The sequence below is a fragment of the Lagenorhynchus albirostris genome, chromosome 9, assembly GCF_949774975.1.
Source record: "Lagenorhynchus albirostris chromosome 9, mLagAlb1.1, whole genome shotgun sequence".
In the NCBI taxonomy this organism is placed as follows: domain Eukaryota; kingdom Metazoa; phylum Chordata; class Mammalia; order Artiodactyla; family Delphinidae; genus Lagenorhynchus; species Lagenorhynchus albirostris.
In genome coordinates this window covers 12787199-13064965 of record NC_083103.1, presented here as the reverse complement: position 1 = coordinate 13064965, position 277767 = coordinate 12787199, and the positions used below count along the sequence as shown (strand labels likewise).

Sequence of the window (277767 nt, the reverse complement as noted above, 5' to 3'; positions counted from 1 at the left end):
TTGGTTTTAGCTTCTTGTTTGTTTTACAGCTCCTTGAGATGGATGTTTGAGTCATTGATATTTAGCTTTTTTAACTATCATTATGAATATGCTTCTATGAATATCTGCATACAAGTTTTTACATCAACATATTCATTTCTGTTGAGTATATATCTCTTGGGTGTATATATCTCCTGGGTCATATGGTAACTCTATGTTTAATTTTTTGAGGAATTGCCTGTTTGCCAAAGCAACTGCTCCATTTCACTTTCCCACCAGCAATGTAGGAGGGCTTCAGTTCCTCCACATCCTCACCAACACTTAACTGACAAAAATTGTACATATTTAAGGTGTACCACATGATGTTTTAATACATGTATGTACTGTGAAGTGATTACACCATCAAGCTAATTAACATCCATCACCTTACATAGTTTTTTGTGTGTGTGCATGCGTGCATGCGTGCTGAGAACACTTATCTACTCAGAAAATTTCAAGTATACAGTACAGTATATTAACTATAGTCACCATGCTGTACATTAGATCTCAAGAATAACTGAAACTTTGTACCCTTTGACAAACATCTCCCCATTCCCCTCCCCCCACCCCAGCCCCTGGCAACCACTATTCTACTCTCTGCCTTTGTGAGTTTGACTTTTTTAGATTGCACATGAAATTGAGATCATTCAGTATTTGTTTTTCTGTGTCTGACGTCCTCCATGTTCATCCATGTTGTTGCAAATGGCAGGATTTCCTTTTTTTTAAGGCTGAGTAATATTCCATTATACACACACACATACCACATTTTCTTTATCCATTCATTCATCAGCAGACACTTAAGTTGTTTCCATATCTTGGCAATTGTGAATAATGCTGCAGTGAACACAGGAGGACAGAACTCTTTGAGAAACTGATTTCATTTCCTTTTGATATACACCCAGAAATGGAATTACTGGATCATATGGTAGTTCTATTTTAAATTTTTTGAGGAAACTCCATACTATTTTCCATAATGCCTCTACCAATTTACATTCCCGTCAACAGTATTCAAGAGTTCCCTCTTCTCCACATCTTGGCCAGCACTTGTTATCACTTTTCTTTTTGATAATAGTCATTCTAACAGGTGTGAGGTGATATCTCATTGTAGTTTTGCATTTCCCTGATGATTAGTGATGTTGAGCACCTTTTCATATACCTGTTGGCCATCTGTATATAGTCTTTGGAAAAATGTATATTCAAATCCTTTGCCCATTTTTAATCAGATTGTTTTCTTGCTATTGAGCTGTCCGAGTTCCTTATATATTGTTAATATTAACCCCTGATCAGATATATAGTTTGCAGTATTTTCTCCCATTCCATAGGCTGTCTTACAACACTTGTAATTGTCTTTTTGATTATAGCCATCCTAGTGGATGTGAAATAGTATTTCATTGTGGTTTTGATTTGCAATTCCCTGATGACTCATGATGTTGAGCATCTTTTCATGTGCCACTGACTATTTGTATATCTTCTTTGGAGAAATGTCTGTTGAAATCCTTTGTCCATTTTTTTTTTTTTTTGGCTGCACTGTGCAGCTTGCCAGATCTAGTTCCCCAACCAGAGATTGAACCCTGGGCCACGGGAGTGAAAGTGCCAAGTCCCAACCACTGGACCGCGAGGGAATTCCCTTTGTCCATTTTTAAATTAGGTCTATTTTTTAAATGTATACTAATTACAATTATTTTAAAGCCTGTGTCTAATAGCACCAATACCTGGATCTCCTGTGAGTGTCTTTCAACTATTGTTTTTTCTCTTAGTTATTGGTTATTTGATATTCTGGATAATTTTAGATTTGATGCCAAATATTGCATATAAAAACTTGTAGAGATATAATTTGAAGTTTTGAGTGCTGTTATTTTCCTCCAGAAAGAATTTCTTTCCTCTGGCAGGCAGGTCAGGTGGAATCAGACCATCTTAATCTGATCAGCGATTGAAATGATTTGAATCTGGACTTCAGTCTTTGTGAGGGATGGTCTGTTTCCAGTTTGCTCTTATTTTTAGGGTTTCGTGGATCCTAGCTAAAAGCTGGGTTTTTTCCAAGACCTCTCCTCCTTGACAGGTCTGAACTCCAGTTTTTGCCCCTCTTGAGACGGACAGAACCTCTCTTCAGCTTCTCAGCCACCACTTTCTTATCTGCATACGACTCAAGAGGAAAAGCAGCATCGAAATGTCAGGCGTACCTCTCTGCTTCTCTTCTCTCTAGGAGGCTGGACTTCAAGTCCTTGATGCCTTGATAGCTCTTCGTTGACTTCAGACTTTCCTTTGAAAACATGTATTTTTTCTGTCTTTTCTAGTTTTTCTTGACAGAAGGTTGGCCTGACACCAGCTAACCCACCATCACTGGAATTGGAAGTCTCAAACGTATCTCTTTTTCATATTTTGTCCAGGTTTGGTTAGTCCTTCTCAGTGCAAGAGTTGGTCATAACCATTTAGCCCACCCTTGCTAGAACGCTCATGCGTTTTACCTTAAACTGTTTACATGTGTTTATTACTAACGCTTTGACATAGGGCCAGTCCTTTTCTTGGAGTAAGTGTTCACTGATTAGGGTTCACCTGGTCTTACATAAACCATATCCATAATGCCTTTTTTATAGGGTCTAGTTTCCATTCCCCAAAAGTGGAGACATAATTTAAAATTAGTTGTGGAGCAATCTGATTGCAGATTCTTTTTAAATTTTTATTACTGTTTCCCACCCTAATTGTTTATAAGTATCTCACCCATGCTTAATTCAACAACTATTATTTTTAGCAAATCATTTTTTTTAGCAAATCATTTTAATCTAGTTTTTCCAAAGTGTTCATATGGATTTCATAGAAATAACAATAGTCTTTCTTTTTGCACATATTTCATCAGTTTAATTAAATTACGTTTGATGAAATGTTTTAAGTGTTTAAAGTTTAGATGTTTAATAAATCACATCATGTAAATTAAATTACATGATTACAATACAAACTACAACTGGCATACATAGGTTTAAGAACAAACACAACTAACCCTTCGTAAGCATAGAACTCAGCTAGTGGGAGCAGATTATCATATAGCAGCAGGGTTTGGTGAACCATGGGCATCAGAATGTTTTAGAGAGGGAATGGAAAGTACCAGTTAGTATGCTGATTGAGTTAAGTGGATGTTGTGTAAGAGGCCTTGTAGAACTAAGGCTGGGATAGCAACAGCATACGGGAGAAGTGGAGGAAGAGCCTTGAGGATGTAAAGTTCTTAAAACAGTGCTTGATATATAATAAACACTTAATAAGGTTATGCTACTGATGTCATGATTATTTTCATCATCATTGTCTGAGATGTCTGGAAAAAACAGGAAGGAGCTCAGGTCTGACATCAGCCCTCCTAACCCAGCCACTGTTCCAAGCTGAAGCTCTTCTGAAAAGAGCAGTTATATGATAAACAGATTATGGTACATTCACACAATGGAATACTCAGCAATAAAATGGGATGAACTATAGATACAGACAGCAAGTTGGATGAAACTCAGGGGCATTACACTGAGTGAAATGAAAGAAGCCAGTCTCAAAAGGCTGCATACCGTATAATTCATTTATATGACAGTCTGTCAAAGGCAAAACAACTGTATAGTGATGGAGAACAGATCAGTGGTTGCCAGGGGATAGGAGTCGGGGGGAGGATGGGACTACAATGGGAGAGCACAAGGGATTTTGGGGGAAGTGACACAACTGTCCTGCACCCTAATTTTGGTGGTGGTTATGCAAATCTATACGTGTGTTAAAATTCATAGAACTGTATACCAAAAACAACAAATTTACTGTATGTTAATTAAAAAGTATGAAATTAAAACTAAAACCTTAAGAAACAGTACTGTGGAGAGCATCCTACTGTCCAGGCATCTAAGCTGGCCTGGCCCCAAGTGCAGTCTGGCTGGCTCTTGTGTCTGAGCGGAGTATGTGCACCCAGGCCTGGTCCTCTTCCTGAGCCGTTGTCACTCACTGGCTTTTTTCTTCCTTGTGTTAGATTGGAGCTGGAGGGAGCATCACTGGGCTGAAGTTTAACCCTCTCAATACCAACCAGTTTTTCACCTCCTCAATGGAGGGAACAACTAGGCTGCAAGACTTTAAAGGCAACACTCTCCGAGTTTTTGCCAGCTCAGGCACCTGCAAGTGAGTAGTTTAACTCAGAGGGGAAAGGGCTTCTAGGCTCTCGGTGTAGTTCTGGCGAGAGCATCCAGGTCCCATTTCTTTCACCCAAACCTGGCACGGGGAAGAAAGGAAAGGTGTTAGCTCCTTTCCACGTTTCCCTCTCTTTCTCAGACTTTTTCTTTAGCTGCTCTTACTCTGGGCCAGGTGGGTTACTGCTTCAGGGAGCGGTTCTGGAGCTTCAGCTCTTCTGTCAGTCATTCCTGTATTAGACTAGACCTTGATTCTCACTGGACAAGTCAACATGGCATTTGCCTAGAAAGCCACTTAAAGCCTGGACCAGGAATGAAGAACTTAAGATTCCATTCCTTGCATTCACTGGGATGTAATGACCTGACCAGTTCCTTGATGGAAGCTTAAATGGATATAATCATGTCCATAAAGCACTTTGGACTCCCCAAGAGCAAGTGGCTGGAGAAATTACAAAATGCTTGTCACTTTGATTTCTAGTCAGAGACATGACTCTGCTTCCTAAGTATTTGGGGGTGTGGGGGTCTAACTAGCACTGGGCTGCCCCACAGGGGTAAGAAATACAGGAGCAATAGGACAGGTGATAGAATAGACTTACTCTTCCACAAGAAGCCCTCCCCCTGAAAGATGTTTACAAGGGATGCAAAAGGCAGTGTAGCAAGGATTTGAGGGAAAAAAATGTGAATCTGAGCTCTCCTGGCCGGGTATCAGGATCCCTGAAGCACCCTCCAACCCCATCTCTTCACATCATGTAGTCTGAGGGACAAAAGAGCAAGATACAGCTTCTGAGTTGTGTGTGCCTTTCCCCCTGAATGCTCAGAAGGGGGCAGAAGTTCCTTTCTAGCCAGCTGTGAGGAACAGAGCTGGGCAGTCCCTGTTTGGTGTGTCACATCTCCTTTGGCCCGACCAAGGGTGGAGGGTGAAGGGAGAAAGCAATACCTGAGTCTTCCTCAGGACCCAGGGCTGAAGAGGGCAAGCCCGCCTGGGGACCTGCGTTATGGCTCTGGGTTTGGCTGCTTCAGGGACTCTGAGTAGCTGAGGATCCTGGGCCCAGCAGTAACTGGACAAGTTTCTGAGCCCCACCACCCCCATAACCTCTGTGGGGATGGTAGACAAGTCTGAGTGCTCCTCACTGGGAGTCCACGACAAGTTATTCATTCATTCAACAAATATTTATTGACTGTCTAATATACGTGAGCTGCAACAGTGAATAAATGGAACTTGCCTCTGTCCCCAAGAATCTTACAGCACAGTCTCTCCCTCCAGCTTCTGGTTTTGCAGCCTGGATGTGTCTGTCAGAAGCCGAGTGGTGGTCACAGGAGATAACGTGGGGAACGTGATCCTGCTGAACATGGACGGCAGGGAGGTGCGTTCTCTGGAGCCTAGGTCCTCCCCTTCCCTCCCTGACCCCCAGCCTCGGTTCTGCACCCCCCACCTGAACCGAGCTCTCTCTGCAGCTTTGGAATCTGAGAATGCACAAAAAGAAAGTGACCCACGTGGCCTTGAACCCGTGCTGTGATTGGTTCCTGGCCACAGCCTCCGTAGATCAAACAGTGAAAATCTGGGACCTGCGCCAGGTTAGAGGGAAATCCAGCTTTCTCTACTCGCTGCTGCACAGGCATCCCGTCAACGCAGGTGTGATATACCAGACCTCGTCCTTCCTGCAGACCCTGCTGACCCGACCGCTTCAGGGGTTTTCCCTCAAAGTGTAGAAGCCACTAGGCCAAACCTTTATACCCCTGATAGCATCGGCCAAGCTGAAGTCCTGAAGCCTTTCTGACTCTAGCTGCTCGTATCAGCTGCTGAGCCTCTAGGATGTTTTTGTTCGCAGCCCAGATTCACCTCCCTTCCACCTGTCTCTAGAAAGGAGAGGGAGGGAGGGTGCCCGTGCAAGAGGCCTGTGAGGGCCAGGACAACAGGGGGCCCGTGGTTCCCTGAGCTCAGGGGCTTTTCACTTTGCCAGCTCATTTCAGTCCCGACGGTGCCCAGCTCCTGACCACTGACCAGAAGAGTGAGATCCGTGTTTACTCTGCCTCCCAGTGGGACTGCCCCCCAAGCCTGATCCCACACCCTCATCGCCACTTTCAGCACCTGACACCCATCAAGGTAAGTAATGGAGGGAAGGGAGCTGTGATCGTGGGATGGATCAGGTCTACCAGGGTGGGGAGAAGGGGGCAGATACAGAAGCCTTCAATGCTAGACCTCTTCCTGTGCTGACACAAAGCAATCTCTTATTCTCTGGCTCTCTCTGCACCTTTTGTCCAGCTCTGTGATCCCATTTTGCTGAGTTTTCTTCATGTCTCTTTGATAAGCTTATTTCCCTGAGTTTTTTCCACGCAGCCCAGATCTCACTGTGGGCACTTTCTGAGATCCTAACCCTCGGTTCTGCCCTTAGTCTCAGTTACCTGTGTGTGCAGCTGATCTGCAAGCTAATCTTAGGCCTCATTAACGGCTTCTCTGGCCTCAGTCCCTAAGGCTTACAGTCTTCAAGTCCTGTGATTCTTTCCTGCTCATGCCCCAAGCAGTCTGAACTCTGCCAGTCCTTCTGCTTTACTAGTATATATTCTTTCCTAGAACCACAGCCCCTCTTCAGACCTCCAGATCTCATGCCTGTACTTCTCTAGTCAGTATAGCATAGTTCAGGCAGGCGGACACCCCCGGGGTTAGAATCCTTGAGCAAATGACTCAAATTTTGGATCCCAGGTTCCTGGTCTATAAAAAGCGAATAATGGTATCTGCCTGACAAGGTGGTTGTGAGGATAAATCCTTATACTTAAAGCACGTGGCAACATGCTTAGCGCCTAGTAAGTACTCAGTAAACTGTGATGACCTGGTATTAGAGTGGCCCCCACGTACCTCAAATCAAATCCAAGCTCTCAGTAACATCAGGGTCCTTTAGCAGTTGGTGTTCCCCGTTGATCCTTCCTTCCTTATCTCCCACTTTGTGTCCAGCCAGCCCAACCAGCAGCATCCCAGGTGTGACTTGTTTGTGACTTATTTCCAAGCCACTGCCGGTAGCACTTCTTCCTTCCTGCTAACCATGTCTTTTCTCCTTCAGAACTTCCTTGAAAAGCTTTCTTGGGAAAATCCCATCAAGTTCTGTCATTCCAATAGCTGCCAGATTTGTTTTGAGCAGGGTGATCTGAGGAACACAGGTGTCCTCCCCTTTTTCAGTCACTAGCCATTTTCTACTCAACTCATTGACATTGATGGAGGAGGGAGAGTAGTGGGATTACTTCAGAACTTATTAGGTCCTATTTGGTTTTGCTTACCGGAGGCTTTGCGCTTTGTTTGTAGGCTTACCTCTTTGGTTCATGTCTGGGTCGGGCTGATGTTAAAACATTTATCAGTTGGTATGATCTCAGGAAATGCAAAGGAGAGAGAAGGCCTGAAGGTGTCCTAAGGGTCAGGGAGGCCAGCTGGGGATTTTAAATTTGCAACGGTAGATGTGCACGCACTTGAAAACCATTCCTGTTGTTTCATGTAGGTCTTATCTCCATTATTAAATTGTTGGCAGTTGTATTAACAAGTGTTGTTAGTGGCAAAGATACTTTTGATGTCCCTCTTGACAGTGTTCTGCGTTTACTCTTGTGACCTGCCTCTCCATCTCCTAGGCAACCTGGCATCCTCGGTACAACCTCATTGTCGTGGGCCGATACCCAGATCCTAATTTCAAAAGTTGTACCTCCCATGAATTAAGGACGATCGATGTGTTTGACGGAAGCTCAGGAAAGATGATGTATCAGCTGTATGACCCAGAATCTTCTGGTATCATGTCGGTGAGGCTTGGGCCCTCAAATAATAATGGGAGGAAGCAGGGATTCACCTTACCTTATTGGATCAAAAATGACCAGAAATTAATCCTTATGTGCCCTTCTCCCAGTACCCTCATTCCCTCCTCATGCTTATCCCCTTGTCTCTGCAGCTCAATGAGTTCAATCCCATGGGGGACACACTGGCCTCTGTGATGGGTGAGTGAATCTCAGGCTGGTAAAGCCCACCCTACTCCCCAAGGTTCAGGGCAGGTTAACCTCAGCTTAGTGCTGCTCCATTCACCCCAGGGTCGTAGTCAGTAAAGATGATGACCAGGGGACAGCGGGCTCTTTGGCCTAGGCCCTCCATCCCTCTTGTTTTGTCTTGGTCACAGCAATGCCTGGCTGCTGCCCAGTTTCCTGGTATCTCCTTACCAAGTCCTAGGTTCCCCACGCCAGCCCCAAGTTTTCAGAGGCTGATAATGGACGGTGCGAGTCAGACTGGTCTCACTCCTCCTAGGTTATCACATTCTCATTTGGAGCCAGGAGGAAGCTGGGAAGCGTAAATGAGAGACATTAATGAAGGTGGGGGCCAAGCAAGGGCTTGGAGCCCCATGGGAACAAGTTCTGCGAGAAGAGGCGGCTTTGTGTTAAAGGGCCAGAGGTATCCGAGTCCTTAGGGTTGGAGCAGGGGCACTGGGACTGCGACACTGGGACTGGGACACTGGCATGTACTGTTCTGGACGTAGCTCCAGAAACTCCAGAGTTGGCGACCCAGCTGCCCCAAGGGTCCTTGCTATATCTAGCCTGGAGCCAAGCTTCTCTTTTCTCCTCTCTGACATGCAGTGGCAGAGGATCAGGTAGTGGTTTTCGATTTGTGTTCACTATTCACATGGCCAATAAAACCATACCCGACTGAGCTTCTGAGTGGGTCTTCCAGCACTGACCTGGTCAAAGGGCTTCTCAGGTCCCCAAAATGAAGAAAAGGCACAGAAAACAGCACTAAGAGTCCAAAACCTTCATTCTCTGGAAGCTGTCTCAGCCCTATTCTGGGCCACAGTCAGGAGCTATTCAGCTCACAACCTGCCAGCTGGAGATCCCTGGCAGATCCCAGGAGATCCCAGCCTAGATGAGAGGGATAGTAGTTTCGTGATTCTGTACAACTCACCCCCCCACACCTCCCCCGACTCCCTCCCAAGTACCCACATCCTTCCGACCTGCTCAAGGTGCAGGGGTGACAAAGATGCTGGAAGCATTATGTCTGACTCCAGTTAATGGTGGCTTCAGCTGGACAAAGGAAAACTTCGCTGGCTGGCTCTTGGGTGATCTGGTTCCTTGGTGGCCAGTGTTTGTACCCCCAGTGTTTTGCAGTTTTTCCCACTAAAATAAGCACTGAGAGGCAAGACTGTGTCCTCTGGGCCATTTGCCAAACACTCTGGGTTGGAAGAGAGAGTGAGCAGGGCTTGATGGAGAGGCAAAGTAGATCAAGTGGCAACTCCTTCAGCCTTTTTATCCTAGGTCCTGAGTGAAACTTGAATACTCGTCTACATTTCAGGTCCTTAGAAGGGAGCATGCAGGAGGCAAATCCTGTTTGGAGAAAGCCAGCGTCCAGCATAGTACTTGGTTAACGTCAGGCACATGAATGCTGAGTGACAGGTGCCACAGGCCAAGCTGAGCCCAACTTGTTCATCTAGGCTGGGGTGACCAGAGGGAGGCCCAACCCAGGGTCTCCTGTCCATGGGCTGGGGAGCAGCAACAGTCAGGAGCAAGGCCCAGCCCACCTCCCCGAGGAGGCAGAGGGAAGGGGGCTGAGTGGTTGTCAGGCATGGTCCTCCCCGTCTGGAACGTGGCGGTAGCCAGGAGGCTGGGCCTGCATCCGGAAGAGGACGGTGAGGAGCAGCACTATGAGAAGGAAGAGGATGGAGCCACATACAGCCAAGGCCACGATCACCTCTGGGCACGGGGCAGGGAGGGCGAGAGAAAGGTCATGTCAGTGTTCATTCAGCAAATATCTGAGTGCCTACCACATGCCAGGTGCTGTTCTTACAATGGGGATATCACAGAGGGCCAAGACAAAGTCTCCCTTGTAGATTTTACATTCTAGGAGAGGAGATGCCATGACAGGCAAATGATAGACATGATGGATTAGTGGCAAATGCCATAAAGGAAAACAAAGCAGGGTAAGGGGGAAATGATGGAGAGGTAGGTCAGTCAGGGAAGGTGTCACTGAGAAAGTGACCATTTGAACAGAGACCTGGAGTCACTGAGACATACAAAAGATCTGAGAGAAGAGTGTCCTGAGGCCAGGGGTCAGGGGGTGGGGTGGGTGGACGGGAAGCAAATGCAAAAGGGAATTTGCTTGGCATGTTCTAGGACCAGCAAGAAAGTCAGTATCACTAGAGCAGAATACACAAGCACAGGAGATGAGGGCAGAGGACCAGACCAAGTAGGGCCTGGAGGCCATGGTAAAGAACTTGGGTTTTTTGTTTTTGTTTTGTTTTTTAATTTATTTTTCTTATTTATTTTTGGCTGTGTTGGGTCTTTGTTGCTGCATGTGGGCTTTCTCTAGCTGCAGCGAGCAGGGGCTACTCTTCGTTGTGGTGCGCGGGCTTCTCATTGCAGTGGCTTCTCTTGTTGCGGAGCACGGGCTCTAGGCGCACGGGCTCAGTAGTTGTGGCTCACGGCTTAGTAGCTGGGGCTTGCGGGCTTTAGAGCGCAGGCTAAGTAGCTGTGGTGCACGGGCTTAGTTGCTCCGCGGCATGTGGGATCTTCCCAGACCAGGGCTCGAACCTGTGTCCCTCGCATTGGCAGGTGGACTCTTAACCACTGTGCCACCAGGGAAGCCCAAGAACTTGGGTTTTATTCCAAATGTAATGGGAAGCCACTGGAAGATTCTGAGAAGAGTAGCGATGTGAACTGATTTATGTTTAAAAAAAATTAACTCTGTTGTGCTGAAACACTGGTAGAGCCAAGAACAGAATCAGAAAGAACGTTAGGAAGCTTTTCAGTACTTCAGGCAAGAGACGATGGCAGACAGGGCTAGGGAGCAAGAGCGTGTACTTCAAAGATTGGGCTGGTAGGATCTGCTAGTGGTCTGGAGGTGGGGTCTGAGGAAGAGGGTATTCAGAATAGCGCTTTGGGTTATGCTATACACCTAGGTGGCTAATGCGCCATTTACTAAGGTGGGGAAGCCTGGAGGAAGAGCAGATTTGGGGGGAGAGCATTTGGATGGATTGATTGATTTTTGAGCATTTGGATTTAGACTTCAACTGTGACATGCCTTAGTTGACATCCATGTAGAGACCTCAAGTCAGCAGCTGGATATGTGAACCTGCAGCTCAGAGAAGAGGTCATGAATCTGTGAGTCATAAAAAGACAGAACTTAGCATGGAGATGGTAATATAAGGCTGGGTAAGCTCACCTTGGGAGCAGGCATGGATGGGGAAAGAGCGAGGCTGAGCCCTAGGCCATCCACTGGTTAGTGGGGAGGAGAAGCTAGTAAAGGAAGCTGCCTATGAGTTAGGAGAAGAACCAGAGAAGCCAAGGAAGTGTTTAAGGAAGGAGTGATCGATTCTGTAATGCTGCTGAGAGGTGAGAGAAGCTAAGAATTGGTCACTGGCTTTGGTAAGAGGAGGTCATTGGTCCTTGACAAGAGTGGTTTCCATGGAGTGGCAGGTGACATAAGACTGTCCAGTGTGAGTCTGAGAGAATGGGCACTGAGGTAGTGACACCAGAGTCTAGGCAACCCTTTGAAGGATTACACCCGAAAAGGGGAGAGAGAAAAGGAGTGGCAGCTGGAGAAGGACGTGGGCCAAAGAGGTTTTTTTAGGCTTTGAGATGACACTGATCCAGGAGAGCAGTAACACTGAGCACCGGGGTCCGTGTGGAGGTGAGAAGAGATGGACCCAGAGTGTAAGTGGAAAGGCTGGCTCCAAGTGGTGGCTTGTACCAGCGAGTAAGCGGGAACACCTGGTGGTGGGAGGACAAGACAGTTTTCTCCCGGTTGCTTTTATTTTCTCTTAGTATAAGAAGAGGGGCATTGCCTGAGGGTGAGGAGTACGTCTCAGGGTGGGAAATTAACTGTCTAGGGATAGGATGGGCCTCGCCCCAAACCATGCAGCGTCTGAGCTGGCTAAAGGACTGCCATCCCTGCAACAGGACGGCTGGAAGTGCATCAGCTCTCTCGAGACCTGTGGATATGAATTGTAAGCTGTTCTGGGACACGGCCAGCATGGAGGCAGGCAGCAGCTCACCTGTGTCTGCAGGACTGCTTGCCAGCCGGCACTCCTGCTGCCAATCCTTGGGCACAACAGGCTCTGTGAGGCGAAGGAAGTCCTGCAGCGGGCAGCGGTGAGGGCAGCCAGGCAGGATCAGTGGCCAGGGGGCCTTGTTACTCTCATTCCGAAAGTACATTTCCACTGAGAAATTCCTGAGGGTTGATAGGAGACAAGATGGGAGCTGCCCACAGTCCCCACGTGAGCACCTCTCCTCAGGGCAGACCCATAGCTCCACTCACCCAGTATCTTCCTGGTACAGTTCAAATATGTGGCAGGACGCATAGGGGGCTTGTTCACCATTGTAGACATCCAACGCCATCTGCAGAGCAACCAGGGTGGTGTCGTGCTGTAAGAGAGAAGGGCTCCCCATCAGCACTGCCCCCCACACCCCCAGGCGCTGAAGAGAGGAGAGATCCAGCTCCTACGTGACGTCAGCACACTGGGGACCGTGGAAGCTTACCGCAGAGTAGACCAGCAGCTTAGGGAGCTGGGAGGTGGTTGCCATCAGGGTCAGGTTCTTCCGTATCTGAGCCAGCAGGACTCCTGAAGGAGAGAGTCCCCAGTGTCAGTGGCTACAGCCATCACCGTCTTCTGACTAGACCTATCTGAGGTCCTCTCCCCCTCTGCCAGTCCTGGGTCTGATCACCAGCACAGAGAATGCTTTAGATTCAGGGGAACCACGCAAACTCTACAGCAGCCCCTGCTCTCTAATAACTTCCAAATTTACAGAAGGAAGCAAGACAAAACAAGATATCTATGTTTCTCACAGGTGCGGAAACCTGCCCATTTATTTATAAAGGAGCTACGAGGCCCTGCCCATGTTTGAAGAATTACTCCAGTTGGGAATAAATATAAACTTAAGATTGCTTCAGAGCACACAGGATGGGGGCTCCAGGCCAGGGGAACTCTGTCATGTGTAGGCTCTGAAAACTTTCTAGATGTTGGAAAGGTCTGGCAGCTTGCACTCCCTTGGGTGCTCAGATGAAGAAACTGAGGTGTATTACTCTCAGCGTCCTTTCAGAGTGGCCCCCGGTGGTCCTCTGGAGGTAGGAAGTCATTTGAGGGAAGGGAGGGTCTTCTGACATGGGTGAAACTTAAGGATATGAATGGCAGAAAAGCACAAAAACCTAACTGTGGTCACTCACACAGTGACAAACATGCTAAGTATCTGCAGAACTGGGGAGACTGGATGGCTGACGGGATAACTAGGGGGATCTGGTTCTGAAAGAGCAGAGAACACCTCAGGCAGAGAAGTAAGCATGTAAGAAGCCCCCAGTAGCAGATGTCTAATGCTGTAGGGTTCTGACAGGAGTGACATGCTGCTTTTGTCACTCACCCCCCTGCAGCCGGGCCTTCTCTGCCTGCTCGTAGATCCCGAAGAGGAAGCGGAAGCTGAAGTCCTTTAGCCGGCTCAGACGCTGCATGGTTTGGGGCGAGGCCCAGGGCGGCAGGACCAGCCCGTGTGTCTGCTGTGTACGGCAGCGGGCAGGTTAGCTCCCCAGCCTAGGCCAGAGCCTCTCCGGAGAGCAGCTCTCTTCCCACGTGGGACAGTACCTGTGTGTGTGTGTGTGAGAGAGGGGAGGGAGAGGAGAGGCAGAGGGACTGGAACCAGGAGACATAGGCTGCAGGGAACAGGAAAGCAGGCTTGGGAGCGAGAAGTGTGACTCAGCAGAATGGAGTCAGATACCACGAGAGCTCTGGGTGGACAGAAGCAGGAACTGCTGACGACTGATAAACTATTTCCCACTCTGAGGTTCTTTTTCACCCGTGAGGGAAGTTCCCTTGTTTCACAAGAGGTGGCTTGCCTGGACCTCCCCAGTAAGCATGGTGTCCAGGCACTGTGTTCTACTTGGCCTGGTCACCTAGGCCTGTCGAGGTATGAGAGAAGAGTGGTCACACCGGGGACCCTGAGCCAGCTCACCTCACAGAAAAGTGTGTCGTAGACATTCCAGATGGTCTCCAGTGTCAGGTCCGTAAGCCCTGTCTCGTTGGCCACCATATCCAGAAATTGCTATGAAAAATGGATCAGGGGATCAGTCCTGCCCTGGGGGAAAGGACAGTGTGGTGACCTCCACCTCAGCCCCACTCACTGCATTCTGAATACTCTCATTCTGATACTCCGGTGTCCGCCGGGTCTCGTTCTGTAGCTGTTCAAAACGGGGACATGGGCCCAATGGGAACTTCAGCAGCTGCAGACCAAAGCGGGGAAGCAGAGGCAGAGAAGGAGTCGGGGATCAGCAGGCCAACGGCCAGAATTGTCCCTGTCACCACCTCTAGGGAAGAGCTGGCTGGTCTTACCCTGTCCTCGGCAATGGGCACAGTGTGGACGGGGATAGGCTGCCAAGAGATGTTTGGGTTAAAGCGCTGCATCCCGTCGGGAGGGAAGAGTCCAGCCAGGTTGGCCTCAGCACTCATGAGAGTCCGGTCAAAGTCTGTACTTCGCACATAAACCTGCAGAGATGACAACATAAGTCTCATCTGTGGGAGCGGGGTGGGAGAGCTCTGGCCCCTCACTGGGGCTCCAGGGGTGGTTCTGTTCTTGATGGTCACCTAGCAAATTATAAATCAACCATGCATCTGGCCCTCTCCCCTTCTCTGGCCTTCCTCATCCCTCTTCCCAGCCAAGGGCCACTCAGCTGGGGGCGTAGCTGTCCCCCATCTGTGAAGAACTCCTGTGGGAATGGCTCTAGTTCAAAGCCCCTCCCAGTCCAAAGTGCTTAGTCAACAAGGCTCTCAGGTCTGTCTGCTTGCCTGGTTTATTACGACACCTGTTTCCCTGTCTAGGCCTGGGTCCTTAAGGGCAGAAACTGCCTTCAATCACACCTCCCTTTATAACTGTCTTAGAGACCAGGAGAGGAAATAAAATAAGGAACAGAGATATTTGCTTGTGAAAAGGGAGGAATAAGCTGTGAGAAAGGGCAAGATCAGGATACGGCTGGCCCTCAAGGAAACAATAACAACATCTAGGCACAAAGATCAGCTCTGTATGGCGCACCATTATGTGCAATGCTAGCATAGTGCCTGCCCCATAACAGGTGCTCAGTAAGTGTCTTGGATGGAAAGCCTGAGTTACTTCACAGAGTCAGAAACTACTTTGCTAGATCCTTAAGTCAGCTTGGATGCTTGATCACTTTTGCCTCTCTCCAAGCCAAGCAGGGGCAACTCAGCCTCTAGGGTTTTGTTTTAGACAGCCCTTGCATGTCTTGTCCTGTAGTTGTGCTGTAACTAAAAGTGCATGGAGGGAGGCATGCCCAGCCTCACCCGTAGTCTCCCTGAGGGCAGAGGGTGAGAACAGCACTTCCCATTTCCCTTGCCTCTAGAACTCCCAGCCTTACCTCTTGCCGGTGGTAAGAGGTGTTGAGGAAGTCATGGTAGCGCTGTCGCAGAGCCTGGCCCAGCTCCCAGTGCTGTAGCATCCCCTCCTGTGGGCAAACCCAAGGGTTAAGAGGCCCACAGGGAAGGGATGGCTCACAATTACCACAGGGCCTAGCCACTATTGCTTTCTAAGTTCCTGGTTGAAAGTAGGAGTGGATTAATCTGATACCAGGAGTCATTTATTAAGTGGCCGACTGTGCATGGCATTATGTATGCCCATTTTAATCTAGGCACAGATGAAAGTAAGATTAAGAAATGTGGTCAAAATGAGCACCCACATGGGAAAAGGCAGTTTGGTGAGGCCCCAAGCTCTGCAGCCTGCTCTAGAGGTCACTCATTCTACAGCTCATCCTGAGAGAGAGCTGGCTTCTGACCCACCTTGGTTAGCTGACCAAATCCCTGGGGCCATTCGTCTTCCTGATAGGGGTCCTTGGGGTATGTCTTCACTGGCGAACGGTCTCCATGTCGGTACAGCTGAGGGAAGAAAATGGTTAGCCTACAGGTCAGAAGGGTCCCCTCGATGTGGACACAGAGCCAAACTCTGCCCCATGTTGAGAAGGAGCCGTCACTCACTCTGGGAAGCCTTAACTCTACCAACTGCAAAAGACCCCAACTCAGAAGTCAGTAACTTCCTCCAGGTTCCAGAGGTTCTAACTTGGCTAAGCAATGTCACTGGAGACCTTGGGAAAATCAAAAGTACAGGTGGGAAAGGAAAAGAAATAAAAGCAATGCAGATGGTGGGGGAAACTGGAAAAAAAATCACCAAAGGTTTTCTTCGCGAGCCTCCTACCATTCAGCTACATCCCTGTCCCAAGGCAGACTCACCCGACCTATCCTCTAATACTGAACTCCGTACACCCTGCCCTCCCAAATACCCCAGAGCTTCACAAAAACTGCGAACCCTGGCCTCCAACCCCGCAGGCCGGTCGTCTCTTCTTAAACCAGCTCCTCCTCCAATGGACCCCAGACCCCAGCAAAGCCCCGCCCATCCCTCCACCCGCAGGCCGGTGCCCTCCTAGCACTGGCGAGCCCTTGGCGACCCCATCTCATTACCAAGGTAACGAAACGCAGACGCCGGGCCTGGGTAGGTGGCATCACCATCAGGTTAACACCAAGGAAGAGCTGGAGAAGAGCCATCCGGCTCCAGCCGAACTGTCTGCCCGCCATCACCGCTGTAGTCTGTGCAGCAAAGAGGCTGGAACCCGCTGGGTGGCACTTGCAGCAGCCGCCCGGACGCACCCTTAGGGACACACGCCGGAAGTGCTCTCGCCGCCATCTTGCTAAAGGTGGGGACAGGGATGGAGGGAGGAGGAATCATGTAGGGAATTCCTGTAGGAGGTTCGCGATCCCGCCGTGGCGGAGAAGCGTGGGAATGTAGCGCGACCTCGCCCTGCAGAAAGGGCTTGAAGACCTCGTCTTGGTAAAGAGAACACTGAGCGTGGGTTTTGCCTCTGCCCGCGGAGACCCAGTACCAAGGTGGCTCTTGTATTAGGCCGGACCGTGGCCGGCACAGCAAGCGACCCCTTCGGGCCGGGGTGCTGCCGGGCCTGACCTAGAGCGAGAGCGGGTGCAGAATTGGGGCGAGGGGTGGTATAGGGCGCCTTTCTCCACACCCCTTCCTTCGGGTGGAATTTGAGCCTTGGCACTGGCTCTCTTCGCCGGAAGAAGTCTTGTTTTGGGTGTAGGGCACAGCGTGTAAACAGCCCTTTGGACTCCTGTGTCCCTGAGGTTGGTCCCAGTGTAGCCAATGCTCATTTCCTGAGCAAAGCTTCAGGACTCCTCTCACTCCCCCTTCCAGTCCTTTCCCTGTCCTCCCACCCGTCCACTTCCAAGTTTTAGTTAATTAGAATCAAGATGTCATGCCTCTTCTCAAAGGAGTTGGGTTGCACAGGATGTTCAGACTTTGCAAAACCAAAGCAGTGAATCCGTAGGGGCGAAATTTCAGACCAGTGGGGAGATATATAGGGGTAAGGGAAAGGAGCATATACGGTGGGAGTAGGTGGGGTTTCCACAGAATCAGAGAGGCCCTCTTGGCACTGACCATTAGGATACAGGTGCAGCCAGTTGGCTTCAGGGCTTTGTGACTCAGCTTGGGGGGACTCACAGCTCCAGGAGGTCAGATCGTAGGCCCTTGGGATGCTTTGATTTAGATCTGCCCCCTGGTAGCAAACCACCTCAGATCACTGGAGAAATAAAACGTCATCAGAATATATGGAAGAAAGCAGGGTCAGTATCTTGCCCCATGACTCCAGATTGAATTATTTATATATACCTCAGGATCTAAACATTACTTCCAGAATTGTTATGGAGAAGCGAATAGAAATTGAGAGCTGAAGACTAGGTAGTCAAAAAGTTAGCCTTATTTAGTCACAAGCCCCCCCCCCTTTTTTTCTGAATTTTATTTACTTTTTATACAGCAGGTTCTTATTAGTTATCTATTTCATCTATATTAGTGTGTATGTCAATCCCAGTCTCCCAATTCATCACATCATCACCACCCCCACCCCTGCCACTTTCCCCCCTGGTGTCCATACGTTTGTTCTCTACATCTGTATCTCTATTTCTGCCCTGCAAATCAGTTCATCTGTACCATTTTTCTAGGTTCCACATATACGCGTTAATATACGATATTTGTTTTTCTCTTTCTGGCTTACTTCACTCTGTATGACAGTCTCTAGATCCATCCACGTCTCTACAAATGACCCAATTTCGTTCCTTTTTATGGCTGAGTAATATTCCATTGTATATATGTACCACATCTTTATCCATTCATCTGTTGATGGGCATTTAGGTTGCTTCCGTGACCTGGCTATTGTAAGTATAGTGCTGCAATGAACATTGGGGTGCATGTGTCTTTCTGAATTATGGTTTTCTCTGGGTATATTCCCAGGAGTGGGATTGCTAGCTCATATGGTAATTTTATTTTTAGTTTTTTAAGGAACCTCCATACTGTCCTCTGTAGTGGCTGTATCAATTTACATTCCCACCAACAGTGCAGGAGGTTCCCTTTTCTCCACTCCCTCTCCAGCATTTGTTGTTTGTAGATTTTCTTTTTTTTCTTTTTTTTGCAGTACGCGGGCCTCTCACTGTTGTGGCCTCTCCCGTTGCGGAGCATAGGCTCCGGACGCACAGGCTCAGGGGCCATGGCTCACGGGCCCAGCCGCTCCGCGGCATGTGGGATCCTCCCGGACCGGGGCACGAACCCGCGTCCCCTGCATTGGCAAACGGACTCTCAACCACTGCGCCACCAGGGGAGCCCTGTTTGTAGATTTTCTGATGATGCCCATTCTAACTGGTATGAGGTGATACCTCATTGTAGTTTTGATTTGCATTTCTCTAATAATTAGTGATGTTGAGCAGCTTTTCATGTGCTTCTTGGCCATCTGTATGCCTTCTTTGGAGAAATGTCTGTTTAGGTCTTCTGCCCATTTTTTGATTGGGTTGTTTGTTTTTCTAATATTGAGCTTTATAAACTGTTCATATATTTTGGAGATTAATCCTTTGTCCGTTGATTCGTTTGCAAATATTTCCCGTTCTGAGGGTTGTCTTTTTGTCTTGATTGTAGTTTCCGTTGCTTTGCAAAAGCTTTTAAGTTTCATTGGGTCCCATTTGTTTATTTTTGTTTTTATTTCCATTTCTCTAGGAGGTGGATCAAAAAAGATCTTGCTGTGATTTATGTCAAAGAGTGTTCTTCCTATGTTTTCCTCTAAGAATTTTATAGTGTCTGGTCTTACATTTAGGTCTCTAATCCATTTTGAGTTTATTTTTGTGTATGGTATTAGGGAGTGTTCTAATTTCATTCTTTTACATGTAGCTGTCCAGCTTTCCCAGCACCACCTATTGAAGAGACTGTCTTTTCTCCATTGTATATCCTTGCCTCCTTTGTCATAGATAAGTTGACTATAGGTGTGTGGGTTTATCTCTGGGCTTTCTATCCTTTTCCATTGATCTGTATTTCTGTTTTTGTGCCAGAATCATATTGTCTTGATTACTGTAGCTTTATAGTATAGTCTGAAGTCAGGGAGTCTGATTCCTCCAGCTCCGTTTTTTCCCCTCAAGACTGCTTTGGCTATTTGGGGTCTTTTGTGTCTCCATACAAATTTTAAGATTTTTTGTTCTAGTTCTGTAAAAAATGCCATTGGTAAATTGATAGGGATTGCATTGAATCTGTAGATTGCTTTGAGTAGTATAGTCATTTGTACAATATTGTTTCTTCCAATCCAAGGACATGGTATATCTCTCCATCTCTTGCTGTCATCTTTGATTTCTTTCATCAGTGTCTTATAGTTTTCTGAGTACAGGTCTTTTACCTCCTTAGGTAGGTTTATTCCTAGGTATTTTATTCTTTTTGTTGCAGTGGTGAATGGGATTGTTTCCTTAATTTCTCTTTCTGATCTTTCGTTGTTAGTGTATAGGAATGCAAGAGATTTCTGTGCATTAATTTTGTATCTTGCAACTTTACCAAATTCATTGATTAGCTCTAGTTTTCTGGTGGCATCTTTAGGATTCTCTATGTATAGTATCATGTCATCTGCCAACAGTGACAGTTTTACTTCTTCTTTTCCAATTTGTATCCCTTTTATTTCTTTTTCTTCTCTGATTCCCATGGCTAGGACTTCCAAAACTATGTTGAATAATAGTGGTGAGAGTGGACATCCTTGTCTTGTTCCTGATCTTAGAGGAAATGCTTTCAGTTTTTCACCATTGAGAATGATGTTTGCTGTGGGTTTGTTGTATATGGCCTTTATTATGTTGAGGTAGCCTCCCTCTATTCCCACTTTCTGGAGAGTTTTTATCATAAATGGGTGTTGAATTTTGTCAAAAGCTTTTTCTGCATGAGATGATCATATGGTTTTTATTCTTTAATTTGTTAATATGTTTTTCCTTATTGTCTGCTTGGAAGATCTGTCCATCGGTGTAAGTGAGGTGTCAAAATCCCCCACTATTATGGTGTTACTGTCGATTTCCTCTTTTATAGCTGTTAGCAGTTGCCTTACGTACTGAGGTGCTCCTATGTTGGGTGTGTATATATTTATAATTGTTATATCTTCTTCTTGGATTGATCCCTTGATCATTATGTAGTGTCTTTCCTTGTCTCTTGTAACATTCTTTATTTTAAAGTCTATTTTATCTGATAAGAGTATTGCTACTCCAGCTTTCTTTTGATTTCCATTTGCATGGAATATCTTTTTCCATCCTCTCACTTTCAGTCTATATGTGTCCTTAGGTCTGAAGTGGGTCACTTGTAGACAGTATATATATGGGTCTTGTTTTTGTATGCATTCAGCAAGCCTCTGTCTTTTGGTTAGAGCATTTAATCCATTCACATTTAAGGTAATTATTGATATGTATGTTCCTATTACCATTTTCTTAATTGTTTTGGGTTTGTTTTTGTAGGTCCTTTTCTTTTCTTGTGTTTCCCACTTACAGAAGTTCCTTTAGCATTTGTTGTAGAGCTGTTTTGGTGGTACTGAATCTCTTAGCTTTTGTTTGTCTGTAAAGCTTTTGATTTCTCCTTTGAATCTGATTGAGATCCTTGCAGGGTAGGGTAATCTTGGTTGTAGGTTCTTCCCTTTCATCACTTTAAATATTTCGTGCCATTCCCTTCTGGCTTGTAGAGTTTCTGCTGAGAAATCAGGTGTTAACCTTATGGGAGTTCCCTTGTATGTTATTTTGTTGTTTTTCCTTTGTTGCTTTCAATAATTTTTCTTTGTCTTTTAATTTTTGTCAGTTTGATTACTGTGTGTCTCGGCATGTTCCTCCTTGGGTTTATCGTGCCTGGGACTCTCTGTGCTTCCTGGACTTGGGTGGCTATTTCCTTTCCCATGTTAGGGAAGTTTTCGACTATAATCTCTTCAAATATTTTCTCAAGTCCTTTCTCTCTTCTTCTTCTGGGACCCCTATAATGCGAATGTTGTTGCATTTAATGTTGTCCCAGAGGTCTCCTAGGCTGTCTTTATTTCTTTTAATTCTTTTTTCTTTATTCTGTTCCGTGGCAGTGAATTCCACCATTCTGTCTTCCAGGTCACTTATCTGTTCTCTGCCTCAGTTATTTTGCTATTGATTCCTTCTAGTATATTTTTCATTTCAGTTATTGTACTGTTCATCTCTGTTTGTTTGTTCTTTAATTCTTCTAGGTCTATGTTAGACATTTCTTGCATCTTCGCGATCTTTGCCTCCATTCTTTTTCCGAGGTCCTGGATCATCTTCACTATCATTATTCTGAATTCTTTTCCTGGAAGGTTGCCTTTCTCCACTTCATTTAGTTGTTTTTCTGGGGTTTTATCTTGTTCCTTCACCTGGTACAAAGTCCTCTGCCTTTTCATTTTGTCTGTCTTTCTGTGAATGTGCTTTTCCTTCCACGAGCTGCAGAATTGTACTTCTTCTTTGTTACAGGCCCCTTTATGAATCATGAAAATTTAGTCCCCTCTCCTCCAGAAAAATGTCCACACACACAAATGGAATTTTGCATACAATCCCAAGAGGTTCATGAAGACCATTATGAGGCTTCATAAATCAGCATCTCTGAATCCTTGATCTAACCTAGTCCCCTTAATTCACAGATAAGAAAACAAACCCAGAGAGAGGAAGTGACTTGTCCAAGGTCACGCAGTTTAGGAGAATGGATTAAAACTCAAGTTTTCTGATTTCCAGTCAAATAGCCCTTAAAATGGTTTATTTCTCACAGGCTACTCAAGCTGCATTGCTTAACTGTATTCAGTGGCCCTCAGATACTTTCAATGAAGAGATTTCTAGCAAAGGAAACCTTTTCACATTGGTGGGGTTGGATGGGACATGGCTAATTGGCAAAATTCTACATATTAGTGGGACTTTTTGAGTCTTTTGTTTTAATATGCCCCTTACTCTCCTTGCAAACTAGCCAGAGCATTGTGATTTCAGAATGTAAATCCCGAGCTTATTAAATTTTGGCAAGTAGAACAAAAATCCCTTAAATTCATCTTTTGCTTTTCTTCCCACTTGTTCAAGTATTTCTATATTAGTTGTGCCTGCAAGCATCCGATGTAGGAAGGATTGATGGAGAAGATATTATTTCACTTTTTTTTTTTTGCGGTACGCGGGCCTCTCACTGTTGTGGCCTCTCCCGTTGCGGAGCACAGGTTCCGGACACGCAGGCTCAGCGGCCATGGCTCACGGGCCCAGCTGCTCCGCGGCATGTGGGATCTTCCTGGACCGGGGCACGAACCCGTGTCCGCTGCATCGGCAGGCGGACTGTCAACAACTGCACCACCAGGGAAGCCCCTATTTCACTTTTTATGGTGAGAAATAAACCCAGGAAGGGTAAGGATTACACCACAAGTACATGGTAGAGCCAAGAGGTGAGCCCTGGTTTCTTGACCCCCAGCTTCTACATGTTTTCTGCCAGATGATTCTGTGGTCCCCACACCTTGGTTTCTAACTACAGATGCAAAAAGAATAGATGTGTAGATGGATAGTTAGACAGATGGATACATGGGCGTACCTCAGACCAAATAAATCAGAATCTCTGAAAATGAGGCCAGGTTTGGGAACTACTGCTGCACCCTGTGTTGGCAGAAGCAAACCTAAATCCAGGTGAGTGGAATGTTTTTCCTATCTGGGGGGGCAGTTTTGTGTAATACAGAGAGGTGGGCATTTTTTGTTTGAGTTTTGAGTCAGCTATACATGTATTCAAATTTGATATTTGACCCCTTGCTAGTATTCTCTTCTAGGATTATATATGAGGAGAAATAAAATAATACATGTAAAGATAAATGTATGTAGTAGGGCCTAATAAATGTTACTTTTCTTCTTTCTGCTGTCTATATCATCTCTGAACTCATAGACCTGGGAAGCAGGAATTCTTGGGTTCTTCTGTCTCCTGTGATTGGGAGGCTGGGGAGGAGTCACTTGAGCAGCATGCAAGATGACCCCCACACTTTGTAGCCTTCCAGAATGGTGATGGAGGCAGCAAGAAGCCGTTGCCCCAGTCCATCCCTGCAAACTGTACCTTGTGGCCTGCCTCATGGGAGTGCCATCCAGTTGTGCATATAACTGTGGGCTGGTGAATGCTCCTGTCTTTGCTTCAAGATTCCCTTTGCTGCAAGGAGGAGCCTCTGGAGGTTCTGGGGGTCAGAAGTGTGACCTGGAAGACCCTAAAAGGAGTTCCCAGGCATGTTGCCTCTTCTAGGAGCCAAGAAAACATAGGAAAGGCCCAATGGGGCTGGGAGGCTTTGCACCTAACACCTCCAGTGGGCTGGTGGGACTGCACAGTGGCGGCTGGGGGTGGGGGGTGTCTGGCAGAATGAGACATGTGATTCCCACTGCAGATCACCTGACTACTTGCCCTGGTTTGGGGAAGAAGTCCCAGTCATTAATCTCTAGAACCTTTGTGGAGATACCACCAACAGGTTTTGGTCTTCACCCCTTTTGCTCTCCCTTCCCATCTTCATGCGGGGGAGGCTCCTGAACCCCCGTAACCTGAAGGGGTAACTCTGGCAGTAATGCTTCCTCCTCCCTTACTTGAGATTAGGCTGAGGCTGAATCCCTTGTGTGGGGGAGATGGCACCCTAACCTGCTTGTTCAGCAACTGGCTCTAGCCTGGGTCAGAGGGCTCCCAATGCGGCTTGTGTGTACTGCTGGGTCCTGTCCTGTGGGGAGACCAGGGTGTCGGGAGAGGGAGCTGAGGATCAGGAGTGAATGGGTCTTCTCGCAACTCCCAGAAGATAGATATCAGCCCCCAGACCAATGTTCCATCCCAAGTTCCTTGAACCAAGTGTTTCAGTGACATCGCTGACTCTGCCTCTGTGCTGGAGCTTCTGGGGATGCGGAAAGGTGGAGGAGGACGCTGGAACGATGATGTGGGTGCTAAGACAGGACAGTTCTAGTTTCCCAGGGGATACGGTCCCTGGTTTTTACTTTCCCAGGACAGCTGGGGCCTTGTAAAAATCAGGGAGGGAACATAAGCAAGAGACATGGAGAGCCTTGTGCTCATGACTCAGAGATGCCCGGACCAGGGTGGGGGCCTTGTGAGGGGATGACCTTGTGATGAGAGGGAACAAGAGCAAAAGCTGGAGGCAGAACTTTGAGATGGGGGTGTCAGAGGGGCTTTTCTGAAATGTGAAAATGAATACATGGACGGATTTTGCAACACCATCCAGCCTGCTGTCGTCTCAAGTTTTGCTCCCTAACCTCTGCCTGTTCCTCCTGCCCCACCCTGTGCTTCCTCCCATCTTTCACCGAGCTCCTTTCTATTTCTGTTTTCCCTGTCCTTCTCCCGTCCTGTTCCCCCACACCCCATGTCCACTCTTTCCCTACTCGCTCTCTTCTCCTCTTCCCTGGTGTCCTGTTCATCTCTGTCTCAGTACCTCTGGCCGCTTGCCCTGGCCCCCTGTCCTTCTGTGCTTTCATGTGGAGCCCATGGGAACTGAAGTTCACAGCAAAACAGGAAGAGCCTGTGAGCAGGAAACTGGGAGTGGGGTAGGGGGTGAACAACCAGCAGTAACCTCAGCTCCTTGCCTCCCACATCTGGACTGAAGCATCCCCAGGGCCCCTTGCCTCTCCCACTGCAGCCCACCAGCCCCAGCTTCGTCCATCTCGCTTCACTGGTCCAGCAGAGCTGAGAGGCAACAAGATGTATCCTGGACTCTGACACAGGAGAAAGAAATAGGACAGGGACGTGAGTGAGGACATCTGGATTCTGATCCCAGCTTGGCCACTGACTGTGTGTGGTCTTGGAAAAGACTCTCCCATGAGCTCAGTGTTATTGTACCCTCCCTCCCTCCTGGGGCTGCTCTAAGGACCAGAAGAGATAGTGAGGGGGTTGTAGATGGAAATAAGCACACGAAGGTTAACAGTGTACAGATTCAAGGTGATGGGAAGACCCATAGCTGAAAGGATTGGGAGTTTAATTACTGCTTCCATTTCTAGTACTCTTACTGTGTGCTCTGATACACTGTTTAATTCTCACAACCTTATGTGGCAAAAACCATTATTATTATACCAGTTTTAAAGATAGAGAAACAGAGGTTCAGAGACATTAAGTAACTTGCTTAATCAAGATCACACAGCAAATAAGAGGCAGAGGCAAGGCCTGGATTTGAACCCAAAATTTGAGCTCAGAGCCCAAGCACTAAAGCAATGATGAAATTGACTAGAGCCAACAAGTATGGGATAGAAGAGGATGATACTATTTTTCTTGTTTACTTATTCATTCAACAAACAGAACCACAGTACCTACTCTGTTTCTACTTTATGGCAGGCCCTGTTTCAGGGGAGGTAAAATCAGTAAAACGAGGTGTCTACCTTCAGGGATGGACCTCATGTTCTGGCGAGAAGGCACGGCTACAGTCTCAGTAGATGCTGGACAGAGCCTGCCCTCACTTCTGACGGAACCCTTCCCCAGATGAGGGTACCTGCATACCCTCTCAGATCCATCCTGGACTGGCACCCACATCTACCGTCTTCCGTCCCAGACCATCCATTGCTGTAGCGACTTCTTTCCACCACCCACACACCTCCCCCTCCGGCCTCCTCCCTTCTCTGGCCTCCGCAGGGCATCCACGTTCAGAGACTCCCTGGAAGGCCCAGCACCTGCCTGTCTCCACCCCTGTAGTTCTATCAGCTTGGTAGAGGCCTGGGGCTAGTGGGGAGAGCTTCTTGGCCCCTTTCCAGAGGTACAGGAGGAGGAGGGAGGCCGGGAAAGCAAGCTTGGGCTCGGTGTCGCAATTCCGGGCCGGGCCGGGACCTTTGCTCCGCGAGGTGTCTGTGGAAGGGAGGAAACGACTCTGGAGGCTGCCGGGAGTGGGGTGGGGGCGCCTGGGAGCTGCCTGTAAGAGCAGCTCAGAGCCGCCAGGGTGAGGAGAGGAAGGGGAGAGCCGGGCAGATCTGCAGGAAAATGCGGCCTTCGGGCTTGGGGGTAGGGGCCGGGGGTGGCGCCGGGCCGAGGGGGGTGGCAGGCCGGCAGGGGGCGGAGTCAGCACGGTGGGGAAGCGGCCCGTGGGCGGGGGCGAGGAGGCCAGGGCTTCGGTCGGTCGGCTCCCGGCTCCCGGACCCTCTCTTGCTCCGCTCCGGCTCCCCGGCCGCTGAGGCCTGTGGACCAGGGACTGCACCATCCTCCTCTCCCAGCAAGGGGGCTCCAGAGACTGCCCCAGCCAGAGCCTGGCGGCCTGGGCACTCGGTGGGTCTGCTCTTCAGCGCTGGCCTGGGGCTCTGCCTGTGTGTCTGGGGCGCGGGTGGGGGCGGGGGCGGCGGGGTGTCCTGTGCGTTTAGAAAGGGGTCTCTGGGGAGAAGTGAAAAGGATGATGGTGACGGAAGCTCGGACAGCGACAGCATTCTGTTTATGTCCCATGATAACTTCTGAGGGGGTCAGGGGCAGGAGGTCCTGGATGTGAATTGGGGTGACTTCTGGAGGCAAGAGTTTTGTCTTGGGACCCTGGAAGGTGGCAGGAGTGAGGTTTTCTAACCAGCAGTGTGTTTCACTGGGTGGAGGGAGCCTCGATCACATGTCCTGGTTCTGCCCAACTTTGGCGGTCCCCAGTGCTAGAGTGCGGGGGAAGGGGCTCTGACAGAAGCAGGGCAGTTGTGCCGAAACATTCCCTGATGGCCTGGAGGGTGTCCTGGGGAGAGAAGGTGGCATGGTAGCCAGGATATCAGACTTCGATGTCAGAGAGACCAGAGTCGGAGTCTTGGCTCTACCACTGCCTAACTGTGTGCCCATAGGCTATTTTCTTAATGTCTTTGAACCCCAGTTTCCTCATCTGTAAATTGGGCTTGAGAATAGCCCTGACCTCGTAGGGATATTGTGAGGAAGGCATGGAAAGCCTTAGCACAGCTGACACATATATGGCAAGTAAATGTTAGCTGATATGTGAGTACAGACCAAAAGCAGGATCAGGAGGGGAGGGAACCCAGTTTGGGAAGAGTGTAACCTGGACCATTCCTGCAGGACAGTCCCTTGGTAATGTCCAGGGCTCCAGGAAGAGATGTCTTTGTGGCTGGAGGCCCCTGTGCCTGATGTTTCTCCTGGTAAGCTTCTTCACTCCAGCCCTCTCCCCTGAGCCCAGGCCCCAACTCCTCTCCTCCCGCGGGAATCAGCCTCCTTCACTGCCTACCTTCTGCCCTTCCGTGGAGAGCAGTCCAGAGCTACTCTTGGTGTTGCTTGCCCCCTTCTGCCCACACTGTCTGTGCCCTGGTCCTGGTGCCTGGCCCTTGCAGATACTCGTCCGTCCTTCTCAATCCGGGCCTGCTGCTGGGGAGGCTTGGCATGTCCAATGCTTATCCAGCTTGGCCTCCAAGAGTTCTGTCTGACCTCTGAGATGGATGCACTTCAGCCCCGAAAGGGGACAAAGGTTAACATCCTTATTTAAGGTATTGAGGTGCGGGGGACTACAAGTGATTAGCCCTAGAGCCCACACAAATCGCAGGGTCCCAAAGCCGGAGCCGACGTTTTACTGCCCTCTATGGGTGGAGATAAGTTTGCAGTTTCCCAGGAGAATGCTGGGGCCCTGAGACGCCCTTGTGCCTCTCTTTCGGGGTTCAGACTGTGCAGTGGAGCTGTGGGAGCCAGATGCACGAGATGCAAGCAGCCAGCCTCTGGGAAGCAGCAGCTGTACCCTCAGGGAGGAATCTAGCACACCCCAATCTGCTGGGAGCACTTCACGGGTGGGGCTGGAGGCAACAGAGCCCACAGCCCTGCTCCCCGGGGTGGAGGCCCCTCCAGAGTCCACAGGTGAGGAGCTGCTGGATTTGGAGGAGGTAAGGGCTCCCTGGATCCGGGAGGGGTAACTTCAGGGCTCTTTACCTTATAAGATCATGGTTAAGTCCAAAGGCTTTGGAGTCAACTAGACCTAAGTGATCTGAGTGTAACTTTAGTTTCTTAGGCCTTTCTGAGCCTCAGTTTCCTTATTTGTAAAATGGAAATAACAAGAGTACCTATCTCTTATGGTTGTAAGGATCAGTGCATATAAAGGGCTCAGACAGTACCTAGGACATAAATATCACTTTGCATACGAGAGCTACTTTCTTAGAATAGAGAGACTGGATAGACTTTGTACAGTGAAGTAAATGAAGGTCACTGAGTGCTCAGGGCAGTGGCCAGCTGGGCACCTAGCCTTTTCCCTGAAGAAGAACACTAAGGCTCTTTCCTGTACCCAGAGCTTCGTCCACAAAAGCGGAAAAAGGGGCCAGCCCCCAAAATGCTGGGGAATGAGCTGTGCAGTGTGTGTGGGGACAAGGCTTCCGGCTTCCACTACAACGTGCTGAGCTGCGAGGGCTGCAAGGGATTCTTCCGCCGCAGTGTCATCAAAGGGGCGCGCTACGTCTGCCACAGTGGGGGCCACTGCCCCATGGACACCTACATGCGTCGCAAGTGCCAGGAGTGCCGCCTTCGCAAATGCCGCCAGGCCGGCATGCGGGAGGAGTGTGAGTGTCTGGGGACTGAAGCTGGGGGAGGGGTGTGGTTAGGCCGATGGGGAGGAGGGCATGTTTGGGTGCCAGGGTCTGGGGGCAGAAAGGCAGCTGAGCCTATGGGCCTTGCTACACGGTCCCTAAGTGTGGATTAAAATCTCTTCCTTGTCTTTACCTAACACTCTCTGCTTTTCTGGAGGCTCAAACTACGCCTCTGCCCCATCCCCACTTCCTGCCTCCCCCTCTTCTCCCCTCCTCACATCTGGCTCTGTTCTCAGGTGTTCTGTCAGAAGAACAGATCCGTCTGAAGAAACTGAAGCGGCAAGAGGAGGAACAGGCTCAGGCCACATCCGTGCCCCCGAGGGCTTCCTCTCCGCCCCAAGTCCTGCCCCAGCTCAGCCCGGAGCAGCTGGGCATGATTGAGAAGCTGGTGGCTGCCCAGCAGCAGTGTAACAGACGTTCCTTCTCAGACCGGCTTCGAGTCACGGTACCTGAGGGGCCTGGGGAGAGGTCGCTGTGCCCAGAGCACCAGCTGGCTTCTTGATGCCTGACTCAGAGTGGTTTGTTTCTTTCCTCCTTGCCTTTCGGGGTAGCCTTGGCCCATGGCACCAGATCCCCAGAGTCGGGAGGCCCGTCAGCAACGCTTTGCCCACTTCACGGAGCTGGCCATTGTCTCTGTGCAGGAGATTGTTGATTTTGCCAAACAGCTGCCGGGCTTCCTGCAGCTCAGCCGGGAGGACCAGATCGCCCTCCTGAAGACCTCTGCAATTGAGGTGGCTGGCAAGGCCGAGGGTGAAGGGAGGACCAGAAAGGGATGTCTGTGGGAGGGGGCCCCCGCCAGACAGCTGGGAAGCCACATGCACTGGGAAGTAGGGATGAGGGGCTCGGCCTTCCCTTGAGGGGGCCCTGGGCCGAGACCAGCCCAATATTTGTGTGCAGGTGATGCTTCTGGAGACATCTCGGAGGTACAACCCTGGAAGTGAGAGTATTACCTTCCTCAAGGATTTCAGTTATAACCGGGAAGACTTTGCCAAAGCAGGTGAGAACTGAGATCACAAAGGGACTGGGTTGGATGAACAGATGCATTTTGTCATGGGGTCCATAGTGACTACAGAGCTACAGGCCCAGGGTTTGAGTGGCTACAAAGGATCCACTTGTTTTTCCAAGACAGAAAGTTGGAATGCTGATAGGTCTCCCTTAACTGCCCCAGATAGATTCCTGTCCTCTGTTGCATTAGGCCAGTGGTTCTCAAACTGTGTTTCCAGGAACCTGAGGGGGGGGGGTTTCCATGGAAGTGTCACCTTAGAGGAAAAACGTCCTTCACCCTAACTTTAGCCAAACCAGAAACTCCATTTAAATCTGCGTTATATATTGTGCTTCTGAATAATATTTTGCTTGAAGAAAAGACTTTACAGCTAGGAAAATAAACTTGAAAACCTCACCAAGCCTTTTAGTAGTCAAAATTGAAGAATCTTTCTCAGATGTGCTCTTTAAGGATCATGCGGACTGGTTTCCTCCTCTTCAGCTGTGCTTTCCGAGTAGCCATGGAATTGGCATTAAAACGTGGCAGAGGCGCCCAGATGAGGCAGTTTTAGGATAAGAGTGAACACTTCTATCCCCATCTTGGAGTATCTTGGAGTACTTTCTCCAAGAATTAGTTCACAATGCTGTTCTCTAGCTGACATTTGCTTGCAGGCTAAGCAGTTTTGGTTTCCTCATATTCAATGGTTGCTTTGTGCTGTGGGAGGAGGGCTGGGAAAGGATGGAAGGCGGAAGGTGTTTCGGAGGGACAGGACGGAGGCTGAACAAGAGACTTGGTGCTTTAACACCTGAGTGAGTGGGTCTGTAGAATGTGTCTGATGCTGACTCCATCCTCGGGTTTGGAGAATGCTGGTTTCCAGTGCAGAGCTCACAGAGGTTTCCGGTGACTCAGGCCAGCTCTTGTCCCATCACAGGCCACCCAGTGAGCTTTCTAGGTAGGCCTCCCTTCACTATAGGGTACGGCAGGGCTGTGTTGACACCTCTTGCCTTCTGTAGTGCCCCGTGTGCTGCCTGAATGTATAGGCACCTGATAGGAGTGATGTAATGACTTTTTCCAGCTTTAAAAGCCCAGTCCTGCCCCCTTTCTCTACCCAATCACCTTTTCCCCAGATGGTTATTACCCCAGTCCTTTTTAACCACGGCCTTCTCCTTCATAACATCCTCCTTTCTGAACTCTTCCCTGTTCTCATGTCTGCGTGTTCCTTCAGCACTTGCGGACTTGTGCTGTCTGAATCTGTGTCTATTTATAGATTCATTTATATAAGCAGTTTTTATGTCATCATGTTTGTTTTTCATTTCTCACTTTTTCAGTGTGGGGAGAAGAGACAGGGCTGCTCTTTGGTCAGTTCTCCCTCCTCCTTTACTTCCACTACCATATGCTGCTCGCGTGGGTGACTAACGATGTGAACCGATCACACTGGGGGCGTCCACTCAGCGAGCAGTAGCCGACCCTCGCAGGGGGCGTAACTCTAGAACTTGCTCGTCCTCTCTGTATGAAGGGGCTGTTCAGCACAATTCAAGGCTGGACACCTCACCAAGAAATGCTTTCTAAATGGGGCTTGTCCATTAAATGGATCAACACACACTTGATAAACATCGGGGTGAAAGCACAGGAAGTGACTAATCAAGAAGCCTGGAATGGAAAAGTTAGCAGATGGTTGCTAAAAGACATCTGAGAAAACTAGGGGATGGCATGGGCTGGGGAGACTTTGACAGTGTGTTTGGGAGAAGTGTTCTTTAGATGTCACCACTTCAGGTCATGGTTTGTTGAACTCCGGTGTCCTCAGTAAGAAGGCTGGTTCTATTTTTAAAATTTATTATTTATTTAACAAACACTTACATGGAGTTACCATATGTGCCACTCGTTATTCTAAGGACCCATTATGAGGTAGGTGCTATTATTATCTCCATTCTAGAGATGGGAAAACCAAGGCCCAGAGAGCTTCAATAACTTACTCAAGGTCACACAGCCTAGTAAATGGTAGGGCTAGGACTCAAACCCAGGGAGTCTGACACCAGAGTCCACACCCTCAACCACATTGCTTTGTTTCTCCTGTGATGTGAAACAAGAAATGTATTGCTAGTATTCAAATAAGTAAGGCCAATTGCCAGTGAAGCAGTCTTTTTATAAACAAACATAAGGGTTGCTTCTATTTCTAGTAATGTGGGGCCCTCAAGCATTCTAAGAAGAATTCTAACAGAATTATTGTCATTTAATTCAGCACATTCTGTATGCTGGGTGCAGTGCAAAGTGGTCTGTATGCTTTATCATTTAACCATCACAACAGTTTTATAAGCTCAGATATGATTCCCGCCTCACAGATGAGGCTTAGAGAGGTTAAGAAACTTACCCAAGGTTATACAGCAGAGCCCTGAAGGCTTCTTACTGAGTTCCTGGTAGTCTCCTCAGTTGAGCAGTGCTGCCCATGCCACACAACCCAGCCTCTCTTCTTCCTCCCCAGGGCTGCAGGTGGAGTTCATCAACCCCATCTTTGAGTTCTCCAGAGCCATGAATGAGCTGCAACTAAATGATGCTGAGTTTGCCTTGCTCATTGCCATCAGCATCTTCTCTGCAGGTGTGGAGGAGGGGCAAGAGGGAAAACGAGCAAGAGACTCACACCAAAGAGGGCTGCAGGCCCCATAGGGCAAGAATCGTGGGGGTGGAGGCCCTTGTTGTGTTACTTTGGGATGGGAGAGGTTGGGTAGGGCATGTCCCTATTTTTTGGTTGTGATTTGGGGTATGGAAATAAGACCCTGGCCAGACCTGCTACTCAACTCTGTTGGTGACCTATAGACCGGCCCAACGTGCAGGACCAGCTCCAGGTAGAGAGGCTGCAACACACATATGTGGAGGCCCTGCATGCCTACGTCTCCATCCACCACCCCCATGTGAGTCTCCCCACTGTGCCCTCTTTCTCCTCTCCACAGGCTCATCCCCTGACACAACTACTTTCCCTTCAAGAATCCCTCCCTGACTACATCGTGCACAGACAATTCTCTACCTCTCCCACAAACCCCCCACCCTTGCTCCCCTTCCCTGGGGAGAGACAAAGGCTGTACTTGTCCTTCTTTCCCAGGACCGACTCATGTTCCCACGGATGCTAATGAAACTGGTGAACCTCCGGACACTGAGCAGTGTCCATTCAGAGCAAGTATTTGCGCTGCGCCTGCAGGATAAAAAGCTTCCCCCGCTGCTCTCTGAGATCTGGGATGTGCACGAGTGACCGATCTTCCGCTGTATCATCTGTTTTCTGAGCTGGATGGCTGAGGCTGGTGGCTGCCTCCTAGAGGTGGAACCGACTGAGAAGGACAAACATTCCTGAGGGCTGGGCAAAGGAGATCCTCAAGTGGCATTAAAGGAGAGTCAAAGGGTTGGGAGTTTTGTGGCTGCTGGGTAGTAGGGATCCTGGTAAAACGGTGCTCCATGTGAAGACTGTACTAACCGGGCCCAATGGATGAACCTGGGGGCCACTTTGCACAAGGTTCTCCAGGGCCCTGCCCATCCTGCCTCTACCACTTCCTGTTTTCTCCATAGGGCCCCAAGATAAATTCTCCACTGTCACCCTGCGGCTTGGCCATAAATGCCTCCGGGCTGCCTCACCGATAGGCCTGGCACTGTTTGTACAGGAAGGCCAAAACGAATTCAGAATGAGAGAAACCAATTTCTGGAATGGGGGTGGGGCCCGACCACACAGGAGGGAAGCTTGTGTCCTTGCGGGTCCGTTTCCAGACTCAGAGGAGGGAGACAAGTCACAAGTGACAGCCTTGGCAGTGAGTGGGGACCTCCTTTCACCAGCCCCATTGCGATGTAAGGGTCAATGAAGTGCTGAGGCTGGGACGCGCCCTTGCCCCCCTTCAGTGATCCCGGTGGGATCGTGTTGCCTTTCTGTGAGGGAGAGGGTGTTGGATTTTCGGAACTAACGCCTCAGTCGTGCACCTGTGTTCGTGCGCGCGGGTATAATGCCTTGGTTTCTCCATTGATATTTAAGAAGGTACAACAATCCTTCCTCTTGGCCCGCAGGCCCTGTGGGACAGCGAGAAAAGTTCCCTGAGGCCAGGGGTAGGCTGCTGTGTCCGGGGTTTAGCCTCGCGGAAGGGCTGGACTCCCTCTCCCAGCGCGCCCCGCGGCACCGCTCACGCCCCTGCCTTGGAGCGCACGGGGTGGAGGAGATGCCGCGGCCGCGCCTTCCGGCCTCAAGTTCCCCCGCCGCCCCTGAATTGGTAGGCTCCACCGCCGCGGCCGCAGGCTTTCCTGCCCACGCGGCTGGGCACTTCCAAAGCGCGAGCGGGGGAGGTAGATGAGGTGAGGGGAACGGTGAGAAAATCCTAGGGCAGCTTATCTTGAGACGTCGATTCCAGATTCATCCGCAGTTCATCGAAATGGGCTCTGTTTCCGTGTCGAATTAAAATGTTTGCGCGCAACCCAAACAAAAAGTATTCCTTTGGGTCCTCCCCTTGTCACGTAGAGGCGCTGGGCTGGCCCAGCGCTCCCCATCGCGTTCCCACTCCCACAAGCATAGGTGTGTGCGTAGCCATCTCTCTCCCGAGGTCCGGCTCCACCCTGCAGCGCTCGGCTTGGTGCAGCCCTGTCCCCCCGGGGGTGGATGGTCCGGCCCCTGGCCCCTCAGCCTCCCCCTCCTTCACGGAGTCGGAGTGGTACACGGCTCACGGTGCAGACGCGGAACTGGCGTGCGCTCGGAGCGGCGCCCGCGCCGAGGAGCGACTGACGCTCGGCTGCCGGGGGACGTCTGGCCGAACCCGGCCGGTCCCCCGAGGCTCGGGAGGTAGGAGGGTCCGGGCCGCTGGGGGCCCCGGAAGGGTGTTTGGGACGAGGCTCCCCGGGAGAAACGGACTCTGGGAGGAAACAGGGGCTCTAGGGCGAAGGGGCCTCTAAGGAGGCCCTAAAGGAGTGTGAGGGGGCGTAGGTCTCGAGAGGGACAGCAGGGGTCCGTAAGGAAGAGGGTGGGGCTAGAGGTGGGGGCGTCCGGGCCGCCGAGGGGGTTCGGGCTCCGAGCCTAGGCGCAGCTCGCGGCTGCAGGGCGAGATTCCTGCGGGGCTGGCGGGCGGTCTTGGTTCCGGGGCGGGGGCGGGGGAGAACTGTCCAGCAGGTGAGGGGGCGGCCAGAGCTGTCCAGCTCGGGGCCCGAGCCGTGCTAGCCACATGGCTCGTGTGTGTGCGTGTGTATGTGCGTGAGTGTATTTGTGTGCGCGCACCCGCGCGCCTTATTTTTGGTTAGGGTTTGAAAAGCACGTTTGGTTCTTTAAAAAAAAAATTTTTTTTTTGATTTGGTGTTTCAAAATTGTCTTGTTGGAGAGTGGAGACACCGTTCAGTTTTTCCTGCAACTGCTTCCCTCCCCATCCTCGTGCACCTCTAAATTAGTCCTCCTGTTCCTGCCCTCCCCTCTTCCCCAACCCTGCCTATTGCCTGCCTCTTTACTCTCATTCTTCCCCACGCTGGACCCGTCTGTGCTGATGCGCTTGCAAGGTCACTGCCTGGGGAGGCGGTGGAGGGGAGAGAGCCTCCTGTTGTGCTCACGTCAGCAAAGATGTCATATCGCTCTCTGGTTCCTGTGGTTTTACTATGACATCCTGCCCAAAATGAGGGGCGAATCCAAAGGGTTGGTTAATGTGGCCATTTGTAAGCTGAAAAGACATAGATAATTTAAAGGTCTGTGGATGGAGTGGATGGTAGTTGTGTAGAACTTAAGCAGATAGGTATGCATTTTGAGCTTGATGCCTTTGGAATATAGGGGCTAGGAACGAGGAGCTATACGTTAGTAAGTGTAGCTGAGGCAAGAGGCAGAGTGGGTGGATGTGAAGACAGAGTGAGTTATAGGTAATGCGAGAGAATTTAGAGTCTTCGTGAGGAGGGGAGAGGGGAGAGAATGGGAAGAAAAGCCTTGGTTATCTCTGCAATCTGAAAAACCAAAGGCAGTGGCTGTTGATGAGATATAAGTTGAGACTAAAAATCCATCCTATCACTAGTGGCTAGAATAGTCACAAGATCTCTGGGTCCTTGTGGCTTTGGAGGGAGGTGAGCACTGTAGTGCATGATAATGATTTCAGTTTTATCAGGTGATTCTCAGTGGAGAGGGGGCTGGGATCCCACCAAGGATAGAGGCCTGATGCCTAATATATTAGAAGATGCTTCAGGTGTGATCTTTGAGATTTTTATTTGGAAAGGGCTCCTGGTTTTCAACATAAACATAGATTTTAAGGCTTAGCCTTGAGCTCTGGTCCTGTAAATTCTGTTTTATTTTAAGATACTTTGGCTCTCACTAGGCATTTTCCATATAATTCTTTAGAGAATGAATTATGCTTTTACCCATCTCCCATTTCATTTCTGTGTTTCCCTCCCCTTCTCATTCTGCTTGGGAGGAGCTGAACTCTGCTCTCTAACAGTTCATACTGCAATGCCTCACGTTCTGCAATATGCTTATGAGTCCTTAGCAGTGGAGAGTCCCAAAGGGCTTTTGGGGTGGTAGTGTTGCCTAGAAATGAGTATTTTGCAAGCCTGGGAACTTCATTTTAGTTGTGTAGAAAGGAGATATCTCTATCAAAATCCAGAATTAAGACAAAGTGCAAACTAAAGGCACATGGGGGAGAAGATAACCTAACAATTAGTAAGTGCTATCAGTGGAAGAGGTGTCTCTGGATTCAAGGAGAATGAACTATTATGGGCATTGGCCAGCTCTGGAGTAGCAGCTGATAGCACTGTGCGGTCCCCAAGCAGGGGAGGGGCGGTGACTCTGCTATAAATAGTGCTGGAGCCAGAGTTGCTATGGAGACAAAACTGAATCCTATTACCTGCAGGTCCTCTATTGGGAGCAAGAGAAAGGAGGGAGAAGTATTTTGAGGATTTGAGAGGTGTTGTAAATAGTTTGTTTTTTTTTTAATAAGTAGGAGAGAAAAAAGATGGAGCTTCTCATCTACATCAAATAGAGCCTTAAGCATACAGGGAGTGTGTACATTGTATGTATGGGAGTGCACACGGCAACAAAGAAGAGAGTGAGGGTGTGTGTAGTATAATGGGATTCTTTCTGTGTGTACAGTGAACAGGGTCTTAGTGTGGAGCACAGAGGGGGAATACTGGAAGCACTGAAAGTAACCTTGTCATGGAGTGAAACATTTTATTTAGAGGAGTATATGGAGACCCAACAGGAAATAAATTACAGTTAAGACACGTAAGCTTTTTCTAATTTTTGGACTATGGCTTAGAAATTCCTCTGAGCACCTCTCCCTGTCCTTGCAGGAATACTGTTATTTCTGCATCTAATTCTTCATCTCTGTAAGATAAAGAAGGACAAGGCCTCATCTGTGTATACTGTATTACTAATTCGAATCCTGGGACCAGAATATAAGTGGAAGACTGTGATTCAGCACCAAGGGCAGAGCTAGTAGCAGTAGCCACTGGGCCCCTTTCTTGCTTGAAGAGGGGAGAAAAATGGTTTAGATGAAGCAATTGGGGCATAGATATTCTTCATTTGAGAACGCATGGGGTAGAGTAGCCAGCTGTTGTTACTGTCTGAGTGCAATTAACTGTATAGACTATGTGGTAATTTCACATCAAGCTGAATGCAGAATGTTGGAACAGAATAATTAGGTTTCCACCTAGAGCTAGGAGTGCAGATTAGTTCTGATTAGAGAGTCTGGTTTGATTCTGATCCACCCTGGAGCAGTCCTGAAAGTGACTTAATTTTTGTTATCATAATAACTGAGTCCAGATTAGACTGACTAGGCCTGTTTTTCAGAAACAGAAACAGCCCCAGGGGTGAGGCTGGAAATGAGCTGGTTTGTAGGGACGGAGAGGTGAGCCATTATTTATCCTACTTCTTGACATTTGACTCTGTGAGCTCATAAGCCTGGACAGAGCTCTAGGCTAGGAAAAGTGTCATGTTCTCCTATCTTTAGTACTAAAATGGAAGATCTTCTGACCTATGTCCCTGGCTGGGATGAAGCTGAGAGGGATGAGTCCCTTAGGCACAGCAATGGATCTTATCAGTACTTTTTTCCTATTAGACTTGGATTTTCAGATAATATCAGGATTCCTCCTGGGAACATTGATTCCATGCTTGGTGCCTTGAAGTTTCTCTGAGATGAACTGATGAATCGGAACCATGGTGCAAAAGAAGAAGTCCTGTCCTCGGTTACTTGACTACCTAGTGATCGTAGGGGCCAGGTAACCAAGAAGTGACTGATTTTTGTCTTGTCATCTGGGATAGCCACAAAATCTGTGATGATTTCCCTTCCCCATTTCCACGTTGCTTTGCATATCTCATTCTTCCCCACCCCCCACCACCACCACCCCCCCCCCCCCCCCGCTGCACCATGTAGCACATGGGATCTTAGTTCCCTGACCAGGGATTGAACCCTTGCCCCCTGCATTGGAAGCACAGAGTCTTAACCTGTGGGAAGGTTAAGGGAAGCCCTGCATATCTCATTCTTCTTCTGTTATTTCACCCTGATGGGAACCTTGCTGCCAGTAAGGGAAACAAAACAGGTAGATTGAGAGTGTTGGCCTGGAGGAGCAGAGACAGAGCAAAACTCTGCTCTTAACTAGCGTTTTTGTGATTTTGAGCAAATATACTCTATACGCTTCAGTTTCCTTATTTCGTACAAAGGAAAAGTACATTGTGCTCCTTCTCTCTCTACATATGCTGTTTTGGGAATTCATTAGCTAATACACCTTGAAAGATGCTAGTCATCTCAAAGTGTTAGTGATAATTTTATTGTCGCCATTTTCCTTTTAGTTCAGGGTGGGCATCTTCATGGCAGCACAGACCTCATTTAGCCTACAGCTAAATGTGGCATGTTTTCCAAGGTCCGGCAGCTAGGTTTCTTTATCCAAAAGAGCATTTATTTCTTGACTGTGGTTAAAATTTGAAAGAGCGTTCTGTCCCTTCAGGCTGCTGAATTTGTCTTTCTGTTCTCCAGGCACCCGAGCAGTGATAGCGTGGCCCAGACTCCAGAACTGCTACGGCGATACCCATTAGAGGATCACGCCGAGTTTCCCCTGCCCCCGGATGTCGTGTTCTTCTGCCAGCCAGAGGGCTGCCTGAGTGTGCGACAACGGCGCATGAGCCTGCGCGAGGACACCTCTTTTGTCTTCACTCTCACCGACAAGGACACCGGAGTCACGCGTTATGGCATCTGTGTTAACTTCTACCGCTCCTTCCAAAAGCGCGTGCCTAAGGAAAAGGGGGAGGCCGGGGCAGGGTCCCGTGGGAAGGAAGGACCCCACGCCACCTGCATCTCAGAAGAGGTTGGCTCCGAGAGCTCGGAGAGTGGCCCGTCCCTGCAGCCTCCCAGTGCCGACTCTACCCCGGATGTGAACCAGTCTCCTCGGGGCAAACACCGGGCCAAGGCGGAGAGCCGTTCCCGCAACAGCACTCTGACGTCCCTGTGTGTGCTCAGCCATTACCCCTTCTTCTCCACCTTCCGGGAGTGTCTGTACACCCTCAAACGTCTGGTGGACTGCTGTAGTGAGCGACTGCTGGGCAAGAAACTGGGCATCCCTCGAGGCATACAAAGGTACGGTCCTCTGCTGATGCTCAGAAGAGAGGGGCGGCATCTAGAGTTGAGGTGTAATTGGCTTGTGAGGGGCGTAGGAATTTTCCTCTAAAGCCTGAGGTCCTTCAGACCTCCTTAAGCACTTTGTGTTAGTCCGTGCTAAGCAAAAGACTACTGTAGAGTTAGACTTCCTTCCATGATCGTGTTTGCAGTGATGCTGAGGAATTTGGTGTTTCATGATGGGCAGGACAATAAGTCTTGCTGTGTATACATTTTTGCCCTTGTCATTATTCGTATGTATACCCTGTGATCCTAGCTGAGACCAAAGGGTGGGCTCCTCCAGTTTCTGTCATTAGACCCTCTATGGCTGGGCTGCAGTGGGGTGTCAGCTCCTAGTGCTTATGCGTCTGTTTCCTGCTGTCTGCTGCTCAGGGACACCATGTGGCGCATCTTTACTGGATCGTTGTTAGTGGAGGAGAAGTCAAGTGCCCTTCTGCACGACCTTCGAGAGATTGAGGCCTGGATCTATCGATTGCTGCGCTCCCCAGTACCCGTCTCAGGGCAGAAGCGAGTGGACATTGAGGTCCTGCCCCAGGAGCTCCAGCAAGCTCTGACCTTTGCGCTTCCAGACCCCTCTCGATTCACCCTAGTGGATTTCCCACTGCACCTTCCCTTGGAACTTCTGGGTGTGGATGCCTGTCTTCAGGTGCTAACCTGCATCCTGTTAGAGCACAAGGTGAGAGGGCCAGCTTTCTAGACTGTTCTAGGGAAAGGGCTTTGAAATGTGGCAGAGGCTAGACCCATGAGTTCTCTGAGGATAGGGACTACATCTTTTGCATCATTTTGTCTCCAGGAGATAACACGATACCAGGTATACAACAGGTACTCAGTTGGTGTGGGTTGAATTAAGGTACTAGTATCGTGTGGGATATATTCAGAGGGCTTGACACTCATTTGAATTCTTCTTAACTATACCAACCTAATTCTCTGAAAATTTCAGTCGTTCTGTTCCAATGAGTGACCCTGGAATTTGGGGGTACAAGAACTAGGATGACAAGGAGTGATTCAAGGGAGAATTATTGCAGTGCTTGCGTTGGGAGGCGGCAGGCAGGATGGGGTGTGAGGCAGTGATAAGTGTGGAAACTAAGCTCCCAGAGCTGTAGACTTGGTGAAACAGAAACTAAATTGTAGTGTGGGAAGCAGTTTTCTCACAGACCTTCTCCTGTCGGGTAACCCTTGTGGTGTGGCTCGTTGCAGGTGGTGCTGCAGTCCCGAGACTACAACGCACTCTCCATGTCTGTGATGGCATTTGTGGCAATGATTTATCCCTTGGAGTATATGTTTCCTGTTATTCCACTGCTGCCCACCTGCATGGCGTCCGCAGAACAGGTGAGTCTCAAGGTGTCTTCTGGCTTTGTCACCTCTGTTCTAACTCTGTCCAGCTCTGAGGGCGAAGGCTCAATGCCCAGAGAAGTTGTAAATCAGTACTCGTCCTGAATTCCTTGTTATAACTTATTTGTCTACAAAATCTGAACTGATCTGGTGGCAAAACCTATGCTATTTATGTTTTTTATTTATCACAGTTAATATAATGATTATAGGCTGCTGGCTACACCACTGCAGGTGCTACATAATATGTAGAATGTGCACTATTACTTTTCTAAAATCTGAAAAATTCTGAACTTTGAAACACATCTACCTTCAAGGATTTGGAAGAGGGATTGTGGACCTGCGTTTTCCTTATCTAGAAAAATCGTGACTCAATATGTGATCGCAGTTGGTTTTGGTTTTGTTTCTTGTCTTTTCCACAGCTGCTGTTGGCTCCGACGCCGTACATCATCGGGGTCCCTGCCAGCTTCTTCCTCTACAAACTGGACTTCAAAATGCCTGATGACGTATGGCTAGTGGATCTGGACAGCAGTAGGGTGAGGCTGTTGGCTGAGGCGTTGTAGGGTCTAGAAGAGGATGGTGTTCTCTTTTTCTAGATTACTCCCAGGAAGTTCCTAAGTTTGTGGGCGATTGCTGTTATGAGACTCATTGAAACAACTTTTTAAAAAATACTGCTTTTACTTTATTGGCTTAATAAGCCTTGGTTAGGACTCAAAGAATTATAAGATTTAGTTTTGCTGGAGTTAAATGCTTCCCCACATCTTCCAAGAGCAGTAGGGCAGTTGTGGTTGCAGGATCATTACTGTGGTGTAGGTCATCTAATGGCTTTCTGGGAGTGTAGTTTCTAGTAAGAAACGGCAGACTTTAAAAAAGTATATTAACATTCTGCAGTGTGAGTACATTCAAACTTTGGTAGGTAGCCCTTATATGTGTTCATTGTAAGACTTTAGAAAATGCAAATAAGTATAAAGAAGTCAGTAAAAACTATGATCCTATTATCTAGAGATAGTCACCAATAACATTTAGGTGTAATATTTCCTTTCAGGTGTGTATAGGTGTCATATACACATGTATGTGTGTATTTTATATGTGTGTATATAATATATGTGTTTGCATATATATAATAATACCGTATATATAACCTCCTATTCTTGTTACTTACCTTTATGTAAGAGAAACTTTGGAGCAGCTAATTCTAAGGTCATGCCTTTTATCTTTCTTCTGGTGCAGGTAATTGCCCCCACCAATGCAGAAGTGCTACCTATCCTTCCAGAACCAGAATCACTAGAGTTGAAAAAACATTTGAAACAGGTAGGTGAAGAAGGAAGAAAAGAAAAGAAAAGCAAGCAGCTATAGGACTGCTGTAGGCAGACAGCTCTTATTGTAAGAGCCAGTTTCCTTTCAGACTTCAAGTGGAGTAGATTTTCTTAGCCTTGGGTGGGCTTAGAAGGAGATGTATCCCATTTCTGGGTTGCAGGGTGAATCTCAGAAAGGGCTTTTTACATTCCTTTTAATTCCCTGTGTGCCCCCTCCCACCCTCTCATCCTTGTAATGCTGTATAAAACAGCCCTTCACTTTCTGCTGCTTGTCCCATCTGCCATTCTTAATGGCCTTGGAGCATTCTCTCAGTGTTACAGGAGGGAGTCAGTAGTTTGGATAATCTGGCTCCTTTTATGGTTTCCTCTTGAATTGATCTCTGGTCCCTATAGAACCATTTCTTCAAAAATTCCTTTCTCTGAGTAAAAACCCTTAAATACCTTTTTCATTGATTGATTTTCTTCTTCTTCTGCATGCTGAACACAGTACCTGAAGGTAAAGTGTGATGAGGCCCTGGTCCTCTGCGCTGCTGTATGTGTTATGTAGGACCACCAGTAGATAGCTCTGTATTTCTTTTTAGGAATCTGTCATTTGAAGGGTCTTCAGGAATCTCTGTCTGTGTTGTCTCAGTTCTTAGAAATACCTCTAGGTGGGGATTTCCCTGGTGGTGTGGCAGTTAAGAATCCGCCTGCCTGTGCAGGGGATGCGGGTTCGAGCCCTGGTCCAGGAAGATCCCACATGCCACGGAGCAGCTAAGCCCGTGTGCCACAACTACTGAGCCTGAGCTGTAGAGCCCACGAGCCACGACTGCTGAGCCCACGTGCCACAGCTACTGAAGCCTGTGCGCCTAGAGCCTGTGCTCAGCAACAAGAGAAGCCACCGCGATGAGAAGCCCGCTCACCACAACTAGAGAAAGTCCGCACGCAGCAATGAAGACCCAACGCAGCCATAAATAAATAAATAATTTTTTTAAAAAAAGAAGAAAGAAATACCTCTAGGTGAAATCTGTTTGGATATAAATGGGTGATTTTTGTATTATCCTCTCTTTTTCACTTGCTTCATCACTACTGATGTAATATGATATCTTGTTACTGCAGAGTCCGGTGAGGATTGCAAGTTCAGAAAGTTCTCTAGCTGTCTTCCTTTGCTGTGTTTTTCATTCTTGGTGATTGCTTTAGTATGACTAATGAGATGGAGAGGTTGATATATGATATTGGAGTTTAAATGTTTGTAGGAGCTAAGATTTTTGGGCTCACAGATCCTGTATCCTGACCCCTGTTACTCAAAGTGTGGTCCACGAACCAGCAGCATTAGCCTCACCTGGGCTTGTTAAAAGGGCAGAATCACCTCAAGTATATTGAATCAGAATCTGCATTGTAACAACATCCCCAGGTGATCCCTATGCTCATTAACATTTAAGAAACACTGCTGGGCTAGACCAGTGGTTTTCAAACTGCCCCATGGAGCCGCTGAGGGTTGATTTAGGTTGGGACCCCCGAGCATATGAGGCTCTGGGTTCCTTATGTCCTTCAGAGGAGCTTTACTTTTACATGTTTCGATTGTTTATATTTCTACGTAGATTTCAATTGAAAAACAAGATTTTGTAGCTAAAACAAATTTGAAAACTGTTGCCTCGGACTTCAGGTTTAGATCGTTGCCTTGAGTCAGATCGGCTTAAGCTGAAGATTTCATAATTCAGATTGTTTTCTAAAGGTTAAAATATTTGGATTTTTGTTTCAAAGGTGAAGGTTCTTTTCTAGGAATTGAGATTGGCTGGCTGCCCCAGAAATCTGCCTTCTCTGAGGGACTTCTTATTGTTCCGCAGGCCCTCGCCAGCATGAGTCTCAACACCCAGCCCATCCTCAATCTGGAGAAATTCCACGAAGGCCAGGAGATCCCTCTTCTCTTGGGAAGGCCTTCTAATGACCTGCAGTCTACACCTTCCACTGAATTCAACCCACTCATCTATGGCAACGATGTGGATTCTGTGGATGTCGCAACCAGGTACAGCCGAGCCATCCCCACAGTCACAAGCTCTTAAGTGGGTCTCTGCTCACTCAGTGACCTTGGGGCAGATTACCTCCCTGAGCCAGAGGTTCTTTATGTATACAATGTATATAATATTTGGTTACATTTGCCACCTTAGTAAAAGCAAACAGAAGAAATAATCATACTCGCAGGCCTCTTAGACCTCGTGTGAAGAAGGGGATTGATGATTCTTTAAGATACCTCTCCCCTTGCTGTTGGAAGCCTGTGAAATGATGACTGTGGGAGGTGGTCTGAGGCCTCCTTGCTCTGCAGGGCGAGGGACTCAGGTCATCTCACCATCCCCTTCTTCCCCAGAGTGGCCATGGTCCGTTTCTTCAACTCCCCCAACGTGCTGCAGGGCTTTCAGATGCACACACGTACCCTGCGTCTCTTCCCCCGGCCCGTGGTAGCTTTCCAAGCTGGCTCCTTTCTAGCCTCACGTCCCCGGCAGACTCCTTTTGCTGAGAAACTGGCCAGGACTCAGGCTGTGGAGTACTTTGGAGAATGGATCCTCAACCCCACCAACTATGCCTTTCAGCGGATTCACAACAGTGAGTCCACCTACCTCTGCTTTGCCCCTCCTTCTGCGTTTGTCCTCCTGATGGCTCTTCCCTTTGCTTTTTCCCTTTCTAATCTTCCACCTGCCCCTGCCATTCTGATTTTGACTTAGACTTTTTCCCACCTTTCTTTTAGGTTTTGCTTGATTTTTTCCCTTATTGCTGACTCTCTCCTTTTTTCCTCCGTGGGTAGACACATTCGATCCAGCCCTGATAGGCGACAAGCCGAAGTGGTACATCCACCAGCTGCAGCCTGTCCACTATCGAGTGTATGACAGCAGTTCCCACCTGGCCGAGGCGCTGAGCGTGCCGCCGGAGCACGACTCTGACTCTGACCCTACTGATGACAGGTGAGCAGCCCCTTATGGCAGCAAGACAGTTCTTGAAGTCTAAGAGGCTCTTGCTAGCCGTTATTTAGCGCAATTGCAGAATTTCATAGGATTTAGACATCAGTCCTTGAAGCCTTGGGTTATATTTTGGTTGATTGTTTTGCGTTAGTTTCCTTATTTTATCTTGCCCCCTGGCCTTGAGTTAAGAGTGCTCCTCTGTTTATTTTTCTAATGCTGATTCTCCTCCCTGCCCCTTCTTTCTGTTTTATTTTTTCGCTCTTCACTCTGCAGCGGCAGTGATAGTATGGATTATGATGACTCAAGCTCTTCTTACTCTTCCCTTGGTGACTTTGTCAGTGAGATGATGAAATGTGACATCAATGGTGATACTCCTAGTAAGTGTACTTGGAGAAATTGGCCAGCTTGGGACAGGGTTTGGGGTTCTGTGATGGTATGGTCTGTACCTGCCATCCTTGTTGTTGTTTTTTTTTAATTAAAAAAAAAATTTTTAATTAATTTTTAATTGGAGTATACTATTTTTTATTTTATTTTATCTTTTTGGCTGCATTGGGTCTTCGTTGCCACGTTGGCTGGGCTTTCTCTAGATACGGCGAGTGGGGGCTGCTCTTCGTTGCGGTGCGCAGGCTTCTCATCGCAGTGGCTTCTCTTGTCGCGGAGCACGGGCTCTAGGCGCACAGGCTTTAGTAGTTGCAGCACGTGAGCTCAGTAGTTGTGGCTCGAGGGCTTAGTAGTTGTGGCTCGCGGGCTCTAGAGCTCAGGCTCAGTAGTTGTGGGTGCACGGGCTTAGTTGCTCCGTGGCATGTGGAATCTTCCCGGACCAGGGATCGAACCCATGTCCCCTGCATTGGCAGGCGGATTCTTAATGACTGCACCACCAGGGAAGTCCTTGGAGTATAGTTGGTTTACTATGTTGTATTAGTTTCTACTGTACAGCAAAGTGAATCAGCCATACACATAATCCTTGGGTTTTGGCAGACGTGGATCCTCTGACACACGCGGCACTGGGGGATGCCAGTGAGGTAGCTATTGATGAGCTGCAGAGCCAGAAGGAAGCAGAGGAACCTGGCCCAGACAGCGAGAACTCTCAGGAAAACCCCCCTCTGCGTTCCAGCTCCAGCACCACCGCCAGCAGTAGCCCCAGCACCGTTATCCATGGAGCCAGTTCTGTACGTGAGGACTTGGAGGAGTGGATAAGTGAGGACTGTTACTTGGGACGTGGGCCTCAGCTCTGTTAGGAAAGCTAGGACAAAGCTATTCAATTAATTTACTACTTTCTCCACATTTCCCCCTTCTTCCTCTCCGTAGATCCTATAGTTTAGAGCCTGTGAGATACAGTTTGACCCCAGAAGGACATCCAGCTTTGTTCAGGGGTTAGCCGAGATCCCCTTTGCATAATTTGTGGAGATAGAGAACAGGGGTATAACAAAGATCTTTTCTCACATACCCCTTAGGCTAGCGACCTGACAGGCCTGGCTTGAACTGAGAACATAGGAAGGCATCACAGGGCACCAGGTGACTCCTTTCTATTTAATATGTCCCCTAGGAACCTGCCGACTCAACGGAGATGGATGATAAGGCAGCAGTAGGCGTCTCCAAGTCCCTCCCCAGCGTGCCTCCCAGCATTGGCAAAGCGAACGTGGACAGGCGTCAGACAGAAACTGGAGAGGGGTCAGTGCGCCGGCGAACCTATGATAATCCATACTTCGAGCCCCAGTATGGCTTTCCCCCTGAGGAAGATGATGCTGAGCAGGGGGAACGTTACACTCCCCGATTCAGCCAACATGTCAGTGGCAGTCGGTGAGAGCCTGGGGTTGCCTTCTAGATGGGTGACTGAAGGACCTCACTACAGTGGACCCTGGGTGAGGGTTAACCAGAAAGTCTGAGCAGTCTGAAGGCTCTCATAGTCCCGCGTCCCCAGAGGGTCGTGCTTTGATCTAGGCATTTAGAAACTGTGGGGAGGGAGAGGTGACCGCAGTGTAGCATCAGGCCCACACGCCCAAGATGAGGTACCCCTGCCTGGGGCTTATAGGCGCCACTGTGCATTCAAGGGCTCAAAAGCTGCTGCGGCCCAACAGCTTGAAACTGGCAAGTGACTCAGATGCAGAGTCAGACTCTCGAGCGAGCTCGCCCACCTCCACCGTCTCCAACAACAGCACTGAGGGCTTCGGGGGCATCATGTCTTTTGCCAGTAAGTGCCTTCAGCTCTCTCACGCTTCTGTCCCATCTTCGCTCCAGCAGGGCCTGACCATGGCAGGTATGGCTTAGAGCTTCAGATATAGGGCTGGGTTGGCATTATCGAGCTCCGGATAAGGTCGTTTGGGTGATACCGAATAAGGTATTTTCAGGGGAGGTCCACGAAGAACAGGGACAGATTAGTCGTTATCTTTATACCTGGAGGTTTTAGTCTGTTTCAGGTAAGACAGCTAGCTGTTAACTGAAAAATACTCATTATATTAAAAATCATACACTTGTACATATATTTTGTGGAAATACTCTGGTCAAATTTTACTTGGGTATATATCTAATATCTTCTTTGCCTGGGAAAGGACTTTTTCATCAATGCGCCTTGAAATCTATGTGACATTGACTTGTGCGTAGAGAAAATTACCAGAAATGAGGGGTGGTGTCAGTTAAAGATTAAAGACAGACTAGGGACCGGAGAAAGCCGACATGGGGGATAATTGTGATGGTGAGTTTAGAAGCCCAGAAGGGACAGCGCCAACATCAGCCTGGAAGCGCGTTAACTGCCGGCGTTCCTGCTGGGTCAGCAGTAGAGGAGAGACTTGGATGTTATCGTGGGAAGCCGTCAGAGAAAGTTGTTACTGGGTTATGAGCAGTCCTGGCAGTGGCCCCCTTTGTTTGCTCCAAGTTAGGCGTGATCCTTTCTCAGCGAGGTCAGAGGTTCTGGGGTTGCATTGGAAAAGGAGGAGGGTGAAGAGGATGATACGGTCATTGGCGCATAATGCTCTGATTCTTTATCCCTCTGACTCAGTGCTCTCACTCGCTCCCCTTGACAGGCAGTCTGTATCGGAACCACAGTACGAGCTTCAGTCTTTCAAATCTCACACTGCCTACCAAAGGAGCGCGAGAGAAAACCACACCCTTCCCCAGTCTGAAAGGTAACTCCAACCCTCCTTTTGCCCAGCCAAGATCCTCTGGGAAATATTTCAGGCCTGTGGGTGCTTGTCAGGAGCCCCATGTATGAAGAATCCTTTGATCCGGCCATTGCCTCTCATATCGCTTCCCATGGCTTTCACTGCACATCATGAGTTCTTGCTGGTTTTCAGATGGAAAACTGTCTTTTGTAGCTAAAGAGAAGGCCCTGTTATATCATATAGGATAATGGCAACTGGGGGATTACTGCTGCTTCTGGGGGGAACCTTTGTCAGAGGCACGTAATTAACATAGGGCTCATCAGCTGCCACCAGTCATCTGCCAGGTTCCTACCGCGTGAACTTAGGACAAACTCCGTCCTAAAGAGCTGGCCCCCCAGGGAATGGTTGTGAAGAGCCTGGCAGTGTTTATAGAGTCAAGAAGCCTCTTACTTTGGCTTCATGTCAACTTAGGCCCTATGAATGGGCCTGATAGCATTGGTTGGCTTCTAGGGGCAATTAAGACCTATTTGATTTTTGTTTTGTGATCTCTGACAGTTTGAAGGGTTCTTCCTTTTTATAAATTTATTTATTTTGGTTATTTATTTTTGGCTGCGTTGGGTCTTCGTTGCTGTGCGTGGCTTTTTCTAGTTGTGGAGAGCGGGGGCTACTCTTTGTTGCGGTGGGTGGGCTTCTCACTGCGGTGGCTTCTCTTATTGCAGAGCACGGACTCTAGGCACGTGGGCTTCAGTAGTTGTGGCTCACGGGCTCTAGAGCGCAGGCTCAGTAGTTGTGGCTCACGGACTTAGTTGCTCCGTGGCATGTAGGATCTTCCCAGACCAGGGCTCGAACCCCTGTCCCCTGCATTGGCAGGCAGATTCTTAACCACTGCGCCACCAGGGAAGCCCTGAAGGGTTCTTCTGAATTTACACTGACTTCTGTTTATTTATTCTGGATTTTGTGCTGAAATATTTAATCACAGAAGGAAGCACAATGAGAAGCAGCTTCATGTATTTTTTAACTGACCTCTCGTCCCAGTGTTAAAAGTGTCAGGAATCTAAAGAATGTTCTTTGGTGGGGATGGGAACGTAGGCTAGATGGGCAAAAGGACATCATAGCTAGAGGTGTAGGGAGCTAACCAGCCCTGTAGAGTGAGTCTCCACAGGCTCAGTAGGTGAGGGATGGAAAGGTGTTAGCGTCACTGGCTTTCATTTGATATAGTTAAAGGGGAGAGCGATTGAAACGCTTTCATTGCATGCTGTTGCTTCACTTCATTTGCTGCACTCATCACTCCCATCCAGCTCCCACCCTCACCCCCACCCCCCTTCCCATGACAGCATCTACAAGTTGGGTCTCTTCCCTCTGCATACCTGCAGCCCCCCGGACCCCTGTGCTAGATGTTTCATGAAAACCCATGGTCCCCCTTCACGCATGTGCCTGTTGAGTACCTAAAGGCTCCTTGTGTTATTACCCTGCCTCTGGCTTTGAGAGGCCATAGCCTTAAGGATGGTCTTTCCTCGAGCCTCAGTCGTCTCGTGGCCACTTGGCTTCCAGCTCTGAGGTGCCTAAGAACTAAGGTTATGTGCACTAAGCTTTGGGAGGATGCTCAGATTATCTGACTTACAGCTCCGCTGAGGGGTGCAGGGGTTGTGGTATCATGGTGCACCTACTAATTGTGTATTTTGTGTCCCAGTATTTGGGCTAAATACTCTAATGGAGATTGTTACTGAAGCCGGCCCCGGGAGTGGTGAAGGTGGGTCTTGCCCGTGAGCTATGCATGATCTTTTTTCCTAGCATCTCCTGTGCCTGCCTGAGGGCCATCCTCCTCATGGAGCAAGCGGCATCACTCGAGTGACCTGCCTTGCCCCGTGCCCTGGGATGCCCACGCCTGCCCATGGGGTGCGCTGCTGGTGCATGTGGAGTGGCCTGAGTCTCCATGCCCACTTCCTCCACATTGCCATGGCTGCTTTCTACCTATGTGTGATGCCCCAGTGCTGCCCTCAGCCAGCCCTGCCAGGGAGTGGGTGTGGAACACGGCTACCCAGGGCTGTGCTGACACCAGCTACCTGACTACAGTAGTGATATCTCTCATTCTACCTTCCTGGCTGTAGGAAACAGGAGGGCCTTAGTGGACCAGAAGTCATCGGTCATTAAACACAGCCCAACAGTGAAAAGAGAGCCTCCGTCACCTCAGGGTCGATCCAGCAATTCTAGGTAATAAATGGCAGAGCTGTTGTAAAAGTTCTCAGATGGAGGTAGTGATCCTTGTACCAAACACTAGGGAGGGAAGCTCTCAGTGGGTAAATGAAATCCCTTCCCCTCCTGACGCAATCCCCATGCGGCAGGAATAGCTCATGGTGTTGAGCAGAGTGTACCAGCAGTGGTGGGCACTCGGGCAAACCAGGCCGTCTGGAGAGGTAGGGTTTGCAGTGGACTTGGATGTTTGGAGACGTGGCTTTGTGTTTTGCCCTTGGAGGCAAACATCTAACCTGGTGAAAGGGGGAGATGCTCTGCAAAGGAGCCAGTGACCACAGAAGTGGTATGTGGACCCTCCAGTGAGAACCAGCAGTTCCTGAAGGAGGTGGTGCACAGCGTGCTGGACGGCCAGGGAGTTGGCTGGCTCAACACGAAGAAGGTGCGACGGCTGCTGGAGAGCGAGCAGCTTAGAGTCTTTGTCCTGAGCAAGCTGAGCCGCACGGTGCAGTCAGAGGACGAGGCCCAGCAGGACATCATCCCAGATGTGGTCAGTGCTGGGGGTTGGGAGTTGGAATCAACTGGGAAGAGGGACATGGGCGCCAGAGGCAGTTGTCCCAACTCTTGCCCCTGGGTTATTGTTGCAGGAGATCGGTCGGAAGGTGTACAAGGGCATGTTAGACCTGCTCAAGTGCACGGTCCTCAGTCTGGAGCAGTCCTACGCCCACGCAGGTCTGGGTGGCATGGCCAGCATCTTTGCGCTTCTGGAGATCGCCCAGACCCACTACTATAGTAAAGGTAGGGATCAGACCAGCAAGGCAGCATGCTGTCCACGGCTCTCCCACTCTTCTCTGAAAGAATGAACTCGGCCCCTTGATGAGTTTCCCAGTGTCAAGCTGCTTCCTGTTAGGCTTTGGGATTTTATTTTCTAGTGCGTGTATGTATGTAGTGGGTGTTTTTCTGTCACGGAAAAGAACGATGTCAGCTTTTCTTTCCTTGCACTTCTTCCCTTCCACATCCTCCTCTATCCTTGCTTCTCCCACCTCATTCCCACACCTTGACTCTCACTCACTGTCTCTTTTGACCTCTTCCTATATTTGATCTTTTCCTCAGAACCAGACAAGCGGAAGAGAAGTCCAACAGAGAGTGTAAATACACCAATTGGCAAGGATCCTGGCCTGGCTTGGCGGGGGGACCCAAAGGCCATGGCACAGCTGAGAGTCCCCCAGCTGGGACCTCGGGCACCAAGTGCCTCAGGAAAGAGTCCCAAGGAACTGGACACCAGAAGTCTAAAGGAGGAGAACTTTGTAGCATCTATCGGTGTGTATTGTGTTGGGTGTGGCAGAGGAGTTCTGGCTTCTTAATGTCCCTCCCTCCTTTCAATTCATCCAGAATCCCGCCTTTCTCTTCCCCATGCTTTGCTCTGTAGACAGGAAAATAGGTTTGTGTCCTTTTCTAACGGCATTTCTTTATACTTCTCTATCCCTTATGCTTCATTTACAGCCACCCTCACCTACATCTTAGAGGAAGAATGGAAGTTTTGCTTAGAGGGCCGAGCGAGGCTTAGTGCAGGAGTCTAAGCTGTCCTCCCCGTCCCTCTCTTTTATTTACATCTGGATTTCTTCACATAATGGAGAGGCCACATGAGCTCCTGGAAGCCATAAGGAAGTTTATAGATGCATCTTTGGGCTATAAAATTGTGACTGTCTGGGTCTCTAAAGCCAGTTTTCCCCCATCCAACCATTATGCTGCCCTCAAATTTGCTCCTTTGGGGCATGTCCGGCAACCCCATTTCCCTGGGTTCTGGACTTGGAGGTACAGAGTTCTGAGTCAGCTTTTCTTTAAACATGTCCTTACTGGACTTGATTAGACCTTGCTTACGTTTGGTGTTTCTCCATTCCCACTAAGGCAGAGCCTTGGTGAGCTCTCTGGGTGTCACCTCTGTTTGACTCACTGCCTGCCTGACCTTGAGTCATCTAGATTGTGTCTTGCTTTTTCGGGTTCTAGGTCCCTGGGCAATGTGCTTCTAGCCGGTGCCTCTTTGCCACATCCATTAGCAGTTGCCTTTTGCTCCCATAAATGGTAATGAGGAACCAGTTTCCTTCTTAGGAGAGCTGTGCTTCTCTAACCAGCAAAATATTGTCCTAGAGGCAGTCAACCATGCTTTTCTCCTACCTGTTGTGATGTTCTAGAAAATGTACTGACCTGCCAGTCTGGAGGTCTGGAGTTTTAGTCCTGTATCTGCCCCCAACTAGGAAAGTGACTTTGGGCAAATCATTTCCCCTCTCAGGGTCTCTATCACCTCATCTGGAACACAAGGAGATTGCACTAAGTAGACTCTAAAGTTCTTCCAGAACTTTCCAGAATTGCTATGATCGGTACTCTCTCTTCTTAACCCCTGCTAAGATGCTCTTCTTGACCATTTAGTGTTCTCTGTCACCTCTACCAGAAGCCTTTTTCCCGATGACTGGCTAAGATGGGTCTCTTGGTAGGGCAGGCACTGATGCTGAGGGTAAGTTGGGGAGTTTTGGTAGCAACAAGAAGGGATGCTAACTGCCTACCTTGAGTGGCCTCTCTCCAATCCAGTGAATCAAACAGGTTTGTGCTCATGCTTCTGAAACCCTTTGGCTGCTTGAGGTAATCATCTGTCTTATCTGGAATCTTTAAAATTTGCTGTTGCCTAGCTCACTTGGCAGAGGGCGTGCTGTGGTGGAAGTTTAAACTGGTCCTGAGCTACCTGATCTTGAGCAGGTGCTCCAGCCTCTTTGGGATCAGTTTCCTCCTGCCAGAATGAAGGAGCTTGATTAAAGGCTCTGCCAGCTCTAACATTCTGTGAGATTTTTACTGCCACATGGAGGTTAGGATAGGAATTTAGTTCTTGACCTGGGGGGAAGGCGTTAGATCTCTTGATTTTTTTTTAACCCCCCTCCCCCGCAATGAAGATCTCTTTTTATCTCTTGATTTGTAATCCTGTGCCTGAGACCGAATCATCTTGGGTGGGTGGGTTTCCATTTCGTCTGTCTGACCAGCCTCTGACTCTCTCTGTCTTTCTCTCCTGCTCACATTGCATCTGGGGTAGAATTGTGGAACAAGCACCAGGAAGTGAAAAAGCAAAAAGCTTTGGAAACACAGAGTAAGGAACAAATGCCCCCTCCTGTTCCCAAGTCTCCCATACCTGCCAACTCCCCAGGCCCAGTTGGGGCAGGCTCCGTTTGTCAGCCCCACCCCAAATTTGCTCTTGGGGGCGGGTATTTGGAATGAAAGCAGGTAGGTGGTATGTGACTCACAGGTATATGCTTGTAGGCTGCTTCTTGCCCCCTCCCCTTGTAGTAATCAGGCAGTAATCAGGACATCTCCTGTGTAAAATCCCTCAGAGCTTGGTTCTCTATTGCTTCCGAGTTGGTGGGGAGAACGTTTGCCTATTTCAGTGCCCCTCATTGGCTGATGTCTCCCTCACCCCATGAGAAGGCCTGTGGGCACAGTTGGCAGGGATGGTTGCTGTCCCTCCGTGTTGAGTCTGTAGCTTCCCAGCTCTCTCTGGTGGCTTGCCTAGGCACGCTTTCTTGCCTTCTGTCATTCTGTCCTTCTGCCATACCATTGTGGGTGGGCGGGAAATATGGGGGTGGTTTTCTAATGTCAAACACAGAAGCTGCAGGGTGGGGGTAGGCAGCGTCCGCTGAAACAGCTGGTGTTTTTTAATCTCACTGGGCTCTTCCTTTTCTAGCCCCTTTAGACATATTTGTTTGGGAAGCAGAGTGACCTGGGGACCCTTAAAGGGTCTTAGGCATGTGTGAAGCTCTCTGATTCTGAGTGCGGTGGAATGTGGTTCCGATGTTTGTTTGTGGAGCTTTTCTGCTTTAAGATGATTTGGTCAGAATTTTCTCAGGTTGAGAAAATGGCTGCAGAACCCTTTGAGACCAGGTTTAATTTTTCCTACTTGGCTCTTAAGGCATCTGGGGACTTCGTCCAGTGCGGCCTGAGTGGGTGGCAGTCCCTGGAAAGGTGACTGGGACATGCTGAACTGGTCTGGGGCTAGGCTGTGCTGCTGTCCCACTCCCTTCGCCAGCCTGCCCCTAGCCTCTTGTACTGAGTAACACAAGTCTTCCCCTACTCAGGGCCTGAAGTAATCAAACCCACCTTTGACCTTGGTGAGACAGAGGAGAAGAAGTCCCAAGTCAGCGCAGACAGTGGTGTGAGCCTGACGTCTGGTCCCCAGGTTTGTGACAGCCTTGTTGAGGATTGCGAGCATTAAAAATTTGCTATCTCAGAATACTTCTTTAAGATCAAAACTGAACAAAATCACAGCATTGAAACAACATGAATATCCAGTCATAGGGGAATGATGAAATAAGTGTAATATATCCATGTAATAGAATATTAGTATCCGCTAATGACTGTATTTTCAAAAATTTGGTGACATGGGAAAGTGTTTACAAAGCTATATACAGTGTGATTCAAATTTTATTTTTAAAACATACATAGAAAAGACAAAGGAAATATGCTAAAGACTTAACAGAGATTAACGTAGGTGGTAAGTTTATGGTTTATTTTTATTTCCTTATTCTTTCGTGTATTTTCTGTAGTAAGCATGTACTTCTTTAACATTCATTATTTTTCTCGCTCTGTAAGTCATATATATTTTATATTCAGGAAAAATGTTCATTTTTCATGACCTATCTAGGGATGACAATAGAAGGGTGGGGATGGAGAGAAGGAAGAAGATACAGTATTTCTTAGGGAAACTGAGACTAGATTGGACACCTCCCGAATGTGTCTGAGTCCGTGTGTCTTGTTTCAGAGGACTGATCCAGATTCTGTCCTTGGTGTGAGTCCAGCCGTTATGATCCGAAGCTCGAGTCAGGACTCTGAAGTTAGCACCGTGGTAGGGGAACACCACGCTGGCATCTTGGTGGGTGGGGTGTGGGTCCCCCTTTGGAGAAGGGGGCTGCTCTCTGCTTTGGGGGCTGTCCTTAGTCTCAGGTCAGGTTGGGTCTCTTGGTGGAGATGTCTACCTGTCACAGGTCTTTCTTTGTGGGATCAGACCCTGAGATTTCACCCAGGGCTTCTCCTCATCTTGTAAAGAAGGTACTTCCAGAGGCTGTCTGACACACCTTTGCAGCTGGATACTTTTTTTATGGTAGCAGAGAGCTCTAGCAGCTTGGCATTTCTGGGACACATCCTGGGGAATATCCCTTACCACCTTTTTTTCCTTTCCAGGTGAGTAATAGCTCTGGAGAGACCCTTGGAGCGGACAGTGACCTGAGCAGCAATGCAGGTGATGGACCAGGCGGTGAGGGCGGCACCCACTTGGCAGGCTCTAGAGGCACGTTGTCTGATAGTGAAATTGAAACCAACTCTGCCACCAGTGCCATCTTTGTAAGTTTGTTTACTAACAAAAGAAGACCATTTTTTCAGTGGGATGGGGATGGGTTAGAAAAGGATGAAAAGTTAGGAGGCAATTAGAAGGAAAAGAGGAAGGAAGGAATGGATAACCTTCATATATTTGACTTTAAAGAAAATGTCTCTTAAGTTAGCTTTTTTCAGTCATTTGACTCCATGATCTGGGGCTTTTAGAACCTTCTCCTGAATCATTGATGAGTTAGGCTTCCTGCCCAGTCAGATAAGGGCTTCGACTCCTATGTGGCAGTAACCCCCGTGTTTAAAATAAGCAAAGTGATGCCTTTATAGCAATGTCAGGGCAGTTGCAGCTCTCATTTTGTACCAGTCTACCTATTTTTATGGACTAGTCTAGTTTTATTCTGGTCCCTGCTTTATTTATATAGCACCTTAAAATAGCATTTCATTTTAGTATATTCCTTCATTTCATGTAGTATGTTTGAAGCTTTCCTTCATTAATAAACATCTATTAAGTGATTTACTAAATGCCAGATTCTGTACTAAAGAAACAAGCATGATAAGGCACGATTCCCATTTTCAAGAAGTTTACAATTCAGTATATTGCTACAACTAATCTCTTCTGCCAGGTGAGGGAAACAAAGCCTTAGGAAGAAAAGATCTTGCCCTAGGTTATACAATAAGCCAGTGATCAGTTGGAATTAAATGAATTCTTTTTAGTCCTTGCCTTTAGACCCACTGCCCTTCAGTGTATACAGGCCTCTTTAGGCAGCTTTAAGGGTTCTGATACACTCACCACTTGGTTAGGCAGAGTTGAGAATGGATATTCTCTACACGAACTCATAGGTTCTTCTCTTTGGTCTGTGGGGAGAATGGAAGATGAAATTGAAATGAAATAAATTATTTAACACTGGTGATCATTCCCACCGCCAGGGCCTTCTGTATACATGTTTCTAATAGAGCAAGTGACATCCCAAGGTGGAGGTAGGGGATAGGATTGAGAGTCAGCAGAGCCATTCAAGCTAATGGACCTTAACTCTCCCTGAGTCTAAACAGACCCTTTTAATTAAGAGTATTTTATTATTATTATTTTAATACATTTATTGATTTTATTTATTTATTTTTGGCTGAGTCGGGTCTTCATTGCTACGCGCGGGCTTTCTCTAGTTGCGGTGAGCAGGAGCTACTCTTGTTGCGGTGCGCGGGCTTCTCATTGTGGTGGCTTCTCTTGTTGCAGAGCACGGGCTCTAGGCATGTGGGCTTCAGTAGTTGTGGCATGCAGGCTCAGTAGTTGTGGCTCATGGGCTCTAGAGTGCAGGCTCCATAGTTGTGGCGCATGGGTTTAGTTGCTCCACGGCATGTGGGATCCTCCCAGACCAGGGATTGAACCCGTGTCGCCTGCATTGGCAGGCGGATTCTCAACCACTGCGCCACCAGGGAAGCCCCAAGAGTATTTTAAATCCTCCTAGTGTGCTTCCATTTTGGAGGTTGAGATAGATGTTATGGAGCAGCAGTCTCGCAAGAAGCCATTCAGCTGTGTGCTACCTTTCCTGGCACCTTCCTGGGACAAATTCTTACTTTTCCTGTACTTCTGGGCAAGGCTCTTTGTGCAGTTGAGTTGCTGAGAGCAGTTACCTAAATTTCTTGGCTCAAAAAGGGCTATTTTGGTAAGAAATTAATTATCTTAGGTTAATATGGTTCATTGAACAAAGTCTTGTGCTGTGAACCAGGAAGCTGGCATTTGGACACACTAATTAGGTATTGCCTAATGGTAACCTTTGTTCAGTGGCTTCTCTGCTTATGCTGTTGCATGTGTTGTGAAGCAGGCATGAAAACTACCTCTTACCCAGCCGAAGATCTTTTTTGAATGAATAGAAAGTCTAATATTGCAGAAGTGGTAGATGAAGTTAGTGGTATTTCTATGTGGGAAGATATTTCTAAGAGATGGTAGAAGAGAAGACTTAACATTTATCAAATACCAACCATGTGCCAGGCACTATTAAGTGATGTCTATGTATTTTCTCATATTAAATGAGAATAGTCCTTTCGGGTAGGTATTATAACCTTCCTTTTACAGGTGAGGAAAATGACTCTCAGAGAAGTTAAGCGTTGTACCTAAGATCACACGGCTAGTAAGAGTCAGGGATCTGAACGTTGCTCAGTCTAGACTTCAAACCCAGTGTTCTTTTCACGGCATCACGCTGCTACAGAGAATTTGCCTAATTTTTTTTTTTTTTTTTGAAGAGGAAAGAGTCTTACAGAGACTAAAGGGTAAAGGTAAGTAGAAATGAAAACTTGCTTGCATGTTTTGGGAGGCAGTAACAGAAAGCTGGATTATCAGATTGACTTCTGATGGAGGCAAGCAGAGTAGCAAAGGCAGGGCTACTGGAATATATGTGACTAATGACGGTGCCTAGTGTGTGTGAGCCTCTTAATGAGCTGCTTGGTTTCCTTTGCCCCTATTCATTGTTCCCTCTGGCAGCTGACCTGTTGCCTCTTCTCTCTAGGGTAAAGCCCACAGCTTGAAGCCAAGTGTAAAGGAGAAGCTGGTGGGCAGCCCAGTTCGCTTTTCTGAAGATGTAAGCCAGCGAGTCTATCTCTACGAGGGACTCCTAGGTGAGAAACAGACTGCGAAGGCCACTTGCACTGGAAGGAAGCTGGACTCAGCCCGGGAAGAGGGTGGCACTGAACAAATAGCTGCTTGGCTTTTTGCTGATCTCGGTGCTGACGTTAGAGGACATTTTTATATCTGAAGCAAGCGACTTACTGGGGAAAAAACAGTGGGTGAAAACTAGAAGAGACTGAAGTTTGGTATTAACCAACAGCCTCTGTCTTTCTGTCTTCTTTTACTTTCTTGCTACCATGGTCCTTCCTGCTCACAAATCGGCAGGAAGGGACAAAGGATCGATGTGGGACCAGTTAGAGGATGCCGCTATGGAGACCTTTTCTATAAGTAACCACCTTTCTTTGTGTGCTGTTCATCCCTCCTCCTCGGGAGGGATTGGGCCTCACTTGGAGGCAGCTGGGGCTGGTGGCAGGAATGTTAGATCTGGGGTGAAGAGCCTCGTGTTTCCTTTGCCCTGGAATTTGTAATGACTTCCTTTTTTCTGGAATTTACTCTGTTTTAGTTCGGCAGCCATATTCTTTATATGTTATATAAGCCCCTAAAAAACCTCTCTTCCACACAGGCAAAGAGCGTTCTACTTTATGGGACCAAATGCAGTTCTGGGAAGATGCATTCTTAGATGCTGTGATGTTGGAGAGAGAAGGAATGGGTATGGACCAGGGTCCCCAGGAAATGATAGACAGGTATGAGGCTTAGAAACCCTTGGGAAAATGCAAATTCAGCCTCTTCCCAGTTAATTCTGTGTTCTCCCACCTGGGGGCTGACTTGTCCTGGTCTCCTGCTCAGGTACCTGTCCCTAGGAGAACATGACCGGAAGCGCCTAGAGGATGATGAAGATCGTTTGCTGGCCACGCTCTTGCACAACCTCATCTCCTACATGCTGCTGATGAAGGTAATGTCTATTTTGCTACGCCCAGCTACTGCTGATAGTGGAGGGCAAGGCTTGTTCCTGTTGCCTAAATCTCGGGGCAGTTGGGAAGCAGTCAGAGCATCCTGTTGGGGCTCTCTTTTTCATTGAAAGTCTGAGGCCTCTCTGCAGCTCACACATGATCCATTTATCTGAAGCTGCCAGGCTGTTGTGCTAAGGAATGTTGTAAAGGTGATTGATGATTGCATGCCACTTGTTTATTCTGAATTTTAAATGGGCTTCCTTTGCTGAATAGTTTTAGGATGCCTGTAGAACTCCCTACAGAATACAGTGGAAAAAAAATTTTTTTTACATAGTAGGCTCTGAAACTTGAGAAAGAATGCCCAGAATTTACTTTTCAGCATTAGTCCTTTATCATATAGACTTTGCCATAGATGTAAAAAGAGCTACTCATTGAAAAAGCAATGGTAGGTTCTAGTTTGACTTGGTTATACTTGGTTTTTATAGCTGTGGGAGAACTGTGTTACCAAATAGAAGAGTCCTGTTCTGAAAGGGACTTGGCGGGTAGAAGAGAGTTGTTTTGAGAATGAGCTCCTGGGTTTCTCCTCCTCCTGTTCTCCCAGCCTCTCTAAATGTGAAGGGATTAGTTGATCAAATGCAGAGAATACCCTGCAGGCACTCTTGGTTTGTTTCCTTTTCTGTTTAAGGGTCTCTTGAACTCCAGGGGTACCAGTTAAACTCTGGTTGGGAAAGGGTGGTGATCTTTAACCCTAAGATGGTGTCTTGGTGACAACTGAGTGTAGAACATTGCTACTCTTAAGTCTTACTATCTAAGAATCACACTCTGAGGATCCCCAGGGGTTTTTAGAGGTGAATGTTATGGTATTGGTTGGGGGGTTAGGGAGGATGTGTCCCCGTGAGTCCCCGTCCACTTAAACCAGAACTTCTCTAAGAACCACTTTTCTGCAGAAGCCACCTGGAGACAGAACCAGGGTTTTTCTTCTCAGACTGTTGGCAGAACACACAGTTGAATGTTTTATCCTCAGTGATGTGGTCTTTTAGAACTCTACTTTTCTCAGGAGGAAAGATATTAAGATCCTGTTTTGGCTTTTCAGGTAAATAAGAATGATATCCGGAAGAAGGTGAGGCGCCTGATGGGAAAGTCGCATATTGGGCTTGTGTACAGCCAGCAAATCAACGAAGTGCTTGACCAGCTGGCAAACCTGGTGAGTACACCTGGGCCGTCCTTTAGGCTCCCTTCCATTGCGCTAGTCAGCCTCGCAGGCGTGGGCCTCATGGCCTAAGGCAGAGCCTTCTGCGTAGGTCATTTCTTGGCTCGTATGTTTTCAAAATCCCTAGTTCTGAAAATAGGGCTTTGACTCTAGATGAGGCTTTTGCCCTTCTGTTCTGTGATAGGATTCTCTGCACTAAAACATCCCAGTGCAGCCATTTCAACGTTTGTGTGGTCTGTGGACCCCTGTGGATCCACAAGGTGAATACTGTTTTCACGATAATACTAAAATGTTGTTTTTTATTGCCTTTTTTATTGGGTTGACATTTGCACTAAGGGTGCAAATGCAATGGTGGGTAAAACCACTGGTGCCTTAACACGGTGAAGATGGTGGCACCAAACCGTGCTAGTGTCCCCACCTCCACACACTCTCAGTTAAAAACAAAACAAAAAGCCAGTTTCACTTGTGAATGTCCTTGATGATGCAGTTAAAATCATCAGTTTTATTCAATCTGATCAGTGATTATACATCTTCTTAGTATTCTATGTGACAAAATGAGAAATATACATAAAGCATATTGCTGCAAATGAAAATATGATTGTTTCGAGGAAAGGGAATTTGTGACGATTTGAATTCCAAGGTGAACTGACAGCTTTGCAGCCAGTTGTGGGACATCATTTTTACTTGAAAGAATGACTAACATTACTGTTATTTGGAGTTGGGTATTTGGCAAACTTCTTGTGCATGAAGCTTCCCAATATTTAAAGACTTTTCCAGTGAGATTGATGATGCATGTGATTTTTTGATATTGTGTAATGAAATGCATCAACATTTGGAAGAGCTGCATAACTGGGCGAACCAGTATTTTCCAGATGACTGATGTGTGATGTTACAAATTCAACTGTGGATAAAAGATCCACTCCAGGTGTAACGCAGACAAATGGATTTTAATGTAACAAAGGACAAAGTGTTCATTGATGTGTTTTCAGATTACACACTGCTACTAACTTTAAGAAACTTCTTGAGGTTCTGGTATAGCATCAAAGAAGAATGTGCATATTTATCTGGAAAGCCTAGTAAAATACTCCTCCCTTTTCCAGATACGTATCTGTGAGGTCAGATTTTCTTTAATATACCTCAACCAAAGCAACACATCACAGCAGATTGAATGTAGAAGCAGATATGAGAATACAGCTATTTTTCATTAAGCCAAACATTAAAGAGATTTGCAAAAAATGTAAAATAGTGCCACTCACCACATTTTTTTTGTTGTTCTGGAAGATATGATGATTTAAAAAGTATATGTTGTTTATATTATCATGTAATGGATTTATTAATGAATTATTAATTCCTTTTAAATGAATTAATAAACATTTAAATTTTTTCAGTTTTAATTTCTAGTGTGGTAAATACCTATAAGTAAAACTTACAAAGACATAAGTTCTTGGGGCGTCATCAATAAAGTTAAAATGGATAGGAGTCCTGAGACCAGGAAGTTTGAGAACACAGCCATGGCGGCCAGTGGCCAGCAGATGGCGCCGCTCTAAGGAAGCTGATAAGAATTGAATTGCTGAATGAGGGATTCTCGGCCCAGAGGGCCGTGTGAGAGGGATGTTTGGCTGTCCCTAAAGGATCTCTCTTTCCTCAGAATGGACGAGATCTCTCTATCCGGTCCAGTGGCAGCCGGCACATGAAGAAGCAGACATTTGTGGTACATGCGGGGACAGACACAAATGGAGATATCTTTTTCATGGAGGTAGGTGCTGGTTCATGCTAGGGGCCCAAAGCAATATTTGAGAGTCACAAGGAACTCCTAGGACTGATGCCAGAATATTTTTCCCCACTTATCTCATTCATCTTCATGATCCATTTATCATTAAATTGTTAGGCTCTTATGCAAATAAATTAATATAATAGATGATTCCCTATCGTTTCTTTTATTTTTTAATTTTAATTTATTTTTGGCTGTGTTGGGTCTTCGTTGCTGCGCGCGGGCTTTCTCTAGTTGCGGTGAGTGGGGTCTATTCTTTGTTGCTGTGTGCGGGCTTCTCATTGCGGTGGCTTCTCTTGTTGCGGAGCACGGGCTCTAGAGCGCAGGCTCAGTAGTTATGGCTCACGGGCTTAGTTGCTCCGCGGCATGTGGGATCTTCCCAGACCAGGGCTCAAACCCGTGTCTCCTGCATTGGCAGGTGGATTCTTAACCACTGTGCTACCAGGGAAGTCCATCCCTATCATTTCTTTTATATATAGATTGCATAGATGATATAGTCACATTGTCCATAAGTCAGAACAACATAGAATGGTATACACTGGCAAGTCTTGCTCTCATTCTTATCCCCTTCCACTCAGTTTCCCATCCACCTCACCCCTTCCTCTTGGAGGTAACCACTTTTATTTATAACCACTTTGTACCTTCCAGTGGTTTTCTATGCAGACACAATAAAATATGAGCTTAAGTTCTTATTTTTCTACTCTTTTACCTAAAGGTAGCACATAATATCTACTGATCTGTAGCTTTTTTTTTCTTTCATTAAACTTATCCTGGAGATCTTCTGTATCACTACAAAAAGAGCTTTCTCATTCTTTTTACAGCTGTATAGTGTTCCACCATGTGACTATACCATAGTTTATATACCCAGTCAGCATTTACGTACCCTTGATTTTCTTCCAAATTTTTGCTGTTGCCAGTAGCGCGACTCTGGGTGATGCTGTGCCTGCTTCATTTCCCACATGTACAGGTTTATCCAGGAATTTCCACAAGTGGAATTGCTGGGTCAAAGGGAAAATGCATTTATAATTATGGTTGATATGACTCTAAAGTATCTCTTAACATATAGTAGTTTCTCTTCCACGTTGCCATTTATTTTGTTGAAGAAATGTGCCCTATTACATTTTAGATTTTTTGCTGATTGCATCTCCTTAGTGTTGTTTAACATGTTTCTTTATCACTTGTATTTGTACAAGCTAGTAATTCAATCTAGAGATTTGGTCAGTTTCAGATTCAGGATTTTGGCAAGAAGAGGTGGTGCTGTATATTTCCTGTCGCCTCATATGGTTGGCTCTGTCCTAGTGATCAACGGGTTCACATGTGGGCAACCTGACCTATCCACTGCAAACTTCCTCATTAGTTTTCTGATTTAGCTTATGGTATTTTTTTTTAATATTTATTTATTTATTTGGCTGCTCCCGGTCTTTGTTGAGGCATGTGGGATCTTCGCTGAGGCATGCGGGATCTTAGTTGCAACATGTGGGATCTAGTTCCCTGATCAGGGATCAAACCCGGGCCCCCTGCATTGGGAGCACAGAGTCTTAACCACTGGACCACAAGGAAAGTCCCTAGCTTATGGTATTTTTCACCATGCAGGATTTTTTAAATTAATTAAAATTAATCGTGTAGTTAAATTAATCAGTCATTTCTTTTGTGGCTTCTGGATTTTGAGTCATAGTTAGAAAAACCCTTTCTTAATCCAGTATTGTAAAGGAAATTGGCCATGTTTTCTTCATTTCTGTGTTTTTAATTCTCAAATGGATCTCTTTCTAAGTAATTTTAGGGACCAAGTACTGCTCCTCTATAAAGTAGTGAAATTAGCTAATATTCTGCTGCCTTTTGGCTTAGTTGAATTTGATTTTCACATTCACAGCTTTTTGAAGTGGTAGTTTGTCAAACGTAGGGTGGGATTTCTGCTCTGAGGCAGAAACATACATGATGATGTAGCTGAGAAGGGAGTCATTTTCATGTCACCTTGAAGCGTTAGACTTTGGCTAGGTGCCTATCAGAACTGAGGGCTACTTAGGGCATCTGCACCACAGTAAATTTCTCCAGAGGATTCCTTGAAGTATAGGATTCTCTCTCACCACTGTTACAGGGAGCCTCATACAAGGGCCCTGGAGTATGGGGTGGGTCCATCATCTCATAAATGCTCCCCCTTGTACTGCAAAGCAAGGGTACCTTGCTCATTCCATCAGTGCCTGGCTACCGTGATGCTATCAGATTTAGCTGTTCTCAGCACAGCCTACTGGTTGCATGAGTAATTGGATAGCAATTTGCAAAGACTTTAAAAAATCATCTTTATTGCCTTTTATTTTAATTACAAAAGTAATAGAGTATATGCCATAAAAGTTTCAAACCATATAGAAGTAAAAATAAAGTAAAAAGTAAAAATTTTCCTTTACTTCCTTCCCGTGCCATGTCTCAGAGGTAACCACCGTTAAAGAATTTGGCATGAATCCTTTCAGATTTAAAAAAGTGCATATTTGTATAAATATAGCTTATATGGAATTTTGTTTCAGTGTTTATAAAAGTGATATCAAACTACAAATATTGTTAATAATTTGGCTTTTTTCACTTAATGTATCACAGGCATACCTATAATATGTCTACATATTATAGAAATCTGTCTCTATTGTTTTTAATGGATGCTTAACCATGAGGTGTTATATGGAAGTGTCATTATTTAACTGGTCCCTCCCACTTTTTTTTTTAAACAACGCTTCACTGACTATCCTTGAACATAAATCCTTGCACACTCCCTTGAGAATTTCTATAGGATAGGTTCTTAGTGTGAAATTTCTGGGTCAAGCTTATATACATTTACGGTTTTGATAGATTTTGCCAAATTGCCTTCCCAAAGACTATGCCAGTTTACACCTCTACCAGCAGCATAGGCAGGTATGACACATTGTTACCATCGTCTCTCTAGCCTAGAAATCATATGTTCTTCTAAACACCTGTCCCTCTCCTTTCCATCGTGTTCTTAGAGGGTTATGGAAAGTGGAGTGGTATTCTCCATTTTCCACATGGAGAGAACCACAGAGTTCAACTGGGGCTAGAATCCAAGTTTCTAATTCCTACTCAGCTACGTTGGCCCTTTTCTTCCTAAAGCTTTTGAGCCCCAGTAAAGTCTTAGATGGTAGATTAAAACTGGTAATCTTGTATATTCCTCATTCATGCACCTAATTTTTATGGGGCGCATATCATAGCCAGGCACTCGTTTGCTGGGTTTGGGGTTATATCAGTGAATAAGGGAGACATAGTTTCTGTTGCCCTAACAGGGTTGACAAGCCATTGGAGAAGTCAGATAATTAAACACCCAGTGTCATAAAATATAATGAGCATTGCGAGAAGACGTTCAGGGGGCAGGTGTTATGGGAATACATAGCAGAGGGTCTGGGAGTCGTGGGCGACCTTCAGAAGTGACCTTTGAGCTTGGACTTGAAGAAGAGTAGGACTTGATGGCTGGAGTCAGGGAGGGGAAGTGTGTTCCAGGGGTATTTGGGGTAGAATGGTGGGACTTGATGGAAGGAGTCTTGCATCACTCCTTCATTTCTGGCCTGGGCAGCGGGGGGAGACGGTGATGCCATTTACTGAAATAGGGAACTTAGAAGGAGGAGCTGCCCAGGAGGAGATGTGGAGTTCAGATTTGAACATGATGAGTTTGAAGTGCTGCCAGTGAGACATCCAGATAGAGAGAGGTCAGGACTCAGGAAGACAGGTCTCATGTGGAGAAAGATGTGAGAATCATCAATGTGGTCATAATAATTATTATTATATTTCTTGTATCATAGTTGTATTGTTGTTATAGCAGCTAACTCCAGGGTACATTCTATGTGCCTGGCTTTATTCTAAGAATTCTTTTAACCATTTATTTAATTAACTAATTTATTTATTTTTTGGCTGGCATTGGGTCTTCGTTGCTGCGTGCAGGCTTTCTCTAGTTGCGGCGAGCGGGGGCTACTCTTCATTGCAGTGTGCGTGCTTCTCATTGCGGTGGCTTCTCTTGTGGAGCACGGGGCTGTAGGTGCACGGGCTTCAGTACTTGTGGCATGGGGGTTCAGTAGTTGTGGTTTGCGGGCTCTAGAGCTCAGGCTCAGTAGTTGTGGTGCATGGGCTTAGTTGCTCCATGGCATGTGGGATCTTCTCGGACCAGGGTTCGAACCCATGTCCCTTGCATTGGCAGGTGGATTCTTAACCACTGCACCACCAGGGAAGTCCGATTCTAAGAATTTTATGCACATTAACTTATTTAATCTTCACGGTAACTCCATGAAGTTATTACTATCCCCATCTTACACACGAGGAAATATAGACAGAGATTAACTTGCTTAAGGTGACACAGCTAAGTAAGGAGACAGCCTTAAATCTAAATCCAGGTAGTCTGATCTTAGACCTGTGCTCTTACCCATCGTGCTATAATGTCTCCACCATAACTGAAGGCATACGAACAGGTATGTCCACCTGAGGGAGAATGTTGAGCAAGAAGAGGACGTGGAGAACTTTGCCTTTTAGTTTATATCATCCTGTGTAGTATAATTTTTTTTTTTTGCAATAAGCAATGTCCGTGTGTCACTTGTGTAATTAATTTTTGAAAAGATTTATGCAGAACTAGAGCCGAGCCAGGATTAGAAAATGTGTTGGTTCCATTTTTTTTCTCCTTGGTTAAGTCTGCCCTAATCCCCTGCCTCTGTGCTTGTCCATAGCGATGATTCCTAAGGTTGTAAGGTGCAGGCGTAAGATATCCTCTGCGTACTTTAAGTCCAGAACACGCAAGAAGTAATGAACACTGACTGAAGTGAAGTGAGCCTCCTTCCTTGCCCACAAGTTCCTTTCAACGGCTCCTCCTCTGTCGGTAAACCTTCTAGTGGACGATGTGTCCAGCAGTTCAGTGTTTGTGTCTCCACGTAAGAAAGACTGAGCATAAGACAGAAAACCTGACCTTGGGGATGCTCCTAGGACCAGTTGTCCCATCTTTCCCCGTGGGGAGCAGCATGCAGTGTGGCCTGGGGTGGGAAGAGACCAGGGCCACCGACTGCCCCGTGTGCCTCTGCAGGTGTGTGACGACTGCGTGGTACTGCGTAGTAACATCGGGACAGTGTACGAGCGCTGGTGGTATGAGAAGCTCATCAACATGACCTACTGTCCCAAGACCAAGGTGCTATGCTTGTGGCGTAGAAACGGCTCTGAGACCCAGCTCAACAAATTCTATACTAAGAAGGTACCCGTGAACTCTGTGTGCGTTGGGGGTTGGGCGTTGAGGGAAAGTGCGGAGCTCCTGCAGGGACGTTAACGTTGCAGAATCCACGCTGGGCCCCACTTTGGCCTCTGGCTGTGGCGTGGAACACGTAAAGCTGTCTCCGAGGTCCTGGCATCGGCCCAGGCCTCCAGCAGCCATTCTAGAGTAGAGGGTGGGGAGCCTGGAGAGCTCGTACGACAGGACAGCTCTCCCCACTGTGCTGCAGTGTCGGGAGCTGTACTACTGCGTGAAGGACAGCATGGAGCGTGCCGCCGCCCGACAGCAGAGCATCAAACCTGGTGAGCGGAGGACGGCTCCCTGGGCGCGTGCCTTCTGTTGGTTTTCATCCGTCCTGAGCGGTGGAGGCCTGAGGAGGAGGTCAGGCGGCGGGACTCCCCACCTTCCAGTTAGCTGACGACCTCCTCCCTCGCCACAGGGCCGGAGCTGGGTGGCGAGTTCCCTGTGCAGGACATGAAGACTGGCGAGGGTGGCTTGCTGCAGGTCACCCTAGAAGGGATCAATCTCAAGTTCATGCACAACCAGGTAGGTGCAAGTGGCAGCATGAGGCTTCCCAGCCCCGGTGTTCCATCTGCAGTAGGATCAGTGTCCAGGTCCCCAGTGCTTCCCCAGTGAGCGTGAGAGAGGCCTCCGGGGCTAGTGAGAGAATTGGAGCAGCTGGATCAGAGAGAACAATCGGAGGGGAGGGCGCAGTGACACTGGCAACCACCCGGAAGGTGCGGCAGGGAGCCTGTGCGGGGGAGGAGGGGAGAGAGAGGGAGCCATGGTGGCCCGGCTGCCCCTGCCCATTACTCAGCACAGTGTGAGTGGGAGCGTCTCACCTGGCCCTTCTTCGCACAGTGTCCGCCTTCCCTTATCCCAGGGTGTGCTTCTGCTTGGTGGTTTTGCTTTGAGAGTCTATACCGGCTGGTCCCCTCGCGTGTTTCTGGTGCGCGTGAAGCGCGGCGCGCGCGCGCGTGTGCGTGTGTGTGTGGCTGGCTTGTGTCTGTCCCATCTGGAGTGTGTGTGTTTATTTGCCTTTTTTTTCCTGCCGATTCTTCTTCCTATTCTCTTCCTTCCTCTGAACGTCCCCACTCTGTCCCCAGCTCCACAGGCCCCACTCCCCTTCTTTTGACTGGGGAGCACTTCAGGACCCATCTTGCCCTCATTGTGACCCCACCGTAGGAGCTGACTGTTTTTTCTCTTGGTTCTAACACAGCATTACTTTTTCTCTCAGTGGACATTCCTTAAGCTAATCCCTTTCTGAGGCCAGCGCGTCATCCCAGGTCCGCTCCCTGTCCTGAGTCTTCACACAAGTGCCTTCCCTCCCCCTCCCCTGATGTCCTGGTTCGTCTCCTTGAGGCCCTGAGCCAGACGCGAATGTGCGAAGCACCACGGCCCCTGGCCAGGCAGCAGACACTCAGGGGCGGTGAACATCTGGACTCTGGGGCTTCCTCCTACCACTTGCCATTTTAGTTCTCCTTCTTTCAGGAATCCAGCTGGGCAACTTGGTGTGATGGGAGACAGCTGCCCAGGCTTCCTGGCAGTATACTTGCAGTAGTATATTTACTATTAGTCACAGTAATACATTAAATAGTATACTTAATAAGACCTTAGGGTCCACCCAAGGAGGGGTTGACTTAAGGACTTTTCTAGACCATGAAGTTGCCAGCACTTCTCGGGGGCCAGGCTTCTGACTGCACTTTAGGGCTGTGGCCTCCTCTGATGCCTCACCTTCTGAAGAAGAGATCTCATTAAATGACACCCAGATGCCCTCTTCCCGCTTGGTACACCCCCTTTGGACTGACCTACCGTCTAACCGTTACAAAGTATGTACAAGCTGGTCTGTAGTTTAAGGCTTTGCCCCAAAAGAGAGATCCTGAAGAGAGAGAGAAAGTCAAACCCTGACTGATGATGAGATAATGGCCTTGGGGTCTGTCTTCTACCACATAACAGTCAGCTGGAGTTGAGGAAGCATTGGACCCCCGGTGGAGTTCTGCAGTGTGGGGTAACAGATGGGAAAAGCATGGTCTTTGGAGTCAGGACGTACTTGGATTTGGAGCCCAGCTTCGTCATCCATGGGCAAATAAACCTCCTGACCCACAGTGTCCTCATCTGTAAAGTGAGGGTGATACTATATCCTGCGCCACGTAGACGTAAGGACAAACAAGTAGTATTTGTAGAACTCCTAGCAGGTGCTCACAAGTGGTTGCTGTTAGTACTATCAATCACCACATACTCTTGGGAGAGCCTGAATCCTGTTTCAAGGAAGATGCCAACACCTCCCTCCCAAGGACAGTCTGAGGGAGCTTTGCGCCCGTGCCAGCCCTCTGCGCCGGAGGAGGATGCATGGAAGGGTAGAGAGCTGACGGGCTGAGGGGGGGCCCCTGGGGCACAGTGTCCTACAAGCACTGCCCTGGGCAGAGGGTGTGGGCAGGCAGCCCAGGCCAGCAGAGGGGCCTTTGCGTTGGCTTTGACGGTTAAAACTAACACCTTCCTTTCTCTCCCATGCTTTCTCCTCCGGCCAGGAGCGGAAGGTACATGCCCTTTCTGCCGTCTTCGCTTCTTAGCGCTTTTGAGTTGTGTGTGTGTGTATTCTTCCATCCTCCCTGTGGGAAATAGGTTTTCTGTGTGGGTGGGGCTATAGCTGGGACAGTGGGCTTTGCGGGGCAGTGGGGGAGCCTCTGGGCCTTACCCCCTCCCTCCCTCCCTCCCTCCCTCCCTCTCTTGCAGGTTTTCATAGAGCTGAATCACATTAAAAAGTGCAATACAGTTCGAGGCGTCTTTGTCCTGGAGGAATTTGGTAATTACACTATTTTGCTCTTAGGTCTGGACTCACATGGCAGTAACTCAAACCTCGGAGCTCCAGAGGAGGGACTAGAGACAGAGAAGAAGAGCCTCTGCAGAGAGGTCAGGAGAAGCAGGAGTGATAGGGAGGAAGAGGGAGTCCTGACCTGAGAGAAGGGAGGAGAAGGGAAAGCTAGTCGGTCGGTGGCTGCCTGAGAGTGGCCCGAAGAGCAGTGGCTTAGACGCCGGGCTTAGAGATGAGCGCTGGTAGTGAAGAGGCTCCTCGAAGCAGCGCCACCTTCCCTTGTTTGGCCAGCTGGTGGGGCAGAGCAGACGAGCCATTCCCTAGCTCTGCTGTGTTCATGTCGCCTGCCTCGGTCCCTCTAGCAGCCCAGTGCTCTGTCCAGCCACCCTGGGGCCACGCCAGGGTCCATCGAGCCTCTGGGCTGCAGGAGGGCGTGCGGCGGTGCAGGCAGGCTCACTCTAGGGGGCAGGCGAGCCTAGTGGCCTCAGAGGCAGAGGGCAGTGGTAGCTGGAAGCCGGGAGCTAGGCTCCCCCCCCAGCCAAGCGCTGACTGAGTGGTGTCTGGGTTCTCACCCCGGGGCTTTGAGTTCCTGCTGTGTTTGTGCTTCATTCTTTCGTGCCCCTCATCGCTGCTATGAAAACCTTCGTTCTCCAGCAGGTAAAGTGACCTCGCCGTGCTGCCTCTCCCCAGGCCCCTGCCTTGGGCCCTGCGGTGGGTGGGCAGGCTCCCTTCGCCCAAGCCAGCTGCTCGCATCACCAACTTGTCTCTTCCCTTCTCTCCCCACCCTCTTCCTTCCCAACCTCGTCCACCCTCGCGCTGGCTCATTGGTTCCGAGTTTTCTCCCGCGTGCTCCTTTCTCTCTTCTGCCAGAGAGACGTTTGGGGGAGTCTTCCAACTCAGGAGAAGGACCTGGGCTCATTGCTCTACCTTTGATGAGTTTATTCCCTGTTAACCCTGGGGCCCCCTGAATTCTACCTCCCAGGGTCAGAAGAAGGTGTGGCCAACTCTCATCCTACCTTTTCTGGCCCCCAGGGGATGCCATGCCCCTGCTCCCCGTCTCCAGGGGCCATGATGATGGCTGAGGCTGGGGGACCTTACTCCTTCCTCTGGCCAAGCAGAACCCCTGCATGGCTGGGGCCGGGGTGACTCTTAGGCTCGCATTCCGGGCTGTGGACACGTGTGTATTTTGCCTGACGCTCCCTGTCACCTCCCTCCCCGGGTGCTGTACTCACCTGTCTCTTCTGCTCGGTGTGTCTGCTCCAGAGCCCTCTGACGCTCTCCCTCACACAGGCAGGCCTGGGCCTCTCCTGCCATCAGGGAAGGAAACTTCCGAGTCTGGTGGGTTTAGTATCATGCCATTTCTTCATCCAGCCTCAGGACCCTCAGTGCAGGGGCTGGGAGTACAGGGAACGTGTTTAACTTGACCAGAGCATGGGGCTGGCGACAGGGGTGAGTTCTCGGGTGTCTCAGCAAGGTGAGGCACAGGCTAGAGGCAGTGCTTTCCTCCCAGCCAAAACCTGGGAATGTCAGCTGTGGTCCTCGGGCCCTGGATGGTAGCAGCGACCAGGCTGGTGAGAGACTAGCCTGCTCCTGTGCTGGGGCTCTCAAAGTCGGTAGAGTCGTGGCCATGGAGCCAGGAGCCACTGCAGACCTCAGATGTCAGGCTGAGGAGTCGGGACCGGTGTCCTCTCACCCGGCCGGGGCTGAGTGAGGCCCACAGGGGAAGGGGACCCTGGTGCCGGGCGCTGCCGCCTGGGGGAGTGTGGCGCTATTGCTCTTAGTTTTGAACCTTCTGTTTTGTCTCTTGCCCGTCCGGTTTTAGTTCCTGAAATTAAAGAAGTGGTGAGCCACAAGTACAAGACACCAATGGTGAGTGTGCCGACGGGCCGGTCCGCGAAGGGCTCCCGGGGGCGTGCCAGCAGGAGTGGGGTGGGCTTCTGAGAGCACAGGGCGAGGGGCAGTTACGGATGGTGGCGAAGAGAATTTCGCCTAGATGCCAGAGATGCAGCTGGAGCTGAAGCAGGTCTTCAGCCTAGGAGAGGCACACATGCTGATCCCCTCCCACGGGCCAGCTCTGGGGCCTCGCTTGGGGCTCGTTAGTCTGGGGGCCTGAGCCCAGAGTTAGGGCAGGAGTTTCCCAGTTGGCAGATCTCCACGTGTGAAGACGTAGGAATCTGCGTGACGTTGATCTGGCTGGTTTTCTCTCCTCCAGGCCCACGAGATCTGCTACTCTGTGTTGTGTCTCTTCTCATATGTGGCTGCTGTCCGTAGCAGTGAGGAAGATCTCAGAACCCCACCCCGGCCCGTCTCTAGCTGATGGAGAGGGGTTAAGGCTGCCCCAGCCCAGGGGCCGTCCCTTGCCTCTCGCTGTTCCCAAGTGCACCGTGCTGCTGTGACTGCGAAGTGGGTGATGCGTGTGTGTTCTCTGCAAGCCCCCTCGCTGAGGCTCAGATGGGCCCCAGTTCTGTGTGTCTCAGTGTCTTAGTGTGTCTCACAGGGCTGAGCTAGTCTCTTCCAGCTTCTTCCTCTCCACCCCCAAAAGACCATCCTCCTGTCCCCTCGGGGCTCAAAAGTGCGTGTGTGTCTGTCTGTTGGGCCAATGGCTTCTAAGAACTCGGAGTACAGGCAAGTGCGAGCCCGCTGTTACGTGTCATTGAGACATTTGTGTTGTAGTTTCTCATCCTTGACATTATAACCTTCCAGAGCAGGACTTGGGCTCTCCGTCCTCTGTGATCCGGCACCACTGGGTGCCTGGAGCAGTCCCACTGTGGGGAGTTGAGGGAAGCTTGAGGCTTGTCCCCCCAGACGAGGGGTGGGTGGGGAAAGGAAGGGGGGAGTCAAGGGGCAGCAGAGCGAGTGGCAACCTCCCTGCTTCCTTAGTTCCTCCCTGGGACTTCCAGGCAGTCCCCAAGCTGGCAGCGACTGCCCACGGGCACAGGCCTGGCTGCTGCTACCACGGTCTCCACCAGTGCAGTGGGGCTGCACTGACCGGCTGCTGCTTGCTGAGCAGCAGTTCCCTTGTGGTCTGCCTGGCCTTCGGCAGGGGAGAGCAAAACGACTGGGGCTGGGAGAGTCCCAGGGACCACAGGCTGCCACGCCCAGGAACCTGGTGGTGTGGGGAGAGGCCGAGTTCAGTATCCACCTCTGTGTCTGCGGGTAGCATCGCAGCACTGGCTGCCAGAGGGAGCGAGAGCCTGGGAGTGGGCACGAGATGACTGTAAATATTTCAGCTCCACATTATTTATAGAAAATGTACAGATGTGTGAATGTGAAATAAAGGTCCTCAACTCCCCTTGGGCTCCTGGCTGCCATGCGTTAAATGACGCCTCCTCTTGGGCTGAGGAAGGCTGACCCTGGACTCGAAAAAGGCACCTTTGGCCTGAAGGAATCAGGGAGGTGAGCTCATGCCCATCCAATCTGGTGTGCTGAAGGCCCCGCTTCCCACCCCTCTGGCCCAGTGGCGCTCACCAGCTTCCTGTGCTCTCAGAGAGGCCCCGTGGGAGGGGCCTTCCCAGGGCCCCATCAGAGGGTTGCTGTGCTATGAGTTGGTCGCTAGAGGGAGCAGCCAAACAGGGCTTGACACCTAAGCAGAGATTCATTTAGTAGTAAAGGAAAAACCAAGGCCCGGGCTCTCAGCTCCCCGTGCCCCTTACACGTGTGCTCCAGAGAGGTTTTGTGACTCGGCCAGAGCCTCCCACGGGGCCTGGAGCCCAGGGCTCTGGGCTCTTGGCCAGGAGTGTCTTGGGTTGGGTAGGACTCCGAGAAGCAACCTTGGACCAGCCTTCATGGAACTTCTTTCTATGCCATGGAGAAACCGCTCCCTGGGCAGGAAGGACCCTTTTCGCTCTATCAGGGCACCTCTGAGAGCTGCTGGCTTCCTCCTCCCAAAAGCAAACTGGTGATGGGATTTTGGCACCCCCCGGGGGAAGGAAGAGCAGAGTCGGGCCCTGGCCCCTACACCTTCCTGGTTCCCAGTGCCTTGTCTAGACAGGATCACTCTTCCTGTGCGATATGGGTGTGAATGGGCAGTGGGCTTTTCGCCCACCGGGACCCCAAAGCAGCTGGTCACTTTCACTCCAGGCCCTTACGGGCACAGAACCACACTGATACTAGCACTGCCCCCCATCCAGGCTGCTGTGACCATGGGTCACCAGGACAAAGACGGGAGAGCCTGGGGATTCTGGCTCTTTTGCTAATAATACACTTTCCTCTGTCACAGCTCCTCAGTTTCCTCATTTGAAGGTGGGGAGGACTGAGGTTCCTTCTAGTATTAATGTTTTATGAATTTAGGATCCCACAATGGTCCTCATTTAATTCATCTAGGAGAAAGAATACCTGCCTTCAGTTTGCTCTCAAGATCAAGTAAATTCTCCCGTGCTTTTTCTGAAAACAAGCATCTTGGACAAGAAGAGTCAGTTCTCTGTGATTGCACCGATCTTTTATTGCCCTCATACACTGAGAAAACACGGCAGGCCAGAGAGGCCTGTCCCCAGCCACCATTCCTGAGCCCACACACTTTTCGCCCCAAGGATCTGAGGAGCTTCCAGATGGAGCTCTGACAGGTTGGCCTGTGCGGAGTGCCCCCCATGCCTGCTCATCATAACTACGCTGCCCTACTGGGGCTCCCCCAGTCCAGCTCCAACACACACACACTTGCACACACATCCAACAGCAGAAGGTGGCTTGTCCAACTTCCTTCCAGGCTCCTGGTACATGGGTTGGCTCCAGTTGCACCTGTGACACAGGCTCTCTTGTGAATGAGCTGGACTGAAATCCTACTAAGAGCCACCTGCACCCCCATTTCCTGCTGGCTGCCCCTGGACCAAGGGCCAGGGCTCAGCCTTTGATTTGGGCCCTGGGTATCAGGGTGATGTGGAGTACATACCTGGCCATCCCCAGGGAGCCAGCCTGGTCACTGAGGCACTGCAGGAGAGGAGGCCATGCCATGCATGTGTTGAACCTCCCGGCACTACATGTGTTTCCCCACACACACACCCCCCCAGCCTTCGGGAAGGCTCAGGCAAGCAGCTCTGGCAACAAAGTCCAGAAGCCAACACCATCTGGACATGACAGAGTCATTGCTCTTGCAGCCAGAGCGGCTGCTTGGGCCGGGACAGCAAAGCGAAAGCCCAGAGTCCCAGCTGGCGCCCGGCCTTTGCCACCACCCCAGGCCCTAGCCCGGCGGGTTCCTCACCTCGCACTTCCAGGCGGCACTCACACTGTGCCTCGCCTTGCAAGTTGGTGGCCCTGCAGACATAGACACCCCCGTCGAAGGGGCAAGGCTTCCTAATCTCCAAGGTCAACACTCCCTGCTTGCTGAACATGCGGAAGCGGGCGTCTTTGCCCAGGTCCAGGCCATTCTTGAACCAGGAAATTTTGGGCTGTAGATGGGAAGGAGGGAGATCTCTCAGGTTGAGAGAGGACCTGGCAGGAACTTAGGGAGACTAGGCACTTGTGTTTCTACTCTGGGGATCCCAATGGAGTCCCAAACTATGCCCAGGGCCGAGTATGAACAGGGAGCCAATGAGGAATGCCAAGGCCCTGTTCAGGGAGGGCCCTGATACCCAAAAGTGGAGAGGAAACAGGGGGACAGGCTGCGGGGAGGACTGCTTGAGGCAGGGGCCTACGACCCAGGTCTCCTGGGTTGGCCTGGATCAGGGCCCAAAGCTCCCTACCTTGGGGCTACCCCGGACAGCACAGCAGAGGGTAGCATTGTAGCCGGCAATGACCGAACGGTTCACCAGGGGGCGGGTGAAGCTTGGGGCCTCAGAGAAGTCCAGGGCCTTGTAGTTGGGTGGCTCATACGTGATGCCTGTTGTTGACAGAACTTGGTACCAAGAGGGCCACACCTAGCCAGGCTCGCCCCCCTGCCCCAGCCCCCGCCCGCGGTGGGTGGGAGTGAAGGTACAGCACCTGGTCTAGGGATGAAGACAGGCTCCTTGGTGGTGGCGGCTCTGTCACTGGGCCCCACCATGTTATGGCTGAAGACCCGGAAGTAGTAGCCATTGCCGATAATGAGCTCTGACACCACACAGTGGGTGGGGCGGTAATGCTCCACGACGGTGAACCACTCCTGGGGGGTGGAGGAAAGGTAGGGGGTTCTCTGGGGCAGGCCCTACTTCCTGCCCGGGGCCTCTCTTGGGTATCCCTGGGGTCAGCACCTTCCCTGTGGAGGGAACCAGTCTAAGGATACCGGGGAGGGGCAGCTGGGGCCCAGGTCTGCCTGGACCCAGAGAGGGTGCGTGCGGGGGGCCCAGGCCCCTGGGCTCACCATGCTCTTCTTGTCAGCTTTCTGAACCGTGTAGCCCCAGAGCTCTGTGTTGCCGTCATCTTGGGGTGGCTTCCACTCCAGAGCCACATTGAAACCCCATGTCTCAGTGACCCGGATATCCTGGGGAGGACCTGGCTTGTCTGCAGGAGACAGACCCAGTGGGAAGCCCAAACCTCCTGACATTGCCTGAGTGTGAGTAGGGGACGCCAGGCTCCAGGGGCCCCCTCGCCCCTGCCAGGACCTGGCCTGCCATCTTCTGCAGGGGCTCTGGGCATCCCAGAGGAGGGGCCCCAGGCCTGGAAGACGAGAGGCTCCAGGTTGAGCCCTGGGCCCTGGCAGTCCAGCGCAGGGACTAAAAATGCTCGGACTCAGAGGGAAGCCCCTACGCCACGTACCAACGACCTGCAGGACCAGCTCGGCCTTGTCCTCCATGCTCTCGATGCGCAGAGTCACCCGGTAGGTGCCCGAGTGGGCGAGGTGTGCGGCCCGGATGAACAGGATGGTGTCCGTGGGGCTGTTGCGGATGCTCACCTCCTCGCCTGCCAGTGGCTGTCCCTCTTTGGTCCAGGTCACCTGAGGCCGGGGCTTGCCCTGTGCGGGAGGACAGCTCACGCCCGAGCCTGGCTCTCCCTAACGGCCACTGCCCCAGTCTCGCTGAGACATCTGTCTGCCAGGCGTGGACAACACACGTGGCGGGGCGGGGCGGGGCGGGGGTGCAGGGAAGGGGGCCAGCCCTACCTGGAAAGGAATGAGGAGGTTCACGGGCTCTCCAACCTTCTTCTGGATGGTCTGGCGAAGATGTCTGGGTAGCTGGAGCCGTGGCCGCTCTGTGGGTACGAGTGAGGGGCTCGGCGGGGGCCCCCACAGCCGCAGGCCCAAGGAGCGCCACAGCGCCCTCCGCTGGAGGCAGGGCCTGGAGAGCCGCAACTAGGAAACATGCCGCCTGCCGGGCCCTCCTCTCCTTTAGCTCCCCAACCCCAGCCCCAAAGCTCCTGCTTCCACCCGAGCCTCTCCACCCTGCTACAACAGGCAGGGATCAGAGAGAGTGAGGAACTTATCTGAGGTCACACAGCTAGCCAGTCGCAGGCCAGGATGCAAACCTAGGCTTTTCGACTCCATGCCCCCTGCTGTTTCCATCCCAGTTTGCTGCCTCTTTCCACTCTAAGAACCAATCCTTAAAGGACTGACTCTTTGTTGGCAAAATAATGGAAAGTGGATCCCACATGGGCCAATCTGACAAGTGACCTCACTGCTCAGTCTTTAACACATGGACAATACCTACCTGTTGGAGCTCAGAGACCCACAAAACAGAGCTCGAAGGTGATGGTACAATGACCTACATTTTCCCTGGTCCAGAACTGGGGGTTGACATGGAAAACCAAGAGGGACGCCTTCTCTGCACATCTGGCCTGTGGCACGGGTATAGGCACCGACCCCCTCCTGTCCCTGCCCAGCATTTATTCCCGCCAAGTAGGGTCTCCCTGACTGCCCCCACCTCCACTGGACCCCAGGGGCCAGGGTGCCAGTGGTAGGTCTCATCCCTGCACGAGGAGCACTCACGCAGTATCTCCTGCACCGTCACAGGCTCCGTGGTGGTGACAGGGGCTCCAGGCCCCGCCACATTGTGAGCCCGCACGCGGAAGAGCAGCCGAGCCCCCGTGGGCAGGTCCTTCACCAGCAACGATGTGTGCTCGGTCAGCCCCTGAAGGGCAGCCACCCACTCCGAGCCTGGGGGCGGGGGTGGGGATGAAGAGGCAAGGCCATGGGCAGCGTCCGCATCCTGCCGCCCACATCCCTGGTGGCCGACTGGGGCCTCCACTGCAGACAGGGGCCCTGCAGGATGACAGGGACCTGGCCTGGCCTGGAGGGCAGTTCAGAGAAGGGTGCTGGGAGGCGGAGGGCCCAGGGCTGGGCTGCAGCACTCACAGCCATCCTGGCAGTACTCCACGCTGTAGCCGTCGAGGCCTCCAGCTCCCATGCGCTCTGGGGGCCTCCACTTGAGGGAGACGGTGGTGTCAGAGACATCCTCCACCGCCAGGTGGCTGGGCTCACTGGGGGGGCCTGGGCAGAGGGGAGGCCAGAGAGGGGTCTGAGCGAGTCTGCACCAGCCAGGGCAGCTGAAGGACCACAATCCAGGGAAATCCTCCCCCTTCGACTGGCTTTCAAGCACTTTGAGAAATATTTCAGCTCCATTAAAAGACATGTCTCTAGACAGGCTTACAAACAAACACACACCCAAGCAGCATCAGCGATTACAGAAGAGATGTAAACAGGAAAAGACGCCCCAAAACAACACCAACATGCTTAGAAAGAGCCACTTTTGTCAGATGGTGGAGGAAATTCTTTAAATGTAATTCAAGAAAAAACTGGCCTAAAAGATGGAAATTTCCTGACCCTGTATGAGTAACTGAGTTGACTAAGAGCTAAGAAAACCGGAAGTCACTTCCTAAAGAGAGGCCTGGCCCCTTCTCCCCACAGGCACCCTCTTCCTGCCATCTCACCACACTGTGCCCCCCTCCCTGTGTCTGCCCCACCACGCACAGCCACCCTCCTCCCCCTGAGACTCACATGTCCCAACAGGGACAGGTGTCCTCGAGAGTGCCACACCCTCGGTGTCTGTTCTACCTTCTCAACCTCCATTATACAGATGTGGAAACTGAGGCACAGGGGAAGACGATGACTCCAGATATCCCTCCTGGGGATGAAAGAGCTGGTTCTGCAAACCCCATCTCTGATTCCTGGTCCAGGGCCCTTTCCGAGGGACCCAACTGCCCTCACCCTCTTCCCTGGTTAACAAATGCTGGCTGAAGGGAGTGGGGAAGAGGGAACAATGATTTACTGAGCTGCTGTGTGCCAGATGCTCCACCTGCATGACCTCATTTCATCCTAACAATTCTATGAAGTAGATACTGTCATTATCCCCATTTTATAGATGTGGAAAGTGAGGCTGGAGAGGTCTCTCAGCTCCACCCCCTGCCAGCGGGTGACCTCGAGAAAGTCATCTAACTTCTCAGAGCCTCACTTTCTTCACCTGTGAAATGAAGGTGATTAAAGGAGACCACGGGTGTAAGCGCCACCGACACAGTAGCTGCTATTACTGGGGCCCCTGAACAGAAGGGCGTGGGGCGGGGCAGGCAGGGCAGGCTCACCAACAGGCATGAACGGCTGGGAGGCGGGGCTAGGCCTGGACATGCCCACTGCGTTGACGGCGTAGACCCGCATCTCGTAGACCACGCCCTCGATCATGCTCCGCGCTTCGTGACTCAGCTCCCGCAGCAGGTCGAAGTTCAGCCGCATCCACCGGTAGCTCTTCTTCTTCTTGCGCTCCAGGATGTAGCCTGGCGAGGGGAGGTGGGAGCTCTGGTCTAGAGCGCAGGCACCCCCGCACCCCCTGCCCTCGGCTATGTCCCCTGTGCCTTCGGCTCACCTAGGACTGGCTGCCCGCCATCGTAGGCAGGGGGCTCCCACCGCACCGTGCAGGAGTCCTCGCCCACGTTGCTGATATTGGGGGCCGCCGGAGCATCCGGCACATCTGGGGAGAGGGGACCCACATCAGCCCTGCCCGGCCGAGGCCAACGTTGCCCATCCCCACTGCACCCCAACCAACAGGCCTCCCCCACTGCCCCCAGACCCTAAAACGATCTTTCCAGAATGCAGTTCTGATCACATCACCAGCCTGCAAACAACCTGTTACGGCTCCGCACTGCCCATATTCACCGGTCCTAGCCCCAGACCCCTCTACGGATCTAAGAATGTAGCCCACAGTGTGTGTTTAGAGACTAAATGTGTGCATGGATGGGTCCTCCCTGGTTGCTCCTGTGGCTTCCCCACCTGGACCCCTGCCTCACCGATGACCTTGACTGTGAGGTTGACCTGGTCCTCGCCCACGGGGTTCTGCACCGTGACAACATAGACGCCCTCGTCTTCCTTCTCTGCTCCCTCAACGGTGAATATGCTGCGGTCCTTGGTGGTCTCCACTCGGACCCGGCCCTCGGTCTCACACAGCAGCTGGCGGGGGAGTAGGAGTTGGGGGGAAGGACCCAAGTCAGAACCCAGGGGCTTCTGCAGCCTCTGCAACAGCTGACAGCCCTGAGATGGGAACGGAGCTCAGCGCTGGGTCTGCTGGGGAGACACAGCCTGTGTGGAAACTGCACCCATGTGAGCATCTAATCCAAGACCCTTTCCTTACCACCTGCCATGGGCATGACACCAGGGCAAGGGTCACAGGTTCTAGCTCTAGCTCTGTCATGGAACTTTAGACAATCGCCTGTCTGCTCCATGCCTCAGTTTTCCTATCTGCTGAATGGGAATAACATGACCTCACAGAGCTATTGTGAGGATCCTGAAAGACCTCAGCTGGGTAGAGGAACCAGCAGCGAGTGGAGGACGAGAAGCTGACCTGATTGGTGCCCCTGCAGCTACTCCTATTGAAAAGTGCCAGGGACGCCACTCCCTTGCTGGGAAGAAGCACAAAGTCAAGGTCAGCTCAGGAAGACAAGAGCCAGGGAGCACCCCCAGTCAGGAGGACTTCCTGGCAATGTTGAAGGTCTGAACGTGTGTCTGTCTGGGGCACGAGGGCCCCGTGGAGACCCTACCAGGGGCAGGAGCACCTTCACAGAGACCTCACCTGAGTTTGGATACCACATGGGCAGAAAATGACTAAGGGCCAATGAGCCACCTTCAGCCTCACTCACCTTCTTGTCGAATACCCACTCGTCACTGGCACCTGCATCCCCTGATGCATCGAGGGCTGGGACCTTATTCCTCTGGGAACAGAGCAGGAAGGAAGGAGTGAGGGGAGAGGGTCTGGCTCAGCCTGGAGGGAACCCCTGCCCAGCAACCCCTACCCCGGTCCCTCCTTTGCCCACCTCCCCGACCTCTCAGCCTGCTGAGCCTCTGTGCCCCTAGTCAGCGGCCAGGGCGTGTACATGTGGGGCGGGGAGCAGGTCCCACCATACACTAGTCCCATGCACCCATTTTACAGGTGGGGAAGTGGGGGAGGGATCCGCAGTACCTTTGTGATGGTCTTCTGCCAAATCACAGTAGGAGCAGGGTCTCCGGAGATAGGAACATCCAGGCGTAGCTTGTTCCCAGCCACCACCACAATGGTATCCGGCACGCGACCTGGGCAGTCCAGGTGGATCTTGGGAGGTTCTGGCAGGGAGATGGCACAGGTCAGCGAAAGAGGAAGGGGCCTAAGGCCTATGAAAGAGGGGAAAGCTAGAAGGAGCACATGCCCCTGGCTGTTTTGTTTTTATTCTACTGAGGTATAGTTTGCACACGCTAAAATGCCAAGACTTGAACATACAGCTTGATGAGTTTTGACAAATGTATACACCCGTGTAACCACCACCCAGTCAAGATCTAAAACATTTCCATCTCCCCAGGAAGTTTCCAGGGAGGTTCATAACATCAGGTCACCTAGCGTAGCATTTCTCAACTTGTGTTTGGGAATGCCTTCCTAGAAAAAAAAAAATTTCCATGGACAAACAATTAGGAAACCCGAGGTTAAACAAAGTTAAGCAGGATTTTTTAGAGCATTTGACATGCTAATGCACCTTCTGAATCAACAAGAGGTTCCCAAACTTATTTCACCATGGAACCCTTGTAAAATGGAGTATCGTATTAAGTGAACCCTGTTTAGAAAGCCCTGACCTACAGCATGCCTCAGCCTGGACTGTTCTCCTGAAATTAGGATCCTACACAGTTTAATCTAAAAGCAGGAAAGGTACTTGTAAAGCAGATTTAATAACAAAATCTCACCTCTGTGATGTCATTTGAGAGCTCACACACACCATGTCAGATCATTGTTCCTACCATCCCATAGGGGAGCCACTTCAGGATCCCCATTTTAGAGGTGAGGAAACTGAGGCTCAGAGAGACTGCAGGTGGCCCGTGGTTGTGAGTGGCAGAGCTGGGGCTGGGCCTCAGGGTCCCCACTCCCGGTTCCTTTCTTCCCTCCGCTTGTGAGTGGAAGGGAGACACGGGCAGGGCGTGGGAGGCAGCACGCAGGGGCCCAAGACTCACCCTGCCTAGGCACGAAGTCAATCTTGACCTCTGCAAGAGATGCAAGAGCAAGTGGCACCAGGGTGAAGGCAGGGCCCAGTGGCAGGGGCCCCCATGCCCCTCAGCACCCGCTCACCCATGAAGTGGAGCTTGGCAGACAGGTTACAGGCGAAGCCTTGTGGCACAAAGCTGTAGTCCGCCTCGTCTGCGGGCGTGACGTCGTCTATGGTCAGTCTGTGGACCCTGCGGGGCAGTGATGGCTCAAGGGGCCCTGCTGGGCCATGCACCCCTGGCCTCACCGGACACCCCAGCCAGGGCTCCAGGGGGCCTTCACCCCACCCTAGCTCAGTGGTGTTCTAAAGTGCTCTCTTCCTCTGTGTTTGAATTTTCCAGGTCCCTTGCATGCTTTCAGAGGTAAGCAGTGTAGATGTGTCCCCTCGGCTGGGCCACTGGAGACTGGGCAGGGGCTGGTCTCATTAGTCTCCGTGAACTTGGGCCCAGATGCTTGGGGCATGAGTAAGGGAGTGGGAGAGAATGAGGGCCCCTGGCCAGAGCCATCCTCCGAGGCCTCCTACTCTACCCTGGTCACGAGTTGGCGGCGGGCGGGGGGGGGCTCCCAGCCTGTCTGTATCTCTCACTGCTTCGTCTTTGTCTCTGTCTCCCTCCTTCTCTGTCTCCAATGGACTCTTCTTCTCTGTATGCGTCTGCCTCTCCATACTTCTGTCTGTCTCTCTCTGTATCTTTCTTTCTATTTGTCTCTGTCCTGATTCTGTGTATCTGTCTCTCTGTTCATCTGCTTCTCCCTCTGTCTCTCAATCTCAGTCTGACTTTCTTTGTCTCTAGTTCAGTCTCGGTCCTGTCTCTAAGTGTCTGTCTCTTTCTGTTTATCTCCATCCATCTGTCTGTCTTTGTCACCATCTTCTCTCTCTGTGTCTCTCCCTGTCTGTCAGTCTCTGTTTCTCTCTGTCTCTCTGTGTGTCTGTCCCTGGCACACCCTGCACACTCACCGCCCGATGTGGGACACCTTTATGCGGCTGTCAGGCACCAGCTCCTTCCCGTTCTTCAGCCACACGCCCCGCACGTTCTCATCCGACACCTCACACTTGAACACGGCCTGGTCCTTTGAGCCTACCGTCAAGTCCGCGATGCTCTGGTACACCTCCAGCTTTTTCTCTGGGGGACATAGGGCAGAGCCAGTGAGCTGGGGAGGGTGTGTGTGGGCGTGAATCCCTGCGGAGATCCCTCGGGCTTGTGAAAGAAAATACGAGTGCAATGCATGTGTGCCTGTGACGGTGCCGTGTACAAAAGGAATCTCATGTGTGCCGGGGTGGGTGACACTAACCAGGCCCATCTGAACCTCCAAATACCCTCCAGGTGGTCACCTCAGCATCCCCATTTTACGGATGAGAAAGGTGAGGCCTGATGTGTCGAAGTTACTTGTCCAAGGCCATGCAGGCCTCGCTCCCGGGTTTGCCCAATTCTCCTACATGGCTGGGGCGCTAGTGCTGAGGGGGCCTCCCAGGGCCTCACCCTGAACGATGAGTTCAGCCAGAGCCTGGCCCCCGCTCGTGCGCAGTGCGTAGTGCCCAGCATCCTCCAGCGTTGCCTCGTTGATGATCAGGTGGTGTCTCTGGCCGTCCTTCTTGAATCGGTATTTGAAGGTCTCCTCCCGGGTCAGTTCCACCCCGTCCTTCAGCCTGGCCAGAGGGTGGGCAGTAGGTGCCAGGGCCTCCTCTGGGGATGCCCCCAGGTCCCTGGCCCCGCCCCGAGCCCCCCGCCTCTGGCACTCACCATTTGACCTGGGCCCCCTCCTCAGACACTTCACACTCAAACTCCACGCGCTGTCCCACCATCACCAGCTGGTCCTCCAGGGGACATGTGATCAGCACGGGGGGCTCTGCCGAGCAGAGAGAGAATGATGGGTGGGCCGCTCTGTGGCCCCTCCCCTCGCAGGGTCTCAGGACGCCAGGCCCACCTTTGACAAAGAGCTCGGTGCTGCACTTCTCGCTGCCCACCACGCACTGGTAAGCCGCGTCGTCCGCCAGCGAGCACTGGCTGATGGTCAGCGTGCGCTTGGCGCCGACCGACTCGAAGATGTACCTGGGCGGGGCCGGGGTGTGGGCAGGAGAGCCATGGACGCACCTCCTGGGCTCTGGGCCCCCCCTCAAACTGCCGTCGGGACCCCCGTGCCCACACCCCAAGCCTTCCAGGAGCCTTACTTGCTGTGGAGCGGAAGGGGCCATTGGAGCGTCCCGATGGGAGGAGCGAGACCGAGAGAAAATGAGCAGGGAATAGAGCCAGGAAGAAACAGAAAGGTGGGGAGTTAGACCCAGAGAGACAGGGATCCAGAGCTGGCCAGAGAGCATGGGCGGAGGGAGAGGCAGGGAGAGCACGGCCGGGGAGCAGCCCCCCAGGGCCCCTCCTCACCCTGCAGTGTCCCCGGGTCCCACTCCCACCCGCACCTGCCGCTCATCTGGATCTCCTGTCCGTTCTTAAGCCACTTGACCTCGGCGTCGGGGTCGGCCAGCTCCACGGTCAGCCGGATCTTGTGGCCCTTGCTCACCTGGTAGGCCGGCTGCAGCTTCTTCTGAAAGGCTGAGCGCTTCCACCCCTCAGCCCCCTGCTCCCGGGGCCGCCCAGTGAGGAGGGCGAGGTCCTGCCCCTCTCCTCCTCCTGCCTCCCCACGTCTCTCTCTGTGCCTCCGCTGTGACTCTGTCTCTCTACCCCTGTCTGTCACCTCCTTGTCTCTTGTCTTCCTGTCTTCCTTGGAGTCCTCTTCACCTGCTCAGCTCAGGGATAGGGTCCGGGGCTTTCCAAAAGGACAGAAGCTTGGCAGGAGAATGGGTGATGGGACAAACGGGCCTTCTCCTCCTCTCCACTGTTTTACCAACAACCCCCGGCTTTATGCCCTCCTGCCAGGCGCCTCTGTTGTCCCAGCTCAGTTTCCAGGGCTCCTTGTCAACCCCTTGATGGGGAAGGGCTGGCCTGAGCCCTCTCCTCGGACCCGCCTGGGGGCGAGGGGCGCTAACCTACACCCACCTGTTCTGTTTGCCTGTGAGGAAGATTAACCAGGCTCTTCTCTTCGCAGGTCGGGGGTCTCTGGGCTAAACTGGCTTCTTCCCCTTTTTTGGGTGTTGGGAGAATTAAGCAGGCTTTTTTTCCCCAAGCCGGGTAGGCGAGGAAGAGGCCGCCTGGCTTTGGCTGGGGGAGGAGGGCTGGCCCGGGCTCCGTCCTCTTCCTGTGGCGTCTCTGGGCTAACTTGGCCCTTTTCTTTTTCTGTGCGGCAAGGTGCCTGCCTGGGCCCTCCCGCTTTTTCCCCACACGAGGGGGACTTCACCTGGACTCTCCTTTCCTGAGCGTCTCTGGGCCACGCTGGACGCAGCTCTTTTTCCGTGGGTACGTGCGCGTGCGTGCACGCGCGCGCGTCTGCGCAGGCGCTCACCTCGCCCTCTCCTCTCCCTGGGAGGGGTGTCTCACCTGTGCTCTTCTTCTCCTCCCGCTTCATGCCCTTGAGCCTCTTGAGCATGCCTCGCAGGTCGGTGATGCCGTGCTGGAAGGCGATGCGCTCATACTCTGACGGGGGTGCCTGCCGCAGGATCTCCCACACGTCCTCCTCCGCGGGGGCCTCCAGCCTCGAGTCCCTGTGTCACACGGTCCACGTGGCGAGGCTTCAGGGCAGTCCCCATGGCCAAGACAAAACTGCAGCCCCCTCTCCTCCCCTCCCAAGCGGAAGCTGCCCCTGCCCCTCTGCCTCTTCCCTTCTGTTAGGACAGCTCGAGCTGGAGTGGGTACTGGGCCAGTGCTGGGGCTCAAGGGGGCTTAAGGCTTCAGTATGGGGGGGGCGCTGGGACTCGGAGGTGCTCCTGGCTGAAGTAGGGGTGACAGGTGCAGAGCTTCATGGGGCACTCACCGCGGGGTCCGGAAGCTGCTGCTCCAGGTGGGGAAGAAAAGCAGTGGACACATTAGAGGTGTAACAGAAAAGAACAAACCTGACTCCATATTGGATCTATTCCTTTAGCTCTAACCCTTGTACTGTGTTGCCGGTTCTTGGTCATGCTGGCTCTGCACCTTTGTAAAAGAATGTTGCCTATGGCCCAAACTATATATGATAGCCCATTCTCAAGGCTTTGCCTCCCAGGCTTGACCTTTAAAGGTATATAGCACTTTTCATTTGTATAGAGATAAAAAATTACAGAACAGAAAATAACATTTGTCTTGTTGGAGGTTTACAGGAACATTGTGACCAGACCTACATGGCCGGCTACAAGAACAAAGGATTCCACCAAGAAGTCTGCAATAACCAGCCACACTCCCTCCCCTTTTAGTAGAAAAGAAGCCTGAATCCTAACTTGGGGAAGATGGTTCTTCGGGACACTAGTCCACCATCTTCTCGGTTTGCTGGCTTTCCCAATAAAATCGCTAGTCCTTGCCCCAACACCTTGTCTCTCAATTTACTGGCCTGTCGTGTGGCAAGCAGTCTGAGCTTGGACTTGGTAACGAAGGGATGGGTCATCCCTCCATGGACCGCAGCCCGTGGGTCCTCACCTCTACCCTCTTCCCTGCACTCATACCTCTCCGTTTACACGGCACACGTGGCCTTGTTTATTCCTCCTGAGCTCCGGCAGGTGGGTATCAGGAGAACCTGAGGCTCAGAGACTCTCCCCAGTCAGCAGGGATCCTCACCCAGGTCAGTCTGATCCCCAGCCCTGTCATCTGTCATCCGCCCTGGTGGGGACGGCTACGGAGTCCTGCCAGTGCCCTGCTTCCCCAAAGCACTTAACCCCCATGCTCATTTTCTGGGCTGCAGCAGCATCGACCATACTGCAGGTCCAGGAGAGGGAGGGACAGGACACTGAGGACACAACTCAATTGCACTGGGCTAGGTGGGCAATTCCTGAGGCTTTGGAGCCTTCTCCCAGCTTCTGGGTCCCCAGAGCCTATTGAGATGAGCTATCGCAGACTCAAGTGTAGGAGGTCATGGGAACAGTGTGAGGATGTTAGTTCACAGGATGTAACTTCTGCTGAGCCCTCTGACTCTTCGCAACACCTGGATTGTCCCATTTGACAGGCAAGGAAACCAGCTCAGAGAGGTGCGGTGACCTGCTCAGGGCCACACGGCTGGAAAACCACGGTGCCGGAATTTGAAACTGGGCCACGTCACCTGCTCTGAGAGCTGCTACCCGGGGGCTCACCTCTTCCTCAGCAGCGAGCTGAAGTCCAGAGTCCCAGCATCCTCATGGCCATCGCTATGGAGAGGAACCCCCATAAGGCCACAGCTGAGCCATAGAAGGGGTTTGGGAGCAGGGGGTGGGGTCGTGGTGGGGGGATGGACGTGAGAGGAAGGGACACTGGCTGAATGGCTTCTCCCTGTCTATCTCAGACCCCCAGGGTCTATGTACAGGTGGGTAGGAAGGGGTACCTGATTCGCCGACCTCCTCCAGCCAGGCTCCTGTGGGGGTTAGACTCAGTTTCTCACCTGCCCAGGGGAGCTTACTCTCTTCCATCCCCATCCTCTTTATCCTGGCCCTCCACATCACCCCAAGCCCTGACCCCCATATCACCCCCTGTCCTGGTCCCCCCACATTACCCCTGGCCCAAACCCCAAGGGGCCTCAGACCCCAGCACCGGCTTCCCCCAGGCCCTGACGAGAGGTGGCCACTCACGTGCGGCGGAAAGCTGATCGGAGGTCCACGTCTCCGGGGCCGATGGCCTCTGGGTTCAAAGACGGGGATGAGTCAGGGGAGGAGGCTTCAGAGGGGACGATCCCAGAAGCCCTGCCCTGGGATCTCCTGGTGTTGCAGACCTGCCCATCCATGACCCCTTGACAGTGGGCATCTGCCCCAGGACCCCATCTTCTCAGCCTTTCCCAGCCAGGGTCAAGGTACCAGGGACGTGGGGCAGTTTATCGTTCCCAGTACCTTTGAGGTGGTTCATCTCCCGCCCCTCTCTCAACTTACCCTTCACCTGTTCACCTGTGCCAGGATCCCAGACACCAAGATGACTAAGACCCCAGATGAGATCTGGGCTCAAGCCCCACCCCAACCCTGGAAGCCTCGATGGGTTTCTTTCAGTATTGGGCATGTGGTCAGTGGTTGCACGGCCAGGGCTCAGCATCCTCCTTAGTATTGGGAAGTGGAGGCAGGTATGGGGACAGGACGCATGGGGAGCCCAAACCCAGAACTGATACCAGAGGGCCCCTTACCATGGACAGTGAGGTTGAAGTTGCAGCTGTCAAATTTGTCCTTGGTGGACACCTCACAGCGGTAGCCACCAGCAAAGGTGGCCTGGGCATCTGTGATGTGTAGCTCAAACAGGTAGACCTGTGGAGGTGAGGTGTCAAGGGAGACTGGAAGCGAGGAGATGAGGCCCTTCACCCCTAAAGGAGACTGTGGGTGGTTAAGGGCCACCGACCTTCTCACCCCTCAGGGCTTAAATTAATCCATACAGTTTTGTATAAATAGAAAAAGGGGCCCCTTCTCAAGATGCATTGACTGCCATCTGCTGGCACAGGGTGGTGATACAATGTAAATCAAGGGTGGCTACAAGGCACATGGCATTCACTTAAGATGAGGCACTTTGGGGAATCTCCTGGTGGTCCAGTGGTTAGGACTCCACACTTTCACTGCAGTGGGCCCAGGTTTGATCCCTGGCTGGGGAACTAAGATCCTGCAATCCACGTGGTTCAGCCAAAAAAGAAGAGGCACTTTTGTTCAGTGCACAGCCCACACAACTGTACATGTCTACCCTGCCCTGCCAGAAGCCCCCTTGCCTGGGCTGGAACTGTGGAAGAGTGGGAGGAGCAAAGGCTGAGAGTCAAAGCACAGGTTCTAGGCCTGGCTCTGAGTGACCTGGGACCAGCAACAATAAACTCCCAAGCTTTGGTTTCCTTGTCTGTATTGTGAAGAATTGTTATGGTTGATCATTGAGGGTCCCTTGAGCTCTGACACCCATCCATCTGGGGCCTTTACACCCTCACCGACTGGTGCCCCCCAAGTCTTATTTATGCCCCCTTGAGACTATCATGCCCTCCGAGCCCCCTACGTCCCACAGGTCCCCTTTGCCTCCCCATAACCCTCCTCTGAGCCTCCCCATTCTCCCTGTGTGCCCCTGGCCCCCCAACCAGCTTCCCAGGCTCCCCATGACCTTCTGTGAACCTCCTCTGTGCTTCAAGTCTCATGGTGCCCCCTGCCTCTCTGTGCCCCCCATGCCTTCCAGGGGCTCTCCAGGTCCCCTTTCCATGCATGCCCGTGCCCCCCGTGCCCCATAGGTCCCACCTTGCTGGTCCGATCGTAGCTGTCGTGCAGCTGCAGGTGTTGCCCCACCTTGCTGCTCAGGTCCACCCACTTGCCCTTGAACCACTTGACTACAGGTGGTTTCAGGAGGCTAGCCCCTGCCACGCGGGCTGAGAAGGTGATGCTGCCACCTGCAGGAGAGGGGTGACAATCGGGGATGCCCTGCTGCCTCCCTCCCCACTTCACCCTGGGTGCAGCAGCCCTGCACTCACCCGCGGTCACCTCGCCATCCTGTGGCCTCATCACAAAGAGGCCGATGGGATCGTCAGGGACACTGGGTCCATCGGGGGCTGCTGAGCTTGACCCTGTGGACAGAGGCCTTTGAGACCTGCCCTGGGACACCCCCATCCACTGACCCAGCCTCCCTGACCCGCCCCTCTCACCTTCAGGCCTCGGGGAGCCTCCTTCCACTTCAGTGGCCGAGGCCAGGGCTTCTCCAGGGGCTCCAGGAGCCTCAGCAGGGGCGGGAGCAGGGCCTGGCACAGGCTCTGCCTTCCCTGGAGGGGATCAGATGGGGGGTCGTGGAGCAGCTTCTAACCAGAGACCCCCTCTTCTTGTCCCTGGTCCTTCCCGCCTTTGCAGTGTGTACAAAGGTTCATTCAGCCTGCCTCTCACCTTCTCCTCGCCCTCACTGGCCGTCTGTGCGCACATTCCAGGGGCTCAGCCTGAACATCCCTCCTCTCCTTCCCCAGGCTCTGGTCTTGGTCCAGCCCCCCAGGCTGGGCTGGGGCTCCCTCCACACCCATAAGCTCATGGGGCTTCCCTGCTAGCACACACAGCCCACCAAGTTTCCATCTGCGTGGCCATGTCCAGTGGGAAGGCAGGTTATGTCTTATTCATCTCTGAACTTCCCCCACCTCCGTAACGGCCGAGACAGGCCAGGGAGCCACGTGGGGACACTCAGAAAGGTCTTGCTACAGAAAATGGGAAAAGGCCATTGTTGGCTGAGGGCACAGCCGAAGCAAAGGTAAGAAAGTGAGAAAACATCTCCTGCACTCTGGTCGAAGGAGAAGTGGTGGGGCTGCCCCTGCTCCCAGTAGCTCCAACTTCAGGGAAGGCTGCCCAAGGTCTTACCTGCTTCTAAGACCTTGAGGTCAAACTTGACCTTGGAGGAGCCAGCGATGACTGCATAGGACCCCTGGTCGGCAGAGCCCACGTCCCTCACTGTCAGCATGTGCCGCGTGCCCTCGGCTGCCAGGCCATATTTGTCACTGGCACTGATGTCCCTGCCTGCCCGCTGCCAGCGCACCTTCACTCCTGCCCGCTCTGTCTCGGCCTCGAACACGGCAGGGTTGCCTGTGGCCACCTCCACTGACCGTGGCTTCTTGCTGAAGGCGGAAACTGAGGGGCAAATGGAATCTGCAGGGGCCCCTGGCTTGCCCATGCACACCACCCCTATAGCGCTTCTTATTAAATACGACGATAAGCGCTTTAATGCATCACCTCGTTTAATGCTCCAGTGGCTCTATGAGGTAGGTGCAGTTATTATGTCCATTTCTCAGATGAGGACTCTGAGGCTCAGAGAGGTTAAGGGACTTACCCAAGATCACATAGCCAGTAGGTAGGAGAGCCAGGCCTGTGGTCCAACCTCCATACAAGAATTTTGCTAGGTGTGTCCCTGGATACCCCACCCTCTCAGCCTGTGGAAGCCCATCCCCCTTTCACCCCACCAGCTGGGGCGCTTGGCAAGGGACCAGTACTCTGCCTACTTGGACGTGGCTAAATTTGTCCTCTAAGAGCTTCAGGCTGAGAATCGGCAACCAAGATAAGGCTGGCCTGGGAGGGAGCTGGGGCTGGGGGGACGATCCCTGACATGGACAACCTTGGTGAGGGCACAGGCCAGGACTGGAACTCTGGGCTGTGACTTTCTCTGCCCTTGGCTGGAGATCAGGGGCCTCTTGACCATCCCCTCCCAGAGCAGAAGGGCTGCAATACCCCACTGCGGGGGTCATGACTGGTGTGCGGGCCACAGGGGTGCAGGCTCAGAAAGCAGACAGTCTCAGAGCTGGAGGGAACCAACCTAACCCCTCCTTGTATAGATGGGGAAACTGAGACCCAGAAGGGGAGGGACTTGTCCAAGAGCATTCAGGGAGCCTGGCTCAAGTCTAGAGTCATCCTGGGGTCCTTCCTGCAGCAGCCTTTTCCCAAAAGGCAAGCCCAGGCCTAACCTTGCTGCAGGAGACGGGCATGGAGGTAGGGAAGGGGTCTTCTGCGTCCTGAGAGTGGGGTGATGGCCCACTTCCTGCCTTGGCTCTCTCCCACTCTGTGCCCCTGACCCTGGTTTACTCTCACTCTCATCAGAAGGATGAGAAGGAGAAACTGAGAATCAAAAAAAGAACCCAGAGGGGACTTCCCTGGTGGCACAGTGGTTGAGAGTCCGCCTGCTGATGCAGGGGACATGGGTTCGTGCCCTGGTCCAGGAAGATCCCACGTGCCGCGGAGCGGCTAGGCTCATGAGCCATGGCCGCTGAGCCTGCGCGTCCGGAGCCTGTGCTCCGCAACGGGAGAGGCCGCAGCAGTGAGAGGCCCGCATAACGCAAAAAAAAAAAAAAAAAAAAAAAGGACCCAGAGGGACGGTGCCCCTGTGCTGGGGCTCAGAGGCCTCGACCTCATCAACCCCCTCAGGAACTTGCTCCGAGGCCCGCCCCCAATTGCAGATGTCCCCAGCCCTCCCTGCCCCACGCTCAGCCCCAACCCCAGGCCTGGAGCTACCTGGTTTCTTCCCTGGCTCAGGCATCTTGGGAGAGGTCACGCCAGGAACTGAGCACGCACAGGCCACCGAAAGAGAATCTGAGCAGGGATCCGTCCCCCTACTATATAAGGGGCCACCCCCTCCCCAGGCCCTCCTTATCTGCACCCTGCCCAGCCACCTGCTAAATATAGACAAATTCCAGAGATCAAGGGCTCTCCAGGAGAACATGAGACCCCATTGTTCCTGGCTGGTCCCGTCCCCTCCCCTGCCAGCCCAATATGACAGCTTCTGCCCCCCAGCCCTCAATAAACCTCAGGGGTACCCCCAAGCCCTGTCTGTACGTCCTTCTGACAGGCAAATTGTGCAGTGGGAGCGTGTGGGACCCATAACCCTGAGGCTGATGGGTCAAACATATCCTTGCCGGGCGGTGGTTACATGCACAGCCCTGGGCTGGGCTGCCCGGGGTCCTGGCTTCCCCCGTCAGTGTTCCCCTGTGACCTTCTGCCCCCTGTGACTGCCTCCACACACCCTCCCCCTGCCCCCGCTCAGGTCACATCAGGAACATCAGTTGCTACACAGAAAGAAGCAAATTACATGTGACCTACTGTAAGCAAGACCCAATATCAGGGAAGGTCATTTGTCCCTCACAGTCCGGAGGGAGGAATTCTGTACCCAAGGATTGTCCACATGGTCAAAACTTACCATCCCTTTTAACACCGAAATCCATTCTTTTCTTCCATTTTAACCATACTTAAACCTCATCTCATGTGTCTGGGCCTTCTTTAAAAGGGGACTGGGCACCACTTTCCCGCTCTCGGGGCTCAGAGATCCACGTAGGGGGTGTCATGTTTGGGCTTCCCCAGTCTGAGCCCTCGGGGCGAGGAGGTGTGTGTGGGTGTCTGCCCCAACACGGATGGCCCCAGAATCTGGATTCTCTGAGGTCTGCAGGTTGCTGAGGCAAGTTCCCTCACTCCCAGGCTGTCGGCCACCTCTTCTTGCTACTGTCGGAAGCAAGACGCTTACAGGTTTCCCTGCTCATCCTTCTCTGGCTCTCCCCTGCTGTGCGCCAGGAGCCAGAGCAACCAGGCACTAGGGTACGTGGGAGGAGTTCACCCGCATCAGGGTCCTGCCAGCATGGATGCCGTGAGGACGGTCTGCGGCCAACGGGAGCTCCGAGGCTTCATTCCTGCTCCTGACCAAGCTGCACGTGACCCCCTTCCGGACACGTGAAGCTTCCCACCTCACGCTGCCATGGTGGCCCACATGGGGTGGGATCAGGGATCCCACCCAGGAAGCCTCGTTGTGTGACCTTGGACAAGTTATTTGACCTCTATGAGCCTCAGTTTCCCAGTCTATAACATGGGATGATATTAGATTCCACTTCTCAAGGTTACCATGTAATAAATGGCCCGAAAATCCAGTGTTGTTGTCATTGTTAATTAATATCACCATCACTGGGGTCATAATCTAAAGGTTATGAGTTTAAGCTTCATTGAGGCATTAAGAAAAGAGAATTTATCAGGCGCAGAGGGCTTTTTTTTTTTTTTTGCGGTACGCGGGCCTCTCACTGCTGTGGCCTCTCCCGTTGCGGAGCACAGGCTCCGGACGCGCAGGCTCGGCGGCCATGGCTCACGGGCCTAGCCGCTCCGCGGCATGTGGGATCTTCGCGGACCGGGGCACGAACCTGTGTCCCCTGCATCGGCAGGCGGACTCTCAACCACTGCGCCACCAGGGAAGCCCGCAGAGGGCTTTTTAATGATTTATTCCTCTAAGAACAACTAAGGATTCGTTCTTTCCACCGGCTCTGACTCCTAGTCAGGCACGAAGTGTCATCTTTCCTCACGTCCCCAGCAACCAGCATTGGGTAGTATCCTTGGTAAATGCCCGATGGACAGATGAGAAAAAGAGGGATCAGATGGGGGGCGGGGAGCAGACAAGGTGCACAAAAAATTTTAAAAGAGACTCTCTGTGCTGCAAGAGGACTCACTGAGAATAACTTTAATAACTGGTATTCCTGAGGAAGCTGATGGGGGAGAGGTGTGGAGAGAAAGGGATGCTTAAAGAGGAAGGTTCAATTTACACAAATACGATGACTTCGAACTCCCAAGGAAGCACCCCTGGTACTAAGGAAGCTGACCCTTGCTGGGGCCAGACGCCCAGGTGGCTTTCTGGAGCCGGGGCTGGAGTCCTGGTGGGAGGCGAAGCAGGGGTGTGGGCGGGGCTTGGAGGAGGAGGGGGTGGGCGGGGAGGCGAGGCCTGGCCCGCCCCAGTCCTGCCCCTGGCCCCTGGGAGCTTCCCCCCTGTGTCCGGCCGGGCGGGGGGTTAATGCTATGGCCAGAGGGGAGGCCTGGCGGCCCGGCGGGCTCGGGCCTGGGCTCAGTGGGGCGGGTGGCGCCGCTCGGCCAGGCCCCCGCGGCCCAGCACCTCCCCACTGAACTGGTAGGTGAGCTTCTTCTTGACTTTCTTGACCTCGCCCGTCTTGCCGTAGTTGCGAAGCGCGCGGGCCATCTTCTGGTAGGTCATCTTCTTGCGGTTGCCTTTCTGGATGCCCCAGCGGTGCGCCAGCGCCTCCTTGTGCTTGGACGAGAACTGGAAGGTGCCCTTGTCCTTGTCCACCCACCAGATGCTGTCCTTCATGTCGCCACTGCGCAGCAGGTCCAGCAGGAACTGGTACAGGCGGATCTTCTTCTTGCTGCCTGCGGCCGGAGGTGGTCAGCGCCCACGCGGGGACCCAGTCCGCCTCCCCCTGACGTGGGACCCCCCGGGGTGGTCTCTGGGGAAAGGTCACCAGCGAGCATGCGCACACCCACTGCCACGCTCGGCCTCGGCACACGTGCTCAGACACGTGCGCGGGGACAGACTGCCCCAGGCGCCCTCATTAAACACACGTGAAGACACATGTCAAACACACACACACACACACACACACACACACACACACACACACACACACACACACACACACACACACACACACACACACACACACACACACACACACACACACACACACACACACACACACACACACACACACACCCCCCCATACACACGCACTCAGCTCTGTGGCTTGACTGCCGAGTCCGTCGGCCTTGGCCGCGGTGGGTACGGGGCGCACGGACGGACCGGGTCACGGCTGGGCCCAGGCTCGGTCAGGGGTGGGACTGGGCCCCCTACCTGTCTCCCCGTGCAGCAGGCCAGGCCCTGGCTCCAGGCCATCAGTCTCCCCGTCAGACACCTCCAGTGGGGGGCTCTGCCGCTCACCCTCCTCCTCATCCGAGCTGGGCTGAGCCGGGGACAGGGAGGGGTACGGGAGGCACATCCGGGGCAGGTAGGAGACCTGGAAAGGCGGCGGAAGGAGGGTTGAGGTCACTGAGGGGCAGTTCAAAGCTCAGGGCTGCCAGGTCGGGGTTGACTGCGTGAGAGAAGAGGGGGTGCTGGCGCGGGGCAGAGGGATTTGGGAGAAGGCTGGGCACCCTGAAGGTCAGGCGGGGTCACCCCACACAGGGGGCAGGTTATGGGGACAAGGGGCCCCTGAATTCCCACGCATCTCCCTGGTTCAGGGCGGCGTGGCCCGGGGAAGGAAGCGCACGGACCGGCAGCAGCCCTGGGGGGAAGAGGTGCTAGAGAGTCAGGCACTGGAGCGAACGGGGTTGTGTAGGCGAGTGGCAAGGGCACCAAGAGGCGGTGGAGGTCCGTGAGGGTCGTGAAGGTCAGTGGAGGTCACTGGGGTTAGGGTCGCTGGGGAGGAGGAGGGGCCGTAGAGGTCAGTGGAGGTCAGGGCACAGGGACTTGGGTGCTGGATCCGTGAGGGGTCAGCGAATGGGGGTCGGGAGGTGCCCAGGGCCGGGCCTTCAGGCTCGGGAGGATCAGTGGGGACGCGGGGATGATCTGGGCTCTGTCCATGGTGGGGCGAGAGGAGATAAGGGGTGTGGGGTCACGGGGTCAGTCGGGGGGTCAGGAGGCGGCCGTTGAAGCTCTGGCCGCCGTTGGCGCTGTGAGGCAGGAAGCCGAGTTGAGTAAGAGCCCGCGTCAGCTTCCTGCGAAGCGCCGGCCTCACCGCAGGCCACGGGCTGGGCTGGGCCAGGCCGGGTGGCCCCGCACGCACCTGGTGGCCAAGGCTGGCGTGGGTGGGCGCCATGGGTGTGTCGAGCACGTGCATCTGCTCCAGCTCCATGTGGCGGTAGAGCTGCTGCAGCTGCGGGGCCTGCACGCTCTGCAGCTCCGTGAAGTGGTTCTCGGGGAAGGTCTCGAACTCGCTGTGCATGTGGTGCGGGTGGAAGTCCCAGTAATGGTCTGGGGGGCAGGGCAGGAAAGGTTTATGCTAATTAAAGAATAATAATGCCAGGCCCGTGTCACCGTATAATAATCGCCACGGACCAGGCTGGACGGCAAGTTGACATTAATCACCTCACGCCCCACCCTGTTGTTTTCCGACCCCCATTCTATAGATGAGGATACTGAGGCTTGGAGGGGCTACATAGCACGCCTGCAGTCAAAGGCCTCATCCGTGGCAGAGCTGGGACCCAGGTCCGAGGCAAAGGCTGTGTTCTCAACAACCGTTCTACCCTGCCACGCGTGCGATCACAAGGACGCAGGCTTTTGAGCCAAAGAGTCCGAATCCTGGCTCTGCCGTTTACTTTGTGTGTGACCTCAAACGCGTGCATGGACCCCTCTGGCCTCCATTGACTCACCTATAAAGTGGGGATAATAGTTACCGGGAGGATACACATGAGTTCACAGTTGTAAAACCTCCTAGGCCCAGAGCCAGCCCTTGGGGAATGTTGAGTCCCCTCTCCTCCCCTTAAGACCCAGCCGCGGTCCCTGAGCTGACTGGCTGCCCACCGTCACAGCTCACAGCCTTGTCACGTGGCCAAGGTGTGACTGCAAAGTCACAGGGCTGACATTCCTCACACGCCGGAACTTGTCTGGGCTCCCGGTGCCGCTCCCTCAAGGCCATGTCCTTGGGCAGCTCCACCTGTGTTCCAGCAAAGATGCGGGGACCCGAGGCTTTCCCAGAAACTCCCTGGTGGGTGCTTTCAGAGTCTGCGGTAGGGTGGCTTTGAGTTTGGGGAATAGCTACGTGCCACTGGGAGCCCTGCCTGGGACTGGAGCCGGCCTTCAACACGGTTTCTCTGGGCACCATTTCCAGGAACAAAAACTGCCACATGTCTGAGGACTTCCTGGGGTCCAAAAGAAGATGTGGTGATAAAGTGACAAGAGGGATTTTCTCGTGTGTCCCAAGAGGGAGTGTACAGGGTGCTAAGCCAGGTTGGCGTCTCCAGGACAAACACAGGGCCGCGTAGGGGGGACCATCACCTGCCTGGTGTGCGTGTGCGTGTGTGTGTGTGTGTGTGTGTATGTGTGTGTGTGTGTCTTTCTGTTTCTTTCTCACAAACACATACTCACACATCCCTAAGAAATGACATGTGTTGTTTTGGCTCTGCACTGGTTATCAGAAGACTCACTTTCAAATCTTGCTCTGTGGTGGCTTTGCTGTGTGACCCTGGACAAGACATTTTATCTCCCTGAGCCTCTGATTCCCCACTGCAAAAGTCAGAGACCCAACTGAGTGGTTACTGAGGTCCAGTCCACGTGTGGAATCATTTGAACCCACAATCCAGGCTCCCACCTCCGTGAAGCCGCATGGCATAGGAGAGAGAAAGTACATGATTTGGCCAGAGCTGGGTTCGAATCCTGGCTCTGCCACTTAGCCCTGAGCGACACCGGGCAGGTCATTCTACTTCTCTATGCCTGTTGCCTCAGTTGCGAGATGGAGCTAATAATTACACCCATCTCATAGGCTTGCTGTGAGGGTTAAATGAGCTAATGCCCGCAAAGCACTTAGAACAGAACAGGACACAAAAGAAGACTCGGTAAAACATTAACTATCATCATCATTATAGTAATTAGTATTATTAATGTTTAATGCTCGCTTTAGAGAGCCTAAATCAGCACTTGAGCAAACAGCAGATGCTTTAATATGTGTGAGTTCCTCATCTTCCCTTGCTCCCTGCCACCTTAGTCTGTGGCCCAGAGAAATAGTTCGAGGGCCCTGGCTGTCACTTTCTCCCAGAGGCTGGAGTTGGGGGCCCAGCGCTGCACCGAAGGCAGGGACTGGTTTTGTTCACCTCTGTATTCCCAGTGCCTAGACGCAGTAGGCACTGAACAAACATTTCTGGAATGAATGAATGAATGAGTAAATCCTATCCTCTTAAGAACTCTGACTCTCCTTCAGAAAATTATCCAAATCTGAAGGGAAAACAAAACACAGCAACATTGAATTTGTACTTTCATCTTGCGTGAGTTAACAAGACCCAGAAATTCTCCACTTGCTCTGGGAGGGTTCGCTTTGTCTTTTAGCGAGGGGCTCTTTGGGGCCCTGGGATTTGGTGAGTGGATCCAGGTTCCTCTTTAGCTGTAGAGCTGCCCTCCGGCCCCACTCCTGGCCCTTCCCATTTTTGCCTTCTCCTGCCCAGGCTGAAGTGCCCAGATTGTTATAGGATGCTGTGTCCTGCCCACCAACGCCACATGCTCACACCTACTCCAGTTCTGGGTTGGGGAGCCCCTGTGTTCTGTCTTTCTCTCCTGCTCCCCACTTCTGTTCTAGCTCCTCCTGAGACCCATGGGCTCACTCTGGTGGGCCCAGCCTGAGGCCAGCACTTTCCATAGCAGGTCTCAGTACACCCTCATCGGAGTCACTTTGGGGGCTGGAAAAGCCCCAGCCCACTGGAGACCCACGGAATCATCAGCGCCAACAGGAGACCTGGGAATCTGGCCTTTAAGAGGATCCTAAGGAGGTTCCTTGGCTCACTGAGGCTCTGGAAACCTGCCCCAGGGTCCCCTGAAAGCTGCAACAGAGACTCTTGGGCTACAATTAAGGTTTCAAAAAGCCCAACGGAAACCTTGCCTTTACCCTTGATTTGAGGGCTTAGCATTTATGTAATAAATGCTGTCTGTTTGGTAGGCAGAGGCGTTCCAAGGATGGGGCCCTCTGAAGGAACACAATGCCAGGAGTCCATCCTAATGCAAAGGTCAGCACTCCTGGGCTCTTTGGACCTCATTTCTGGATGACTGCTCATGAATGCATTGCTTTATCCCTTTTTGTCACTTCAAGAGGTCACCCAGACTATCCTGCAACTTCTGCCCCTTTAGCATGAACTCTGCTCCTCAAAAGAATGTAGTGTGCTTTGCATATCTGGGGATAGCTCTGGACCCTCCCTTCTACAGCCTGTTAGGCACCCAACACGTACTAGGCCTCAATCAATATTTGATTAAGTGACCAATAAATGTTAACTTTTAATGTGTTTTTTATGTACCAGGCACTATGCTAAGTACTTAATCCACATTATCTCATTTAATCCTCACCTTAGCTCTGACAAGGTGGCCACTATAGTATGATATTCCTTTTGCATATGAGGAAACTGTGACTCAAAGGCATTAAGTCCCTTGTCCATAGACAGTCATTGGTAGAGTCAGGATCCAAACCCACCTGTGTATGACTCCAGGAACTAAACTCTTACCACTACGCCATACCACCTCTCAGGAAAAAGACTGCTAAGGAAAGCTTTAAGTAAGGCCCTTGGTGACAGAGAGAATTTACAGGCTGCTCTTATCCATCTGTCTGTCTACCGTCATTTACCCCTCATTCATTATTCATCATCCGTCCATCCACCCATCCATCATCTACCCATCATCCATCCATCCACCCATCACCCATCCGTCCACCCATCCATCATCCACCCATCATCCATCCATCCACCCATCCATCATCCACCCATCCATCCGTCCTTCCACCCATCCATCCATCCATCCACCCATCCATCATCCACCCATCATCCATCCATCCATCATCCACCCATCACCCATCCGTCCACCCATCCATCATCCAACCATAATCCATCTATCATCCACCCATTCATCATCCATCATTTAATCCATCCATCCATTATCCATCATCCATCCTTCCATCCATCATTGAACCTTCATTCATCCAGCCAACAATTACCCATTTACCAAAATCTTTCACTTTCTCCCTGTAAACCAGCTCCCAATCTGGGACCAAAGTCCTGCCCACACATTCCTATTCTAACTCAGTTTTTTGGTGTCACTAATACCTGCATGTCACTAGGACAAAAATAAAATGATATTTAAAACAACCCCCCGCCCCCCTCCCCGCCACACACACAAAATTCAAGCCTTAAGTGTCATTCAGTTGACCTTTTCTCCTCAGAGCAGAAACCCCAGCCTGAAGCCAGGGCTCACCCCAGGGAAGGAGAAGTAAGATCAAGATAAGAGAAGGAAGATGAGGAATTAAGAAAGCAAGGGATGAGAAGAAAACCTTCACAGGAAATCACAGACCAGTGGACGAGGGCTCCTTAAGCCCAGCCCTCCTGCAAATTGTTCAGATATGGAAACTGAGGGCCAGACAGCAGAGAGTTCCGGGTCTCATGTTTCTTGTTACTTTCTACATCGTATCCTAACTATTAAGGTTTTAGTTATTTCCCTTGTTACAAAGATATAGGACCTGTGTTTTATTCACTCTACAGCACCTAGCAATGTGCCTGGCATGTAAAAGATGCTTAGCATATATTTATTAGATGTATAAGTCAGTGGGAGATGCATGGAGGGTTTGGTGGGGGGAAGGAAGAACACTTGGAAAGGTGAATGAATGGATGATTAGATGAATATGTGAATAAATTGGTGGATGGTCTATTGTATGAAAAGATGAATAAGTGTTTGGAAAGATAGAAGGACAAGAGAAGGGTCATACTTTGGAACTCCATTTCCTTCAACAATCCCACTGCAAATAGCAAATCCTATCACACCCATTAGGATGGCTACTATCAAAAAACAGAACAACAAGGACCTACTGTATAGTGCAGAGAATTATATTCAATATCTTCTAATAACCTATAATGGAAAAGAATCTGAAAAAGAATATATATAACTCAGTGAATCACTTTGTTGTACACCTGAAACTAACACAACATTGTAAATTATCTATACTTCAATTTAAAAAATGGTTTAAAAAACAGAAAATAGGGGGCTTCCCATGTGGCGCAATAGTTGAGAGTCCGCCTGCCGATGCAGGGGACGCGGGTTCGTGCCCCGGTCCGGGAGGATCCCACATGCCGCGGAGCGGCTGGGCCCGTGAGCCATGGCCGCTGAGCCTGCGCGTCCGGAGCCTGTGCTCCGCAACGGGAGAGGCCACAGCAGTGAGAGCCCGCGTACCACACACACACAAAAAAAAACAGAAAATAACAAGTGTTGGCAAGGATGTGGAGAAATGGAATCCCTGTGCAGTGTTGGTAGGAATGTAAAATGGTGCAGCCACTATGGAAAACAGTATGGTGGGTCCTCAAAAAATTAAAAATAGAATTACCTTATAATCCAACAGTTCCACTTCTGGGTATATATCCCAAAAGAACTGAAAGCAGGATCTCAAAAAGATATTTTTATACCCATGTTCACAGCAGCATTGCTCACAATAGCCAAAAGGTAGAAGCAAGTCACGTGTCCATCAAGAGATGGATGGATAAACAAAATGTGGTATAAACGTATGATGGAATATTATCCAGCTTTAAAAAGGAAGGAAATTCTGACCTATGCTGCAACGTCGATGAACCTTGAGGATATCATATGCTCAGTAAAATAAGCCAGTCACAAAAAGAGAGATACTGCATGATTCCATGAATATGAAGTAGTTACTGTAGTCCAGTTCATAGAAACAGAAAGTAGAATGGTGGTTGCCAGGGTCTGAGGGGAGGGGGCAATGGGGAGTTATTGTCTAATTGGTACAGAGTGTCAGTTTTGCAAGATGAAAAGAGTTCTGGGGATGGATGGTGGTGACGGTTGCACAACAATGTGAATGTTCTTAATGCCACTGAACTGTACATTTGAAAATGGTTAAGATAGTAAATTTTAAATTATGTGCATTTTATCACAGTTTAAAAATAATAATAATAAATAGCAAATTCTGTGAGCTCTACCTTCAGAATCTATCCTAAATCTGTCTGCTCCTTTCCTTTTTTTCCTTTTCTTTTTTTTTTGGCCACGCTGTGTGGCTTGTGGGATTTTAGTTCCCCAACCAGGGATCGAACCTGGGCTCTCAGCAGCGAGAGCACAGAGTCCTAACCACTGGACCGCCAGGGAAGTCCCTGTCTGCTCCTTTCTGTCTCTCTCGCCACCACCCTTGTCCAAGCCACCGTCATCTCTCGCCTGGATTATTCCAGTGGTTTTCTACTGTGCTTTCCCCCCGTTCCTACTCTTGTCTCCTCTCCATCTACTCTCCACACAGCAGCCAGAGTGATCTTTTTAAAAGCTTATTCAGTGGAACCACTAGGTGTTGGGAGAAGATACTGAAAACTTCCAGAGAGACAAAACAAAACCAAACAGAAAAAAAAAAAAACCAAAAAACAAAAAAATCACCAAAAATGGTTACATTCAAAAAGAGGACATAGAATGACATCAGATTTCCTAAGAAAAACTCTAGTAACCAGAGGACAGTAGAGAAATGCTTTCAATTTCAGTGAGAAAAAAAATGATTTTCAACTTAGATTTCTGTACACAGCCAAACTACTGTTAATCAAGTGAGAGCATAAAGACACCAGGTAAAACAAACAACAAGAACAAAACCTTACCTCCCATACATCCTTTCTTAGGAGAGTATAATGAGAAGAGCAATAAATCCTTATATAGTATTCACTGTTCTAAGCATTTTAACTGTAGTAACTCATTCCTTCCTTACAGCAATCCTGTGAAGTAGGTATCATTAAGAAGAAGTTGAAGGACTTCCCTGGTGGCGCAGTGGTTAAGAATCCGCCTGCCAATGCAGGAGACATGGGTTCGAGCCCTGGTCCGGGAAGATCCCACGTGCCGCGGAGCAACTAAGCCCGTACGCCACAACTACTGAACCTGTGCCCTAGAGCCCGTGAGCCACAACTACTGAGTCTGTGTGCCACAACTACTGAAGCCTGTGTGCCTGAGCCGGAGCTCCGCAACAAGAGAAGCCACCGCAATGAGAAGCCTGCGCACTGCAATGAAGAGTAGCCCCCCTCGCGGCAACTAGAGAAAACCCACGCCCAGCAACGAAGACCCAACCCAGCCAAAAATAAATAAATAAATTTATAAAAAGAAAGAAGAAGTTGGGGCACAGAGGGGTGAGATGTCTTGCCCCAGGTCACCCCACCCAGTAGTGAGGAGTTGGGGTGTGACTCCCAGCAGCCTGGTTGCAGCGTGAGGTCTCCATCTCCCTGCTACACTGACCCTCAGAAACACAGCGACGAGAAAGTACAGGTAATCAAAGTACGCCATGTGGCTCAGCTGTGAGTAATATTCACATGGTCCTAATAATGGAAAATTCAGATACTGATTTAACAAAAGTTAGAATACAAAGGAAGACAAACACTGTATGATCTCACTTATAGGTGGAATCTAAAGAAAAAGCTAAATTCAGAAAAAGAGATCAGATTTGTGGTTGCCAGAAGTAGTGGTGGGGAGAGGGACAGGGGAAATTGGGTGATGGTGGTCTAAGGTACAAACTTCCAGGTGTAAGATAAATAAGTCCTGGGGATGTTATGTACACGATGACTATAGTTAACACTGCTGTGTGGCAACTTTGAAAGTCAAGAGAGTTTCGCCTAAAAGTTCTCATTACAAGGGGAAAAAAATTCTTTTGTAAGTATATGAGGTGATGGATGTTAACTAAACTTATGTGGTAATCATTTCACAATGTACATGTGTGTGAGGTCATTATGCTGTCACACCTTATACTTATACACTTACGTTGTATGCCCATTACAGTAATAAAATGATAAAGAAGGGAAAAAGTTACTATAAGTATCTTGGTATATGTGGAGAAGTGTGAGTGTGAGTGTGTGTGTGTGTGTTATAAATACCTAGAAAGTCAAGTTCTCATCTTTCATAGTACAAGTGAACAGATGCCTCAAAGTAAAAAATCAAGCTAGATTCATCTCCACCTAGCATATAGAAAGTACTCAATAAGTGTATGTGAATGAATAAATAAAGGCTGTTCTAAGTCTCTATTTCAAATCTTCATATATACACTTACATAGCCCTGTAATAGAAAGACTAGAGAAATAGCTTTTATCTATCTCTGGTTGTTATGTATGCCATGGAGGAATGACTATGATAAGTTTATGTAAAAAGTAGCAGATTGCAGAACAGTATGACACTACAGTCCACTTTTGAACGGATAGAATATGCACATGTGGACGTATACACTTACAAACATACAGGATTATACATGTCAAATAAAATATCTGCAAGGATAGACCAAGGTGCTGTCAGGGAAGAATAAGAACGGGAAGAGGCTAATATTTCACTTGCTATGCTGTTGTATTTTAAAATTGTTTGCAATGGGTATTTCTTGTTTTAATAATTAAAATTAAACACTTACAATTTATTTAGATTTTTACCACACACACACACACACACACACACACACACACACACACAAAGATTATTCAGATCATGTCATTTCCCTGCTCAGAACCCTCCAATGGCTTCCCATTAGATGCAGGATAAAACCCAAACTTCTGCCACGGCCATCACGCCCTGGGTGATCTGCCCCCTGCAGACCCCTCTGGCTTCATTTTGTTTCTGCCCCCCTGTGCTCACTGGCCACTCTGGTCCTCGGGGGAGGTCCCTCCTGCTCTTGCACTTGCTGTTCTCTCTCCCTAGAACACCTGTCCCTACCTGCCTTGACATTCATGTTCCTTCCCTGCACTCAGATTTCCACTCAGCTGCCACCTCCTCACAGGCCTTCCTTGACCACCCAGTTAAAGTGTCCCCCACCTAGACACTCCGAATCACGTTACTCTACTTTCCATAGGACTTATTAGTACATGTCTGTTAGTTTGATTTTTCACTGTCTCTCTCCCTCACTGGACTGTAAGCTCTACAAGGGCAGTGGCCTTGCCTGGCCTGCTCATCATGGAACCTCCAGTGCCTAGAACAGTTTCTGGCGAATGGCATATGATCAGAGATTATTTGGTGGATGGACAAATGAGGGGATGAGTGGACAAGTGGATTGGACAATAAGTGTTGGAAGAATGGGTGGGTGGCTGGTGGGTGGGAGGGGAGTGGATGGATGGATGAGTGGGTGCCTGGCTGGCTGTCATCTGGGGCATTGGAAAATGACCCACTTGATCTGTCACAGAACCTTCTGTGCTTCTCTACTCTCTCAGCTGCTTCATCCCTTCCGCCTGGGGGGATTCAGTAAAGCTAACATACTATGTCCTGAAAGTTTACTGGGCCTTGTACTCAGTATATTACCTCATATATTACATGTGTTAACCTCATTTAATCATTGCAACTCTGTGGAGTGTTTTCATGCCCTCAGTTTTATAGATGAAGAAACAGCGGCTTAGAGGGGTTAAGTCACTTGCTCCAAGGTTACACACTAGTGAGTGATGGAGCCAGGACTAGACCCAGGTCTGGCCCCAGTGCCTCTTCACTAAGCCTCACCACCTAAAAATACAGATGCAGAGGACGTGCAGGAACAGGTGGAAGAATGTGCGGGTGTCTCTACTCTTGAGTCTTCAGAGAATACCTTCCAAAAGATATTAAGAAGGGACAGAACAGATGGCCCGGTGGGCCGTGATGGCAGGGGTGTGGCGGGGAGGCGGGGGTTGTGAATAGGGACCAGAACACCTGGGGACACTGGAGGAGTCTATGAAGGGTTTGGGTCTGAAGGACCCAAATGGGGAGCTCACACATCCAATTAGGAGTCACTCCTAGAGCCCCACCCCAGATATAAGGGATCTGCCTGGTCACTGAGCCAGGAAAGCACTGGCTTTCTCTAAAGTGCTCACTCCATCAGCCCACCCCAGGCCTAGCTGGTTTCTAGATATATAAACCCATAGCACACCCATATCACAGGAGGAGAAAATGAGGCTTCAATAGACCCAAAAGAAATGCACCCAAACCCAATGAAACCGCGAAGGGGTCAGGCCAGAGGAGAAAGGATCCCTAATGCTGGAAGGGGTCAGAAGTAGCCCTGAGCTTGCTGGGACCCGAGCTGTCCTGCTGCCTGAAGCCACCAGGGGGCGCCAGTCCTCAAACAGGGACTTTCTCTGGTCCCGAACTGCTTGGTGGAAGGGTGTGTGCGCAGGTCTCTGGATCAGGGAGACCCAGCCCTTGACCCTGGCAGCGGGGGGATCTGGGGATAGAGTTGGATGAGGGACACTCTCTAAATTGTCTGGATTTTCCACAGAGAGGATGCATTTCTTGTAGAATTATAAACAAGCTTAAACGGATGAGAAAAAGGGTATTTTTAAAGACTTTCTAGCCCTAGAGCTCTGAAAGAAGCCTGTGTGTTCCCATATATGACCTTGAAGTACATCCACCACGTACTCCCAAGACACGGCTTCTAGGTATAGTCTTTATAGTAGTTGTCAGGTGTGAGTTCCAGTTGAAACCGTTCGCAAGGTTTGGCATCTGGATGTGAGGGCCCTAAATAAGGACTCACCACAAATGGCATCTCTGGGTGTGGCCGTCAGGTTTAAACGGCCATAGATATGCCAGCAGAATGGAGGTGTGAATGGCTCCCAGGTGTGGCCCTCAGGTGTGAAACCTTCCTCAGCTGTGGCACATAGCACACCTGTCCCTCTCGGACTGCAGAAACCCCAGTGTCTGGCCTGCCCAGGTCTCAGACCCCCCGAAGAATCCTCCAGTGAAGATCCATTAACTAGGCCACCTGGCCTTTGGTTCAGAGATGTCTCATCGCTATACCAAGATCCACCTCAGGTAACCTCTCTTATCTCCCTGCCCAGGTCCCAGGCGTTGAAGGCCTCTCTCTCCTCCCCTGAATTTGCTTCAGGAACAAGGCTGAGCCTTGGGGGAGCACAGTTAGGCCCAGATGGAAAACGCCCCTGGCCCAGGCCCCATCCTCGCCCCCGCCCCGAACAGACTGGGGTCTTCAGCCCCTACTGAATGAGGGCGTCCTCAGAGCCTTTCCTTCAGCTCAGCAGCTCTCACATAGGAGCGGTTCTGCCCCCCCAGGGGACACTTGGCAATGCCGGAGACATTTTTGGTTGTCATGATTGGCAGTACTGCTGGCATCTAGTGGGTGGAAGCCAGAGATGCTGCCAGATATCCTACAATGCACAAGACAGGCCTCACAACATAGCGTTATCCAGCCCAAATGTCAATAGACAAATTCTGCTAGCCACACACAGCAGGGAGCGGGGCTGCCCCAGCAAGGAGATGAGGGGTTAGTGCGTGTATGTGAGACAAGAACGGAGAGGAAGACGGGGAATTGGGGGAGGGGAAGGTGGAAAAGCACTGGGCCTGGAGCAGACCGACAGAGCTGGAGCCCCCTGACCGGCTGTGCCACCTTGTACAAGTCCCGTAGCCGCTTAGCTTGTTTCCTCGTGTGTAAAAAGGCCAAAAGTGTTGGACAAGAAGATAAATGTAGAAGCAGCTAACCCGTGCCTGGATACAGCAAGGATCCTCCATAAATGCAGGCTGGGGTGTGGGGTGTTGGGAAGCAGGACTGTCGGGGGTCAGGATAGTGAATTCACATCCCCAAGAGCTAACTGGATCTGATTCTCAGAGTTCCAAAGAAGCCCTGGGAATGAGGCTTCTTTCCCTTCTCCCCGGAACCCAGCCGTGCTTGGGCGCGCAGGCCAGGCTGGGGAAGTGGGGCTGGGCCGGGGCCCGGTACTCACCGCTGTGGCTCTCTCCATCACTGCTGAGATAGGGGTAATATTCGTGCGTTTGGCGTTGGTAGAGATCCGTGTCATAGGGAACTAGATCTTCCGATGGCTGCTGAGAGAGGAGGGTGTCAGGGCTGGGAATGTGGCCGGGAGAGCGTCTGTATCAGGCTTACAGCCCTCTCTCTGCTTGGAACTGGGAGAGGCCATAGAGAGAGGTAGAGGGGGACCCAGGGGAGCAAGAGCCTTGGCTCCTGCAGAAAGGGGGTGACAGGGACCCTGGAGGTCAGAGGTCAAAAGAGGACCAGGTCTGAGAGGACAGCCCGTCACCTCACACTCATACTCATACTCACATCCTAGCATGTGCCCGGATCCCAGCCACACGCACGCACCCTCTCACGGTCACACTGATATGCCTACACCCCCCAAACACATACATACTCCCCGTGACACACTTCTACCCACACTCTTACATGCGAACTCTCACCCCCCCGTCCACTCACAGCCCTCACACTCGCTCTGGGGGTCACTCACACTTACACACGCTTGTCGTCACACACACACACCCCATTATGCACCCACCTGTAGGCACATGCAGCGTCACTGGGATTAACACACGTATCCACCCACTTGCCTGCAAATGCATTAACCCACACACTCATACCCACACCCTTCCTCGGTCACTCTCACTCCACCTACACACTCACGCCACGGCACACACGCTTGTCGTCCTGCTACAGCCCCGCCCTGACACCCACTCTCTCTCTTAGCCGGTGCCCAGGGCCACCACCATTAGCAGTGGCCGTTCACACTGATGGAATTTACAGGACTCACCCAGGCAGGGGCAGGTTTGGGGGCCTCTCCCTCCTCCCCCCTCCTCCTGACACGCTCCCTGGGATGCTCCCTCGTCTTCCTCCCCCCCCGCCCCACCCCACTGGCATAGGGAATGCTCCCGGAGGCTTCCCAGCAGTCATCAGGCCTTTCCTCCCCCACACAGTGTGAGCCCGAGGATTGCACAACAGTAACTCCGGCCCTCAGGGCTTGGTTCGGCAACCAGGGCTGCCTTGGTAGCCCACCCTCCAAGGACCCACTCTGAGTAGCCCCCGGGCTGGGGCGCGGTGTGGGAGCCCAAGGGGATGTGCCTCCTGCCCCGCTCTAGCTGGAGTTCAGGGATTCAGAGGTCAAGGGGCAGAGACAGGGTGGCCAAACCCCAGGGCCTGTGGCTTTCTGGAGGCAGGGCTGGCTCTCCTCGGGACCACCTCTGTCACCACTGCTGGCCCCCAGGTCGGGGGAGGGTGGGCCAGGGCCAGGTGCCGAAGGGCTGGCTGGTTCTGAGTCCGACCCAGGGAGGAGCCTGGCACTGGGCTTGGAGGCAGCGCAACCCCACAGAGGGATGTCAAGCCCGGGGTGCCTCCCCCAGGCTCTGAGGCCCCGCTGGGGTGGGGCGGGGGGGAAGGGAGCTGCCTCCAGGCCGGGAAAGCTGAGTCAGGTGGGCAGGTCCTGCCAAGCCCTTCCCGTCTCCCCCCAGGGCTCCCCACCCCTGCTGAGTTGGGTCAGGGTAGGAAAAGGGAGAGGGGTCCTCTCAGAGGGCCCGGGTCTGACACCTGCCGAAGGCTGCAACTGTCACTGAGGGCAGCAGCAGAGGGGGTCTGCCCCAGACGGCTGCCCTTCCCTCCCCGGGGTCCCCCGGGACTCCTGCTTCTTCACCTCCAGCCTCAGCCCTGCCCCCACTCCAGGCTCCCCCCTTGACCTCCCCCAGCTCCCACCCCAGCCCCAATCTCAGCCCCGGGGTGTCCCCAGCACCAGCCCCTGCCCTCCACTCCCTGATCCCCAGCCAGAGCCCAACCCTAACTGCGTGGCTAGCCTCTGCTCCCCTCACTGCTCCGGCCCAGCGCCTGCCCCGACCCCTGCCTCTGCCACTGAGGGCCCAGGGCCCAAGCCCCAGACCCTTGGGTCAACAACCGTGTCCTCTGTACCAGGCCCCAGGCTGGCTGGTGGGGACCCAGGCTTAAGGCAGCCTCAGTCTCCAGAAGCACCCAGGCCACCTCTGGCCTCTTGCCGCCTGCCCTCAAGCCCATACCGTCCTGGGGACTGGCATCCCCCCCACACCAGTCTCCCCATTTCCTCCGCCACCACCTCCCTGCCGCCACCCTCACCATCCTCAGCCCTGCACCCTGCCGTGGAGCTCCGGCCTGCCACCCGAGCCCCATCTATAAATAACCGTTCAGGCCCCACCGATCACAGCTCCACCATGGGCTCAGCCCTCAGCCCGCCAGGGCATGCTCCGAGAAAGCCAATGGCCCCCTTGCTGGATCTCAGGCCGGGAGCTCCAGGGAGGAAACACCAACTTCCCACTGATAGTGGGAGGGCAGCCGGCGGGCTGGCAGGCAGGCGGGTGGGCGTCCGAGGGCCACAGGTTGGGCTGGCGGAGGAGCCCCAATACTCACAGGGGGGACGAGGGGAAACCCTTCCATTTTGCACGCCTGTAACATCCAGCCGAGCTCCGAGCCGGTCAGGTCCCCTGCCTTGGTGGGGGCCAGTGCGGAGCCCCTGGGGATGGGGCGCCCCGTCGGGGGCTGGACGGACTCAGGGCGGGTACAGGGCTCAGGCCTGCCCCTTGAGCTACAGGAGCCCTGGGTGAGCCCCCTCCCTTGACATTGCAGGGCCAGCGCAAGTTCCTGATTTTATCGAAGGCCTGCCGCTGGGAGATAGTCCCCTTGGGGTGACATCACCACCCCAGCCTGTTTGCATAAATCTCTTGCGCTACAGGAAGTCTCTGGCCGGCTGGGGCAGGTGGTGCTCCAGGGGCTGGCCTGGGAGGCCATGGGGGCCAGGCCCCCTGCCCAGAGGAAGCTGGGACTGTGAGGGGCGGCCTTGAGGGCTAGGGTGGGAGGAAGAGTGGGAGGGAGGAAGGCTGCCTCCACCACCGGAGGCCTTTCCTGCACCCGGGCCCTGCAGAGGCTCTCTAACCTCTAACCCCTAACCCCACAAATACCTGCTTCTCTTGAGACCCCCACGTGGCCAACAGTCACTTCCTTGGGGTCAGAGCTGTTAAGGGTGGGTGACCTCTTGCGGTCTCTGCTTTCTGGGGTCAGCCTGGTTGTCTGAGGGCTCTGATCCAGCAGAGTGCCAGGCCTGGCTCTTCCTGGGCCCGTAGGTGGCACAACCCCTGGGTTCTATCCAGCCTGGGGCTGGGCTCCCGGGCAGGGTCCTCAGCACAGCACCGCTTTCCCCTTCCCTCCACCAGCTTCCCTTCCACCAGAAGGGTTCTTACACCCTCCCCTCCCAGTTTCCTAAGGACCACCGCTTCTTCCAAATCCCTAGGTGCTCTACTCCCAGCCTAGATTTCTCAGTGTCCCCTCCCCTTAACAATGCCTTAATATCAATCTAGTCTTCCAAGTTTACAAACTTTTCCTGTCTGTCCATCCATTCATCTATTTTCCCATCCATTTGTTTATCTGTCTGTTTGTCGATCCATCTATCCACCCACAAAGCCAGTCATACATTTGTCTACCAGTTTATCCAACTGTGCATTCATTCATCCATTTATCTGTTAGTCTGTCATCCACTCACCCATTTGTTTATCTACTTGTCCAAGTAGCCATCTATATGTTCGTATATCAGCCCATCCATCTGTTATTCACCCATATTTCCATCTGTTTATCCACTTGATGTTCAGCTATCAATCTCTTCATCCATTGGTCCTTTTCATCCACCTATCCATCCATCCACTCATCCATCCATCCATCCATCCATCCACTTATCCATCCATCCATTCATCCATCCATCCATCCATGTATCCTGCCAATATTAATTGAGTTCCAGGCTTTATGCTGAGCACTGGGAGAAGAGGAAGATACTGGACAAGATCCCTGCCTTCAGGGAATTCCTGATCTAGTCTGGAGGGCAGAAGGATGAATAGAGACTTTTTTTTTTTTTTTTTGTGGTACGTGGGCCTCTCACTGTTGTGGCCTTTCCCGTTGTGGAGCACAGGCTCCGGATGCGCAGGCTCAGCGGCCATGGCTCACGGGCCTAGCCGCTCCACGGCATGTGGGATCTTCCCGGACCGGGGCACGAACCCGTGTCCCCTGCATCGGCAGGTGGACTCTCAACCACTGCGCCACCAGGGAAGCCCAGAGACATTTTTTGATCCATTGATTTCTGGTGAGTCCTCTTCTCTTGGGGAAGAACTTCTTGAGCATTCAGTTTCCTCCCCTGTGTAGTCTAACCCTTTGCTTTATATCCCCTTCCCACTAAGACTAGCCAGCCTCCTTCCTGTCAGTGGAATCCCAGACGCCCAAGTGTTTCTTTACTTGCAGCAAAGACCAGGGATTCACAGGTCTGGGTTCACCATTAGATCTATTTCACCTACATCTTCACTGATTTTTTGCATCCACACTTGGGACTCTCCAAGGGGTCCACATCACTGGCCCTCAGGACTCCCTAGGTACCTGACCAAGGTTCCTCCCCAAGAGGAGGGGAGAGGCGGGCTGACTTGGCATCAGCTCCATCCCTGTCCCCACTTTCCCATCAAGAAGGCTTAGGGACTTCCCTGGTGGCACAGTGGTTAAGAATCTGCCTGCCAATGCAGGGGACACTGGTTCAAGCCCTGGTCTGGGAAGATCCCACATGCCACAGAGCAACTAGGCCCGTGCGCCACAACTACTGAGCCTGCGCTCTAGAGCCCGCGAGCGACAACTGCTGAGCCCACACGCCACAACTACTGAAGCCCACGTGCCACAACTACTGAAGCCCATGGGCCTAGAGCCCATGCTCCGCAACAAGAGAAGCCACCGCAATGAGAAGCCCGCGCACTGCAACGAAGAGTAGCCCCCGCTCGCCACAACCAGAGAAAGCCCTCGCACAGCAACGAAGACCCAACACAACCAAAGATAAAATAAATTAATTTAAAAAAAAAAAAGAAAAAGAAGGCCTAGTCCCAGCTGACTGGCTGTGTGTGGGGATGGCTCTACTGCATGAGAACCAGGTCTTGCTTGATGTGTTCATTCATTCTTTCACTCATTCCTTCTTATCTTGGTTTGTTTCGTTTATATGCTTATTTATCTACTTATTCATTCATTTAATCTTTTTTAAAAAATTAATTAATTTATTTATTTTTGGCTGCACTGGGTCTTCGTTGCTGTGCGCGGGCTCTAGGTGCGTGGGCTTCGGTAGTTGTGACACGTGGGCTCAGTTGCTCCGCAGCATGTGGGATCTTCCCGGACCAGGGCTCAAACCCCTGTCCCCTGCATTGGCAGGCGGATTCTTAACCGCTGCGCCACCAGGGAAGCCCCTAATCACTAACTTTTTATTGAGGGTTTCCCATGTGCTGGCCTGGCAAGGGGACACAGACATGGAGGAAGCATGCCCTGGGCCTCCAGGAGCTCACAGGCCTGCAGAGAGAACACACATGTGTGCAGACGGCATGGTCCTTCTGGGAGGCAGGGGCACAAGAGGCACCAGGTGCATTAGTGAACAGTTAATCAGGTCAGGGCCACAGGTAGGAAAGCGTGTGAGGGAGAGAGCATGTCCGGCCGAGGGACCAGCCTGAGCAAAGGCAAGGAGTTGGGAGAGAACGAGGGAACAGTGCGCTGCCCTCCTTGTGGCTGGCAGCAAGACAGGGCAGGAAGGCAAAGAGCCTTGAGTCCCAAGCCCAGGAGCCTGGTGGGTATCCAGGGGGGACTGCGGAGCCTTTGCTGGTTATAAGCAGGGAGTGTGGTGCTGCCCTCCGTGGACACAGGGAGCAGACCAGGTCGACTCTGTGTTCCTGAGCCCTAAGTCTCAAGGGGCCTCAGGAGAAGAAAGAGATTCCACTGTCCCAAGTCTGGTCAAGCCCAAGGGGCCTGGGTAAGGAAACCCATAAAAGGCCCAGGACCCCAAATCTATGGAAATGGGCAGAACCGACTCCCACTTTCTGTGCAGCTCCAGCATCCTGTGTCCATTCACACAGCAAGTCCTTCCCATCCTTCCTCCCACTGCCCCTCCTCCCAAAGTACACCAGAGGCCTCTTCCCGAGATTCCAATTCCTAGGGAACTGATGTTATCCTAAGCCTTTGGAATAGTAGGACCCAGATTCTAAGCAATTCTGAGCAGAGCCGAGAAGGTTTGAAAATCCACAACCCCACGGCTAACAGCTCCTTAAAAAGGGGCAACAGGGACTTCCCTGGTGGCACAGTGGTTAAGAATCTGCCTGCCAATGCAGGGGACACGGGTTCGAGCCCTGGTCCGGGAAGATCCCACATGCCGTAGATCAGCTAGGCCTGTGCACCACAACTACTGAGCCTGCGTGCCACAACTCCAGAAGTCCGCGCACCTAGAGCCCATGCTCTGCACTGCATTGAGAAGCCTGCGCACCGCAATGAAGAGTAACCCCTGCTCACCACAACTAGAGAAAACCCATGCGCAGCAACGAAGACCCAACACAGCCAAAAATAAAACATTTTAAAAATTAAAAAATTTTTTAAAAGGGGGGGAAATTATTTTCTGAGTGCCCAGCACTGTGCTGAGTGCTTCCACCCTTGTGATCTCACGTAACCAGGACAACCGTCTGTTACACTGAGGCCCAAGAGGTCAGTGACTCGCCCAGGGTCACACAACCTGTGAGTGGAGAGCTGGGGCATGAACCTGCTTTCTGGGGCTCTAGGAAGGGCTGGATCCTAGGGCAGGGGAAAGAGGCAGAGGAAGAGAAGCCAAATATGGGGAGAGCAAGGAAGGGCAGAGAGGGGAAAGGCAGCCAGAACTGGAGAGGAATAGAAAGGAAAATAAAAGGAGAAAGGGTCAAAGAAGGGAGTAGAGAGAAGTGAGGCAATGAAAGAGCGAACAGGGCGGGGGTGGTGGGAGGGGAGGATAAGGGAGGGGAGAGGAGACAGGACAGCAGGGACTGGGTAGCGACAGGACCTCAGGGGAGCACAGACCTGGCCTCCTTCTGCAGCAGAGGAAACGGGACCAGAGAGGGTCCCCAACTTGCTGGAGGTCCCCAGGAGCATCAAGTTGGCTTGTGGTTCGCATTTCTCGTGGGCAAGAAATTGGTTTCAGACCAAAAATCTTAGGTGTTCCAGGGAATGAGAAGTGAAACAGTTTTTTAAATTACTTTATTTTTTGAATAGGTAATATATACACATGGTATGAAATCCATAAGGTACAAAAAGGGAAACAACTGTCCAGTTCCCTGTTACCTGATTCTTGGGTATTTTTCTAAAGATAGTCTAAGCAGACAAAGACATAGAGGCAGACATAGTCTTTTTTAAATTTCACCCAGAAAGTAGCATACTAAACACATTGCACTTCACTTTGGTTGTTTTTTCCCCCTAAATCCATCCCATGTCCATGCATATAGAGCTGTTTTGTTCTTTTTAATGACTATATAGTATTCCACTGTTTGGATGGACTGTGATAGTTTAACATCATGAGAGACCTCATTCATACAAAAGACTGCATGAACCACTTATGTACAGTTTAAAAAATAATTATAAAGTGAACACTTATGTAACCACCAACCAGGTCAAAAAATAAAACGTTGCCAGCACTACAGAAGTATCCCCCAAATCCCTTCCCTCTCTCTAGAAGTAACACTATCTTAACTTTTTCAGTAATTATGTCCTCATTTTCTTTATAGTTTTCCAACTTATGTAAACACCTCTAACAATATAGTTTAGTTTTTACCTTAACAGATTTTAATCTTTATACAAAGAGAATCATAGTGTAAATGTTCTTTTGTATCCCACTTCTTCTTTCTCACTATGTTGTTGCATGTAGTCACGGTCTGTTTTCATTGCTGTATAGTATTCCATTGTTTAAAAAGTTACTTAACCAGTCTCTTACTGATGGACATTCAGGTTGTTTCCAGTCTTTTGCTATTACAAATAATACTGCAATAGATAAAATTTGTTAACTTACACATATGCAAGTGTATGTCTAGGATAAATTCCCCAAAGTTGAAATACTGGGTCAAAGAGCAGTGGTTTTGTGTTTTTTTTTTTTTTTTCCAGGGACACTAGAGGGGAGTGTCCACTGGAATAGTTGGGGGAAGATTTGAGTTAAAGGTCGTTTGCTGGGCTGGAGGGACTGTAGTGCTGGCTCCAGGTGGCAGTTCTCATGCTTTCACGTTTGCTTGCTTCTAGAAAACATCCTGCAACAGTAAAGAACAAAATATATTTTTCCGGCTTAAATGAAAACTATGTAGGAGAAAGTCCTACTTCTGCAGAAGTAAATGTTCAAAGGGAAAGAAAGTAAAATGCTATAAATTCTTTCTCTATATTTAATTTTCCAAGTCTAATTTTGACTATTAAGAGAGTGATAGTGAAAAGAAAATCACCACAACCAAATGCAGGCTGAGTCAAAAACCTTGTGCACCTCCCTGTAGACACTAATGAATAGGATCAGAAGTTACCTAAAATAGAAATAAAAAATTCTTCAATTATAAGTAATATGGAGAATGGCGGATGAATTGGGAGATTGGGATTGACATATATACACCAATATGTGTAAAATAGATAACTAATAAGAACGTGCTGTATAAAAAATAAATAAATAAAATTCAAAAAAAGCACAAATACACAGAGGAAAAAAAAAAGAAAATGGCATAGCTTTCGATCTTAACTCATTGGGAAAGAGACCAGATAATTATTTAGATGCTCTAATGTAGGTGTAGGAAACTTTTTTAATTTTAAAATTTTTATTTTTTTATTGAAGTATACACAGAATTTTTAAAATTATTTATTCATTTATTTGGCTGAGCCGGGTCACAGAAATTTTTGACTCACCTCTTTTAATGTCAAAGGAGACATAGTTTTAAAAATTGAGGTATAAATGGCATATAATACTGTATTAGTTTTGTGTACTGCATTTTTAAAATTTTATTTATTTATTTTTGGCTGCACTGGGTCTTCATTGCTGCACTCAGGCTTTCTCTAGTTTCGGCGAGCAGGGGCTACTCTTCGTTCCGGTGCACGGGCTTCTCATGGCGGTGGCTTCTCCTGTTGCCAAGCACGGGCTCTAGGCGCACGGGTTTCAGTAGTTGTGGCTCACAGGTTCAGTAGTTGTGGTGCATGGGCTTAGCTGCTCCGCGGCATGTGGGATCTTCCCGGACCAGGGCTCGAACCCATGTCCCCCGCATTGACAGGCGGATTCTTAACCACTGCGCCACCAGGGAAGTCCTGTACGGCATTTGAAACTTTGAAGTAGATAGGTAGATAAATATAGAGATATTGTCACGTTGCCCTGGATAAAAGTTGTATCGACTTTACCCTCCTACCAGCAGCACATGACAGTGTTGTTCCCCCTCCACTGGACGAGTGGGTGACCATGTAGGGCTGGCCCTGCAGAGTGACAGGGAGGTCAGGTAGGCCTGGGTGGTGGAGCACCAGGTGCCCTTTGCCCCCACTGGGCTGGGTGGCTGATGGGGTAGGCTGGGTGCTATTGCAGTCACAGGGTAGATGGGCAACAGGAAACATGGGCACTGTGTCCTCGAAGCTGTGTCCACCTGGGGGACATGACCCCTCCACACACAGACCCCTCAACCTCAGCCCAAAGAGCTCTAAGAGGAGGGAACAGCATTCCCCTCACCCCCGCTTCCTAGCCACCGGTCCCCATGGGGCTTGACGGGACGTGTGGGAAAACTCAGGCCTCAGAGCACGAGCTGGGCAAGTTGACCAAAAAAAGCTGAGCCCGTGTACAGAAATGGCCGTCTTGCAACTTCCTCTCACAGTTGAGACACTGGGAGAGGCTCCTTGGGCCCCTCTGAGCTCCTCAAGCTCTGGTCAGAGCGCTGGGCTGGCTCTTTAGTGCATTAGGACATCCAACAAATATTTGCTCAGGGCCTCTACGGGCCAGGTGACAAAACAGGCAAAAATCCCTGTCCTCCTGGGGCTTGTTCTGGAGCAGGGAAGGCAGGGGATATGCAGAGTAGGTGAGAAGGCGGCAAACGCTATACGAAAGAGGATGAACCAGCTGGGGAAGGAGGGGCCGTGTGCAGAGTGAAGAGGGCAGGAAGGGCAGGAAGGGGACACCTGAACAAACCCTGGGAACAAGTGAAGGAGCCAGCCAAGCAGACACCTGGGAGAAGAGCTCCAGGCAGGGGAACCAGCAAGGGGCCAGTGTGAAAAGAGCCAGTGGTAGGAGGTGAGGGAGGTGAGGGTCTGGTCAGGTAGGGCGCTGGGGGACGTTGTGTGTTGTGTGGAATTTGGTTTTGATTCCGGGAAAACAGGACCACCACTGCAGAGTTCATTTTCTTATTCAGATCTGAAGTTGGGGCCGTTATCATCCCTGTGGTACAGTTAAGGAAACCGAGGATTGGAAGGGGCCCATGATTCAGCCAATCGAGGGACAGGCGAGGCTTAAACCAGGTCTGCTGGAGACCCCGGTGGTATCCACCGCAGGCTCTCACCAAGTGCCGCGAGCCAGGACGAGGCAAGGCGAAAGGCCCAGCATCGGCTGAGGTGATGCAGTCAACCAGCATTAACTCACCCCACCTCCCATGACCCTGTGAATTTACCATCAGTGCCATTTTAATGGCAAAGGTCATGTGGCTCAGCTGGAGAGGGGGCTGCCCAAGGACACACACAGCTGGCCAGGGGGTGGGAGGTAACTGCCACTCTGAGTGGCCCTGGGACATGGGCTTCCGCTGCTGCCTCTATCTCGAGTTTCTCCCATGGGTGTTTCCCCACCTAAAAATTGCCCTTGGCTCTGGCTTGTACACAGGCTGAAGTTCAAAGCTCTGAGGCCTGTGCTGGAGCCCCCAGCACCCAGGAGTCCGGCCAGCATTTCCACCCTCCGCCACCCCAAGTGGACCAGCCCCACCCCCACCCCCAGCCAGAAGACACTACTCAACATTCCCAGAACCTCTTTCTCAATGTCTCACGGCCTTTGCTCACAGTCCCACCCGCTCCCACACCCTAAGACCTCCCTCCATTTTTGACGGCTCGCCTCCTCCAGGCTGTCTCCCCAGATCCTCCCTTCCCTGTTCACCTCCACCTCTCCCCAGCCTTGCTGAGTCCCTCCTTGCACTCTGCGCCAGCTCCTGCCCCCCACTCCCCAGCCCCAGTGGTCAGTAGGCACAGATTTCCAGAACGGCCTGACCTCCTGCGTGCCCTGAATCCCATTGCTGCCCCCCCCCTCACCAGACCCTTGTCTCCTGCTGACCAGACCTGCAGACGGGGAGCTCACCTCCCGGCCACATCACTCAGCCTCCGGCACCTCAAACCCACCGCCACCCACAGCGACTTCCTCCTGCTCACCACGGGCATCACCCCCCCCACTGCCGGCTCACTCACTGAGGACAGGAGCCACTTTCCCCCTCCAGGCCCCCTCTTCTGTGAAGCCCCTGACACCGTCCTCTTCTGTCTAGGTACCCCTGGATCCTTCCTTACGATTGGCTGTGTGACCTCTGGGCAAGCTCCTTCCCCTCCCCGAAGCTCAGATGCCTCAGTTCTGTAGAGGGGCCAACGAGACCCAGACCGCAGCATTGTACAGAGGGCAGAAAGAGACAATCTGTGTCAGTCTTCCCTTTGTATACAGTAGGGTTTCAGTTAGTCCACGTTTCCCTCGTCGGCCTCCACAAATGCTTACTGAGCCTTGTGGAGTTTAGGAGTATGGCTCCAGAGACCTTGACTCGGATCCTACCCCTGCCCTTTGTTTGCTGCGTGGCTGAGGGCAAGTCACTTCTCAGAGCCTCGGTGTCCTCATCTGTAAAATGGGGGCAATAACAGGACGCACCTCACCGGGCCGTGAGAATTAGAGGAGCCCACACGTGAGATGTTCGTGTGTGACGTGCACACCCAGCATTCCTCGGGAGGAGGAAGGCTCGACCCTGTCCCCGAGAGCTCAGGAGCTCTGCAGCCCTCAGCTCCTTGGAGCTCCTGCCTCCTGGCCTCTCCAAAGCCTCCTTGGAAAAACTGAGAAATGTGAGGAGTCGAGAAGCTGGTGGAGGAGAGCCTTGAGACAGCAGCATCTCGCCCTCCTTTGCTCTGCCCATACTTCTCTCCTTCCCCCTGCCTGAGCAACCAGCTCTCGGGAGGGGAAAGCCAGCCAGAGAAAGGGGGCCCAGGTCTGGAGTAGGGACCTTGTGATAGGATGAGGGGGCCTTTTCAAAGAAGGAAAAGTAATCATTATTGAGCTCCCATCATGGGCCCAGCACACTGGATCTTTACAACAAAGCTATGGGACAGGAATCACCTCAATTTTATAGATGAGAAATGGGGCTCAGAGCATATACTTAAACTGCTCCAGGTCACAAAGCAGAAAGGGCCAAAATCAGGGTTGGACCAGGCTTATCTTACTCCAAAGCCTGTGCTCTCAGCCCAAAGCTACCCCAGCGTGTGTGCCAGGAGCAGGGGTCTCTGTGCATAGGATGGGAGTGGGAGGGCCCTGAGGGGGCCGGTGAGTGAGGGGCTGACTTGATTTCCAGGTTGTGGAGGCCAAGATTAGTTTGAAGCTGCCTAGGGGTCCCGGGTGGGTGTGAGGGGCAGCCCAAGGTGCAGAAGTAGGAGGCATGGACCCGGAAGGAGTCCTGAGTGAGCCTGAGTGAATCAGAGGTTCCACAGGCTGAGATGGAAATTCCCTGTGTATGGCGTGTGGTCACCCAGAAAAGGGAAACGGTGCTTTTCGGAGCAGAGGACGGTGGGGGCTTGAGCCCGGGAGCAGATGCCTGCCTGGGTGGGGCTGGTGAGGGCATAGTGACTGAGGAGGCCTGACCTCCGGGTGTGCTCAGGTCCTGCGTGGGAAGAGGGAGGTGGGGAGCCATCAGGCCAGGCCAGGCCTGGTCATGCTGTGGTGTGTCCATGGGTCCTGACAGATGGATAGGAGTTTATCGGGCCCAGAGGGAAGAAGGGCACTTGACTCGGACCGTGGTAACTACCAGAGCCAAGGCACAGGGGTGTGACTCAGCATGGAGAGCCAGTCCCCCGGCTTTTGCTGGGGAACTCTTTCCTATCCCACCCCAATGGCACCCTCCTCACCCCAGGAAGGACTCATCACTTGTTCTTGGTGTCTCACAGCTGCAGTTTCCCTCTTGGAGTACTCAGGATCTTGTAACTCATCTGCCTTCTCCACAAGACTGTGAACAGGGGCCATAGCCTAGTTCTAGAGATTTCTTGCACCCAGCCTAGGGCTGGCATCGAGTAGGTGCTCTGTGTTTGTGGGATGACAAGTCACAGAAGAGGATTCTGAGGCTCAGAGAAGTTAGGTGAAAGGCAGCCAGCTGACTGCGGCTGAGGGGGGCTAGGGCTGTGCCTCAGCTGGGACTTAGTGGGAGGCAAGGAATGGGGCAGGGAAGGCGGCACTGGGCACTGACGAACCCCATCTGGTAACTCTGCTGTCCAAGGCCTGCTTCCCCCTCAAGCTTCGGGCCAGCCCCGCTCCTGCCTTGTCACAGTGCTGGGAAACTCCTGTCCTCCCGGGCAGGAGACTGAGGGACAAGATGGAGCAAGGGGCAGTCAGACGGAGACAGAAGGGGACTGGATGTCAGGAAATCTTGAATCTCGGTCCAGACACTTTCTAGCTGTGTAGCCTGGGACACGTGACTTCCCCTGTGAGCCCATGTCCATTTATGATGGAGATAATGGGAGAGGCTTGTTCGGGGGACAGAAAGAACTGCCATCCTCTGCACCATCGTGAGGGAGTTCGTCTATTATTAGAAGTGAGTATCACTTATGTTGTCTGTTGTCTCTCCCTGGAACAGGCCCCTGCTACGGCACCATCCTGCCTGCCACTTCCTAAGCAGCGTGTGCCGTGGTCTCGGGCCCAGTGTCCGTCTGTCTGAGCTCAATTCTGACCTGCACAAGGGCCTGTGACCCACGCCAGCCGGATGAGTGGGCCGAAACCGAACTCAAAGAGAGTGATGGCTGGAGCCTCCTGCCCAGAAACGTGCCCCCTTAAGGCCCCAGGTGCCCCAAGTTCCACCACAGCTCCCCAGATTACTTGGCGCCCCCTTGAAGGTCAAGGTCCCCTGGAGAAGCTACACTCAGGCAGGGCCGGGCAGCGTCACGGTGGCCATTGGTGCTGGAGCTTTTCCAGCCATGAAGGGGAACTGAGAACTGTGGGAATGTGCTTTGGGCAGGCCACGGTGGGCTGGGCCCGGGTGGGAGGAGGCTGCTACTAGGAGCCCAGACTGATGGGGTCTTGGGGGTGAGTAGTAGAAGGGGATCCCCCCCAGGCAAGTGGCCATGGGGCCGGGGGTCACCATGAAGTACTGGCAGGTTGTCCAGAGAGACCTGGCCGGGCAGTGGGAGGTCGGGGAGCTGTGTGGGGAAGGAAAGAGGAAGCCATGAGGAGGGGGGATGGGCCTGCCGGGGATGGAGCGGGACTGGGGGCTGGGGGCCTGGAGCCACTTTGGCCGCAGCCGCTTCACTTCTCCCGGTTTCGGTTTGTAAATAGCTGGCTCTGGGCAGGCGGGATGGGCCCTGCCCCTTCCGTGGCCCGTGTCCAGGGCGGTCCAGGTCTGAGTAGCTGCAGACACCCCAACCCTGGATTTGAGGACCCCTGCAGGCATCAAGGCTGGCCCAGCCTTTGGCCTGGGCAGGCAGGTTCTGGTGGGCCTGGTTCTGGGCAGCCCCAACCTGTGGTCACTGAGGTAATGCAGCTGGGACAGAACTTGATGACTTGGCCACATTGGGCTTATTTATAACTGGGCCTCCGTGGGCAGAAGCAGCTGCTGAGCCGCCAACTCAGCACTTAGGCTGACCCAAGGCACCGAGGCAGGGGACAGGATGGTGGGGGCCAGGCTGGCCTGATGGCCCCTCAGGCTGGGCCTCAGGGTCTCGGGCTCCTCAAGGCCTCCTTGGCTGGAACCAGCCCTTGGCTGTCCATGACGGGTAGGCCTAGAGATTTAGGAGGAGCCACTTGTGAAGTGGGCGCCTCAGAACCTCCTGGGCCAAGCGTGTGGCTGAACTGGGTCCATGGACTGGTCAGTCCCCAGGAGGCTCAGGCCTTGGCCTTCCTGCAAAGAAACTCCTCTTCCAGAGGTCAGATGCTGTCCACAAACTCAACAAGAAGCCAAGTCATCTCCCCTCCCCTTCTTGCAATAGCAGCTTAAAAACAAAACAAAACATGTTCGGGAACAGGGCAATGCCAAATCCTAAGGCCTGGCCCTGATGATGGAACTCCAGGCACCTGACACCTGGAGAAAGGTTCAGATCCCTCCTGAGGCCCTTGCACCACAACACATGGGCACCCATCTCCTTGGTGAATGGATGGGAAGGGCTGGCCCTGCCCCCCACCCCCCTTGCCTTTCTTCTGAGGAAGAATGTGAGGGGGTATCAGACACTTTCCTAACGTTTTCAGGAATAAAGAGGATCCTAAAATCTTTCTCCTGCTTTGAATCCTTCCAGGTCAACCTTGTCGCCTACCACTCTCCGTCTGTCCCATCAACACCCCATCTCCCAAACCCAGTCCCGGCCTTCCCACCTCCATGCCTTCTTCTAAGTCTGGTTCCCCCACCTGGCGTGCCTTTCCCTCTCCCCAGTCTCTCCAAGCCCCTCTCTGTCAAGACCTATGCCAAGCCCCCCTCTGAGGGTCCCAGCCTCAGTGCTCACCCTGTCCCCAAAGCTGAGGCTGTTGGGATGGAAAAATCAAGGGAGGTCAGAACTGGGGCAGAAATGGGTGAGGGATTTTAGATGATGGGTGCCATGATCACCACAAAAAAGAGGAAATCAAGGCCTGGATCAGGTCAGGGATGGCCAAAGGCACTCAGTGAGCAAAGGACAGAGCTGAGACCAGAGCTCCCACCCTTGGACCTCTGACCTCCTGGACCACCTGCTCAGCCTTGAGTGATAGCCCTGCCTGGCCCCTTCCTCTTGGCGGAAGCTGTTGGGGACAGGAAGGATGGGGGCCTGCAGTGGGGGGTTAACTCAGGCCATCCACTGCCCTGGGTCGGGGCCTGGGGTGATGGGCCCACTTAGGCCCCTCTGGGCAGGGTCGGGGCGCCCGACCTGGAGCCACCCGGGCTGCAGCTGCCCCTGTTTCCACATCGGCAGTAGCAAGTCCGGCGCCTGAGAAAACAGGAAGCGCCCAGTCACCACAGGAAGCATGTGTGTGCAGCCTCCCCACCCCCGGCCATTGCAAAACGCCAACAGCCCCGTTACCACAGGCGCTGCACAGCAGCGGCCAGGAACGCTCAGGCCGCCAGGTCCGCCAAGGGGCCGGACAGACAGACTCCAGCCCTCACCTGCCTGGACTAGGCCACGGGGTGAGGTCCAGCGGTGGTCTTGAGGAGCCCCAGGTCTGGGCACGGGGGCCTCAAGCCTTCCTTTGGGTTGTCAGCCCCGTCCCCAGACGCACCTGGGCCAGGCCTGCTCTGGCCACCATTAAATCCGAAGATGGCGTCAGGGGTTGCAGAGAAGCCATTTCTCTGACCTGGTGGGTAGCATTCGAGGACTCTGTGCGCAGCCCTCAGACCTGCCAGGACTTGAGAGGCCATTGGCCCAGAGCCTGCCACCTCCACAACCCCAGGGAGCTGTCTGCTGTCAAGTCCACACCTGCCACAGCCTCTGCCCGGCCCCAGACCTTCCCAACCGAGACTGTGCCGGCCGCTACGGTCCTGCCCAGGCTAGCCTTTGGGGGGTCGGGGCCCCTCCTCGTCCCACCCTGCCTGCCCTGACTCACCTCTCACTTCTGGGGCCCCCAGGCTCAACCTTTGGAAGGAGATGGGAGTCCAACAAGGCCAAGGCCCCATGACTGGGAGGCCTGTGCTCCTCCAGCCCCGGGGACAGCAAGGAAAAGAGAAGAGAGTAGAGCATTTCATGGCTATAATAAATCAAAGGGGGAAGTCGGAGCAGGAGAAATAAGAAACTTCCCTACCCTGGGCACAGGGACCTGCCAGGCGGCAGCCCCCGGCACCCCATGGCCTTCCCTCCTCCCTCCTGCATCCCTGGCTGGGGCCCAGATCTGGTGCCCTCTCCCCAGGTTGAGGCACCCCACCTGCCCAGAGATCCCCGTGGGCATCCAACAGCCCTTCTCATTGTACATCCTGGAGGTCCAGCATCTCTCAGCTCTGCACCTCCGTTTCTTCCAAATGGGCATGGAACTTCCCCAAGTCGAGTACTCCTCTGGGGAGGTGAAGGGTCAGACTGGCCAGCAGAGAGGGCTGAAGACGGGTAGTGTCCCTCCGAACAAGGGCCCTCAGGGCATGAAGAGGGGGGTGAGACATTCTGAGAACACCCAGTGGGAGAGTTGGACTGGGATGGACAAACCTCTGTGAGAGGAGATGGGAGAGCCAAAGCAAGAGGCAGGAGCGTGGAGCAGAGGTGGGGAGGGCCCTAGACCGAAAACAGGCAGGGCCTTGACCTCAACTCTGTCCCTGCACTTTCGCAAACCAAACCAGAGGCCCAGGGCATGGGGTCCACGGTGCAGGCAACAGATACACACAGCCAGTGGAGGCACCATATCTTCCTGGAGTGTCCACTCAGATAGAGACTGAGAGTGGAAACTTATTTTAAGAAAAGGGGAGGGGGAAGCCCACATATTTAAAAGGGTATAAATCTGTATGAATTTTTAAGATAAAAAGAAGGAATTTCATAAACATTTTGGCTAGCTTTGGCCCCATTATGAGTCATGCCTCCAGATTCCCAGCTGCTGGGGAGACACAGGATGCCTCTACTTGAACCCTCCTGAGATGGCGTGCTTGCTCCCTTACTCCAGGGCTCTCTGCTCTCACCGTGAGCAAATCCTCCTGGGCCCCTGTCCCGGGTCTCCTGGTGATGTCTCCTGCACAGCTGCCAGCCTAGAGCTTGGGGCTCCTGGGAAACAGCGGCAGGGTCTGGGATCCCTTTGAGCCTCTGAGATCACGCTGCTTCACTCACAACTTTGTCAGGCAGATGAGATAAGAAAGTGGCTGTGACTGTTGGAGTCCAGGCTGCAGAGCCAGACAGATTGGGGAGCCTGCAGTGTGTGACCCTGGGCGAGTGATCTCACCTCTCTGAGCCTCGGTTTCCCCATGTGGGAAATGCCTAATTTGAAAGTCTGCAATGAGGGACAAAGGAGGTCATGGAACGGGGCCTCGGGGTGATTGTGTGGCCGGCATCACACAGCGACCGCCACTCCAGTCTCCTCCCAGAAGCCCCCACTTCCTCCCTCCTTTCCCTTTCACCTGCTTGAGAACCTTTGCTCCCTGCTCTTCTCTGCACCCCCAGAGCCCCTGACCTCACTCTGACCTGTCCTGATCTGGGAGAGTACCGGCGCTGGGGTTCCCAGCCCTACCCCAAGGCACTCCATCTGTGAGACGGAGACCTTAGAAGCCCAAACTCCTGCCCTGGCAGGACTCCCCACTTCTGCTTGCATACTTCCTGCCCTCCCAAGACACCCTCTTCCATCCTCAGACCGCCTGTTTTAACAACTAGTAACATTTACTAGGCACTCTACGTACGCAACATATTGTAATCCTCGCAGCTGCAGGTATTCTTATCCCCATTTCACAGACGAGGTAACCGAGGCTCAGAGGGGAGGAGTGACTGGTGTGGGGTCAGCTGGCTAGAGAGGGGCAGCTCTGAGCTGAGAACTCAATTCTCTTGTCCACCAACCCAGGAGAAATCCTATGCAAACCATGAGGCAAAGCAGCGCCTCTTTGTTTGGAAGAAGACTTTGAGTCCTTTGGGATGCCACTGCTGCCCAGGCTCATGGTCATGGCCTATTCCCAGCTCCCCTGCCCTGTCTCCATCACCAGAGTCTCCTGCTTCTCCTGGTCCAGGTTGTAGGATGCCAGAGTTAGAAAAATTCCAGCCTCAGGTGCCCATGAGAGCAAAGGGATTATATAACCCAGAAAGGTGAGCAACCTCCTGACTCAAATGCTGCCCTTGGCTCCCTGCCCTGGACATGCACACCTAGCAGTGGCACTTAACTCCCGGGGGAGACAGGCCCCAGGGGGCAGGGTTCCCTGATGGTTAGAACCAGGGCATTGCTGCCAGACATTCATGGGTTTAAATCTCAACTTTGCCATCAAGAGACCACCCCCTGGGTAAGTGACTTAATCCTAATATGGAGAGAAAGATGCCTCTCCTGACCTGGAGATTTCACAGAAGGGAAATTTGCTTCTAAAAGCCAAGCTTCGTCATGCATGGCCTCATTTAAGCCTCATTACAGCGCTGACAAGTAGGTACTATTATTACTCCCATTTTACAGATGAAGAAACCCAAACGAAGGAGTCTTCCCAAGGTCACATGGCCTTGCAGTGGCTTAAACCTCAGTCCCGTGTGACTCCAAGTCAGATGCACTTACACTGCCTCGAGCAGGTTCCCCCTTCCTTTTTTCCTAGGAATTTTCCCTACCACTGCCAGCCCACAGGGTCAGAGGCCCTGAGTGGCAAGTAAACTTTGACTGGCTGGTGCTCGAGGGCTTGGCCCTGCCCAGCGGTGGCGCAGTCCCAAAATGCCTGACTGCTCTTGCTGTTGGGTTGGGCTGGCCGGAGGGCTGCCTAGGCATATGCAAGGGGTTGGGCCCAGCTGCAGTGCGGACTCCTCCAGGCCCCTGCTGTACTATCTTGAACCTACCCTGCAACTGTGTTGGTGTCTGACCGTCTCCTGGAGGAGGGGTGTAAGCCCTTCCAGGGGGCCTGCAGGGTGAGGCCGGGAAAGCAAGAAGTTGGACTTGCGCTTCTCACTTACTTGGGCCTCTTCCAAGGCCCTGGGAGAGGCCTCAGCAAATTTGTATTTGTGATTTTGTAATCTTTTTCTTAAAGAGGGCCCCCAGATTGTGGAGTTCCATTCCCCTCCCCACTTGCTTCCTGCTGGCTGGCTCTGTGACTTAAGGCAAGTCCCCCAATTTCCCATCTATACAACGGGGATGAAGCCTGGAGAGTCAGCGGGTACAGCAGGGGCAATGCGAGGAACTCAGGGTACCCATCCTTTACAAAAGGCCCAAATCTACAGAGGGATTTCACCAGCCTGCACCTGTTCCATCCCTAACGGCCCTGGGGGGTAACTGGAGACTCCTACCCCCATGTTCCAGCTGCGATGACTGAGGTTTGGAACGGAACGAGCAGGCCGGAGCACCATCTCTCACTGCTCTGTGGGATCAACGCCCAGGATGGCGAGCCCCGGGTTGCAGGGAGGGGGCCGCTGCGCCGACCGTGGCTCAGGGAGCTGGGACCAGAGGGTGCGGGGGCGGGCTCGGCGGAGGCAGCGTCCCGCACAGTCTCACCGCAGGACCGACCTCGGCCCTTATCTGCTCGGGCAGCTTCCGCCCCCCATCCCAGCCCCCGCCGCAGGCCTGGCCCCCGCCTCCGCCTCCGGAGGGGCCGGCCCGGAGCGCCCCTCCCCCGAGGCCGCCCGCCCCCAGGGAGCGCCCGAGCTGCCGCGGGCTGCTGCCCAGCGGAGCAGAGAGGCGCCCGGCCCCCAGGTGAGGAGCCGGAAGTGATAAATAACTCCTGGGAGGGGGGGCACCATCGCAGAGAGGCCCTCCCTGCTGCAGCGTGCCCACCCCAAGCAGACCAGACAGGGGCTTCCCATCCAGGCCGCCTCAGCCAAATCTGGGAGGGAGATGAGGGTCCCTTAAAGCCCCGAGGAACAGGAGGAGCGGTGGGGTTACTCTGCACGGCGTTCTGAGGGGCACGACACCCCCCATCCACACACACGCGCACTAGCGTCCCAGGCCCAAGCGTGGGAGGGAAGAGAGAAGTGGAGACACCTTTGAGAAAGTGAAATGCAAGCCACAAACTGGAGGAGATGTGAGACGTCTGACGTCTGCCACGTACAACCCGCAATGGATAAACATCAAAAACACATGAAGGACTCTTGGAAATCCATGGGAAAAAACAGAAAACAAGTAATCCAACAGAAAAATAGATGAAAGACGTGAACAGGCCTTTTTACAGAAGAAGAAAACACAGTTGTCCAATGAACACGTAAGGGATGCACAAGCTCATTGGTGATAAGGGAAATGCAAATGAAGGCCCCAATAAGATGCTATTTTATACCGTTTGACGGGCAAAAATGAACGAGTCTGACAGCACCAAGTGCTGGAGAAGAGGTGGCGCCACGGAATCTCCAGTGCGTTGTTAGTCAGAATGCAACTCCCTACAGCCTCTGGGGAAAACAATCTGGCCTTATCTTATAAAGCCGAGGCCCAGCAGATCCCCCTCTAGGCTTAAAATCAAGAGAAACTTGGGCATGTGCTCCGAGACAGAAACGAGAACATTCAAAGCTGCACTGTTCTGAACAGCAAAAATCTACAGAATAACCCAAATGCCCACGGACAAGAGAATGGGGAAATAAATTACAGAGGATTCACTCACACAGTGGCACATCGTTCAGTAGTGCAAGCAAATGAACCAGTTTCACCCCGTATCATGAATGAACCTTAGTACCCATATCGTTGAGTGAAAAAGCCAGTCCCAGAAGACAGATACTTCCTATGAAGTTCAAAACCAAGCCAAACCATACCTCTATAAAAAACAATGTTGGTTCCTTCCTTTTCATACTTTTGTTATTAGGAGCTGACATGATTACCCACCTAAAAGACACAACAGTAATACTGAGAAATGATTAGAACCAGTAAGAAAATGTAGTTGGCTTACCAGGTATCAAAGGGATACATAAAAATAATTTGCCTTCCTGTGCACTACATTTAAAACATAATGGGAAATATGTTCTTTTAAATACCCACAAAATGTAAAATACCTAAAAGTAAACTTATTAAGAGTTATGCAGGACCTATATGAGAACAATTGTAAACATCACTGAATAACGTAAAAGAAAGCCTTAAAAGAGCTTTTTTCCTTATTTAAAAAGAAAGGCCAAACTGGACAGAATATTGTCTGGTTATGTTTCTTAGGGGAAAAAAAGGACTGTTAACACTCTGATTCTCCCAAGAAGGAAGCAGTGAGATGGGATGGGGAAGGGGTAACAAGTAAGCAAATCTATGAATAAACATAAATTAAATAAAGCCCTGCGAAGGCTCAGATTACTGTGCACAGCGCACAGGAATTTCACCCCACTTTGTGCTCCTGAGACAGGAGAGGGGAAAGGGAGATATTAAATTCATTTGGACAGACTTCTATTCAGGGTATAGGCAAGAGCTTGTCTTTCTTTCTAGAAGCCCACAGCGGGAATGGGGGTTGGGAGGGTGAAGAAGTCCCATTGTGTTCAGGGTACAGGGCTCAGGGCTCCAAAGACACGATACTGAGGGCCTGGACAGACCCAGAAGGCTTCAGAGAGGGAGCGGCCTTGTAAACGGGCAGGATTTCAATCGACAGAGAGACGGCGGAAGGGGACGAACAGGCCAGGCCTGCCAGGGGTAGGGTGGGAGTTACAAAGGGGGTTGTAAAGACAGGCTGGACAGAAAGCAGTGAGGCTGGGCTGCCCAAGGAAGAGTTGCTGAGGGTGGGGGAAAGGGGCTGCTGTGGAGTCACGGGGGCATCATCAGGCCAGGGCTGGAAATTCAGGGGAGAAAGCACCCCAGGAACTCACGAGGGAGCTAAGGCTGCCCTGAGAAGAACAAGTTGAGAGAGGGTTAGGGTCAGGGGTTCCAGAGGGACAGGTCCAGTTTGGAGAGGCAGAGCTGGAGGCCACAGTAAAAGCAGCAGGGCCCTGGGTGGGCACTCAGCTCTGCCTCACCTCCTCAGGGTGACCTTGGGCACCCTGAGCCTCAGATGCCCTTCTACATGTCTACCTGCAGACCCCCACGGAAAGCCCTGAGAAGGTGAAGGCCTGCTTTCTCACAGAAGCCCATACTCTGGAAGCAGAAGTAATGTGCCCATCCCAGAGCCTCTAGCCCTTGACCGCCAGAGGAGGGGGAGGGTTGTCAGAGCATCGGCAATGGCAACGCCAGGCTGTGCTGGTCTCACAGCCGCCGCCTGGTCAGTAGGCCCAGAAGCAGTCCCACCTTCTAGAAATAGGGGGCTGAGACCTGGTTGCTGAGAAAGGCCAGATCAGAGAAATTGGTCTGCAGCCCCTCCAATCGCAGACGCCTCCCAACCACGCAGAGCCAAGCAGTGTCCAGGCTCACCCTGCCCTGCTGTGCCACGACCCAGGAAGACCCTGAGGCCTTCAAACTAGTTGATAAATGTGTTGGAAAACATTCATCTGTGCTCAGCGAGCAGTGGAGAGGGGTGGCCCCCACCCTGTGTCTTTATCTGTTCATTACTATAATACTTTCTTTATACACATGTGTCCACACATGTAAATAATAATAACATCTAATCCTTAAGTAGAACTTCCCATGTGCCAGGCATTGTTCTAAGTGTTTTCTGTGTTCATTCAATTTACACAACTACTTGATATAGCAATCCATTTTACAGATGAGGAAACTGAGGCATAGGGAGTTAATTAATATATATATCATATATTTAATTTACATGATATATATAAAAGCTTTTACATCTTTTTTTACATAATTGCATAAATTATGATCATATACATGTTTTAACATGTTTTTACAAATTTTCCTTTTATATTTTTTTCTCCCCCCACCATGGAATCCATGTTACCATGCTGATGTGAGATCTTCTATATGTTTTATTTACTCACAATTATAAATGGACTTATATATGCTAATACCTATAATCACATGTACCTATACAAGTTTCCTTTTTGTTATTATTTTAAACTAGTGGGTTATAGTAAAAAAAATTTCTGCATCTCTCTTTTCTCACTCGTCCATATTTGGAAGCCCCTGGCAGATCTAATTCACTGGTTTTCTTTGTTTGTTTTTTCCTCCAGAACTCTTCTTTTTATTTATTTATTTACCTATTTATTTATTTATTTATGGCTGCGTTGAGTCTTCGTTGTTGTGCGTGGGCTTTCTCTAGTTGCGGTGAGCGGGGGCTACTCTTCGTTGCGGTGTGCAGGCTTCTCACTTCGGTGGCTTCTCTTGTAGAGCACAGGCTCTAGGTGTGCAGGCTTCAGTAGTTGCGGCGCATGGGCTCAGTAATGTGGCACGCAGGGCCCTAGAGCACACAGGCTTCAGTAATTGCAGCACACGGGCTCAGTAGTTGTGGCGCACGGGCTTAAGTTGCTCCGCAGCACGTGGGATCTTCCCGGACCAGGGCTCGAACCCGCGTTCCCTGAATTGGCAGGTGGATTCTTAACCACTGCGCGACCAGGGAAGCCCCTAATTCGCTGTTTTTAACGGCCACACACTAGTCCACCCATTGTCTTTCTACTTGGCCCTCCCGGCTCATGGTCATCCTCTAGAGTCCCATCCCCACCCCCCAATACATTAGGGAGTCTGATGGTGGAAATTCCAGGCCAGGTGAGAGGAAAGGGCAGTGAGAAGGCAGCAAGTGGTGTTTCTAGCTGGGTCTTGCCCATCCCCTTGCTGGTGGCCAGCAGCCCTCAGCTCCTAGAGGCAGGAATGCTGACTGTGTTATTGTGAAATCATTTGTATATTGTGAAGTGCTTTGCATATGATGGAGTGATTTGCATATATGGGGGGGCGCACCTTAGAGATCCCTGAGCAGCATCCCTGAGTGTCTTCCTCCCTTTGCAAAGTAACCAGCACAGGGCTTCCACTTCAGAACTCAGGGAGCAGAACAGGAGGGCGTCCCTGTAGACCTATGGGCCTGGCGGGTGAGGCAGACACGGGGCTTTCAGAGGAAAGCTGATCCCGCCTGGTAGGAAGGGCAGGTGTTGGAGTGTGAGGTGGAATCGGGCAACTGGTGCAGCCTGTGAGAGCCCTGTGCCCTCAGAGCCCCTGGTAAGGGAGAGTGACACAGGACGGACGAAGGAATTACCGCATGAGGCAGATGAAGGTCAGAGGCTGGGAGACTCCCACCCTGTCACAATCTCTGCCCCAGTGAGTACCCAAGTGCCCCTTGCTGAGTATTATATGGTCCTGGCTGAGAAGAATGCAAAGTGTATATGCCAAGGCAGATTCCCATGACCCTGTAAGTGAGAGGTGCTATCACATGCTCTGGGTTCAAGGACACCCAGGTTTGAATCGTGCTTCTGCCATCTGTGCTACTGTGTGACCCTGGGCTAACAGTATCCATCTCAAAGGGACAGACTGAGGATTCAGGGAGACAATACACGCAGAGTGAATGGCACGTCGTAGGTGTTCAGTAAATTGCAGTTATAATAATGCTATTGTTTGCTGCCCCAGTCTGAGGTGAGGGAAGCACAGAGCCTTTGCTCCCCCAGGTTTGGGGTTACCAGCAGCAGTGTCAGGCCACCGTGCACTGGATTCCAAAGGGTTACAAGCCCTGGAGACAAAGGCCTGAGGTTCCCAGTGAAAAACCAAAGCATAAAAATAATTCGATGAGTAAGAATAAAATTCCCTCTTCTGAGGTTCCCGGGGCTAGGCCCCTCCCTGCGGCAGGCACTTCCCCTTTCCCTTGCTCATGGAGGAGCCAGGCCGGGCTGACTCAGAGCAGGAGCGCCGCAGCCATCCTCCTACCCAGACCCCGTCCCGGGACGGCGCAGTCTGGCAGCAAAGCGCGCCCCCGTGCGGCCGCGGCTGGGACTGCCTCCCGAGAGAGGAAGCGGCGGGCAGACCCGCAAGCGCGGCCACCCAACTGCTCGCGGTCACCGCGGGGCCGCCGTCTCCGCCCTGCGCAGCCGGACTGTGCTGGGTGCCCGCGGGGCCCCCACTTCCGCCCGACCCTCCCCGCCGTCCCGGGCCCGCCCGAGCGGAAGTGCGCCAGCCTCCCGGGTCCCCCATGGCCTCGAGGCGGAAGCGCTCTCCCACCGCCGCTCCCCACGACCCCGCGGCGTTCGGTGCGTCGGGTTCCGGACGGGTCCCGTGTGACGTGGCCGCACGCTGGGGGCGGCTCCGGGCCGGGGGCCGGGCGGCCAGGCCGGGCGGGGCAGAGCCGGGGCGGGGCGCTGTGCCGCAGCTGGATGGCCGGGGCCGTCCGGAGCGCCTCCGCCGCCGTCGCCGCCGCACGGTGAGTGACCGCCGCACCCCCAGGGCCAGAGCCCCTGACGAGACGGACTCTGCCGATCCCCTTGCCCCCGACCCGGCCTGTCCAGATCAGACCTGGGCCTCTCGCCCAGAGCCCGGGAGTTAAACTTCCTTGGGCTCTTCTCCCCTGTCTCCCCACGCGTCGCTCCCCATCTCTCCCTCTCTCTCCGCCTCCGCATCCGTCTCTGGCTCTCTCACTCTTGGCTCTCTCGCTCTTGCTTCTGCTTTCCCTCTGCTCTCCGACTCTCTCGGTACCCCCTCTCCTGTCCCAAACTTGTCCCCTCCCCTCTCCTGTCCTCAAACTTGTCCCCTGACCCGCCTCTGCCTCCAAGTCCGGCCTGGCGCAGTCCTGCCTTTGGTCCCCAGTGGAGCCCAGAGGGTTTCATCAGGGTCCCGTTAAGGCCTGGAGGTCCTAGACCCGAGCATCTTTTCCAGCTGCTTTCCCTCCCTCCCACTTCCATCAGCAGATGAGGAAACTGAGGCAAGGACATCACTGGCTCAAGGTCACAGCCAGCATGAGGGAGGGCAGACCACATTTAAACCTCATGCCTGAGTTTCCAGGTTGAACTTCCGTCTTGGTTGACTCACATCCAGATCCTGTGATCCGCCTGCTGGGTACACTCTTGCTGCCTGGTGCTCCTGGGCTCCCGCAACATAAGGAGGGTTCTCTGTGCCTCCTCCGTGCCAGGCACGCTCACCTAATTAGCAAGCTCATCTCATTTTCACCACTGTGTGAGGGAGGCAATACTCATCTCCCTGCTACAGACGAGGAGACTGAGGCTCAGAGAAGGGCTCTAGGGACTTGTCCGCAGTCAAGCAGCTGTAAATGCAGAGCACAAAGTCAAGGGCGGGTCTTCAAAGCCTGTGCTCTGCACATCTGTGAGGCAGCTCCTAGCTGAAGAATCCTCTCTTCGTTCCCACCTCCTGGCTGTCTCCGTGCCCCAGCGATATTGGACTCATTTCCTAGGAAAAAGCCCTGATGGTCTTGAACTAGCTCAGCTGCTTGGTTTCCCCACCTGCACCTCCTAACATTGCCCCATCAAGCTAGACTGTGCTGGCCGCCATCCCTGGGGGTGTCCTCACTGGGGCGCATCCTGGCAGCGAAGCCTCCCCTGGCAGCCAGACACCCAGCTGGGCCGGGCCTACCGGTGTCTGAGGGGAACCCAGCCAGCGCCTCACCCTGTCATTAAGGAAAGTTTAGCCTCAGGCGGACAGGCTGACACACAGCCTGGAACTGGCTCCCAAGGAAAAAATGTGTGCTCCTTGGGGGTGGGGTGTGGCGGAGCAGAGCCCTTTTGCTCTGTGCACCCATCATTGGGATCCTCAGAGGCCCTGGGGGAGGCAAGCAGGAGGGCAGGTGCCGTGGCCACTGGGAGTGGGGGGAGGGTTAAGATGCCACGTTTCCTAAGCAGGTGTGCGGCCAAGGGTGGCAGCACACGTAAGTGGCCTTTGTGTTTTTCAGCACGTGGCATGCCTGGATGTCCCTGCCCTGGTTGTGGCATGGCGGGACAGAGGCTCCTCTTCCTCGCTGCTCTTGCGCTGGAGCTCCTGGGAGGGGCTGGGGGTTCCCAGCAGGCCTTCCGGAGCCGGGGGGTGGCAGCGGCCTGTCGCCTGGACAATAAGGAAAGCGAGTCCTGGGGGGCCCTGCTGAGTGGCGAGCGGCTGGACACGTGGATCTGCTCCCTCCTGGGCTCACTCATGGTGGGGCTCAGCGGGGTCTTCCCGTTGCTCGTCATTCCCTTGGAGATGGGGACCACGCTGCGCTCAGAAGGTGAGTGACCCTCCTCTGGCACCGAGGGGCAGCCGATGGCGTGGGAAACATGCTGCTGCTCTTCCTGGGAGAGCCGGGTCTCTGGTCCCGAGTGGCAGTGTGTCTGTGGTGGAGGGTGGGGACCCAGCACAATTCCTCACCTTGGTCCAGTGAGCCAGGGTGCGCCGTGCTCATTTGTTCATTTGTTTGTGCATCTGTTTATTCTGAAAGATGAAAGTCAGCAAACATTCACTGGGAAGCAAGAAACAAGGCTGGAAATCGGATGCTGGGCTGCCTGGGTTCAAATCTTGGCTCTGCCACTTACCAGTTGGGTGGTATTGGGCAAGTTCCTTAACTTCTCTCTGCCTTAAGCTCCCAACCTTAAACATGAGGATAATAATAGTATCTACCTCATAGGTGTTATTGTGACGATTAAATGAACTAACGTCGGCATAGCACTTAGGAGACGGCCCCGGTGCAGGGACGGGGCTCCATGTTCGCGAGCCAGTGCTGGGCGTCGCGCTGCCTCTCGCTTCAGTCCCTGCTCACAGTGCAAGAGGGCGCTCAGACCCAGAGCCCCTGGGGCGGCCTCACCCAAGAACACGCGAGAGGCTGGTAGCTGGCCTGCCTCTGGAGAGGGGGGCTGGGAGGTGGGTGCAGGCCTGGCAAAGGCTCTTCCTTGGCTGTGCACGTGTCCATAGGTGACATGCTATAATGAAAGCTAAAGAAGATCAGATGGGGAGCTGCTAAAAACGCAGGTGCCTGTCACCCCCACCCAAGAGTATGACATAGTAGGTCTGGAGCAGGCCCCGGGAATCTTTGAAATGAGGGTCCCCCAGGGGCTCGTACTGCCTGCCAGGCTCCAGGAACTGTTCATTCAACAGATGGTTATGAACGCAACTGTGCCAGGCACTGGGCTGAGGGCTGGTGCCCCAGCTGTGAACAGGGCCCTCTTCTGCTGTCTTGGCCTGTGTATCAGTTCAGCCCCTCTCATAGCATCCCTGAGAGGTCCACCTAGGGAGGACTTGGATTATTAGCTCTATTTTACAAATGGGGAAGCACAGGCACAGAGAAGTTCTTGGAGGAGCCCAAGGGCACACAGCCTGGAAGCAGCAGCTTCCCCCTGGGACCCCACCCCACCACCAAGCTGCCTCTTCCTTCTGGGCCTCAGTTTGTCTATCAAACCAAAGGCCCCCTCAGGGCACTTCTAACTCTGGATGTTGCACGTCTGCACAAGTCCTCAAATCTCTGCCACTTTTCTGAGAGTAACAGTGGCTGAGAAGAGAAACATTCCCACTTCATAAGCACTTTCTATATGTATTGTTGTTTAATTCAGGGGTCCCCGACCCCCGGGCCGCACAGCAGGTGAGCGGTGGGCGAGCGAGCGAAGCTTCATCTGCCGCTCCCCCTCGCTCGCATTACCACCCCCGTCCGTGGGAAAATCGTTTTCCACGAAACCGGTCCCTGTTGCCAAAAAGGTTGGGGACCGCTGGTTTAATTCACACAAGATCCCTGTCAGATAGATACAATTGTCCCCAGTTTACAGATGATGAAATTGAGTCCCAGAAGTAATCTGCCCAAGGTTACCAGCTGGTGGGTTGGGGAGCTGGGACCTGTCAGGCTCTGAAGCCCAGTCTCTTAACCCTGAAGCAGTAGTGGCTCCACAGTCGGCCCACAGGTCGTGGTGTATTCCTGCTGGGCACCAGCCCTTACTGGGACTGAAGGGTTGGGGACCCAGGAAGGCCAGCAGCCCATGTGCAGCCTTCTGGAGACTTGCAGTCCGGTTGGGATCACACTAGGAGCCCAGTGAGCTGGGTGGGGCAGAGGTCAGGCCAGGGGCTCTGGTGCCCCAGCCCCCAGGTCCCACATCTCTGCCTTGTAGCTGGGGCCCGGCGCCTGAAGCAGCTGCTCAGCTTCGCCTTGGGGGGACTCCTGGGCAATGTGTTTCTCCACCTGCTGCCCGAGGCGTGGGCCTACACGTACAGTGCCAGCCCTGGTGAGTGAGACCACAGGCCGGGGGCAGGAGGGTGGCAGGCGATAGGTGGGAACTGGTGCCCATGCCCAGGGATGGCCTAGGCCCTGCCTGCTCTGCAGAATGACTGTGAGGGGGTTCTGGACGTCTGGCAGGGAACTTGTCCTGGTCCCAGTGCCCTGGTCCCTATGGGAGTTCCTGGGGCCCAACTGCCCCACCAGCCAGTCCTGGCACCCTGCCCCTGTCACTGCCCTGGACTAGGTCCCATCCCAAGGAGCCCCTTTCTATGCCCTGGCTTGGCCTGGTGTGTCAGTGCTGCCCCCTGCAGGTGGTGAGGGGCAGAGCCTGCAGCAGCAACAGCAACTGGGACTGTGGGTCATTGCTGGCTTCCTGACCTTCCTGGCGCTGGAGAAGATGTTCTTGGACAGCAAGGAGGAGGAGACTAGCCAGGTGAGCCCAAAACCCCAGAGGCTACACAGGTCAGCCTCTGCTCTGTGGTGGTGCCAGGGCCTGGAGGCCCAAGTTCTGAGTCAAGCCCTGAAAAGAGGGTCTCTTGGCCCTTTCCTGGGAGCTCTGGGAGGCTGGGCCAGCTTGTTTGGAAGGATCTGGGCATCAGCCCCTGCCGTGGCTTGTTCTCATAGACTAAGAGTGAGAGCAGTGCGGGAGGCAGAGGGTCTGCTGGGTTTGGGGGCACCCGGCTGACTGAGCAGCAGAGTCCAGCCAGGTAAAAGGGGTGTTCCCTTTTTATCTGTTCTCCATCTTTCATTCCCTTTCTGTCCACCCTGGCCGAGTGGGGGGCATCTAATGTCACGTCTCCCTCCTTCTCCTGGCCCTAGGCCCCCAGCAAAGACCCTGCAGCTGCGGCCGCGCTCAGTGGAGGCCACCATCTGGCCCAGCCAGCTGCAGGGCCCGGCCTGAGCGCCGTGGTCCGGAACATCAAAGTGAGTGGCCCGCCCAGGGCCCCCTCCTCCTGCAGCCGCCCCACCCCAAGTGGCCGGCCCAACTCAGCCCTGCCTGCCCGGCACAACCCAGCTTTCTCTCCCCTCACCCAGGTCAGTGGCTATCTCAACCTGCTGGCCAACACCATAGACAACTTCACCCACGGGCTGGCTGTGGCTGCCAGCTTCCTTGTGAGCAAGAAGGTGAGTGGGGCTGGGGCAGTGGGACCCAGGCTCTTTGCTGGGAAGGGTGGTGCCTGCGTTAACCAGTGGGCTCTGCCTCCAGAATAGGTCCCCAGGCATCTCCTTGCTCCCTCCATCACAGCACCCTCATCTACGCCTCCCTGCTGCTCTCCTGGACACGGCCTCCTTCTGTCTCCACCACCGACTGGTCTGTTCTTGCTGCGAACACTCCTTGTTGGGATCACAGGCTTCTGCCAGGCTGCTATGCTTGGCCCCTGCCTGCTTCTAGATGCTTCTCCCCCCACCACCTCCTCCTCCCTCTGCCCTCTGCGCTTTGGCCCCAGGGTCTGCCTACTCTTGAACTGGCCAACCTCTGTCCCCTCTGGTAGCCTCCAACTCACTGTTGCCTCTGCTTAGAATGTTCTTTCTTCCACTCTTTGAACTGCTAGCTCCTCATCCTTCAGGCTTCAGCTTAAAGTGCACGTTCTCAAGGAGGCCTTTGCTGACCCCTCATCTCAGGCCCATCATGTCCCACGGCACCCAGTCCATCCTTTCCCCATAGCACCTGTCATGGTGTGTAATCACATGGTTCTTTGTCTGTTTACTCAATCCTTGCCTCTCCACTCCAGGCTGTTAGCTTCTTGGGGGCAGGTTCCTTGTCTGTTTTATTCGCTGCGATATTTCTAGCAGCCAGATGGTACCCAGCCAGGGCACCCAGAGCAGAGTAAATGTTTGTAGAATGAGCGGACAAGTGGGTGCCCTAGCCCTCGGCACAGACCCCACAGACTCCTCCCCTCCCTGCAGATCGGACTCCTGACCACCATGGCCATCCTCCTGCATGAGATCCCCCATGAGGTGAGTGCCAGAGGGTTCCCGTGATCGGCCATGTGGGCGTGGAGCTGGGGGCAGGGATTCGGGGTGGGACTACCCAGCAGTGGTGGGCTTGGGCGGCTGGACCACAGAGGCCTGGAGCTGTTCAGCGACTAGGCTGCAGCCACCGTTTCAGCTGTGCTCCAGCATCCTCGGGACGGGGGGCCCAGCCGAGGGGATGCGGGCTGGGGCACGGGGTGGTCCCAGCTACAGGGCGGGTGCAGGGGGCTCGTTGTGTGTGTCCGTGCCTGAGATGCTCAGGGGATCTGGCCCCACTGGGGCCCAGAGTGATCGTCTGGACCTCCCCTCAGGTGAGCGACTTTGCCATCCTGCTCCGGGCCGGCTTTGACCGATGGAGCGCAGCCAAGCTGCAGCTCTCGACGGCCTTGGGGGGCCTGCTGGGCGCCTGCTTCGCCATCTGTACTCAGTCCCCCAAGGGAGTAGGTACGGGCGTGGTGGGTGGTGGCGGTCAGCAGAGGGGCCCCAGCCAAAGGGCACAGCTGCCCTGACCCTGGTGTCCAGGCCAGATTCTGCCCCCCATCCACCCCGCGGGAGGGAGTGTAGTACACATGGCTCCCCTGGACTCCCAGCCAGTCAGGGCTTCTCCTGCTGCAGAGGAGACCGTGGCCTGGATCCTGCCCTTCACCTCTGGCGGCTTTCTCTACATCGCCCTGGTGAACGTGCTGCCCGACCTCTTGGAGGAAGATGACCCATGGTGAGCTACCCACTGGCACTGCCATTCGCAGGGCCTCTGTCCCCGGCATCTCGGCCAGCGCCACCCCCTGAGCCCCTGCCCCTCTCCCCACAGGCGCTCTCTGCAGCAAGTGCTTCTGCTCTGCACGGGCATTGTGGTGATGGTGCTGTTCTCGGTCTTCGTCGAGTAACTGTCCCTGACGCCCCACCCCCTGCACAGCAATAATAGACTCAGATCAACTCTGTGACTGTGTGTGTGTGTGTGTGTGTGTGTGTGTGTGTGTGTGTGTGTGTGTGTGTGTGTGTGTGTGTGTGTGTGTGTGTGTGTGTGTGTGTGTGTGTGTGTGTGTGTGTGTGTGTGTGTGGCAGAGAGCGAGCGAGTCCTCCTAACTGACAAGAGGACGGGGTGTGTGTGTGGTGTGCATGTGACCGTGTGCAAGACCGACACTGTGATCCCTTGTGTGCTGGGCCCAGGGCCCGATGCCCATGCCTGCCCCCAGCCACACTGCGGTCTTCTCTCCTTGGCCCCCCGTCACCTTGCACCCCCTGGAGTCGGCAGTGAGGAACAGGAACACTGGTCCCAAGCAGAGGCCTCTGCCCACCAGGACGCCAGGAGGAGTGGGAGCAGCCCAAGGAGCCCAGGGCTGCAGGGAGCCCCAGAGCTGTCTCCTGCTGGGGCCTCATGGGTCCCTGGCCTGAGGGAGTGAACCTCTGCACATGCACGCAGCCCTGGGCAGCCAGGAACCGAGGCTGGGGTGCCTCCTCTCTGCTGTGTCCAGTGTTCTGGCCCTTCCTTCACCAGCTCCAAGGCCAAAGAAAGGAGAGGCAGGTGCTCGTGTAGCCCCCAGCGCCACTCAGCACTGACAGTCCTACCCCTCCCAGCATGGAGCCGGGAGATGCTTTCTAAGACCTTTTCCCCCGCGGCTGCTTGCCCTGGCCCAGCTTCTGTTCCCCCAGGGAATGCTCCCTGGCAACGCCCGCGGCTCTGCCACCTCCAGCTGCCAAACAGCAGCCAGCAGGGCAGCGAGTAGCCCCGGGCCAGAGGCTTCCCAGTCGGCTCAGGGGTGCTCCTGCCAGCACAGGGTCCCGGCAGACACTCGGAGGGCAGGAGGAGGGAGCAGTGGCTGCCACCACCCCGCCCCCGCCCCCGCCCCCGGCGCGGGCCCTTGTCCTGTCCCACTGTGGGCGGGGCTCGGCGGGGGTGGCGAGGGCTGCACACTGTCAGCACTCAGGAATGTGCTCTGGGGATGCTGAAGCCATAATCCCCAGCTATTTCCCTTGGCTGACGCCCAGGTACTCAGCTGGCCCACTCCACAGCCAGGCTCCAGCCCTGCTACTTGACCGTGGGCGTCTTGAGAAGTAGCCATCGAGAGGGTCTGAATGGTTTTACAGCAGCTTTGCTGTGGTTCCATTTGTATCTGTAAATACCTGTTCCATAGATGAGATGCAAATAAATATACACAAACCGGCTGCCTCTGTTCTGCGTCCCAGAGCCCATGGTCAAGCAGGGCTCTTCCGGCCACCCCGTGCTCCGGCCAGTTTGGCTGCTCTGCGGGCCCAGCTCCCGCAGGCCGCCCAGCTGGTCTCCATCATCATCCCCGCCCTCTGGGCCTCCTGCTTCGTCTCTGAGCTGTTACTTTTGGGGTGCTTCTCACAACAGGGTATACATTTCATGTTTCCCTGGTTTATTTTGTTGTTAGCTTTTTATGCCACTAAAACAAGCCTGGCTCTAGGCCATTATAGCCCACGTCACCCCCAAGGGTGGTGTCCTCATAGACCTACGAACCAAGGGCTTTTTCCTGGCCTGCCCCCCGAGTAATTTTAACCGCGGAAGGGAGCTCCATCCACAAAGTCATCTCCAGGTTTGGCCTCTATGAAATAAGTTATTTTTCATTAAAAAGAAAGAAAAAGGGAAAATGAGATCTTTATTCTAAACCATACCCTCACCGCCAGTGAATATGCTGAGAATGAAGACAGCATCAGGCCCAGGGGGAGCTGCTTCCCCAGTGCTGCTAGGAGAGAGCAGAAGGGGGAAGTGGAGTCCCACTTCCTCTCCTACCTTCAGCAGGCTGTTGGCGGACAGCGTGTCTGCGCCACATCACGGAGGCTGTGAAGCCCAGATGGGCTGTATCCTCAACTGGGAGTGCCTGACTCAGTATTTTCAGCAAAAAGGGCTCTGCTTCACCTGATTGTGACACGCCCAGGACCTGGTGGCCTGACAGAAGCGAGGAAGGAACCCAGGGCTGTCCTGGCAGTCCCTGCCTCCCCTGAGCAGGCCCTGGGGCTCCTCGTGTGTTGGGTGACAGTTGCACGTGCAGTCATGGCACTCTGCCCGCTGAAGGAGGCAGTGGGGCCCCATTTATAAATGAGGACCCCAAGGTCAGGGGTGAGGGTGGTGCTCGCAGCTTCACGCAGGTGGGCGCGGGGGGTCGGGGTGAGAGATGCAGGAGCGGGGGCAGCTAAGCCCAGGACAGGGCCAGAACAAGAGCACTTCCGAGGCTGTGCTGGGGCTTCTCCGGGGGATGGGAAGTCAGTGGGATCACCAAGGAGAGCGCAATGGGGGTGCACCCTGACACTCAGGATGGCGGCTTGGAGGCGGTGGGACTAGAGAGAGGGGAACTCCAGACAGGCCGGCAGTCAGTAGCTCTGTGACTGTGGGCATGTCCCTTCAGGGGAGGTAATGGAAAAAGGAGGGTAAAGGGCTTCTGCCAGGGGGCAAGTGAGAGCTGATGGAGAGTTCTAAAGGGCTGCTGCTTTGAAAGGCCATTCAGGGGGTGGTTAAAGCTGCTAAGACAGCACAACATAAACCAGGCTTTATTCTTAGTCCTGGGTTTGAAGCCTAGCTATGCCATCTAAGAGTTGTGCAATCCTGGCCCAGTTGCTCGAAATGCATCTCTAAAGCGGGGCTACCCTATTGGTAGTTGCTGTGATTAACTAGATAAAACCATGCACACGACCTGCATAGCATGTGGCTCAGGGTGAGCGCTCAGTGAACGGTGAACCACGAGGTCAGGTTCCAGGTCGGGGAGCTGGAAGGCTGGTAGACAGAAGAGGACCACCAAGATGGTAAAGGAAACTGACGGGATGTGGGGCTGACGGCAGAACTGGGGGTGGGAGAGAACACAGCATGACCACGCTTAGGCCTAGAAGGGCTCTCGGAGTAGATCCTGCTCAACATTGATTTTTCAGCCAGAGGAAACGGGCCAACAGCTAAAAGGAACGTGTAGAGAAACAGGAGGCTTGGGGGCCAGGAAACAAGGGAGCAAAGACCCAGAGCCAGGGCTTTATAAGGAAGCGAGGCCTAGGGCCAAAGCACCGAAATTCAAAAAAGAAGGAAAAACTAGTCTGGCTTCCCTTCAGGCCCCTCATACTAGAGGGGGGGGGCAGCACCACAGGCCTCAAAACTCAGAGAGGCGGGTCAGGGAGTGTGGAGAGAGTGGTCTGGAGGGACATGATGGAGGAGGCAGAAGACCCCGGGGAACAGCTGTGGCACACGCCCACCCCTCCAAGAGGGCCTCACCCCGACAAGGCGTTTGAGGCCCTCGGCTGTCTCGGGTAGGAGCACCTGGGGAAGGGGCCTCCTGCATCTGCCCCCACTCCTCTACCCAGAGCCCAGGGAAGGCGAGCCAGACAGGTGGTGGCAGGAACCTGAAACCATCCTTTATTACGAATTTTAACCAGCAAGAGGCCAGAGAACAGGTGTGGCAGGCGACCCCTTAGGCGTAGTACTGCAGGTTGGCTTTCTTCTTGGCCTGTACCTCCAGGATGCCCTCCATGTAGTCCTCGTGGGTGAGCTCTGTGGCGCCCCTGCGCAGCGCGATCATGCCCTGCAGCCAGCACAGACAGGCTCTAGGGTGCCTCCCCAGACGCCCAGCCCGGCTCCCAGAGGCCTCCACCTTCTCAGCCTCTTCCCCTCAGCAGCCCCCAGCAGCCTGCCCAGGGGAGGAGGCACAAAGCGCCCAGCCGCTCGGCCCACCACTCACCGCCTCCACACACACGGCCTTGCACTGGGCCCCGTTGAAGTCGTCTGTACAGCGGGCCAGCTCCTCGTAGTTCACGTCAGGGCTGGGAGGTGGGGAGGTATCACAGGGTTCAGCCACTTACGGGAGTGGGTGGGGGAGCCCACGTCCTCCCACGTGCCTCCGTCAAGCAGCGAGGTCAACTCGCCGCCATCACGGGCGACTCCCTTCCCCACTGTGCCTTGTTCTCTTCTCCACACAAGGGGGAGAGGAACGCAGGTAGGTCAAAGCAGATTAGACCAAGCTACTCCTAGTGTCTCCTGGGCGCTAGCATTCTAGAAGCCTGCACCTGAGACTCGGGAATTCAGCCTGAGGCAGGGGAACAGGAGGCTGTGGAGACAGAAGAGCCATCTCTCTGTCTCCCCAGCAGCGCGGGCCCTGCATCAGCACAGCACTGCTGCTGCCACTTACTGATCTCACGCGCAAGTACTGCACTTGACATTGCTGCAACCCCGTGAGGTCGGAGCCCTTATCCCCAAGTCCCAGATAAGAAAACTGAGGCTTAGAGAGGTCACGCCACCTGCTGATGGTCACACAGATCTGAACCCAGGTCCACCTGGCCCCTGGCAGGACTGCCCTGGGCCATGCTGGGCTGCGTTCATCTGCTGGGGCAGGGGTGGCCAGGAAACAGGGCCTCCAGCCTGCACACCTTCCGACCATGGGGGAGGGCTGTGTGGGGGGGTGTGCAGGTGGGCCCGAAGGAGCAGAGCACCTTCAGTTGGGGCCTGGGCCCCAGCACGATTCTCTGTCGGGCACCTGGGGAGAAATGGAGGCCAGCGTGTGGAACAGTGCTCGGTGTGAAAGGGACATGGAGAGGGGGAGAAGCTAGGCCTGGGGAAGGTCAGTACAAAGAGGAGGACAGAGACAGCTCTGCTGCTGCCCCTTCAGGTCTCAGCGCCTTGCTCGTGTCTTTGCCCACCTGACATTCATCTTTCGGGAATGGATCTGCATGATTCTGGCCCGGGCCTCCTCGTTGGGCATCGGGAACTCGATCTTGCGGTCCAGGCGGCCTGAGCGGAGCAGGGCAGGGTCCAGGATGTCCACCCTGTTAGTGGCTGCAATTACCTGAGCAACAGGAGAAGCAGAAACTTGAAGGGTTCACAGACAGGCAACAGTCATGGCCACGACGGGCAAAGAGGTAGCTCAGGGTCCATATGAAACGGCAGGGAATATTCAACACCGACCCCAATTCTAATTCTAGCTCCATCAGCTAGATGACAGAGAAGATCCCCTGACCTCTAAGCCCCACGTTCTTCACCTGTGAAGTGACAATACTCACCTTCACTTGGGTGTTCGGCTGGAACCCGTCCAGCTGGTTCAGAAGCTCCAGCATCGTCCTCTGCACCTCCCGGTCCCCGGCCTTCTCACTGTCAAAGCTGGGGCACACAGGAGGTCCAACACACCGGTGAGGACACAGCTCAGGGAGAGCCCTCCTCTCCTCTACCACCAGAAGCCCAACCCAACCCATCCAGGGCAGGGAAAAGTCTCACTCAACTTGGGGCCCCCAGCCCAGGGACCAGCACAGAAATGGTGTCAGGGACTGGAGAAGCTCCTGGGATCAGGTGCTGGGCTTAAGATAAAACAGTGAGCGAAATCCACTGCCTGGCCTATGCCCCTAATGAATGTGTCATCATATCTGAGCTAAAACTTAGAAATACAAAGGTCTGGCCCAGACTTAGCACGTGACAGGGAGCCCAGGCAAGCGTCCCTGAGGAAATGTCCCCTCAGGCTGAGATCTGAAGGCTGAAAACACATCGGCTGGGCAACCAGCCAATGGAGAACAGGGGAAAAAGAAAAGCACATTCCGGAGAGGAAAGAGCAGGTGCAAAATCTCTCCCACCAGACTGGGCCTGCAAACTGAGGGGCCACTGTGGAGGGAAGCCAGAGGGACGGGGAAGGCAGGGACAGGATGAAGCTGCGGGGGAGCAGGGGCAGCCACGCGGGGGCCCTGCAGGCCACGGCAAGCCCAGCATTTATCCCAAGAAGCAATGGGGAGGCCCAGGAAGGAAAAGCAGGATCTGTTTGCGTGAGGGACTGTGGGTGCAGCTGAGTGAAGTTGTGAAAGGAACATGCTGGTAGCTGTGAGGAGAAAGGATGGTCAGGGGAAAAGAAACGAAGCAGGGAGGCTACTTAGAAGAGAACTTAAGAAGTACAACCACAAGAACAGAGCCTCCACCATCCCGGGGGAGGAGGGAACAGGGCGGGAGAGCTGGAATTGGCAACAACCCCCTTGGTGGCACTCAGCACCCCCTCACCGCTTGGTGCCGATGGCGTCCAGCTCATCGATGAAGATGATGGATGGAGCCTTCTCCTTGGCCAGGGCAAAGGCATCCCGGACTAGCTTGGCACCGTCCCCAATGAACATCTGCACCAGCTGGGGGCCAGCCAGCTTCAGGAAGGTGGCCTGGGGCGGGGGTGGGGTTGACAGATCAGGCCAAAGGCGCGACGAGAAGCCCCTTCGACCTGAGCCCATTGGCAGAGCTTTGGCCTCCTCATCCCTCCCAAAGCACTCACCTTGGTCTGTGCAGCACAGGCCCGGGCCAGCAGGGTCTTCCCCGTACCTGGGGGCCCGTACATTAGCACCCCCTTTGGAGGCTGGATCCCTAAGTTCTCAAACTTCTCCTTGTGGTTCATTGGCAGGACGATGGCCTCCACCAGCTGCCAGGAAGAAGTCCTGGGTGAGGACAGTGAAGCCCTGTGGGCTCCTACAGTCCAACGCTGAATAGCTTCAACCCCTACCTGTAACCCTCCTACTCCAATTCAGAGACACTGCCCTCTCCTTCCCCCACATCCGGAGGACACAGAATGCTCGCTCCCACCACAGCTGGCTCTGGACTCCCCGGGAACAGATGGATGTGGTAGAAAAGGCACTGGGCCAAGAAAAAGGAGCCTGAGTTCCAGTCCTGGCTCTGGCCCTAACCTTCTGTGATCCTGGGCAAGTCATTCAGTTTAGGAGATCTCAATCTCCTAAACTGTTACGTGGTCTCCTCCTTGCCTCCCTAGGATGCTATGAGGATAAGAGGCACACTGGGGTAAAGTGCTCTGGTCACTGAAGTAGAGAAATACAAAAGGCTGGTGAGGCTGCCATGCCTCCTTCACCTCCTGAATCTGCTTATCCAGGCCCCCGATGTCACTGTATTGCTCTGTGGGCCTCTCGTCCACCTCCATGGCCTTCACCCGCGAGTCGTACTCTGTGGGCAGGGTCTCCAGGATCAGATAGGAGTCTTTGTTCACACCCTGGGGACACAGCACAAAGACTTCAGAGTTGTCTCAGCTCAAGGCCTACCTAAGTGGCTGGGTGACAGTTGTCTGCAGAATGAAAGGCAAGATAGGAGAGTGGGCAACACAAGAATCAAAGAGCAGGCAGACATGCTCTCAGACTCTGCAGGCTGCTCTGCAGACATTCAGGACCAACAATGACCTGGGCCTGGGGCAGGGGGTCAGCTAGTCAGTGGGAGAAACCTCGCTGGAAAAGCCCTGCCTGGGCTCAGGGACACCACTCACCACCAAGTCTCCTGGCTTCAGCTTTTCAGCATCCACCAACCCAATCACAGGCAGGAAGTATGTCTGTAGGGAAGATTCCAGGTGCAGCCTCAGTTACTGCCCTTAGTAAGGCTCCCTGTCCCACATCCACCCCTCACCCTCCTCAGTTCTCCTATGGCTGGGCCAGCCTCACCTGTCGTGTAGAGGTTTTGATCACTGCACACTTGCCCTTCCTCTGGGAATCCAGGTCAATATTGGCACCATCTTCCTCTTGATCGTTGGGATCAACATCTAGGAGCTGGGAAAGGAAAAAGCTCAGATCAAGCCCAGCTCAGTTCCTTGAACTCTCCAGAGCCCAGTGCTTCTGAGGCTGCGACAATCTCAACACTGGCAGGGCTGGCCGTCCCTACCTCACTCCGCAGACTAGCCCTGAGCCCAGCAAAGGTGTGGTTAATAAACCAGATTAGTAAGACCTCTGCTCAGGTGTTGCTTCTCTGCAGAACTCATGTACCCCCAGGGAAAAATAACCAGTAGAAAAGGAAACATGCGAGGCTTCCAAGGCTTTTTCAGGCCCTATATTATCTCCCTGGAAATGCACACTGGAGAGGAAACCCTAGGAGGTTTAGCTCTTACATGCAGTTTAGGCCTCCAAACACCCACCCACTCTTTCCCCAGTGGGCCCATCACAGGCTGTCCCCAGCCCCACTGACCCCTCTCTTCCCCTCCACATACACACACACCTCGATGACGTTGGAGACCAGGTACGGCAGAGTCTTGTTCACCTTGATTTTCTCACTGTTCTCTTTGATTTTGTCCTTCATGGCTTGGAGCTCGTGGGTGACTCGCAACACTTCGCTCTTCATGATCTGGGATGAGGGTGATTGGAGGCAAATATTCAGCTTTAGCTCAGCTTATCCTAGGGCCTTGTAATTGGTGAGCCTTATCCAGGCTGCCTGGGGGACCCTCCTGCCCCCCTTCACTCAGCTCTAAGGCTCTCTGAATGCTCAGCACCTGCGTCCACAACCAGCAGAGGTCAGAACAGGAGACCAGTGTGGAAACCTCCTGGTGAAGTATTAGTTGTACTAAAGGGAAAAGAGCAAGACTTTGAGTCACGCAAACAGATTTTAGGTTCTAACTTTGTTACAGGCTGCGTCCTTCACCACAGTAAAACAAACAAAAACTCTCTGAGCCTCAGTTTCCTCATCTGTAAAATGGGGATTTCCTAAAAGGATTCTTGAGAGGAATACTTAAAGACCTTGCTGGGAAAGGCAGTCTGATGATTCCTTCTCTCAGGCCTGGTTTCCCATCACCCTGTCCCTCTTCTGGTCCCTTTTAAAGCTTAGTTTTCTTTTTTCCTGGTCCAAGAAGGAAACCGCGGTCCCCACGCCTCGCCTAGGGAGGCCGAAAACGACGTGAGCGAGGCAGGTGGATCACCAGGGCCTGCTGTGTGCGGGCTTCACTGCCTGACATAGGGGCTGTGCGCCCACCTTGATTTCACTGTCCAGCAGCCGTGTGCGCTGGATGATCTCTTCTGTGGACATCTTGAGTACCTCCTCCCCGATTCCATCTTGCTGTGCAAAACAAATTCGTCTTTCTTAAAGTCAGGTTAGTTAACTCAGGACTGCAAGTAAGCCCACTCACAGCCTCAGTTAGCCCACTCCCCGCCCATAAAACCAGAATGGAGGAGTCGGGACGCCTGCCCACACCCCAAGCGGTACCAACCCCGGGACCGGGCTAGAGCTTGAAACCCCCCCAGCCACCGCCTCCGCTTCCGCCACGTGCGTCTCTCCACTGGCCCCAGCTCCAGAGCCCCCAGCTCTCCCGGCGCGCACCTCAGCCTCATCCCACACGGTCGCCATCTTCTCCTGCCGAGTCACTGGACTCTCGAGTTTCGGCAGCAGATTCACCCCCTGCAAGAGAAGGCCGAAGATCAGACTGGGCAGTAGCCTGGGCGAAAGGTTATTATTATCTCTCCTCACGCCTGCTCTTGATTAGTGCTAGACTCCTTCTCCAAGTCCTGACTCTTGACGAAATTAGCTTGGGCCAGTTGCCACGGCGAAACTGCTTCTCCGAATTAAAAGATGAAGCCGAGACCACAGGACCCGCCCCCACGGCTCCTGAAATGTTCTCGCCCCAGTCCTGTTGATGCCGGAGCGAGAGGCGAATTCGCTATTGGCTGGCACGAGCAGTGGGGCGGGGCCTGGATAACAAATGAAAAGGAGAGGGAGAAAATACGAGAGCGCCCCGCAGGGCCCTTGGGAAATGTAGTCCTAATCTGGCGGGTAACTGAAAGGGTGCTTTTTTTTTTTTCCTTTTTTTTTCTTTGTGGTACGGGGGTTTCTCGCCGTTGTGGCCTCTCCCGTTGCGGAGCACAGGCTCCGGAAGCGCAGGCTCAGCGGCCATGGCTCACGGGCCCAGCCGCTCCACGGCATGTGGGATTTTCGCGGACTGGGGCACGAACCTGTGTTCCCTGCATCGGCAAGCGGATTCTCAACCACTGCGCCACCAGGGAAGCTCTGAAAAAGTGCTTTTGAAGGGGGTTTTCAACCTCAAAATCTGGCCCAGTTAGGAATTAGGGGATTCCCCACAGTGGGTGGGCCTCGTCCAATCAGTTGAAGGCCTGAATAGAACAAAAACCTGACCATCCCCTTAGATAGAGGGACCTTCTCCTGCCTGACGGCCTTGAGCTGGGACATGGGTCTTTTCCAGGCTTGGGACTTGAACTGAAATATCATCTTTTTTTTTTTTTGATGTTGGGGGTAGGAGTTTATTTATTAATTAATTTTTGCTGTGTTGGGTCTTCGTTTCTGCGTGAGGGCTTTCTCTAGTTGTGGCAAGCGGGGGCCATCGCGGTGCACGGGCCTGTCACTATTGCGGCCTCTTGTTGCGGAGCACAGGCTCCAGACGCGCAGGCTCAGTAGTTGTGGCTCATGGGCCTAGTTGCTCCACGGCATGTGGGATCCTCCCAGACCAGGGCTCAAACCCGTGTCCCCTAGCATTAGTAGGCAGATTCTCAACCACTGAGCCACCAGGGAAGCCCTGAAATATCATCTCTTATAGGGTTTTGTGTCTGCTAGCTTTCAGACTAGAATTTACACCATCAGCTCTACTGGTTCTCAGCCCTTCTGATTCAGACTGGAACTAAACCATCAGCATTCCTGGGTTTCCAGTTTGACAATTTACCCTACAGACCATGGAGATTTCCCAACTCCATAATTGTGTAAGCCAATTCCTTATAATAAATCTCTTTATATATATATAATATATGACTCCTATTAGAGCTGGAGAACCCTGATGAATATACCTCTTAGAGTCTGTTATTGTGAAAAATGTTAAATATATTAAAAAGTTGAAAGAATAGACGATGAGTACCTGTATATCTTTCACCTAGATTCACTAATTGATTACATTTTGCATTTGCTTTTGCTCTGTTTGTGTATGTGTGTTTTCCTGGACCATTTCAAAGTAAGTTGAAGACATCATGACACTTCACCTCTAATATTTCAGCTTGTGTCTCCTAAGAGTAAAGACCTTCTAATATGTAACTACAACACATTATAGCATAATATATTGTCATACCTAAAGAATTTAATATTGATGCAGTAGTATCTAATATATAATCCATATTAAAATTTCTCCAGTCATCTCCAAAACATCCCTTACAGCCTTTAAAAAAAAATCCTGGGCTTCCCTGGTGGCAGGGGACACAGGTTCATGCCCCGGTCCAGGAAGATCCCACATGCTGCGGAGCAGCTGGGCCCGTGAGCCATGGCCACTGAGCCTGCGCGTCCGGAGCCTGTGCTCCACAACGGGAGAGGCCACAGCAGTGAGAGGCCCGCGTACCGCAAAAAATAAAAATTAAATTAAATTAAATTAAATTTTAAAAAATCCTGTATCAAGTCAAGGATCATACACTGCATTCAGTTGTCAGGTCTCTTTAGCCTCCTTTAGTCTGGAACAGTCCCCCAACCTTTTCTGGTCTTTCATGACATCAACATTTTTGAAGCATCCAGGCCAGTTGTCTTGTGTAGTCTGTTCTCAACACAGCAACCAAAGGAATTATCTTAAAGCCTCATCAGATCATGTCACTCCTCTGCTCAAAACCCTGCAGCAGCTGCGAGACTCAGAGTAAAAGCCAAGGTCTCTACAACGGCCCCAGATCCCTACAAAGGCCCAGGGCCCTGCAGGTCTTTGCTCTCCCACGATTTTCTCCGGGACCTCGACTCCCACTCCTTCCCTCCCTGCTCACAGTTACAGGGCTCCTTGCTGCTCCGTGACCAGGCCAGGCCAGCTCCTATCTTGGACTCTGTTCCATTCTCCTGGAATGTTCTTTCCAGGATATTTTCTTGCTTCACTCCCTTACCTTTGCTCCTTCAAGTCTTTGCTCAAATACCTCCTTCTCATCCAGACCCACACTCACAGCCTTTTAATGCTGCAGCCTGCCCTGCTGGGTCCTTCCTGTCCCCACACTCCTCAACCCCTTACCCTGTGCTGCTCTTCTTTTTTTTTTTTTTTTTGCGATACGCGGGCCTCTCACTGTTGTGGCCTCTCCCGTTGTGGAGCACAGGCTCTGGACGCGCAGGCTCAGCGGCGGTGGCTCACGGGCCTGGCCGCTCTGCGGCATATGGGACCTTCCCGGACCGGGGCACAAACCCGTATCCCCTGCATCGGCAGGCGGACTCTCAACCACTGCACCACCAGGGAAGCCCAAAAACTCCACATTTTTTTTTTTTCTCTTGGCCGCACCAAGCATGTGGGATCTTAGCTCCCCAACCAGGGATCGAACCCGTTCCCCCTGCATTGGGAGAACAAAGTCTTAACCACTGGACCACCAAGGAAGTCTGCTCTTTTTTTTTTTTTAATTATATATTTTTAGTTTGAAAATAATCTCAAACCTAAAGAAAAGTTGCAAATACAGTGCAAATAATTTTTTTTCTTGCATCATTTGTGGGAAAATTGCTGATGGGATACCACATCACCTCAAATACTTTGGTGGGAATTTCCTACAATCCAGGACATTTTCATACTTAAGCACAATACAACCTTCAACATCAGGAAGTTAACCTTGATATGTTTCTACCATTTAATCCTCAGACTGCATTCAAATTCCACCAACTGTCCCAAAAATGTCCTTCATAGCATTAAAGGACATACTGATTCTGGACTTGGATCCAGTCCAGAATCAAGACCAGAATTAGGCATTGTATTTAGTTGTAGTTCTTTAGTTTCTTTCAATCTGGAATTGTTTCTCAGTCTTTCCTTGGCTTCATAACCTTGACACTTTTGAAGATTACAGTTACTCTGTAGAATATTTCTAAATTTGTGTTTATCTGGTGTTTCCTCATGATTTTACATTCAGGTGATTCATCTTTGCAGGAATAGAGATACTCAGTTTCTCACTCCATTCATTCAGGTAGCAGTTGATTTCATTTTGTCCCATTACTGGAGATGTTAACCTTTCTCACTTGATTAATCTCGTATCTGCAAACCTTCTCCACTATGAGGTTAATTGTTTTCCCCTTGAAATTAATAACTATTTTGTGGGGAAGTACTTTGGAACTATGTAACTATCCCATTCTTCTTCATCAAATTTTTAATGTATTCATTTATTTATTTACATCAGTATGGATTCTTGTTTTATCCAATAAATCATTGCTATGGACTGAATGTTTGCATCCCCACCTCCAAATTCATATGCTGAAGGTTTAACCCTCAATGTAAGGTATTTGGAGATGGGATCTTTGGGAGGTAATTAGGGTTCAATTAGGTCAGGAGGGTGGGGACCTCATGATGGGATTAGTGACCTGATAAGAAGAGGAAGAGAGGAAGATCTTGCTCTCTCCCTCTCTATACATAAGCACAGAGAAAACGCCATGTGAGCGCACAGTGAGAAAGTGGCTGTCTGCAAGCCAGGAAGAGGGCCTCACCAGGAACCAACCCTGCTGGCACCTTGATCTTGTACTTCCAATCTCCAAAACTGTGAGAAAATAAATTTCAGTTGTTTTAGCCACCCAGTGTATGGTATTGTGTTATGGCAGCCTGAGCTGATTAAGACAGTCATTATTAATGGGCCAGTGGGAGCCCATTCATTCTGGCTGCTGTGACCTTTTGGGTTATCTTCATCATTCTTTCAGCTTTCTTTGCTTTCTGACATAAGATATTCCAGGTTCATCTTGTAATTTCCCTGGTCCAGGCCTAGAATCAGCCATTTCTCCAAAGAGTCTTGGTTCTAGTAGTGGAACATGGTATTTAGAAGCCAATATCGGGGGGTGCTAGATGTGCTCATTGCTACTGGCATGTCACTCCCAGGCACGAGTGTTTGCGCGCACACACACACACACACACACACACACACACATTTGTAACTATATTTATTTCTCTATTAAGCTATATATTTAGAAATCCAATAGTTCACACTAATCTCTACAATTCCAATTCAATATGACTGGGTCCCTTTGGTTTTCTTCCTTTCCTTATTTGTAACTCTCTTCTTCAGTAGTGACCTGTCACCCATTACCTTTAATATGTTTACGTATTTGATCAACCCTTCTATGTAATCAAATTCTCATTGCCACTCCCTTCCAGGCACAGATCCTTCTTCAATCCATCTTTGTTCAAATGCCCCATGTGCATGCCCTATTTGCTCTACTCAAGCTCTAACAGGGAATTCCCTGGTAGTCCAGTGGTAAGGACTCTGCACTTTCACTGCTGAGGGTGCGGGTTCGCTCCCTCGTCAGGGAACTAGGATCCCACAAGCCACGTGGCTCAGCCAAAAAGTTAAAAAAGAAAGAAAGAAAGAAAGAAAGCTCTGACACCTCACACCCAACCTTCTCCCACTTGGGTTTCTCCTTAGCCCACTTAGGCCCCAACAGCCCATGCCAGCTGCCCACCTTACCTGACTTGGTCTCTGACACTCTGCACTGGACCATATTCCACCCACCACCACCACGTGGATGCTCTCCTCACTTTGCTCAGGCGCCTATGCTACGCCTTTCTCCTCCAGGGTGTCCTCATCACCCTGCTCTGACTCTGACACACCACACCAGGCTGCCCTGTGCATAGCTGCCCTCCTTGCCCTGTTCAGGCTCCAGCTCCCAGACTGCCCATCTGCATGGATGTCTTCCTCACCTTTCTTGGCCCCAATACACAGCACCAGGCCTTGTCCTCCTGTGAACTCCTTTCTCCCTTTACTTGGGCTCTTACACTTCAGGATGAGGCACCTGTGTGTGTGGGGACCCTTCTCTCTCCACACAGGCTCTACCTCCCCACACTGGGGCTTCCCTTGTGTGGACACTCTCCTCACCTAGTTGGGCTCCGATATCCCACACCAGGCCACCCCTCCACATGGATGCCTGTCTTGCTCTGTCCCACCTAATGGTTTTAGGACTGACAAGAAGAGAAGGGAATGAAGATGAGGAAGAAGAATGCTGCTCTATTCTTTATTGTTCCAAAGCACTTATCACTTTTGTATTAGTCTGCTAGTTTCTGCCATTAGTTTCACAATAACAAAATACCACAGACTGGGTGGCTTAAACAACAGAAATGTATTTCCTCACAGTTCTGGTGGCTGGGAGGTCCAACATCAAGGTGCCAGGAAAGCAGGTTTCTGGTGAGGCCTCTCTTCCTGGCTTGCAGATGGTTGCAGTAAGACTGTGTCCTCAGACAGTCTTTTCTCTGTGCAGCACAGAGAGAGAGAGAGAGAGCTCTCTGATGTTTCCCCCTCTTCTTATGAGGACACCAGTCCTAATGGATTAGGGCCCCATCCTCATGACCTCATTTAACCCTAATTACCTCCTTAAAGGCCCTGTCTCCTGATATAGTCATGCTGGGGGTTAGGGCTTCAACACATGAATCTGGGGGACACAATTCCGTCCATAACACCTTTCTAACAGGCTTTCTACCTTGCTGGTTTACTATGTTTACTGTTCATCACATCTTCCTCTCCAGCCCTGCATGTCAGCATTTAAAGGTGCTCCTCACCTGCAGGATCTTGCCTCTGGCTCACGGTGGCAGCCCCCAAACCTGGAAGGGCAACTGGAGGAACTCCTACATCTGGGCACAGAGACACGTTTGTCTGAGGAAGCTCACGTGAGGAGCCTCACTCCCACTCTCCTCCACCCGTCAGACCTCGGCAGGGAAAATCAGAATTGCTGGGACCAGGTACAAACGGTTTATTTTTCTGTAAAGAGCAAAGTACAGAGAGGTGGGGGAGGGCAGCTGGGCCTGGAGGAGCAGCAGTGGGCAGGCCCCATGCCCTGGCTGAGGCCAGAGGAGGCCCTGGAGGCTGCCCCAGGAGTAAACAGGTACTGGAGGCGCAGCTGGTCAGGGCGGCCTTCAGCGTGAGGCTAGAGAAGGAGCAGGGGAGGCGAGGCAGAAGCCCACGACCTGATGGGGTCACACAAAGCCAGGCTTCATGGATGAGCGGTGGCAGTTGGGGCAGCTCCGCGTCCCGTTGTTCTGCAGACACCTTGGGAAGCAAAGGGCCCTGTCCATTCAGCGGGCCTGTCCTCCCATCCTGGGCCTGGCCCTCTCTCTTCCTCCTTCCTTTGCAGGTGCAGGAGGTATCCACAGCCACCCCCCCACCACAGGCTCCTGCCAGCAGCCCTGCTGGCCCCTCGCACTCTGCCTGGGGAGGCCTCCAGGGCAGAGCCTGGGCTGGGAGTCAGGAGGTTGTGATGGAGGCAGCTCTGGCCCTGGGCATCTAAATCCCATGACCTTTGAGATGCCTCTCTGGCCCTCTTTGGGGAGAATAATAGAACATCCACTTCATAGGGCTACTGGGAGGATTCAATGAGTTAATAGGAAACGCTTGGAACGGGCATGGGATGCCGAAAGCACTGTGTAAGTCTTTGCTGTTCGTATCACTATTGTGACTAGGCCCCAGGGAGGCCCCGAGTGCCTCGTGCCCACCGGCGGGGCACTCACCTGAGGTGGAAGATGTGGGAGCAGGGCAGAGCCTGCAGCCGGCTGTTCTTCTCGCCTATGGACTCGCCGCACAGGCCGCAGTAGAGCTCTGTCTCCTCCACGCACTCGTGGAAGCGCACGACGTGGGCGCGCAGCTCCCGCTGCAGACCTCTGCTGCGGTAGATGCTCTCGCTCAGGCAGTGAAGCTTGAGCTGGCTCAGCTGGGGCCGGTGCGGCCAGGAGAGCGGGACGTGGGGATGAGACAAGTCAGTGCTAGTGAGCAGCTGCCCTGCTTCCCTCCTTGCCCAGCCCAAGAAGCTGTCCCCACAGGGCCACCGGGTGGTCAGTACACAGGGGTCCTGTCCTGGCTGCATTCCTGCCTTGCTGGTGGGCCTAGGAAAAGCGTCCTGCCCTCTCTGGGCCTTGGTTTCCCCTCACGCAGAAAGGAGGTAGGTGAGATGGGTGATCCTTCCTCCTAGAACCCGCTGGGGACTCCATGCTTTTGAAGGATTTTATTGACCAAACCTGCTGCACTGACCTCATAATAATTAATTTTCTTTCCTGTTTTTGTTAATTAAATACACACAGCAGCTCATCAGCGCTTCTGAAGAGCCCGAGATATCTGAGTAAACCGGAGCAGGTATCATCCAGCCAAGGCACATATATTTAGCATGTTCAATTGGACTGTGCACCTGATCCCTGAGAAATGCACATCTTCTAGAAGACTTCGAGAAACACTGAGGTTATTTTCAACATTTAAAGGTTTGGATATGATTATCAAATTTGGAGGGGCCACATGTACTATGAAAGGAACACGGGCTTTGGAGTTAGCACCTCTCTGAGCCTCACTTTCCTCATCTGTAAAATGGGGCTTGCTGTACCCACCTTGCAGGGAGCCACTGAGGCCTGGAACCGATACCTAGAAGAGCCCTGTGATGCCCACCTCTGTATGAGTGGAGGCCACTGTTAGGAGTTTTAATGACCATCAAGAAACCTCTGAGGAATTCTGATATCCCCTGAGCTATGGAATTCTTGCCCTGCCCTCCGAAGTGCTCTCTGGGGGGAAGAGAAACAGCCAGGGTCTGGGCACGATGGGGGCGGCTCCTGGAGATCAGGAGAGGCTCAGTGCAGGAGCAGGCTCAGGGGGGCCTCCCCACGCACCCAAGATCCCACCTTGGGCTCTTGACTCCAGACCCAGCAGACGGACTCAGTTCTGACCTTGTTCCCCACCTCCTCGGCCAGGTCCTGGGCTCTCTCGATGGCCTCCAGAGCCTGGAAGGTGAGCACAGGCCAGGGCTGCAGGCAGAGCTGTCTGCACAGGGAAGCACAGGGAAGGAAGGGGTAGGGAGGGGTGGGTCTGGGGAGGGCAGCACCGGTGGGCAGCTGCCCTGTGTGTGAAGATGAGAGGAAAAGGCTGGGGTACAGTCACCAGAGCTGCCTCAGTTTACTCAGATATAGCGTGGGAAGAACATTCCTATTTCACGAGGTGTCGTGAAATCATAGGAGGCAGTTAAAGTGTCCTGAGTGCAAACCCCAGGCCTAGCCCTTTACTAGCTGTTGGACCGGGCAAGTCATGGACCTTCTCTGAGCCTGGAAAATGATCTGGAATCCCCTGGCCTCATGGGACTGGGGTGAGGCTGGTTAGACAAAGTGTCTGAAAGAGTCCAGCCCAGAACCAGACCCACACATTGTTGGTTGACCTACTGGCCTCAAGTGGGAGCACTGGGGAGAGCTGGGAGCTGCAGGAAAGGGGTCCACCTCACCTTGTCCAGCGCCTTCCTGGCCACCCAGCACTTGGCCACACCCAGCAGCACCTGTACCTGCCCCAGGCGGTTTCCAATCTCGGTCATGATGCTCATGGCAGAGTCGTACCTAGGGAAGGCTGTCTGCACAGCCAGGTCAGGGGTGGAGTCAGGCCAGGCCACCAGGCTCGCACCACCTCCCCCTGCATCCCGGTGACCTCACCTCCAGGTCCCCACGGCTCCGGTGGATGTCAGCAAAGCAGAGCAGGCAGAGTGCCTGCAGTGGCCGGTCCCCATGCTGCAGTGCAATCTTCATAGACTCCTGTGACAGAGGCCGGTCACTCAGACCTGCTCGTCTGCCCCCCACCACTGGGGTGCCTTCACCCATTGGGCCCCTCTGATGGGCAGTCCAGGGTCACCAACATCCTCAGAGCCCAATACACCTTTCATGGTGCTGAGGCCCATGCACTGAACCACTGAGGTCTGACAGCACTGGAAACTGAGGCTCTGAGAACAGAAGTGACTTGACCAAGGTCACCAGGTTATTAAGTGGCAAAGTTGGGATTCGAACCCAGACCAGTGGAACTCCAGAGACTGGCTCTCTTCCTACTTAAAGTGCCCCATGAGGGCACTTTTTTTGGCAGGGGTTGGGGGACAGAAGGAAGTGCTCTCCCCTGAAAACAGACTAGAAGGGAATGAGGTTTGGGGCAGGGGGACTGGGGAGCAAACACATCCTTCAGGGGCTCAGCTGTAGAGAGGAGGGGCCAGGGGCAAGGCTTGGGGGCCTCAGTGGGCTGAGTTGGCAGGAAGAGGCACTGGGCCCAGACCCTGCCTACACTACCACCCTCTAACTGCCCCCATTCCCTGCTGCCCCACCTCACAGCACTCCATGGCACTGCCCAGGTGGCCCAGCAGGCGATACGCCACAGCCATGTGGTACTGGCTCATGGCCCGGTACTTGAGGCTCCAGCCTTTGCCATAGTCGTTGACGAGCTCTGCAGCCTTGCAGGGGAAGAACAGGGCTTTCTCGTAGTCCTGCAGGGGACACAGGGAGGGGGTGGGCTGGGAGGGGGCACACTGAATGGCAGGAGCTGCCCCAAGTGGAACGCTCCACCGCGTGTTCATTCATTCATGCATTCATTCTGGTGTCCAGGGAAGGAGTGATCCAGACAGAGGCCACAGCCAGTGCACAGGCGTGGGCTCCATGAACACAGGGGTTTTCGTCTGGTTTGCCGATGTATGGCAAGAGCCTAGCACAGTTCCTGGCACTTAGCCTAAAGCATTTATTGAATGAATGAATGAACGAATGAATGAGAAGGAAGAAAATACAGTTGGCTTCTCCTCTCACCCAGTCCCAGTTGGGCCCCTCGGCTTCAGAGACACACAGAAGGGTGGTGGTGGGGATATCAGAGCCCACTCCAACCCCACTGGAGTTTGCCCCCTGGCACCCAGTCATCACTGAATGTTCGGTGACTGCCAGCACAGTCAGCTCAAAAAACATTGGGACAGACTCACTGAGGCAAAGAAATCATCCTCTCACCTTTCTTTCTCCTCAGACTTCCAAATGTCTTCTCAACCTGTCCATTATTAGCACATGAGCTCACCTTATGCATGCACCATTAAGAAAACAGAAGAGGGACTTCCCTGGTGGCGCAGTGGTTAAGAATCCGCCTGCCAATGCAGGGGCCCTGGTCCAGGAAGATCCCACATGTCGCAGAGCAACTAAGCCCGTGCACCACAACTACTGAGCCTGCGCTCCAGAACCTGCGAGCCACAACTACTGAGCCCGCATGCCACAACTACTTAGCCTGTGCACCACAACTACTGAAGCCTGCGCGCCTAGAGCCCGTGCTCCACAACAAGAGAAGCCACCGCAATGAGAAGCCCGTGCACCGCAGCGAAGAGTAGCCCCCGCTCGCTGTAACTAGAGAAAGCCCGCGCGCAGCAACAAAGACCCAACGCGGCCAAAAATAAACAAATAAATATTTTTAAAAAAAGAGAAGAAAATCAGAGAGGAGCTCCCTTATCCACCTTATCCGTCAAACCCACCAGATCTGTTCCCACACTGCCTCCTTTCCTGCTACTCCCTGCTCCTATCAAATTAAATATGACCCCCTCCATGTGGGCTCTGGAACCCCCTCCCCAGTCTCTTTCTACTGAATCATTCCTATCAATGTAAAATCATAGCCTGGCATTTCTTATCTCATTTGAAAAACAAAACAAAACAAAAAAATCAAATAACCTTCTTTGACCTCATGTCCCATTTAGCTACAGCCCCACTTCTCTGTTCTTCTTTGTAGAAAACCTATTTGAATTTTTATTTAATATCTAACAAGTTAATATGACCAAAAGAGAACTCTCGGTAACCCCAATAAAAACCTGTTCCTAACATACTTAATTTGTACTAGGTACTTTTTATTAATTTATTATTTATTGATTTATTTTTGGCTGCACCGGGTCTTAGCTGTGGCACGCGGGATCCTCGTTGGGGCATGCAGACTCCCGGTTGCGGCACGCATGCGGGATCTAGCTCCCCGACCAGGGCTCGAACCTGGGGGCCCCCGCATTGGGAGCACGGAGTCTCACCTGGACCACCAGGGAAGTCCCTACTATGTACTTTTTAACTTGAAGCCATGTAAATGTTTTACAGACTTTAAAATATTAAATTTAATTTTAAAAACCCTAAAAATAGAAAATGGAAACAAATGACCTTAATGTATATCATTATATTAATATTATAATCAATTCTAATCATAAGTATATATTATAATACAATCAAGGTATATTATAATATTCTATCATAGTATATTACGATTGTTTTATAATATATATTAATATATTATATATTATATTATATATGTTATATATTAATATAGCCATACAGAAAAGTTATTATTTCAAAGGACCTTAAAATATATACTTGAACAGTTCAGTCATAGTGGGATATATCATAAAGACAAAAGAACGGCAAAGAAATCAAACCTCATTCATCATTTTTTTTTTTTTTTGAGTAAGACAATATTGGTATTGTCTTTTGAAATTCTTTTATGTACTTTGTAGGATAAAGTAAATATTTAGAAACCAAGATTTTCAGTCTAAGAGAAAAGAGAATCAAGTCTGAAATAAATTAAGGAAAATCCTGAAACATTGGATATGAATTGGAAATATCAGTATAAAGTCCAGTTGTCCTCACAACAGAAGAGATTTAGTAGCAAAAACAACCCAGTAGCCGCGAGCATCCTGAGAGCCCACGTTTGGTCTTTAAATACCATTTCCTACTAAAAAAGGACCCGGAGGAATGGCTGGCTCCAGGTTTGGAGCAGGAAATAGAGTGGGCCCTCTGGATTCGAGGGTTCCACATCCTTGAATTCAACCAACCGAGGGTTGAAAATATTGGGGGGAAAAAATCCAGAAAGTTCCGAAAAAGCAAAACTGGAATTTGCCACACACCAGTTTATATTTACATAGCATTTACATTGTATTAGGTATTATTATAAGTAATCTAGAGATGAGTTAAAGTATGGGGTGGAGGGAATGTATGTAGATTTTATGCAAATACTACACCATTTTATATAAGAGACTTGAGCACTCCCGGATTTGGGTGTCCTGGAGGATCCTGGAACCAATCCTCCGCAGATACCGAGGGACGACAGTATACAAAACGAGTGTGGGACAGGCTATTGTGCCAGAAAACAAGAATGCTTTCTTTCAAAGACTAAATGAAGTCTCGTCAAAAGGACACAGTAGCCATACTGAAGAGAATTCCACCGACTAAAATTAAGATAATACGAGTATCAAAAGGAACAATGATTGCAACTGACTGACGAGTACTGAATATTTTTTTAAATCCATGATTTCACAACGATACTACAAAAAGAGGAAGCAAAACAAGTAAGCGTGATCATTGAAGGCAACTATCACATCAACTCATTATTCTGGAAAGTGGTAATTAAAGGAAAGGGAAAAAGTATTTATTCTGCCTTTCCTTAAGGAACTGTATTTCAGCGTAATCAACTAGCTCCAGTTAAAGAGGGAAAGTTCTCCCTTATAGAAAAATCCCAGCTAATAATTGCAGAAGGCATGATAGAACTTGGAAATCACCATTTCCTGAGAGTTGAAATGAAAGAATTGATTCAGGCAACAAACATCAATGGATGCTCAAACCATTACGGAAAATGTTGTTGCAGAACTGAATATTCACAGCCAAAGTGTCACCCCACAAGTTAACCTACGGTCGTGAAAGGAAGACAGCAAGGATGAAAACAGTGGGATCAGGTGGTCACTCCCTTAACTACCGATATGATGTGATATGAAGCACGCAGCCTCGCTTGTATAGTATTCTCACCAAAAATGCGTGACCTAAAGCTTACCAAGTCATTATGTAAGTTCTAGTTCATAGAGAGTCATGGAGACAAAGAAACAACTTACATGACTCCTTGAGGAAGCAATGAGACAATGAGATGGAACATTCTACAAGGCAATTAATCCGGCTTCCTCAATAAACCATGGAAAATAAAGGGAAGGGTAGGAATTCTCTATAGAAAGAGACTCGGGAGACATAATAACCACTGCAATGTGTGGTTCTTGTTTGTATTCCAATTCAAACAAGCTGAGGATAAAGGCATATTTTCAGGATAAGTAGAGAAATTTAAGAGATAATTGTTCAATATGGTGTGTGTGATAAATAGTATTGTGATTATGTAAGAAAGTGTCCTTATATCAGAAAACGGTCTTTCTTTCTTTCTTTTTTTTTTTTTTTTTCAGAAATGCATACAGAATTACTTCGGGGTAAAATATCATGGGGCTTCCCTGGTGGCGCAGTGGTTGAGAGTCTGCCTGCCGATGCAGGGGACGCGGGCTCGTGCCCTGGTCTGGGAAGATCCCACAAGCCACGGAGCGGCTGGGCCCGTGAGCCATGGCCGCTGAGCCTGCGCATCCGGAGCCTGTGCTCCGCAACGGGAGAGGCCACAACAGTGAGAGGCCCGCGTACCGCAAAAAAAAAAAAAAATCATGATGTCTATAATTTTGTATCACAACACTTCAGTGAAAAATATGTAAGTCAAATATGGCAAAATATTAATAATTGTTAAATCTAAGTAGTGGGTATATGGAGATTCATTACATTATTCTGCTTTCCTGCATGGTTAATTTTCTTCATAATAAAAAAGGTCATAAAACACCCCTATCCCTCTCCAATCCTATTGCATCTCACTGAATGGCTTCCCCATACATCTGGTTGCTGAAAACAAAATCCTCAGTGTGGTCGTGGATGACTCTCACTTCCTCATACTTCCACCTCTGATCCATCAGCATTTACACTCTCGAGGATTTTTTAAGCATCTACTATGTGCCAGGCACTAACATCCCCCATGGGCCTAGATGCCTAGGGGGAAAGAGAGCAAATGCTCAGGACCAAAAGTCTGAGGTCATTGACCCCATCAGTTTCTTCTCAATCTGCCATCTCCCTTCCCCCTTACCTCTCTGACTCCACCACCGCCTACCTTCTTCTCACACACATGCTGCAGCCATGCTGGCCTCCATCCTTCCTTGAACATACTGGGTAAGGTCCCCCAAGGGCAGAGCTGTGCTTTAACTGTTCCCTCTTTTTCATTCTTTTGCCATATTTCTGCATGGTTCACCCTCTCATTTCTTCCAAGACATCAGACATCACCTCTACAAGGCCTTCCAACCACCCTGTTTGAAATTGCAACACCTCATCCTCAGCACTTCTAACCCCCTTTCCCTGCTCGCCTTTTTCCTAGGCACTTCCCACCATGCTGTATACTTGATTTGCTGATTGCATTTATTTGTCTCTCTCCCCCAGCTAGAATGCAAGGTTCATGAACCCATGGACTTGGCTGTTGTTTTCACTGTTGCACCCTAGGCCAACAGTGTCTGGGATATCATAGATGCTCAGTACATATTTGATGAATGAATCCTTACAACCACGCTGTAAAGTGGGTTTCATTCTCCTTCATTTCATAGGTTCAGAGAGGAGAGGTGACTTGCCCAAGATCACACAGCAAACACGTGGCAGTACAGGTTCACGGCCTGTCCTCACATAGGAGCTTCCCATTCCCCCAGGAAGTCAGACAGATCAAGGCTTGAATTCTGGCTCTGCCCTGCCTGGCCATGTCTTTACTTCCTGGCTGTCTTTTCCCTCCCAGGCTTTCGTCTGCCTCATCGCTACCTAAATGGGAGGACTGAATGAGGTGATGCAACAGGGAGCGTGGCTCACGGGAGACTCTCAGGGAGCCCGAGACTCTACCGCCCTCCCTGGGGGGCCGGGCCCACCTTGACCTGGGCGTAGAAGCTGCCCAGGCTGCAACAGACACGGCACTCGAGCATGGTGTCATCGTTGTTGTGGGCATAGCGCAGGGCCTTCTCGAAGCTCTCCAGGGCCTTCTGGAAGAGGCTGAGGCCCAGGAAGGCGTTGCCCATGCTCAGGCTGACCTGGCCTCCGAGCTGGGTGGCTGCCCGGGTGCCGGGCAGGCCGAGGCAGGTCTTGCAGTAGGAGATGGTCTTGTGAAACTCGCACAGCTTCTCGTTGCTGCGCGCCAGGTTCAGGTAGCTCTCCAGGAGGAAGTCGGCATCCTCCAGCTCCCGAGCCGTGTCGATCTGTACCACAGCAAACTGCCCGCCAGGGTGGCAGGCCGGGAGCGTCAGCCTGGACCCTGAGCCTGGGACCCGAGCCTCCGTCCCTCCAAGCCTCACAGCCCAAAGCCTCAGGCCCAGAGCGTCCACCCCCGGCCTCAGATGCGCTCCCTGCTCCCCAGTCCCAGAAGCCCCAGAAGCTGCAGCCCAGGAGCCTCCACCTCCCAAACCCAGACCCACAGCTTCCACCTCTCCATCCTGAGCCTAGGTCTGCAGTCTCCACCACCCACCCATCCGCAGCCTCAAACCTGGAGCCAGCGCCCCCTAGGCTCATACTCAGAACCCCAAACAGGAAGGCTGGAACCTCGACTCTGAGACCTGGCCTTCAGCTCCCCGAACCCTGAGGCTGAGAACCTCAGTCTCAGAGCTTCAGACACCAGAGTTCAAGGCCACAGGTCCAAATCCAAAGCCAAGACCCAGTGGATTCAGAGCCTCAGGCCCCAGCCACTAGCCTGTGGGATACAGGGGAGCCTGAGGAGGCGGGAGGGGGGCTGGGAGGCCTGGGAGAAATCTCGCCCCAGCCCCGCCCTCCCAGCCCGGCCGTGGCGCTCCCACCTTCAGCATCTCCTTATAGCGGCCCATCTCCGAGTGGGCCGTGACCAGGCAGCCCAGCACGCGGAAACGCCCCACGAGGTCCGAGCTCTTCTCCAGCACCTTCGTCCACACCTGCAGCGCCTTCTCTGTCTGGTTAGACTGGTACAGCTGGAGCCCCTTCGCGATCTGCTGCTTCGTCTGGTCCTGCCCCATCCTCCCAGCGCCGTGAGCCCCCTCCAGAGAGACCCTGGTGGCTCCGTGCCTCTAGACACTCATGGAGGGGGCCGCAGAGCGCCAGCTGCCCACCGAGCCCCCAGAAGGAGCAGGGCCTGGATGGAGAGCCGGCGCCACCCTGCGAACAAAGCTGGTCGTCGCTGTCCGCAGCTGTCCCTGCCAGTTGGGGCCACGTGGCCGCCAAGGAATGTCAGCCACAAGGTCACGCGGGGCCTCTGCCACACCCACCCCCGAGCTGGGAGGAAGGTGCCTGCCCCCCCAGGCATCCCCTTGGGCGTCTCTTCAGCACCTCTGACACTGGCCCTGAGCCTCCTGGCTGGGCAGGCCCTCCCCGCAGCCTCGCCAAGGAGCCGCCCCCAGGGGTGGGCTGAGAGCTGGAAGAAGCAGGGATGAGGCTGGGGCCTCTCCCCATCACAACCTTCCCCCCAGACCCACCGACCCCAGGCTCTGTTCCTGTGAGTCACTGGGCGCCGAGGTCCCTTACCCGTGCACGTGCCCACACCATCCCAACGTGTCCTAACTCACAGTCCGACCCCAGCCACAAGTCGTTCACCTCTCTGGGCCTCAGTTTCCTCATCTGTAAGTTGAGGCTGCAATAGGCTAACAAGTCCTAACCCACAGGCTTGCTATGAGCCCCACAGTGGGGTGGGTAACAGCGTGGACCCTGGAGCCAGGCTGCCAGGGTCTGAATTCTGACTCCGCCGTTTATTATCTGCATGGGCAGCGTGACTTTGGGCGGGAGAATAATGGTTCCTACTTTACTGGATTTTTTTTTTTTTTTAAGATTTCTTTCTTTTTGATGTGGACCATTCTTTAAAGTCTTTATTGAATTTGTTACAATATTGTTTCTGTTTTATGTTTTGGCTTTTTGCCCACGAGCCATGTGGGACCTTAGCTCTCTGACCAGGGATCGAACCCATACCCCCTGCATTGGAAGGCGAAGTCTTAACCACTGGACTGCAGGGAAGTCCCTTTACTGGTCTGCTGGAACTAAATGACTTAGTAATTGACAAGGACTTAGAACAGTGCCTGCCTGACACACAGGAAACACTATGTGACAATAAGCAAGAGGTTATCTAGAGCTGCGTCCGTATGCTCCATGGCAAACTGCCCATGAGGAACAGAAGTTGCCCTTTGAAGGTTTAAAAGATACCCAATTCCAATCCCAGTCCCAGTTTGAAAGGGTCCCTTACAATGAGTTTAAATGCCAGACACAGTGGAGAAGGGCAAAGTCTTGTATAGGGAGCAGACCAGTGAAGTACTGGGGCTCATGGGGTTGAGAGAGGCTCCTGCCATCTCCACCAGCTCGACTCACCCCATCTTTCTCTTCCCTCTCTGCAAACCAGACTCCTTCTTGCCCCAGGGCAAATTTGTCCTTTCAGAGTGGACACTGGCTTTTAGTATACAAGCATATCGTGTTTTATTGCACTTTGCAGATATTTTGTTTTTCACAAATTGAAGATTTGTGGCAAACCAGCGTCGAGCAAGTCTATCGGCACCGTTTTTCCAACAACGTATGCTCACTTCTTGTCTCTGTGTCATATTTTGGCGATTCTCTTTTGGCAATTCTCATAATATGTCAAGCTCTTTATTATTATGTTTCTTATGGTGAGGTGTAATCAGTGATCTTCGATGTAACTACTATGACTCACTGAAGGCTCAGAGGATGGTTAGCATTTTTAGCAATAAAAGATTTTTTAGTTTAGGTCTGAACATTGTGTTTTTAGACATAATGCTATTGCACACTTAATAGACTACAATATAGCACAGACGTAACTTTTATATGCACTGGGAAACCAAAAACTTCATGTGACTTGCTTTATTGTGATGTTCGCTTTACTGTGGTGGTCCCGGACCAAACCTGCCGTATTTTCGAGGTGTGCCTGTATTCACAAATTTGTGCATTGATCAGCACAAATTTCTAATATCAGAACATTTTCATCACCCTGAAAAGAAGTCCTGTGCTCATTAGCAGTCACCCCCCATTCCTTCGTGTTATGGGGTGCTAAATTGTGCCCCCGTTCATATGTTGGTGTTGATATGTAGACCGCACCCCCCAACCTCGGAATGTGCCTTATTGGAGACACCACCTTTTTTTTGGCTGTGCCACCCGGCTTGTGGGATTTTAGTTCCCTGACCAGGGATCGAACCCGGGCCCTCTGCAGTGAGAGCACGGAGTCCTAACCACTGGACCGCCAGGGAATTTCCTGGAGACACCATCTCTAAAAAGGTAAAATGAGGTCATTAGAGGGGGCCCTGATCCAATATGACTAGTGTCATAAGAAGAGATCAGGACATAGACACACAGAGGAGGAAAAAGAGGGTCATCAACGAGCCAAGGAGAGAGGCCTCAGAATGAAACCCACCCTTTTAACACCTTGATCTCTGACTTCCGGCCTCCAGAACTGTGAGAAAATAAGTTTCTATTGTTTAAGCCCTCCAGTCTGTTGCACAGTGTTACGGTAGCCTGAGCAAACGAATACAACCTCTGCAACCACAATCTACTTTCTATGGACTTGTCTATTCTGGACATTTCATATAAATGGAATCATACAACATATGGCCTTTTGTGACTGGCTTCTTTCACTCAGCATAATGTTTTTAAGGTTCATCTATATTGTAGCGTGAATCAGAACTTCATTCCTTTTTATGGCTGAATAGTATTCATTGTACTATTCATTGAATAGTATTCAATACACCATTTTGTTTATCCATTCATTAGTCAATGGACATCTGGGTTGTTTCCCTTTTTGGTTATTATGAATAAGGATGCTATAAACATTACAAGTTTTCACGTGGACACATGTTTTCATATGTCTTGGGTATATACCTAGGAGTGGAATTGCTGGGTCATAGGTAACTCTGTGTTCAACTTGTGAGGAACTGCCAACCTGTTTGCCCCAGGGCCTTTGCCCCTCGTGGTCCCTACCCTGACGTTCTGCCCAGTGAAGTCCTAGTTGAGGTGGATCAGCTTATTATTACACTCATAGAGAATTACATTCCATTCTGATACAAGATTTACCATATTCATTAATGAGGTTATTGGCTTAGTGTCTGTTTCCCCCACTCAGATGTGTGGGCAGGGACTTCATCTCATTCATCACTGACTATGTCTCCAGAGCAAGACCTGGCACACAGCGGCCACTCAATAAATATGTTAAATTAATGGGGGAAAAAAGGGGAGAAGTGAAAGTTTAATTTTGAAATTTAAAGCAACCGCTCCAGGCTTACAGCCGATCTGCCATGTCTGCCTCGGCCTGGGGAAAATGAGTAGAGGCAGAGATGACTTCCTGTTTACTGCGAGCAAAATGGGTCCAGAGTGGGGCAATCTGGGAGTGGGGCGGGGGTGCATGCTCAGCATAGGTCGAGGGGATGGAGGAGGGGCCCTTGGGACTCGACAAGGATACCGGGACGCCCCAGGGGAAGTGCTCTTGAACCGGGACCACAGGAAGCTGGGAAAGCGGGGGAGAGTCGGGGAGCCACTGGCACAGGAGAGTTGGCTGGGATCTTCCTCTCAGCTGGGAAGGTGGGTCCTGGGTTGAAGTTAACCTCCAGAGGGGAAGGAAGCTGGGCACACAGGGCAAGTGCTGAAGAGCCAGCAGATTCTCTCCCATTTGTAGACCAGATATAGTCCAGCCACGAGTTCGAGTCGAGTCTTTGACAGGAGGGAAGGGAGGTGGGCAGTTTGCCTCAGCATCCCAAAGGAATCTGGAACCACAGCCTCACGGTACCTGGGAACGCGAATGATTGCAAAACTCAAAAGCTTGACAGTTTCCTCTGCCCCAGAGTCAGCAATTTGCTGACCACTGCACACAGTTAGGTCAAGGTCATGCTCCTTTAGGGCAAGGGTGTGGTCTTTGTACCACCAGCACCTGCACAGCCCCTGGCAAAGTGAGAGGAAACCAACAGAAGTGTAACAACTAACATTTTCTAAGCTGAGCATTTCTTCCGGTTTACAGATAACTGGGAGACACACAGAGGTAAAGCGACCTGCCCAAGAACACACTGCGACCTAGAGACAGAGCAGGGACTGAACCCAAGCAGTGTGACTCTAGTGGTCCTACTCTCAACCATGATACTGTCCCGGAAAAGAGGAGAGGGAGAAAAGTGAAGGGGAACTGGACAGCTGTCTTCAGGAATCATAGTGATTTTCATCGGACACACCCAAGCCCACTGGGAATGCTGTCCAAGGCTCTGGCCTGGGTGAGCAGAAGAAATGTATACAAAGAAGGCTAAGGAAAAGGTGAACGGAATCAGGCCTTGCTCACCGAAGCCCAGCAATGAAGGCTGACAAAAGGCCCCCAGAACCGGGAGGGCGAGTCACAAAATGAGTCTCTTCTGGACCACTTAACCTCACAGGGCGACGGGACAGCAGGAGCCTGGGGGCTTGTTCCAAGTGCCCGCTGTGTCAGGTACCAGCTACGCGGCCTGGTACACTTCAGATTCCCGTTTTATAATCGAAAGTAGAAAATGAAGTTTGGGCCTGAAGCAGGGCTCACAATCTGGCATTCAAGGGCTGAAGATTTCCACGTTGGTTGGCTACACTTGTTATCTGGGAGATTTCATATAAGAATCAGCATTTCCTGCTTCTGTTGAAGACTGGAAGCTCAGGCAATCCCCGGGCCCATGAGTCTGCATGTCAACCAGTCAAGTGGTTGGTGTCTGGTCTCAAGAGACCAAGAATGTCTCTCGTTCGCCCACAGTCCCCACCTCTTGCTATTCTTGCCTTGACACTGAGCCAACTGTCACTTGTCATCTTAGATCGGCCTCCTTTCACAGGCTTGCCTCCCCTGCTTGGCCCCTGCAGGCCCCTGCATTTATAGCCCCTGCACAACAAATGTAACTGGAGGGGACAGTCCCAGGCCCCTTCTGCCACGATTAGCGGGATCCTTGGGATATCTGTCCCTCTCGACAAATTCATTTTCCTAGTTGTAAATGGAGCTTTACCTTTCTGTCAAAATTTCTGTGAAAACCAAATGAGACGATAAAGTAAGAACTTGCCTTGAAAACAAGATGTTGCACTAATGCCCCTCTAATGGACCTCCTGAACCTTCCTTGAATTGGCTCTTACAGTTTATAATAGTGAAAAATCTAGAAATAACCTGTGTCCAATAGGACAGTCGTTTAGAAACCATGAAATGCTAGGTAGTCTCTAAAAGTGAAAATGGTAAGATTCCAGTGTACATGTCCAGATGGAAGGGTGCCTGTGACAAAGTAACTGAAAAAAAATGCAAACATTCTGTACATTAAGGCATGATCTCATTTTTATTAGCAAACATCATTATATGTGTACATATTTTTGTATATAGAGAGAAATTCTGGAAGTGTACTCCCCCATCTGTTTGACAGTTATCAATGGGCTATGGGATGGGGAAACGCTCACTGTTAACTCTGATGTACTTAGGGTCGTTAGCGACTTGAATGAGCATGTCTGCCAAGGGTGGCAGTGTGCTAAACGTTGGAGACACTCTCTCATCTTCCCAGCCCTGCTGGGTGGGTGTTTTCATTTCCATTTGGCAGGTGAGGAATCTGAGGCTGAATCAAGTCACCTGCCCAAGGTCACACAGCTGCTATTATAATCAGATTAAGACTCCTAAACACAAGCTTTTTCCACCACATGCTAAGTCCTCGTCTGTAACATTGTGTTTTGGAAAAAAAACACCCTCAAACCTTAAAATAACTTAAAAAAATAAAAGCCATTGTGTCATGTAAACCCCAGGCTCTGGGCACTCTCCACTTCAGGAATGACCAGGCTGGTGGCACTCTCAGGGCTGGAGGACCACACGTAGGTTCCCCTCCACCAATTTCCTCACGGGGCAGGAAGCTGTATTAGCAGAATTCTTGTAAAGTGGCTCTAACGGACTCGGCCATCATTTGCTTCACAGCCACTGAGGGCCTACAGAGAATCTGGGTACTGGCTGGTAGCTAGTAATCTATAAACAGGTGTGAAAATAAGTTATTCCCTTTCTTTCTGGAGTGGATGGAAATTTCTAAATAAAACTCGAACGTAATGTAGTTGGGGAAAAAAGCATGTCCGGAAGCTCTTGGACAAAAGCAACTGTCATCTTTTGATATTTATTTGTTCATTTACTCACTCATTAAACGTCTCCTTGATGATTATTATCTACCAGCCCCTAAGGCTCCTGTGAAGAACAATACTTACATGGCCCCGCCTTCATGAAGCTCCACTCTAAAGGTGGAATTTAAACCAGGGCCCCCAAGGTCCACCATTCACTCCCAGAGGAATATGCTCTGCAGGAGTCAGGGTGACCTGGGTTAAAATCCAACTCTCTGGGCTTCCTGGTGGCGCAGTGGTTGGGGGTCCGCCTGCCGATGCAAGGGACACGGGTTCGTGCCCTGGTCCGGGAGGATCCCACATGCCACGGAGCGGCTGGGCCCGTGAGCCATGGCCGCTGAGCCTGCGTGTCCGGAGCCTGTGCTCCGCAACAGGAGAGGCCACAGCAGTGAGAGGCCCGCGTACCACAAAAAACCCCCACTAAAAACCAAAAAAACCCACACCAGACCTGGATGCTTTAAGTGGGTAAATTGTATAGTGTGTGAATTATACCTCAACCAGACAGTATAAAAACACCCAAAACTTCAGGAGGCCTCAGGTCACTGGGACCCTGCCTGGGGGGATGGGGGTGTGGGGAGGGAAGCAGGGCCAAGGTCCTATAGACTTGGCTGCAGGAGTGTCGGGACAGCCGTTGCCGGCTGAAATGTGTTCATTTCCCCATCCCAAGATCTGACTTTGATTAAAAAGAACAACAGTCCTCTCAACAGCTGGACCCTTTACCAGTAAAGAGAAAGCCAATGTATGCAGAAGAAATTAAACACCAGATGGTGGTGGGGGCGGGGGGGGGTTAGAAAGGACTCCCCAGAGAGAAGGAAAGAGCTTGAAAAAGGCAGAAGGTGCAAAAAAAAGCCATCTATGATCCCTCCTGGAAGGACAATGTTATCAGACATTAGTTTGACATTCCCAGAGGTGAAGGAACAAACTTGCTCTTTCATTTCCTTCCTGATGGCTTTTCTTCATCAGGGACTGAGATGCTCAGGTGAGCACAGCATGTAAAGTACCTGGGAGAGTTAGGGAGGCCATGTACTGACCGGGAAAGCCAGTAAGCCGGGAACCAGGAGTGTGGCAATTAGGTGCCTAAGGAATCTATTCAAAGATAAAAGGTGACTGCATGTGGGTTTTTAGAAGAAATAGTTTAAGACACAGATATATGATTATAAAGATGCACAAGTCTAAATTCTGAGGTTAAAAATAGTACCTTTGGCATAGTCCCTTTTTTTGGTAAATTTTAAAGAGAAACAACAGCCTTTAAGTATGATGTTAAACTGGAAGATATTCAAATTATACTTAACATCCTTTTTTTTTTTTTTCTGGCCGCACCACACAGCATGTGGGATTTTAGCTCCCTGACCAGGGATCGAGCCTGCGTCCCTGGCACTGGAAGCGCACAGTCTTAACCGCTGGACCCCCAGGGAAGTCCTCATTCTATTTTTATATCAAGTTCTATCTCAGGAATACAGGAGTCCTAAGACGAAGATCTACCACCTCAATCGTGAGCTACAGAACATCTGTGCTAAGTGGGAGACAATCTCTGGTTCAACCACCCTCTACTCACAGAGGAAACAGGTACGGGAAGGGAGTCCATGGGGAAGCCCCTGACTCTCCACCCTGACCCAATTCCCCAAAGTGTGAAACAGATCTCTTTGAGAAGCCACCCCATGGACATTTTATACATACTGGTTATGCAGCTTAATGTGTATTTTATTTTATTTTGGCTGCACCGCTAGGCATGCAGGATCTTAGTTCCCCAACCAGGGATCGAACCCGTGCCCCCTGCAGTGGAAGCGTGGAGTCTTAACCACTGGACTGTCAGGGAACTCCCTTAATGTGTATTTTATTTTACATTTTTAAAATGTTTATTTATTTATCTTTGGCTGAGTTGGGTCTTCGTTGCTGTGCATGGGATTTCTCTAGCTGCAGTGAGCAGCGTCTACTCTTCGTTGTGGTGCGTGGGCTTCTCATTGTGGTGGCTTCTCTTGTTGCAGAGCACGGGCTCTAGGCATGTGGGCTTCACTAGTTGTGGCACGCGGGCTCAGTAGTTGTGGCACACGGGCCCAGTTGCTCCGCGGGCATGTGGGATCTTCCCAGACCAGGGCTCGAACCTGTGTCCCCCGCATTGGCAGGCGGATTCTAAACCACTGTGCCACCAGGGAAGCCCCAATGTGTATTTTTAAATAATGTGTATTTTACAATTAGGACACCAAACTTGTAACTTCACAAATACTAATGGTCAGAATGAGGTGAAATTATAAAAGGTGGATTTCAAGTTGATTTAAAATATTAGGTGGTGATGGTTGTATAACACCGAATGTACTAAATGTCACTGAACTGTTTACTTAAAAATGGTTAAAATAGAAAATTGCTATATTTATTTTTACCACAATGCAAAAAAAATAAACACGAGGTAAAGAACAGCTTCGGTGGCAACAGATCTAGGAAAGAACTGTGTGGCAGGAGTGACGTTTAAGAAGCACTCCAGTCCTCACGGGAAGTGGCACCTTGCAGGAGCACTATAACAACTTGGAGCACTGAGTTACCCCTTTAGCACCGAGACAGTCACTCTGAGGACAAAGCTGAAACGATGCACCACCGAGGGAGCCACAGAGTTGTAGGCTCCCTTCCCTAGAGCCTAGAGGACAGCATGCAAACCGTGTGTGATGAGACTGTGTAGGTTAACTAAAGCACACTGATTTGCTTTTACGGAGTTACTTCTCCTTGGGAGTAGCTAAGAGAAAGGGCTTGGAAGTCAGGCAGACCTGGTTTGACTCTCAGTGCACACCACTTTCCAGGAGCAACCCAATTTCTTTTTAGTTTGATCCCAGTCTTATTTTTAAAATGTGTGTAGGAAAAAGACTTAATGAAATCTAATAGTAACTTTGGACACAGGGGAACAAGGTCGTGAGGGAAGGAGGTCTTGGTGTGCTGCCGTCATTTCTTCTGTCTTCAGTCTCTGCGCCTGGGATAGAGCATCTGGAGGTTCACAACCTCTGTGGTCCGTAGGAGCCACTAAGAGGAGAGTCCAGGGAAGAATTTGCCATTTTCAGTGGAAGACAAGTGGCGGTTACTGGCTATGATGATTTTGTACTTTGGATCTCGATTTACTGCCCCTTTCTTTATAGTAAGACACCAACTGCTTAAAAAATAATCCATGAGGGAATTCCCTGGCAGTCCAGTGGTTAGGACTCCGCGCTTTCACTGCCGAGGGCCTGGGGCTCAATCCCTGGTGCGGGGACTAAGATCCCACAAGCCCTTGGGTGGGGGGGGTGGGGATGGGGGGCGGGGAATCCATGAGACAGATATGAAGAGGAGCATTTTAAGAGGTGCACTCTCTTTGAAAAAAGGATCAAACTGTTGAACTCAACATACTAGATACGTTTGTAAATAAACTTATGGCATAAAAAAACAGTAACTTTAGTTATTTTTTTGGGGGGGATTGTTTTTTAAACAACCCGATTTTTTTTTTCAAATAAAGTATTTTTATTATTTTTATTTATTTGGCCATGCCATGCAGCATGCAGGTTATTATCTGAGTTCCCTGACCAGAGGGGTCAAACCGTACCCCCTGCAGTGGAAGCACGGAGTCTTAACCACTGGACCACCACGGGATTCCACAACCCAATTTCTTTTAACCTCAGTTTGCTCATCTGCTAAATGGGGATGAAAACCGTAGCTCCCTCCCAGGGGCGTTATAAAGACTAGAGCATATAATGTGTATCGAGTGTTTCCCACAGCACTAGGATGGTGGTGAACAGTCAATGAACATTAGCTAGGACAATTACTGCATAAACATTTCATGGGCTAGTACCCAGTACAACCCCCACTGGGAAATGCTACTCCAGACACACCCCACACAGAGCGACTCTGATGAGAAGGTTGAGGCCTGGCCCACCCACAGGCCATTGCTGGTTGCATGCCCCTAGACAGGCACCAGCTTCACAAAGACTCGCCTCCCGGAGGATGAGGATGGCAGTGGCAGGTAAGGAGCAGACAAACTTATAATTCAGCCAGAGGGCCTGGGACTCCTGGCCCAGGGGCTGACTGAATCTGCAGTTCACAGAGGTTTGAGGAGGCCCAAGTATGGGCCTCACTCAGAGAGTGACCTAGAATTACTGAGTTGTAAACCCAAGAAATCTTAGAAATGCCCTTCTGTGACCCTGTTCTGAGGTCCAAATGAGGGGAAAGGAGCTGCAGCACTTTGGTCTGGAGTCCTGAAGACCTAGAGAGGAAGAGCCCCAAGCTCTGGGCCTCAGTGCTCGCTGGCTGCCTCCCCAGGTGCAGGAACTCCACAGCAGGAAGGGACGTGCACTCACAGGTCTGGGCTAGCTCTGCAAGGTGGCAGCCACTACTGGCAGCAGAAGCACAAAAATGAAGGCTGCCAAAAAACTTTAAAGCGCCTCCCTATTAGCGGGGATGCTGAGAAGAATGCAGGATGATAGAGAAGGCAGTTTTCTGGAAGAAATTCTCTTTCGGGAGCCTGGGGTGGCCCCACTGCATGTTAACAGGTAATTCCGGAGTGCCCACCCCTTCCTCAGGCGTGCCGCCGACTCCTCCAGCCCCCGGCTGCCACCTACCCCAACAATCAGTAACTCTGAAGACAACGTCAGTTCTTCTCAAACAGTTTAATAGCAAATAAACAAAGGAAGGTACCACACTTGGCAGATACAAAATGACTTTTTGTCCGTGTGTCTGTGCAATTAAAACAGATTTAGGTTCCCCATTGGGACAAAAGGAAAAACACACAGAAAAGGAAGGAGATTCCTTTTAGACACATACTCCCTTGCTCGAAACTGGTAACAATTTTTTTTCTTTTTTAATCCACTACACAAACTCTGTGATCAGGTCAGAAAAGCGACAAGGGCTCTTCTTGCCTTTTTTTTAAAACCATTAAAGTAAAATTCATAATTTTCTACATAGTACAACACAAGTTCACACAAAAAAGACATTTTCTTTTGCAAATCAAAACAGGAAAGAAAGGAAAAGCTCAAACAAGGTAAAGAAAAAGCATTTCTACGGCTGAATCACGACTTTGAGTTGATTGAATCCCATTGTTGCTGCAGAACAGACTGTGCGTTTGGTCATAGTGGCAATTTTTTTCTCTTCACATTGTGAAATCACTTTACATTGTTTTCTAGTAGAAAAGGCAAAAAACTGTACAAAACCCCTAGTGTTAAATACAACGTTTGTACCAATAAAAAACTCACACAGGTTTGTCTCCAAAATGTAAAGTTTCTTTTTTTTTTTTCTTTTTAAATTATTCACAAAAAGCAGCTGGAAATCAGAAAGGCAGCTGCCGCTCCAGGGTCTCAAATCCATTAAAACCACCACAGAACAATTAAAACAATCAGAGAGAAAAGGAAAAGGAAACAACGTCCAACGTTTGGCATTTGGTTTTATCCACAGGTTTTCCCAGAGCTCCTCTTGGAATTGAAAGCAAAATATATTGGCAAACATGGGTTCTGAATACACAGGAAGGGGAGCCTCAGCGCCTTCTGCCAAGAGAGGCAGCTCTGTGCAGTCAGACTGTGGGGTGCACGGCAGTCTCGCTCAGGCTGGGGTTCCTGGCCTCTTTCCATCCAATCACCCCTTCGAAGAAATTAAGCAGCCTACCATACACTGGGTCTCCACCTGGCCGCCCTTCCCTTCTAGTAAGAGTGGCTTCAAGCATAATTAATACTAGGCAACCTGCCAGGTCCCAGAGCAGAAACTCTGCCGAGATCCCTTCCTTTATCAACTCCAGCATGGATGATGCTAACAGTGCTTCTACCTTCCCACCCCCCTCCCCCCAGTCCCTTGGCTACCCCTCTCCATCCTTCCCTGGAAATCCTACTTCGCAGCTCTCTCACCCACCAGCAGCTTAGGCCTGGGTGGGATCTATCCCAAACTCCTCCCTCTGCAACCTCGTACCTCCACAGATCCATCATGTGACCTCTCATCTCCTCTGACCTCTCCCTCTGCCCTTCACATTCTTACTCAAGTCCCTAAGACCCTGAGGCTGGATGGTGCCACAAGAGAGGAGGGCAAGTTCCCCTCGGGGAACCAAGGAACTGGCTTGCCTGGCACCCAGGGACAGTAGCTATTTGGCTCTTCACCCAATTAAAAAAAAACAAAACAAAACAAAAACAAAAACAAAACCAAACCCGCCCTAACCCCCACCCCACTAGCTGAGCAAGAGCCGAGCTGCAGTGAGGAGCCAGTGTGGGGTGGCTGGTGCCCAGGGCTGTAAACAGTGTGAAGACTGTAGTATTGTGCTTGTCACCTAGGAGAAGCGCTGCAGATGTACTGCCACTTCGGGCGCAGACGGCCTCCTGCTAGTGGCTAAGAGCGCACTCCTTCTTCGGCGCTGAGGGTGCTTACTAGCCTCTCGCCCACCCACAGCCGCCTTCTGAGTTCTACCTCTGCCCCTGTGCCTCTCTGGACCCCCTTCCCACCCGCCTCTGAGCAGAGCAACCGGCCTCCTGAAGGCCCCGCCGAGACCCGGAGGCCATATGAGGTGACAGTCTAAGTGCACAGGCAAACGCTCTAAGGGCAATAGAGGAGAAAGTTGCCACTTCAAAATAAAAATAATACAATCTTGGAAAAAAAAAATTAACCCCACATCAATTTAAAACAGCTTCTTTGAAACCCTTTTAAATCGGTCAGTTTCTGCACAAACTATAGAAAACAGAGAAGTGAAGGTGATATATACGAAGGTGTGAAGAAACAGCAGGAAACATGCAAAACTTGTTTTTTCTGGGCATAATCTTAGTAGGAAAGGAAAAAATTCAAAACAAAAACACAAAAACAATACAAAAACAAAAAAATCAAAGCATCACATTTTGCTGTGGAGACTGTGGGAAGAAGCATGGAGGTGGGCACAGCAGGGCTGAGGGGAAGGGGCCAGAGGGCTCTGCAGACTCCCCGCAGGGTTGCTCCAGGGAAGAACCACACAAGAAAAAGGGCTGGCTGAGGCCCAAACTGCAGCCGGTGGTCAAAAAGGAAAAAGAGTTCAGGTGTTTTCTGCAGTTGAGAACTCAGAAAAACAAAAATGGGAACACATGCGGTCTCCTCAAGCCCCACAAACTATATCAGCAAAATGTGCTCAGGAGCCTCAAAGGTTTTAGTGACATCTTTTATTTCATTGTTTACTTCAAAGTTGTCTTTAAAACTAAGCACACAGAGAAACAAAGCCTAGAAACAGACTGGCTGTGTGTTCACAGAAATACAAACACCACGCGGTATGTGCTAGTAGGGCTGCTCTGAAGACAATTACAAAGAATTGGAATCACAAAATCAAGTGGTTATCTTATGAAGTTCTAGAAAAATAGATTTTTTTATATTCAAATGCAAGTTTAAATATTTCCCCTTCAGCAGTCGTTCTAGCAAAACCAATTTGGCAGCACAAAAGAAAAAAAAAAGGAAAGAAAAAAGAAAAAACAAAGAAAGAAACAAACATAATAAAAATACACGTCAGCATCAAAGGTCAACACAAGGTCAAAGGTGAGAGTTCAAGCATCAGAGAAGCTGAAGAGACAGGGATTTGGACGATGTACTTGACGCCACATCGACATGCTTTAGGCACAACGATGAACAAACGGCAGGAATCTAGAAAAAAAAACAAACCAGAAAGAGGGAGACCCACTGAGTTACACAGAGCAATACATCCAAACGAAGAGAGAGAGAACAGGAACACTCACTGTTGTACAGCCCTGAAATGAGGAGGCGGGCGGGGCAGGGGCTGGGCAATGACAGGGAACTTTTGCACATGCTAACAATGGACACAGGGAAAAGTCAAAAAAGGACATGGAGGACACCAAGAAAACATCCAACTGCCAGAGATAGAGGGAACCTAAGGCTTGGATTTCCCCAGAAGTGCCCAAACACATCCGAAAAGGTCTCTCCGGTGGAGCAGAGCCTCAGCCTCTCCCTCAACCCCTGGTCAAGACTCAGGGAGAAAGTCAAAGCTGCAGGCTGGGGTGGGGAGAATTCTTTAGGGAAGAGGGCCAGGATTTCTCCTCAATCCTATGCGGATGGCCCTTTGTTCCCGGAAATCCAAGCTCTTAGCTTCCACGCAGGCCCTGGCCACTCATGTTGGACCCAGGAGACAGTGTCTGGCTGCATTCAAGGCAAATCACTTTCATGATGAAACCCAAGTAAGAAACAGAACTACAGCAGAAAACACACTTATACACATGAGACCCCCACACAACAGAAAAGGGCTGCTTAAGACTTGACTGCGAGTCTCCACTCTCCGAGCTGACGCTTTCACACCATGAGACTTGTAGAGAAGCAGCTTCTTCACAAAACCATCTTTGGCCTAGGGAGAGAACTGTGCTCAAGGGCAGCACTGCTGTGGGAATTCGCTGGGCGGGGGACAAGAGAACAGAGGGAAGTGCCTGGGCTCACCAGCTGGCCGCTGTGGCAGCCCAGGGCCCTGCTGAGGTGCACGCTTCTTTTAGAAACAAGAACCCACAAGCAGGTATGAAACCTCAGAGTGTGGTATCAAAGTGGGCTGATTACGCCTTTACCTTTCATGTCAATAGGGAAGGGGTTTCATAAGGTCCCGGAGCCCAGGGCAAATCTGTGTACAAATAATAGTGAACTGGGGGAGGAGGGAGAGAAAGGGAAGAAAGTGGGAAGAAGAGTGGAGTTCTGGGCTTTGGAAAACCCCACAGTGGCCAAGGAGGAAGACAGAACAGGTTAGCGATCACAGCACCGGCAGCACCCTGGGGAGCACAGCTCTCTCCTCCGCCAATTCACAGCATTAACTCCTTCCCCCTCTGGCAGATTAGCTGGGCTGCAAACGGCCACAGAAAGTCAGTAGTTTCAATCATACACAGCACCCTGTGTGTACAACAATCACATTCTGGATTCTACAAAATCCTGGCCTTTTCCAGAGATATAATTTAGGTAATAAATATTCTCCACCCCGGAGCTGTATAAAACTTCTATAAAAATAGAAACGACATTCTTGGTTCCAGCTGGTTGGGATTCAGAACAGCGCCTCCCCAACCTAGCATTTTTTTCTTTTTTTGTTGTCTTTTTTCTTTTTTATTTTTATTTTTTGCATTTATTTAAAAAATCCCATCATGACCCTGGAAGCCTTTGGAACAGTTTTATCCTTGAAACACAGGACACATTTCTCCCAGTGCGTGGAATTCAAGTTTACGTGGTTCAGCTTAAGAAGTACGTTTCATGTTTCTTAGAGGACAACAGACCCAAGTTATCACTATGAGAAGGGAACAGCTGTCCCAGCTTCAATGGGATAATCCAACACCACCAACTACCTGCACAACAGCAAGACAGTCAATCCTTGTCTGTGGCCCAAATGGACAGCATGACAAGGAGAGAGCCCCCATCTGACTTAATAGCAAACCAACCCCTTTAATCTCACCTCTGCTGCTAGGGGTCAGGACTGATGTTTGTGAGGTTTAAGATCCCAGGGACCCAGCCCCTGGCCTTGGCTAAAGATCGTATATTAACAGGGACACCTCTGCCCAGGTACACATTCCCAACAGCGTGTCCCTTCTGGTTCTCCACCCCTGCAGCATTTCTGGGAGCAGAGGCAGAGCCCAGAGGCTGTGTGGGTCACAGGCAAGGGCTGCAGTGAGACCTGTGGGAGGCAGCAGGGAGCTAACTGTAAGCACGAGGACAAAAACGAACACGGTGATGCTGAGGTAAATGAACACTAAATCCATATGGAGGCTGTAAACGTCCTGTTGTCTGCTCTGTCGCCAAGAGCAGAAGATGGGGCTGGAGCGGGCAGAAGAGGGGCCTGCCTCCGTTTTGACACTACATCTGGGACATCTCAACCAAGGAGGCAAACATGGATTTCTTAATCCTTTTAAGCACTGAGTGCTGGCCACTGGCAAACGCAGCACTGGCTTAAAGGGACCTTATGATTCAGGTACACCAAGAAGCAGGCTCCTCCTCCCCCAGCTTGATGGCTTTTGATCACTCTGCTCAGGAGAGGTGCTCCCTTCAACTAGATGCTGTAAGCCCTTCTTGGATCTACCCTCGTGAGAAACCCGTGGCTGGGGATGGAAGAGACATTCCTCGCTGTGGTCAACTATAAAGAAGAGACCAGACAGTGCCTTCCCCAGAGGCCTTCTTTAAATGGACCTGGTAGAAATGGCCACGGTCTAATAGTTTGGTGTTGAAATAAACTAAAAACAATCTCTTTGACCGGCTGCTGCTTCCTAACAGCCACCAGGCAGGAGGGCAGGGCCAATCCAACACCAATGGCTGGCTGGGAAAGCTGGTAATGGGTGATATATCCCTGCTTTTTGCATATGTCAGGCTAATTTAACAGGTGCTTTATTTCCAGAGAATTGTTAGCCCCTTCTTAGGAAAGAGGGGCAGAAATCCCAGACAAGAATCTAAAAAATAGGTGGCAAGAACTCAGTATTTCCACAGAAGGCAGCTATGGAGGAGTTTTAGCCTCCAGCTCCCGGGGCTGCTGGGTGTCAAGTCACTCTCACTCTCCAAAGCCAACCCCACCTCCTCCACCCCCCAAAAGCTCTTGGATGTCAGTTCTCATTTCACCCACTCTCGTGCTCAGGAAGATTCTGGGGGTCAATTTTTTGTTTCACTCAGTCCTCTCTCTTCGGGTAGTTTGGGGCAAATTCTGATCTTCTTTTTTAATGTTTCTCCATTCCCCCTCCTCCCCCAGGGCAGTTTGATGTTGGTCCTTCTCAACACACTGGTTACAAACACAGCAAACTTTTAAATAAAGAAAAAAAACTCAGGATATGGCACCTAAACTCCAAAGTAAAACACTGGAAACCAAAGCACAAACTTGTCCTCTGTACGAAGCGAAATTCCCACAGAAGGCAGTAGCCGAGTCTTCAGGGCAAGCTGTGCCTGCGAGAGTGGCAGGGATCAGGGTCCAGGGCTGTCAACACACAGCCTTAGGGCTTCGAATCATTAAGGGTGCTCCTCCCCCACTTACCAGAAGACCCTCTCACTCCAGTCTCAGAGGGGAGCACGCTCAGTAGGGCTTGCTGTCATTCTTCGAACGTTTGAGCTGCACTTTAAGCCGCTTCATGCCAATCTGAAAGCCGTTCATGGACTGGATGGCAGCTTGAGCCGAAACAGGATTGTCGTAACTTACAAAACCTGTGTGTCCAAGCAGAAACCTAGGTGAGGGGCATAACGAGGCAGGAAGATTCTCAATCTTCCTTATGCAAGAGATACCTTAGGAGCTTACTCTCAAATCCCAATTTTTCTCAGCAGGAACAAGAATTCTTGAAATTATATCACATGAAATAAATCAGGTTCCTAACAGCAGCAGTTGACATCTACACAGTACCTTAAAGATTTTTGGCCAAGCCATTTTCCATACATTATTTTTACCTCTGGAGTGACAGTGTGGGTACAAATCATCATTCCCACTACAGAAATGAAAACACTGAGGCTCAAAACGAGGCAATGTAACCTGCCAGAGGCTAAGTTAAACTACAAACTCAAACGCAGCTCTCCTGCTATCAGCCCCTTCTCCCCCTTTCTCTGCTCTCAGCCCCTCCTCCCCCTTTCTAACTGGTGAACGTGCTTAACTCTCCCGACACCAGAAGAAACACCAACGTACCAAAGCACTTGCTCAGGTTTGTCTGCTTGTCTATGAAAACCTTGGCAGACACGACATTCCCAAAGGGCATGAACATCTGCAGCAGGTCCTGGTCTCCAAACTCCTGGGGCAGGTGGTAGATGAACAGATTGGCTCCTTCTGGACCTTCAAAATCCCCATTGATTGAACAGGTCAGTGTCAAGCACACTCATCCCCTGCACCGACTCTCATTTCCACCTGTGTTACAACTCGCAGCATCCCAACCAACAGAAATTCACCTGGAGAACTAAACAGATTCTCTAAATACAAGGCAGGGGGCTGAAGGGTGATCGCTGAAAGAGGTTCCTGCCCTCTTTCCCGTTCACCATTCTCAATCTCTGTCTCATTGACAAAGGTCAGAATTCGACCTTGTGGGAGGATGGTGTGCTGGGACAGTAAGTAGGCAGATTTGCGTGTGGTGCAATAAAACCAGAGACTACAGGGTTGTAGAGGAACAACAGAAAAGGAGGTAGAGATTATAAATAAAACAGGTTTCAAAATTGTGCCTAGAAACAATAGGGACAGCAAAGAGATTGGTAATTGCCAGAGGCAGGTGGGGCAGGGACCTACTATAAAGAGACATGAGGGAATTTCTAGGGGTGATAGAAATGTTCTACATCTGTGGCAGCAGTTACGTGACTACGTGTGTTCGTCAGAGCTCACAGAGCTATATTCCCAAAAGGGTGAATTTTACCTTATGTAAATTGTGCCTCAGTAAAAACATATTTTTAAAATGTGCCTATGATAAACAACTAAGCTCAAAACTAGAATATGCTTTCCTCTTCAACCATTTACACTCACTGATTTCCTGGCCAAAGAAGAGGTGTTTTCTTTAAAAATTTTTATTGGAGTATAGTTGATTTACAATGTTGTGTTAGTTTCTGCTGTACAGCAAAGTGAATCAGTTATATATATATATACACACATATATCTGCTCTTTTTTAGATTCTTTTCCCATTAGGTCATTCGAGTACTGAGTAGAGTTCCCTGTGCTGTACAGTAGGTCCTTATTAGTTATCAATTTTATATATAGTATGTATATGTCAATCACAATCTCCCAAATTATCCCTCCCCACCCCCTTTCCCCCTGGTAACCATAAAGTTTGTTTTCTACATCTATGACTCTTTCTGTTTTGTAAATAAGTTCATTTGTACCATTTTTTTAGATTCCACATATAAGTGATATCATATGATACTTGTCTTTCTCTGCCTCACTTACTTCACTTAGCATGATAATCTCTAGATCCATCCATGTTGCTACAAATGGCATTATTTCATTTCTTATGGCTGAGTAATATCCCATTGTATATATGCAGCACATCTTCAAAACAGAGTTTTATTACAATCGCAGTCCAGCCAGTCTCCAGCCACCCTGGCCTCCCTGCTGTTGTCAAACACATACAGAACCCTGCTGCCTCAGGGTCTCTGCACTTGCTGTTCCTCTGCCCCATTACTCTTCTTCCTCTAGATATATGCATGGCTTCCTTCCTTCCTTCAGGTCTTTACTTAAACATCAACTTAGAGAGACCTCCTTCTCTCTATAAAATGCTATCTTTCTGGCACTCTCTATTCCTCCTTCCTGCTGCTCATCATTCTTCAGAGCACCATTTGGAACACCTCATGCTTCTGTTTACTGTCTATCTCCAGAGTTCCATCAGTTCCCCCACTACCACATCCTAGGGCACATAAATGTCCAATTCAGAGCCGGTAAGGATGCACTGCACCAAGGCTCCTTGCTGCTAAAGCAAGAGAGGATACTTGTCTATTTCCTACATTAGTGCTTAAATCTTGCCAGCTCCTGGTTAAGGAAACCCAGTCATATATGAGCACAGAGATGCTGGCAGCACCTTCTATTCATACAAACCACTTTCAGGCCTCTTTCTGCTTAAAAAGCCTCTCCTGAATTAATACCATTTATGTCAAGGCACATACTTCCCACTCCATACTTCCCACTCCATCAACTCTTCCTGTCTCATCACCCTTCAGTTTGTCCTCAATTAGGAAAAGCATAGATCAGAAAGTGAGGAAAATGCCAAATGACAGAGCTATAAGGGACACCTAGACAGAAGATAACCTCTGACAGATTTATAATCCACAGAGAAGACTTCCTAACAAAAACAGACTGCCAGTGCTCGCTTCGGCAATGCATATACTAAAACTGGAATGATAAAGAGAAGATTAGCATGGCCCCTGGGCAAGGATGGGACGCAAATTCGTGAAGTGTTCCATATTTTTGTGAAGTAAGCCGGAAAGAGAAATACAAATATCGTGTATCAACACATATATGTGGAATCTAGAAAAATGGTACAGATGAACCTATTTGCAAAGCAGAAATAGAGACAAAATGTAGAGAACAAATGTGAGGACACGGTGGGGAGGGGCGGCGCGGGGGTGTGGCATGAAATGGGAGATTTGATTGACATATGTACGCCGCTTGGTATGAAACAAGATAACTAGTGAGGACCTGCTGTACAGCACGGGGAACTCTACTTGGTGCTCTGTGGTGACCTGGATGGAAGGGAAATCCGCAAGGGAGGGGATATGTGTTTACATATGGCTGGTTCACTTTGCTGTGCAGCAGGAGCTAGCACAACATTGTAAAGCAACTATATCCCAGTAAAAAACAAAAACAAACAAAAAAACAGACTGCAGACTGCCAAATGGTGTCAGACACAATAAAGCCAATATGTTTCTTCATCTAAAAACTGCAGCCCCATCTCAGGAGAGAATACAGAGGTTCTGACCTGAGCCACATCCAGAAAGCAGATCACAGTTTCTCAGTCTACCCTTGACATTGCCAAAGAGAAGTGTTTAAAAAAAAAAAGAGAAGTGTTGGCCTGACCACCTACATGGCTCTCCGGGGCTTTGCCCTGCTTTTCAGTGCTGGTCAGGTGGAGCACCCACCCCTGTCCCTGACTCCAGTTTCCCTTGGCACTCACCTTCCTTCTGGCTTCCAGCAGCACCAATACTCTGCTGTGTCAACAAGTTCTGGTTGTACAGAGTGGGGAGCGCCGCTGCAGCATATTGCTGGATCCCCGAGTAGGCCTGCGTGAGGGCCTCCATGGTGCTCCCAGTGCCATTAGAAAGGCCACTGCTGCCCAGCCCACCATTTAAAGCAGCCATCCCTTGGTTGGGGGTGAGGGTGGGGGGAAGAACAGGATTAACAGATTGGAAAGACTCAAGCGATGCCAAAGACAAACTCCAAAGTACGCCCTTTCATCTCCTTAGCTTCTCCCTGAGGAGGAATATTCCTCTGACTGGTCAGATTTTAGGACACTCACCAGGCCTTGTAGCTAATGGGGACATTTAAAAATGCCACACCCAGGTGCAGCTCTCCCCATTATCTTCTTCCAATCTGTGCGAGAAGTGATACCACTTATACGACTTGCCCCATTTTTTTCCTTGGCTTTGCTGCCATTTTCTCACAAAGAGCTGGAATGTGGCAAAATAAGAGTCCCAAGACTGGGGACTAAAAGGGATACATATAGTCTATGACAAGATGTGGGCAAATCCTATCATCAAAATAGCTGCTAACATTTACTGAGCATGTACTAGTTGCCAGACACAGTACTAAGTAACGTGCTCAGCACTTTACCTATGTTCTCATTTAACTTAATAACCCTCAAAGTATTCTACTCCCACTTCACAGATGAGAAAATGATCTTAGAAAGGTGGTCTTAAGTTACAGGTAGTTAAGGGGCAGAGATGGGATTTAACTCAGGTCTGACTCAAACTCCCATGATCATTTCTAACTTCACTGGGCCACCCCAATCATTCATTCTAACGGCACCCCTACCAGAGTTGTTTAAAATGTGCTATCTGCACAAAGAATGGCTCGATGACATTCAGGGACTGGCCCTCACCTGCCAAAGAGCTGACGTTGAGGCCTGCTGTTGCTCCAGCTAGTGTCTGTAGAGCTCCAAGGGAGGCGATGGGATTGACAGAGCTGCTGCTGCTGGAGCTGGGTGAGGACCCTGCTGTCAGACATCCATGAGTTAAACTCAGACCAACACTTACCTTCTCAGGTCAACAGGAACCAAAGCACAAGTTATGTTACTCAAGTATTCTCTTTATAAAGAGGTTTTTCAGTTACTGATTTCCCCCCCCCAGCTATTGATTTTGATAACTGTCCCTGCAGGACATAGAAGCAAGTGATGATTACAACCGACTAAAAACTACGAGATTTCTCTTAAGTCAGAAGATGACATTTGAGGGCTTCCCTAGTGGTGCAGCGGTTAAGAATCCGCCTGCCAATTCAGGGGACATGGGTTTGAGCCCTGGTCTGGGAAGATCCCACATGCCGCGGAGCAACTAAGCCCGTGAGCCACAACTACTGAGCCTGTGCTCTAAAGCCCACGAGCCACAACTACTGAGCCCGCATGCCACAACTACTGAAGCCTGCGCACCTAGAGCCCGTGCTCCACAACAAGAGAAGCCACCTTAATGAGAGGCCTGTGCACCACAATGAAGAGTAGCCCCCGCTCACCGCAACTAGAGAAAGCTGGAGTGCAGCAACAAAGACCCAACACAGCCAAAAATAAGTAAATTAATTAAAAAAAAAAAATGACATTTGAAAATTTACTGTTCATGATCTGACCCCTTTGGAAATGGGTGTTAACTACTCTCCAGAATGACATACTCCTCTCTTGGGATTCTGCCCAAGGCACACAAGGGCACAGTGGCCCTATTATACATGCTTACCTGAACTGGTGAGTACGCTGAGGGGACTGCTGGATGTAGTGAGAGCATTGGTACCACTTGGTGTGTTCTGAGCTGCACTAGCTGCAGCAGCTAGTGCAGCCAAATTCTGTAACTGCATTGCATTTAACCCTGCAACATCCAAAGCAAGAGATCAGCCAACAGATAAGGGTGCCTCATATCCACTCCAGCAATGACCGTGCACACTGGCAGAAGGCTGGTCCCAAAGAGGAACTGTTCTAGATACAGGCAATACTACAGAGCTCCAAAAAGATTCAGATCTCACTCAACTCATTCAGAAACTGAACATTTCCTCAGATAACAGATGTCTAATCCAATAGCATACCAGCCCAAATGGATGGGCAATTAGGAAACCAGAAAAGAGAGGTGGATTCTGTGTTCTACCATGGAGCCCGGTGTCTAAGAGAGCAATGCCAAACCCTGTGGAAGAGAACGAGTCTGCATCTGAGCCCCTCACTCACACTTTACAGGGGATCTGTTCTCTGCAATGGAGGTGAAAACGCAGAAAAGGTAGTAGAGATCCAGAAGGCAATGGAGGAGATGACAGGGGGATACACGTGAAAACAGCAATAGTAGAGAGAACAAAGAAAAAACCACCACCTGAATAGTAGATTAATTATCAGAAAAAGAAGAGAGAAAAAACACTGAGGAAAAGACTTCCAAGTAGAACCTAGGCAACACAGGTATAAGCAGAGCAAGAAATCTGAACTGCACTGACAATGTGTGGCAAACTTTTACTAGATAATGAAAGGCAGATGGGTGAGGGTGGAGAATTAATGAGAATAAAAAGGCTACAACACAGATTTACAATCTAGCAACTTTTTGAAAACACAGCAAACTTTAAGTCCCTGGGACAAAAATGAACCACTGCAGTTTTCCTAAGATCATCCCTTCCTCAGATGCACCTGCCTAGCCCTATCTCGCTGCAGCAGGGCAGAGGGAGGCAGCTCTGGAATGGTCCCCTCCCTGCTTCCTTAACTTTCCTGACAGCCCCTGCCTCAGGTTTGTCTGTGGAGTCTCCTTTTGTTATAAACTCAGGTATTTGGCAATTAAGTTTTCTGTGCATGTTAACACCAAAAAAGGTAATTCACCTAAGAAATAACATGTGTAAGACAGTAACTGCCTGGGTTCTAGCAGCTTCACGGAAAGCCATGCACATAGAAGCCATCTTAGACTTTTCCTCAGAGTCACTGAAAAAGTCACTTTATTGTGGAAATAAAGAATTCCTGCAATTTTCTCCTTATCAAAGTAGCTGCAGATAGTCTGCAGATGCTAACAGCTCTTTTCCATCTTCCTCCTTAATAGAGACTTAAGCGGGTAGGGAGCAGCAGACAACTGCAGAGCAATATGATATCAACAGCTAAAAGAGCCACCTTCTACAGACAAGGTAGTTGAATCCTAGGAGGTTCATCTTATGTCAGGTTTATGTAATGAGTGGGAAAAAAAATTTTTTCTGCACAAACGGTAGAAAACCCTCAGACTGTTGTCAGCCGGGTCTGCTGGCTTGGCTGCTGCTGCTCCTCCGCAGCAGTGAAACACTTACCTCCCATTGGGTGGAGGCTGCTCAGGGTGTTGAGGTTCCCAGAGGAGGCAGTCTGCTGAAGGAGCTGCAAATAAAGCTAGACATTACACCAAAAACAGAACAAGAGTGAGAGTGAGGGCTGGTTCTGCATCTGGGGTAACTCTACAGCACAGCAAAGCGAGAGTGCAGAGGCCCCCAGAGAAGAAAGTTGAAGACAAGAACCCAAGCCAACACAACAAAAACATAAGGCTTATGACAGCACAGGACAACACAACACAGCTAAAGCCCTGGCCCAGAAGACAGTTGTGTTTGTTGAGTACAAAGCCAAGCTCGAGTCCCTGGCAACAGAATGCAGCACAGCAGAGGACAGAGGTAGAGGAGAGAACTAAACTCAACTCAAGCAGCCATGTAGTCCACTTAGAGGAGTGTCTGCATATTAGTGACTGCCATTTCTAGTTCCTCTTCCAAATGCTCCTTTGTTAGGTCCACATATCTTATTTTGTAATTTGTTCCCACCTGGAGACCTAATTTCTGCTTCACACAACTATTTAAAATACCAAACCTGACCATTTCAGAGTATTTCTTGGAGTCATCCTTTACCGGCCACAATGAACCTGTGACTAGATCAATCTTGTCATAACTAGAATGCTACACATTCATCTAGCCTCATTCATCTCACTGTTGCAGATGACCAAGTGATTGCTGGATCAGTCCATATCCGTTCAGCGTACATTCTCTTTCAATGGTTGTTCCATAACAAATAAAACAAGAGGACCTGTCCATGAGCTTATGACCTCCATGACCTTACTCTGTACCTTAGCAAACTGCAACCCTCATCTAACCAACCTGCTGAAACCTTTTGTTCCATTCAAACCCAATCACTGTTCCTTATGAACAGATGGTATTCTGGTTTCTGGATTCTTTATTCAATCTGTTATTCATTCCCATAAACATCTGACCTGGTTCCTCTGTCATCAGGAATCTCTCTATTCCACAAGTGTTTCAGCAAGTCCACAAACCTCCAGAGGCAGAATGAAAAAGTGTCCATACACAGAATATTTACCAGCTTCTGAAAGGGGTCTGCTACCTCAAAGATTAAGAACTACCTGCTCTAGTTCTAAGTCCACATATTCCAGTACCTCATAATTAATGATGATGTACTATCACTTTCACAGTCCATTAGCACTCACATGTCTTCATTTCTGTCTTCTTAAATACTCTGGGCAACGAGTTCAGTCCCAACTGGTGGACTGTGCATATTGTACTTGGCACTTCACTTCCTCCCTAAATGAGAAGAGCTCTTAGGGCGGGGATCATGTCTAACTGAAACGAAGAGACCACAGCTCTCAACATACACCATCATGTGCTTGCTAGATGTGGCAATGACAACAAAATGGGGAGTCTTCCCTAGAAGAAGGCTCCAAAACTCTCCAAAAGCAAATGCACATCATGGAGATAATTTTCTAGGCATTATTTTGGCAGAAGACCGAAAATCTCTCTGAATTTTCTCAACTTACAAGCAATGTTCTAGCACCGAGAAACAATTTAATTTGTAGGAATATAACAACCATCTATACTTTTTGACTTCAGAGAATTACTAGTGAGGGTAAACTGGGATTTCTTCTAACATTTTAAAAACATGGAAACCAGAGGGAATCAAATTAGCCAAAACCTAGTACTGGGGGACAGAAAACATTGCCTTTCTTCTGTTTCCATATAAAATAATATTTTAAAGGATGAGGAGTGAATGACTATATTTCTATGTGTATATTTCTAACTATCCATACTAATCTAGTAGTTTCACCATTTATTTTCCTTCCTTGGTAACTTCACAGATGACTTGTTCTTTCTGATTCAAAGATGAGACAGTTTTAAGTGTCTTGTGCTATCTGCAATTCTTTTAAGGGTTAAAGCAGTGATAATCCCCCGTAATATACATTGCAGATCTACTAAATCTAACCAATTGGAGCCTGCCCGTCTTCTGGATTCGATGACTCAAACACAACAAGAGAGAAATCAAAGGAAACCTATTTACTATTTAGTGAATTCAAATATACACCTGTAATACTCATTTAATAATGTCCATGTTAATCTCTTGATCTCTCAGTCAGTGGAAACATTTACTATCATACTCTACAGGGAAGACTCAATAAGGATTTTAAGGATGCCCTCTACAATCTACTAGAAAGAGATACGGAGAAAGAATATTTGATAGCTAAGATTTCCTCAGGAATTTTTTTTCTTGGGGGCAGGAACATATGAGATGTTCCTAAATTTTTTTATTAGAAAATTAGGATTTCACTGTAATTTGAGCAGAAGCTCAAGATATAACCAAAGATGCGCGATGAGAGAGAGAGAGTGTGCATGCACACAAGACTAACGTGACAAAGAACATTTCACTGCCTGAATTTTTATGTAAAATTTTGATATGCTAAAAGTTGTGACTGCCATTATGTATGTTAGCTAGGGACAGCAGCAGAAGAAACAGCTGGGAGCTTGCACAGCCTGCAGAAAGCAAACCACAAAGACTCACTGCTAAATACTGGGGTCCAAGAGTATTTAGACCAGCAAGGTTTCCCCACACAGATGCTGCGCTGATCTGCTGCATCTGCTGCTGGAGCTGCTGGGCCATTCTCTTCTGCTCTTTGTCCTTCTGTGTATCAGCAAATTTTACCACCATGGGGGAAGAGCAGCCCTATGAAAACACCAAAATCAAAGGGTCAAAATCCTCATTCTGGGTGAAGGGAAAAATCCTCCTTTCTAGTGACGCACAGGCTGCATTCTAATTTCATTCACTGTCAAATGATTCTCTTCCTGATAGACACAAGTGGCAAGACATAATTCAGTTTAGTTCCAATATGCTAATTTTAAAGAAAGCACCAGTTTTTAATTTAAAGATGTCTGGCCTTCTTAACTTTTAGGGCAATCAAATGCTATACATGCTACTGGGCTTCGACTGTCAACTGTCCTACCGCTCTCAGTCCAAGGAACTTCCCCCTTTCATTCATCTGCCCCTACCTCCATGGTCTGTGCTTGGTGCATTGCCTTGATAGCTGTCTGTGCCATGGCTCTTGTTGTGAAGGTCACAAATGCACAACCTGGTAAGAGAAGAATCAATAACTCATCCATTCATTTGTTTAATTATTTATCTTACACTTACTGAGCACCTACTGTGTGCCCAAGTACCATGCTAGCAATACAGACATGGTTCCTGCCTTCAGGGGTTCATGATCCAGTGGAGAATACAGATATGTTATGACAGAGTGATACGTGCTTTAATGAGAAACCAGGGATGCACACAGGGGAAAAAGTGCTTGAGGGATAAAGGAGGAATCATATTCTCTAGCTTCTCTTGTGAAAGAAGTGTCTCCGTTTTGCCATGGAGAACTTCTCCAAGGACTGAAGCAGAGAATTTTAATACATGACACTTAAGTGTAGAATGTAGACTCCTTGAGGGAATTGGGATCAACTGATAGTTGTTGTGACGGGACCTAAATATACAACACCAAACCCAACCCTCTCCATCATGACAGTGCCATGTTGGCTAGAGATCACCGGTTTCCACTGATCCAATTAAAAAGAGACTCCAAATTTAAGATGAGTACTTTTAAAGGCTAAAAATGTACCCACCTCGGCTCAGGCCATCAGGTCCCCTCAATATCCGGCATTCTTCAATCTGTCCGAATGAAGAGAACATGACTCGGATGTCATTTTCAGTGCACTTCTTGGATATCATACCAATAAACAGCTTCCTGTCTTCCACTGCTAAGACAGTAAAAAACAAAAGGCTTGAACATTACTACTACAAGAGGTAGTGCAGCACAGAGCTCTGTGCCTTTATACCAGATTTCACCGATTTTAAGATACACATTTTTCCCCCATAATTTAGCACCTACTCTTACAATCAATGGTATCTTAAAATTGTAATTGGAACCATTTAGACGAAATATAGTAGCTTCATGATCTTGTGAAAGTTACTTAACCATTCTGTACCTGTTTCCTCATGTGATTAATAGAGATAACTGAGTTTACCTCAAAGGTAGCTGTAAGTATTAAATGGCAAGTACTCAGCATCTTGCCTAGCACTTAGCAAAGTCTGCTCTCATTAGCAATACTATTGTACCAAAGAAGGACGAGGTTTCATACTTAATTGATATGACAAGAGAAACAGAACACAAATCTCAGTGAATGTAACTGTCCACTTTCATTTTCTGGTTATTCTCTTGAGGACTAAGTTTTCCTTCCTAATTTGTTCAGTTCCCCATTTCACTCCAGTTCAAAAGAAATTACGTTGATCAAAGGCATTCCAGTTCACTCTAAAATGTTCATGTAATATTTCCCTGTCAACTCTATCTGACTTATTTGCCATACTTATTTTAAAGAAAAGGACAGACAAGTTAGATGACAGATTATTTACAGCACTGATTCACTACCTTGCACCATAAACAAAAGTTAACTCAAAATGCATTAATTATGAGTAAGTAATGGATTAACTGAATGCAAGACCTGACACCATAAGGCTTGGTAAGCTCCTTCGCATGGGTCTTGGCGATGATTTTTTTGGATTTGACACCAAAAGCAAAGGCCACAAAAGCAAAAAATAAACAAGTAGGGCTATATCAAACTAAAAACCTTCTGTACAGCAAAAAAAACCCAAAAAATCGTCAACAACAAAAAAAGGCAACCTACTGAATAGGAGAAAGTATTTGCAAATCATGTGTCTGATAAGGAGTTAATATCTAAAATGTATAAAGAACTTGCAGAACTCAACAGTGAAAGAAAAACAACTTGATTAAAAAATGGGCAGTGGGGGCTTCCCTGGTGGCGCAGCGGTTGAGAGTCCGCCTGCCGATGCAGGGGACACGGGTTCGTGCCCGGGTCCGGGAAGATCCCATATGCCGCGGAGCGGCTGGGCCCGTGAGCCATGGCCGCTGAGCCTGCGCGTCAGGAGCCTGTGCTCCGCAACGGGAGAGGCCACAGCGCTGAGAGGCCCGCGTACCGCAAAAAAAAAAATAAAAATAAAAAATAATAAACTTATTTATTTATTCATTTATTTTTGGCTGTGTTGGGTCTTCGTTGCTGCGCGTGGGCTTTCTCTAGTTGCGGCAAGCGGGGGCTACTCTTCATTGCGGTGTGCGGGCTTCTCATTGCGGTGGCTTCTCTTGTTGAGGAGCACGGGCTCCAGGTACGTGGGCTTTAGTAGTTGTGGCTCGAGGGCTCTAGAGTACAGGCTCAGCAGTTGTGGCACACGGGCTTAACTGCGCTGTGGCATGTGGGATCTTCCCGGACCAGGGCTCGAACCCGTGTCCCCTGCATTAGCAGGCGGATTCTTAACCACTGCGCCACCAGGGAAGCCCTGTACTGCATGTTTAAAAGTTGCTAAGAAAGTAGACCTTAAAAGTTCTCATCACAAGAAAAAAAATTTTTTGTAACTATTTATGGTGACAGATGTTAACTAGACTTACTGTAGTGTCGTTTTGCAATATATACAAATATTGAACCATTATTTTGTACAACTGAAACTACCATGTCAATTATATCTCAAAAGATTAATTACAGCACAATAAAATCCAAATGCCATGAGAACAGCAAATACACGAGAAGAAACCTCATAAGGGGAGGGCTTTATATACTTGCTTACCATTGTTCTTCTCACTGTCGGCAGGTTTCATCTGTATAGGATGATGCATCTAAAAAGGAAAACACATGAATATTACTATTGAACACACCAAAGGAATTCAGAAACATAAATGAAGACTCTACAGGAAATACCAAAACTGACCTTAAGAGTTGTCTCTGAACTCTCGCCTGCCTCATTATTTCCCCTCCACAAAATATCAAAATAGAATGTGAGTCAACAAGTCAAAATTCTCTTGGTTGAAAGAGAATTACTTTCAGCCTATCTTCTTTGAAACATTCCCTTTATGTCCTCCTTTACATCAATTCCTGTGGCAGTCACCCTTTTCCCCAAATGGTTTTCAGTGTGTGCCTGAAATGTATAAGTATGTTCCATATGTCAAAACCACCACAGTTCCACTTACTAGTAGGAGCTTTCTTACCCCTGGGAGGACCTTCATGTTGTGAAGAGCATTCTGAGCTTCTAATGCAGCTTTTCGGGTGTAAAATGTAACAAAACAGCACCCTGCAATAAACAACACTTCAGGAAATCAAACCAGTCCTTCGAAAGCAGATAATTCCTAGAGCACTCCCTCCTCCAGGTATATATTGAAAATTAAAAGAGAGGGCTGGGTTTGTTAAAATTGGGGTGGGGGTGGGGTGGAGGGAGGGAGATGGAGAAAACCTAGCCGGGCGGGGGGGAAGATTTTCTATCATTTTCTTCATTACTATAGTCTCCTGGTTTTATTGAAATTCTTCTTTAACTGCTCTTATAACTTCTTTGGGAAAGATGACTTTTCTTACAAAGGTCACAGCACCATGCCATTCAACCTGCCCTTCTTGCAGCACCAGGTAGTGTGCTGGGCAAGAAGACTGAGCTACAAACGAGACAGACAGAGGACTTGCACTCCTGCAGCCTGTAGTCTACAAATCTTTCTTTCTCAGAACAAGCCTTACACTGTAGCCAATTTCTACCATATGCCTCAAACATAATTATCATTTATTAAATTATAAAATGACATAAGAGCAAGGACCTCAATATCTTTTTTTGGACTCTTGGTTTTCATCAAATGTAATCACATGTCTAACAGCACATGGCACTTGACTGAGGAGATCTGGAGATTTTGTGCTCTGTATATTTACTGGGGATCGGAGGGGGCAAGTATGTCTTGTCCATAGTCCATAGTCCCATAAGATATGGTATAGATTTCTTTCAAAATCACCCTGCAATTAAGATTTTAAATTACTGCATATTATATTGACAGTCATTTTCAGAAACTATAATACTTTATATTTTTGGTTAACTATGCCACAAAGAGAAAATAATTCTTCAGCTTCTAGGTCCTCTGCTATTAAGCTGGTTTCAAACATAAAATCATGCCTGCATACATCTGCACCGTAGAACAGCTTTCACAGAAAATTACTCTGAAATAGGTCGTTTAGGAAAACAAGTGTATGTCTACGTGGTATGGGGCAAAGCTAACAGCTTATCTACCATCAGGCCTATAAAACTTCCACTCTGCTGGGTATTTCTGGAAGCAGCTTGCCTTTCTTCTCCTGTTCATTTATTTATTTATTTATTTGTGGTACGCGGGCCCCTCACTGTTGTGGCCTCTCCCGTGCGGAGCACTCAGCGGCCATGGCTGCCCGTCCGGACGCGCAGACTCAGCGGCCATGGCTCACGGGCCCAGCCGCTCCGCGGCATGTGGGATCTTCCCAGACTGGGGCACGAACCCGTGTCCCCTGCATCGGCAGGCGGACTCTCAACCACTGCGCCACCAGGGAAGCCCTCCTGTTCATTTTGTAGGCTGTAACAGGTCACCTACAAACAAGTTGCTCCTAGTTGCTAAGCTATCCCAGAAGGCCTCTATAACACTAACAGAAACCCACGGGTACCTGGACAGTCTTTCTCTTTCCACTTACTCTAGCCAAAATACTAAAGAAAACCTATGTGGTTGGTTTACTTCAACTTTATTTTTGTCATTCCACTCTCAAGATCAAATGAGACACTCACATGAGTCTGTCTCTTGAATTTACAGATCTCAAAAAGGACTGCCCAAGATCCAATTTACAAATTATCCTCATGATGTCACCTTAAGTTTTTACTTTTAAGCCATTAAACGTGTTTGGACTTGGAGATATAGCTACAACAAAATGACAGGTTTTTTTCCCTCCCTATATGACCACAAGAGCATTCTGGCAATGAGAGAGCGCATGCACATGATTGAAAATACATATAAAAGTCAGAAGTCCTTTACCTTTGCTCTGAGGAGGGTTTTGGCTCCTATCCCTTAGGACGTTGATTTCGTAGACAGCACCATACTGTTCAAACAGTTCCCTCAAGTCCTTCTCTGACCAGGTCCTTGGAACCTGGCCCACAAACATCTTGATAGCATCAAGATCCGGTTGGTCTGGGTGGTCCAGGGTGCCGTTCATTTTCTTTGAGCTGCGTAAAATAAGATAAAACTTCTATTATGTATTCATGTTGCTTCCTAGAGAATCTTCTTTTCCTTAAAGGTCTCAACTACTTCCTGATAAAGTAGGGGGAAAAAATTCTACTTCCTTTCACTACTTCCATTCAATTTACCAGAGTTCCCTGGTCCTCCCTCACTACGCCACCCCTTCCATTAGATTCCCAAACTAAATTCACCATTCTGATTACGACACCCTGGGCTTTAACTAAGGAATTGAGTGTCAGTCATTCCTTGTCTATCTAGAGAAGTCTCAGAAGAACTTAAGAAGTAAAGTTCCTAAAGCAAATTTTAATCATTTTTAAGCATAGCTAATAAAACTTTTTAAAATGTCCATAAAATCACAAAGAACTACTGCTTATGGATAAGATTCAGGATTCTCAACCTACACGATGATGGGTGAAAAGTTTTCTTTCAGTAGATGTTAGAGCAGAAGCACACGATTTCCAAGGCCTAAGCTAAGAACTGACTAGAATGTTAGCCTTTGGATGTTGCTGTCTCATGCATAATCCTGATGCTCTTGAGTGAGCCCCCAAGTCAAAACAAAGCTTTGCCTCTTAAACTTTCACAAATGACTTATATAAACAAAAACAATGATGTCATCACTCTAGGGTTTTTTGTGTCTAAGTTATCCAATTTACTGCTATTTCTCCAAGATTTTACCAGTTAATTCCCTTATCAACTGTAATCATTATAATGTCCACAAATTCCTCCAATCCCATATCAAACCTGTAACACTCCTACTTAAATACCTTCATTCCTACCCCTGCCACTGCCAAGAACCATGGGGAACTCCTGCACTGTAAATGTTTCCACTCAAAATGAATCAAAGTCCTTCTCCTACCATCTTTCATGATCTTATTCTTAGCATGTATCCAAACCAATAACAACTTAAATTTCAAATAGCATGTTTAACTTTTGTTAGTGTTTGCTAAATCCAGACATCATATCATCATGTTCCAATGTGCCATGTTCTAATATTCAATCCCAAATAAAATGCCACTTTTCTTTAAAGGAAAAACAACAGTTTTTTCACCACTGCTATCCTTTGAATAGTATTTGAAGATCCTTGAGAATGCTGAATCCAGTAGTTCAACCTCTGTTAAATTCCTAAATCTCTTGTAACTGAATACAGGGCTATTCTCATGTCACCTGTGCTGAATCTAGCACTAACTAAACATCAAAAGCTTTAAGACAAATGTCATACAGATCAACCCTTGCTGCTACGTCTGTGAAGGTTCCTCATACTCTTTCAGGTTAACTCGTCAATTTCATCAGGACTCAAATAGTACTAAATTTCCAACTTCACTGTAGTATTTAACACATTTTGGCATAATCCGGCTCTGTCTACCTCTCCCAAGACTGAGAGCTCCTTGAAGGCAGAAACTGTTTTATTTCCTATTCATTCTTATAGCCACACCTGGTATGGTGCCTGATTCAAAGTAATTACTCAGATGTGGGATGGGAAGAAGTTCTCAACAATTCCCCCATTTAAGCAACTAACAATTCCCCCATTTAAGCAACTAACCTTGATAAAAATGAATGCTGTGCACAAAGAGGGCTCACAAATTAAAGAGCAGATATTATCGCCTATGATTGTTTGACTGTCACAAGATGAACCTACTCTTTTTTCCTTTTTAAGTATTTTGGAATACATTGTTTTATTGGTTTTCCTTTATTAATTTAAAACCATGTATGGTAAGTTGTTGCACAAATATAATATGGCTGCTTCTAGAAGCTTAATCCCAACATTCTAACAGAAATCATTCTACCATGAATTTTTTTAAAAAAGTCTTATGACTAGTGAAAAAATGGGAGTCACTCCCTACAACCCATTCCCAACAACTTTAATTACCAGTTTTAGTATTTTATTAAAATGTCACTAAGTTTAATCACATTTCTATTCTAGGGAGGGTTAACATAGAACCCAAATAAATGGTGCTTAGAATGTTTTGACTATAAAGGAAGCAGACAGTTATTTCTGAAAAGAGGCAGGAGTTTATTAGTTTGTATTACACTGGAGGCAACTGCGCTCAATTTGTCCCTTCCTTCTGTATTCGTGTGCTGTTTCTAAACTAAATATATCACTGTTTAGTGCAAAAGCATAAACACAGTCAATATATGTGAATTGTGATTTACCCAAAAGTTCAGTGGAGACTCAGCATTCCAGACAAGTGCCTTTCCTTTCTCTCTTTACTCTCCAAATCCCTCTCCATTTCTTCATGTCCACCTACTCCATGAATCACCCTTTCCTGCCGTGTATACCAATTCAAAAGCCAGAAGAATCCCCCAAGGACCAGGGGCAATCTTCAAACTTAACCATTAGAAACTTTTATAGCAATCACACTGCATAATTTTAAATATGTTCAATCGAATATTAAAAAGATACGCAAAATGCAAGCTTACACCTCATTATTTTTTCTATGAAATTATCATATTGTATTTAACAAGTTGGGTGGCGGGAGAGACAGGACATGGTCATTCACCAGTTTAAGACGCACTTCTAGAGCACAGCAAATGATCAGGCCAGGCTCAAGGTGCAGTGGACATCATGCAACTGGAGTTATGCACTGACTTATTTCTTCCTCCAATTAATACTGAGCTCTTGGGCTTCCCTGGTGGCGCAGTGGTTGAGAGTCCGCCTGCTGATGCAGGGGACACGGGTTCGTGCCCCGGTCCGGGAAGATCCCACATGCCGCAGAGCGGCTGGGCCCGTGAGCCATGGCCGCTGAGCCTGTGCATCTGGAGCCCGTGCTCTGCAACGGGAGAGGCCACAGCAGTGAGAGGCCCACGTACCGCAAAAAATAAATAAATAAATACTGAGCTCTTATTTATACAGGCCAAGCACTGTGTTAGATGTGGTATATATCAGTGAATAAGGAAAACATGGGGTATTTCTTTGGAGCACATGAAGACACAGTTAGTGCCAATATCAGTGAGAGATAAAAAAGAGAAAAGCAACCACATGTGTACCTATGTATATGTAATAAGCAGTCACAAACTTTCTCATAAACTGTTATTGTGTCTGAAGAGATGAGCAACAATGCTCTTCCATTCTGAACCTCCCACACATACTTCCAGTATGCATGTTGTCCTTAAAAGTAACCACTGCATAAAAGAGTCACCTGGGGACAAGACTCCCAGTGTGATATGCCAAGGATCCCACAACATCCGGGTATGGCATTCAGTCTACGTATCACTGGACACATTCTCAAATTTGTGCCTTACCTCCCCATTGATGGAGAGCTCCTCAGAGTCAGTGATCATAAATTACATACATTTATTATGTTCACTCAAGAACCAATGAATTCAGCAGCCCCTGGAGAAGTACCTATACTGTCCCTGTCATTCCTAAGGGACAAGTCTGTGGAAATTCTTATCTTCTGTGGAAGTACTGCCAGTACTTCAGTGAATTATTAACCTGGGAGTAGGATGGAAGAGAGGAAAAGCATGGCCTGCAGCAGTGAGGGAAGAAGGGAGATGAGAAGGCAGCAAGTATTTTAGGGGAGAGGCATGACACCAACCCACTCCTTTTTATGTTTCTGACCCAGCAACTGGCGAATCATTAAGAATGAGAGAGCAGGACCAGAGGCTGCCTTGTCTACCTGATTCTCGATGGAACATGCCATAGGAAAATGAAACAACCAATTTGGAAGAGACAGGGGAGAGAAAACAAAGAACTTTATTTTCAAAGCACACTTCCATTCAAAACTCTTAAACCCTCTCTTCTCTTTCTCCTTTCAAAACTTCCCAGCACCAGGCCCAGCTCAGAGGGCAGAGTTAATGTTCTATCCCACTTCTTTCCCATTCCTTGGCCCCAGATGACTAGACCAGGAGGTGGATCTTAACCCAACAAGCTGATTCACTGGCTTGCTGGAAACCTAAGACTGTGGCCTATGCTTAAAACAGAAAGATAGGCCTGGCTAATCAAGATCCTCTATAGCTGCACTGAGCAAGACAATAGCCACTAGCCACAGGTGACTATTTAAATTTAATTTTAAAAATCCAGTTTCTCGATTGCACTAGCCACATATGACCAGTGTCTACTGCATAGGACAGCAGAGACACAAGTGTTTTTTTTTTTTTTTTTTTCCTAGCCACATTGCTTATGGGGATCTTAGTTCCCTGACCAGGGACTGAACCCGGGCCCTCGGCAGTGAAAGCCCAGAGTCCTAACCACCGGACCAGCAGGGAATTCCCAGAAGAATATTTTTAACATCACAGAAAGTTCTATTGCACAGGACTGCTCTACAGAGTCTAGAATGGGTTAACAGAAACAGGCAGTCAGTGGTGAAGTTGGAAGAGGAAAAGCTGCAACTCGGGACAGCACGAGTTAAGCTGACAAGATGAAAGGGCAGTGGCAAGAGATAATAGGAGTCATGCTACAATATAGATGAAGCTTGAAAACATTATGCTAAGTGAAAGAAACCAATCACAAAAGGCTACATATTGTGTGATTCTATTTATGTGAAATGAATAGGCAAATCTATAGACACAGAAAGTAGGTTAGTGCTTGCCTAGGAATGGGGATTAGGGGTAGGGAGAAAGGGAGGGAATGATTACTCATGGGTACAGGGTTTCTTTTGTGGGATGAAAATGCTCTGGGGCGGGGGGTGTCAAGACAGCCTGGAAGGGCGATGGCAAAGCCAAGCCGTGCTGCAACCAAAATTATCTGGTAGATGAAGAACAGAAGCAGCAGCACATGCAGACAGAGCAGAACGTGTGCCCTGGGTCAAAAAGATGGAGTTTCCGGGTCTTTCAGCTGTAGAGTTCCTGATTATATTATAGTCCAGTCTACTTGTGTCCTTACAAGAAAACCCTTTCATATATGCTAGCTTGAGTGGTATCTGTTCCTTGCAGACGGGTTGGCAAATACTACCTTCACATCTGGTTAAAAATCATTTCCAAAACCTTTAATAACTCAGTTTTTTCCCTCTCCCCTTCTCATTACTTGTTGACCTCCATTTGCTCATTATACAGACAGAAAAATTTCAAATACTTACCTACCCCTCCACCTCCCCAGCAGGCATAAATACTTGTTGCATCCCAATCTCCAGCCACCACCCACCCCTACCAGGTCCTCTGGCTCACAATGTGCTGTGGAAAAACTAGCACAGAAGAACACCAGAATGAAAAGGACCCAGAAACACTGGCCTAAGTTACTTACCAGATGTTCTCTAGGGGAACAAGACTAGATGCATCTATGCTGGAAGGAAGGAAGGAATTTTAATTTGAATAAAGGGAGATCTTCCTGTTAGTTGAGGTGTTAGGTACTAGAAAAAGCTATCAATATTTTTAAGTCACCATTCAACAACAGAACAGTAACAATCTACTTGTGAAGGTTTTCAGCCTTCTTGCCTGAGGAAGAGAGATAATGTCTGAAGATCTTACCTCAGTAATCATCTCTAATTATTAAGAAAAAAGCCTCACAGGGTTTATCATTCATTCAACTGTACTTCCCAAGCTCCTGCTGTGTATCAGATACTACACACTATAGGGGCTATAAAAGCAGACTGAGCAATACCGGCCCCGTAGACAATGGCATTGAACAAGTGGAAGGACACAACTACAATATGCTACAAATGCTTTAACAGATTTATAAAAGTTCTGTGAAAAAAGTGGCTAATATGGTTTAACTTATTTGGGGCAGGGGGTGTGTGTGCATAGGGATTTAAGCTGAATGGAGTAAGCAGCTGGAAAAAGTGCTATGTAGCATGGAGGTATGAAAGTCTAAGGGGTGATGAGGAAATGGTAAGGACTCAGAAGGGACAGAAGAGTGAGATAACATTAGAAAGGTAGGAAAAGGACTTGAGAAAGTTGGGGGGGCGTATAAAAACATTTTTTAAAACTCAGAAAGAGAAATTTGATGAGAATAAAGAGGTTGGAGAGACCCAGGAAATGGCTTTCCATGTTATACTGATAGGCCTGAACTTTATTCCAAGATTTTTAAACAAGGGGTGATTAGATTTGTCTTTTAAAAGACATCTGGCAATAATCTAGAGGATGAATAAAGTGGGGAAATATGCAGATCAGGAGGCTCTTGCACAAACCAGACCCTAAGATTAGGAACCATTCCCGCAATGTTGAGAAATTTGGGCGGCAGGACTCACTACAACTTGGAGATAATCGATAAAGGAGATGAGGAAAAGAAATTACTGATCACTCTTGGATTCTAGTACAGACAGTTTGGGGAACTGTTTTTACATGGGGAGACCTCCAGATGGAGGTATCCAAAAGGCAGTATTTAGAACAAAGTCATAGAACTCAAGGGACATCTGGGGGATAGATAAAGATCTGAGAATCAGAGAAGCACATCAGTGCCCCCTTAAGCAATGGGAAAGCTAAGAGGAAAAGGTCTGAGATACAATCCCTACAGAACACCTATGACCTAGTGTGCAAACAAAGTAAAAGGAACCAGTGGAAGCTGAAGAGTATTATTTATTACAAATAATAAGTATCTGTAATATCTATTATTATAAATAAGAAAGGGAACTAGGGATCAGGTCCTCCCAGCCCTTCCACAGCTCCTCCAGCAATTTTTCTCTGTTGTAAAGAAATTTTGGAATAGATACATTGCTAGATCATATTCCCAGGCAATATCACTTCAGAGAGAAAACTAATAATTATCAAGCCTACTGCTAAAGTACTGAGTGAAAAGAAGGGCTGAGAGTCCAAGAAAGAGGTGGCAAGCATACACCATTCTGTAGAACTTTCTTCTTCCCAACTCTGTGGGGTTTGGGTGTGTGGTGCCCATGGGAGTGGGCCAGAGGACTTGCAATAATGAGAAGCACTGATGGTTAACTGCTTAGTGACACCTGAGGCAGCCAGGTCTAGGGGGCAAAAATAAAGCAGCTATCATTAAACTTGCATTTTAGGCCCAAGGTTGATACCAACTGTCCTCAGTCAAGTCAGGTATAGCTTCTCTCAACTGGGTTTCTCATCTGTAAAACAGGGGCAATAGTTTATGCCCAATTAACCTCACAAAGCTTTTGTGAAGCTGGATGACTAAAACAAATGTAAAAGCTCTTGGGAAAAAATAATACAACAGTGTACTCCCTGATTACTTGTACTCAGAAAGAGCATTGTATTCAGTCCATTAGTTCTCTAACTTAAGTGTACACAAAAACCACATGGGACATTGTTAAAATAGATTCTTGGGCCCATTCTAGCATGAGAATATCTGCACATGGATCCAGAACCTGCATTTTTATACTCCAGGTGACTTTCACACAGTGGTCCATGATCCAGATTTCATGGGATACTGAATTAGGTCGACCTTGTAAAAGATGAGAAACAGGCTGAGGAAAAATGCTGTATCTAAGGACTGAACACTAGGCAGTTGCAACGCATAGAGAGAAAGTGTTACAGTGAAAGATAATTTGAGCCACAAAGTCCTATTTCTAGGGACCATATATCTGGTACATGGGAATACTTTTATTAAGTCTTTATGATGGGATTCATTGTGATTTCACCTATAATCTACTGCTAAAGTTTTATTTTAGCAGTAAAGAGAACTCTCATAAAAAGACACAACTAAATTACCATTATTTTGGAGACTATAGAGAAGGCATAGGATCCATCCCAAATCAGCAAGCCACCTAACTTTGAGCCCCCCCCCGCCCCAAAACTATTCCACAAAGAACTGTTGAGAATCTGCTATTACAACACCTGTTACACCTAATCCCAGGGCAGACTGATTTGCACATGGAGGCCTAATCTCAAAAGACTTGCACTACTGTTATCTAAGGAGTAGTCTACCATTTAATATTCTTGGCTTTGAATAACCTAAGGCTCTTTTACTTAGGTTCCAAGGTACTATGAAGCCTGGTTAAAGAAACTGAAATCAAGAGTTAGAAGTGTGTTCTTTTCTACAAAGCTCAGAATTCAGGCCCCCTATAGGTATAACTCAGAGCCATGTTGGCGTTTTAGCTGCATACAATGGCAGTGTCACTTCTTGAACAGTAGTACTGCAAACTGATTAGGTTTCTCATTTCCACATTCAAAATTTATTAAGGCAAATTCCCAATCAAGATTAATCCAGTCTGCCCCCCTTTGGGGGGGCACATCTGATGTCCCCAGAATCATGTACTGTGTTGCATTTTCAATTAGATTGAGGGGTGCAGAAATCAAGGTTCAGGACTAATTTACATGTCAATACAGCGTTCTGTATATACTACTAAATACACCCTAGCTACCAGTCCTCTGTGATAGGAGTCTAAGAATTTGATCATTAAAAATAAACGAACATACAAATAAATAGCTTTCCAAAAGATTATCTGAAGTTGTATACCCAACCCAAAGTAATAAAACTATGGTTTAAAAAAATACCTTGGAATCTATCAGGTGGGAAAACTACAGCTTAAAAGGACTGGAGCCAGCACACTTGAGCTGATGTTGCTGGTCATATATCAAATGCATCCTTATGTACAAAACTTTTATAGCTAGAGGAAATCAGCAGTAATGAGAGAGAATCAGACTACAATAGAAAAATAACAATAGTGTGGACTTTGGCTTCCTCACCCAATTTTTTCTTCCCTCTTTTAAGGAAAGGGACCAGTTTTATCAAATAACAAAGAAAACAGCCCAGTTCCTCTACTTATGATAAAAATGAGACAACAAAAATACTTACACGGGACTGGAATTCAAAGAGCAATGATCCACCATCATTTCTGGAAGGAAATCCAACTTAAACGCAGCCATCACCTCACTCTCCCCTTCAGAAGCCAATGTTATTAACTTGCTGCACTTGTCTGATCCACAAATACACACAGCTTTAGCTTCCTGGGCCCCACAAAAAACACAAAGTGGAAACAGGAGCTCAGGGAAACCAGCAATAAGTGCCACAGAAACAGGCAGGACTGGGGAAGGGGAAGGGAGTATTGGATTAAAAGGGGGATGTGACCATGTGAAGGGAGGCTCAGCCCAGCACACAATGAAAGTGCTGATGCGCCAGGCTTGTTTTGTGTGATTTTCCCTGGCGAAGCAGTACTAAGTGCACTGTCAGATAAATAGTGTCAGATCCATGAAGATAGCAGTGGCTAACAGAGCAGAAGAAACACAAGCTTGTTTCACATCTTCCAAACTCCTCCCTGAGAATCAGTTTTTGAGGACCCCCAAAGCCTGAAACTACCTGAAGCAAAAGAAAAGGGGAAAAAAAAAAGTTCACTTCATGTGGTCTGAAAATGTTATTTTAGAAAGAACTGGGTTGTTAGCCTTGGTTTGAACTTATTTTCCACGTGCCAAAGACAGCAACGAACGCACTATTTGGGTTCCAAACTAACCTCAGAAGACTCATTTAATGGTTCAGACCATCCATCAGAAGCAGGCCAGAGGCAAGCTGGCTGAAGAACTGGCCACCAGAAACATACTGCTCTTATACTACTACCTGCACTGGACCAGCCTTGCTTTCTTGATGGTCTTGAGAGCAAAGTATGCTACCTAATGGTTCCTCATCACAGTGAAAACTTTAAAAATTGCTGTTTCACTGACATTCATTTAGGTAGCACAGGGCAAAACTTCTTTACTAATTCTGAATCTTAATTTGCCAGAAAATTTAAAAAGTGAAAAATAAAAATGGAATAGTATATTCTGCCTCTTGATAAAGTACTAAGGAACACTTTTTTCAGTAGTTTGACCTTTCTAGAGAAACAAAAAACAAAAGAAAACTAAACAAAAGCCACCACAGTGATAATAATGAAAAAGAACTGGGGCCTACCAGGGACAAATACTCAAACACTTAAAGGAAGGAAACAGGAATGTAGACTAAGTCTCTTCAGTGGCTGCCCTCTTTTAAACTGTTCCTAAAACCATGATTAATGAATGTGCACATAAAAATTCTATTATGGGTGAGCAGCAGAGATGGATATATTTAGCAGTCAAGGCAGATGTGGTACTCCCATTCTCAATTTAGCTCCACATCCCTCCAAACAACAAATGGTGGCATTTCAATATTTAGGCAGTGACTCTAAAACTGTATCTCTGAAGGCTCCCAAATTTCACAGGCCTTCTTTCCATTTTTATCATTAGGGTTGCCTTACCTCAAAGACTTCACTCAAGCTCAGTTCACAATACAGGGAACTTTGAAAAAAAGAAGTTATGTTCAGCCTGTAAAGAGGTAAACAGATGAACTCCTAAACATACAGAATGACGTTAAAAAATAATGAAAGGCAGTAATGTCATGGCACAGGCCTAAATGTTCTAGTCTGTGTAACGATGGCTGACACCTGTCTGCATCTGACTGAGGAAGGTAGAAACTGTATCTTCTGTCCAATATCCAGACATAACCACGCAAAATTTAGAACTAAAATAGCAGATAGCTGCTTTTCTGCTTTTTTCAGAGACCCTGCCCATTTGATCTACCACTTTAGAGACAGAAGTGACAGGAGCTCTCTTCCACCCTATTAAAAGAGGAAGCAAAAACAGGCAGCAAGTGAGAGGAGACTGCAACTGACACACAGTACACACAGTTCACCAAGCCCTGATTGCCAGACAAAAAGATGTTAACCCAAGCTGGGGCTGGTTGAGTTACTGGTTAGGCTAGTCCTTGTTTCTAAGTACACTGGAGTCGATCAGAAGCCTCTTCCTATAGAAAACTACCTAGACTAAGGTGCAACTTTGTGAGGCCAGTTAACAACCAAATTAGATTTTTTAGTTCAAGGATTCCTTTAAAAAGGAATCAAGTTTTCAGGAAGGCCACTGGTTGTTATGCTTTTATTATTCACTAGAAATACATGACTACTAATTACATCTCTATTTTAATCAAAATCACATCTATAACAAAAGAGCACTGCTCAGTGTAGGAAAGATGTGCACTCCTTACAGTAATCTTTACCAAGCCAAAGGTTGTAATGTTTTAAAATTCATTTTACGATTTATAAGGCTGCACTGTTTTTAAAACCTACAAGATGGAAATGTTATTACATGAGGGAGGGTGATTCTCTTTAGGCAGGTCACAAGAATTATTTCAGTATAATTAAATTCAACATGCTTGTGTGAAAAGAAAGAACAGAAATTAATCACAAGTCACTCAATTTTAGAAAAGGGTTACAAAGTTAAGTGATGATAAAAAAACAATTATGGAAATACAAAAATGCAGCTGTTAGGCGGAAATTAAAAAGTTATTCACAGAAAACTGTCCATAAGTAGTTGTTTTTTAAAATTTCTTGCTCAGAAACCATTCCAGGCTTATAACCCAGGGTCCACTGCAAAAGAAGACCTTAACTTTCCCTCAGTCTCTTTTTACCACATGTCTGTGAATTTATAGTCATGGTTTTCTCTTCTGTCCCTGGTTGGCTGTCTCAGTTTTCTTTGCCTTGAATACTCTCTACTTTGTTCTAAGGGAAACAATTTAAAGTCTAATTGTGTGAGGGTAGGAGCAGTCAGCCTGCTGTAACATTAATAACCCAAATCATTAAAAATGATCAGAGGATAAGGGAAACCCTCAAAAGAATAGCACACCCTGCATTTAGAATATCAGAAGGGGTGGGATGAATTGGGAGATTGAGTATACATATATACATACATATACATAGTGTATACATATATACGCTAATATGTATAAAATAGATAACTAATAAGAACCTGCTGTATAAAAAATAAATAAAATTCAAAAATGCCAAAAAAAAGGAATATCAGAAGGGAATAAACAGTTTAAAAACTGGATTAGAAGAGAGAAATGCTAGAAATCACAGCATTTGTTTTGTTAAGAGTGAAAGAGCAAAGTAAAGCATAGGTGAGCAAAAAAGCCCAGGTGGTACGTGCGAACAACAGGCTGTCTATCTTGATTGATGTAACCAGGGAATTCAGTGACAGGTGAAGGGATTTTATACTTCCATCTCAATAATCTAAATGTGTTTTAAAGGGCAAAAATGTGAAGTCTGGTTATATGAGCATAGAGGAAATTAGAGCCTACTACTAAATTATAAAAGAGAGCCTATGTCATTAAAAATCCCCACCATTAGTCTATTTAAGGAAAAGTACAAAAACCTAGGGAAAAGTCATAACCTAAGACAGTTAAGTAGACTGGCTTCCCCCCTCCACCCCCTGAGCTTCTGGCAGTTAAATGGTACATAAGGGATGTAGAAAAGAAGCAACCAATTGATACCACTTGAAAATAACCAACCAGAATAACTTAAAATTTAGCCTAAAACCTTTATGGACTTGAATTTCATTTCCAAAATTTAGTACTTCTAATGTAATTAGTGGGTCTCCTAAAACTCCCAAGCTAGTACCTTGCATATGCAAAAATATACTGACCTAAATTGCTAATTATCTCTGTGACATATCACTTTGTGGGAGACTTTTTGCAAAAATGTGACAGTTAAATATAATTTAAAACAAAACAAAAAATCTTTGTTGAGTTTCCATGAGAATCTAGACAATGAAAAAATTCCTGAAAGGGGGGAGAGGGTTTTAAAGAAAAGAAGGAATAGAATTATTATTTTAAAAAAAGTTCCATTTGTATTTGAAATCCCCATGTTTAAAACCTGGCAATAAATTAAAATTTGAAAAACACTGGTGCCCACCAAGGATCTCTGCGAGTTGGATTTTGTTCCTGGGCCTCCCGCCTGCATTTTTTGCTTTTTGGTCTTGTGTGCCCTGCTGGCTAGGCTCAACCACTTCTAGTAATTAAGGACTGCTGATAGGATGTGGGCAGAAAGCCCCCTTCCTCCTTCCCTAGGGCTTATGTTATTTCCAGATTGTGAGCAAATGCATCCAAATTCTGTGACAGGAGTTTCATTCTAGGTTGTTAAGATACCTCCAAGAATTGTAAAGCATATCTTCTCTGGATAAAGTTTCCAGTTTAAAAAAAAAACAAAAAAACTTCCATTCCAAATCTAAAACCACTGTAAGACAAAAAGCACTAAGTTTAGTAATTGTTGTGTGCAAGTTGGTTTGCCTGTAAAATTATCATATATGGTGTATGAGAAGGTAGAACAAGGTTGAAGGGAAGAAAATTTACCTTTTTTGAAATCTTTTTCCATTTCCTCTCCCTATCCTTAATCACTACTATCTTCTCCCCAGTCAGTGTCAAAGGACTAGCAGAAAGACATTCTTCCATGCTTAGTGCTCTCAGCAAAAGTGTTAAGCTCAGAGCCTTCCTTGGAGTTTCTGGGACTAACTAACCCTGACCAAATAAACTGTCCTGTCAAATTGTGACCACCATTCAAATCAGGTCATATTTTCAGGTCCCAAAATAGTTCTGGAACTTAAGTGTAATTGTTAGTTGATAAAAATATAGTGTAAGCTTAAGCTTTATTTAGGCCCCAGTGCTGATTTAAAAATCAGTATGTTGGGCTTCCCTGGTGGCGCAGTGGTTGAGAGTCCGCCTGCCGATGCAGGGGACACGGGTTCGTGCCCCGGTCCGGAAGGATCCCACGAGCCACAGAGCGGCTGGGCCCGTGAGCCATGGCCACTGAGCCTGCGCGTCCGGAGCCTGTGCTCTGCAACGGGAGAGGCCCCAGCAGTGAGAGGCCCGCGTACCGCAAAATAAATAAATAAATAAAAATCAGTATGTTGAACAACTTCTGGTTCCAGGAGGGTAATATTATCTGTGTGAAATCCACTACGTTCTGTCCTCATCCTTGTTCTTGTTTACTTGGGATCTTCCAGCTATGAAGTGCAAAGGGGAAAGAAAGCTAGCTGGGCAGCTGCTGTGTGTAGATGTACATACATATACATACCTCCCCTCCCTCCCCTCTCCCCTCTCCTTCTCCACCCTCTGCCCAGCCCCAGCTGTTAGAACTAGGCAGCAGCTAGTTCAAATGGGAGATAAGCCTGCCTTGGGAAACAGCTAAGGAGAAAGAGTTCAAAAAGAGAAAAAAAAAAATCTAGCTTCCTAGGAACAGGAAATTTATCCCATAATGTAGGAAAAAATCCATCACCTTTCTGAAGGCAATTTTTTCACTTCTGCAAAACAGGCCTCATGCAAGAAGGTTAAAAAGAAAACCACAGAGCACACCCATCCAGCAGTTAGCCCATACCTGTAGCTTTCCACCTCCCTCTCTGGACTACTGTCTTCACTCTAAAAAACCAAGGAAAGAAAAATAAGTGGGCCATGCCTATACTTCTCATAATTCCAGATATGTAGCTTCTTTCCAAGGAAAAGCCCCTTTGTCACCAAGACTGAAGATAAAAAACAAACTCTCCCTCTCCCATTTTTAAAGTATACAATACCTTAACGATAAATTACATTTCACATCTCAAAGTTAATTTAAGAACACCATCAACTTAAAAATGGAGAACTAAAGTACTAAAAGGCTTAAGAAGAGGCTTACCACAAAATGTCACAACAAACAGCAAAACATTGACTAGGATTTATGAAGTTGAACTGTAGCACAGCTAGGTCACCAAAACAATCATTTTTTAGCATCTGCTTTTGGGTGGGAAACTACAGTAAAGCTAAAGGTTGTATAATCCTTTTAGCAATTAACGATCATATTGTTAATGTGAAGAGGCCATGATATTTCCCCAAACCAACCTTCCTGAATAGGCTGGTGCCAGGCATAAAGCTCTTCAAAGGCAACCCCAAGTTCCTGCCTTGTAAATGCATATTGGTGGCCCCAGGACAGTGGTGAACCACTGAAACCAACAAAAAATCGGAAGATGGGGAAGTTAATTGAAGGTAAAAGCAAACAGAGGAACCACAAAACCAGTCTGTTTCATTTTTAAACATTATTGAACAATCTTGCAAGATTGATTCTATAAAAGCTGCCCAAATTCCTACAAACTTCCATCTACAACTCCTGCCAACTGTACTTTCTGCCTGGCCCTGGCTACAGAGAACTGCTGAAAGTCACCAAGTCTACTCTGGAAAGTGTAAGAATTCTCAAAGACAAAGCTAGAACCAGAACTCACTGTGAGACACTACACTCTACCTACCCTCCGTGAACACAAAGACATTTCTTGACTGACATAAAATGGGTGCTTGAGTACTTAATCTGACTTTTCATATGGACCTAATTGGTCTTCAATTTTGCTAATGAAGTAATGATGCTCCCAACCATTTTAATGCAAAGTCTACACTAACAAAAAAAAACTTCTAAAAGCACTTTCTTGGACCTGCCTACATCATCAAGTTATTAAGTGGAAAGGAACTTAACATTTTCTAAGTTCACAACACCTCATTCAATCCTGTATCATTATAACCATTTAAGGTGGGGATTACTCTAAGAATTTAGATGCTACAATAATCTACATGAGGGATTCTAACTCCAGAGCCCATGGTCTATCTCTCTTGAGAAATGTGACCATCTAGGCAGTATAAACTTCTATTGAGACAGTGTGTCTTGAGAGGGCTCTGAAGTAGTTGTTACCTTGGAGGGTAGAGAACAAGTTAAATGTCTACTTGTTAGTTTTATTCTGGAAGATATAAAAGACCAAGGAGTCATGTTTCCCAATATGTTGCATGAAACAGTTGAGAAACACTGCTAGTGTGTGACCCTGTGAGACCAGACTCATACTGCATGCTAGCTGGGGAATCTCCAGGATACAAAGAGCAAAAGGGAGGCCTGGGGTTGTTAAGAAGGGCCATTATATTAAAAGTATGAAGGACACACATCTAGGTCCCAGAGAACATAGCGGCCCTATATACAGGGGGCTAAGGAACAACCTTAGTTGCATAGCCAAGAGAAAAAGGAAAGTGAATTATTTATTTAAAAAACAAACACATAAGTAGGATATTAATCATCCTACTAAGTCACCCGAAGACGTTTTAAAGAAAACTTAAGCACACAAAAAAAGGACACACCATCTTCCTCCACACAGGCCCTAGTCACTTGCAGGAGGACAGTGGGAAGACTAATACACCACACAAGAAGGTATTTTCTTTTTTAAAAAATTTAATTTAGTTTTTTTAGCTGCATCGGGTCTTAGTTGCGGCATGCGGGATCTTTCATTGAGGCACGCGGGCTCAGTAGTTGGTGGGCATGCAGGCTTAGTTGCCCTGAGGCATGTGGGATCTTAGTTCCTCGCCCAGAGATCGCACTCGTGTCCCCTGAATTGGAAGGCGGATTCTTTTTCTTTTTTTTAAGTGAATGGTGTTATTGTTTTTTAAAATTTATTTTATTTTTGGCTGCACTGGGTCTTTCTTGCTGCGCATGGGCTTTTCTCTAGTTGCGGTGAGCAGGGGCTATTCTTCATTGCAGTGCACAGGCTTCTCATTGCAGTGGCTTCTCTTGCTGCGGAGCACGGGCTCCAGAACGCAGGCTCAGGAGTTCTGGAGCACAGGCTTAGTTGCTCCGCGGCATGTGGGATCTTCCCGGACCAGGGCTCAAACCAATGTCCCCTGCATTGGCGGGCGGACTCTCAACCACTGCGCCACCAGGAAAGTTCCAAGTATTTTCTCTAAAAGCTTTGTCATTCCAGTTTTAATTTTCCTACATTTTGTTGCCTTGTCTGTAAGAAAACAGAAATGCTTTGGGGAGAGAGGAAAGCTAAATAGAAACTAAAAGCTTCAGGTTTGAGTTTTTTACATCTTTCATTTCTGTGGGGAACCAAACTAAATGCATTAAGATCTGTGAGGAAGCCTGAACTACCTTTGTCCTGTAATTCCCTGGAGCTCCACAGAGTCTATTTCTATTAATCTTACCTTCATGTTCTTAATCACTATGTGTGGAGGCATAAAGGTGGTTCCAAAGAGGGGTGAAAAGAGTTAGGGGAGGAAAAGGAGCACCAAAAAGTTAGGTGGGGTGGGGAGCAACGCAACAGACGAGGATGGAGGGAAACAAGGAGGACTGTCTGCTCGTGATATGTTTAGATGTTCCAAACATGACCTGCCATGATGTATTAAAATTGTACTTGGCAAGTCAGTGGTACAGGGGACTCTGAAAGGCAAAGCACTTATCCCACAATAAATAATCTGGAAATAATTTATATTTGGTTTTGGAATATATCCTGGAACTTACATGTTTCAAGGATGCAAGAGTGAATGAACAGTACCATCTCTCAGGGCTGATAGGAAAGGTCTCAGATCTCCTACACACCTCCCTTAGTGTAGGCAAGGTAATGAACCTTTCTTATTTTTCAGAGTTTTCTGCTGGCCTGTATCTTGAGTAAATAACAAAACACAGTCCTTTACAGTAAGATAAATGGTCACTGACTCAGTCACCATCAACAGCTCTTACATAGTATGCACTGAACCAAACTCCAGATACAGAGGCTGGTAACAGGCACAGTAATTCTCAATGACCTACATAAGGCCTGAACCCATGACCCTAGCCTCATGAACATGACTCACTAACTTACTAACAATTGTTAGTAAGTGCTCTCAATAATACCTGGATATAAATAAAGCAGGGAGCTAAAGAAGAACTGAACTATCCAGATGAGAGATTTTTGAAATGTTTTTAAATGCAGTGTTTTTCCCATAAACATAAAGGTGAAGCTGTTCAGGTTGAAGACAGAGGGGGGCAAGGCAGATCCTACCTGTTTGCCTCTCCTGGCCCTCAGGGTAACCATAGGTCTCCTGGGAAATTTGAAAACAGGCCTGGATAATTTAAAACAATAGATAATTCACTGATTTTATATCCAGCTTTGAGATGAATAGTTTTTTGCACAGATTTTTCTCTTCGAATCTAACAGGTTATCACAAATCAAGGAATTTAAGATGCCATCAATGGTAATAAATGCGTGCATCCTCAAATTGATGGTATATGGTATTTAAAATCTGCACACCTTATCACCAGAAAGTAGGGAGAAATGTCCAGTCATTAACAAGTGGCTACAATTATAAAAGCTAACATGTTTTGAGTACTGTACGCCATGCGGTGTTTTCAGTGCTTTACATTTAATGCTCCTACCTATTCTATCTCCATTTACAGATGAGAAAAGATACAATGAAGTAACTCTCAAGATCACATGAATCCAGGCAATGAAGGAGTTGGATGGAATGAATATAATGCCAGGCAGTTGGAACCTTGGTTGAAAGCCTGACAGATACACTGAAGCTCACAGTAAACTCCCTTCTCCTAGCCACATCTTTCCCAGAGCATCTCCTTCCACTGTAATAAGTTGCTCTACAATGAACAGTCTGGGTCCTGTAGAACATCAAGTTAAGAACTATCTATAAGGAAGATCATGCACACAAACCACAGAAAAGACCGTTTAAAATGCTGAGCTCCATAAAGTTGAACCTGACCTTTTTTCTTAGGCAAATCTTGTTAAGTAGGTAAATGTCCAAAGTCTCAACTGTCCCGAGAGAGATCTGATTAAAGGTAGTGAAAACTTCCTGCTGTTACTCAGTAGACATGTGACTCTGATCAAGTTCATTAACATCTCTTAAGTGTCAATTTCCTCACCTGTAAAAGAGGAGTTAACTATACACATTATCTCAAAAGGAACCAAATGGATGCCCAGAATACACTCAAGCCACTGTACAAATCTCTAACTGGAAGAGAAGACAAATAATAGGAATGACTTAGGAAAATTGTGCTTTTAAAAAATGTTTGTTACCTTTTAGACTGTTTGCAACGCCCTCACTTCTTTCTTTTTCCTCCGGTTATACGGCTGGCTCAATAAGAAGGTTGGGCTTACTGTTTTGGAAAACTGCATGTCCTCCCACCCCCATACCCTAGAAAGCCAAATAACCAGATGAAAGGATCAACTTTGGAAGCTATCCTAGCTAGCCAAGCTCTTCATGATGCAGAACTCCACCAGGGATTAGTGCTAAATCCAGTTGAGTTTGTCTGGATTAGCCACTCTACCTGTTTTCCCTAGGAACCTGCAGCCAGGGAATGGCAGTTGTTACCAGATTCTAATTCAGGATCCTGGGCACACACATCACAACTAATAGTGAGTAGAATCTACTCAAAGACTAGAGCATCAAATGAAATGTGTAAAAGTGTTCAGCAACAAATAGGTGGACTCAAGACTGAAAAACTAACCACTAACTGTTCTGCTCATCTGTAAAATGGGGGTGATTAGGTGGATTAAACAGATACACTGAAACACACAGTAAATGCCCTTCTTCTATTCTTATCACTCCCAGAGCATCTCCTTCCACAGTAGTAAACTGTTCCATGTTAAACAGCCTGAGTCCTGTACATCAGGCTTAGCTCTGATTTGTCTTGGTCAGCAGGGATAAAACGCGACACTTCCTCTGTGGGGTATATAAAAACCGTTCCCCCCGCCCTTCCGACACTTGCTCTGTGGCTACTATTTCCATGATTCACACTTAAGTTTGGGGCTTCTGATTCTTTACTGACTGAGTCATCTACGTGTGTTCTCTTCCTGACCCTAGGAGAGAAGATTACAAACAGATCTCAACCTCATCTCCTTCGCCACTGGCCAGTATGCTCATCCTCTCTTTAGAGGCAACAATTCTTCCCCAGCTTTAAAAAAAAAAAAATGTGGTAAAAAATACACAGGAACTTCCCCGGCAGTCCAGTGGGTAAGACTCCACACTTCCAATGCAGGGGACACGGGTTCGATCCCTGATCAGGAAACTAAGATCCCACAAGCTGCACACAGTGTGGCCAAAAAAAAGAGAAAAGTTTACTATCTAACCATTTTTGAGTGTACAGTTCAGTAGTGTTAACACTGTTATGCAAAACGGCAACACTTTCTTCATGTGACAATTATAAACATTTTTCTTGTGAGCAGCCCATATTTAAGAATCAAGAGTCAGGGGGCTTCCCTGGTGGCGCAGTGGTTAAGAAGCCGCCTGCCAATGCAAGGGACACGGGTACGAGCCCTGGTCTGGGAAGATCCCACACGCCATGGAGCAACTAAGCCCATGTGCTCTAGAGCCACAGTTGTGGCTAGTTGTGCAAGCCACAACTACTGAGCCCGCATGCCACAACTACTGAAGCCCACACGCCTAGAGCCCATGCTCCACAACAAGAGAAGCCACCGCAGTGAGAAGCCCTCGCACTGCAAAGAGTAGTAGCCCCCCACTCGCGGCAACTAGACAAAGCCCGCATGCAGCAACGAAGACCCAACGTAGTCAAAAATAAATAAATAAAATAAATAAATCTATTAAAAAAAAGAATCAAGAGTCAGAATTGGCATAAAGCCTGACTTTGCCAATATCTTCCTTATCTGTATATCACAAACAATAAATATAACACCTATCTGACAAAGCCACCATCTTTTTTTTTCCTTTTTTAAAAAATTTATTTTATTTATTTTTATTTTTGGCTGAGTTGGGTCTTCGTTGCTGGGCGTGGGCTTTCTCTAGTTGCAACGAGCAGAGGCTACTCTTCATTGCAGTGCGCGGGCTTCTCACTGCGGTGGCTTCTCTTGTGGAGCACAGGCTCTAGGCACGCGGGCTTCAGAAGTTGTGGCTCACGGGCTCTAGAGAGCAGGCTCAGTACTTGCGGCGCACGGGCTTAGTTACTCCGTGGCATGTGGGATCTTCCCGGACCAGGGATCTAACCCATGTCCCCTGCATTGGCAGGCGGATTCTTAACCACTGCACCACCAGGTAAGCCCCAACATAATTATTAAATCCTCTGAAACTGCTACAAAAAGTGGTTCACAAAGTTGAATGGTGGTGAGTTGGACTTTGTTCTTCTTCCTTTCCCTGATCTGCCATCTTATCTCCTGTTTAGTTATATGATCTTTCCATACGACTATGTACACAGCTAAACAAGAGTTCATCTCACCTAAGAGGCATTCCATTTTGGAGGTGCTCAGGTGAGGCAGACAGGGAATGCAAAATACATTTTAAAAAAATCTCTTTTCCTACTTCCTCCCAAAATGCCTACACTCTCCAAGTAATTCTCAAATCCCCATTAAGTATTCCCTCTCTCCTCCCCATACAGCTCTCTATTGCAGGGGGAGGGAGTAGGAATCTCATTCTGTCTTTAGCTCCTCCTGTTTCCTTGGCAGCACTGTCAGCCCTGGGCAACAAAATTGCTGGATGTAGCAGCAGCAATTTACATATGGTAGCTAAGCTAATGTGCAGCTTTCTCCGGGAAGAACTGCTAACTGTCCTATGTATCTTTCTAGTTTGAACCCAATGTTCCAGGCATATCAGTGTTAAATATTTGCCTAGCAGCTTCTACCTCCCAAAGACACAGGGAACCATGCACAGAAGTCAGAGGCAGCAAAGGTTCCCCACTGTGTGGAAGAAGTGGGGGTTCTAAAGATACAGAGGAGGGCTACAAGGATTGAGACACTGACAAAGCACCTAATCCGCACCCAAAGCCTCAGTCATTCCAATTTCCCATAATATTCATGTATCATTTCCTGAAATTTGGCATGTTCAAAGACCACCAGTTCCGCCTTAGTTTCACTGCCCGGCCATAAGGCCAAATCTGTCTCATCTAGTGAGTCACTACTGCTCCTCTCTCCAAATGCATTTTGATTTCAGCCCACTTGTGCAGCTCATCAGGGCTGCACCATATGTTAGTACCATGTAGGCAGAATGTGACTAATTTTTTTTTCTAAAACACTGTCAGAGTTACTTTTTAAATTACCTTATAATCTTGATGTCTCTGAAGAGTCATTTCTATAATACATAACCTTCTGGAAATGACTTTATTCTCCTGAGTGCTCAAAGGAGATTCTTCAGCATTTTCATTCCCATTTTCCAGATGAGGGAACTAAAGTGAAGATAGCAGACTAAGCGACCCAGGTTCCACAAGCAGCCAGTAAGATTTTTACTTTCTGGAGTCACAGCACTCTATTTGGTAAAATAAGCCAGTCTGTAAAATGCTTTTTTGGAGGGGAACTCAAAATATTCGTTTGCTTTTATTTTTCTGAGGTGATTATTAAACTTTAAGCATAACAAGTACTTGGAATTTATAGGCTGATTTTTTTTTTTTTTTTTTGGCCGTACGGGGGCCTCTCACTGTTGTGGCCTCTCCCATCGCGGAGCATAGGCTCCGGACGCGCAGGCTCAGCAGCCCAGCCGCTCCGCGGCATGTGGGATCTTCCTGGACCAGGGCACGAACCCATGTCCACTGCATCAGCAGGCGGACTCTCAACCACTGCGCCACCAGGGAAGCCCCCTATAGGCTGATTTTGATGACTGGTCTCATGATATCCATCTGAGTAGTTTTAAGGGAAAAGGACTGAATGAGACATGGACCACAAATGTTTTTCTAAGGCAGAGATCATAAATGGGTGGAACTAACATTTTGAGAGTAAAAGAAATATATCTGGCTTGCAGATTCAGCTACCATCACCATGTCCCCTAAAATTTTTTTTAAAAGGAGGGGCTACTCCTCCCTACCCTAGGCAACATGCCTCTTCTCCAGCAATAATGGTTGCTGGTTTTGATAGTTCAACTTATTTCAGGACAGTCTCCGTAGGTCTTTTCTTTCAGGTCATATGTTCATTCCAGTAATTGTTTGGGGTAGCAGTTTTTTGTGTTTTCTTTTGCGGTACGCGGGCCTCTCACTGTTGTGGCCTCTCCCGTTGCAGAGCACAGGCTCCGGACACGCAGGCTCAGCGGCCATGGCTCACAGGCCCAGCCGCTCCGCGGCATGTGGGATCTTCCCAGACCAGGGCACGAACCCGTGTCCCCTGCATCGGCAGGCGGACTCTCAACCACTGCGCCACCAGGGAAGCCCTGGCGTAGCAGTCTGACTGACACTGCATTAAGATTTTTCTATTCTGATAAACAAGGTACTACTGTATAGTACAGGGAACTATAATCAATATGCTATGATAAACCATAATGGAAAAGAAGATGAAAAAGAATTCATATATGCATAAATGAATCACTTTGCTGTACAGCAGAAATTAACACAATGTTGTAAATCAACTATACTTTAATAAAATTTACAAAAAAGATCTTTCTAGTCTTCAATTGATAATAGCACTTGCAAAATATAAAAAATGATCTTAAATATCTTATCAATAGTGAAACCTGCACATGCCCTTTGAATCCAGCAGTTCAGCAACTCCAGTTCTAGAAATACAGCCTTCAAATAAGCTTACACCTGATGTACACAAAGGGGCATACATAAGAACATTGTTTATAATAGCAAAAACTGGAAACATATATGCGTATCAGTTGGGTGCTGGTTAAATAAACTATAGTACAGAGACACAATAGAACACTCTGTAGCTATTAAAGAGAAAAAGGCAGTTCCAATGTACCACTAAGGACTGATCAGGAGGATATATTTATATAAGAAAGGATTGGGAATTCCCTGGCGGTCCAGTGGTTAGGACTTAGCACTTTCACAGCCAGGGCCCGGGTCCAATGCCTGGTCGGGGAACTAAGATCCCTCAAGCATCGTGGCGCAGCCAAAAAAAAAGAAAGAAAGGGTTTACACATGGCTTGTACATAAATAGAATATCTCTGGAAGGATAAAGAAAAAATTGCTAACAAGGTTGCAGAAGTGGAATACTGACTGAATTGTCTACATATGGATATGCTATCTATTCTACAGAAATTTTTTTTTAAAGAAAACTCTTGAAATTATGAGGGACAAAGAAAAATCCCAACTCAAGCTCTGTTACAAAACAAGCACCTTGTTTTTGTATTTTTTTTTCCTGCTTTGCCAGAAACTTGTGTGTGGAAACAGCCAATGTCCAGGTTAACCAGCAGTATACCTACCATGTGTGAGCTGAGTAATTATATTATACCATTTGAAATTATCCCAGCAACTCAACTGACTGCAAACATTACAGCTGGACTATTTACAAAGTTTGGAGGTATTTTCAATCACTCAGCTGTATATCTATGTGTACATTTCTTCAATCAACCCTTCTTGCCAGGCAGAGTGCAACATTAGCCGGATTCCAGTAAGGAAGGCAAAGGACAGGGTGAGATAATGTGTCAAAACAAGTTCTATAAATACAGCTTTTGGCCTAGTACCTCAAAAAGGAATCAAAACAGCTTCAAGCTTAAATAGAAAAATCCTACAGTCCTGCAGTATCTTGCTTGAAGGCTCTAGAGAACAAAAGAGGCCAGGGATCTGGAATCTTGTTTCTCACACCATATCTTGTGTCCCCCTCCCTAACCTCAGAAGGAGGTTAAGATCGAATTGCAGGTTATCATTCCAGGTCAGCATCTCCCCACCTTTTCCTTTATCTTACCCCCAACACTACCAAATACATCAATATCCTCTCACTGAGCTCACTCCCAATTCTTAGGCTAACATGCCCAATATATACAACATACAACAGTTCTTCCACAGTACCTAACACCTAACTTCTATCATCTCCAAAATCTTTGACCAAGCAGCCAGGAACCCTGCCTGTACCATCTGCCCCAACCTCACCCTAAACACATGGGCACTCAGCAGGATGCTTCCATATGGTCTTGTCTCAGGAGGTTTGTCCTATTCTGTTGAAAAGCAGGAAACTCTACTCAATCTCTTTCTGTTCTTAAGGTCATAATTCTACAAAACCAGAAACCACTTCTTTCTGTAGAGACGCTTCCTGAGATAGTTAGGTTTTATGCCAGAAAATACAAAAATTACACCTTTGCTTCAGCCAATCAGGGCGTATGTTCAGCATGACTTGATTCATCCCAAAGGATGTGCAGCCCTAGGGCAAATTCTAAATATCTCTTTAATACTGTCACTTTAAAAAAAAGTGACTTCAGTTATCATGCTTTCATCACTCTCAAATTGTGCTCCTAAAAGTGCTTCTCACATTTAAATACCCATTTATATGGTCTCTGTCACCTCCTTCAAATCACTCCTAAAAAAAATCCCACTGTTCCACAAAATTAAACTTGTCAGTGCTTTGATTTCATTTTTACAAAAACAAGCTCTCTGTAAAATGGGAGATCTATCCATCAAAAAACACACATAGAGAACATCCAACTTGATACCTAGAAGCAGAGAGGGTACAAAAAAGGCCCAATCCCCATCCCTATTCAGAAGACAAGATTTACACAAACAAAAAACATAGGACAGGGCTTCCCTGGTGGCGCAGTGGTTGAGAGTCCGCCTGCCGATGCAGGGGACACGGGTTCGTGCCCCGGTCTGGGAAGATCCCACATGCCGCGGAGCAGCTGGGCCCGTGAGCCATGGCCGCTGAGCCTGCGCGTCCAGAGCCTGTGCTCCGAAACGGGAGAGACCACAACAGTGAGAGGCCCACGTACCGCAAAAAAAAAAAAAAAAAAAAAAACATAGGACAGCATATACACAAGGGAAAGCATATACGGTTAGAGAAAATCTGTCATCAATTTGAGAGAGACAAACACCTTAGAAGAACTGATTCTTCCCTGTCTAAATCAAACTTTTGTGCTATTTAATCACGTCTAAGATGGAATAACATTTTTGCTACCCTCCACTGAAATTACTCAGCCTACCAATAATTCTTCCATCATCATTTCTTTTAAACACATCTCCCTATTATCCTGTTACACTAACACAGATCACAGCTAGTGGATTAGGTAAAATCTGCCAGTCTTCCCTTCCCATGCTCCCCTATGAAGGCCTCTCCTTAAGATGTGTAGCGCAGGAACCAAGAGTTAAAGAAACTAAAATTAACTCTGCTTTCAATATCTTCAGTAAACAGTCTGGCACCAGCAGAGATAAATTAGTAATTCTGGGAATGCTTCACAGACTATTTGCCTTCCAGCTTTTTATCATCAAAAAATGAATTAGTTGACAGAGACCTGCAAAACCAAAGTCATATAGTATAGTCATTTTCAGAAGGAAATTCTAAAATGAAACCGGGTTAAACTGATTCATGATTCAAAAATCCCCAAATAAAACTCAGAACGTGTTAATAAAATTAAGAGTCAAATATTGACTATAAGCCTATAATGCACCCTACACTCAGACTCTGGAGTCACACCACTTTTTTTTTTTTTTTTATCTTTGGCTGCATTGGGTCTTCGTTGCTGCACACAGGCTTTTCTCTAGTTGCGGCGAGCGGGGGCTACTCTTCATTGCGGTGCACGGGCTTCTCATTGTGGTGGCTTGTCTTGTTGCGGAGCACGGGTTCTAGGCGCGCAGGCTTCAGCATTTGTAGCACGCGGGCTTGGTAGTTGTGGCTCGTGGGCTCTAGGGTGCAGGCTCAGTAGTTGTGGGGCATGGGCTTAGTTGCTCCGTGGCATGTGGGATCTTCCCAGACCAGAATTCGAACCCGTGACCCCTGCATTGGCAGGTGGATTCTTAAAACACTGCGCCACCAGGGAAGCTCCCACACCACTGCTTTTGAATCCCAGTTTTGAGCTTACTAGCCAGGTTTAGCTTTGGGTAAATTGTTTAACTTCTTTATACCTGTTTTCTCATCTGCCAAATGGTTATGGTAACTGTAACTACTTTAGAAGATGTTTGTTAGAATTTTAAAACTCATGTATGTAAAAGCATTTAGAACACTGCCTGGCACACAGAAACCACTCAATAAACTTTTGCTATCATTATTATTCCAGGCACTAAGGTTGGTGCCTATGGTGGGAGAGGATTGTTTCTCTTCAAAATGGAGGACGTAAGATTTTAATTTAATTTTTTTCTGTTCTTCTTCAAATTCTTTTCCCATTAAGGTTATTACAGAATATTGAGCAGAGTTTCCTGTGCTATACAGTAGATCCTTGCTGGTTATCTACTTTAAATACAGCAGTGTGTAGATGTCAATCCCAACAAAATGGAGTACCTAACATTATACAGAAATATTTCCTATTAGAAGGAGAGGGAGGGGTGTAGATAAGAAGGCAATGACTGGCTGACAAATCTTCAACTGGGCCTGTTCGCGTCCAGTGTAAGTGTAACCTTCATTACGAAATACTGAACCACTTGTTCTAAGAGCACTTATTTATTTATAAACATTTATTTATTACCCTCCCACGTCATATCAAAAAAGGATTTATGGAAGCTTTCAAAAAGCATACAATGAAAAAAATAACAACTAATGAGACCAGGAAAATTATAATTTTTTTAAAGATCAAGAACAAAGGGAAAGCTGAAATAGAGATGTGCTAAACCACAGAGTCCTTTATTGAGGCTGAGCAGTAAAATCAGAGAGCTGCCACTGATTTTAATCTCCAATGATAGACCCTAAAGAGAATATATAGTGATTCATGGTATAAATGAGAAAACATTAGTAGAATGGCAAAATGAGACAGGCACTAAGAGTTGCCAAGGGGAAGTTGAAGCCCACTTAATGCCACACTCAACAGTATTTTATGAAGTCATCAAGTATGTAGGACCCATGAGAGACTCAGCACCAGGTCCTAGGCCCTACACAAACACATACACCTGAAGCCAACAATGGACAAGTCACAGAGCAACAGACTCCTAAGTGATTCAAAGGTGGAATACATCAGTAAATGGTCACATGGAACCCTGCAACCATACCACACAGCCACAGAAGAACCTGCCTCAGTGACTGTATTTCTCCAGCATTTTAAGTCCTTTAGTCTCCTCATGGGCCACAGTTACAAATATGTGCAGAGAACTGTCTCATCCCTACTCAGCTGACAAGTTCTATTCCCAACTCAGCATGCTTATGACTCATGGGGGGGATGGGGGAGGGGAGTAAAAGGAAAGGGTAAAACAAAGAAACCAACTTGAAATCAGACTTAAGTTGATCAAGATCGAGCAATTCATTTCTGTCTAATCAGAATATCTCATAACAAAGCACGAGAGTACTCCTTAAATATATAACAAATCCAATACTCTTTGGAAATAAACTGAAATCTGTCTGCATGTCATGTCCCATACTATTCCTTAAATAGACATGACACCAAAAAACATTACAAGCCCTCTGGTAAGGCTAAACTTTACAAAGCACTCTGAATCTGTGCAAACAGCATAGGCCACTGCAAAGCCCAAAGCAATGGGGCATTTCCCAGTTCCTTTCCCGGCAAAAGGCCAAGGGAAGAGGCTTAGCCCCTACTGTACCCTCTTCCAAAAAGATGTGTATGAGGTCATTTCTTAAGGGGGTAAACGTGTCTCAGCCTTTTCTACTCAAATCTTACATCAGGAAATTTGTGTGCCAGGAAAGGAATTCATTTCCACCCCTAAGAACTGGGCTTTGTGACAAGTGAAAAACAAAAGGGAAAAAACACTACTACTTTAATGAGAAAAGTTTCTAAAAGAACCCAGAGACCATTTCTGACACTATGTTTACCAGTTTGGCATCCTCTCCCTAAAATATATTTTGTTAAATAATACAAATCTTGTCTCCTCACCCCATCCCCAAGATTCTGAAACATTCTTTACCATTTATAATTGACAAAACAAAAAAGACAAACGGGTCACCTCTTCAACTTGAAAACCTCAGTCCTCCACAGAAATGTACACAGACAGACAGATGGACGCATGGAAGAACACAAATTGCAAGCCCTGGCCGAGCCCTGAGCAGGCCAGAGCCAGGATGGGCGCACAGGGCAGCCACGCGGCCGAGCTAGTGGGCTGCTCCTGCTGTTGCTGTACAAATATAGAAAGCTGAAAAGTGGAACAGCAGCTTCAGCAAAACAGGTCCTCCTCCCTGCTCAGAGAGGGAGGAGCAGGGACCTGAACAGCTTTATCCATACATGGTTGCTGAAAGGGGGCCATTAGTGAAAGCCCAATTATCTCACACACATGCACTGTGTTCACATGCTCCAGACAAAAAACAGAAACACACAGGCCGGTACTTGAAGAAAGGTTTGAGATTGTATTTTGGCCGAGGAACTTCCCGATAATTTCAGTCACTTACACCAAGAATCCCTCTGCCACAGCAAACAGGAAAGACACTGTGAGAACTTCAGCAGGCTGCACTCTTACCAGGCCAGCAGCAGCCATGAGGCTTAATTTATCATTTAAATCCTGGAACTTAACATGCAAAAAAGGTTATTCCGCATGTGTGTGAAGGGTCCTAGACTTCACGGGCCCTTTGCTGCTTTCAGAATGAAGGTCTCATTCCAACTCTCAGACAGTTTTAGGTCTCTCTTTTTCTTTTCTTCTGATTTACAAGTTAAAATAAATTTGATACAACTTTTAAAATATATTTCCCAGGATGCTGGCTTATATAATCAGAAGTCAAATGTTTATGTTCTAAAAATTACTTTGCTTGGAACAATTCATTCAGATTCATCTCAATGTGAAATATATGAAAAGCTTAATTTCTGGCCAGAGTGAACTCTCCAAAGATAAGAAATGCATGGTTTAAAAAAAAAAAAAAAAAAAAAAGGCAGGCAACCAAAGAAGGAAAGAAAATGCATGGTTGATGGGTTCAAATGATTCTGTACTTTAGTTCTCAATGAATCAACCAATACTTACTGTGCATTTGAGATCTTTGATTACAAAATACTTGCTAAGTCACCCAGTTGCGAAGGGGAGCTCCAGAGAGGAGAACATTGCCTAGCTCCTTTCCATCACTGACATGTCTGGTATATGTGTGTGCACAATCCTCCAGTTTATGGGACATAAGTAAACATACTAGGTTGCTGGGGGGACATAAATAAACATACTAGGTTGCTGGGGGGACATAAATAAACATACTAGGTTGCACCCCAGCAAAATGCTTTCTCTAAAACTGAAAAAAAGAAAACCCTTCAAATTCTTAAAATTAATTGTTTCACCATAATTATTTACTTTAGTATATTTTATAGGCAAATTGACCATTTGAAATTTTCTCTTTACCTTTTGTAGGTAATGTAGTAATGATGAGCAAATTATGCCAAATTATGGCAAAACTGATCTCTCAATCCCACCACCTAGATCTCACAGTGCAAGGCACAGCCTTGTCCACACTCTGTTTGACGTGCTGAAAAAGAAGAGCACAGGGACTTCCCTTGTGGCTCAGTGGTTAAGAATCCGCCTGCCAATGCAGGGGACACAGGTTCGAGCCCTAGTCCGGGAAGATCCCACATGCCACGGAGCAACGAAGCCCATGAGCCACAACTACTGAACCTGCGCTCTAGAGCCCATGAGCCAGAACTACTGAGCCCGAGTGCCACACCTACTGAAGCCGCGCGCCTAGACCCTGTGCTCCGCAACAAGAGAAGCCACCAAAATGAGAAGCCCACGCACCGCAATGAAGAGGGTAGCCCCCGCTCGCCCCAACTAGAGAAAGCCGGCGCTCAGCAACGAAGACCCAACGCAGCCAAAAATTAATTTTTTTTTTTTTTAAAAAGGGAAAAGACCACAGCAGAATTCCAGCAATGGAGGCATTTTCATGTCCCACAAAACAAGGACATGCAAGTGTTCAACATTTTATTTAAAATCTCTTAACTGTGTTAGTGTCTTATACATTTTTTTAAATACATTTAATTTTTCTGAGCAGGCCTGTTATAGCAACTTTGATTTCCCAAAGTGTATTTTATTGTGGACTACTATGTTATTTTTTGGGTGAGATCACAGCTTTAATTACCCATTAAGATTACTTATGTAAAGATAAACAACACAATGCAAAACACCACAATTGTATACAGCAAGGGTGGTTAAAGTATAACCACAAAATCAAAATGGCTATACACACCTATAGTATGGCCATTGGCAAGTCATTTCTTTCCTGTTACCTGATTCCTCAAGTGAAAAATGGTATCGGACCAGATCAGGAGTCCACATTTAGGGTCCACAGACCTGTAGAATTCATGGATATTTCATGCATGCCATAAACCCCACTATATTATGTGCAAAATTTTATATATATGTAAAATATATTTATGTACTTAATTTATGTTTATAGGGAAATGGGTCCATAGCTTTTTACCAGATTTTCAAAGGGGGTCCATGATCCAAAACAGGTTTAAGAACCAAAGACTAAACGATATATAGTTTGTTCCATCTCTAACATTCTGTCATCTCCTCTTGCACTTCCTAGTCCAATAAGAAGGCAATCTTCATGACTAAACCTAGTCAAGAATAAACAAGTCACCCTGGCCAAGAAATTATTCAAAACAATATATCCCAATTCAAAAGAATCTCAATTGTTTTTAGATGCAGACTAACATAATGCCTTTTAAAAAAAATTCTCAGACTTCCCTGGTGGTCCAGTGGGTAAGACTCCGAGCTCCCAATGCAGGGGACCTGGGTTTGATCCCTGGTCAGGGAGCTAGATCCCACAGGCATCCCACAACTAAGAGTTCCCATGCCGCAACTAAAGAGGCCACACATGGCAATGAGGATCCCATGTGCCACAGCTAAGACCCGGCACAGCCTAAATAAACAAATAAGTATTTCTCAAAAAAAATTCTCAAGCTATTGTAAATCAACCATAACTTCAATTAAAAAAAAAAAAAGCCTCAGGAAAAAAATTTTTTTTTTCCCAAGCAAATTTTACTACCACAGCTCACCTCAGGAGGCTTACAGGAGAGTGGAATTCTGTAGATCTGCTGAGGAACATCCCACTAGATACTTCCTCTCTTACCAGGTGTACTTTTTTTTTTAAGAAGCTAAGGCCTCCAGTTTCCTACTTCTAATTCTATCCTGTAGCACAGAAAGTAATAGGAGACAGGTAGAGAGGGAAAAAACTAGAGCATGGAAGATTGGAATAAAGAAGACTGATAATAGGCAAACAAAGAAGCTACCCATCCTGTCAGCAAGACGTGATATCTGAGAATAGCCACTGCCTAATATCTCAATTTGTAAAAAGTATATTAGATAAAAGAAAAACCTAGCCTTCCTCTAAGACAATAAAGGAAAAAAATGTGTCTGTTACTGAACCATTTAAGCCTAAAATTTTTAGGTTCTCATGGCAACCTAAGTCATCACACTGCACATACTGTATATAAAGTACATATTTAGAGGCTTAACTAGTAAACTCAAAATGTGACATATGTGCAATGTGGGCGACAACATTATTCTGGGAACTTTAAAATCTTCCAACTTTTATTTTGCAGCCTCAAAGATGATATAATACAGTCAACTATGCAGAAGGTGCAAGCTCAAGGAAGAGGTACAAAGAACATAAATAGAAGCAAAGAGATGAAAGACAAGAAAAATCAGGCTATCAGAAAGTTTCTGAACATGGCTCTCCCTCCCACTGTGAATCAACCTGTAAATGGAGACTTAAAAAACAAGATTGCTAGTGAGGACATATATCAAGATAGCATTTGGGACACACTTTAATGTGGGTCCAGTCAAAAGAGAACATGGTCACAGAGCAGACCATTTGGTAAAAATGGCACTGACTGCAAGGTAGCCAAGAGACTGGTGATTTCTTTCTCTCTCTTTTCTAGGAGCTCATGGAATATGGCTGTTTGGAATTAAGAAGCAATGTCAGAGCCAAAAGGATGGCTGTGGGGCATGGGAGTTGGAAGATGGGGACCAGACTTTAAGAAGAAGGGTAAAAAAAGGGAGATGGCTGTCTTTCATGTCACATCATTTCTCACTAAGGAACCAAATAAAGATGTAACATCCAGTTTTCTCACCTACTAAATGACCTGTGGGAGGGATACCCCCACCTATCTGCCCATAGGAACTCCATGCATTTCTTTTTAAAGACACGAAGATGCTATGAATGCTACCTACCTTAAAACCACATTTCCATGCCACTTTCGTTAGGGTTAAATCACTCCTACTTTTCAACAAGAAAACAGGTAAACAGTTTAGGTAAGGTACGCAAACAGTATCTTACCAGGGCAGTTAAAAGATACGCCCATTTTTTCCTAACTCAATGGTAAGAACTTCTAAAATAAGACAATGAATTTACATTACTGATTAACAGTTAAAAATTATACTACTACATGAAAAGGAGTGGTTACAAAAATAAATTATTTCTTTTTTTTTTATTATTTACTTATTTATTTATTTTTGGCTGTGCTGGGTCTTTGTTGCTGCACACGGGCTTTCTCTAGTTGTGGCGAGCAGGGGCTACTCTTCATTGCGGTGCTCAGGCTTCTCATTGCAGTGGCTTCTCTTGCTGCGGAGCACGGGCTCTAGGTGCAAGGCTTCAGTAGTTGCAGCACTCTGGGCTCAATAGTTGTGGCTTGCGGGCTCTGGAGCAGAGGCTCAGCAGCTGTGGTGCACAGGGTTAGTGGCTCCGCGGCATGTGGGAATCTTCCTGGACCAGGGCTCGAACCCGAGTCTCCTGCATTGGCAGGCGGATTCTTACCCACTGCGCCACCAGGGAAGCCCAATTATTACATTATTTTCATGAGGCTTAGCCTCTAGAAGCAAGAAAAGGAAAGGAAAATAGCACAGATTTTGGAGTGTGGACTCAAAGCCCAGCCCTGACCTACAACTTGATAGCTGGATGCCCCCAATAAGTTACTATCCTCCCCCTGAGGTTCCTAACCTCAAGTTTCCTTGTCTACAAAATGGTACGGATGAAACCATCTCTCTCTTCCTCTCTCTCATTCCCTCCCTTCCTCTCCTTTTCGTTTCTCTCTCTCACTCCCCACACCTCCCATCCAAAACGTGAAGTCTAACAGCTCGTTTCTGTCATTACACTGTAATTCAGCATACTTTCTTATCAAGAAAAACTGTATGATGAACTTTTAAGCAAAAATTCACTGGTCAAATTAAGAACCAGAATAATGACAAAAATAATAAATATGTTTTGGACTAAATGAGGGAAAAGGGCACTGGGTTGAGGCTACAATTAGAGATTTCTTTCAGAGCCAGGCCACACCCGCTAATGACTAAAATATTTGATTACCTTAATTACCCTGGCTACACAACAAGAAGTGCTGGTGGTCATGAAATTCCAGAATATTAAAAACTCAGCCACATTTTCATTATAGCATTCTCTACTGTGTTGAAGTCAAGACAGCAAAAGACTGCCAACAGCATTTCCACTTTAACTTTCTGGTAAGACAGAAAGAAAAATTAACATTGGAGCCAAATTCTCCATTTTTAAATATGGTAAATTCTTCGAGGAAAAAGTATCTGTGGGTATAAGAAACTGAAAACATTTCTGTATACCTTATTAGAAAATATGCATTTATGCTTTGCTTAAAAGGTATAAAAAAAACACCTCAAGCTAATAATCTTAAATGTTTACCTGTTACTACCTTTCAAGCAGTTAGGAAAGAAGAAAAGTGAAATAAAAGCTGAAGCACTTACTGAAGGGACATTAAATGACTGGCATATTGAGCAACAATGACATCCAAGAAATGGACCTTAAAAAAAATTCTTTTTTGGTACGTGTAATTAATAATTACCAAAATAATGTTGGTTTTGAATCCAAAACTCACTTCTGTGTAAATGAACCTACTCTAAACAATGACAAAAACAGTCACAAATGCACCATAAAAAATACAAAATAGCTTGCCTATCTGGCTTTTGATTTTATTTTTTAAATATTTTGAGGCCTCTTTGATACTCTTTAGCTCACCATCATCTCATCTTATTAGGCACGCTATAAAATACTTTAAGCTGAATATAGCATTTATCATCCTTCCCTCTCAGCTGTTAAAGGACTAGCTTGTTCCAAATACGGCATTATCTTTTCAAAGTTCTAGAGTTTAGGCATGACATAATTCTTCTAACGAATTATCTGCCTTGTCATGACTGACAAGCATGACTTAAACGGAGATAAACAGGCTAATGAAAAACATTCCGGTCTGATTTTCAATTGCTAATTTATAAGGGGAGAAAAATAAAGCTTATAGCTTTAAAATGGGAAAGCCATGTAAAACTATCTTCTCTTTGAAGTCAGGCAGTGGGGTTTTTGCTAACTAGATAGGTAACCCCCACCTGAGGGAAGAGGCAGAGGGCACCTGCCCAGGATGCTGTAGAAGGGATTCCTCCACTGGGTAGAAAATTCCCCTGCATGACCTCTAAGGTCTTTTCCTAACCTCAGAAACTGATACTTGGTTTCTGAAAAGTAGAGGCATGGCAAATGTGATGTGTGGGCAGAGACAGCAGAACCGTCCTGGAAAATGAGAAGATCTGGGATGGCATCCTGCTTCTGCTTCTATGTGAACTTAAGTAACACATTTCACTTCCCTCATTTGGAAAATGAAAGGTTTAGAGAAGAAAATGAAGGTCCTAACATTCGGAGCCTATGGCTTCTTCCTATGCCTGCCTTGGCCACCCACCACCTTCCCACTACTGCACCTTACCATAATTAGGCAGCTTTTTAAAGCATCTAATTAATGGAACACAGAAACTTTAACTTTCTATTTCTGGCTTGTTGCAAATGTGCAACAGCATTTTACCAAGGAGTAGTTAATGCCACACAGTTCTTGATATACTGGCTTTTCTTTGAACCCCAGTGACAGTTACACAGTGACAAGTTGTAAGCAAGGAGGTTGTTACCATGGGGACCCACGAGGATTCCTGGGGGTGGATCCAGCAGGCTTTTTTTTCTTTTGGTCAGAGCATTTTTTTAATTTTTGGCTGCGTTGGGTCTTTGTTGCTGTGCGCGGGCTTTCTCTAGTTGCAGCGAGTGGGGGCTACTCTTCGTTGCGGTGCACGGGCTTCTCATTGCGATGGCTTCTCTTGTTGCAGAGCATGGGCTCTAGGCGCCTGGGCTCAGGAGCTGTGGCTCGTGGGCTCTAGGGCACAGGCTCAGTAGTTGTGGCGCATGGGTTTATTTGCTCCGCGGCATGTGGGATCTTCGCGGACCAGGGCTCGAACCCATGTCCCCTGAATTGGCAGGAGGATTCTTAACCATTGCGCCACCAGGGAAGCCCGGTCAGAGCATTTTTTGATGGTCTGGATCTAGCAATCCAGAAAGCCTGATCTAATTTTTCTTCAGCAAGCTGCCTTCAAGAAATATAGCAGGTCCAAAAGGGTTATTTTTAAGTAGTTTCCCAATCCCAGCACCACAATCTATAACCCACATTAGTTCAGTAGTTTGCAAGCTTAAAAAAAAAAAAAAAAAAAAAAGGACTTGTAAATGCATCACACAGAGGCTATTAAACAAAAATGGCATATGATAAAAACAATATAATAAACCTGGTGTCTTTCCATGATTATTTCCCATATAGTATACAATTCTGAAGAAATATTAACTGTTTTAGTGACTCTCTTGCAAGAGTTAAATGTATTCCAAGTTTTAATCTCCCTATTCATAAAAACAATTAAATAAATACAGCTCAATAAAGTTTCAGTGACCTACGTATGCTTCCAGATCGTGATACAGCATAAATTATATTCAGTATTTTCCTATCAAGACTTCAAAGTTCTCCAAAGCAAGTTTCTACTCAAGAAATTTCAGCTTCCCTACATGATTATGTCAGAAACATATCACACAAAATAATTATAATAAATAAAACTGATTATAAAATAAATCACACTGATTAGACCAGAACAGAGTTTAAATTGCAAGTCTTGCCTCCAAAATTGCTGTGTATGGACAAAGGGGATGTAATTCAGGGAGATGAACTGTCACTCCCAGCTAAACGTGTGCTGGCACTCAGCTCCCCTGAGACCCATTCTGTTAGAAGATACCTTAAGAAAGCAGATCATTTACAAGTCTAATCTGTGGATCTGGTTTGTTAAGAGAAGTGGAGCAGTCAGAATTCAAAAGAAAACATTCCTCTATGTCTTACTTAGCCCAGAGCAAAGTTACACCAGACAAATTAACATTAATAAATAAAAATAGAACTTGATTTCACAGTAATAATCTAAAACTTCAGCTTTCCTAGGCCTGATAACAACAATAACTTGAGAGCTAGAAAGCAGCTGGAACAAAGCTCAAGAAGTGTCTCTGTGCTCATAAAAATCTTCCCCTGATCTCAAACTAATAATTACTGAAAACCCTAAATATAAATGCCACTAAGATAAAACGTGTTGAAACCAGATTCATAACCGTACTATAAAAGTAAAACACAAATTCACAAGTCTAAAGAGAAAAAAAAATGGACCTAAGGAGACAAGATATACTGTCAGCTAAAGGTAAACAACAGACATCAAGATATTCCACAGAGGGACTTCCCTGGTGGCGCAGTGGTTAAGAATCTGCCTGCCAACGCAGGGGACACAGGTTCGAGCCCTGGTCCGGGAAGATCCCACATGCCGTGGAGCAACTAAACCCATGCGCCACAACTACTGAGCTGCGCTCTAGAGCCCGCGAGCCACAACTACTGAAGCTCATGCACCTAGAACCTGTGCTCCACAACAAGAGAAGCCACTGCAATGAGAAGCCCTCGCACCTCAAAGAAGAGTAGCCCCCCTTGTGGCAACTAGAGAAAGCCCTCGTGAAGCATCGAAGACCCAACACAGCCAAAAATAAACAAACAGACAAACAGATAGATAAATAGATAAAAAAAAAAAGAGAGCTAGAAACTTCTCCTTCCAAAGCAGGGGCTGCGTGTTCTATTCCTAACTCTGGTTGGGGAGCTAAGATCTCACATGCCTCAAGGCCAAAAAAACAAAACAGAAGCAATATTGTAACAAATTCAATGAAAACTTTAAAATTGGTCCACATCAAAAAAAAGATATTCCATAGAAATATTGTATCTGGTTTTCATATATTTACTCACCTAAGCTTTCCTGTAGCAGGTCCCAAAGAGTTATTTTTAAGTAGTTTTCCAATCCCATCACCACAATCTATAACCCAAATTAGTTCAGTAAAGAAGTTTGCAAGCTTAAAAAAAAAAAATTGGACTTGTAAATGCATGCAGACGCTATTAAACAAAAACGGCATATGATAAAAATCATAATGATATAATAAATATGGTGTCTTTTCATGATTATTTCCCATAAACTTTAAATAGGAAGTGCAGAGGACAAGCCCCGAGCATAGTTTTGTCACTTTAGTTTAATATTAGACAATCTAAGAGACTCAGGGCACAGGACATGAGAAGAGGCAAACTCTTGGGTGCTTTATTTGTTTTTACTACTGGTTTACAATTTCCTTGATTTTATTTTTAAATGCATGTCTTGGCCCAGAAAAGCAAGAGAGCATAGACTGCCAGTAGTATCAGATTCTCCTTTTCTTATTTTCTGGAGCTACAGAAAACAGAGCCAGAATCAGGGTTGTCTAGGAGCCTTCTGATTTTGTCCAGGCAATATACAATATGAGGTTTTAAGATACATGAAGGCTTTTACAGTACAAATCTTAGCCAACTTAATGTCTTTGAATGGAAAGCTGCTTACATTTTATTCCCCAGAAAACTCCTTGGAGCTTTAAAGTACTGATTATTTTCAAAAGACAATGATTTGAAGAAATGGATTCACAGAATTTCAATTTTAAAAGTTTTCTTCCTATTCCTAGTCCTTAGTACTGAACTGTCTCAAAACAAAAAATTAAGTGCCACTCAACGTATAGTACTCAACAAATATTTATCAATTACTTACTTTGTGCAAGGGCCCCATACCAGTAAACACTGTGGACTGTAAAAACATATAACTTCTTCCATGAACAGCCCTTGGGTCAATACTATACACACACTACAGTACAGTACAAAGGCATAACATTGTTTAGGTTTATTTTCTCAACAATTTGACCTCCCATGTAAAATAACGACTTCCAGCTTTTTCTACCCTGCAAATCTATTCCTTCCTAGTAGTATACAAATCCACATTTCTTTTTAATTCCTGTTTTAATATTACAGAGAAATTTTACATTTCTCTGGAATACAGTCTTTCAACTTAACAGAAACCAAATGATCACAAGAAGAAAAAAAATCAAATTAGAAGCATTAAACTGTCCTTCTCAGAGCTTCCCTCTCTCCCTCATTAACATTTCTCAAAGAGAAAAACACCACTGTGATGCTCCTATTACAGATCATTCATGAAGTTACTAACTGAGCTGAGACCAGACAGACTCCATCAACTGGGCACACAGCCATTCACCATTACCCTTTGTTTAAAGTCTCAACTGCCGTTCAACCCACATTATTGTGTTCCACTCAAGTCCATCAACTTTTTTTTAAGAGGAAACAATCAGGAAACAAGCAAATGTGCTACTTTAGAAATGAAGAAAGGACCTAATTCACATGCCTCACAAAATTCTTTATAAATGATGGCTCGCTTTAAATTTCCTACCTGAAATAGTATTATTACTTTATTATCAGTCTTACATGCCTAAAAATAACTAGTTGTACACAGATAATCATTAGAAACTTGTTTTAAAAAAAACCCAACCCTCATTCTTGAGCTGGCAAAGCACCAGAGAGAAGCACTCTGTGCACCAAAAGGGAGAACACAGATGAATGTCTACACTACAGATGGAGAAGCCAAAACCCCAAGCAGCCTAAGCCTGAGGGTGAGGAGGCTGCTGGGGGAAAAGGGCAATCTTCCAAAGAGCCATGATCCCAGGCTTGACTGTTCTAAAATTCAAATCAATTTAAGAAATGTTGGGCAGAGTTCTGCACTAAGCATTTTATTAAAAGCTCTTTTGGTTTTAATTAAGAGAACTTCCTCCAAACTAGCTTAAGCAAAAAAAAAAAAAAAAATGGCATTAATTGAAAAGATATTGGAGTATCTCATGGAACCCAAAGGCAGAAAGTACAACAGGGCCACACCTGCAAAGCCTTTCTGCACCCAGGCTTCTATTCTGCATGTGCTTCTAGTCTGCCTCTCTCTCCAGAGCTACATTTCTCATCAATGCTTCTTCCTGGATAAATGTACTTAATTCTCCCTCCCTGCAGACTGACCTTCACTGCTTCCACATGTATTAAGCCTGAACTTGGCTGCGCCCCAGGATCTGAGTCTATATGTTTCAAGTTCTCTGAATAGAGGTGATCTGTTTGTTCCCTAACGACACGATTCTCAGTTCCAATCTCAAATACCTAGAAGAAACTGATGTGCCCAGCTTGGGCCATGGCCCACTGAACTGTTACAAGAAGGGCTAGATCACAGAGTATAATTAGGGTAGGGACTGCATGCCTGACTCCTTAAAAGATATATAATACACTAAATAAGCAATAAGGCAATCTCCATCCTCAAGAAAACCTTAAAATCTCACTGAAATGAAAAAAAAATCTTAACACTAAATAACATCCTATGATACAGTATTAGAATGAATGGACATGAAAAGCTTCATGACAAAGATTAGCTAGGCACTAAATGACAAACATAAATTGAACCATGAGCAGGGAAGGGCTGAAGAACACAAAATGCAATGCCTGCTCCTCTTGCTCTGGCCATAAATCTAAGAATTATGGACCTAAGGAATACATAGTCTTTTTACCACATAAACAGCTTCCAGTGAAATATCCTAGTTGGAAGCCTGCTATAAGGTTTAAAATGACTATATAACCACAAAGCAGTACTGTTTCAATGTGCAAGAATAACCAGCTCGCTGATGAATGTCAGTCATACATTTTCAAGGTGCTTGTCACCACCACCCTGACTTCCTTTCACTCCCTGGACCCCCTAAGACTCTTGATCAGACAGCAGCGTTCAGAATCAGGCAGGCAGCCAGCAGGGACAGCAAAGGTGTTTCTCCCTGGTAATATCCTACCCAACCTAGCATGGTTAAGTTAGCAACATCATGCAGACAACTCATGCAAGAGAGAAACACCAGCTAAACTATGTAATAGTAGGTGGGGGGGGGGGCCGGACTGGAGCAGAAAAGAATGTTTCCCACACACAAAAGCTACAAGCACAAAAAAACTGGGAAAAGCCTACAGTAAATTATCTGTACAAAACAGAAACTAGCAAAAACTGAACAGATGTCCAAATAATACTGGGTTAAAAAAGACAGTCTACTCACAGTAGACAATTAGTTACCCCACATTATCACCAAAATATCACACATTCCCACAGACTCTGCAAGAGCTTGCTTCAATCTCACAGGAAACAAAAAGGTAAAAAGAACAATGAGAAAGTGGTGACAGTTTCTAATTTAGTGATTCCTTTGCTAAAAAGTAGCAATGTTATGTAAATGAAAACTACTGACCTATCAAAATTAAAAGTATAACACTATAAAATTAAACGGCTTTAGAACCAAAAATCTTCATTTTGTATAATCCCCAAACTAAAGACGTTTCCCAATTTGGGAACATAATTTCAGTGGAGTTTCAACATGGCGGGGGAGGGGGGGCCGGGGGGGCGGGAGTGATTTTAACGCCATTGTCAAAGCTGAACATAGCTATGGAGGTCATAAAGTTAGTGAACAGTTCTTTCTAAAGCTACACTCCTAACCTATGAACACATCCCCAAAGTAGCATATTAAAATCAATTAAGTGAGATCTCACTGCAGCCTCTAAACCAGAACTCACCATTCCTCTTCATATTTGCTGCCAAATTTTCTAAGTGGAGGAAAAGAAAAATCAAAACGTTACAATCCATAAGCTGTTCTGAAAGTGAGTCCATTTCTTGTAAAGCGGGGAAAAGGTTGGCTGACTGAGGGTCACATCAGAACTTCACAAAGCTCTAAGAGTTAAAATGCTTTAAATCATTTATTAAGATATTTTATACTCAGTCTCCCCTAACTAGGCTTTCTTATCTCTTGAGCACAAAGTCTAATTTTAATGTAACTTTTATGAATTTCATGTTCTCTGTATAAAAATTTAAAAACAATGGCAAGTATGAAGAAAAAAAAGTTGCTCATGCCCCAATGCTCAGAGAAAATTTTGGTATTTATCCTTCTAGCCTGTGAGATAACGTTTTTAGAAGAATTAAAGATTTCCTTAGCAGAAAGAATGTGTTAATAAGTCAATGTGCAGTTTATGATGAATATAAAACATTCTTGAAATTTTTTACAGGTCTGGAACTCAAAGAAGTTAAAAATAAACAAATTTATGCTCGTAGCTTCCATAGCATAGCAGAGGTTAAAAAAGTAACTACAAAACACAGGAATTCCCTGGCGGTCCAGTGGTTAAGACTTGGCGCTTTCACTGCAGCGGGCCCGGTTCGAACCCTGGCTGGGGAGCTAATATCCCGCAAGCTGCGTGGTGAGGCCAAAAGAAACCAAACCAAAACAAAAAGAACCCTACAGAACAGCTATGCTGATTAATTCTGTAAGGAAACCAGTACTTCAAGGAGATTCTAAAGCCAATTTCATGACAAGGACAAGTTACAATTACAAAGATCTCATCAAGAAAACTGTCTTTATCAAATTACAAAGCTCAGATAAAGATTCTTGATACAATATAGTTTACAAAGTAAATAGCTAAAACTGATTAACTCTTTCATCTACATTACAACTCTAAATATTAGAGCCCACCCTCTCTCCAAGCCTAAAACTAGTTACCTATAACTAGGAAGAGACCTAGGTATCCCTACAGCAAATCCAATAATACATTCATCTGTATTTTTCAGTTTCCTATGAACATCGAAGACTCCCTATCAACAAACTCCCACATGAAGTGTAGACAGTGAAGATGAAATCTAGGAAACCACATTACCTGAGCATTCCACAGGGATCAACGAGCTTAAAGGTTCTATGGGAAAGGACACTCTTCATAGCAAAACAATTCAGATGCACGAACTGGACTTCAGGAAACAATCTTATCCCTAAGCCACAATGGACAAAGGAAAATGCAAAACAAAATACACCTAAAAGGGGAAAGGAAAGGAACACTGACAGTAGCTACTGTCTATGTACGGCACTGCTACTCATTTTAACAGTGTCTCTGATTTGGTTGAACTGCATTACTGACCCAAGAGATAAGTAGCAGGCCCATTTTTACGGATGAAAAAAGGAAATAGCATTATCAACACTGTGCCTGGCACTATTCAGTGCCTAGCTTAAGTTATCTCAATTAATTCTCACATTACATTCCAAGTTGGTTATCTCCATTTTAAAGATGGGAAAAAAGACTCAGAAATGTTAAGGTCACTCAGTGATATTACCAATTTTTAAGACCAAAGGTTGGAGCTGTCAAACTTACCCTCCCAAGCAATGCCTATAAACCCCAGTCAAGTCACATCATTCTTTCAAACCACAGGTTTCAAAACAATTTTAAGAACTCGAAAATCCTAGAATCAACTCTCAATTATGGGAAGACTAATTCTGTAGGTTTTGTTCAAAATTTCTGGTTTTGGAATATAGCCAATATTTAAGAATAACTATAAATGGGGTATAACCTTTAAAAAATTGTGAACCACTATGCTGTACACCTGAAACTTATATAATTTTGTGAATCAACTATACCCCAATAAAAAAATTAGCATAAAAATTTTTCTTGTTTCTATTTTACTTGCTCTTTGACCATTTCAGAATGCCACAGCACAGTGTGCAGGTAAATACAGGATTATATTAATAGCAACCAACTAGCAGAATCTGTGTAAGTTCCACTCAGAAAGCCTACATAGAAAGTTAATTCTTGTTTCAGAAGTATAGTGAGGGGCTTCCCTGGTGGCGCAGTGGTTGAGAGTCTGCCTGCCGATGCAGGGAACGCGGGTTCGTGGCTAGGCCCGTGAGCCATGGCCGCTGAGCCTGCGTGTCCGGAGTCTGTGCTCTGCAACGGGAGAGGCCACAACAGTGAGAGGCCCGCGTACCGCAAAAAAAAAAAAAAAAAAAGTATAGTGAAATACTTGAACTTCCATGATACATTCTACTTTTAATTACCAAAAATAATCAAGAATCAAGGAATAATTCTGGACAAAAGAATGGTTCACGTTGTTTGAAAAAGAGGTATACAGGGACTTCCCTGGTGGCGCAGTGGTTAAGAATCCGCCTACCAATGCAGGGGACATGGGTTCGATCCCTGATCCAGGAAGATCTCACATGCCGCGGAGCAACTACACCTGTGTACCACAACTACTGAAGCCTGCACGCCACAATAAGAGAAGCCACCTCACCACAACGAGAAGCCCATGCAACCGCAACAAAGAGTAGCTCCCACTCGCCGCAACTAGAGAAAGCCTGCATGCAGCAACGAAAACCCAACGTAGCAAAAAAAAAAAAGAAAGAGAGGTATATAAATCCTCCCTAACACTAAAATAAAATCCCATGTGCTAAGTACTGTGAGGCCTGTAATACAGTAAGTCCCCTACGTACGAACCTTCAAGTTGCGAACTTTCAAAGATGCAAACGTGCCCCTGTATGCCAGCTGTTGTACTCTACCACTGTACTCTTCAAGGTGCTGTACTGAAAGATTAAAAATGTTCTTTGTGTTTGTTTTTTATGCATTGTGTGAAAAGTATTATAAACCTATTACAGTACAGTACTGTATAGCTGATTGTGTTAGCTGGGTACCTAGGGTAACTTTGTTAGACTTACGACCAGACTGGACTTACGAATACGCTCTCAGAATGGAACTCGTTCGTATGTAGGGAATTTACTATACTTGTTTGGGACAAAAGGGTTAACCAAATAAAACTTTCAGTTCATCCCATGTCCCAAGGATTAATATTAAACTCCCTTTATTACTTACTGGGGAGGAGGAAAATGGGAGTTGGAGGCTAGGTCCAAAAAGCAAAGAGAAGAAAAGTAGACAATCAAGCAGCTCAAAATCAGTTATGAACCTCCAAAAAATTAAGTAAAAGCTCACCTTAAGAAGATAGCCTTGAGGGGCTTCCCTGGTGGCGCAGTAGTTGAGAATCCGCCTGCCAATGCAGGGGACACGGGTTCAATCCCTGGTCCGGGAAGATCCCACATGCCCGAAGCAACTAGGCCTATGTGCCACAACTACTGAGCCTGTGCACCACAACTACTGAGCCCATGTGCTGCAACTACTAAAGCCCACGTGCCTAGAGCCCGTGCTCCCCAAGAGAAGCCCACGCACCACAATGAAGAGTAGCCTCCGCTCGCCCCAACTAGAGAAAACCCACGTGCAGCAACAAAGACCCAACACAGCCAAAAGTAAATAAATAAATTTATAAAAAAAAAAAGAGAAGAAAGCCTTTCATGCATGAGAATACTCTGAATATACTGAAACAAACTGGGAGGCTTATGATAACCTTCAAAATGCTCTTACCCTCAAAGTATTCGTTATTAATTCTAAGCAGGCCATTAAATGCCAGGTTTATAAACTTTATACAATATGGAATACCTGGATATCATTCCACCCCTCTAACAAAAAATATATTAATTATACAGCAAAAGCTGTATAATACTCATATATTAATTATACAGCAAAAGCAGAAACTTGCCTATACCTTCTCTTTATGTGACACTTCTTCCGTACATAATCTGTATTTTGAAAATGACTAGAAATTATCATTAGATTAGAAATTAGAAATGATGCTGTTAACCGTGATCTGCGTTACTGTTACATCCTTTTTTTTTTTTTTTTTTGCGGTACGTGGGCCTCTCACTGTTGTGGCCTATCCCGTTGCGGAGCACAGGCTCCGGACACACAGGCTCAGCGGCCATGGCTCACGGGCCTAGCCACTCCGCGGCATGTGGGATCTTCCCAGACCAGGGCACGAACCCGCGTCCCCTGCATCAGCAGGCAGACTTTCAACCACTGTGCCACCAGGGAAGCCCTGTTACATACTTTTAAGCACACTGATACGTTTGAATTTTTCCAGAGATTTGAGCATGTCAGTGGACATCCCCCAGTAATTGGCAATCCACATGAAGAGCATGAATTCTAAACCAATTCAAGAGCCTTTATGGAGCACCAAGAGAGGGCAAGATACCAAGATGAAAGAGTCATCCCTGACCTCAATAAGGAGAGAAATTCAACCACAAAAAGGAACGAAGTCCTGATACGTGCCACACGTGGACAAACCTTGAAAACACTAAGTTTTTCACTAAGTGAAATACGCCAGACACAAAAGGACAAATATGATTCCAATTACATGAAATATCCAGAATAGGCAAATTCACAGGGACAGACAGCAGACCAGAGGTTACCAGGGGCTAGGAGGAGGGAGCAATGGATGGTTATTACTTAATGGTTACAGAGTTTCTGTTTGGGGCGAAGAAAACTTCAATTTTCCAAACAGAGGAGCGGTGATGACTACACAACACTGTGAACATACTTAATGACACTGAATTGTACTTTTTTTTTTTTGGTACTCTTAAAAATGGTTAAAATGGGGGAGTTCCTTGGTGGCCTCGTGGTTAGGATTCCAGGCTTTCACTGTCGTGGCCCGGGTTCAACCCCTGGTTGGGGGAACTGAGATCCTGCAAGCCGAGCAGCATGGCACAGCCAAACAAACAAACAATAAAAAGGGTTAAAATGACCTTAACCTAAAACTATAAAACTCCTAGAAGCTTAACAGAGTATAAGCTTCAGGGCACTGGACTAAGCAGTGGTTTCTTGGATAAGGCACCAAAAGCAAAAACAGACAAAGGAGACTCCATCAAACTTAAAATTCTGTACATCAAAGGACACAACAGAGTGAAATGGCATGGGAGAAACTATGTGTAAATCATATATATCTATTAAGGGGTTAATATTCAGAATATTTAAAGTACCACAACTCACAAGAACGACAACAACAAAAATCTGATTTTTAAAAATGGGCAAAGGGGGCTTCCCTGGTGGTGCTAAGAATCCGCCTGCCAATGCAGGGGTCACAGGTTCGAGCCCTGGTCCAGGAAGATTCCACATGCCGCTGAGCAACTAAGCTCGTGCGCCACAACTACTGAGCCTGTGCTCTAGAGCCTGCAAGCCACAACTACTGAGCCCACGTACCACAATTACTGAAGCCCGTACACCTAGAGGCCATGCTCCGCAACAAGAGAAGCCACCGCAATGAGAAGCCCGCGCACTGCAACAAAGAGTAGCCCCCGCTCACCGCAACTAGAGAAAGCCGGTGCACAGCAGCAAAGACCCAATGCAGCCCCCCCAAAAAAAAATTAAAAATGGGCAAAAGACTTCTATAGGCATTTCTGCAAAGCTGACATACAAATGGCCATCAAGCATATGAAAAAATGTTCAACATCGTTAGTCAGAGAAATGCAGATCAAAACCACGAGACATCACCTCACACCCATTAGGACCGTTACTATTAAAGAAGAAGAAAAGGGAATTCCATGGCAGTCCAGTGGTTAGGACTCCGAGTTTCCACTGCAGGGGGTATGGGTTTGATCCCTGGTTGGGGAACAAAGATCCTGCATGTCACGTGGCGCGGCCAAAAAAAAAAAACAGAAGAAGAAACAAACAAAACAAATGTTGGTGAGGATGCGGAGATATTAGAATCCTTGTGCACTGTTGGTGGTGTTGTGAAATAGTAGGATCATTATGGAAAACAGTATGGAGGTTCCTCAAAAAATTAAAAATAGAACCACCATATGATCGATCAATTCACTTCTGAATATTATCCAAAAGAACTGAAAGAAGGGGGACTTCCTTGGTGGTCCAGCAGTTAAGACTCCACGCTTCCAATGCAGAGGGGCCCGGGTTCGATCCCTGGTCAGGGAACTAGATCCCACATGCATGCCGCAACTAAAGATCCGCACACTGCAACTAAGACCTGGAGCAGCCTAATTAAATAAATACTAAAAAAAAAAGAAAGAAGAATTGAAAGAAGGGTCTCAAAGAGATATCTGCACACCCATATTCATAGCAGCACTAGTCACAATGGTCAAAAGGTACAAACAACTTGTGTTCATCAACAGATAAATGGATAAACAAAATGTGGTATATACATACAATAGAATATTATTCAGCCTTTTAAAGGAAAGAAATCCTGTCACATGCTACAACATGGATGAACCTTAAAGATACAGTAAGTGAAATGAGCCAGTCACAAAAAGCCAAATACTGTTGTGAATCCACTCATACCTGAAAGTAGTCAAATTCATAGAAGCAGTTAAGTAGAATGGTAGTTATGAGAGGCTGGGGTGGGAGGAAGGAGAAAATGGGAGTTGTTTAATGGGTATAGAGTTTCAGATTTAGAAGATGAAAAGGTTCTGGAGATCTGTTTCCCATTAATATGAATGTACTTAATGCTACAAAACTATACACTCAAAAATAATTAAGATGCTAAATTTTAGGTTATGTGTTTTTTACATTAAAAAATGTAAATATTAAAAAATGGTTAAAATAGAAAATTGTTATATATATTTTACAATTTTTTAAAATTAATAATGCAATATACCAAAAACCGTTGAAGTGCATGGTATGTGAATTATATCTCAATAAAGCTGTTAAAAAAAAAAAGGCAGAGGACACAGAGTTTCACCAAATCCAGTGAGCTTCACTCACTGGTTTACAGAAAACAGAGCAATTTGTTGGAAGTACCCAAAGCCTTGAGCAGAGGAGCCTATGCTCCTACTTCCTCCAACTTCTTCACCCTGGCCTCCAGGTGACAGCTCTTCTCTTTCCCTTTCCAAAGCACACCACCACCACCTTGTAACTTTCCAGTTCCTTATTACATCTGGCCTCACAGGAAAATTAAGTTAAAGAAGCTGCAGTGGCAGTCACAGGAGGGGGCATGGAATTCACGACTCACACTCCACGTTTAGCAGCAGAGCCCAAATATTTAAAAAAAAAAAAAATCACACAGTAGACGTACAATAAACGTTAGGTCTCTGCCCTTCCTCTCCTCTTCTTCAAGCCCAGCATGTTTAAAACAGCAAATTCTCTGCTCCCATGCTGGGATATCCACTGGCCTAACTCATATGTGCTGGAGCTTAAACACAGGGCATCATTTAAAATGTGGTTGTCAATGCCTATCACCTACTACTAAACTTAAAAACATATCACAAAACTGTAACTAGGATAAGCGTATTTTGTTAAAATAATAAACATTTCTACAGCATATAAAAAGGATAATAAGATAAAGACCACAAATATTAACAATCACCTCTGAGTGGTGGGACTAAAGGTGAGTTTCTCTCTTTTTTCTGGCTTATCTGCATTTTTAATAATGAATCTGTTACTTCTGTAATAACAAAAATAACTGGAAATCTTCAGAAAAATACATCATTCTGGCTCAAAATTTCACTACCTCTTATACTACAGACACTTTCACACATTACTGCACTGAAGCTGAATTGGCACCATGTGAAACAGACACGATTTCCTCCATTTTGCAGATGAGAATGAGCTGAGGCTCAAAACAGTGACTTGGTCAAAGTTTTATAGCTAGTAACAGACCAAGGATTACAATTCAGGCCTTCAACTCCAAGCCTGGGGCCCTTTCCATTCCATCACATCTTAAAGGGCAATTTGCATTATTTTTCATGATATTGTATTAAAAAAAAACAAAAACAAAAAAACCCTATGTTGAAACTGTTTTAAGTGCACCTGCTACATAATCTTGGGCAAATAACCTTGGGAGCCTCAGTTTCCTCATCTGAAAAGTGAAGTGGTTGGAAAAGATATTCTATCTCACCAGCTAATCTAGCCTCACCAGCTAATGGATTTTAAGTCTAGATACCATCTGAGGAGAAAATAACCCCGTGGGCAAAAATGAATGGTTGGAGAGAAGTTGAGGCCTATGCTCTGGGCCAAGGGCCATTCTTAATGGAAACAGGTGGTGGACAGTCAAGACGAAAGAACCGCTGGGGAAACCATAAACTTCCAGGTTAAAACAACAGCTGAAAGTTCCTGCTTCGCTTTCCTAACAGCAACGCTTCAATCCTGGCTAACTCATGATTAGAAACCACATACTGTAAGTAAAGCTAGAAGAATATAAAAACACGGGGGGAGGGGAGGGACCTGTAGCAATAGTTTATGCACGCTATGGTAACTGGATGATTTTCCAAGTGGACTCATTAATGTTAAAACAGAAAAAACCCTTGGTGGTTCTCAGAGACGACTCTTCCTCAGCAAAAATTTAAGGAGAAACTGAAAACTGCGTACCGCTCTGAGAGATGCCACACTTGTGGAAAAGAGCCAACCCAACACTTGTGGAAAAGGGCCAACCCAACACTTGTGGAAAAGGTGAAAGAATGAAATTAAAACCTCTTCGATCTACAGAGAATCAAAGAAAGCGAAGAGACCTTTCTTAAGGGTGAAGTTCCTGTAAACGATTCATCGGGTACCTATTACCTCTTACACTGCAGACATTATAAAGCACTCCACACTATCGGACACTATTACACAGCCTTCTCCCTCGAAGGTAATAAAACTGCAGCATTAACTTTGCTGGCGAGAAAAAGATTCCATTTTGCTAAAGCAGGCTCCGACCAAAATCGCACCACCTTCCCCTCAACTATGGGGATGAGCCTAAACCAAGGAGAAGCTACTTAAGAGCCAGTGCAACCGTCTTAGAGAATTAAAACAACATCCTGCTCCGAGGACCACAACCAAGACACCAGCGGCTTTAAATCCAAAACCAGGTCCTTAGCGAAAAAAGCTCCTCACCGTGCTCTCCGCGTTCCCGGGTGCGAGAATCCAGCCCCGCTACTAGGCCATAACTGGTGAGCACCTGACGTGGGGGGGAGGGCGAGCCAAGGCCCTAGCGGATGTGGGACGAGGAAAGGGGGGCTCTCGAAGCTCCTGAGGAGAAACGCAGCCCTCCAGAGGCGGGGGTCCTGGGGACCCCCCCCAAGAGTAAGCACCAAGAACACGTGGGGCGACAGGAGCAGGGAAGGGGTGTCCGGAGCAGGCAGCCTGTGTCTGGCACGGCGGCCGGAAAAAGGAGAACGGAGCTCTCAGAGCCCGGAGAATGAAGGCAAAGGGCGCGGAGAGAGGAGCAAGGCCACGAGGAGGGCGGGTCTCCCTGGGCGCGGGGGGACGCGCCAGGCCGGCGCGGCGGGACGCGGGTAGGAGATCGCTGACCTGCCTCCGAGGCGCGGGGAACCAGGAACGGGCGCGCCCAAAGGGCCCTGTGACCCGCGGCCGCCCGGACCGGACCCGCCCCGCGGCGCCTCCCTCCTGCCCCTTTCCCTCCCTCGCTCCCTCCCTCCCACCCGCGGCCCGTTATCCCGCGGCCGCCGCACTCACCAGCGGCTGCACCTGAGCCCGCCGCTGCCTCAGCTGCTGCCTGCGCCTTCGCAGCCGCCGCCGCCGCCTCCTCACTGCTGAGGCCGAGTCCCGGGGGAGCCTCCGCGTCCCGCCGCCGCCGCCGCCGCTGCCGCCGCCCGAGCAGAACACCCCAAAATGGCGGCACTTCCGGCACCTACCACCGGCGGGGAGGGCCGACAAGGAGGGGGAGGGCGGCTTGAGGGAACGTACCACCGTGGTGCGGCCGGCAGCGCCGATCTGAGCGGAGCAATGCTCAGGGGCGGGTCGAGCGCCCGGCGCTGCAGCGCCCTCTCGGGCTGGGGAGTGGAGAAGCAGCTCCGCAGGAGCCCCCGGAGCCTCGGGCGGAACCCTCAGCTCAAGGAGCGGCAAGGGCACATCTCTTTGTCTCGGAGCTCTGCTGGTGGAGGAAGACCCCCGGCCTGAGACCCTGAAGTTCTCGGCTCTCCACAGGAGTTCTGGATGAACTAGTGGGCAAGGATCTCTACTTGGCACTGAATATGCGCATAATAAAATATTAGATGAATGAATGAATGAGTGAATGGGATGGTGCTTGGCCCGCGCTGGGCACATGACACACCCTCCTTTCTACCCCAGCAGATAAGCAACAGGATCCAGGCCTTCCTTCTCTGCTGAGATGTGGAATGTAAGTGTATTGCAAGCTTTCAGAGTTAGGGGAATGCTTTCTAGCAGCATGATCAGCTGTGTGAACTCACAACCTTGCAAAAATCCTTGCAGCGCCCGGAAGCTCATAAGGGTTCTGTTAAGAGACTGATGTTCCAGCCCTAACCTGCTTCTCCCCCGACTAAAAAAAAAAAAAAAAAAAAAAATTCAATAACCCAGGTTAGGTCCCTGAAGACCTCCTTCAGAGTGACCCAGGAATCCCAGGATCTAGGTGGATGCAAACAGTACAGTAGTTTGTTCGTTCGTTTAAAAGGTCATTTATTCCACAAGTTCTACACCTTGTGGGACAGTAAAATGCAGATAGAGAAAGGAAACTTACTTCAGGGACCTTTTGGCCCCAAACATACAAATAACTCATGGGTTTGCAAATGATTTCTCTGTAACATCTGGCTTCCCAGAGCAAATAATTCTTCTATCCACAAATACTGATTATACCCAACCTTACCACAAAACAATAAGTGGACTCCCAAGCAGAAGCCTCAAAGGCTTTCCCATGTATTGGAAGCATCTCTTTCCCCCGTGGGGGGAAAAAAACACTAACCACAGTGTTTCTGGTACCATATAAATCTGAACAATTAGCCCCTAAATTGTACACTATCATATTCCTTAGTTGTACGGTGTAGTTTATCATTTTATATACATTTGTAATATTGATATATGATCTTGTTCTTGTTAATAGTTTTATGTGTAATTTACTGAAAACATCTTACATTTATAGACCATTATAGCTTATAGAATGTTGTCACATACATTACCACAATTAATTTTATATTTGTCTCCCAGCTGCTGTAGATGGTAGAAACCTTTTTTTTTTTTTTTTTTTTTTTTCTGTACGCGGGCCTCTCACCGCTGTGGCCTCTTCAGTTGCAGAGCACAGGCTCCGGATGCGCAGGCTCAGTGACCATGGCCCACGGCCCAGCCGCTCCACGGCATGTGGGATCTTCCCGGACCGGGGCACGAACCCGTGTCCCCTGCATCGGCAGGCGGAATCTCAACCACTGCGCCACCAGGGAAGCCCTGGTAGAAACCTTTTAAGCAGAGAATCTGTCCCGTTCTTTTTTGTGCCATAGAATCATCCAGATATCCATGTGGTTCACCTCCTCACCTCCTTCAGGTCTTGACTTAAATGTCACCTTCTCAGTTGGGCCTTCCCTGACCACCCTATTTAAAGTTACACACACATACACCTGTGTTTCCAGTCCCTCTTTGCCACTTTGTTTCTATCCAAAGCACTTATCACCATCTAACATAGTATATTTTGTACTTCATATTTTACATATTTTATTTGTAGTCTTCTCACACCAGAAGGTAAACTCTATGGGGATAGGGATCTTTTCTGTTTTATATTCTCCGGGCCTAAAATAATACCATGTAGGTGCTCAATAAATACTGGGGTTTTTTTGAATTTGATTTCCATATATTGTGAAATGATTACCACAATAAGTTTAATTAACATCCATTATCTCATACAGCTACTTTTTTCCCTTGTGATGAGAATCTCAAGATCTACTCTGTTAACAACTTTCAAATATATCGTAAAGCTATGTTAACTATTGTCATCATGTCGTACATTACATCCCTAGTATTCATTTATCTTATAACAATAAGTTTGTACCTTTTGACTACCTTCATCCAACTCCCCAATTCATCAATAAATATTGTTGAATTAATGAATAGACATATCTTGGTGCTGAGTATGAAAAAAGAGAATGAATTGTTTAGCATGCAGAAACTTCCTGCAACCTACCATGAGCTAAATGAGAGCGGGGACCACACCTGTCTTCTTATCCTCTTGTCTCTCCAATGCTTTTCACAGTGTCCAGCTCAACAGATATTTCTCAAAGGGCGACCAGTAACCTTCCTGATTTTACCTGCCCCTTGACTTAGGGCCACTCCTTGCAGGGCACTAGTGTCATTCTTGCATCTAGTTACCAAGGAAGGCCAGAGTCCATTACCCCAGAGTCGGGTGGAAGAACAATTACATGAAGAACACAGATTCTTCTAACTTCAAAGGGCTTCCCAATATAGACAAAACACTAAACAGTCCAAATACAAAAAAGCCTGATGTGAGATATAAACGAGTATGAAAAGCTTCCTGCTTCATTTTTTGCCTTCCAAATTGATTAAGATTTGTTTTTAAAAATGTTAACAAGGGTTCAGAGAAGCAAGCCTTTTCCAAGTGCTGGTGGGAGTAAAATTCAGATAGTCTGTTTGGAGGAATTTGAAAGTTTACATATCTTTCTAGGAGCTTTTCTTAAGAAAATAATCAGGATAAGAGCAGGGATGTACTAGTACTTCCCTGGTGGTCCAGTGGTTAAGACTTGGACGCTCCCAATGCAGGGGCATGGGTTCCAACCCTGATCAGGGAACTAAGATCCCACACACCACACCATGCAGCAAAAAAAAAAAAAAAAAGCAGAGATGTACTGATGTATCATGGATCATAACATTGTTGGAATAGCATAAAATCTGATAAAAAAGTATATACTTGATATACTTTATCAAGTATATCAAACACTTGATAAAGTATATGATATAGCCATAGCCTAGAATATTATATATTTTTTCAAATAATGATACAGAAAAATATTTAATTGTGGGCAAATATTCATGACACATGCTTAGTGAATAAAGCAGGTAACAAATTAACAGGTACAGAACAATCCCATTTTTGTTAGAGAATCTGTTCGTTGAAAGAGACAAAACCCAGAAAGAATATTAAAATATTAACAGTGCATCCTCATCATCACTCGGTATTATCAGTCCTTTAATTTTAGTCATTCTGGTAGAAGTGGAGTGATACTTTACTGTGGTTTAAATTTCTCTTTCCAGACTTCTCTGGTGGTGCAGTGGTTAAGAATCCGCCTGCCAATGCAGGGGACACGGGTTTGAGCCCGGATCCGGGAAAATCCCACATGCCACGGCGCAACTAAACCCATGCGCCACAACTACTGAGCCTGTGCTCTAGAGCCCGCGAGCCACAACTACTGAAGCTCATGCACCTAGAGCTCCTGCTCCGCAACAAGAGAAGCCACTGCAATGAGAAGCCTGTGCACCGCATTGAAGAGTAGCCCCCGCTCACCGCAAGTACAGTAAAGCCGGAGTGCAGCAACAAAGACCCAAAGCAGCCAAAAATAAATAAATAAACAAACTTATATAAAAAAATTGTAGGGGCTTCCCTGGTGGCGCAGTGGTTGAGAGTCCACCTGCCGATGCAGGGGACGCGGGTTCGCGCCCCGGTCTGGGAAGATCTCACATGCTGCGGAGCTTCTGGGCCCGTGAGCCATGGCCGCTGAGCCTGCGCGTCCGGAGCCTGTGCTCCGCAACGGGAGAGGCCACAACAGTGAGAGGCCCGCGTACAGAAAAAAAAAAAAAAAAAAAAAAAAAAAAAATTAATGGAAAAGAAAACTGGAAGAAAAAACAAATGTATTTGAGGTGGTAGGATTATGCTACTTTCCTGTATTTTCCAGTTGTTATGAATATGTATTACTTTTATAAGGCGATAAACCTTTTTAAAAAGCACAAGATGCACGTTTCAGAGTACTATTTAAATATAAATAATAAGCATTACAACTATTCCTCTCGTCTATTTGCAGGTTGTGGGTTTTATATTTAAGTTTATCATAATATGTTTAATATTAATATATTTTCATAAATAGTGTAGATAACATTGATATATTTCACTCCACACATGCACACACACACACACACACACACACACACACACACATAGTGATTACAGTTTGTGCAGGAGGAGGCAGCCATGAATTCAGGCAGATGGGGGATAGGTTGGGAAGGAAGGGCCAGATGAACCCAGGTCCCCTGTTTGTCCAGGATCAGGGCCTCTCCAACAAGCCTCTCTACTTAAAAGCTCAAAGTCCCTTCCAGTCTCTCCTTCAGGGCTACCCCTACCAGAGAGTCTCCTTGTCATGTCTCCCCTTTGGTGGGTCACACCCTCACCTGGGATAACAGTCCCCTCCCTCTGGCCGGTAGTTGGGGAAGGTGTCACAGGCCCACTGGCCATTGGCCAGGGCCCCGCCTCCCTCGGTCGGGGTCATAGTTTCACACGCAGGGGTCAGAGACCTCCTCACCTGGAGTCACAGCCCCCTCCCTCGGGAGGGGGGGTCAATGGCACAGGCAGCGATCACAGTTTCACACGCGGCAAACTCACAACCTTGGACCGAGGACGCGCCCTCCCTCGTCAGGGGTCCCAGTTTCCCGCCCGGGAAGCCCTGGTCCCTCCCCCGAGGCCGGCGGCCCCTCCTCCCGAGACATGGTGCCGGTCCCACGGGGCCCAGGCTCTCCCGAAGTGTCCGTGGGGGCCGGGCCCGAGGTCTCGGTGCTCAAGAGGCCCGCGCCGGCCGTGTCGCCTTCGCTGGAGGCCGCGGACGACTCGCAGTCCTCGGCCTCGTCGCTCTTCTGGCCCTCCTCGCGGCCGCCCCCCGCGAGCCCGGGAGTGGGCAGGTCGTCGCTGCGCCGGGCCGGGTAGGGCAGGATGGCGGCCGGCACGTTGCTGGAGGCCGGCCTGGCCCGGGTGCTCTTCTACCCGACGCTGCTGTACACACTGTTCCGCGGGAAGATGCCGGGCCCGGCGCACCGCGACTGGTACAACCGTATCGACAACACGGTGCTGCTGGGCGCGCTGCCGCTGCGGAACATGACTCGTCGGGTGAGCCGGGCCGGGAGGCCGGGCCGCGCCGGGGCTGGGAGCCAGGCGAGCGCCGCCCGGGCCTCGGCGGCCCTTTCTGAGCCCCCTCTTTGCCTCGGCAGCTGGTACAGGACGAGAACGTGCGAGGGCTCATCACCATGAACGAGGAGTATGAGACGAGGTTCCTGTGCAACTCCCCAAAGGTGAGGCGCCGGGTCCCGTGGGCAGAACTGGGGCCGAGGCGCCCCGCCGGCCTCGCCCACCACACAGGGCCTGGCGAGCCGGAGGAGGTTGGGGGAGGGGGTGCTGTAGGTGACCTTGCCGCAGAGACAGGCGTCCCAGGCTTTTTTGCCTCCTCAGGGAGGATCTGGCCCTCTAAGCTTAAATGGCTGCGGCTGGGGGTAGAAATTAATTGTGAAATAAAAACTGATGTGAAAGGCATTTAAAAGTAGAGTTGACAAACTTAGATTATTCCTTTGTGCACAAATGTATTCTTAATGTCGGTAACTCAAATCAGTAACCAGAACTGAAAGGCAACTTTTCTATGGCTTGCTTTCATTCATTTGACACTTACTCAGCACTAAGTATGGATCAGACACTGTTAGATATTCAAGATGAAGGTCCTATAAACTGTAAAAAGAAAAGCTACGGCCAATCCCTAGTAAATTTATCATAAAACAACCCATTGCAAAAACTGCATAGGGTTCATTTGGTTTTGATTTGAGGGAATTTTATATATATGTTAGAGATGATAGTGGAACTCCAAAGCACTGTCATAAATAAAGTTCAGGCCTAAATCATAATTTTCATTAGATGTGAATGCTTATTTGTGGAACTGTTCATAATGGTTATTAGATGTTGCCCTATCTTTACAGTGTTTGACTTCTATTAGCACTGCACAATTATTTTCTTGTTTACTGTACTGATAGAGCCTAATGAACATGCCGTTATTTCAACTGTAGATTTTTTTGAAATCTTAAAAAAATTGTGACTCACATTTAAAATATATTGATCAGTGATGGCATACATTTTTAAAGAATGGGTAACAGTTCCTTGGATTTCCCACAGTATTTTGCCACAAGACCTCAGGAGTTATTAGCCAAAATGGTGAATGTTCCTTAACGTGGTCCATCCTGCGAAGCAAGTCACAGAAAGTGCTCGTCTCTGGGTGTGAGGCAATTGACATTTGTGAGCAGCTATCTTATCCCACTAGCCTAATCTCCAAGGCAGTGGTTCTCACATTTTAATATGCCTAAGAATTACCTGGCAGTCTTGTTAAACTAGCAGATTCCTAGGTACAACCCCCAGAGATTCTGACTCAGGAACTTTAGGGTGGGGTCCCAGGAATCTGAACATTTAGCAAGCTCCCTAGGTGTTTCTGACATAATTGATGTATAAGCCCCATGCTGCCAGATTTTGCTGTTTTTTGTTAATTTCATGAGCTGTATAAAATATTGACCCTCGTTCGGAGTCATAAGTTTCTGGTTTGCTAAAGTGATTAATATCAAGAGTAGCTGGAGCCTACCTGAAGTCTTAAGGCAAAATAAAAAAGTTGCCCAGTTTGCCAGAGGCCTTATTTCTCCTGTTTATTCTTTTCTTCCTCCTAAGTGATAATATTGCACTAACAAAAGTAGGTGCATTATTTAATTTTAAAATAACTGTTTTCTACCACATACCCTCTCAAAAAAAGTGGTAAAAAAGAGGAGGCTTATGGACAGAGAAACAGAAAGTTCTTGCAAAACATAGTAGTCCAGCCTCGCAGCTGGATCATGCGAAAATAGTTACACAGCTTTTGTAGATGAATTTTATACAGCTCGTACTTTGTAGCTAAAGATTCAAATACTTTAGCTTTGGTACTAAAGCTCCTAATGGTACTTTAAGAACACTTTAAATCTTGGACATAATCCTAACTCAGCAGCATTGCTGTTGTGTGATGAAAGACCAGCCATGTAGGTCAGCCATTTTAAAGACATTTCTGAAAGAAGTTTCTTTTTAGGCAAACAGTAAACAGTATATTCACATTGTAGTAAACCGTGAAGCTTCCTTGTTGTTTCGCTGCCTCTTGGGAGCCCATCTTCCTACCATTCACATCAGGCTTTTTTCATTTTCTTTTCTATGCTGGTGGACCTCGTTCCAGGAGTGGAAGAATGCAGGAGTCGAGCAGCTGTGGCTCAGCACGATAGACATGACCGGAGTCCCAACCTTGGCTAACCTCCAGAAAGGAGTCCAGTTTGCTCTCAAGTACCAGTCGCTAGGCCAGTCTGTCTACGTACATTGTAAGGCTGGGCGTTCCAGAAGTGCCACTATGGTGGCAGCATATCTGATTCAGGTAGAAAAGGTCTTTCTGGACCGGTCCCCTTTACAGCAGATCTCCAGTCTACTGGCAGACCTTGCTAGGAGCCATGTTCCCAATTTCAGGCTGTTGGGAGGTGGAAAGCACCTGAACTTTGCAGACAGGCTGACCTTTGGCTTTCTCACCAGCCAGCTGTGTGACCTTAGGCAAAAGTGGCTTCCCCTCTCCATTGCTCAATTTCCTCAAACTAAATGTGTTGTGAAGCTTGAATGAGAATGTATGTCAAGCACTGACCTAGAACGAGCACTCAAAAAATGGAGTTGCAAAGGATGCTAATACCAGCAAAAGGCTAGAAACACTTGTTATAAACATGTCAGGAAATCTAGTTCTGTAGATAATAGTGCTGATCACTTGCAGCTCTATAGGACTCACGTTTCTTTAAGTATTTCAGAGTAAAGTTCTGGACATTAATTTCTAGAAACAGTGGCTCCAACAGAATTTTGCCTATCAATTTGTTATGATCGGCAGGTGGGATGCTTTTAAAAACATTTAGAAGCCAGTACTCTAGTCCATCCTTTCCTGTTACAAACCCCCGGCTCATTTTTGTTACCTGTGAGGCCCCTGCAGAGCATTTACTAAGTAATGTAGATAGTTTAAGGAAAAAGGAAATGTAAAGATAAACAGCCTGGCCTTGTGTTACTGTGGACTGGTGAATATATGATTTAACAATACTAAAGCTTTGGTCATTAGGACTCTGTTTTGCTGGAAACTGGGTGTCAGGAGATATTTTGGGCAAAGTGAGAATTGAACCAGCAGGCTAAAAATCTATACTTTCTTGGTTCTATTGAGTTCTAAACCAGTAAGTATCCTGAGGACACAAAGATAGCCCTCCTAGTTAAATTTTAAAAGTACTCTTTTCTAGACATGGTGACAAGTTGCATAGAAACATCAACTGTGTAGTCTTTCCAGGAAACTCTTGTAACCAACAGCCTAGCTCAGAGAGGACATCTAGTAGGCCTATGCCCGCTTGAATTTAGGATCTCAGCTTCATGTGTTCAACCTTCTATTTCCAGGGTTTGGCAGAATAAAAATTAGATAGAAAGACTGATTTGGGTCCCCCCCTTTACCTCCCCCAGCCTATTGCATATAATTGTGGGACTTTGACTGAAGGGGTTAAAGTGCTCTCCCACTTATAATATGTGGGGCATAGCTTTTAACTCCCTGCAAAGTGGAATTTTTAAAAAAATGAAATTCTGAGAGCCCTTTAGCACTTGTTATTGGGTCAAGGACACTTTAACACCTGGTCCTTTCTTTGTCTGATTTCCCAACCCTGCACTTCAGGTGTACAACTGGACTCCAGAGGAGGCCGTAAGAGCCATCACCAAAATCCGGTCACACATCTACATCAGACCTGGCCAGCTGGAAGTTCTCAGAGAGTTCCACAGGGTGATCACTGCAGGAGCAGCAAAGAATGAGACTTGTCACACATCGCAGATATGAAGTACATGGATTAGAAAGAACTCAGGACAACCCTGGCTTGCTACAGAATAAGAATGTTTAACAGGACCAAAGGGGCTTAAGCCCAAACTTGACGTAATAGAAACGTGCTAAGTAATGGTTAATTTCACTCCCTGTGTCTTGTTTCGTTTTCTTGAAATAACACTGTTGTGTGACTAGGAAGATTTAGTGTGGCTTCTATTCATGGGGCCTGGGGATATGGGACAGGAATAAGGGTTTATTTCCAAAGGTCCAAGAAATCTGTCGTGCACCTGATGTTGTGCCTAATGATATTTACCCCCATAACTCAAAGACGTTTAACACTAGGAAAAGAGAAGAGAAATACTCAGCTATGGCTCTTTGCCACTGTCAGAATCCTAATTCACTGGCCCTATGGGGCTCTCCTCACTTGGAGCAGTCATCCTGTATGCAGACAAGGAAGTATGGGATTCAATCAGTATTGTGACTGACTTAGAAATGTGTGGGTATGTAATTAGTTTCCCTTAGGAAGTCACCCCTTCAGAATTCAAAACAGACACACATATCGCTTCAAAAACTTTTATTTGTATGAACAGTTCCTAGCTCTTGGCTTAGCTTAGAGCTTTTAAAAGAATAGAGACCTTATATATTTGAGTTTGAAAAAAGTTTCTGCGATTAATCAGAAATAATCCTTTCTACTTTCTGGCTTACTCCTTGGAATAAGCCAAAAATAAAACCAAAGTATACATTTCTTGACAGACAGATGAAAAACAACAGACAAACGTCCTAAATTCTAGGGTAGACTCTTGCTGGTGAAGGACACCTTCAGCTTAGTCCATTCTCCCAACCAAAGCCTGAAGGAGAACTCTTAACACCTAATTCTTCGTGGAAAAATGACCAATTAGCCACTTAACAGGCTATGGAAAAAAAGGAAGACTGGGCATCTTTCCTTCTGTCCCGGGATCAGGGGTGCTTCTATGTAACACTGATCAGGTAAAGAGGGGAGGCAGTGCCTAAGGGCGGAGAAGAGGCTTGCTCTACGTGCTCTGTAGGGAGGCACAGGATTACAAGGGGATGGCGAACAGGCTGGCCTACTCTCAGTTCAATCAGCCAGCTGAGAAGCAGCAGTCTAAAAAGCCCCAAACGGAACACCCTTATGAGTTCAAGGGTTGAGGCGCTGCCTTTCTAACATGTGCCAAAAAATAACATAGTACCTGAATGGGGGCCTCCGGGACTTTGAGTTTGGATGGGTAAGTGCTGGAGAAAGGGAGGGCAAAAGTCAGCCGCTCTTTCCCTCACAGCCTTAGGCCAACACAAACTGCAAATTGGTAAGCAGCACCTTAATGCCTCTAGTGACAGTTACAGCCGAAGTGGCAGGATCAAGTTTGTAGGTGTTGGCATCCCCCTTTTTATATCGGTCCCGAAAAACATAGATGCTCCCATTACAGCTGGCAATCTTCCAGAGGGATGGGGCAGAGCTCCAGGCCTCAGGAAGGCAAAGCCGGGTGAAGCTGTCTAGCAGCGGATTGTAGCACACCAGGGAGTCCCCTTCAGCCACGATGAACACCAGATCCTTATGCACAGCTGCGTGCATGCGGCCAGCGAAGGGCAGCACATAGGGTTTCACGTGACACTTGTCTGTCTCTGTGTCAAAGCACTGGATGAGTCGGGACGGTTTGGTAAAGAAGTCCAGGTCATTCTCCTCCCCCCCTAGTAAGTAGATGATCCCGTTGAGGTTGGCACCAGCGGCCCCTGACACAGCCACCTCTAACTGGGTTGTCTCAGTCCAGACGTTATCACCTACCCGATAATAGATAACTGCATTGGAGAGGGTATCCTGCAGCGTCTTGCCACCCAGTGAATATATGGCATCTTTCCCGGGCACAGACACCAGGGTGTGCTGGAGTCGGTCACGGGGCAAAGGCGCACACCATTCCCAGTCCACAGTGGCATTGTTGCACTTCCACATGCGCCGTGGGATGGACCCTCCCACCACATACAAGTCTCCGCCATGCTTGCAGGCTGCAGTGATCTGGTGGCACAAGCTGTTTTGGCCACTTACACTGATGGAGTCATCTTCTGCACAATGTAAGGACACAGCCAACGAGTGGGTACGAGATGACTCTTTCCCGATCAGGTAAATGTGTACATTCTCCCCAATTTCCTATTGGTGAAATTAAAGGTATAAATGGTATCTATCAGTTCTAGGCTAAGGCTCACTTGAGATACATATCCTTAAGGTCCTAGACCACACACTTGTACCTTGCTCTAACCTACTCTGCTCTAGTTACTGTGTGTCATCCTGACTCTCCTCTAATCACTTTCAGGCATCTTATGCTGAAAGAGAAAACCTGTTACACTCATTCCAGCCTTTTTTATAATTATCATGAGCTGCTACTTTGGATTATTAATGTAATGATGAGTAGTTCTCTCAAGGAGCTTTGGAGCCCAGAGGCTGGTGGCTTCTGGTCTCACACACACATCCTCCTCCCCAGCTCTTATCAGTTTCAAGCCAGAGACTTATTTACCAGCATCAAAGAGGCCAGGCCAATAAATGGCTGGAATGCATGGATATCATGGTGCCCAACCCTAAAGATATCTGCCTTACCTTCAAGCTAGTCCTGAGTGACTCTGAAAAAGCCTCTCTTTCTTCTTTATTAAAATTGATCCAGGCTTCTATTGCCTCTGTTGGGTTCTGGGAACATGGAACTCCATCTGTAAAAACCAGAGGAAAGGTATGGTCAATGGCAATCTGACAATCCAAAAGGGAAATTTAGAACAAGTGGCTTTAAAAACGTGAACATCTTTGTCAGACTACCACCATGTATGTATATGTACGTGTATGAGAAATTAACATAAAATTGCCTTGTTTCTTTTTTAAAAATAAATTTATTTATTTATTTATTTTTGGCTGCATTGGGTCTTTGTTGCTGCGCGCGGGCTTTCTCTAGTTGCGGCGAGCAGGGGCTACTCTTTGTTGCAGTGTGCAGGCTTCTCATTGCAGTGGCTTCTCTTTTGCAGAGCATGGCCTCTAGGCACACAGGCTTCAGTAGTTGTGGCACGCGGGCTCTAGAGCGCAGGCTCAGTAGTTGTGGAGCACGGGCTTAGTTGCTCCACGGCATGTAGGATCTTCCCGGACCAGGGCTCGAACCTGTCTCCCCTGCATTGGCAGGCAGATTCTTAACCACTGTGCCACTAGGGAAGTCCCTGCCTTGTTTCTTTTAATCAAAATGGATGATTTGATATTCTCCTACTTGCCATGGAAGCAATTTACTAGGCTACAAAACTCACACTTGAAGTATGGTTATACCTCACTTGTGGAGTCAGGATTGTTACCTAAAAATTGGAAAATCACTTGAGAAGCTTCTTATTTAGGTATCTTGACTCACTGTCAATTTACTTACCTAACTAGTCCCACAAATACATGCAAAGTACAGAATGGATGAGACCACTTACGCACAAGAGAGATTAGAATATAAATGCAGATAGCTCCTCACTACCTTTTGTGGCTAAGTGCTGCTGTTTTTTTTCTTTTCAATCCAAGATTTGTATATACTGTGAAATGTTGCTTTGTTTTCCTAGCCTCTTCGTCTGGAAGGGACTCTGTCTCTGATATCAGCTACTAAATCTCAACTTACTCTCTCTCAGAAGGTATCTAAATTCTTATCAAGAATAATAATGTAAACTAACACCAGGAAGCCTGAGGGTACCCTTCTCCTAAACTAGAACATTCACTGAACATCATACCGGTGTAGCTGGGTATGATGTTCCCCCTCTCTCAACTTACCAGAGATGATATCAATGAGTAGACGATGGGGCAAGTGGAGAAATTCCTCTGTGCTCTGCAGCTGGGCCAGGTGGGCCTTGGCACAGTGCTTGGCAGCAGTGTAGAGCTCAGGATCACTGTGTCGATCTGCCAGCCACATCACCTGAAGACAGCTGTCCACCTGCACTGTGCGGGCCAAAAACCGAGAACACTCCTCAAAGAGAGATGTCAGCTGATACATGTCTGACACCTCATATATTTCCTGCAGCTCCTCAGCTCGAAGTTTCACGGTCCCATGGTAGATATAATCAACCAGGAGCTGGAAAACAGACTCGCTCACATCCTGCAGCACAATTACCCGGTTGTGGGCCTCCTTCAGGTTGGAAGTGAACATGGACCGGAAGAAGCAACTCTGAGCTGAGAGGACCAATCGGTGGAGCTGAAACTCCCGGCCTTCCACTGAAATGGTGACATCAGCAAAGAGCTCTTCCTCCAAACACAGTTTCATGATGCCTTGAGCCACACGGCCTGAGTGTGACCTATCTTTGAAAGTGTAGTTCACAAAGTAGTTCTCATCCATGGATGCTCCAGGCTCCTCTGGTGATTCCATGGTAGTAGCCAACTTCTCTCTCTGCCAGTTGTCTGCAAAACACCACCACCCTGAATAACTGAAGTAGTCCATAGCCACAGCCTATGAATCCAATTGTCCAATGCAGGGAGGGAGAAGGGAAAAGTGAGGGCACAGTCGGCCCAGATTAGCCTTAGTCCTGGCCCTGTTAATGACATCTCTGATGTTCTCCTTCAGCCAAAGCTGGACTCACGCTCTTGCAATGACATCACATTCCTAATGAAATAAAAATTTCGTACTCTGGGTGTTTCCCTGAGAAAACACGGAATACTCCTTTCCTTTATGTAACAAAAGGCCTGGTATTTAGGTCAACACATGAAAGCAAGGGATTGGAGAAAGCCTATGATTTTAAAAGCCTGGGAAAAAGCCTTACTAACCAAATAACTATTAGCATAAAACTTGTGAGGCTCGGGGCAGCAGAACCTGACAAAAAGATCCCCATGTCCTTGTGGCCAGGTCCCTCTTTCCCCGCGCAGGGAATCCAGACCTTACAATCTGAGGTTTGTCCTAGGACATCTCTCAGATCCACGTTTGCTCTTTTCTGAGCCTCTCCCCGGCACTTCTCCGCTCGTCCTAATGACTCCCCAAGGCTTCCTCCCAGAACTCGAGACGGAGCCCAGCCGTCCCTAGCACGGGGCCCGAGGTAGCCCATCGCCACGTGCAGGGTTCCCGCTCCACCTGGAGTCGCCTGGGAAACGGCCGCTAGGGAAACCGTTCTTCTCTCCCCCTCCCCCTAGCCTTGCCCAACGGCCCTCATCGAAAGCTTAGCTCAGGGAGCGGGGGAGGGGTGTGGAATGTGGAACCCAGACTTCTCGCCCCTTCTTCTCTCACCAGTCTGGTTCCTTAGGATCCTTGCCTTCTCTCCAGCCTCTGTCACACCAAGCTAGGGCACGTTCACGTCACGGTTTCCCCACCCGCTGGCTTCGCTTTCTCACCTGCCTTCCCTCCTTTCATTCCGAAGCCCGAAGCCCGGAACCCGGAACCCGGAACCTCTGCTTCCGACCCCGCGTCCGCCCGGAAGAAGTTCTGTTGCACACTTCCGTTTCCGGTCCGTGCCCTTGGGGCTCCGTGTCCTATGGATCTGCCCTCGGCTACCTGGAGTGCATCCGGGGAACATGGCGGCGGCGGCGGCGGCGGCAGCAGCGGCTCGGGGCTGTTGGCTGGGGCTCGTGGGGTCCGCTGCGCTGGCCAGAGGTGAGCAGTGGACAGCTGGCTGAGGCCCGGGGCAGGAACGGCTACACGCCCAGCGCAGGGAGTTCCTCAGGCCTCACCCTGCGCTTCGGTGTCTATCTTCCCATGCAGTGGCCTGGAGACCCTTGGTGCTGTTGCTGCCGGTGAGGAGGGAAAGCGCCGCGGCAGACACGCGCCGTGAGTATGTGCGGGTCCGGCCCTTCTCGGGACTACAGGCGGGGCCCCGTTCATTCCCTTTGTCAGATGTTTGCCCTTGTCCTGGGCTGCCCTCCCCTGCGTTTCCTGGCAAGTCTCTGTTTGTCCTTAGAGAGCTGACTCCAATGGTCCTCACTCTGCAGAGTGAGGCAGAGTCGGGCCCTCCCTGTGCCCTTAGGCCTTTCTGTTATGGTCCTGTTGCCCCTTGTCCATTTCCATGATTCCCTTTTTCTCTGATTAAACTGGCATCTCTTTGAAAGCAGGAAACATAAACTTTGGGCCTCGGAGTCTTGTTATAATAGTAGCCCACGTTACTTGAATGCTTACTGTGTGCCAGGCACCTTGCTAAGCGATTAATGAACGATTATAGTCTCCACAACAATCTTATGGGATAGATAGTATTATGCTCTTCTACTGTAGAGCAGGAAATAGTCCAGAGAAGTAACTTGCCCGGGATCACAGCACTAGTAAGTGACAAAGTAGGCCTGCCTGCTGCCAAAGGCAGAGAAAACAGTTACTCTGCGGCCTATGATGTGTGGTTGCTCCGTGATTTAGTGTTGTACGAATGAGTGTACGGAGATAAGTTACAGTCAATATAAGCCAAGTGGGAGTCAGGAAACCTGACATTTCCCTCTTTCTGGGCCTCAGTTTCCTCATCTATGTCAAAAAAAAAAAGGTTTCAACTACATAATCTGTGATGGCTCTTCAGCCCTGAAGTTCTTAGCTGGAGAACCTGCTATGAGCCAGATGCTAAGGAGATAAAGAGAAGCAAAAGTTCTGATTCTCACACTTAAAGAGCTTCTAGTGTGGTAAGAGAGCTGAGACATATGCTGCTTTTAGCAGAAATGCAGGCATTGTGAAGGAAGAACCATGGAGTAGTTTTGAAAAGGGTCAAACACCCCAGCTGCAGTAATAAGGTGAGTCTTTGTGGACTGGGTAGGTGGCATTTTCCTTATGTTTTCATCACTTCCTGTTCCATGGAAGAGGAAGCTTCCACTTCACCTTTCTCAACGTTCTGCAGGGAGTCCTGACTGGGAAACGGCACCCCTTACAAGCTCAAGAGACTGAATGCAGGGCTGGCTGCTGCCTTCTACTTTCCTTACTTAAATATGCCTTCTCCTTCCAGCCACTGTCAGACCACAGAATGATGTGGCCCACAAGCAGCTCTCAGCTTTTGGAGAGTATGTGGCTGAAATCCTGCCCAAGTATGTCCAACAAGTTCAGGTAATATTCACTACTGTTGTTCGGGTTTGGGTCAAGAAAGAACCATGTTGAGACTTCCCTGTCAGTCCAGTGGTTGGGACTCCACACTTTCGATCCCTGGTTGGGGAACTAAGATCCCACGTGCCACGTGGCACGGCCAAAAAAAAAACCCAAAAAACACTGAAAGAAAGAACTGTCGTCTTAGGGCATGTGGGAGTGGGCAGCCTGGAATCAAACCACAGACTCCTCCATCCCAACTTGGTCTTTTTTCTCTGCCTTTAATCGGGAGACTCCAGCTGAAGTTAGCTGCTCCCTCTGTAGCTTTGTTCCTTCTCCTCTCCTGTTCCATGTCTGCAGGTGTCCTGCTTCAATGAGTTAGAGATCTGTATCCATCCTGATGGAGTCATCCCAGTGCTGACTTTCCTCAGGGATCACACCAATGCACAATTCAAATCCTTGGCTGACTTGACAGCGGTGGATATCCCCACCCGGCAGAACCGTTTTGAGGTCAGTCAGGAGACTTGAGGTTTGGAGAGTAAAGGAGGGAAAGGGGACAGAACAGTTTTAGGGTGATAGCTACCTTTGGGAACCATAGCCTCCTTAGTTTCTGTTCAGGTCAAACAATACAACACAGCAGTTAAACCAGGGCCTCGGAATCAGGCAGACTGAGTTTGAATTGTAGCTTTGCCATTAGTAGGCTGTGTGGCTTCAAACATTTTGTTTGATTTTTTCTGAATTTAGTTTTCTTATGTGCAAAGTAAGTACAAAAAAAGCATAAAACCCCCCTATCTGATAGGGTGGTTGTGAGGATTAAATGAGATAGTACAGGTAGACTGCTAGCACACAGTAAGTTCTCAATACGTATAGCTATTGTTATTGTTAGTATGGTCATCTACTTTCTGCCAGATCCTGGGATTGAGAGAGAAATAACACCCAGTACCTGCCCTCCAGGAGTCCCCCACACTCTAGTGAGGAAGAAAGACACATAAAACAGTTTACTGTAATAACATAATTCATGGGATATTATAAGAACACAGGAGAGGCACTTAGCCCTGTCTAGGAGGCTTTTATGAAGGGAGAGAGAAAGTTTGTGCTGAATCTTAATGGATAACTAGGAGACCAGGAATTAGCCCAGTGAGGGAGGGCAGGTCGGGAGGCATCCAGTAGCATGAGCAAAGACAAGCATGCTGACAGGCTGAGCTATAGGGTGGCTTAGGCCTTTGGAAGTAGTTGCAAGTATAAGAGCATCTTGAGGTTTTGAACTTCGGGACAGAAAGCAGGTTCACAGGGTGGAACTTTAACCCACCCTGTATCCTCATTATTATGCTCCCACTCAGGGACTTCTGTCCCAGACCCCTCAGCCTGTGGTCCTCTTGGTCCTCCAGCTCCCTCCATTCTCCCTAGATTGTTTACAACTTGCTCTCTCTACGTTTCAACTCCCGGATCCGTGTGAAGACCTATACAGATGAGCTGACACCCATTGAGTCTTCTGTGTCGGTGTACAAGGCAGCCAACTGGTATGAGAGGGAGGTGAGTTACTGGACGTGGTGGACCCACCTCTGGGCCGGAGTTGCAGAACTGATTGAAATTACTGGATACAGTGCAGCCCCTCACCCTGTGTTGGCTGTGATGGCTGGTTGCCTGAGTGCCTCTTTTTTCTAGATTTGGGACATGTTTGGAGTCTTCTTTGCTAACCACCCTGACCTAAGAAGGATCCTAACAGACTATGGTTTTGAGGGACATCCTTTCCGGAAAGATTTCCCCCTGTCTGGCTATGTTGAGGTAGGAGCCTTGGAACTGGGCAGCAGTCTGGGCAGGGAGGACCTGGTAGAGATCCTGGGCAGGAATTATGGCCATTGGATTGTGGTGGCTTAAGAGCATCAGTACTGGATTCCATCCTAGCTCCACTCTGACACAGTTTTGTCATCTGCAAAATAGGAACAATAATAGTACTTAACAATAGTAGATTTGCAGAAAACTAATTGATGTATGTTTAAAAGGGGAGTTTTGTAAATGTTCAGTTGATGTTAGCCATTATTTTAATGGTCATTTTAATGACCAAGACAGACTTAAGGACACAGCTTGTCACCAAGATCTAAAGTGGAGTATCTTTTTACCCTGCCCTGGATCTCTGAGAAGGCAAGACACTACATGTTCAACCCTTGAGAATGGCCAGAGGCAAGACCAGTAACAATTGCCTGTAAGAGCCTTATAAAGAATTCCAGTGCTTTACTTGACGATTGCAACATGTTGCAGGTTATTAGCAGGAAGATGGCTTATTATATACACACACACATGATTTTGTAGCAAAGTAACTTTTTAGAAATGTTGGGATAGTGGCAATCCAGCCCATCACTTCATACCCAAATGCTCCTGTTTTCTTAGTGTTTAGTTTAGCATGGTCCCATTCCCAGCACCCAGTTGTCTTTACCTTATCCAACTGATCTTCCAATAACAAGAAAAGCCATGCCACATGTATTGCCTTGCATCTTGGCAGTGATAATGCCAAGGCTACAGGGCCTGAACTTGAGTGCTTGCCAGCTTAGGTTTGTTGTTTCCAGCCACTGACTTGCTCCCTCATCATGGGCAAACGCTTACCGTCAATTTATAAGAGTGTGTTGAGGGAATTCCCTGGCGGTCCAGTGGTTAGGACTCCACGCTTTCACTGCCATGGGCCCACGTTCATTCCCTGGTTGGGGAACTAAGATCCTGTAAGCCGCACAGTGCAGCAAAAAAGAAAAAAAAAGAGTGTGTGGATGGGTGAGCAAAGTCAGTTCTGATGGAAAAGGAGCTCAGAGCTCCTGATGTGGGGATGGTGGGCAGGGGGGCCTGCCTGGGTGATGGCAGGGCATGAGATAGAGGCCATTTTAGACTGTTTGGGTTGTGATCTGATGGGTAACACAGATGGATGGAGACTTACAGAGGCTGGGACAGGAGTCAAGGACAGAGAAGTAAAGGGGCTGAGGAAGGCTTTGGGAAAGTGGGCCTTTAGTGGCTGTAGCAAGGTCTTCCTTAGTGCTCAAGCCTGCCTTTTTCTTCTGCAGTTACGCTATGACGATGAGGTGAAGCGGGTGGTGGCCGAGCCGGTGGAGTTGGCCCAAGAGTTCCGCAGGTTTGATCTGAACAGCCCCTGGGAGACTTTCCCTGCTTATCGCCAGCCCCCTGAGAGTCTCAGGCTTGAAGCTGGAGACAAGAACCCCGAAACCAAGTAGTTTCAGGGAAGGCATGTGTATCCTAGAAAGCGCCATATCTATGATTGAGCGTCCCTGTAAATAAAATCCTACTTAGATTCACCACTTCTGTGTGCTTTTTGTGATACGCGGGCCGCTCACTGTTGTGGCCTCTCCCGTTGCGGAGCACAGGCTCTGGACGCGCAGGCTCAGCGGCCATGGCTCACGGGCCCAGCGGCTTTGCGGCATGTGGGATCTTCCCAGACCGGGGCACGAACCCGCGTCCCCTGCATCGGCAGGCGGACTCTCAACCACTGCGCCACCAGGGAAGCCCTGGATATTCTTCTGAGAGAGAGATTCTGGAGCTGAAATTGAAAGTTCTCACAATCCACAGGGCTCAGGATGGGTGCGGCAGGGCCTCTCCTGAGAATTGGAGGGGTCTCAACGACTGCTAGAGAAAGCCCCTTGTCACAGCATACTGTCTGGCGGCAGCTGATGGATCCAGGGGCCTGGGTGGAAATAGGGCACCCTCCACCCACCCTCACCCTCATCCTATGCAAACAATCACAGGGTTCCGTGGGCCAACAGTCAGAGCCAAGAAGAGCTTCAGCTCATTTTGAACCCTGTGTCCTGCTCCCTGCAAGCTGACAGCCCGCCATGCTTGGGCTAAGGGAATCTTCCTGCACTCTGGCCTGAGCTGAGAATGCTGTAAGCTAGCAAAGGGGGTCCCAGTCTGGGGCAAAAAACAATCAGGAGCTGCAGGTCTGTCTGCCAGGAAGCAGCACTCCGCACCCGGCCAGTGTGCAGTCTGTTCAGCCCCTGGCCGCGTGCCTGAGGTGGGAGTGTTTCTCTGCCTGTCAGTGGGCCGCTCAGACAGCACACCAGGCAGTTGGAAGATCAGGCTTTGCTGCTGTTGCTCTTGGCTACTGAGGGGCTCCCTGGAGGCTGGGCTGGACTGGGTGTCAGGGGCTGGACTCAGCTGCAGAATGTTTTGGGGGTGACGACAGATAGTAGTGTAACTGCCTGGGCTCTTGCCTACCTTTTTTTTTTTTAAAAATTTAAAAAAATTATTTATTTTTGGCTGTGTTGGGTCTTCGTTGCTGTGCGCGGGCCTTCTCTAGTTGCGACGCGCGGGCTTTCTCTAGTTGTGGCGAGCGGGGGCTACTCTTTGTTGCGGTGCGCAGGCTTATTTCAGTGGCTTCTCTTGTTGCGGAACACGGGCTCTAGGTGTGCAGGCTTCGGTAGTTGTGGCACGTGGGCTCAGTAGTTGTGGTGCACGGGCTTAGTTGCTCCGTGGCATGTGGGATTTTCCCAGACCAGGGCCCAAACCTGTGTCCCCTGCATTGGCAGGCGGGTTCTTAACCACTGCACCACCAGGGAAGCCCCCCTCTTGCCTACCTTTTTGGAGGGCTAAGTCAGAGCTGTTTGCTACCAAACACCTTCTTCCTATTAACTAAGCATCCCGCCCATCTGGGCAGGAATAAGCTAAGGGCCTGACAAGCCAGGAGCCAGGCTCTTCCTGCCAACAACCACAGATTCCACATTTCTGTGGGATGGAAAGAGCCCCTAGGAAGCCAGAGCCAGCCCCTCCCTGTTAAGCACGGAAGAATGACATGCCAAGCAGGGAACGGCTGGAGCCTGCAGTGGAAGGTTGGAGCCCTGGTGTGTGGGAGGCGGACAGAGGTGCAGAGAGCAGCCGGGGAGAATAAGACTCAGAGGACGTGTGGGCCATGGCTGGGACGATGCAGTTCCTGGCTTGGTTAATGGTAGCCATTTGCTTCCTCCCTGGGGTGACTACAACCCAGCACCGTGCAGGTACCGGGGCCTTAGGGTGGGGTGGACAGGAGCCAAGGAAGGCTGCTGGCTGACAGCAGTTACACTTGGTCCTATCTGAGCCTAGCAGGGCTTAGGAACTGAGGGCATGACGGGTAGCAGGCTGACCTGCGCTGTGGGGTGGGGGAGAGAAAGGTGTGGGCCCCACCCAGAACCAGAAAGGTCGGGGTGAAGTGAGGGGAGATAGCCCTAGGTGCTCTCAATGGGCCTGGGGCTTATTCTGGCTGGTGTGCAAAGGAGGACCTCTTAACCTGCCCTGGGCTTAGGACAATCATTCCAAGGTTTAGGCAGCACCCCAGAAGAGGGGTGAAGGAAGCTGCAACAGACATCCTGCCTTGCCTGGCCTCCCTGCCTTGCACACGGTCACTTACCGAGAAGCAGGAAAGAAAGAGGTTCTTCTCAAAGGGGTCCTTGACCTTTGGGGAGGGTCACTGGCAGTTTCAGGTCACGCTGTCCCTAGATGATTATACAGGAAGGAGAAATGGGAAGTGAAGTGTCTTGTGACCCGTTGGCCTGGAGCTCTTGGCCAAGTGAACTGTAGAAGTTCAAGGAGGAGTCCTGGACGTTTGCCAAGACAGTATCTGGGTTTGGGATGATGCTTTTGGGATCACAAGACCTATGCCTTGTGAATGAGAGAGTGAATGTCAATGTGCATATGTGTGTAGGGGGAGGTGGACATGGGATGGCATTCCTGTTCTTTTGTAGATAGAAGAACCTCTAGGCACCCCTACCAGGCAGCTTGAAGGGACTCGTGGGAGGCTGGGGTGTTCAGGGTGGAGCTTGGCAGGGCCCTGACTCCTCTCTGCTGCCCCAGGGCAGCCCATGGACAGCACCAACGTGGGAGGTGGCCTGCAGGAGCCAGAGGCCCCGGAAGTGATGTTTGAGGTCTTTCCTCCAGCCTGGGACATGGGGGTGGGAGTGTCCAGATGTCCCTAAGCTCACGGTTGGGAAGGGGGATGCCTCAAGCTGGGGCTGCTGGGGGAGGGGAGCCAACCCAGCATGGGTCCTGCTGCCTGCTTATGCCCCCCCGGCCCCGCTCCCTAGGCCCCAGCCCACCCCTTACACGGCTCCCCTTGCAGCTGCTCTGGTCTGGGCTGGAGCTGGATATCATGGGGCAGCTGCACATCCAGGACGAGGAACTGGCATCCACACGTCCAGGCCGCCGGCTCAGTCTCCTCCTGCAGCACCATGTGCCCAGGGACTTGGAGGGTGCTGAGCAGCGGCTGCAGCAGTTCCAGGACCTGCGGAAGGGACCCCCTCTTAGCCCTTGGGACTTTGAACATCTGCTCCTCACAGGCCTGTCCTGTGTCTACCGGCTCCCTGTGGCTAGTGAGGCTCAGGAGAGAGGTCGCTGGGCCCAGGTCTTCGCCCTCCTGGCACAGGAAACACTCTGGGACCTGTGCAAGGGCTTCTGCCCCCAGGGCCAGCCCCCTTCTCTGGGGCCCTCGGCCTCTACCCTTGACCCCTTCCCCTAACCCTCCCCTTCTGCCTGTCATTCCCACCCCAGCCCCCTCCACCCCGCCCCCTACCTGAGCCAGACCCATCTTGGCCAGGGGCCTCCATCTGGCACCTGGTTTTTCCCACTGTGTTCGGGCCTCTAGGCTCGGCTTGTACCCCAGACCCCAGCTTACCCCTCCCCCATCTTCCCTGGGCCCAGGCTCTGGGTCCCAGGCAGCAGGCACAGACCTAAGGGCAGGACTTGCAGGCAGTGTGTGTGGCGGGGTGGGGGTGGGGGGCGGTGGGTGTAGGGGTCAGGGTTGAGAAGTGTGTTTAAGGGATGCTGAAAGGGAAGCTCCCAAGTGAGGCCAGGTCAGCCCCTCCAGCTCCTACCCAGGCAGTCCCATGAGAGGCAGAATCTACAGGAAACTCGTAAGTGCTCAGTGCCCAGTCCTAATGTAGACACCTCTTTTAAACCCAACCAAGGCTCTGGGGGTCCCTAAGCCTCCAAGTACCCCATGTGGGCTAGGAGAATAGGCTGGACATTTTTAGGTCAGTCTGTTGGAGGAATGGAGGGAAGCAGGTTGAGGAACATTATCTTCTGGGGGGCAGGGAAGTGAGAAGTGTTTTTTGGTCCATATCGACAAGGCTCAGAGGAGGGAGTAAGGCTGGAAGGGGACTGAGGCTGGCTGGTGTAGTCCTGATCCTGTGTAGCTCATCCCATAAAATGTTCTGTTCTAGCCTCCTGCAGCCCTGTGTCCTTCTGTTGTCAGAGTAAGCTGTTTAACCAGTGCCTTGAGCAAACCACCCTCCTCATCCCGGGAGGGCAGGAATCAGGGCAACCAGATATCAACTGCTTGTCCCATGCGCACGCCCTACTGGGAAAAGGAATGTACCGTTTCCTTGAATCCCATAGCCCCAGTGAGGCAGCGGGGTGAAGTCCCTTGTCACAAAAAAGAACCAGATGGGCCCTAAAAGTAACGTCGTAGGTCAACGGGGAGGAATTACAGGGACTGACTGGAATGGGACATGAAGGGGAGGCCCAAATCGGGGTTAGGCAAGTAGGGTTCAATCAAATTCCCACCTCCTCGCCCTCCCAAGACCTGACTGAATGCTGCCCTCTGCCCTCCGACCCCCACCCGGGGCCAGCTGTAGTCAGTCCCTCCCGCCCCGCCCGAGACAAAAGCGTCGCAGTCAAGACAAAGCGCAGGACCCTGGCAGACAGGCGCCGGCGCAGGCCCACTTTATTCGCAGAGTCCAGCCACGCTGGGCGGGCCGTCATGCTCGCGCCGGCGGGACATTTCGGGCCGCGGTCCCGTCTTGGCATGCACGCCCCGGGCCGCCCGGGGCTCCTCTCCGGGTCGTGGCTCAGAGCTCCGGAGGCCCGAGGCCGGGCGGGCCGGCGGGGATAAGGTCGGGGTACACCAGGAAGCCAGAGAAGGTGATGTACTTGCCATGGTTGCTGTAGGCGCCGTAGCCGTCGTGGTCGTGGCTGAGCAGCCAGACGGCGTCGCCGCGCCGTAGCGCCAGCATCACGCTCTGGCTCTGCATCTCGCGACGCCGCGATGTGCCGTCGTCGTAAATCATGGCCTGCACCTCGTCGCGGTTCTTCATCAGCTTCACCGACAGCGTCTTGCGCGGCAGCTTGCCCAGCGTGAAGGAGAAGAAGTAGGCGCCGGGCAGGCGGCAGCGGAACACGCCAGCCGCCGCGTCGAAGTCGCCGCCGATGTTGACGAGCTCAGTGTCGAAAGCTAGGGGCCGGTGTCGCGGCCCCGGGCCCGCGTCCGAGCCCACCAGGCTGCGCGTGCGCGCCGCCGAGAAGGCCGAGCGCGGCTCCGGGGACGCGGGCGGCCCGCGCGCAGGCGCGTCGGCGTCGGCGTACACCAGGTAGCCGCTGAAGGTGGCGCCGGGTTCCCCGAGCGCGTACTGCTGGGCGCCGTGCAGCCGCAGCCACACCGTGTCGCCGTAGTCGAGCTGCAGCATGGCGCTCTGGCTGGCGGCGTGCCGCGTGGCGGGCCGCCGCTGCTCGTCGAAGGCCAGTGCCTGCACCTCGTCGCGGTTTCGCACCAGCATCACCGACAGGCTCTTGTGCGGGGCCTTGCCAGCCGTGAAGGAGAAGAAGTAGGCACCGGGCACGCGGCAGCGGAACTGACCGGTGGCCGCGTCGAAGTCGCCCCCGATGTTCACGTACACCTTGTCGAAGGTCACCGCCATCTCCGACGTGCCCTCCAGGGGGGTGATGCGTGCTGCCGAGAAGGCTGAGCGCAGCTCTGTCGAGCCCAGAGCCGGGCCCAGGGCCCAGCAGGCGGCCGGGCCTAGCAGGCCCAGCAGGAGCGGCAGCATGGCGCCTGGGAGGGGAGGCACGAAGGAAAGCAGACAAGGGTTGGGCAGGGGCGGCCTGGAGACGGGTTCCCTTCACAGACCCGCCCTTGACCCACAACTAGGACTCCTAGTTTCCTATACACTTGGACTAGGTCAGTGGTTCTTAAAACGTCATGGGGCCTCAGTGTCACCTGGAGACCCTGTTAAAACACACATTGTTGGCTCCCACCCCCACCTTATCTAGTATGAGGCCCAAGAATTTGCATTTCTAACAGGTTCCCAGGTAATGCAGAGATGTTGCTAGTCTAGGGACCACACTTTGGGGACCATTGGATTAGGCCAGTTTTGGTTTTTTTTTTTTTTTCTCTCTTCTTTTTTTGTAACCCCCGAACTCCTTTTTCAAGTGAAAGATCACAGACATATACCATAGATGCAAGCAGAAATGCTCTGGTCAGAGGGTCCTATAGCCCTGTCTGCTGGGCTTACACATCCCCTCCTCCTTGACACCCAGGGGCCCTGGAAATGCAGAAGGTGGTCAGGGGGTCTCTGAGTTTCCTTCAGCCTCCGATTTGCTGCATTTTCCTGTGTCTGTTCTATGGTCCTTACTTAGCCTGCCCCTCTCTCAGGCACTGGCTCTCTATACTGATATCCTCCATGATGGCTGCTGGTTAAGCCCCCATTTTGGCAGGAAAGGAAATAGCCACTCCCTGACCCATTTCCTGGCCTCTGACCCAGTCAAGGGTCAGCTCCCACGCTGGACCTCTGGACTCTCCAGGGGCCCTTCTTGCACTAAAGAGGCCAGAACAGATGGGCTTTGAGGTAGCTCCCTCCCCCTGTAAAATCAGAGTAAGAGAAAGAGACGCCTTCCTCTGGGCTTGGGGGCTGGTCACTGAGGGGAAAGAGAGAGCCAGGGGCTGCTGGGGATAGAGTGGGAGAGCAACAATTCCAGCACGGCTTTGGCAAGTCTGTGAGGTCAGCAGCTTGGTTCCTCAGTAGTAGTGGTGGAGTGGAGAGGACTGACAGCTAAACCTGGGCCCAGGTCCTGGCTCTACCCGTTACAGGCTGTGCAACCTTAGGCAAGTTCCTTCATTTCTCTGGGCATGGCTGCCGCTGTGTAACTGGGGAGGAGACCTGCCTCACAAGCTTACTGTGAGTATGCTCTGAGAAGGCAGGTGTGAACACCTTCGTTGGATGGCACTGCAGTCAATTTTTTGAGAAAATCGATCTGATCAAGTTTTTTTTTAATTAATTTTTTAATTTTATATTGGAGTATAGTTGATGATCAAGTTCTTGACATAAGGGGTTAGGGTTCAGTAACTCCTACCCTTGGAAACTTGGTAAAGGCACTGCTTAACTCAGAGGACTAACTCTCCAAGGGTAGAATTACGTAATGCTTCCTAGTAGGGCATAGGCTTTGGGGATTGAATACCCTGAGGGCCTGAAGTAGAGGCAAAGCAGAAAAGAAAATGAGCTGGTAACAGTCTAGGCCGTGGGCCTCTATGGGAAATGCCCAGGGAGTGTGTGTATCTTTGTGTCTCTTAGAGACACCGGGGACCTGTCAAGAAGGGTAGCCAGGTGCAGCTGTGATGTGCTGCACACAAGGACGTTCATCTGAGGTTAGGTGGGTGCTGGAGTCCAACCCACATTCTACTTGCCCAACTGTGTGGAATTGCTGCCCCTGGGGGAAAGTGTGCCTTTTTCTAATTCTCATAGTAAGACCCCCAAGTCCCTAGCCCAGCTGAACACTCTCTCCTTACACAGGACGTACCTTTTCTCATCCTTACAAAGGTGCCCCATGGGCTAGCCAGTACCCTTGGTGAGGGCAGGGGCAGGGAGGGGGGGCATGTGCAGTAGTGAAGATTGCACCTCACAGTATTCAGTGCAGTCCCTTTCACAGAGCTCTTTGGACACGTCTGGTGTCACAGCCAACCTGCGAGACAGGTGGGCCCTCTCCTGTTTTATAGGGGAGAAAGCCAAGGCCCAAAAAGGGGAAGCATTTCGGCCCAAGGCCACTCATGGAGCACTGAGGCAAGCCTTGAGGTCTGTTGGCTCCAAATTCAGTGTGCTTTCCTCTCCACCACCTTTCCATTCTAAACACAGCTATTTCCAGCCAACCTGTCATTTGCCTCAGTTTCACTTTTCACAAAAATTGAAGTGGAATGAGTCTTGGGATCTAGGGTGAAAGGGAAAGAAAGCAAAACCAACCAAAAAAATATTCTTAACATTTTTGTCTTCTGGGAGCATCTCAACTCTTCCTGACACTGCTGCTCTCCTAGCAGGTCTTGCCCCAGGAGCACCTGCCCACTCGACCCTCAGTAATCTTCCTGCCAAGCCTTCCTGCCAGTGCCAGAGGGTCCTCCTGTGTGTCCAGTACCCAGCCTCCATTTCACCTACCACTCCCCATTTCTCAGATCTGTGGGTCCCCATCCTTCCCTAAACCCCCTTCCCAGAGCAGGTCAGAGGTAGCGGGTGTCAGGTGGGCATCACAGCTCCAGGGAAGGAAATGGCTGTTCCTAGCTCCATCCAGGTGAGGCTGAAAATAATCATCCTCAAAGAGAAAAAACTAGGACACAGTGCGCTGGACAGACCCAGAACCCTGGAACCGAGGGTGAAGGTGCAGCCATGTCAGGCTAAGGGGATTCTAGAGACCCCTCCCTTCCAAACCTCAATTCCCAGTCACCCCCTCCCTCAAGCTCTGCCCAAACCTCCTTCCCCACCTACCTTGAAAACCCCTCAGGCTCCCAAGAAGATAAGTCCCCCTTTCACAGAGGAAGCCAATTAATCCTTTCTCATGAAAAAAAAAAAAAAAACCCTCGGAAAACGGTACCCCAGACCCTCTCTCCCCCAGACCTTCCTTTATCCATCCCTTCAGAGTAAAAGCCCTTGAGCCTCTTTCATGAAAAAAAGCTCCCAGGTCCTCCTTTCAGGGAAAAAGGACCCAATTCCCCGGCCCCTGCTTCCAGTCAAGGAGAAAGCCTGGCTCCCCGCGCCCCAGAGTAGCCCTCACCTGGCTGGGGGCGGCGGTCGGTCGGCTTCTCTCCGAGCCCGCGATCCGGCTCCGGGCTCCGGGCTCTGGGCTCCGGGCGGGCGCCGGGCTGCGCACTGACCGCCCGCGCTGCGGCGGGGCCGGGCCTGGCGGGGCCGGCGGCGGCGGCGGCGGCGGCGGCGGCGGCGGCGGCGGCGGCGGGGGGCGGGGCGCTGGGACCCCGGGGTGGTCTCGGGGTGGCGGGGCAGCGAGGGAAAAAGGGCTGCTGAAGAGCTACGCTCCGGGACAGCGCGAGGAGAGGCAGGGTAGGGGCGGGCAGGGGGAGAAGCGGGAGGGGAAACGAGAGGGAGGGGCGCGCCGAGGCCGGGGAGCCGAGCCGCAGGGCCCAGGGGCACCGCAAGAAGAAGGCCCCCCGCGCAGGCAGCGCGAGCACCGGGCTCTTCTTCCGTGACCTCCCTAAAACTTCCTCCTCTGGGTCTGGAGAGCAGGCATCATTAATCCAAGTTAGCAGATGGGGAAACTGAGGCAGAGGTCAACCTAGCGGTGGCTCAGGGCACTCTACAGACCAGCCTTCTCCCCGGTTTGAGGAGAGGGGACTGGAGCAGGGCGCAGAGACTGGACTGGCCTCTGGACTGCAAGGACAGTGGAAGGTGAGAGTTTGGCTGGGACAGATGTCCAAGCTGAGTGGCACCGGGGGAGGGGGTCTGAGGGAAGAGAAAGATAAATGAATCAATGCTGCCAGTAAAGGAAGGGCTTACAGTGACCTGACATTTCACCTCCAAATCGGAAAATGTCTGTGGTTGGTAAGGAAGGAAGGAGGAAGACAAAACCCGCAGACATCAGAGGGTCAGCCTGTGCCCCCTGGGGAGGGGTTGAGGAAGGAGGGGAGTCCTTGGGGCAGAATTGAGTGTTGGCAGAAAGGCTGCTTCCACAGCGTCCGCAAGGAGGGAGAGGGTTGAGAAGGGCGATGGGAGGGCTCCAAGGGCCTGTTTGCAGAGGGACACTGACACCCTGCCTAGCTGGGCCGGGGTGGCAGGACCCAGCAGGACACCAGGGCTGGAACAGCTGTCTTCGCACCGCAGCACTCGCCGAGGCCCCTCCGCGGCTACCACTCTGGACTCCGGCACCCACCTCAGGGGCTGCGGTCCTGACAGCTGTGCAGGGGACGACCTGCCTGGCTCTCAGTAGATGCTGACCAAATGGATGGCTTTTGAAGAGCCCCACTCTTCAGCTGCCAGAGCAGGACCCCTCTGCCCGATTGACTTAGGGGGCCTGAGCTCTAGTCCTGGCTCTGCCACAGACCCTCTGTGTGGTTTCTGAGAAGCCTGGTGCCCCGTGAAATCCCCTGTCCTCTGGAGCTCTCCTTCTGGAACTATCAAAACTTACACGACCCCAGTTAATCTAACATGGGTTAGTCCTCCTGAAGGTGTTGACGGTGACGATGAAC

The 277767-nt window shown here is 49.1% G+C and overlaps 14 protein-coding genes, 1 long non-coding RNA gene, 1 other non-coding gene and 1 pseudogene across 91 annotated transcripts in view; 9 read left to right on the top strand and 8 right to left on the bottom strand.

Moving 5' to 3' along the window:
* Positions 1–8827, top strand: part of DDB2 (damage specific DNA binding protein 2) — a 21727-nt gene extending 12900 nt beyond the window's left edge. The window contains exons 4-10 of the mRNA XM_060159238.1: positions 4004–4149; positions 5422–5521; positions 5613–5790; positions 6119–6261; positions 7770–7934; positions 8081–8126; positions 8428–8827. Of these exons, the coding sequence (XP_060015221.1) occupies positions 4004–4149; positions 5422–5521; positions 5613–5790; positions 6119–6261; positions 7770–7934; positions 8081–8126; positions 8428–8477 (828 nt within the window). The 3' untranslated portion in view covers positions 8478–8827. The remainder of the gene's footprint in view (positions 1–4003; positions 4150–5421; positions 5522–5612; positions 5791–6118; positions 6262–7769; positions 7935–8080; positions 8127–8427) is intronic.
* On the bottom strand, positions 3545–16752 carry ACP2 (acid phosphatase 2, lysosomal). 3 transcript variants are annotated; one of them, XM_060159240.1, is made up of 13 exons: positions 16613–16752; positions 15938–16033; positions 15520–15606; positions 14483–14635; positions 14275–14373; positions 14106–14195; positions 13521–13653; positions 12645–12727; positions 12424–12530; positions 12161–12336; positions 9125–9860; positions 8855–9032; positions 3545–7986 (listed from the first exon to the last, which is right to left on the bottom strand). In XM_060159240.1, the coding sequence occupies exons 1-11, from the start codon at positions 16724–16726 to the stop codon at positions 9727–9729; spliced, it is 1272 nt and encodes a 423-aa protein (XP_060015223.1). In that variant the 5' UTR covers positions 16727–16752; the 3' UTR covers positions 3545–7986; positions 8855–9032; positions 9125–9726. The 3 variants fall into 3 exon arrangements, with proteins under 3 accessions (XP_060015223.1, XP_060015222.1, XP_060015224.1); XM_060159239.1 differs by having other exon boundaries at positions 8855–9860; XM_060159241.1 differs by having other exon boundaries at positions 8855–9860; positions 13521–13650.
* A 9787-nt stretch (positions 16753–26539) lies between these two features.
* Positions 26540–33356, top strand: NR1H3 (nuclear receptor subfamily 1 group H member 3). 8 transcript variants are annotated; one of them, XM_060159230.1, is made up of 10 exons: positions 26540–26714; positions 27488–27562; positions 28077–28265; positions 28691–28957; positions 29221–29429; positions 29536–29715; positions 29882–29981; positions 32446–32559; positions 32778–32872; positions 33061–33356. In XM_060159230.1, exons 2-10 carry the CDS (start codon positions 27520–27522, stop codon positions 33205–33207), a joined length of 1344 nt encoding a protein of 447 aa, XP_060015213.1. In that variant the 5' UTR covers positions 26540–26714; positions 27488–27519; the 3' UTR covers positions 33208–33356. The 8 variants fall into 8 exon arrangements, with proteins under 8 accessions (XP_060015213.1, XP_060015212.1, XP_060015215.1 ...); XM_060159229.1 differs by having other exon boundaries at positions 27483–27562; XM_060159232.1 differs by lacking the exon at positions 28077–28265 and having other exon boundaries at positions 27483–27562.
* Positions 33357–34631: 1275 nt separating this feature from the next.
* MADD (MAP kinase activating death domain) lies at positions 34632–73611 on the top strand. 44 transcript variants are annotated; one of them, XM_060159192.1, is made up of 36 exons: positions 34632–34767; positions 38003–38162; positions 38918–39514; positions 39926–40229; positions 40751–40882; positions 41305–41418; positions 42113–42193; positions 44025–44203; positions 44543–44778; positions 44978–45134; positions 45405–45508; positions 46110–46300; positions 46678–46802; positions 47210–47322; positions 48152–48253; positions 49920–49979; positions 50338–50440; positions 50783–50969; positions 51067–51217; positions 51533–51739; positions 53499–53552; positions 54535–54635; positions 55218–55301; positions 55637–55795; positions 58282–58390; positions 58665–58727; positions 58963–59083; positions 59187–59292; positions 60384–60494; positions 62149–62256; positions 67328–67492; positions 67737–67809; positions 67947–68053; positions 70241–70310; positions 72142–72188; positions 72532–73611. In XM_060159192.1, the coding sequence occupies exons 2-36, from the start codon at positions 38101–38103 to the stop codon at positions 72634–72636; spliced, it is 4788 nt and encodes a 1595-aa protein (XP_060015175.1). In that variant the 5' UTR covers positions 34632–34767; positions 38003–38100; the 3' UTR covers positions 72637–73611. The 44 variants fall into 44 exon arrangements, with proteins under 44 accessions (XP_060015175.1, XP_060015174.1, XP_060015173.1 ...); XM_060159191.1 differs by having other exon boundaries at positions 47183–47322; positions 55218–55289; XM_060159190.1 differs by having other exon boundaries at positions 47183–47322.
* Positions 73612–74754: 1143 nt separating this feature from the next.
* Positions 74755–92625, bottom strand: MYBPC3 (myosin binding protein C3). The gene is made up of 34 exons (XM_060157709.1): positions 92601–92625; positions 90963–91229; positions 90272–90385; positions 90101–90193; positions 89871–90019; positions 88799–88916; positions 88260–88308; positions 88016–88045; positions 87789–87842; positions 86507–86527; positions 86074–86237; positions 85059–85191; positions 84816–84818; positions 84572–84696; positions 84388–84493; positions 84127–84293; positions 83604–83769; positions 82733–82839; positions 82618–82647; positions 81605–81744; positions 81285–81356; positions 80439–80598; positions 80018–80122; positions 79740–79928; positions 78517–78651; positions 78151–78318; positions 77329–77417; positions 76986–77181; positions 76591–76730; positions 76233–76392; positions 75995–76131; positions 75514–75700; positions 75205–75242; positions 74755–75053 (listed from the first exon to the last, which is right to left on the bottom strand). The coding sequence occupies exons 1-33, from the start codon at positions 92623–92625 to the stop codon at positions 75232–75234; spliced, it is 3810 nt and encodes a 1269-aa protein (XP_060013692.1). The 3' UTR covers positions 74755–75053; positions 75205–75231.
* A 1933-nt stretch (positions 92626–94558) lies between these two features.
* On the bottom strand, positions 94559–110917 carry SPI1 (Spi-1 proto-oncogene). Of its 2 annotated transcripts, none has more exons than XM_060157707.1 (5): positions 110708–110917; positions 108276–108375; positions 96689–96876; positions 95758–95920; positions 94559–95276 (listed from the first exon to the last, which is right to left on the bottom strand). In XM_060157707.1, the coding sequence occupies exons 1-5, from the start codon at positions 110750–110752 to the stop codon at positions 94957–94959; spliced, it is 816 nt and encodes a 271-aa protein (XP_060013690.1). In that variant the 5' UTR covers positions 110753–110917; the 3' UTR covers positions 94559–94956. The 2 variants fall into 2 exon arrangements, with proteins under 2 accessions (XP_060013690.1, XP_060013691.1); XM_060157708.1 differs by having other exon boundaries at positions 108276–108372.
* A 23051-nt stretch (positions 110918–133968) lies between these two features.
* Positions 133969–142162, top strand: SLC39A13 (solute carrier family 39 member 13). 9 transcript variants are annotated; one of them, XM_060159175.1, is made up of 11 exons: positions 133969–134067; positions 135547–135855; positions 137717–137830; positions 138135–138256; positions 138643–138747; positions 138859–138948; positions 139070–139135; positions 139732–139782; positions 140109–140237; positions 140413–140512; positions 140606–142162. In XM_060159175.1, exons 2-10 carry the CDS (start codon positions 135555–135557, stop codon positions 140473–140475), a joined length of 1041 nt encoding a protein of 346 aa, XP_060015158.1. In that variant the 5' UTR covers positions 133969–134067; positions 135547–135554; the 3' UTR covers positions 140476–140512; positions 140606–142162. The 9 variants fall into 9 exon arrangements, with proteins under 9 accessions (XP_060015158.1, XP_060015154.1, XP_060015156.1 ...); XM_060159171.1 differs by having other exon boundaries at positions 140109–140241; positions 140606–142159; XM_060159173.1 differs by lacking the exon at positions 138643–138747 and having other exon boundaries at positions 140109–140241.
* Positions 142163–144128: 1966 nt separating this feature from the next.
* On the bottom strand, positions 144129–166209 carry LOC132525809 (26S proteasome regulatory subunit 6A). Of its 3 annotated transcripts, XM_060159168.1 has the most exons (14): positions 165848–166205; positions 164933–165271; positions 149825–149902; positions 149480–149563; positions 148733–148858; positions 148186–148290; positions 148014–148076; positions 147609–147746; positions 147024–147167; positions 146765–146913; positions 145789–145885; positions 145429–145574; positions 144474–144555; positions 144129–144317 (listed from the first exon to the last, which is right to left on the bottom strand). In XM_060159168.1, the coding sequence occupies exons 1-14, from the start codon at positions 166037–166039 to the stop codon at positions 144207–144209; spliced, it is 1854 nt and encodes a 617-aa protein (XP_060015151.1). In that variant the 5' UTR covers positions 166040–166205; the 3' UTR covers positions 144129–144206. The 3 variants fall into 3 exon arrangements, with proteins under 3 accessions (XP_060015151.1, XP_060015152.1, XP_060015153.1); XM_060159169.1 differs by lacking the exons at positions 144129–144317; positions 144474–144555; positions 145429–145574; ... (7 more) ...; positions 149480–149563; positions 149825–149902 and adding exons at positions 156149–156459; positions 156918–157117; positions 158115–158192; ... (1 more) ...; positions 158862–158960; positions 159515–159673 and having other exon boundaries at positions 165848–166209; XM_060159170.1 differs by lacking the exons at positions 144129–144317; positions 144474–144555; positions 145429–145574; ... (7 more) ...; positions 149480–149563; positions 149825–149902 and adding exons at positions 156149–156459; positions 156918–157117; positions 158115–158168; ... (1 more) ...; positions 158862–158960; positions 159515–159673 and having other exon boundaries at positions 165848–166209.
* An 8508-nt stretch (positions 166210–174717) lies between these two features.
* LOC132526176 (cytochrome c oxidase subunit 7C, mitochondrial-like) lies at positions 174718–175281 on the top strand (annotated as a pseudogene).
* A 1459-nt stretch (positions 175282–176740) lies between these two features.
* Positions 176741–248616, bottom strand: CELF1 (CUGBP Elav-like family member 1). 8 transcript variants are annotated; one of them, XM_060159160.1, is made up of 17 exons: positions 248471–248616; positions 212028–212068; positions 208083–208149; positions 206675–206826; positions 197833–198020; positions 196018–196100; positions 195600–195648; positions 193589–193723; positions 192977–193056; positions 192492–192653; positions 189980–190055; positions 188419–188547; positions 187581–187694; positions 186657–186842; positions 183700–183843; positions 183064–183230; positions 176741–179717 (listed from the first exon to the last, which is right to left on the bottom strand). In XM_060159160.1, exons 4-16 carry the CDS (start codon positions 206743–206745, stop codon positions 183103–183105), a joined length of 1545 nt encoding a protein of 514 aa, XP_060015143.1. In that variant the 5' UTR covers positions 206746–206826; positions 208083–208149; positions 212028–212068; positions 248471–248616; the 3' UTR covers positions 176741–179717; positions 183064–183102. The 8 variants fall into 8 exon arrangements, with proteins under 8 accessions (XP_060015143.1, XP_060015144.1, XP_060015145.1 ...); XM_060159161.1 differs by having other exon boundaries at positions 187581–187691; XM_060159162.1 differs by having other exon boundaries at positions 189980–190043.
* Positions 185848–185952, top strand: LOC132526644 (U6 spliceosomal RNA). Its single transcript, XR_009542635.1, has one exon. It is a non-coding gene; the product is annotated as a U6 spliceosomal RNA (small nuclear RNA).
* A 4695-nt stretch (positions 248617–253311) lies between the features above and the next one.
* On the top strand, positions 253312–257740 carry PTPMT1 (protein tyrosine phosphatase mitochondrial 1). Its single transcript, XM_060159156.1, is given in 4 exon segments — positions 253312–253841; positions 253943–254023; positions 255958–256149; positions 257455–257740. Coding segments are annotated over 4 exon segments (828 nt in total). The 5' UTR covers positions 253312–253445; the 3' UTR covers positions 257614–257740.
* Positions 257741–258160: 420 nt separating this feature from the next.
* Positions 258161–263645, bottom strand: KBTBD4 (kelch repeat and BTB domain containing 4). 4 transcript variants are annotated; one of them, XM_060159154.1, is made up of 4 exons: positions 262919–263645; positions 261377–261997; positions 260198–260304; positions 258161–259753 (listed from the first exon to the last, which is right to left on the bottom strand). In XM_060159154.1, the coding sequence occupies exons 1-4, from the start codon at positions 262935–262937 to the stop codon at positions 258893–258895; spliced, it is 1608 nt and encodes a 535-aa protein (XP_060015137.1). In that variant the 5' UTR covers positions 262938–263645; the 3' UTR covers positions 258161–258892. The 4 variants fall into 4 exon arrangements, with proteins under 4 accessions (XP_060015137.1, XP_060015133.1, XP_060015138.1 ...); XM_060159150.1 differs by having other exon boundaries at positions 261377–262199; positions 262815–262981; XM_060159155.1 differs by having other exon boundaries at positions 262815–262981.
* NDUFS3 (NADH:ubiquinone oxidoreductase core subunit S3) lies at positions 263036–267865 on the top strand. The gene is made up of 7 exons (XM_060159157.1): positions 263036–263177; positions 263286–263351; positions 264496–264593; positions 264930–265079; positions 265977–266102; positions 266235–266354; positions 267617–267865. The coding sequence occupies exons 1-7, from the start codon at positions 263099–263101 to the stop codon at positions 267782–267784; spliced, it is 807 nt and encodes a 268-aa protein (XP_060015140.1). The 5' UTR covers positions 263036–263098; the 3' UTR covers positions 267785–267865.
* Positions 265579–270951, bottom strand: LOC132525806 (uncharacterized). Its single transcript, XR_009542364.1, has 4 exons — positions 270639–270951; positions 269947–270031; positions 267171–267281; positions 265579–266499 (listed from the first exon to the last, which is right to left on the bottom strand). It is a non-coding gene; the product is annotated as an uncharacterized LOC132525806 (long non-coding RNA).
* FAM180B (family with sequence similarity 180 member B) lies at positions 269358–271279 on the top strand. The gene is made up of 3 exons (XM_060159158.1): positions 269358–269557; positions 270390–270460; positions 270655–271279. The coding sequence occupies exons 1-3, from the start codon at positions 269473–269475 to the stop codon at positions 271048–271050; spliced, it is 552 nt and encodes a 183-aa protein (XP_060015141.1). The 5' UTR covers positions 269358–269472; the 3' UTR covers positions 271051–271279.
* A 938-nt stretch (positions 271280–272217) lies between these two features.
* On the bottom strand, positions 272218–276441 carry C1QTNF4 (C1q and TNF related 4). 3 transcript variants are annotated; one of them, XM_060157703.1, is made up of 2 exons: positions 276342–276441; positions 272218–273360 (listed from the first exon to the last, which is right to left on the bottom strand). In XM_060157703.1, exon 2 carries the CDS (start codon positions 273353–273355, stop codon positions 272381–272383), a length of 975 nt encoding a protein of 324 aa, XP_060013686.1. In that variant the 5' UTR covers positions 273356–273360; positions 276342–276441; the 3' UTR covers positions 272218–272380. The 3 variants fall into 3 exon arrangements, with proteins under 3 accessions (XP_060013686.1, XP_060013687.1, XP_060013688.1); XM_060157704.1 differs by lacking the exon at positions 276342–276441 and adding an exon at positions 276056–276135; XM_060157705.1 differs by lacking the exon at positions 276342–276441 and adding an exon at positions 273760–276034.
* Between the last annotated feature and the right edge of the window lie 1326 nt (positions 276442–277767).

Coding starts and splice junctions, on each gene's coding strand:
- ACP2 (XM_060159239.1), bottom strand. CDS start 16,726: ATGGCGGGCAGACAGTTCGGCTGGAGCCGGATGGCTCTTCTCCAGCTC. Junction 15,607..15,937: donor GATTTGGTCAGCTAACCAAG/GTGGGTCAGAAG, acceptor GTTTGCCCACAG/GAGGGGATGCTACAGCACTG. Junction 12,531..12,644: donor AGCTGCTGGTCTACTCTGCG/GTAAGCTTCCAC, acceptor TCTCTCTTACAG/CACGACACCACCCTGGTTGC.
- NR1H3 (XM_060159230.1), top strand. CDS start 27,520: ATGTCTTTGTGGCTGGAGGCCCCTGTGCCTGATGTTTCTCCTG. Junction 28,958..29,220: donor GGCCGGCATGCGGGAGGAGT/GTGAGTGTCTGG, acceptor CTCTGTTCTCAG/GTGTTCTGTCAGAAGAACAG. Junction 29,982..32,445: donor GGAAGACTTTGCCAAAGCAG/GTGAGAACTGAG, acceptor CTTCCTCCCCAG/GGCTGCAGGTGGAGTTCATC.
- MADD (XM_060159181.1), top strand. CDS start 38,101: ATGGTGCAAAAGAAGAAGTCCTGTCCTCGGTTACTTGACTACCTAGTG. Junction 46,932..47,182: donor CAACATGTCAGTGGCAGTCG/GTGAGAGCCTGG, acceptor TGTGCATTCAAG/GGCTCAAAAGCTGCTGCGGC. Junction 55,302..55,636: donor ACTCTGAAGTTAGCACCGTG/GTAGGGGAACAC, acceptor TTTCCTTTCCAG/GTGAGTAATAGCTCTGGAGA.
- MYBPC3 (XM_060157709.1), bottom strand. CDS start 92,625: ATGCCTGAGCCAGGGAAGAAACCAG. Junction 90,386..90,962: donor CCTCAAGGTCTTAGAAGCAG/GTAAGACCTTGG, acceptor GATCCCCTCCAG/GGAAGGCAGAGCCTGTGCCA. Junction 77,182..77,328: donor ACCTCCTCATTCCTTTCCAG/GTAGGGCTGGCC, acceptor CCTCCCGCACAG/GGCAAGCCCCGGCCTCAGGT.
- SPI1 (XM_060157707.1), bottom strand. CDS start 110,752: ATGTTACAGGCGTGCAAAATGGAAGGGTTTCCCCTCGTCCCCCCT. Junction 96,877..108,275: donor TGATGGAGAGAGCCACAGCG/GTGAGTACCGGG, acceptor CCTGCCCCCCAG/ACCATTACTGGGACTTCCAC. Junction 95,277..95,757: donor CCTGCTGCACGGGGAGACAG/GTAGGGGGCCCA, acceptor CTCCGGCCGCAG/GCAGCAAGAAGAAGATCCGC.
- SLC39A13 (XM_060159171.1), top strand. CDS start 135,555: ATGCCTGGATGTCCCTGCCCTGGTTGTGGCATGGCGGGACAGAGGCTC. Junction 135,856..137,716: donor GACCACGCTGCGCTCAGAAG/GTGAGTGACCCT, acceptor TCTGCCTTGTAG/CTGGGGCCCGGCGCCTGAAG. Junction 139,783..140,108: donor TGCATGAGATCCCCCATGAG/GTGAGTGCCAGA, acceptor ACCTCCCCTCAG/GTGAGCGACTTTGCCATCCT.
- LOC132525809 (XM_060159168.1), bottom strand. CDS start 166,039: ATGGGGCAGGACCAGACGAAGCAGCAGATCGCGAAGGGGCTCCAGCTG. Junction 149,903..164,932: donor GCTTCTACGCCCAGGTCAAG/GTGGGCCCGGCC, acceptor CTTCTCTTGCAG/GGGGTGAATCTGCTGCCGAA. Junction 144,318..144,473: donor AGGCCGTGTGTGTGGAGGCG/GTGAGTGGTGGG, acceptor TGCTGGCTGCAG/GGCATGATCGCGCTGCGCAG.
- CELF1 (XM_060159159.1), bottom strand. CDS start 206,745: ATGGCTGCGTTTAAGTTGGATTTCCTTCCAGAAATGATGGTGGATCAT. Junction 195,649..195,999: donor GGGTAAGAAAGCTCCTACTA/GTAAGTGGAACT, acceptor TTTCCTTTTTAG/ATGCATCATCCTATACAGAT. Junction 187,695..188,418: donor CAGCGTACTCACCAGTTCAG/GTAAGCATGTAT, acceptor GATGTCTGACAG/CAGGGTCCTCACCCAGCTCC.
- KBTBD4 (XM_060159150.1), bottom strand. CDS start 262,037: ATGGACTACTTCAGTTATTCAGGGTGGTGGTGTTTTGCAGACAACTGG. Junction 260,305..261,376: donor ACTCATTGATATCATCTCTG/GTAAGTTGAGAG, acceptor TGGTTTTTACAG/ATGGAGTTCCATGTTCCCAG. Junction 259,754..260,197: donor CACTCAGGACTAGCTTGAAG/GTAAGGCAGATA, acceptor TTTCACCAATAG/GAAATTGGGGAGAATGTACA.
- NDUFS3 (XM_060159157.1), top strand. CDS start 263,099: ATGGCGGCGGCGGCGGCGGCGGCAGCAGCGGCTCGGGGCTGTTGGCTG. Junction 263,178..263,285: donor GTCCGCTGCGCTGGCCAGAG/GTGAGCAGTGGA, acceptor CTTCCCATGCAG/TGGCCTGGAGACCCTTGGTG. Junction 266,355..267,616: donor CCCTGTCTGGCTATGTTGAG/GTAGGAGCCTTG, acceptor TTTCTTCTGCAG/TTACGCTATGACGATGAGGT.
- FAM180B (XM_060159158.1), top strand. CDS start 269,473: ATGGCTGGGACGATGCAGTTCCTGGCTTGGTTAATGGTAGCCATTTGC. Junction 269,558..270,389: donor TACAACCCAGCACCGTGCAG/GTACCGGGGCCT, acceptor CTGCTGCCCCAG/GGCAGCCCATGGACAGCACC. Junction 270,461..270,654: donor CCCCGGAAGTGATGTTTGAG/GTCTTTCCTCCA, acceptor CTCCCCTTGCAG/CTGCTCTGGTCTGGGCTGGA.
- C1QTNF4 (XM_060157703.1), bottom strand. CDS start 273,355: ATGCTGCCGCTCCTGCTGGGCCTGCTAGGCCCGGCCGCCTGCTGGGCC.